Here is a 288,358-nt window from a genome sequence, read left to right as displayed (position 1 = left end):
TCTGGAACCTCAAGAATCTGCTTTTGTGCTCAGCTTAAGTACCATATGTCAGTAAGGGAAGATGTGAACCATGTCTTCACACCCAGGTTTGCCCCTGTCTTTAGAAACTACAGCAAGGTATCTGATATTTCTTGTCTCAGCATGCCAGTGCATGAAAACCCTTGTTTGCTCAGAGTAATCACAGAGATATAAAAAAACAGTACAAGCCAGGAGGTTAGAAACCATTATTTGCAAACATCCCTTCAATCAAACTGGAAAAGGAAATGCACTGAGCTGTGCCTGACAGTTGAAAGCCACGTTTCCCTCAGCAGGTCACTGTCCTGTTTAGTGACCATCTTGTAAAGAAAACTCTAATGCATACAGTGAATGAGCCCTGATTTTGAGAATTACACACCTTCAAACCATTAGGCTTGAGATTCAGCTCCAACCTCCCTCTTTACAAAACTGAGGCTCAGCTTTTTTGTGTTGCTCTGTGCACTGTCCTGTGGTTCTCTCTGGGCTACGTGGCCCTCGTGTTCCCGGTGCCCCTGGGAAAAAAAAACCAAACAAATTCAAACCAAAGCAAAACAAGCCAAAATTCAAATGTTTCATCCAGAGGATAAAAAGGAATATGCTGGTGACATATTCCACGCACAGTGCCCATTAATTTTGTTGACTTCAAGCCTGTAGTCACTCACTTACAGAGAACAGGGGGATAGTATTTACATGGGGATTTCAAGGAAGACTGCTCTTATAAATTAGTAAAAGGCATGAGTCATCCCAGCGCTGTGTTTGCTCCAAGAGACACAGTTATCAGCCCAGCATAACACTAGCATCTGTCCAAAGTGCTGCACACCCTCATTTGCATGCTATTCCTGGGAGCTAAGCAGGCTGAAGGTTGCAAAGAGGTGCTATTGTTACACCAGGAGTAATTCTTATGTTTTATTGATACCTGATAAACTGTCTGTTAGCCCAAGAGAAGAGGGGGCAGGCTGCTGGAGATCTCTCTTATATACCACTTGAGCATAGGGAGTGGAACTGGTCAAATCCTTTTCAATTACTTTTTTTTCAATAAATGTCAGGCTTGGGGAGGAGGACCATCTGAGCCATTTAATAATTAATAAGCATGAATTCATCCCGCTGTACAGCTGGACACAACACCTATGAATAAATCCCCCAGGTAATACATTTGTGGATCTTCACAATATTTTTCATTCTACTTTTTTTCATGTTTGTTTTTTTTTAATTATTAACTCGATCTAGTCCCAGTTGCCCTAGGATTTTTCCAGAAATCAACCAGGTAACAACTTGAGGGAAAGGGATCAAGTGCATGGACCTTGAGCACTTGCCCGTTCAGGAGCAGAAGTGGTGTTTGCAAATATTAAGGCTTCTGGCAACACAGGGAACCTGACTGGTGAGCTGTGGAGATTAGGTGATGCTACAGGACACCAGGAAAGACAGACAAGGATGGACACTGCAGAGAGGCTGGGAATTACTGTGGGTGTCAATTAACCTCACAGATCACAGGGTTTATTAGGCTGAATTATTTATCCCAAAGATAAAACACTGAAAGAGAGAAAGAAAGGCATCATTAAACAGCACAGCCTTGCACAGAGCTTAGGCAGTGAACCAAGTTTCTGAACAATTTAATTTATTAGGGACCTAAATTGTAGTAGATTATCAAATCAAGTGGAATAGAGGAAGGCAATGCATTTTATGTTCTGTGCCCAGAATGTAATAAATGCTTTATTTCATTCATACCAAGTCTCAGCCTGAGATATGAAGAGAAGTGGATGTTTGCGTTGCAGAGTAATTTTCCATTTTTTACCCATTTTTAAAAGCTGTCAAACAGCTGTCAGGAAGGAAAAACATTGCAAGTTTTACATTGAAGCTTGAAACCTGCTAAATGTGAATGTACAGCGGAGCACTACATATAGTCCCAATACAATGGGAAGAAGCTTAACTGTTTGAAGTCTGTCTTTGTGGAGATTATCATGCAGCAGAAAAGGACAATAGGAGAGTTTTGCCTTGGGAAAAGAGAGACTGACAGGTCTGCATGTTCTTCTGTAATCAATATTGTAGACAGAGCTCTTCTTACACGGTGTGGTTCAATTAAAGGAAAAAAAAACCACAACCCACACCAAAAAAAAAACAGGAGAATTTGGGGGAATTCCCTGAAGATTTCAAATCCTTCCCGGGAGGAAGAAATGTGGGTTTTTTTCAAGATGAACTTGCATGAAAAATTCATGCAGCCAATGGATACATTCATACAAAAAGAAATTTGATAAATAAGTAATTGTCTTAATTCTTACTGCCTCGCATAGCAATTGCACATCCATATTGACCACTTCAGTTTGCAAAACTGGCCCTTAATGTAAATGTGTGTAAAATTAAATCATCCAGAAAAACAAAATAAGGCAAAAGGTCACACATGCTAACCCAAGCTAGTTCATGCTAAAGTCTCTCACAACATCCAGGAAATAAGAAACTGCCACATGCAGCCAAGAAGCTGGTGCAGGGATGAACACAAAGAGACAGACAAAACACAGCATGAAAATGGGTGATAAGCAGAGATTTGCAGCCATCAGGAAGAGGAGAAGAGGAGGCAGCTGCAACGACAGGAGGCCGGAAAAGACAGAGGAATTGGGCTGGAAATATATACAGTTATGATAACAGCTATGAAAGAGATTACATGAAGCTGCAATTAACTAGCTGCACTCGACTGCTATTCAGCCATACTTGCATCTCTCTCCTCTTTTTCCCAGGATTGCCTGTGAGGGGGAGACAGTTATCTTTGCTGGAGAAGAGTTATGTGCACAACAGTGGGGTTGGACAAATAAAGTGCCACCCTGCTCTGCAGTCTCTCTAACTCCAAGCCATGAGGAAACGCTAGAGGACCCTACAGAGGAACTCAGGAAAGCTCATTGCCCAGCACAGCCTGCCTCTCCACCACACTCCTCCTCCACTGGGAAAACAAAACCAAAGAGCTTCCCAATATTTCAGACTCAATGACATTTTCCCAGCCAGTTCTGTGTCTTTGGTCCCTGTCAGTTCCACACCTTTTTTCAATTTCTGCATGTTTGTTTTCTGTGTTGTCTCACATCATTTTCTTTCCTCATCCAATTCTTTCCTTAGATACCTGCAGCTGCATGCATGGTCCTGGAAAACTCTCTACTTTTCCCCACCTGCCAGATCTCTGTCCTAAACTCCTACTCATGCCCTCTGCCACTGCCTCTGCTTCTGCTTCCACCAAGAGAAACTCTTCAGTGTGTTTTACTCTCTGTTCCTCTCTTCACAGTCACCTCTTTTGGTTGTGTGATTTTGTCTGTCCTAGTATGCAAAGTTGAAATGGTGTTTTCTGCATATTCTTCCCTCTTTCTCCTAAGGGGGCTCCCAAAGGCTTGCTCTGGGAGATCCTCTTGAAATGCTCCCTAGGGACAATGAGCTTGGCTTCCTAAGCCAACCAAATAGGCAGAAAAGACACACCTCCATCCCCCACCCTCCCTTGAGAACTGGAATAATCCCAAGAAAACTTTTATTTTCTACTTTAAAAAAAAACAAAAACAGAATCAACTCCCCTTCAGCCTATGGTGCTACATGAGCCCATGCTCTGGTTTGACTCATGACTGGGTTAGTCACCCTCATTATTAGAAAATACTAATTTTTAAAAAGTAATCTAAAACCCGGAGACTGATGGTTGTATTTAGTAATAGGCTACATTCAAACTGCATTGCTTTATCCCAAAACTTGTCCCTCACGACGTTACTTATCTCACCACTGAAGAGCCCCTCTGGGAAGGAGGCTGCAGGTGGGAGGGCTGCATGGTCACTGCAGTGGTGAAGAGAGGTTTTGGTGAGTACTGCTTGGGCAATCAGCTAGGCTTGTGTGAAATGCCCCGAGTCTCTGGTTTATAAATTGGTAAAATTCAGCCTTGCAGTAAAAAGAAGAAATTCATGTGCCTGTGTATTTTTTAAGGTCTTTTCCAAGAGACCCTACTACAGAGAACCCATTTAATCTACCTTAGAGAGATGAAGGGCTGAATCAACCCCGCTAGGATTTGAACCTATCACTCCAGGAAGCCTAATTATTGCAAATGTGGCAGTTAGGCCACTAAACCCTTTCCTCCTGCTCTAATCATCTCTCAGAGAGTCCCTTTTGGTCCTAGAAGGTTTACACAGCACCTGTGATAAAGGTATTTAATAAAGTCTCCCTCAGTGGAGTGTATCATTATTCATATTACAGGAGGTTTAAAAGAGCCAGGCAAGGATGAGAACATTGTGCTGCAGCAAAGATTACAGCAGCAGTGCTGTGAATTGCTTCTCAGCTCCAGCCTCTGTTTTCTTTCTGCTACACAATGGGATGAGGTTTTTTGCAACCTGATCTAGTGGCAGGGTTCCCTGCTCATGGCAGGGGGGTTGGAACTTGGTGATCTTTAAAGTCCTTTCCAACCTAAATGATTCTATGATTCCATGAATCATAGAAGAGCTGAATGGCGTGCCCTTCACTGTGTGTTTACCTGGAGGTTTCATCTCTTGTGGTGTGACCACAGGCTATTGGGCTGCACAGCTGGAGGTTGACGGCTGAGAGAGGCCTGTTCTCCTCTGTTCCTGTGCCAAGTATCTTTAGGAGCTACAAGGTTGGGACTATTCCTTCTATGAGCTTATTCACATACACCTGTGCTGCAGGAGAGCAGGAGGCTCATTGTGCAGACACTGGGGAAGACAGCGGGGAAGGACATAGGTGCTTGCCCAGCTGCAGAGTAATAGCTGAAAAAATACCTGTATCAGGGACTGTTAATGACAGTTCCTTGAGCTTCTTCACTTACCTCAGGATGTTGGTAATATCTCTGCACAGTGTAGAAGGCATAAGTGAAAGCTGCTGAGAATCTGTTGTCTTACTACAAGGCTCCTGGTTGGAGGTAGAAGGAGTATCAGGGCTGGAGAGTAAAAGGAGGCAATTTTTTTCATGCTCTGATCTTTAAAGAAAACACATCCCATGCTCCTCCTCAGAGATAACATTACAGCTAATAATGCTGCATTTTTTTCCCTGGGAGAAAAGGGAATTTTTGTCCCTCCCTCGTTCCATTACCTGAAGGGGATGCCTGCCTTCTACAGCCATGCAGATAGTCTAAATCTGAAATGCTAATGGACTGGCAGTGTTTGCAGTGGGGTGAACAGTTTTCTGCTGGAAGGCTGGTTGGCAGGATACCGTCCTGCAGTCATTGAATCATTGCACTGAATCACAGCCACGTTGGCAGGATCTCATTCTGAGGAAGTTCACAGTACTGTCAAACACCTGCTGTTGCCATTGAATGATATTATGCAAGATCTGAAATTCTATTTATCGACATCCCTATTTGATTTCTTTTTTTATTATTTCCATCCTCTTCAGTCACCAGTCTCAAATGACTGCAGTAAAACCTTTTACCAAGAGCATTATACAATACTCAGCCTGATGCCAGGACAGCAGTTCTTATAGGGTGAAAATCCACTCTTCTGACTTTGTGCTGATGCAGAGATGCAAAGACAGCACAGGATACAAAGATACACGAGCATTCCTACAGTTTGCATTCCACAGGGTTACTCAGGTAAGGAAACTAAACAGGCCTTGACTCGCAGAAGCCCAGCCACCCTTTTTCCCTTGAAGGCCCTCGTTCTAAAGCCTGGTGGGAGAGGACAATATTATAAATAGGTTTTATCTCCCAGACTTCTTAGACAGTGACTGTTTTAAGATTGTTTATCTACCTTTAAGGTCCCTTCCAACCCAAACCATTCTATGATTCTAAGATAAGAGATTTCTTGAGCCACCATGATGGGAAGTCTGGCTTTATGCATAGCTAGGAAGTGAAGAATTATGTTAGGTCATGAGAGTTAAAGAGCAAATATATTCTTCTCTCTAATAGCTTCTAAGATACAGTAATTTAAAGTGGTTGTTCCCTGGCTTACTCCATGCCTTCTGTCCTGCCACCCAGTCCACTTCATGTTGATTTTCTGGGGTCCTTTCTCAAAAGTAGATATTCATGTCTTAAGAAACCACCATGAGCTCTAGCCTGTCTCTTTGGTTTACCCCCAGTCCTGCTGGCATCAGGCCCTGCTGGCACACCTCTGCCCAGGGCAGCTCCAGCCCTCCCAGCTCTCCAGCCACCTGAGTCATGACCAAATCTGCTCCTCCTCTTCACTTCCATGGATTTGGCCTCCTCTTCCCTGCAGTCCTCTAATTCTGGATATTTTACTCTGCAAACACCACACACCAGCTTGCTCTTTCTTCCACGGATGGATCTGCTCTCTGCACAGGAATGGTCCTTCCTGTCCAAACCAAAGTACCTGTTTGGATAGCAATCTGTTAGGAGATGTCAGCAAGTTGTGCCAGGCTGCAACAACAGCTCTTCCTGTCAAAGCCCAGCCTTTCCTGCTCATTCTTTCTTGAGCAATTGGATTTTGCTGTGACCCTGGATTTTTTTTTCTTTTAATAAAAGTAAAATCCAGACTTGTGTATCCAGTTACCCAAATAAAACTTGCAACCAGGAGCTACTCTCAACCAGGAGCTTATTTTCTTGGGTCTGTTATTACAGCATCCATTATTGAACAGAACTCCACAGTTAGTTTTTATTCGTATGAGGAAAAGGAGGGACGTGACTGAACCTGCAACTGGGTAGCAGATACCAGTTGCTGGGATATCAGCAACTAGGATATCAGCAATGCAGAACTGTGTCCAAAGCCACTTGCTCCCAGTCACATGTGAAGCCTGTGGCAGGGCAAGGGCTTGGACCTGTCTCACAGATCCTCAGGTAGTGCCAAGGACTCAGGCATCAATCATCTGCAAACTCACTGTGCTGTCTTCAAGCTGACACAAGCCATTCACTTCTGAGCTAAGAGCTTGGAAACAATGGCTTTTAAAACCAGGAAGCAAGATGGTAATTAACATGACCTGCCTGTCACCCAGATTATTAAACTGCATTCTAAATATTTTGTTGCTGAAGATTAATTATGTAAATCTTCACAGCAGTCCCACACAACTGAGAGAAATATTAATGTTTGCTCCTCAGTTCCAATTTATTCTCTCAGCTACCTCCTAGAGGTTGTTGGAGTTCTGGGCTGCTATCAACATCACACAATTGCCATGGACAGTAGTGACACTGCTTTTTGCTGCAAGTAGCTAACAACTCTGTGAGCATGTGGTTGGCTAGAGCTTGTAATGGTGTTTCAGGCACACACTGTCTGCATCTGCAGACATGGCAGGTCAGGAACTGCAGCTCTGGCTGAGGTCACATTGAATATAACCTGCTCTTCATTCCATCACCACGAGTTGCCAGGTGATTAATGGAAAATCTTGCTTTGTGAAGAACAGAAGACCCTGAATCTTTAAGGTCACTGAAAAATGGGGATTTTTTTACTTTTTCACTGTGTAGCACAGATGTCATTTAGAGAAACAACTTTTACATCTAGCAGGGACTTCTTAGAGCTGCTTCTCTGCTGCTGGCAAGCGGAATCACCTGAGAAGTATTAATTTTGTGAAAGGTCTCATGGAGTGTAATGCAATTACTTTCAGCATGTCTGAAAGAAGGCTCAATAGAAAAATGTCTTGGGGAGAAGGTACTTTGTAGGCTCTAGCCCAAAGTGAATAAGCCAAGCAAGAATGCCTCAGTTTTAAAGTTCTATACCAATAAACTATTAGTCTAAATATCATTCACTAGAGGTGTTGAAAATGTTAAGGCAAGATTCTGGCCTCAGGGTTAGTGGGTCATGCATGTGACAAGTGGAACTCATTTAACATTCAGTGCTCACCATGTAAGCTCTGGTTACAAGCAAGTCACTCAAGTCACACAGTCCCTTGTGTTCAGGAGGAATACAGAGACTTTAAGGGTCTGATTTATCTCTGAAGCCTGTAGGGTGAGATGAAATGTCTGCTCCATGCCATTAGTCCTAAAGGAAATAGAGGTGTGTCATTCAGATCTAGATATACACACATTTGGTTAGAAAAGTGGAGCTGTTCCAGTCAGTGTTTCCAATGACAATAAAGCGCACATTTATACCTGCCTTCCAGCTGAGGCCTCTCTGTCAATAGCAAAGTGAAAACACGAGCCTGTGTTTTGGGCACTTGGTGGAAATATGCTGGTCTGTTCGAGCTCCAGCTTCAGTTTTTTTGCCATCAGCATCTCCACTGCTGCAAGTCATAGGGGTTTGCAACCAGATAGTCCTCCTGGACAGAAAGGCAGCTGCAGGGGGAACACTCCATTACAAATGCACAACAAATGCTATAGAATGAAACCAGCTTTTCCACTCAGCTGGAGGGTAACTCAGCTCCTCCCTGATGTTAGGAGATCAGGAAACAAGAACTTTAAAGAGGGAACCACTCTGTAGTTTAACTAACAAAGGAAGGTGAGCATACCTGACTACACAGTTTCAGATTCAGGACTTCTCTTTTGTGCTGTAGGTCTCACAGCCATGACAGTCCATTTTTTTCCTGCATAATTGAGATTGTTTTAAAAAATCTCTTATTTTCTAGGGCTAAACCATGGGAAACTAATATGAGAAATCTGTGTCTTGTTGATCCTGCATGTCTCAGTACAGTGCTGACCCTGAAATATAAAGACAGAAATACACGATATCATTGATTTTCAGTACTTCCCCAATGATCATGTTAACAGATAAATCCTGCTTCCTTCTTTGCTTCATATAACCCCTGAGCACCTCCATGGTTTCTCAGGTGCCAAACCCAGGACTTATTAACACCCTGTTCCCCTGGGCTCCTGGTGGAACACTTCTTCACTGCCACTACTGGCTTTCAAGCATAAGGGTACAAAATTAAAAAACAAGTGTGTTAAAAAAAAGCATGCAAAATGCAAAATTAACATGCGAAAAAACAACAGGGGCCACTCTACTGATTATATTTTCACTGTCATGTTGTCTTAATTAAAGCTTCCCACCCCTTAATTAAAGCGAAGCAGCCAGAGATGCTCCACGATGTTACGTGGAGTGACTGAATCAAAGGGTCTCTCTGAGGGTTTTACAACTGCACTGCCTGGCAGTACCCAGGGCTTAGAGGGAAGAGATCATCCTGATCAATGGCATTCAAAGCTTGGATCCAAATTTCCACAAGGTATAGACTTGTGACCCAAGGTTTTGGTCTGGCCCCCTCTCTAATTGGAACCTGGTTTATCTTTCTCTAACTCAGCTGCAATACTTGGCACGGACCTCCTGCATATTTAGATGACAACTAATGAGGATTTTTATTAAACTTGAGCCTTGGCCGACTGGGAGGAGGGAACAGCTTTTTAGCATCACATGGAGGAGACTTTTGCCTCTGGAATATTTCTCAGCACGGAGCAAAGAGCTGGGGGAGGAGAAGGTGATGGGAACACTGTCAGCTCTGCCACTAATGGGGCCTGCCTGGGGCACGCTGCTCAGCATCCCTTGGAAGGTGACCTTGACTGCTAACATTTACATATTAGTAGCCATTTGACAAATTTTATGGTGTCTACTGAAAAAAAAATGCACAGTTCTGGGAGAGATGTGTAGCTCAGATCAATGTCTTCAAAGCCACTGTCTCCTTGTGTCCTGCCATACCCTGATGTTTGCCATTTGGTCTGAAAGCACAAGAACACCAGAGCACTGCCCCTTCCTACTGCAGGTAATCGATCTCATCCATACAGCCTAACTCAAGGTATACTCCGCAAATTAAAGACCTTCTCAACACAATTAAGTCATTCAAATTTGTAAAAATAATGCTCATTGTCCAAGGAACCCACCAGCTGGCCATTATAATTTGCCTTTGGCGTCATTTATCAGCCTTGGACATGTGGGAAAGATAGTGAGTGTCTGCCAGAGGTATCGCTGGGTCAGATCTTGGAAAGCTTTGTCTCTGCAGCTCCTGTCATTTCCTTACCCCAAAGGCTCTGTCTTGCAGAAGGTAGAGATTTGACAATAGGTCCCAGTCCTTATTGCCACATGTTTCAGGAGCTCAGCAGATGGCTCTGTGCTCCTACCACCTGGCCAGAGGGAGCAGTCTCCCTTCCAAACAAATGGCATTAGCACCTCTGAGAGACAGGCCAACCCACCGATGCTGATGTGCTTTAACTCACAATATCAGGATGGCTAAGAGCACACATGGGGCTAGATATGAGGGTTTACCAGATGGGTGGTAATTTGTTAAGCTGCTATAATGCAAAAAGCTTTCAATCGAGTATTCATATCCTAAGATCTTCAGGCAACATAAGAGTCATTTGGTTTGCCTTCAATATAATTGGGAGAGATACTAAATTAAATTTTTAGGCCATAGTGTGTGCCAATCCCTTCATTTACTTTGAAAATCAAAATCTGTCTCTCCCTCTCTGCTGCTGGAAGTTCAATCACTTATCAAAATCGTGATGTCCTTTGTCCTAGAAAATTACTCTAATGCTGAAACATATGTTATATTAAATATTAACCAGCCACTAACTGGTGCATCATTTGGCCAAGAAAAGAGGTGGCTTCATTTTGTCAGTGGTCTCTTCCAGTCTTCAGATGTCTCAGTACTTTGCTCTTCAGGTAGTTTATCCTGTTACCCTGCCTCTGTCAGCCTTGATCTGGAGGAGCATTTTGGCATCTCCTGAAATCAGTTTTGTACTCCCTTTTGCATCCCAGTTTATGTACGTCGGGACTTTCCACTGTGGCAATATGGCTTAGGGGCTGAGCTGGTGGATTTCACCTTGGATTTTAATTCAGGTGGGCAACTGTCCTCCCAGGTGAACACAGGAGAATCACTTAATCTACTTTGTTTCTGTTTCCCAGGTGTAGACTACAGGAGGAGAAACAATGATGTTCAAATTACTAAATTTGTCCCCTCACTTCAGGACGTGGGAAAACATTTTCATTGTAAAATCCCATGCTGGAAAATCTTTGTCAAAATATTTGCAGCCAGTTATACTGTTGGCAAATTCTTAAACAGAAGATTAGTTCATTCAGTGTACCTGGAGATGATGAGTGGCCTACAGGCTACAATTAGAGTGTGAGATTAATAACTGGCTGATTAGCTGAGTGGTGGTAATTTTTCATAACAAGACATGTAACACTACCTTTATTTTCATGGCAGGAACCTTAGGCCTTAAAATAGCTTCCAAGTTCCTGAGCAAAGCAGGCTTCTCACTGAGGGCTGCAGCTGGGGCAGCTGCATGGAGGGAACAGTGGGAGGATCTGGGTAGTGTCAGGGATGACAGAATTCCAATCTGCTGGGGAAAAGGATGGTGCAAGCTAGAAACTATGGCCAAATTGCAGTCCAGTCACTCTTTATCCTCCCCAATGCCAGCAGAGCCAAGCTATATATGTTTGCAGTTGGATTAATAATTAGCATTCCCCATGCTTCTTGGCTCTGATCCTGTCCTTGCAGATCCAGATGTACCAAGCTGGACACCCTTTAGTCTCACAGAGCTGGCCTCTTGGCCCTTGTTTCCCCAAAATCTAGTCGTGTTGGTAAAACCTCTGAGGCTTCAGAGCAGAAGCCAAACACTGGCAACTCAGGGTTGGAAAGAAACTCTCTTAATAAAGACTTTGTCCCCAGACTGGCAGCTCTCCTTGAAGCACTAGATACTGACCTTACTGAGATAACTGGGTAGGGCTGGTGAGGGTTCTGTGTCCCATTGTATGCAAAGTTCTCTACCCCTGAATTAAAAAGAGCAAAACAATCTGACCTCTTTGTCTTCACTTCCATCCTTACTGTTCTAAAGCATGGAACCACCAAGGCACCTCTGCTGGGGGCAGGAGCCTGAGCTGACCACCCTGGCCATACAGCCAGGCATAGCTATCAGGTTCAGAGCTAAGCTCAGGAAAAACACGGATGGCTGTGGTCAGGAGCCAGCGAGGTGGTGTGGTCTGAAGAGTCATCCAAGCTGCAGCCCCTGAGGAGCAACCCACCCTGCTGAGCCTGGGTGGCCAGGTCCACTATTGCCACAGCTCTGGATCTGCTTACTCAACACAAGTGGTCATAGGAGGGAGAACTTAAGCATTGTACCTGAAGGGAGGGACTTTCTACAAGGGCTTGTGGTGAGAGGACAAGGGGTTATGGATTAAAGCTGGAAGAGGGGAGATTTAGGTTAGACATTAGGAAGAAATTCCTTAGTGTGTGGGTGGTAAGACACTGGAACAGGTTGCCCATGGAAGTTGTGGATGCCCCATCCCTGGAAGTGTTCAAGGCCAAAGTTGGATGGGGCTGTCAGCAACCCTGAGTTATTGGGAGAGGTGTCCCTGCCCATGGCATGGGGAAATACATCTAGATGATATTTAAGGTCCTTTGCAACCCAAACCATTCCATGTCAGTATGATTAAACTGGTCATTTCAATATCTAGAGGACCTGGTGTTTTTCTCCTGTTTTAAAGAAGTCAAAGCTCCTGTTCTTTTTCTGCAAAGAGTAAATTTTCTGTTAAGAAAAATAATGCAGTAAAACAATCTTTCCATTGTGCAGGCCTCAAGTTTTCAAGATGCTCCAGTGGGCTACTGGGAAATCTCTTTAGGACAGAGTCTGTTTGGCTGAGCTGTCAGATTGACTGCTAGAGGCTCAGCAGAGTTTCAAGTGGATGAGGAGCGCGTGCAAGATGCATCCCAAAACAGGAAGATGTTTGACAAGTGAAGTGTTTTTATTTTATGATGGAGAACGAGCAGTAACATCAGACAAGTAAATCACCCTGCCAGGCATGAGAGTTCCTGACTGACAGGCTCATCACCTGCCCTGCCTGTTCAAGAGGATCCAGCATTTATTTTTAGTGAAAAGCAACTGTTTAAATTGTCATTTGCTGACTTTTCATTACTGGTTATAATTGCAATGTGATTCTGTGCTCAGAAGAGCAAAGGGAAGCCTTTGCTTTGCAGGTGGAGGAAAATGGCAAAAGACCCTTGTTGAACCAAACAGAAATGAAGGAAGCTGGAGGGAATAAAAGAAAGGTTGTAAATAATCAGGAATCAGAACCTGACGGACAGAGGCAGGGCCAACACTGACTTTTATCAAAGCTTAGCAATGAAAATCACAATATACCAGTTAGAATATATGCCAAGGATTGACTTCTACTAACATGCTTCAGCAAATCTAGGGTCTTTATATGGTAAATTTTGCAAACATAGCACTATAATTTGAGGTCATTTACTACTGTGCTACAATACAAACATATCCCATTAAGTGTTTTATCTGAATGTTATGATAAAGAGGCCCAAATAAACAAGCAGGAAGAGAGCATGAGGACATTGTATAGTGTGACATGAAGTTGTTTACCTGCTGAATGTGAGATGCTTTCTGTAGTCCCAAGTGCCAAAGCTACCAGTGAATGTGTCCTTTCAGCCCTGAACGGGCGAAGAAGAAACCTTGTAGCACATCATGTATTTTGTACGCATCCTGTTCAGCATCATGTTTAAACATGCTTTAAGCTGTTACTGTTCAGCAGTTAAGTACTTATACTAAAATTCAGAAGATGCACTGAATCAGAGACCATACACTGCATGTTTTACAGCAAAATTATTTTGACAATGCTTGAAAACACTTAAAGCACTTTCTTGAAACCATTTTGAGATAACATCTCAAGCCCTAGTTATTGTAAGGTGAACTGTACACAGCTCAGAAGGAAAGAAAGATTAAACTTAATCAGTCCAAACTGATTCAAAAGATGTTCAGAATAACTTTGCTGTACATAGGGAAAGGTCTCAGTCCAATATATGGAGAATATTCAGGACTAAAAGCAAAAGCTAAATATCTCAGCAGAAGGCTTTGAACCAACAATAGAGAGTTCACATTTCTAGTTAGAAAAATTATAAGGTACTTGATCCTCAAGTAAGGCTTGGCACAAAACTGAGCCTTGCATGAATAACGCCAGGGGTGAGAGCAGGGAGGATCTTTGAAAATAAATAAATAGGCAGGATACCCAAAATGGCAGCAGCTGGAAGCTCCAAGGTGGGATGTCAGGATGAACCCCCTGGGAGATGTGATACTGCACACAGGGCAGGGGAGGAGGTCAAATGTGCAAGGCCCCGCAATTTGTCAGACGGCTAACACCATCATTACCTGTGTGTGCCTGCACATGGGCATGCCTGCCTATAAATTACACTCACAAATTTCCAGGCTAAATGTCTCCTTATTGGCAGCACAGAGCACTGCACCCCCCTATTAGGAGATATTGTTTTATAACGAGCAATAGAAGTTGGCTCTCACGGTGTGAGGCTGCAGATGAGTCACTGCTGAAATCAGCAGCGATGTCGATAGTTTTGATTTTTTATATCTTACAGATTTTTCCTGGTTCCTGATATCAGTGGGAGGGAGAGCATAGGAAGAAGTGTGGACTTCAAAAAGGAGCTAGAAGCAGGGAAGGCAGCTGAAGGTGGGACAAGGAAAATGGACAGGAGAGAATAATAGGTCTCTCATTACTATTGTTACCCAATGTCAGGTTCAGAAGGAAAATGTTCAGGAGCCAGATGCTTCTTGAGACACCCTGGCAGGCAAACTTCTGTGCTGCCTGCACTCATGCTGGATCTCTCCAGCATGTTGTCATTTTTGGCAAGAGCCCTGCTATTAGAGAGGAATCAGCTCTCCATGCATCAGGGGCACGGGCACACCAGCAGGCAGCACTGGCAGAGGCTTGTCTTGCCACACCACGCAACACTTCTGCAACATCAGTGGAAGAAAGGAGGTGAGAGGAGACAAAAAGGGAGGATTAGAATCTTCCCCTTCCCAGTGAAGACAAGGCCATAAAAAAGGAAAACCAGCAGACACTTATGCAAGGCAGCTGCAGAGAGGAGATCTGTCCCATTGTCCTGCTGCCTCCAAGCGCAGCTTGGGACTTGTGGCTGCACTGCCCTGACATTCCTGCAGCCATCCCTGGCTTGGGATGAAGGCACTTCTGGAAGCTGGCAGCTGCCACTCAGTGTCTAAGAGACTTTCCAGCACTGGGAACCAAGGAATTGCAGTAGATGCCTCTTGTCCAAAGAATTTAAAGCCAGAAGCCTTGGCAGTGGCATTGCCCCTCCTTATGCTCACTGTTGTGCTTCTGTCACAGTGATCCTGCTAGCAGAGGAGGACAGCAAAAATGTCAGCATTGTGAATTGTAAACATGTTTACATTTTCCTGCAGAACCTGCACCTAGAGCAGAGTCCAATACACCCATTTCTCTGGGCCTTCTCCTTGTTACCCCCCAAATGACCATTTCTTTATACTCTGTTGAAAAACATTGACTGCTGCTCTGGTACCTCCTCTGAAAAACATTGAGGAGAGGTGGCACTGAGGTGGCAGATAGCAAGTGCAAGGCAATGCACGCTGAAAGAAACTGTTTGAACTGCTTATATGCATTGCTGGGTTCTGAATTAACTGTAACCATTCAGAAAAAAAGACCCAGGAAACTCACCGGAAGCCTCTGCTATTTTATACTGGCCATTGTCTCAGACTTTACAAGGGAGATTTTTTAATATTATTTTTGTGCCGTGATAGGAATGGAAGGCCTTTGTTCCATCCTGGTCATTTCAGATCCAAGAAGAGATACAGTAAAAATAGCAGGGGCCTGGGGATGGGTGACAAAGAGGATTAGAAGGATGGGAAAGCCAGTGTGTAAAAGATATTGAGACACAGGATTTGTCACAGTTCCAGGGTTAGTTGCTCCCCTGACCTCTTTCTAGCATAGAGGCTGGCTTTGCTTTTTCAGGCCCCTGGTGGGAGTCTGTCCATCTCTCTGTTCCTTCCCTGCAAACAGCTCCCTGACAGTGTAGTGAACCTCTCTTTCAAGGAACTTGCTTTTTAATGCCCAGCATCCTTAGGATCTTTTAATTCTTGGCCTTGACAAAAGAAATCTGCAGCTGGACTCTGGAAATAGCATCCTCCAGCTCTGGCTTCTTGTCATGACCCCTGCCATGCTAATTGCTGATCTGGAGGCAGGGTGCAGCCTTGCCTTCCAGCTAGTTCCCCAATAGCCCTGCTATTAAACTGAACCAACATTTACATAGAGGGGTCTCCACCATCACCCCATCACATACCTTATTCTTAGAGATCTACAAAGCAGCCCTGCATCCTCCACAAGGTGGTTCAGTGGTGGTGACCCCCCACTTGAAGACCACAAGATTTGGTTCCTATTTTCAGCTCCATCACTGTCTCCCTGTGTGATCCTGCATTCTTGAGGTGGGATTCACCTCATCTAATATTGGCCATCTAAACCTGAGCTCCCCTCAATGAATTATGCCTCCTATAGTCATGGGGGAGAGAGAACTGCAATGGATGACTTACCTTAAGCCCATATCTCAGATGGAGACAGATGACCATCAGGAGGCTTTTGTCTTATCACAGGTGTGGAGGGTGGCCAGATGAGCAACCAAGGCCAGGCATATTTATTTATTTTTTAATAGGGTTTATGTACAGCTGAATTTGTGTGTGGGTATCTCCAGGTGACACCAGTTCACTCCTATCTCCTACAGCCCTTGGAGGGGAGAGGGCAAAGTTTCATACAGCTCACAGCTGGCTGGTTGTCTTTTTTAGCAGACTGGGAGGTTCAGGACCAGCCACCACCATAATCTAAAACATGGACCATCAAGGCTTGAGGGTTAGACCTGAAGACTTAGGGAGTGGCAGACACAGCCATGAAAAGCCTGGGTGGGGGAACTACATATCCTCTGCTCCTCCTGTGTAACCAGACAGGTGCTAGCAGGCAGACAAGAGAAATTGCTTCAGTCTTCCTCACACAAAGCTTCAGGGCTGAATGAGGATGCCTGTATTATCCATGACTGAGATAAGCCTGCCTGAGGCTGTACTGGTCCACAGGGAACGTGGACTAAGTACTCCTGAGCCACTGAGAGAAAGCCACTAGGCTTGTTTCAAGCAAACCTAGAAGGCTGAATCCAAAACCACCTTGTGTCTCTTACTTCTTGGGCTGTTCCAGGTTAGCTTGGTGCTGTCAAAGGAAAAGTAGGCACTGAAGACTGAAGAAGTGATCAGCAATTTTTCCAATATATAAACCTTCTGGTTCTAAATGTCTGGAAATGATTTGGTATCCTGGCTTGATGTCAGTTGGTCTTTCAACCAGGCCAAGAGAAAAAGCAAAGTGTCATAGGGCTAGTTTTGGCTCCCAATTGCTCATGTGTCAAACGAACCTGGTGCTGCTGACTTGTGAGTGACTCGTTCCCTATGGAAGCAACCAAGAAAAACTCAGAAGAGATCTTCTTGTAGGGGCAACCAAATCCTTGTGAAGAGTAAATGGAGAAAGATATTACTGTAAAAAATAAAGAATGGGTAGTGCCTTCAAATCTCCTCAACTATGGAAATGTAAAAATCACCTCATTTTTCATTTTTCTTATTAATAAGCCAGTTTTGCAGAGCTGTCCCTCTTTTATACAAACACCATGGTACGTACCCTTCATTCCTTTGCTGTCATAAATTATCTTATGGATCCTCCCTGTGAAGTTGCTAGCTGTACTTTTGTCATTCATCTTGGCTCTACCTTTTTCTAGAGTACATCTCCATGCTGATCCAACCTAGGAAAGCAAGACAGTGTTGGTCAGGGCTGTGCTTTCCCCAGGGAGCATCACTCTTGTTAGCTGTAAAGTGTCCACAACAATGCACCTTTTAATGATGCTCCACTTTGGCTTTTACCAGGCTCATAGCAAGACTTGTACTCCATTTTCCTGTAATAACTCAACTGCCACCAGGTTGGTGCTCCTGACAGTTACATCCTTACCAAGACTTTCCTGACTTGCCCCAGCTGGAGCAGGGAGATGCAAAGTGACTGCCATGCTCTGGGGAAGTGATAAGGGCTCACCTCTTCAGTGACCTGGAGTATTTCCCCTGGGAATACGACAGGCAGCAGTCAGCAGAACAGCACATGAATTAATGCTCCCTGCAGCTCCCTGGGTTGGTGTTATTCACTTGGTTTCCTACACATCTTTCTGCAGACCTGAGCCCAGACGTGGTCTGTGCCATGTTTACCACCTTAATCTCTTCCTTTAGTGGACTGTATCAAACTGAAGTGAAAGAAAATTTGTTTCCTATACTAGACAAATAGGAGAACTCTTCAGCTGAGTGATTTTAGATGATAGAATAATTGGGAAAACTATACACAGCATAACTATATGCATGCAGAATGCAGTCGAAGCATTTACACCGTTTACCTCCAAAGGACACACCTCTACCCAGCAATCTACAAGAGCATTTTTTGCAGGCTCAGCCAGTGGAAAGAATTGATAAACACTTGAGCAGCCCTCATGCATATTTCATCTAGTGGGCAAGAGTGGTGGGTGTGAGTGTGCGAACACATGGAGATGTGCACCAGCCAGTACCTAAAATTTGTCTGTCGCTCTATAATGCCCTTGACATCTTTTTAAATATAACAGGCTATACAAGCACCTCCTTACCTGGCAAACCAGCATGGGGGGGGCAAGGAGGTACAGTATGACAAGATAAAGGCCATGCATAAAAAGGTAATATAGAATCACAGACTGGTTTGAGCTGAAGGGACCTTAAAGAACACCTGGTTCAAGCCCCCCTGCATGGGCAGGGGCACCTCCCACTAAACCAAGTTGCTCAGAGCCCCATCCAACCTGGCCTTGAACACTTCCAGGGAGGGGCATCCACAGCTGCTCTGGGCAACTTGTTTCTGTGCCACACCACCCTCACAGTAAAGAATTTCTTCCTAATACCTGATCTAAATCTACCCTCTTTCAGCTTAAAACCATTACCCCTCATCCTATCACTATATGCAGGATCCTGTTTTATTACTACAGGCTAGTACCTGTTTTTGGTAAAATATATTAGGAGGCTGGTGTTCTCCCAGACCCACATGGGCTCGTGTTTGTTTCAGAGATTAAGGTAGTGCCTGCAGGGTAGGATGGAGTTCAGCAGCAGCTACATCAAGAACAGAAACAAGGATTTTGTTAAGAACAAAACAAAACAGCACAACAAAACATCCTTCCCTGAACAGCAGGACATAGAAAGGTGAGAACAGTCCTTCCTGGAAACATTCAGTTTTCAGAAATCTAGTCTTCACCCTGAACATTTCTGAATCCACCAGTCCAGCAAAAGTAAACTTTCTCCCCCTCTTTTCCTTTCTCTCCATCCTTCTATATAACAATTAATCCCTTATAATGCAGGGCATGTTGTATTTGTCATGACGATATTTTATATATTGACGAAGGACACTAGATCACGTAGATACTCCACACCTTCCTGTTTCCTTAAATGTGAGTGCTCCAAATTTTTTTTCCTTTAAATGAAAGTGGTGTGCTGAGACTGTAGAAGCAGGATGGCTGGCATGGAATACTTGTGGCTGACAGCCAACCTTCCACAAAAATGACCCCTCAAAGTCTCTCTTGCAAGACCCAAACACTGCCCCGCACTGCACCCTGCAAAGCAAGGAAGGTGGTCAGCCAGAAGTAAAATCTAGAGACTTGTTTATACTGGGCATACTACACTGTGATCTTGAGCTTTTGTTGAAAGAGGAAGGACCACACTGAAGGCCTTCCTTTGGTCATGGTCAATGGAGGAATAGTTCTGGTGAGACCACCTTCACTGGCCTATTCCCTGGTGACCTCATCACCCCATGGTACCTGGAGAAGGGCAATAGTATTTACTGACTTGTGAGTGATTACAAGTCTTCTCAAGTTTTATAAATCTCAGGGCAAAATTTTCCACTAATAACAGATAAGTTCATGCAAGCTGATAGCCTTAAAAACTGGGTATGTGTATCCCTCCTACCAAGACTCATTTGGCAGCTGCAGACACAAGGTCCAAATTTTAGGGAGCTTCTCTCCAGAAAACCTAGGAAAAACTGTAGTGCACTTTCATGTGTTTGAAGAGCTGAATCCATTGCAAACAGGGATCCAATTGCTGATAAGCAATTTGCTTACTAAAGGGAGAAAAACAAACTCTACTCTGACATAGTGGCAATACCTAATTGTTAAAATATATCTACAGCTTGAACAATTTCAGTCTTCTGGAGGAAGTTAGTGGCTTGCTTTTCCCATCATGCTGTAACCTTCCTTCTCTGAGATTATTAATTTTTGACAAGTTGCAAGGCCTGATTTAGATTGGTCTGATCTGATGGAATGACCTGTTTCTGTTACCTGCCCTCTCTTTCCTCCTGCTGCTTGCCTTTCTGATGGCCACTCTGGCTAACTCCCACAGCTCTGCTAAGAGCTTTTTAATTTCAGCTCTTAGGAGAGTACCCATAATGGTGAGGACTGAACAGAGTTTCTCAGCTCACAGGAATTTTTAAAGCCATTTTCCTGTCTCACACACCTCACCTTCTCCTCTTTTTTTCCTGGGCTCTAACTTTCACACAGCCAATGCTGGGAATTATTGCTGCATTTTTAGGTAGAGTTAGCTGGACTAGATTTCTGCATGCCTTTCCTGCCCCTCAAGCATATGCCAAACAACCAGACTGCAGGCTAGCCCACTGGTTCTTGACATTTTTCCTCCCTTCCCTCCACCTGGCATCAGCTGAGGGTCACTCCTCCTGAGAGATCCTACCTCCTGCCCTGGGAACATGGAAGGGCTGCAGGAAGCAGAGTGGGATGGGGCACTCTCAGCTCAGACTAGGGCAGGTTGTTCACATCTGAGTAGAGCTTTTTTTCTGGAACAAATGTGCAGCATCCTGCCAGGCTGTGAAGTTGTCAGGTTCTGTCCATTCTTTGACTTCTTTTATGACTCACTGTGAGAAACAAGCCAAAAGCTCCAGAATTTCAGGGATTGTGCAAATCTCCTGGTTTTTTTTTTGCCCTAGGACTAATCTTCTTTTATTGCTTGTTGGTGTTTGGGTTTTTTTTCCTCCAGTCTGCAAGCTATTGCCCTTTTCAAACTGCTTGACAGAATACTGTTCCATGGCATGATGCCAAGAAGCAAAATACTGAATGGTTAAATGCTGTTTTCTAAAACAATATGGGACAGGTCACTGCCAGACAAGAGACCCTGGCCAGAGACACTGGGAGACACACCATCACCATCTCAAGTCAGTGCTGGCACTCAATGTAACATTGGGACCTAGGGATCTAAGTGTCTGAAAACAAGATTCTGAGTCCCAAGAGACATAATGAAAAGGTTTAGATTTTTTACATCTAGTATTTATCCTAGGACAAGATGAAAGAGCTTTGAGTTTTGTTATTGATTCCAACCTATTGTGATATTGATACCAATTTTAAATGCTGTGTGTAGGTAGAAAGGGTGCAATGATTAAATCAAATATAGTCTATTAATGCTTGCCTAGGCAATTTTGTATTGTATAACATGATAAAAATTGGACAAGACTTTATGTGGTTTCTGTCTGTGAAGCTCTAGCAGGCATGTACTTTTTATGTTCTCACACCTAATCAATATGTCTTGGTTTTTTGGATTGGTCACAGTGTCACTGCCTAAGTACTGATGAGGCTTAAATGCTGGGACTTCATTTCTTGCTGCTGTTTTCCCTTCCATTTCTGTACAAATGCTGTCGTTCTGGAGAGATTAGGTATTGTATATTGAGGAACTTATTCACAGGCCTTTTGTGTTTGTCTTTGTAATAACAATAACAAAAGTACTGGAAGTAGCAATAGTACAAGCAGTAATAAAACCTTGAATACTTGTCCTAAATAGAATCCTATTGTGTCTGTGCTCTTATCTTTGTAAGTGCTGATCATCTTTTGTCTTCCTAGAGCTAGAAGATGCTTTACTCTTTCAAGTTTTTCATCACAGAAACTCATTGCAAGGTTGAAGCATTGTTGGAAGCTAACAACAGTGTCTTTGAAATACGTAATTTAAGCTGGAGAGTGACAACCAACCTACCCTGGTCCAGGGAGAGAAGCTGTGCATTCACTTAATGAGGTAGCTGAAGACAATCTTTGGTCCTTTTCCCACTTTGAGCCCATATGCCAGAGGCAAAATGGTTGAGTTCTCCTTCATGTGTGTGAAGATTTTAAACTCTGTCTCCATGCGCTTACAGCTGTTGTCACCTTTCTGGAAGGGTCATTTTGACTTGCATAGTTATTAAATCCTGTCTCCTTTTTTCTACCCAGATCAATTCTAGGCCAGTGCATTGAAGGAGCAAAGTCTGCTGAGAAACACTTCTTCGTAAAATGGAGCACGATGGTGAATATTGTTCACAGGCAAAGGCAACATAAGCTTGACTATATTCTGCTCCCTTTTGAGTGCATGACATCTCTTGGTGAGAGGATAGGAGGGTCCCTGTGACCATTATGCCTGTTACTATTCACACAGAGTGGCAGTAAGAGCACAACTGTACCAATTATAATCGCCTGGTTCAGTGGCACTGAACAGAGGCAGACAGAGAAGTGTCACTTAGTGATCTGTGCATGCAGGCTACTGCAGACAAGTATATGGGAATAAGGAACTCCCTGTCTACCCCAAAAGATGTCTCGACCTAAAAAGCTCGTTGATCATAACCATGGCTGTGTCTTGTGCACTACTTTCATCACAATACACACTTCAAATATTTACTCCAAAAAGGCTCCTGGAAAAGAGAGCCTTTGTAGCATCTCTGGATGTTATATTTGGAGCATATGCTCAAAGAGAATTCTTATAAACTCTTCTTCGTGTAGCACTTGAATAACGAGTCTGCCTGAAATTCTAAATATAGGGTAAATGTCGCATGCACAGGGAAGAATTAATCCATGAGATACGTTACAGATTCATGATGCACAGCTCATTAGGCTTTGTTATCTGATTCACCAAGGTTTCAATGAAGACAGATTGTCAAACAGGAAAAGAGGCAAAGAAAATCCAGTCAATTTATTTGGCAGGATCTGTTCTTTCCATATGACATTATGTTGGGGCAAACCTGCTCTAAATCAAGGTGTATGTGATTGGTTTATGCCACAGTTTGATTTGATGGTACTTAGCAGTCCTCATCAAATGGTATTTAATTCATCAAAACAAAGAAAACAGAAACTTGTCCAAAAATTTGAAATCTCACTCGTTAATCTAATGAGAGCTGTTCTTCCCATTTCACTTTCATGCCTGTTGGGGACAAGAAGGCTCTTTGTTTTATCATCATGGTCCATACAGCTACCTCACACTGCAGAATCCACGATGACTGCGTTTTCAAAAGAGTATCTCCCCAAGGACTGCAATTATTCATCTTTCAGGAGACACAAGATCTATAATACACAAGTGCTGCAGACAAGAACTAGTTTACAGGTTTATCTCATGACTGAAAGTACAATCCATCTTCCCTGGCATGATTTAGGAGGTGCCACATAAGAAAAGAAAGAAAGTGGGTCAAGCCCATTTCAACTCGGATTGCCTTGTTCATGTAGGTCCTATTCTTTTAACTTCTCATAAAATACAAATAATGCCTGAGTGAGTGGAAGAGCCAGCAGAAGAAATGGGCCCTATTTCCTGTATCCTGGTAACACAACTTGTAGCCATTAGGACAGTGCCCACAGCAGGTCTGGACTCCTTGCAAGCTTGTTTTCCTCAGTGGTGACTTGAGTCTGACATCACCTCTGCTGTAAGCAAGAAGAACAAGGAAGCCTTGCTTCTGATGGAGATAATTGCTAGAGATCTGAAAACCTTGACGTATCTATGAGTTCAGAATCAAGCTATCAGTAGACAACTTGACTGTATTAATGGGATTTTCCTAAAGATTACATGGTAAGTTTAACCTCTGAACAGAGATTCCCAAGCTTGCCATGTTTTCTCTAGTGAATGATAAGACACTTTTTGCTGTCTCAGATTTCCTCTTTTCTCAAGTCACTCATCCCTCACTATCACCACTGAACAGTTCTGTAGCTATGACTGCAACTCCTTTTCCCAAAAAAAATTATTCTGAACATGGAACTTAAAGTATTTTAAGCTTATTGGAATGTAATTCAGCATCTGAAGACATAACATTAGAAGTGCCCCCCCCAGAAGTGTTCAAGGCCAGGTTGGACGGGGCTTTGAGCAACCTGGTCTAGTGGGAGGTGTCCCTGCCCATGCAGGGGGATTGGAACTAGATGATCTTTAAGGTCCCTTGCAACCCAAACCATTCTGTGATTCTATGATTATGATTCTGTGATTGCCATCACCCCATGCATCTCAGTTTGGAAATCCAAGTTGGATGTTTAAAAGAAAATCTGAATGAACATGGCTCCAGACTGAGAATTTGTCTGGAAAATAACATGACGTGTGACCACTTTGTCTCCTAAGCATTCTTTTTTTCACCTGCATCCCCACATAGTTCCAATATCCACATATGATAAAATCCCCATTGTAAACAACCCCGTCCTCTGTGTTTGTTCTCCCCACACTCTACAATAACCATCTGTTTTTCCGAACGGGTAAATATAGCTTGCCTTTTTCATCCTGAGACATAAAATGGTACTCAACAACCCAAAAAGATGTGCATTTTTTATACCAAGCTTGCTCAAATCTACTTTCCATGGTCTTATATACAGCCTTGCTTGCTTAAAGGGCATCAAGTGCCATTCAAAAAAATCTAATAAAGGCTTGTTAACAGTGCTTGACATAGAGAGCAGAGGGACTCTAACATCAAGCACATTAGGAAGCAGGCATCAGTCCTGTGTGCTCACATTGCAAAGTATTTCAAATAACCAGAGTCAGACAGGCAGGAACAGCTAAACTGTACTCTAGACATCTAAATTTAAGGATCTGCGTTTCTCCTGATGGGGTGGCTGACATTATTGATTCTGAAAGCAACAGAAGGAGCACACCCCTCTGTCTTGCTTTTGTGAGTAGGGATTAAATCAGCTCTGCTGGGCCTTTGCAGGTAAGAGACCAACAAGCTCTTAGCATAGCAGTTCAAAATTACAAACAGCAGATTTAAAGGGCCTAAATTCAACCACTGGAACTTTAGTTATCTGAAGCTGTAGTTTGTAAATACTCCTAAAATACAACGAGATGGATGGAAACCCTAAATCTAGACTTTTTTGATCATGTAACTCCAAATACCATTGTTGCTCCCTAAGGCTGTCTCTGATTTGGAGCCTGCTCCCTGATTGAAGGCATTCCAGCTGGACAGTGCTGGTACATCAAGCCACCAGTCATTTGTTAGGCAGAATTACTGACTTTAGTACAGAGTTACCCTTTGAAATCAATCTCATGATCTGGCCAATATTTAGGAAAAATATCCTCATCTCTAAGATTTATAAGTCATTCAATTTATACTATCTAAAGTGAACCGAGTTCAAAATAAACATTTTTTATTTTTTACCATTTCACATCAGTGAGTGATCTGGCTGATTTATATGATCATTTGTATCACCATAGTGTCTAGAACTTGCTTACAAGAACTACCTTCACTTTCCTGGCTCATATGGACTACCATGCCATTGGAGCTTGCAAACACCACAAGGAAACAATCACAGGCAAAAAATAAATGCAAATCAATTTTATCATCTTCATGAGTCCCAAGTCTTGCAACACACAAACCCATAACTAAACAAAATTTTAGGCCTCACCTACTCAAACAGCATCCCTTAAATAACACAGTTTTTCAGCAATCTAACTAATTTATTTATTCTAAAAGCCTTTCAGGTTTACAGCTGACCTTTGTTTTCATGCAATTGTAGCATGGTAAATTGTGGCAGGAATTGATTTGTCGGGACTCACAAATTGCTAGTTCTCTGTATGTGCCTCCCATGTCACTATAGTTTCTCCCTGACACCTACCCTGCTTCAATATTTTTCTGGGAAGCTGACCACTGTGCTTCAATTTATTAAGCCCTCCCCACGAAGATATCAATTGCTTACTGGCAACAGGAACATTATATATCTTCGGGGCACGGGGATTTTCAAGAAGGTTTTCTGAGTGAGATACTCCACTTGCTCTTAGCTCTGTAGAAAGGAGGGCACCATTTAATCTTTCTTTTATCAAAAGTATACAAAGGCAGAAATACTGTCTTTTCTGTCTAAATGTTCACTTGCTGAGAGGTGAAGAGCCAGTCTGGGAACAGACATGTACAATAGTTGTGTCCTGGTTTTTCAGAGCAAAAAAGTCTATTGAAAGGGAAAAGTATACATGACACTGTGCTTTTGATACTGGGCAGTTTCGGTCAGGAGATTTGCTTGAAGCCCTAATGCAGCCAGAAGTCTCAGACACCAGGGGCAAGCTCACTGCTTTTTATGTTTTTTTTTTCCTTGTTTACATGGAGGAAAACAACAAACCTAGTCTTGGCAGTGATTTTAAAGAACTTAACTGGGGTGTCTGGGACATTATTAAAAGACTAGACACTAATTCATTGACAAAACAGTTTGTGATTCCAATCTGTTAGTGACAAGAGGTTGCAATCAGGGCAGTGCAGAACACAGGCATTCACACCACTGTATGAACTACAGAAATGTATATTTTTTAAGAATATAGATAGCAAAATTGTCACAAGGTGCTGTCACCAGGACATAAAATGAGGAATCAACGGGCAGAAAAGGAACAGGGGAGATCAGTAACAAGACAAAATGATGGGACACTGCATGGGGGAACTTGCAAGCAGGTTCTGGAGTCATAGAAATGCTTAAATGTAGAGTGTGAAAGCTGAGACAGAAAATCCTCTGGAAGACATTAACTTGGGAAGCCACAAGCCTGCTTGGGACAACACCACAGGTCCCACTCCTCTGGGACTGTTTGCATGCAAAACCTACCTGACAGCTGTCATCCCCTTATTGCCCTGATATCTTGTGAGGACATGCCCAAAATGCTTGGCAAAGAGCAGCTCCTTGTCTGTGCAGGGTGTTGTCCATCTGCAGGTTTCTCCAGTCCTGTGCAGCTTGCAATCTAATTCAAAAAGAAATCAAGGCTGTTACAATGAATGATAGTGGGGAAAGAGCAAAAGTAAATTGTAATAAAACCAATGCTTCTTGTGCTAAATAAAGCTCTTCATACCATAAATTTCTTCCCATTTATGATGTTTCTACAGCATTGAGCATGATGAAGCCTGGGTTGAGGACAGGTTATTCTGCTAAGGAGTCTGTAACAGTGGGCAGCAGCACAGAGGCAGCTTGCCTTGGCTATCAGGTGAGGTGCAACTCCTGGAGGAGCAACACAAGGGAAATACTGCTCATTCCCAGCAGCAATGTGGTATGGCAGAGACCCTGGGGACAGAGTCGGCAGCACCACAGTGCAGATAAAGAAATGTCTGGGATAATGAGGTCTGCCTGTGGCAGGAAGCAAAGTCTAAATCAGGATTTTGAGGTTATAGAAGAAAAAAGACTTCCTAAGAATCTACAGAGGACCATAGGGAATTCACAGATCTTGAGAAGCAACTGAAAGCTGCTGGACGGGCGTAAAGAGTGAGCACCCTTCTAGCAACCATCTTTGCTTTTGAGCCTTTTATTTAATCTGTCTCACCCATTCAATATTCTGCATTGTTCTGCTGCACTTTTGTTCTTGCTGTGGTCTAATTTGTTGCAGGTTTTTTAATTCAGCTGTGCACATTTGTGTAGCAAAGCACAGCTCTGGACGTCTGATACCTTTCCTCTCTTTAAACATGCCGGCTTGAAAGAAAATTACAGGTGGATTCTTCTGAAAGTGCCAGCTAATTTGTTGGACCAATCTAATGATACAACTGATGGAAGCAAAAATAAAGCCAAATCAAACAGACTTTGCAAGGCTGTACATCAAAGAGCACGTAGCAACTGATGTGTGAGGCTTTTCAGTAGATTGCCACTGTGAGTCAACCAGGTAATCTACTCAATCTAGAAATACTCTCAATTTCACAGGCTGTTGAATCTGCTTTAAATGGCAGACAATTGGAAAAAAAAAATAAAAATAAGGTGGGATGAGCTGTCCATTCATGCATTCTTGCAAGATACAGTCCCTGGATATTAAGTCAAAGGCCCTAAGTGGGGTGGTATGGTGGAAGTGATTTCTTAAGACAAAATGTGGACTTAGATACCTTGCTGACCACCCATTTGTGGTTAAGTGAAAGGACATACATCACTGGAAAATATTAATAGTCAGTCTTCGGGGAAAAACAGTGGAATACAGTCAGCATTAATCACATCCCTGACTCTATCTCAGGAGCCAAGAAGAGGTCATTTTTTTTTCCATCAGGAACATCTTGGTACTTAAGGGAAAAAAATGCATTCACACTTAAAGGTTTCTGTGGTGTAACCATAGAGATGTGTTAATGTAATAATCACATACAGCCATGTAGGGGCCTGTGCTATTTTGTGCAAAGGGAGTTAGCAAAGTCCAACTCTGCTTTACATAAATACACCCTTTTAAAAGTAAAGATAAGCAAATACATAAGATTTACAAACCCAGAACTTTTATTTAAAAATTAATAAGCGTAGTTCCCCTGTAAAGTGTTTTACTTGTGGTCTAAATTTGTGCCAGAATCTTCACATAGTGCAAAACACTGCACCTGGGGGAGCTCTGGGGATTTGCACCTGCTAAGAAACCAGTCCATCACTTCCTTGAGACTGACATTTTGAGGACCACACTACGACACACACAGCAATTCTGAAATGCCGGAGTGATCCCACTTCATCACTCCGTGATCCTGCTGAGCACAGTAACAAAGCTTGGCTTCTCCACGCACATGCAACGTACATTTCAGCATGCAAGTTATTTTCCTGCAGTGAAAGTTTGCCTCCTTCTCTAATTCTGCCAGGAATTACAATGGGCCTCGATGCATACTCATCAGGTGACACTGCATCAGCAAGATGATTTGTTACAGCTTCTGGACAAGATCAAAATTCCTTACCCTAATCAGCTCCTTTGACAACTCCATGAAGTACTGCTCTCAGATGCAGGGTGGACCCACAAATGCAAACATTCTTAGTGTTCCATAGCTTTATGCTACCATGAGATATCTTAATTGACAGGGTTTTTTGCTGATGTGTACACATGTACTGTTACCATTCTTCTAAGCCATACTGAGAAGGCATAGAGAAACCCAGAAGAATGAGCTATTTTCCATATTTGTGAGAAGCAAGCCCACCTCTGTGGGAACCCATCCCCAGCACAGCACAGAGACATCTGGTAGTTAGCAGAAAAGCCACAAATCATCCCTAAACTCACCTAAACAAAGCCCCAGCTGATCTAATCTATTGCTGGTGACAGCCCTGCTTTGAGTTGCTCTAGGTGGCCCCTAGCAGTCCTCCAGCAGCCAGCAGGAAAAATAAACCCTTCTGGACCTGTAATGAACTGGGGGTATTTGGGGAGAGAGGTGGGGAAGGAGTTTAAAATTTAAAAAACTACACAAATATTTCTAACTCATCCAGGAATCTGTCCCCTTTGATCTTGAAAGCATATTTCATTTCCAGCTGTCTGACATGTTCAAAAGCATTATTTCTTTAAAAACTGAGAGAATAATTACCTGTCTGGGCATGAAAAAAAGGACACCTGTGGCTGTTTTCCATTCTGCACACGCATGGAACTCCATTGAGTCCGTGACTGTCAATGTGCACGGTGTACAGCAACAATATGTGAACTTCCATTTCTGCTCCTAAAAGGGTTGTTGGTTGCTTCTTTCCTGACCTGTGGCACCACAAAACATATATTGTACTCTCTGGCAGGCAGTTGTCTGGTTTTCCACTGCTTCCATCTTCCAGTAGCACTATAGGCTTATGTCTGTGTTTCAGCACTGAACATGTATCTCTGGTGAGCACTGAGTCCTACATAAGCAAAACTGCACTTCTACCTGGCTCCAGCTTCCTTGTCATGGCAGCTGATGGTACCTGGCTCTGCAGTTTGCTTGGGCTGTGCTCAGCCCATCAGGGTTGCAGAATGAGGAAAACATGGACCATTTGTCGGAGACCTAGAACATGCCCTATGCAGGGGTCTGCCCAGATAATTCTCTCTATCCCGGGTTGTTACATCCCCTCAAGGAACTTCATTTACCCAAAAGAGCTGGCATAAAAGGTAGGGAACAGTCAGAGCTCTGGGTTTCAATTCCTGTACATGCCACCAGCATTTAAGAGCAATAAGGAAAATCTTATTATGTACCTGTGCTCTAGGAGGGAAGTAACTTTTCCCAAGCTTTATTTTCACCAAGGTGTTTGGGCTTTTACTCGTGCCACCTGAAAGTCTGAAAAGCAGAGAACTTGTTTCAAACACAGACATATTTGGGAACTCTGTACAGCCACAATATTTTGAGAGAACTCTTTGACAAATGAGACCACAGTGAATGCTAAACAAAGGTGATCTGTTCAAATAATGTCACAGCCTGAAAGCAAATGCCACTATCAGAACTAGTCAAGTGTGTGTCCGTCACAACTAATAGCTCGTGTCAAGCCTCCCTGAGTGACAAGCCTTGTGCTCTGGGGCAGGCAGAGCAGCAGCCCAGCCCAGTAGTGGCTGTGAGGCTCTGGGGGACTGCAGCAAGGCAGCACACCAGCTGGGACCCTCCAGCTGGCCAGGGGGCTGCTGCAGCCCCAGGGGCTGTGCACAGGGAGGTACAGGAGCAGGATCAGGGGATTCAGAGCTCTGTTAAGCAGGCTGATAAAGCATCCTTGAAAATATAGGTCACAAGCCAATGCTAAGCTAACATGAGGAACCAGTTAATTTATTACTTGACAGCTGTAATGGGTGGGATTGGAGAAGAATGCATCTATGGGTCCCTGAAGAACTTGCACTGCTGCTGTCCAAATCAGCATGGATGATATCAACAAACATAGAAGTATTAATGGCACTGCAACTCTGGCAATTTTCATTTTAAAAAAACAAAAAAACAACAGCAATAACCAAAATCCCTTAGCTGAAAATGGCGCAGTGGGAGACCTGTGAATTTCCTTCATTTTCTTGGTTTAAGTCATGTGGAGTTCAAGTGACATGAACACATGTATCTTGGATCTGTAAGGGCTTTGTTGTGGTTACCAGGAAAATAGAAAGGAGTGACTGTGCTGGTGATTTTTTTTATTGTTATGAAATAAAGGGTAAAGTACTATAAAAGATGAGTGACTTGTACAGAAAAAGTGGTATTTTTCCTCCTTTTCCTGACTACTGCCCCTGTAATCATATAAGTAATTGAGCAGAGACTGCACCAGCCCTTGCAATCCCTCTTCAAGGCACTTAGAAAGGATAAGAACTCATTTTGTCTCATTTGCAGACAAACTTTGCAATTCTGAAGGCTTCTATCTCAGAAAATCAGATTTATGAGATAAAACAACCATAGGGGGAATGCAAGTCTGATGGAGGAAGAAGGGAGTGAAGGCTGATTAAGTTAATGGTGTGTCCACAATGTTAACCATGTTTAAACTGAGGCCAGTGAACAGGGCAATGGCCTTACCAGGCTTCACTGATCACTCCCTGTGGTAAGTGGAAGGAAGGGAAAAAGACAAATCCTAGGAAGGAACATGGTGGAAATAGTGCAGAGCAAGGTAGAAGGAGAAAGAAATACACAAAAATAATGGAGAAAGAGAAAATGCTGTACCAAAAAGCAGGTAATGAGCTGCACAGTTTCCCATGAAAAAGGGATCGATCAGTCCAGCTTGTGGTTTGTTCTTCTGCCCTTCTTAACTGCACAGAGTGCCTGTTCAATGCATTAAAAAACAGGATGTGTTTCTTTACTTTAGGTGGGCTTTTTAGGTTGAAGCTACCTTTAAAGTGCATTTGCAATCCTTCAATACCTGACAAGGAGGAAAGGCCAGCTACAATTTTTCCTCCCCAACCTTCTGCACCTCTCTCCAGTCTTTTGCATCATAGTCTCTGCCTCAAAAAATACCTGGAAAGAAAGAGGCATTCTAATCTCTATGGACTATTGACTTCAATGGGCTTCGGATTTCCTGAGCCATTCCCTTTTGCATTCTAAAGAAACCAAGAGAACGCAGGTGAAGATCAAAGGCAGCTAAATGTCTTTATGTGTAAAATAACTTGAAAGGCAGGGTTTGACCCAGAATAAGAGAGAGAAAATTCATCATCCACCTACTCTATCTGACCACAGACTTGTAATTGTGCCACTTCTGATAAAACTAAAAGAAAAAAGTTAAAATTACATGGGAAAGAGAGGAGGGTCATCAGTCTGAACTAAGAGCCTGAAAAAAATAATTTCAGGATTTCAGCTGTCCCTACTGATTTTCTTTTAAGACCGACAGCATGTGGCATTCTCTTACTCTTATTTTCTCCAAAGGAAAATATGGCACTGTATTAACATTAACTTAATCAGAGGAACCAAATATATCTGTACGAACAAAACATCTGCATCTCTCTATCTCAGAAAGCTTTCTAGCCCAACTGAGCACCAGCTGGAAGAGAAATTCTTGCAATGGAGCCCTTTCTGTTTAATCCCTTAATCTTCTCAACATCCTCAAACAGTGGGGATTCTCTCTTAAACCCGACTGGAAAGTGACATCTGCACTGTTGAAAGAGAGGAAGCACCAGAAGGCAAACCATTGAGGTCTCGGCTCCCGCTCAATACTTTTCTCTTGAAGATGCCTTTTAAGGACAGTTTCTATTTAATGGCAATGACACAGACCAGGAAAAACCTAGGGCTAAAATATATTCTATTTCTGAGCAGTTATGCCTCCCCATACTTTTGCTACGGCAAAGGCAGGGGAACTTCAAATGCCAACAATACCACGGAGATGCATTAACCCACAGAGATGGATTAACCCGTAAGTGTTGCCCCAAGAGCTCTTGGCTTTTTTCCCTCCAACCACCCCTTCTTATTATTCATGTTTAGCATTTTGACAGGTTAAAGCACAGTGATGTTCCTCTCTGTGACTTGTCCTGACTATTAATCCCAGGGCTTGATTATGAGAAGATGCCTCTTTTATATTTGAGGTTAAGCAACATGATAGCCCAGATTAGTTGAGAGGCTGCCTCCCAAATGCTAGGGCCCCAATTTCATGGGTCTCCTGGTTAACCCAGCCTTACAAAATCCTGTGAGAAGTCAGACACAGCACTCACTGTTTGGATATGACTGATTGCAGTCTAACAGAAAGGGGAAAACAACCCTCTCTAATTACAATTAAATGTAGAATGTGTATTAATGTGTAGAATTCCTATGTATTAATGTCTTCTAAACCTAGATCACCCTAATCTGCAATGACCAGATTCATCACCAGCATCACCTCATTCAGGTGCCTCCTTGAATAACTGACTTGTTTCCTCCCTGTCCTTTTTTCCCCTCTTTTTCAGCTCTCATAATACTGCACAGTACAAGTACCTGTTGCAGAAAGGAGGGGTAACTGTAGCTAGTCTTACACCCTTAGAACTGACCTGTTTCTGAAACAGCACTCGCAGCCCTTTAAGGCAAACTTTTTATCAATGGCCAAGAAAGTTCTCCACACTTTCTTTTTTAGTAACCCTCCAACATTATAATACCCATCACTTTCTCTGGAGAACAGAGCCTGACCCATGCCATACCTTGGGATAAAAGCTGCTTTTTGGAAGAAATACGAGATTGGGACTCAAAATCAGGAACATGCTGAAAACAGTAGGTACACAGTGTTACGAACGCACCTTGACAGTGTCTGACACTTCCATTCTTCCATCTGAAGTCTCTAATTTATCATAGGATGTACTGGATGTACTGTGACTGCTGGTGAGGATTAAACATAAAGAATGCTCTAGTTTAGCTTTCTGGCCTCCGAATCTGTGACCGGTTGCAGTAAAATTGGCACATGGGCCCAGAGCTTCCTTCAGTCTTGGCTGGAAAGCTTCTGGCTCCTCACCAAGGTGAGATCTGGCCTGGAACCAGTGAGTCACTGAGCTGCAACACCACATAAAAGGTGAGACATTTAGACAGCATTGCAGTGGAAGGAGTTTCAGGAGACTGGCAGCCTTCTTGCAGCCCTGTGAGCATGAGTAGGGCAGAGTGTTTGTGGGTGTTCTCTTCATTCAAGTGATGCTGACAATAGCACCCATCTCCTTTAGAGAACACATCTCACGTTCCAGGTTGTGTGTGCCCTAAACAGAACAGAGCCTCAAGCCAGATCTTCTGATCTCCTTTCTCTTCCAGCTGAATCCATCATACCGAAAACACTAGAGTATCCCAGACTCTCAGTAAGGTCTTAATAAAACATACAAATAATAACTCAAAGATAAGTAAATTATTTCAATGGGGAAAATTCAGGTTGAGTGGCTGAAACAGATTAACTATGAAGACTGGTAAATAAGCTTTCCTTTATGCACTGGGTCTAGAAAGGTAGGCCCATTCCTCCTGTTCTTGTTCAACTTTCAGTGGCTTCCTAAGCCAAAGAAATCCCATCAAGGTTTGGTATTAAGTCTGCTCCCATGTCACAGACAGGCCTTCTTAAACATGCTTCTCAGTCTGCTCTTTGCTTGCTGCCCTTTTAGCCCACTGCCTACCCCACTCTTTATTTGGGAACACTGTACCATGCCCACCTCTTAGGAAAAAAAGCCACTGTCCTCCCTTTGTCTCCTCCCCAGAGTTTTTGGCTTGATCTGAGGGCAGCAGCAAGGACCTTCTCATTCTTATAACCTCTGTAAAGCAATGTACAATACACAATAGTGGGCATCAAATAAATTAGACAAGGAATACTTGTGTTCTGAGGTTGTGGCATATTGTGCTGGTTTTATATCTGCAGTGTTTCGTGTGGGGGTCTTTAGAAAGCCAGAGTTAAAGCAATGGTTCATGAGAAATAGAGTGCAATTAGCAAAGGCTCCTGGAAGCATGCAGGGCAGGAAAACCAAGCTTTGCAAATCCTGGCCTTAGCCTGGAAAGAAGCGGTTTATGATCATGATGCTTTTTGCCCTGTCAACATCATGGTAGTGTATAACAAAGGCTGCTGAAGATCCTCCCCAGAGCTGCATTAGAAACAAGAGTGGGTTAAAGAGCAGAGGGCACTGAACTGCCTCCTCAGCTATTTGAATGCCAAGAGAGATACACTGCATGGCCAAGAACTGTTTGTAAAGTAGCAGTTAAGCTCTGCTGTTGACACACCAGCCAAGTAAGAGGCCCCATGGTGTTGCATTCAGAAGTTCTGATATCTTCCCTCACTGTATCTTAAACAAGAGGCTCTGTGGTGAACTCCTGTCAGCATCTTTTCATTTCTGTCCTGACCCAGATTCTGAGTCTTTGCTTCAAACTACATGAGATTGGAGGGATCAGAGGCCACTTCGCTCTATTGTTGGCAGCTAGGTGCAAGACTGTCCAGGGAGAGGTAGGGTGGAAGTGTTGCAAAAAAGGCAAGTCTCAAAAATGGATACTTCTACTCGGGAAATCCTAAAATGCCACTGTATAATCTGATGGTGCCAGGCACAGACAATACACTGCCCGTGGCAGCCAGCAGCCCTGCTGTCCTGAGGGCTTCAGTGGAATAGTGGTCGAGGAGCGATGTAAGCATATGTGTCTCTCTCTTCCAGGTCTCTTGATCCCATCACTTTGATTTCCAGGTTCAGTACCTTTAGGTTGAGGATAGGGAATAACAAGTTGTGAGAATATTTTTTTTCTTTCTTTTTTTTACTGTCCTTTGTTTTGTTTTGTTGTTTGTTTTTTAATCAAAATCTCTGCAAGTGCGCAGAGAACTGGGGGGGTTGCTGCTGCACCATTGTTGTCAAGGCCACTTGTGGTACTTTCTCATTAGCCCGTGTATTGGGAAGTCAATCTGCTGCTCAGGAAGCAGCACTGCAAATGGTTTTCAGCCACAGATGATGCAGCCTGGCTTTGAACTGCTTAGGCCTCCTTGTAACAGGAGCACCAGCAATATTCATTTAATGTGCATTGACCTTTCCCTGACCTGGGAGACAGAAACAGCTCCTGCTCTGGCTTATCACCATGCCTTTTTCTGTAGAGGTTTCTGCTTGGCAGACTGCAAGGAAGAAAATATTAAATTCTGTCTGCAAAAGGTGCAAGGGGTGCTGTTTTTTTTTTTGCTTCAGCATTGCTGGGGGACAGAAGAAATTTGTTTATTTTTCCTCTCCTGGAGCTGTGCTGAGTACATACACCAACTTTTGAACCTTAAAGGGCGGTAATATGGGGTGAGAATAAGGGAGTAATCTGGACAATGGGCGTCCCTAAGGCTTCAAAAATAACTGTTCCCCTCACCTTCTGTTGCTGCAGCAGGCTCACACCACTTACCACTCACCAGGAGACCTCGATCACACAGGATGAACCAGGGGATGACAGGAACTTCCTGAATATAGACAAATCTATCAAGTCTCACGCTTCGGACATGAAACTCTGAACCACCTCCTGCTCTTAAGCTGATACTGCTTGTATGTTCAGCTGCAGAGCCACAAGCTTTTTATTTCCATGTCCAATCACAGCAGAAGAAAGACTGGGTATGTGCCATGACGTGGATCCTCTGACCCCAAAGAAACCTGATATACTACACAGTAGCAGGCCAGCACTGCCTAGGACCCAGGGTACCAAAATTTGAGCACCCATAACACAGTCATAAATGAGGAGGAGGGGAAACATGAGGCAGATGTGAAAGGGTATGAAGAAAACATGTCTTCCTTGCAAACCAGCCAGAACTCAAGGGAAAAGATCATGAAGGAGAACACAAAATAAAAAATTACTGCTTGGCCAAAAGCATAAGACTTCGTACTTGAGCTGGATAAGCTTTTGCTGTCAGTGCTTCACAACCATCACAGTACCCAGCTGGGCCAACCATGCCTCAAGACCTGATGGTATACTTTAATCTCATTTGACAATAGAAGGCCACTTTTGCTCTATTTATTCCCACTCTGTCTTGTTTTATGCCTCCTTGCTCTACAGATTACTCTGAGAATAAAAGAAAAACACACTGCAGTTTCAATTGCCTCATTGGAAGAAGGTCATTATATTTCCATTTCCTTCTTGGCCTTTCTTGCTTCTCCGGTTTATGGGTTGCTGACCTACTGATGTGGTCTTTGATTTGAACTCTGCACTATATGCCAGGGCTTGAAAGAACTCATCCAAGGAGCAAATGGGCATTTGTCAGAAATATCTCTCCAAAGACAGAACAGGATGGAGCCTCAGATGTCTCAGAGAGCCTGACCTGGATACGAAAGGGTTGTGCCATGTTGAACTGTTCTGATATTGGTTGTCACCTTGGCTGATAATGCAGGCAAACGTCGGACACTCTTTGCCCATTGCAAAGAAGCTGTGAAGAAAAGTCTCACTTTTCCAACGTGCTGGCTGTAGGGCTGTGAACCCTCCCTCTAATATATTTGCACAAACTGTGAGATTCAGGAGAGGTAAGAGTTTCATTTCAGCTATTTATCCCATGTAGAATCAGAAAACCCAGAAAGAAGGAGCTAAATGTGTCTGGGCAATAAATTAGTTTAAACAAATTGCAGTCACAGGACAAAGCCTTCCTACAGAGAAAGCCCAAGAGGGGGCAATACTAGAGACAATTGCACTTAGCTAACCCTGGCACTTCTAAGGCTCACCTCTCAGTGCTACTGATGGCTATTTTTCTTTTTACATCAAGTTTACATAAAATTAATAAAAAACAAATATTTATACCATCAATTTATGGGCTTGGTTCTGTCATTTCTGCTATTACCTGTATTTCTCTTCCAGTGTGCAGAAAGCTCCCCACCCCCAGTTCTGTAAGGCATCCAAGTTTGATCAGCTTGGCATAATCTCTGCCCTCTGTTCTGAGATCCCCTCCTGGGTCCCTGCCCCAATTTGAGATCAATGGGAACATATCGTCTGACAAAATGACTATACCCCAACTCAGCGCACTCCTGCTCCACATTCTGCTAAGTTGATTATAGAGCTAATTGGATACAGGGAGCAAAGCAATTTAACTTCCCTAGAAGATGACAGCACTGAAATGCCCAGAGCCATTGAGAGTAGCTCTGTGCAGGAGCTAATTTTTCCATACTGCTTACCACAGGCAGCCTTCATGCACTGGAAGTTTCAGGGCAATACTTTTCATCAGAAAAGATGTGAAATGTTTGGAAGCACAGTGCACCAGCCCAGGACATACATTTGCTCATTCTTTAATCTATGTCAAGGTGTGCCCCAAAAGGCCCTTTTCACCACTGGGAAACATAAGAGACAGTAGCATTACAGCACCTAAGAAAAAATATGCAGAGAACTGAGTGAGTCCACGGCCGTTCTCTAAAGCTAGCTGAGGAAAATGGAATAAAAGGGAAGACTGAACATCTGGAGCAAACTAAGCAAAGGAAAAGAGGAAGAAAGGCAGCCAAGAGGAGAGGCTTCCCTTTCACTGGGGTTCCTATTTCATGGACACTTAGAGCAATGGCACTGAACAGCTTTGGGAAGGGATTTGTGATCACTTGGCAAGAGGCTGCTGATCAAGCAGGAACTTGAAGGCTGCTCCTAAAGTATATCCCTATGGATTCTGAAGCCTTGCAAAGGACTTTTCCCTCCTGGTACTCAACAATGCTGGTTACTCATGGGTGTGACAGGGAGGGGACCCCATTTTAAAAAGTTGCAACTTCTTGAAGGTTATCTCAAACACCACTCTAAGGACAATGACACAAGGAAATGTCGTTTCACCCATGGGCTCCAGCAGAGAGAACAGCAAACCCTGCTGTTTTCTGTGGTACTAAGGAAGTGCTCCCTTGTGAAAACAGGAGAGCCTGTATACCCAAAACATCCCAAGTCCACTGTGTGATCTGGGCCCTGCCAGATGCCTCAGTCCTATTTCCTGCAATGGGTGCAGGGCTTTGTGCTGGGGGCAGGGGAAAGGCCTCCTTTCCCGAGCACTGCCCTAGAAAATGCAACCTGTTGTGCATCAGTACATCACCCCCTTTGCCAAACAAAGAGCAGATGGGAGAAAAGCTCTACCCCTAAATGTAGATTTATTAACACTCAGCACCAGGAAAGTCAAGGTCAAGGGTTAAAGCTTGCCTTTATCCATCACCTCTTGATCTGACCTTGGTGGGGATTTTTTGCAAAGGGCAGGGACAGTTGACGCCTTAATGAGCTGCTCTTCCCAGGAGACTCAGCATGATGAAAAAGTACTGAACATTCACCTTCATGTACCAGTGCAACAATACAGGTTTGATTGGTAATAAGTTTCCCATTAAAAATACATGGGAATTTACCTCAGAGAGGCAGGGAGTAGACCCCACAGGATAAAGTCAGTCCAGCTAGATGTAAATGAAGGCAATTACATCCATGTATTTGAGGCTTTCCTTCCTCGTTCTTCTTCAAAGAAAACAGGCTCGTTTCAGGAAGGAAAACTAGACTGAAAACCAAATTCACAACTGTGGTTTTTTAAGTGGGTCAATTACATTTTGATATTTGAATGACAGTGTTTCAAATTCAATTAAGATGGTGTATATTTAATATTAACTTACATGCAGGTATAATAGCTGCTTTTCAGAATGAAATGTTTCTTAAATTATGTGGAAATTAAGTTTCTAAAGGAAAAAGGAAAATACAACTTGGGTGGTCACTGAAACCATTAATTTTAATGAGTTAGTCAATATATTGAATAATACTAGGAAGGATCTAATGATGTTTTATCCTGAGGAACTACTTGAGGTATTTGTTCATCTCTCAGTCAAGACTGAATGTCACAAGTTTTGTCATTCGTTTGAACTTAAATTCAAAATACAGTAAACAATTGGTTCTTCAGTGCTTGCCTCTTTTTCCTGTCCCCTCCCTCCCCTCCAAACATACTTGGAGAACCTGTAGCAGTTTGCTCAGTGGATCTATGGGTTTAACTCAGTGGATCTATGGAGGTTGTTCAGTGGATCTATATTTCTGAACTCGAACTTCGACCTCATATTCATAACTGATGCAATCTGAAGCATGGAACTTCACAGCAGACAAAATATCCCCTTCTGCTGCACTGGTCCTCTGTTACTACTGCCACTGACACAGAGCATTTATATTTATGCAGGTAAGCACAGGGGAGAAGGCCAAGTCAGTCACCAGCCCTGGAATAATGCTAAAAAAATACTACCATTTCATGCAGGATAAAGGCAGAAAGGCTATACACATAATAGTTTACACCCCTGTTTGCTAACAGACCTAATCCAGCAGGATTAAATTATTCTCATCTGTCAACATTTCACATTTTACTTTCTGTGCAGTACAGCATCTTAGGTAAAGCTAGGGATGCAGGTGGAGTTCATGCATCAGTCTGAGGAAAATGAGGTGCCTTGGAGTACTCAGCTTATGATACCTTTAAAGGTGCCCAGCAAGTTCAGAGCAAACACTGTAAAACCCAGCTCTTTTTTTAAATTGTCTCCAGCTGGGGACCAAAAGATGAAGGAACCATAGTCACTACCATTTTTTAAAACTTCGGCCTTGGTTTAAAGAGCTGAGCTGAGAACACGGTACCGTGTGAACTGTAACAGCCTCATAAAGCAAACCTGGACCTGTAAAATGCCTAACAAATGACCAGATGAAGGGCCAGGCACTCCTCCGTCCACTTGCAGCAGCAGCATTGGTGAAAGTGAAGGCACAAAGCATCTGCCACAGCACATGCTCCCATCCCAGGAATGAGCACATCAGGTATAAAAAACCAGACAACCCAGGCAAGAGCCCTGGGCCAACTAAAGGGATGCTGAACAGGTAGATTTGAACAAATGGCTCTTTGGCTTTTTTGCCTTTCTGCTCACTCTGCCTTTTGTCCTGCCCTTCTGGGAGGCAGCCACAGCAGGGCACATCGTGTGGCACCGGGCTGCGTTCACCTCCTCCCCAGAAGCTGCAGGGAACTGACAGAGATCCCTTGGTAGCACTCACCAGTGCTCAGTGCTGCCAGGACAGGCTTTGGGTTCAAATGACATTTCTCCCTGGGCACTTCCCATGTGTTTTAGGCGAAGTGCCTCACTCAGAGCACTTTATTCTTTCTCAATATTGCATTTATAAGAGGAGCTTCCTCACCCAAGAGCAGCAGACACTCCTCCTACTCCGCCTTTCCCTGTCATCCTCCCTGGCCCCATAAAACTACTATTTAAAACCAGGAAAAAATACTTTGGCAAACAATCTTCCCTCCACCCTCCCTGCTATCTGCTTATATATCCTTGACTGCAAGACATCCAGTACAGAACAGTCATCAATTTTTAATTCATTTAATCTCTTGGTAACAGTGTTCTCATGAACTGAAGGGCCCCTGAGGAAGCTTCAGAGAAACCTCAGACTAGCATCTTTCACTGGATCCAGGGATAGGAATTTGTGAATCTAGTGGACTCTGAGCAAATGGATTTATGGGTTAACGAGGAAAAAAATATTTAAACCTGATAACCTTTAAGACCCAGACAAATCAAAACATATTGTAAACCAGAGCACTGTGCTCTAACACAGCACAGAGCAAAATAAGCACCAGGGAGAGAATTCCCTGCATCAGAGTGTTTAATGATTCAGCAAACTCAGGCAGGAGCCCTCTGAGTAAACATGAGGGTTTTCTGCCCTCCTGGTCCCACTACTGCTTTGTTCTTGTTCCAATAAGCTCAGAGAAAATCTTAATACACTGTCAGTCATTAAATTGTGCCTGCTTAAAGGCCCTGCAAGTCTCAAGAGGAGTTAGTTTTTCTCCTCAAGCCTGTAAGTGTGAGAGAAGCTAATACCATGTCTATCTACATCATTCTCCAAAAAACTGTCTTTCAGGAATGGGAAAAACGGTACCTGTGTACAGCATGAATGTTAACTGGCTCTGCAGGTGCTTTAGGGCAGGGAGAAAGTGGATTCTTGGTTATATTCCATCATGTCATATAATGGTAGCCCCCAAAAGCCCCAGTAAGAAGTGGCTTTCATTGTACTGGAGTGTTGCATGAAAACAGGGAAAGAGCACATCCCTGTCCCTGGCATTTTATAATCTAATGAGACAGGTTAAAAAAATAAACTATATCTCCAGTTCTGTGACAGCTAGAAATGGTGCATTTTATCTGAACCTGAGCTTTTTAGTCACTGAATGTTTAAGAACTACAGTTCCCTGGGGAGGCTTTTGGAAGGAGGAAACGAGTTTGATCACACTAGGTATGATAATGAACTCAGTGCATATCACCTCTATAGCATCCAAGTATAGCTCTGGATATCCAAAGCTACTGCCAGTGGATATCACAGACAAACACAGCACTAACAAGGGCAACTGGATAAAGAGGCCTAAAACATCCAGCTTCTCTTCCCACCTCCCCCAGGCATCCTCCCTGTCCAGTATTTCATTACCTATAACACCTGGCAAGCTGCTCTGTAGGGATGGGCATGGCCAAGTCCTGCGTGGTTTCCAGAGGCAGATGCTGAATAGCTAATTCAAGCAGACTCAGTTGTAAAGAGACTGTGACTTGTTCACAGTTACACTAAATCACACAGCACAATTTCCTGTTTTGCACCTTAACGTAACAGGCGGCTCCTGTAACGACAGGCAGCACAGGAAGATGAGGCACTCAGAAAATTCATCTTTTTTCTCAGGCTCCTTAAGATTAAGCAATGCATAGGACATCTTGGGGCTATTTTTTTTTTTTTTTTTTCTGAAAATGGTGACTAGAAAATCATGATGAAAAATGTGGCCTCAATGTTTAGCACTAAAGCCCTTGTCACGACACCCGCTGGTAGAGCTGCAGCTCAGCCAGACACGTGGATGCTGGGACAATTTGCATAGTTACTACTTCTTGCAGAGACTCCCTCTAATCTTTGATGCCTTTTTCTATCCAGGTTATTTGTCATTTGCCAGCAGCAACCCCTGATCCTTTGCCTGTGAGCCTCCTGCTCTGTTGCACACTATTAAGAACATTATTTTCCATTCTCCTGTCAGTGGAGAGTGCTGGTGATTAGCACTGCAATATCTGGTCCCCTTTATTGAAAATGTTAATCCTTCCTTTTCGCAGGGTTTCTTTAGCCAGGGGTGTTAATACTTGGTTAATAGAATCAGGCTGCCTTTTTCTTCATCTTTTGTGTGTGTGTGTGTTAGGGAGGGATTTTATGTGGGTTTTTTTTATCTTTTGGTCAGAATTTATTGTGTCTGTCTTTTGATATTATGTTTTTTTTCTCCAGTGGGACTGCTTTAGGTTTCCTTGCTTTTCTGCCATGACTATTCTAATGCTTTTCTGACATTAGCACCTAGAACACTCATTGTTCTGTGTCTTTTCTGGTTTCTGCAGTCTTTAAAGGTTGCTTAAGAGTGTGTCTCTGAAGGTGGAGTTACCTGAGTTCATCATCATCCCTCCACACCTCAACAGAGGAATGAAAGCTGGGAGCATTCCCTCACCTGCTTTCTTTAACAACGGCTTTATTTGGCATTCCACAAACCACTCTTTCAACCTGAAGGTGCTTTCAGCATTTGCATGGTAAATGGCATCAAAGATCACCACCCACTGCTCATGAGACATTCTTCCAAGAAGAAAGCACAGCTCACCTGTTGTAATTACATGGATCCCAGATTCTGTTCCAGGGGGAAAGGTGAGGCTGCTGAGATCCAAATGCAGACCAGGGAAGCCTGCAGGATGCAGGGCAGGTAGGTTTGCATTGCATTCCAGTGGTATAGTCTTTTAATGCTTATCAGGTAGTACTTCCACAAAGAGCACAGATCCTGTCTGCCACAAGTTGCTGTTGTGATGACTCTCTTTAAAAGAAAAAGCATCACCCGGAGCAATGTAATCACCAAAGGAAGGAAAGTGCCAAGTCACCTGAAGCTTTGTGTCTCCTGATTGCAATCATATTATACTCTTAAGCATAGAGAAGCTGCTGTGGCAATGGAGCTAGAAAGCAGCATCTGTTCAGCATCTGTCCATTGTGGATACGGGACTTGGAGACTATTTTCAAGGTAGCCACAGCACACAGATGCTCCTCCACTGGAGATAGCTTCAGCAGGCACACATAGAGCTGGATGGAGCTGTGGGAACTTGGCTTCCCCTCTCCATCTATCCCTCTCCATCCATCCAGCCAGCCAGCTGAGGCAGCCAGGAGCAGTGGAAGAACACCAGGGGCCTGCCTTATACCTTCTGCAAACAAGAGCATGAGGTTGTCAGAGTTGTCGTTTTACTCCTTCCGTCTAAATTCCCATTAAGGCATCTGGCTCACACATAAGACACCCCCGCAGATGAGCACCTGGGAGGGTGTTGCTCACCGAGGTGCGCAGCCCCTGGTGTCTGACCCACGCAGCAACGCAACAGGCTGCTGAAGACCCCGACCATCAGGATGGCACTTCAGGCGCCTGCAGAAGTTGCCACCCGGTGGCAGGAAGGAAACATTACAAGAGCAAGCGAGGAATCCGGTCTTGGACACCAACCATCGCGGAAAAAGTTGGATCTGCTCGTGACTTGACTCCATAATCAAAACACCCAGGATGTCTGTGGGCTGTGGTGAAGATTTGAGCGACATCCATCTCTAATTATATTAATTGGATAGCGCTTTTTGCCCCTCCAGAAACCCTTAGGCTTTTGTTTGCAGGGAATAAATAAAGAGGGATTAGTTACGTTTATCTGTGTTTTCCTAAGTCTTTAGAGAATAACTGTTACGTGTAATTAAGTAATTTCACTGTCCTTGACCAAGCTGATAGCAAATTACCAATGTAGGGTAGGACATTACTTACAAGGTCCCGTTACATTTTAAGACTAGACTACATGGATCTGGGGTTTATTGATTTTCAATTATTTTTTGACAGGAACAACTGGAAGCAGTGGTCTTATGAAGGTGAAAATCCAATGTGCTTTGACAAGCTGTCTTTGTCTAGCAACATTGCTTGGCTGTATGTCTGTCTTCTCCACAAAGGCTCTGCATTGAGCCAGCTGCACAGCAACTCTTTTCGTTCACAGCTTTCCCTTGGCCAGTGTCAAACATGTTGTGCTGGTGGGATATCTTCAGGTAGCCTTTGCTAAGCTATATCATCCCAGATTGACTCTCTGTGATCCAGTTAATTGATGTGTAAATAATTCACACTCTTCAAGGATCCAGCTTAGCTGCTTCCCCTATGCTTTTCTGCCTCTCAAATCACTAATCCATATTAGCCTTTTCTTAAAATCTGCTTCCAGTGAGGTTTCCCACATAATTGTCACCACAGATTGATGAGTTTCTCTTCAGGAACCATGAAGCACTGACGTGCAGAGAGAATGTAATACCGTCCTGTCTCAAAATAGATTATCTTGTCCAAGATAAAGATAACATTACCTTTACCTACTTTGAAGGTACTTCATTGAGCACGATAGACCCTTACAGATTCCCAGGGACTATGTTCTCCTTCAACAGTGACCAGATACTCCACCTTAAAAATTACTAATCTTATTCCACTTTTGGTTTTTAGGTATAAATTAATTTAGTATAATCACACAAACATCGTTCATTCTAAACATAGGCACTACTCAGCCAATAGAAGGCTTGGAAGCATGTCCACAGCTCCTGACAAAGAAAGAAATGGCAAAGAGAAAGAAATCTTCCAAAGAAACACTGCACTGATGTGCTTGCCAAGACACCTGGCTAGAAATGGTTACAGCCAACTACTGTGCTCTAGAAAGTGTGGTATCAAGGCTAAGTCATCAAAACTGAAGGCAGGAACTAATAATAATTAAAGGGTGGGGTTTTTTTTGTCTTCCCCTGGGAACTAGCACTCAGGATGGAAAATGAAACTCTTTCACTAAACCCCATTGTGTGGCTTTGTGTTCTAAACACACTGGGGAAAATAAGAGGAGGAGATTCAATAAAAGCATCTAGGAGAAACTTGAGCTACAGCCAAGAGTCGTGATCTGGACAGTGCCAAGACAACAGGCAGCACAGAGAAGAGGGGCTGCTTCCAAAAGAAGTTTTGGAGAGATTTTACCCTGCCAAACCCTCCCCCCAGCCCTTTAAGCAAGCCATGATGGCTATGTCTTTTTTAGTATATGCAAAACCTCTCCTCCAAGAAATTAGAATGTGTTTGGGAAGCTTACTTCTCTGAGGAAATCCACGTGGGTTTCCTCAGAGAAGTAAGCTGCATGCAAGGATTGATGTTAGTGCATGGACAGCATTTTGAGTCTTCTTGGTCCCAGATGTGCCTGGGAAAGCTAGTGCCTGGAGACACATGGACTAAACTGGTCTATTTTCCCAGGACATGACATTTCAGGGTTTGTTGCCTGGCCTGGCCTGGCACACAAGCAGCAGAGTGTACACCAGGGAAGGCAGCTACTTTCGACAAAAGGAGTGGGAGAAGGTGTGAGTCCCCCAGCCCAGGCTGGGGCAGCCACAGCAGCAAGCTGGGCTGAATCACTGGTTACCCACTGCTTCGGGTGCTTTTCACCAAGGCAGTCTGAGCTGACTCTCCCTGCTTGCCAGTGTGGGTAAAGGGTGGTCCTTCTCCCTCCCTCTTCCTCTTTCCCCTTATGCATTTGGCTGCTTCCCTCAAGCCAGCTCTGACCGTTGGTCTGCCCTTGGTGAACTGATTCAGCTCATTAAACTGGGTGAAAGATAAATAACCATGCCTGTGAGGGGAAAAGGGCAGGACACTCCTCAGGGAGAGGGGGCCCCAGAGACATTTCTTGAGGCTAAGAGAGTAGCCAGCCTTGACCAATTCTTCCCTTCAGGTGGGCCAAGCAGAGACAAGCAACCAGGACCCTTGCATGGTCTACCCTTCTCAAGGTTACATGCCTTCTCCCACTACCTGCATCCAGGCTGGCAGGTAGAAGCCACCAGGGAACTTCACTTGCCGCTTACACACTAGACAGACCACCTTCAGTATGAAGGTGCCTCCTTTCCTTGCTTTCATCTCCCACATGCAGCATCACCAGTCCTTACAGCTTTCCAGAAGTCCACCAACAGCAGCTGTAGTTGGTTGTAAGGTTGCCACCTTAGCCTGAATAAAAATGTTCGGGTTTTATTCCCATTGAGATGGATGTGAGGGTTTCATATGTGGCCCTGAAGGACAGTGCTAATTATTTTACTTATTTTTAGAGTTTCTGTAATGCTGTTCTAGCCCTTGTCAAAACCATGAATCCCACAGATGAGAATATTAGATACACTGTCCTTTCTCATCAAAGGGAACTCAAACTTAGTTCAGTTTCTACTTTCTCTGCCATGGGGAGATGCAAAACTTGTTTCCTCCATAGCTCAATCATTGCCACTTTGTTCTATTTGTACAAAGCAAAACACAAAGAACCATGAAGAAACAAACAATCACGTTAAACTATTTTCATATTCTTATGAAAAAGAACAAACATGTCAGAAACCTTTTGCATTTTCCCTTGGAACCTCTCTTTCTATGGAGACACTTCTTAAAACAGCATAAAAATATCAAAAGCCCTCACTTCATTTCCCTTCTAAATTGGAAAAGGGGAGAATCACACAACAGAAAAGTTCATTTTCCTAAATGGTCTTTTACAACCAGCAGCGTGGCTGACCCTCTCCCTTCCTTGGGTCCTTGGGTTTTGGCCAGTTCACTGGAGAGGAAAAAAAACCCCAACATGTTTGGATTCCTTGCAACAGTTTTCTGAGTGGCTGCTCCTGCCCTTTTGTGTCTGCTGCCCCACACTTCAGTGGGTGCCTTGATATCCCATGAGCTGCTCAGCCCTGGGTGCTCAGCTGGGCAGCCTGGCACTCTGGCATGAGCAGGGGGTGATGCTCTGGTCTCCTGGGCACACGCTTGCCCTGGCACTGTACATTGACCATCTCCCCAGCACACAAGCTGACATGGCAACAGCTCTGTACACAGATACAGATCCCCTATGCATCCCTCCTTTCCTCTCTGAACCCAGCCAGCTGTTCCCCTCAGCCAGCAGTCTCTCCCACAGCCATACACATGCGGATGTCACTGCTAGCTCAGGTTCTGGCCATTGCTGGGCCTGGCCTTTGCTCCCCAGGCAGGATTTTGCAAGGTTGCCAACCCTTACCTGACCCTACCCCATGGGGTTCACTCTCTGCTGCCCTCACGTCCCCTGGCGGGAGGAATCACTGCAGTACAGCTCTGCCATGAGCTCGAGCGAAAATATCGCTTATGCTGGTCAAAAACATTCAAAAGCACCTCACTGTGTGTCTCATTCTCATCACAGACTTTCTGTCCTCGGCTGCCTGAGAGCCTTGTGGAGCTCAGGAGTTAGGCTTTAGTTAGTCCCTGTGTCTCCATGTTTTCACTGTAAAGCTCCTAAGCTGGGAAGATGCCATGGAGCAGCTCCTTCTCTCCAGACACCTTACCTGGGTCTCTTGTTCTCATTAGCAGTGGAAAAGAGGCCACTTATAACAGAATTTTCTCACATCTGAGTGCTGACTCTGTGGAAACTCTTTCTGTAATACCTTCTCCCCATTAAATTTTTCACAGATTTGGAAAAATTTCCACATTATTCAGAGATGTATGAACATTTATTCTGAAATCCTGGAGTGTTTGAGGATACCTTTCGATTTGGAGGGCTGCAGAGAGCATTGGGTCACTCCTGGTTCTGACTGATGCAGGATTCAGGGGCAGAAGAAATGCTTAAACACAGAGAGTTACGTACTTGCTGACAGAGCCTCCCTCCCATTTAGAGACTGTTCCATCTTTGCAAATGTTTTGCTCTTGACAGAGATGCTTTACTCTAATGTTTTTAACGAGTATTGATTACAATAGTTGCATTTGTCATTTCCAGGTAGGTACTGGGCACTGTGGAGGGTTAATGTAGAGAAAGAAGATGACTGAATTCCTGGTGAAAGATTAAATACTTGCATTCTCCTAAAACCAGAAAACCTCATTTAGTTTTTCAGCTTTTCTTACATGGCAGCACCCATTTTGTTTTAGATGGTGCCAACAAGACACTTAAAAATTTCCTGGACATAATAACCCCTTCTACCTTGGCAGCTCAGCGAGAACAGCTTTCACTGAAATCTCCCTAAACAATTGACTTCGCCAAGTCCCTCGCTTAACAAATCCTGCAATTGCTTCCAGCATTTTCCCACAAGTGATAACAGATTAATGGGCTTGTAGTCTCTTGGTGGGTCTCTTGGCCTTTTATTGTCTTATTAGGCACACTGTGTCCTGCTGGGAGAAATGCACTGCATTGATAAAGATGCTGGATGAGGCTCATTTAATGTCCTAGTTCCCTTTTGCATTCTTGGACCCACATATGGCAAAATGTTGTAACAAACATGAATAAGATTAAAAATAACAAAGTTCTTCAGTATGGGCACATTTAAGTTCATGGTTAATCGAGTGTCCTATGTATTCTATGAAGTCAATGCATGCTATTCCAAAACTGCCTTGCATTTAAGATCTTGGCCCAAAGTCAAAAGAATGTATTCTTAAAGTGTATTTGGGTGCTTAATTGTACATGAAAATAAAATGTTGGTAAGAGCAATTTAAGGATCCAGCAAATTTAACTTTGTGTCTCTGTCAACTGATCCAAAACAAAATAGTATATGAAATCATTACATTTTTAAGCAGAGATATTTTGAGCACACAACTGCTTTCTGAATTCTATTTTCTGTCTTATGTTTAGACTCCTTAAACAAGAGACTTTTCTTAGAAAGAACAGCTACAAAAAGGGTTTTGTTCTTTTTCTAAACAGTTTCAGCTCCATTCCTGCCTTATATTAGAAATTGTTTCTTTTTCAGGTATTTCAGTAAATCCCAAAAATAACTAACAGTTGCACCCCCACTGCACATGAAAAGGCTCACACTTCACTTTCCATACTCTTCTTTTGACCACCAGTCATACTGCAAGTTTAACAAAGTTCGTGTATTCTACCTTCAGAGAGATGCCTCAATGAATCAAAACACCAAGAAACCCTCCTACCTTAAGGCTTAGACAAAAGTTTCTTTCACAGAACCTGTGTTCAGACTGCCAATAATTTCTGTGTCACTTAATTTAGGGGTCCAACTTGACTGCTCCCTTAGAACTGGTAGGTACCTCTGGCCCTAGACTTCCCTCAGTACAGACATTGATTGCTGGGCTGAAGAGGCACTCTGGGACTTGAGGGCTCTGAAACCACCCTCTTTGGCATCCATGCACTGACATTCCAGCATCAAGCCATTGCACACTCTGGACAGGAGAGCTCCCCACAACATCTCATGGCACTGAGCCACTGCACAGCCAGGAGTACAGCCACAGCTGAGTGAGAAAGAAGGGCAGGCTGAAGATACTTTGCCCAGCTTATTTGTTGAGATACTGACTAGAGAGGGGAATGCTACCATAAGTACTGGGTTGTTTCTGTTTAATTTCTTCCTGACACTAGTCCAGTATACACACAGGACTGCAGCAACCAGGACTGTATTTCCAGTGCTTGGCATGGATGTCACCTGCTCAAGACAGTCTTGGATAAGATGGGAGCTATAAATCATGATGTATGTTTAGCTTGGCATGCCAATCATACATTCAGAGATTATAAACCCTGATTTTAACAGTGTTCTCCAGTGTTCTTCAGTCAGCAGTTCATCACTTTGTTTCCCCTAAACCACTGTACTGGAGAAAACAGGGACTTGAAGCACTCTCAGGTTACAGTTGCAGGCAGCATATTTGAGATAAATGTCTTTATTCAGTCAACAGCTTCTACAAACCTGATCACCCTTCTTTGTTTCTGTAGGTTGGTAACACAGGTAGATCTCAGCATCTCTTGATCTTGCTATCAAGAAGTTTCCTTTTTTTTCCCTTCCTTCTTCTGAAAGGCTTATTTCTCCTGGTCTTACTCCATCAGTGATTCCTAGACAAATGTCCCTTCCCTCCACCTCCTTTTTTCATCGAAAAGTGAATGTAACTTCTTTTTTGAGGGGAATTCCAGGGGATTCTCACCACTTTGAGCAGTTGGATAAATGTCGCTCTGTGTCCTGGACGAGATGTCCTTAAACTCCTGCTAGTGTCAATCCCCAGCTCCTCCAGTAATGCTGTCTCTTGAAAGGGACTCACTACTTGATACATTTCACTTGAAATGCATTAGTGTGCATCACTTACAGTTTAGCACTTATTCTTACACTTATCTCAAATAGACCCTCAATGTGGGTAAAATTTATCCTCACCCTGACAGGGCTTTAGAAAATTTCACTCTGTGCAACTAGCACCATCTCTGGCAGCTGGTGTTCCTGTTCTCTGCAGGCTGGCTAGGACATTCCTGGAACAGTGCTTTGTTTCAGGTCAGCCCATTCAGCATCTCCTCCATCACTCTTAAGACAAACACTTCTGAACACCACTGCAGAGCAGCATTAAGCCAGGCCCACTGGGACCTGAACCCATGGCCACTTGGACTTGAACAGGGTGCAACCAGTGCAAGAAATGTCCAGCAGTCCCTCTAGAAATGTATATGTCTCCATCCTGTTGCATTTCACCATGCAGGATACTCAGTTTTGTTTCTGGCACCAGGGCAAAAGAAAACAGGTTCACCAGAAACTTCTCCTCCTTCCTCATGTATGTGGAGTAGAAAATAAAGGGTGGAGCAAGAAAGGACCTCATTTAAGGCATCAAAATGCTCTTTCTGTTGTCATGACTGCTGATGCCTACATGTTCTGACAAGACAAGAAGATCATTGCAGATCCTGTGGATAACAGACTCCTGTACTTTTTCCATACTTCAGGCAGCTCCATGTTATAGTTTTGTGGTCTCTGGGTTTGTGACTTGCTTTTTTTTTTTTTTTTTTTTTTTTTCTTTCTCTGCTTCCAGACTTTCTCTCTAAGATATTTCAGACTCTTTGTAAGTCAACATTATAAGAGTATTAACGTTTGACCTAAGCTTCAATATGAGCTGGGCAACTGCCCTTTGTGCAAGATATTTTTATTTTGTTGTCAAGGGTTAATTGGCTTTACAGTAGTCCTTCTTTGTCTCCCACTCTCACTCTCTTGGAAATGTAAGGGTTTGGGTTGCTGTTGTTTTTTTGTTACAGATCACAGCCTGCTGTTTTGCCAGCTCTGAAACTGCAAGATTGATTCAGAAACCTTAGATCAATCACAAACTACATTCAGTCTTCACTTTCTCTTTACACTACCAGTTTAAAAACATACTGCTCCTTTCAATAACAGTGCAACCCTTTTCAAATATCTGTAACAGTTTCATAGATAACCCCCTCTGTCTGAGTGGATAGAAAATGATTAAAAACATCTTCAGGACCACCTATTGACAAAAATAAAGCTGCCTACTGTCTTCTTTTTCATTTGCAGAGATGACCTAAAGCTGACTTTGTAATTTCCTCGGTTGTCTACCATTTTCCTGGAAAAGTCAGCACTGGCAGTGCTTCTCTCTGCCTCTAGTTCCAGAAATGCTGGGCTTGTACAGCTCACCCACGGTGTTGTGTGCTGTCTAACCAGCATGCAGAGCCACTGAGTGTCCCAGAGGCATCTCAAACTCTAACTGGTCAGCATGAGATTAGTCTGAGAGTCATCACAGCTTGTTCTAGCTGGTTCATGGCAGATTCCCTCAAAGCTATCCTTTCTTTTTGTGATCATTTACTGATCAGATTGATGATGTGTTGCCACCTCCAGACATTCTTTTCTGGTGTTGGCCTCCAGGCCAGATCTCAGGTACTAGCATTCACAATTGTGTCAGAGTAAGGAAAATCAGCTCTCTCTGGTGGAGCAAGCTGACTGATTCATGGCACTGAAGGAGACTGATAGTGGAGATCTGGTCTCATGGAAGGTGTCCTTGCCCATGGCAAGGGGGCTGGAACTGGATGATCTTTCAGGTCCTTTTTAACCTGAAGCATTCTATGTTTCTATGATCTTTCTGGAGAAAATTCTCAGTCCCTGTGGGACTGTTGTCTATGTCATTCCAAAGCTGCTTGCCTGTCCTCCTGTATCTCAGTTTTGCTGTTAAAGATTTCCTAGTATTTTTTCCCTGTCCATACTCTTTGATCCATTTGATAGAGTATCTGTGGTTTTGTCCATTGACAACAGCTTCTGTCACATTTTCAGCCTGGCTACAAGAGCTTATGAAATGGAAAACCTGATCAGACATCGGTGGATATACCAAATGTAAACCCCAAATGGATTTTCCCCAGCATGTTTCCTTTAGTATGAAGTGACACTCTCTCTTGTACTGGGGCTGAGGCACTGCTCAACCAAATGGAGAAAGCTGTAAGTAGGTGGTAATGTAAGTGGAGAAATTTGAGGCCATTTAACTAATTACCAGTTAGTCATACATTCATTTCACAGTGCTGCATACTCTGTCACCAGAAGAGATGAGACTGGGATAACATTAGTAGGCTGGGAAGAACCAAACAGAAGATTTGGAGCGTTACAGCAGCCTTCCAAAGTAAGAATCAGACTTTCAAGTATCAGCTTTTCCCCCAGCTCAAAATATCAAACTGTTGGGTCTTTAAATGGGCAGCAGCTACACTGAGTCATATGGTGAAGGTTACGTGCTGGAAGTGTGCCTCTGAACAGAGCTCCCCACCAGCAAGGTCCTGCCATAGGCTCTTTCCTATTCTGGATCCCAAATGCCAGCTGAGGCTGGGGAATGAGTGACCAAGGAGACTGATCTGGTGCACATTGTCACAGAGCAGTGAAAAGCCTCAATCTTCAGCTGCAAATGAATGAGAAGCAGGCTTGCCCACCATCCAGCACAGAGCTGAGAGACAGCTGTGTGATGTTCACGTTCAGCTCAAGAGATTTGCTACATTACTGAGATAGAGAAGTTGTACATGAGCTCAATACATTTCTATAGAGAAGACCCAAAGGCATTTTTGGGTTAGATCAACTCAGTCGATTGTAACAGTACTTCTACACCAAACACCCCTTGAAGCCATTAGTGAGAATGGTTGTATAGCTGGCTTATCACCTACCCTCCTGAACATTCACCTGCATAGCTTCATTGCTGTTCCAGGGAGATGGCAGCAGTTTCTGCAAGTGTGTCAGGTTTACAATTTTTCTCCAAGTCTCAGCTGTTGAAGAGGTCAGAGAACTTCAAAATACATATCCAGTTCAGCTCGCAACTGCCAGCAAGGTGAATGAAAAATCCCAAACCCCCACATATTCTTTACTAAGCACTGTAACATATCACCTTCTCCTGTAAATTTCTGGTGTTACCAAGTCTCATCTATAGGAAAAGTATAGTTGGAAAAATACCACAGCTTCTTCTAATAAGTTACTATTGTGTTTTTAGTGAACCCCAGTATCAGGAAGCAATTTCAAGTTAATTGGGTTGCATTTTAATCGACCATTTAACCAGTAATGCAAGACTTCTATATTTTGGGATTTTTCTGTCTCTGAAACAACTCCTCCTCACAGATCTCACTTTTTCATAGCCATGAATCATGACATCACAGCCATTTCCATGGAAAGACACTTACTTCACAATCTTTGTTGCGTTATCAAACAGGAGCAGCTGGGTAATGTGGGTGAATAATCCTGTTCTGTATATTCAGCAATAGCAAAATGAATACTGAAAATTACTAGCAAACTAAATAGCTACTTCTATAAATACTCCCTTTTCAAAAGTTCACCCTATTTTAAAGCCACTTGTTAAACGCTGTTTAGTATATATATAAAGACTGATGGATGAAGACCAAAGTCCTTGAAGCAGACAGAGGAAAAATACCTCATAGCTAAGTGCAAACTAAACTTCCCTATCAGTTTGCCTTATCCCTATGATTTTTTTTCCATCAGCCATGAAAAGGCATTTTGCTGTCTATTGCTAAAATCTGCTTGGGCATTTTGGTTAAAAAAAAACACAACACAACAAAACAAAAACCCCAAACAATCAACCTGTATAACACTTTCCACCACTGCCTTTCATTCCTCTCAATGTTGAGAGTCGACATTAAGTCCCTACTTAGATTTAGCACCACAACAAATGGAGATAAATGATAAGCAGGGAGTGATGAGCACAAAAATCTTCTTTCTGGAGGATCAAAGGGCTCTTTAATCTGAATCAATGGAAAAGGATGTGAGCTACAGTGGGAAAATACCTCAGTGATTTCAAATCAACCTAATTGAGGCCAAATGCACAGCTGATACCAAGTGAGCACAACACCTTGAAGGGAAAAAGGTGCATTTTGGTACATAGTCTGAGTTGCTTGGGTACTCAACATGATGACCTGTTATGAGTGATGATAGCACTGCTAACAAAAGAAGAGAGCCAAACAGCACCAGGGCACCATGATACCATTCACCCTTAGAAAAGTTATCTTGTCCTTCAAGAGGAAAAACTTTGTGCTGCTGAGACATGTCCTGTCTTTCTGCTTAGATTATGAGGTAATTCTTCCAGGAATTAAGGCATACCATGCATATTGGATGCAAAATCCAAGCCAATGATTTGTCACTGAAGGCAAATCTGTCTGCATGTGGAGAGAAAATGTGCACCAAGTAGCACTGAAAGCTCTGGAGGAGATTTTGTATAATAGAGCTATTCCCCTTCCTTCACACTGAATCAACAGAATGGGATCTTTTCCCCCTGTTCTCTCTTGAAAACATTAGAAGTCATTATCAAAACTTGGCTATTACACCCTGCATGCTTAAAAGCCCCTGCTTTCTTCTTCATGTGAAAGGAATGTTGAATGCATCACATTTCTTGCTGAACAAATGCACTTGCCAGTTCTCCTAAATGCCAGCACAATTGCTTTAGCAGAGTTAATAAGAGGGGTGGTAATCTGAACAGCCTTATTTTTGTCCTTAGTGTCCACCCCAAAAGGAAATGTGTTTCTTACTAATAATAGTGTATGTGACAGAAAATACCAAGTACGTGCAACTGTTCCCATTCACTTGCCAAAATGGATAATTCACATCAGGGCTTAAAAAAATAAAACAAAACAAACAAGAAAACATCCCAAGTAAACACATTAACCCTTCCTCTCCTACCAGCAACTCCTCTAAATCTGAAGCTTGAATCTGAATTATTTTGCCAGTGACCAGAGGGTGAGTTAAAGGGAAGAACAGAGCTCGTATTTATATTCCCTGAGGACCATGTAAAAAACCATTCTGTCTGTCACATTTTTTAATCCAGCCAAGTGTTAAGTGCCTCCTGCCAGTGTAAACTGGACCTGTAGAGGAAACAGCTTATTCACACTCAAATTTATTTCTAGCCATGCATTTTTTTCTAGTGCCCACTACAATGTTGACATGCTCAAACATTCAACGGTCATAAATCCACTTTCCTCCTGCTTCCCCCCGTGAGAATTGTGTAACTGGGCTTGAAACCCAAGGGAGACTTAATTGAAACTTATTAATAAATGTTGCAGGATTTTGTTTGTTTTGGTTCCTGATTTATAAAGTTAGATGTACTCACAGTTGCACTTCCAGGATTTTCTGTAAGCAGAATGACAAGGAATGATGTTCTTTACACCCCCTTATTTCCAGTGGCTGAAGCTGTAGGAGGGAAAACCAAAAGTGACTCACTGTCATACAACTCCAGATGAATCTGAGATGTGCCTATGCTGCTGCCCTGAAGTTCAAGCTCAGCATGCTTAAACCACAAAAACCCAGCATACAGCCTTCCAGGGTGCTGGATGTCCCAACTAATTCAAGGGAACAAAATGATCCGAGACAGGGGGATGAGGGTATATGCCTGCATCTCATTGACAACTTGTCTCATATTAGCAACCAAATCTTGGAGAAAATTCTTCTGCTGAAAGTTTGATAGTATTCCCTCTGATATGTAACCAGTCTTTCTTTCCATAACTGGGTAGACTTCACCCCACAGAGAGAACTCTGCTGACAGAAAGTAGCAGGGGCACCCTGTGCCTGGGCTGCCTGATACAGCACCAGGGGCAGCCTTTTACCAAGAGCTGGTTCTTGTTTTACCAAGAGCTGCCGAGGCAGAGGCTGGCAGCCCTGGACACTGACATGGGGACCCAGGCTGTGGGTGGTGGGGGGAGCCCTGGGGCTGGGAGAGGCCAGGCCAGGCAGGGCTGGGGGTGCCCTTGGGGCTGTGACACAGCCTGGGCAGTCCAGCAGTGGGTCCAGCTTTTCTCCCTTCAGTAGGAAGCATATAGTCACATTTTGGTGTTTTACCATGCACACACAGATAGCTGAAGATATAGAAAGCCTTCTCCCTGAGCAACTGATCAGCTCTCCCTGGGCAACTACAGATACCCCTGTGCTAAAGATAAATCACTTCCTGAATAAACCCTGTATTTAATGGAGGACCAGGGGCTTGTAACAAGTACACCAAATCCACACTGTTTGCTACAGGGAACTCAGTCTGTGTCTTTTTTTCACCCTTCTGGCTGCAGTGTCACAAGAGGAAGTTGTCGTTCCATACTGTATTTTCCCCCATGAAACAAAGGCTTCCTAAATCCTCATGAGAGTCAGATTGAATCCACTTAATATGAATTAGCAGCTTAGCAGTCAGGTCCTGAAAATCCATTTTTGACAGTCTAGGACCTGAAAACAGATTTTTACCATTCCTTGTTCATGCCCTTTGGAGGTCAGCATCAGGCATCCCCTGCTAACAGGAGCTGATCTGCACTGAGCATCAGTGAGGTGTCTACCTGCTCACCCAGGACTTTGGTATGACAGCTTCACAGCCAGGCCCAGGCCCACTTCTCAGCTCTGATCTGTCTGGCAGTGTGACAGCAAATCCACACTATTCTGTCAAAGTATCATTTTATTTGTGCAGCAGGACCCTCAAGGCTGACTGTGGCACAGGTCTGAAAAATTCCTAGTGTCTGGTTCCTATGACACATTTATAGGAACACTGCTTTCTAGATTAATCTTCCAGGAAAAGCATATCAGAATCAGTAAGGAGTAAAGGCTTACTAAATAAAAATCTTAGCCATGTCACATTAATCTTCAGTAGTAGAAAGCATTATCAACCAGTGGTGGGAAAATAATTGATCCTAATCCTTCCTCTTCTCTCCTCTGGGACAGTTAGTCCAGGCAGCACTCAAGCCTTCTTTTCTCTCCAGGTCCCTTCAAAAACACTTTGCTGTGATTTACTAAAGACAGTTTTAAAAGAAACTTGTTCTACAGTTTGTTCTACATCTGCCCTGCAAAACAAGTTGCTCCAGGCTCTCTTAGCTTGGCACACTAGGATCTACTCTCCTATAGTGCTGGAAAGGCCACTAGCAAACATTCCAAGGCCATGAACTTTGATAGCATGCTCAGACTGAAATCTCTTTGGGGAAGTTACACCTTAGTTCAAGTATAAAATGGACAGAATATACTGACACCATCTAGACTGTCTTAACACCTAGACAGAGGCAGCCTTGCAAACTGAGCTTTGCTATGAAAATGGCATTCAGTGTTAAGAAGAGAAATATATCCCATCTGCCACAAATGGACTAATTATTTACCCTTCAGTGAGCCCCTCACATTAGCAAAACCAGGCTGATCTCCACAGTTGGCTAGATTTTGGGACAGGTGGTGAGACTCTGGGCTAGAGATACACCTATGGGCTCTGTGCAGTTTTAACAGCCCTTTGATCAAAGAGCACAGGGCATCAAAATCCTACAGTGAAAAATGTCCTTTTCCTAAATATTGGGGCCATTCCTAGCCTTGTTAAGTTTACAGTCATTCCCAGTTCATATATATTGCTAAATAGCCTAATAGTTTTCATAGTCAAGTGTAAAAAAAACAGTATTCAAAGGCAACTTCTTACCTAAGACTCTGCCCTGGTGAGGCCACATCTGGAGTATTGTGTCCAGTTCTGGGCCCCTCAGTTCTGGAAGGACAGGGAACTGCTTGAAAGAGTCCAGTGCAGAGCTACAAAGATGATTAAGGGAGTGGAACATCTTCCTTATGAGGAAAGCCTGAGGGAGCTGGATCTCTTTAGCTTGGAGAAGAGGAGACTGAGGGGTGACCTCATCAGTGTTTACAAATATGTAAAGGGTGAGTGTCAGGAGGACAGAGCCAGGATCTTCTCAGTGGTGCCCAATGATAGGACAAGGGACAATGGGTGCAAGCTGGAGGAAAGGAGGTTCCACTCAGCTCTAGGGGATCCTGCTCTGGCAGGGGGGTTTGACTAGATGATCTTTCACAGTTCCTTCCAACCCCTAAGATTCTGTGATTCTGTGATTCTGAAAGACTGAGCATTTGAAATGGGCAAAGTTCGAAGAAAAACAAAACAATCAAATCTCCCCTCCCGAAAACAGAAACAAAATGAAAGTTCTCTATGGTTTGTTGGTTTTTTGCAGTTGCTGAGGGTATTTTAGACTCTCTTTCATCTTCTTTCCCTTTCAAAGACCAGTCTATTTTTTGTTGTGTTTTGAAGACATTTATTCAATGTGAGGTAGTGGCACAGCTCCCTGCACTGAGAGCTGTCTGCAAACACTAAGACTTGCCACAAAAACCAGGCCCCACATGAAAACTTACTACATGTCTTGGGGAGCCATCTCAGGAAGCAACCATTTTCTGCAAGGAATGTTTCCACGTTTCCCTAGTTCTTTCACCATCCATATTTTAATGGGAGCCCTTTTAGCACAGTACTTATTTCTGACTCATACAAATTGGCTCCAAAGCTTGGGTAATGCCAAAAATGGGCTATTCATATTCATCTACTCTCTTGTACGCATCTCTGCTCTCATAAAATGGAACATGTGTCTGATGAGCTTATTTACTTTCTAAATGTGTGGCTAGGAAGGATAAAGAGTGTGCAAGATATAATGGTAGTAGCACTGGAATAACATCAATAAAGCAGCTGCTGATAGAAACTTCCCAGTTTGCTTGAACTCTGCCAAGCTCTGTGCAGTCTAGTTATAATGGTGTTTAAGAAACTGTTTGATGTAGATTTTATTGTTATGCCCTTTAAAATACACAAACACAGGATCCATTGGTTAATTCCCAAAATAGTGATGCTATTTGGTACAGAGATGACTCATTCCTAAGATGCCACTTGACTTCCAAAGGAAGAAAACAGTTAAGGTCATCCATCACCTGTCAGGTAGAGCCCTGGACCCTAAGTGACTCTTTTGAGTACCCCCATCTGCAGCAGGCTGAGTCTGCTGGGACTCATCCTGCACACAAAGCTCAGAGTCAGCTCCCATACCACAGTGCTGCTGGTTAATGCCATGCAGAAAATACCTGAGGAGCAAATGTCTCCCACTCCTTGGTGTACACACAACTTACAACACCTTCCTGCACTGACTGTCCCAGTGCAGAGGGGGGATGCTCACTGTGCTGAGCTGCACCCAGAAAAGAGTCACCTTAATAAAACACCATACTCAAAGAGAAGATGCTCCTCACCTAGTTGCCATATCTCAGGACCCCACACCTCAGCAGTGGCCCTTCTCTTTTCTGCCCTGCCTGCCCAGATGACAGGCTACAGTGCTTTTAACTGCTACGGATGTCCAAGAAGGCAGTAGCTTCCAACCAAAACCATTCTATGATTCCATTATTCTACCCTGGTGTGTCAGTGGGGTACCACTTCCTCTGCAGGGCACTGAATAGCTACATGCCTTAGATTGCACCACAGAATGGCAGACTGTCTTCCTCTGCTCCTTTTAGCTGATCACTTTTCCTTTTTTTTCACAAAATTCTTGTTCGTTTCTCTTTGTGGGGAAAAACAAAGTCAAGCTAGACAAATTCTGCCTCCTCTCTTCCTTTCTCCTCCAGTTTTCCTTTCCTTCCCCTTCCTTTTACTCCTATTTTCCCTTCCCATCCTTCCTCATTCCTTCCTGCCTGCTTTCTCCATTGCCACGGCCTGGCAGGAAGCTGATTCCCCAGTACATCTCCCAGACAGCACAGCCTTGTGTAGAAAATTAGCCCCGTGGTAACCTGATCCTCATGCCTGCAGAACATGAGGGTAGCCCAGCAGGTTAGTTGTGTCACAGAGTCTGCAAAATGGCATCAGAACCCGCCAGTGTCTCTACTCTGATTTCTTTCCTGTTTCCCCAAAAAAGGTCTAAAAGTCCCAACATCCTGCTAACATGCTGCAACATGGCTGTTAGTCAGGCACTCTAAAATATGCAGCACTTTTTGCCAGGATGTTATCTATACCTTCTGTCTCTTTTATGTCTCACAGACCTTTCGGTATTACATCGGTATGTACTAAAGCTGTGATTTCTGGTATTTCTTTTATATAAAGAATCTTCTTCCTGCTTAAGCCAGTAATGATTCCAAAAAAACATCAAGTGACACCACAGACCTCTCTTCATGTGGTATAATATCAAAATGAGCACGATCACTCTTCAGACCTTTCTCTCGGGTCTCTTCAGCAATAAGCAAGCATCCTAGATAAGCCAATGTCTACCAAGATACCACAGCAGAAAATGACACATCTCTCCATTTTCCAAAAATACAAAGCACGATTCCAGGTTTTGCAAGTATGTTCTTTGCCCATATTCCTGACTTGGTGTCTCCTGTGTCACAGGGATATTACATTTGTGCTAAAAGTCTGATGTAATTAAAAAGCAGGATTCTGGAATACCCACTGGGAATTATTCTGTAAATATTATTCAGTGCTATGAGTCCACTTCAAAGGTGAAAAAGAAAAAAAAGGAAGGAAAAGGGAAAAAATATTCAGCTCTTCAGAAGTATTTTTATGAACCTCAGCAATGAGTCATCTCTGGCAGAGGAGACTTAACAGGATGCAAAGAGGGGCTGACTCCACACCGAAGCAGGGGAATCACTCATCCTTCAGTTTGGTGGCTGATTTTTTTTTAGCTAGGGCTCAACTTACCATCACAAAGGACCCCCTCTGTATGTGACTGACAGACAATGCTCTTCAGTTCCACGTGGTACATGGCCATCCTTACTCATAACAAGGGCTGGAGATGTGAAATAACAGTGACAGGAATCCTCTGCTACCTTGAGAAGGATCAAGAAAGGTCGTTTTCCCTTTTTTAACCTGGAAAAAAAAAAAAAAAAAAAAGCAAAAAAAAAAAAGCAGCAGCTTCACTGATAAACACCCTCACCTTTCTTCATCAGGCATGGCAATTCAGTATCAAGAAAGAGCCATCTCTAATCTCTCGAGTACCTTTTAATCTGCTTGTAACTAGGGCACCAAGATTCACCTCTGTGTCTGTGGCAGATAAAACGAGCTCAAAGTTACACTTTCCAGGGTGTAGGTCAGTTCCCTGATACATCTACAGATGCCTCTAATCACTGGAGGTTTTGACCAAGTGAGAGCTGAGAACACACTGCATTTCTTAAATCTACTTATTAACATGATAACTAATCTAATGGATGCTTTCAGATGCTTGAAAGCTGAAGGCAGGAGCCAGCATGCATACACATTAGGACAGCTTCCGTGTTTTTAAGCCAATTTGCTACTTGCCTAGAATCAAAAAGAGGATGACAAGTCCAGATCTGCAAAGAATTTAATGGGAGACAGCAAACTCTAAGGATGGCTGACAGGGCAGGGGGGAGTGATGTCATCCCTACCACACATAAGACTTTCTGTCATGCTCTTAAATCTTTTGAGTCTAAATTTTTAATAATATATTAATGTGTGCCATTTTAGTGTTTGCACAGAGATTTCTGTGACAGAGTTGCAAGAATCTATTCTGGTTTATTTTTCAATCAATAGGTAGAAGGAAAGACAAAGTGTTCCCAGCTATTCTTTGAACTCATCTAGCATTTGTAACAGCAGAAAGCATGTTGTAGGAGAAGCCCTGGTTTTGATGAAGACCCAAAAAAATCTTCCAACATCTCACTCAAGACAAATTGGTAAGAGGAGTTTACTGTATGAAGAGCAGAACAGTCTCACCTCCCTTGGTGGAAGGACCCTTTCCAAGTGTGAGTCGGGACCAGCTTTTCCGGTGTTCTCCACACTGAATGGCAGTCTTCCACTTGGCTTCCCAAAAGTCCTGGCCCAGAGTCGACACTGGAGTGTCACCTGCATGACACACTCAATTCAGCAGGGAGGGAAGGGCAAAGCTCCTTCCTAACGACAATGCAACACACACTTTTAAACAAACACGTAGGTTTGGTTGCTAACTCCACCCTGGGAGTGTGAAGAAGGGTCCTCAGAGGCCCTTAAGCCTTCTCAGTTTTAGATCAACATGCTACTTCTGGGGGTCAAAGCAGTGTCTTTCCTGTCCCAGGCAAAGCTATATAGTGCTGTATGAATAAACAATAAAGCAAGGCAACAGATCAGAGAAATATGAGTATTCTGACACCTCAGGTTTTGGATTACTTACAAACTGCATCAGTTCCTGGTAAGGCTGACCTAACTCATGATCCTGAGAGCTTAATATATTGAGTTCCACAGAGTTCACCAGGTATTGGTTTTCTGATGAAAACTTGAAACATCAGGGGGCTTTTTACACTCCACAGCAGCATAGTTCCAGTGGTTTTGTATAAACATAATGATTTCTCTTACTGCCTTGAGCCAAGTTTCTTTCCATGCCCCCACCATGCTATGCAGTGTGCTTTCCTTGGTTTTGCTCTCCACTGCAGACGAAGCTGTGTTTCCATATATTATTAAAGTGCATTTGTTGTTTGTGAGCAACCCTGGTACCCTTCAGTAGCGAGACACAATCTAAATGTAAAATAGCATTACTGTGATAAATTCAAAGATAATTCAAAACTCTGGCACCTATACTGTATGTATGAGATGTGCTTGGATGCAAAAAGTGATCCTCTTTTGCATGTAAAACACTAGTACCTTGTAGTTTCTTCACTGATATCTGCAAGTAGAGGAACACAGTCTGACTTCTGAATGACTAATGCGCTGCAGGCCTGAGAAGTTCGTTCTGCACCCATCTGAAAATGACTGACCAGCTCACAGTAAAAAGTATTTCATAACGAAAAGAAACGCCCAAGCCGGAAAACGATCCTACCCCATCAGTTCACAGGAAGCTTATGAAGTGTTTTGTTGATTCAAAGCACACAAAATATGACAAGTGGGGGAGACAGAGGCATGAAACCTAAAATGCTTCACTGGCATTAGCCAGGCATCTCATGGAGTGATGGGTATAATTCCCTCCCTGGAGAGCTCTGCAGGGACCATGCACGAAAGCCACCAAAAGTGAGGTGGCAATGACCCTGCTCTGCCACACTCTTCTGACTTAATAGGAACAGCTGGTCAGTGAAGTGTTCACTAGAAATTTAACAAGGCTCAAGCAGTGAGATGCATCTGCAGATAAATCAGAAGGGAGCACCCAGCTAAATGAGGTTTAATTTAAATTCATACCTAGGGCTGACAGTTGAGAGCCTCATTGCTGTTCTGCATTGCATTAGTGCACACAGGTCTGTGCCCACGTCAGCAGCACCTTGGGGAAGATGTTTCTGAGGGTCAGCCCAGGGTTTCAGGTCAAGCACGCAGCAACTGTACAAACCTGCACATCAAATGCAATGGAGGGCTAGTGGGGAGAGGCAACAGGAAAGTAATTTCTCCCTAAAACCATATCTTCCAAGCCATTTTAATGCTATGAAAGCCACCTTTGCCACTGATGTTTTTGGCTCTGCTTGTGCCCTGTTGCTGCTTCCAGCTTGGTTCCACTGGCCTCCAGCAGGGCAAGCTGCCACGTCAGAAAAGGCCGTGGCCATAGTGAGACTGTCCCCACAATGGCACAGCATTGCCATTGGGAACAGCAAGGGGAGGGAAACCATCTAACATTTCTATTTCCTTGCCCGAGGAAGCCCACACAAACCTCCTGCAGAAGGCCAGCCTCCTCAGAGCTGCGAGGATATGGTGGGTGCAGGCAGAAGGCTCCCGAAGGTCACCTCGCTGTGGGCTGAGGGCAGCCACCGCTGGCACCAACAGGCTCGTGAGTCCCTCCTGCTTCACTCGGTGCCTTTTGGCTGGATCTCACCCTGAGACCCTCTCATGCAAGATGGATGCCTTTAATATCCTGGTGGATCAGGGGAGTCGTGCTGAGGGAAACACGGAGGTCACGCCTGTGTGTCGCTCTGCTTTGCCATCATCAACCCTGACTTATTCTCAAGGGAACGCTCAGCCGTGCCTCTTTGGCTTTGGAGAAAACCTTTGCACTTGCAGCTGCAGCAGTCTTGCCTCAGACTTCGTGCTGTAGCCAGCTCCACTTCGTGCCCGTGCCGGAAGGAGCCTGGCATCCCATTACTGACTGTGCTGCACGGGCTCCCTCACACGCTCCTGGGGGGCACTGAGTTTGCTGAGCACGCGAGCAGCAGTAGCATCCCCTTTGCCAGAAGGTCTCAGGGTGGCAATAAGCACTTTTCAGGCCACCGGGGTAATGCAAGAAGCCCAAACCTGCACAACCAAGAACAGTAAGCAGGAGGCTGGGGGGGTGAGGTAAGCAGGGGAGGATGGGGGGGGTGAGGTAGAAGAGCAACAGAGCAGCGCCAAAATGCTGCTATGACACAAGGGCTGGGCGCCAGCGCAGGGCCAGGCAGCCCCAGGCTCCCCTTCCTGCCTTCCCCTGTGCCTGCCCAGGGCTGGAAGGCACTGCAGAGGTAAGTGGGCAGCCACTGTGCCTCAGAAGACCATTTGTGCTGCCTGGTTTTGCTTGCTTTTAATCCCCGATGACCCCAGGGCTGCTGGGGTGTTTGCTCCCAGTTCGTAGGCTGAGATGTAGGGATGTTCCTTCATCTGGGAAACTGAGTGACTGGAGAGGTGAAGGAGAGCACAAAGGCTGGGAATGGCAGAAGGATGAGCTGCAAGGTGAATTTCTTTGGGCTCGGCTGTCACCGAGTTCTGCATGGCTGCTCTTTGCATGGTTTGGGGAATCAGTCTGGACTGTTTTTTCAAGTTAAATTATAGCTATCCAAAGCTTAACAGGTGCTAGAAAGCATAATGGGGTATTTCTGCTGCATGCACAAGTCCAAATAAATGCATCTGTAAAGAAAGCTGCCTTGTAAGAATTGTGACCGTTGCCTCAGTTTTACTCATGGACTTCCTGAATGGAAGGAACTTTAAGAAACTCCTTGTTTGTAATGCTTTCCAGAAGTTCCAGATAAGAAGTGGCTGAAAACAGTCCATAAAGTGCAAATGGAAAGAGGAAATTGTGAATAACTGACTTACTACAGATCTACAGGCATAATGACATTCCATTTTGCTTTTATATATGAATACACACTTGCACACACATATTTTGCATACATAAAATGGATTAGGTTATTTCTGAAGTATTTGACAACAGCAACTAGGGGCAGCCATGTTCCCTTCAGAAATCATCTGGTAGGAAAATATCAAAAGCAGAATGTGCAGGCTTTTAAAGTAATGTGTAGGAGCAAAACAAGCTTATTTCTGTTTTAATCCAAACTGAATCATATGTCTTATGTCAAAGCTATAAAAAACAAGGAAGGTATAAGAGGTAGTTCTTACACTCCAAACTTTTTTTGAAATCTTGTGTTAAATTATTTCCTTCCTTTCACACAAAAAAAACCCAAAAAAACATTAGTTCTTAGCAAGGAAATTTCACCCCTTTCCGACCACTAAGAAGAAAACTCTTGTGTAGTCTGTTAGAGCTCCTCAGGATTCAAAGGAACTAGGACAGTTTCCAACAATGGAGGACATGATCCTCAGATCTTTAGTAAGTGAAAAAGCATCCGGTCTGAAACTATTTGGGAGAGGAAGCTTCTCCCGAGTCTGCTAATCAAATATTTTCAGTGCTCTCTAAAGGAGATCAGTTGATCCTGAGTGCAAGGCCCCTGCCATTTACTGCCTGGTGGGACAAGCGTGTCAGCCCCTGGCCCTTTCCCCAAGCCCCAGTGCAGCAGCATGCAGGTCAGGTGAGTGGTTCTGCTGGCCACAGCCATCTGTTCCCTTGGCCACCCCTGCTATTACATCATGGCCCATATCTGGTCAACTGAGCAGGAGGCCCTGGAGAAGGAGGGCTCCCAGATGGCAGTGCTGCCACCACCAGTACTCATTACATTGCTTCCCCCTCAGGCCTGAGGAGCTTGGGGGAAGGACAGTGTCCAGAACTGGGCTGGCTGCACTCCTTAGGTGCCAGGAGCCTGCTTCCTCCCTCTGTTTTTCACAGCTATTTCAGATCCTGCCAGAGGATGTGCTGTACACAAGACCTTGCTCTGCAAAAGTACAATGAGCCAGGTGGTTCTGGGAAGCACAACACACTCCATGTGCACCTACTCTCTGCATGGGCCCAACAGATATTATGCAATGGGGCAGGAGATGTTCCCTGCTCTTCCCTGACACTGAAAAGGTGCTTGGGGTTTGTCTAGTCAGGACACTCAGACACCACATGAGCGAGCAAGAGATTGGGCTAGGAGACAAAGAGGACAAAAGACCTAAAGATCCTGAAGTAAGCTGAAAAGCATTCAGTAGCTTTGGATCCATGTTCAGATAAATGACCTTAGACACTGATGCACCAAAAGGATGATATCTGGTCCAAAGAGGACTTAGAGTGCATACATTAGAATCCTGTAGGACATCCACCCCCACTGATATTACAGACAGCTTCAGAGCATCCACAGGAGGCTGGAGGCTCCAGCAGGGAGCCACATCCATCAAAATAACAGTAGACTCCTGGTACTCTCTGGTGCCTGCTCAGTAATTGCATTGGTACATGAGACAGGACCTGCCATCTCTCCCTCCATTGCTGCAAATAAGGGTGAATCCACTAATTTATTCTGACATGATATGATGGCAGGTAAGAACAACTGCCAAAGAGGCAGGTATTGTCATTTCAATGGCACCAGTGGTTTTCACTGAGCCCCTTCCCTTCTCAGAGCAGACTGAGACCTCTTCACAGCATGGCTTCTGTCCATGGGTCCTGGGCTGTGATGCAAGCTCCTAGATACAAGACCAGAAATTAATAAAACAATTAAAAAAACCCCAGCAACAGTTCTTGCAATAAGCCCCTCCAACTTCCTGATCTCTTATCCCCCTCCATCTTGGGTTCTGCAGCAAAAACAACAGCAGCAGAACTGACGAGTGAACAAAATACTATTGAGAAATTCAGGTTCTCTCTGAAAAACATTTCCCAAACAGTCTGAAGTGGCCATGTGATTTTAGAGAAAGTGGGAGGATGTCACCTTCACTTCAAGGCCAAGACTAATTGCTGGGCTTGATGCATTAACCCATCTGAGCTGCATAGGTCTACAAGTCTCCTGCCTCTTTTGAGAACATTAAAATAATATGAAACTAATAAAAAAACTATCATCACCCCAAGCCATGTTCATCCAGTGCTGGGAAACTATTCCGTGCCTTTGCACTAATTATGCTGGCTTCTTACACTACCAAAGTAGCCTTCATTAAAAAGTTTCAACCAGGTTCAGAAGAAATGAAAGATCATTTGACACACCAGAAAACCGTATAAAATCACTATCATAAGGAGGAAGACATTTCTGAGCTGCTGTCTACATATTTATTTTTTGCATATGGATTCAGTAATTTTGTATGCTTGATAAAATCAAGGACAATTAAACTAAAATGAGCTTTAATTTCAGACTGAGGCATATGTCTATGGCTGAGCATGTCTTCCTGCAATGTCTGGAATTACTAACCAGCAGCACAAGCTAAGCTCAAATATCAGGCAAGGTGGGATGAAGTTCATTGCTCATCAAAAAGCAGGCAATGATAAAGGTTCTCTCAGAAAAGAACACTTCAAACAAGGTCTGTATTGCAGTCTGGGACATATTTAGGATGAGAAGCACAACAATGAGTGTTTCAGGAGGTGAGGAGGGGTAGGACAAGGTCAAGCAGAAATGACCCAGCTAATGAGGAATCCCACCATTCTATGCAAGAGGATAAATGAGCCCCATTGAGGGCTGCGTCCTCACTATGCCTGAATATCAACACTGGCTGTGCTCCCAGCTTCCTGCAGGCCCAGCATCACCTGTCAGAACCACAGCACTGAAGATCTGTGGGGAAACGATGCCTTCTCTGCAAATGCACAACTGCAAGTATTATTCTTAATTCCAGTCTCAAACCCAACCTTGATATCTTAAAAAATTGAAAATGTTTTTCTCTGCTTCTTAAAATGTCTAATGTATCTGCCTGTGGCAGGGTCTGGCCTTTCTTCTCTGAGCGGCTCGTGCTTCCCTGTGAACTCACTGGACAATCCATCCTCCCTGCAAAGCTTACCTGTACAGCAGACATTATTTCTGTCCCCCATTATCTCTCAGTTTGACTCCAATTCTGAAAGGTCCCTGTTCCTGCACCTTTGATGGCAGGTCCGGGCTGGTTATTAGCTTTGCACAAAGTGCTGTGCCTGGGTGATTTTTGATCTTGTTCTTTCCTCCCAAATCCTCAGATGACCTATGAGAAGAACAAAGCTTTTCCAAGCTGAGCAGATGGCTTGCAAGGGGATACTTGTTCAGGAAGGGCAGGCTGTGCTAATGACTTTTCCAAAGTCCCACTGTCCAGTTGCCAACAATGTCATTTCCAGAAAGTGAATTCTGTGGACAAGACAGCAAGGAAAGGTGGTTTTAACAATGCAGCACTATCCTTGGTCAGTGTGAAAATGTTGTAAAATCTTTATGGCCATACAAACATGGATCAACTTGAGTTTTCTAGAGGTTCTGGGCAGCTGAAGTCCTACAGACAGGGGCTGAAGGGAGATAACTTATATTTTCTGGAAAACTTATATTTTTCCAGATCAGCTGAGGCCAAAGAGTGTGAATCATTTAATTAGAGATTGCACAGAGACTGAAAGGATTCTGATTCCATCCAAAGCTCCTCTTATCACAGGAATCTCCAGCGTAGGATATTACACAGCTTAGGGGGAAAAAAATAAATTAATTAATATATCCAACTCTTTATTAAGTCCTTCTATTCCTCATTTGTGAAAAATCCATCCAGCCCACTCTCTAAGGCACAATGGCTGGGGCCTCTCAGCAAGTCGCTATTCAAACGCTCCCCATCCAGTGACAGCTGTATTACAGCAGAGGAGGTGTTAGATGTCTTACTAGAGTTTTGCAGAGCAGCTTACGCAGGGAACTGTGGGTCCTACCATTTCCCTCTCATCTCTAATGAACACTCATGCCTAGAACAATAAAGTCTACTCTTGTTAGTGATCACTTTGAAAGAAAAATCAGCTATTAAGATGATTAAGATACAGCTCGGTTACAGTAAAAACCTTCTAATGTCTATTTTCATCTACCTTTCAAACACAGACTGCTACACAGAGGCAACCAAATGTCCTAGTTTAACCTCTTACAGCATTTTCCAATGAAAAAGAAGAAAAGTGAGAAATTCAGCAATTCAAAGGCTTTGCAAGAGGGTTCAGGGACATCAAAACACCCTCTTCTCACATGCAATAGTTGTGCGGGAGAACAGGAGGGAGGAAACAGTCTGTTCAGATCTTCAGTCAGTTTAGGACTTACTCCTATCACTTTCTGACAGCTTCTTCTAATATAACAAAATCTGATCCACTTCATAGGTGTGACTTATTACCCATTCCATTTACAGCACAGAGTGCCAAGCAAAAAACTTCCTTACCCAGAGAGCAGCTTCCTGTCTCCATCTGCAATTACCAAAGTTACCAACTCAAACTAAATCTCTCAACAGCAGGATTAATTTTTTTTCCCCTATCATTAATTTTTTGAAGGAGATAGGTGTGCTATTTGAATGAATAGCTGCCCAAGTAGATCAGAGAACAGAATTTAATAGGATTCACTTGCAAAATGGAGGTAGAACCAGACATGGAATATGTCGAAAGGGATTTAATTGTGCCCTGTTTTTAAAGAGTGACAAAACCATGCCAGTGGAATTTATAACTCAAGTGTCACAGAAATTGGCAACTCAGTAAAGCTGTGTAAAATATTAAATTATACATTATGCACAGATGTGGTGGAGAAATTACCCAAAGATTTGTTTAAGAAACATCAAAGCAGTTAACTTCAATCTCATTTTCCCTGTACTGGTATTCTCTTTCATTTTCAGCAACTTTACGGAATTAACAATGGAAATGGAAAACATTTATTCAGATAAGTCAGCCTGCAGTCCTCCTAGTAATAGCATAAAGACTTATTCCCTGGATCCCAGTTTCACATCATCCACATGTGTTTTGGGACAAAGATCTATGTGCTGAGAAAGTTACAGCAATAGAAAATGCTACCCGCATAATCAATCACATGGATATCATGCAACTGAATTCCTGTTGATACAGAAAAGTAGAGGAGGAACCAAGCAAAGCTAGACCAGTTCTTCTGGATGTCCATGAGGTCCCAGTAGTCCTGTTTGGAATATATCATACCTAGAAGTTAGTTGAATGATCTTCCTTTCAACAGGACCTTTCACAGCCACCTTGCTTGTGACAACCTCCTTACTGCACGTCATCAAAGTCCTAGTCCAAAATATGGCAATAGAAGATCTTGCCTTCATTGTGTTTCAGTTTTGCATAATTTTTTATAGCTGGAGCAACTGAATTTTTCTCAAAACAGAAACAGGAAGTCTTTGTGAACCATCATAAGATTTGAGTTCCTCTGTAGGGAAAGTCAGACATAGCAATGATCCAGCTATCACAGATACAAAGGAATGAGTCTGGGTTCCTATTTAGGAAATCACAGTGTTTTAAATATAAGGCTGAGAATGGAGATTTTTTTTAGTAAAATAATCTTCTAATTATGCCAGACTCTGCATTTGTGTGTCCTTCAGTCCTTGTGTCCTTTGGAAAAAGCAGGAGACAGACATCCATTGTCATGGACAGCAATCTTGAACTAGGTCACAGGAGGACGGTTCAGCAGAGAGGAGCTATGAGTTTTGCCATGGGAATGGCACTGCATGATGTGACACCTCCTCTTTGGCAGAACAGGACAAGAGGTTTTACCATCTCATGGAAGCACAATCCAATGGAGTGGCTGTGAGTACCTTTCTGACCCCAGGCTGGGGGATACCTCAGAAGTACAAAATTTTGTTTTAGGTATAATTGCCAGTGAATGCATTTGTGACACCAATTAAAAATGTCTAAAAGATTGTCAGTTCAGACTACTTTGAGCTGTGATGGACATTCACAATGAGCTTGTAAAGATGCTGCCTTTCAGATTTAATCTGTATGTGCTGTATGTGCAACATGCAGCATGTGCTGCTCTATGTGCTGCTGTCCCTGACACTGCACAACAGCTGTTCATTTATGTTAGAAAGTAATTGTGGCATTCTGGGTGATGATTTGTTGACTGGTTAATGGCTGTCACTGAACATACTGTACATACATTAGCTGTCCTGCTTTAACGAGGAACAGAACTCTTTAACGTTCTTCTTCTGCCATCCTTTCATTTTTAATATGCAATTAAAAAATGATAAATGCAACCCTCAAAAGGAGTTGGACTAGAAAATCTCTAGAGGTCTCTTCTAGGCTCAGCAGCTATTCTGTGACTTTGTGAAAATATCCTGGAGTCTTTAAACAGCATTAGGAGGGTTATTATCACCTGTGGATGAACAGCTAGTCACCAGCATGCCTGGTAACACAGAAAAGATTGTAGTGAGTTGGTTTTATGTCACACTGCAGCAGAAATCCATTTAAATTCATTATGAAATGTGAATGTCAGAGCTCACTGAGTGCTGTTTCAGACAGATGTTTGTTCCAAGTCATCTGTTAAAATTTCTCCTGAAAAGTAGGTATCAAAAGCCATTATCTGGCTAAATTTCAGCTGGTCCCCAGTCTCTCTGAGCCTTACTCAATACCAGCACACTGAATATGCTTCTCTGCAAAGGACAGGAAGAAAATTCCACATTGTCATCGAAAAGAGCACAAGTCTTGGGCTTAGACATGTACTTCTTTCTGTGCTGCTGGAACAGCACTGGGCAAGTGTCCCTTTTCCCTGTTGCTTCATAAGGAACACTTCTGCTAGGTAAGAGAAGACCAGTCTGTGACTTGCTCAATTCAGGTTTTTAAACTTATCTTGGTTGTTGCTTACTAAACTTTTGCTGTGCTGTAACTTTATGTCAGCATGATCATCTGTTTCACAGAGTTAATTTTCTCCTGAATAATGACTCTGAACAAAACCTTCCATTATATCTATTAAACAAAATTGCTAGTGTCTGATTCAAAACAGTTTGGCTGTCATCCCATAGCGTAATAGACTATGTGCAATCTTGTGTTTCAAGCCACCTTTAGCTGGGATCACAGCACTGGTTGCTTGCCTGCCTGTCAGAATGAATCTTTCCACTAAACTACTTGCAGCTGGGTAGTAGGGAGGCAATGTGACATATCTGATACCATTTATTTTAAGGAACAACAGGCACTCTTTGGATGTGAGCTGAGTTCCATTGTCACTTTGAATCTGTCCAGGAACTTGAAAACGAGAGTCTTAACACTTCTAGTATCTGTGCTGAATTAATTTTCAGGGAGTATTGCAAGCCATTTTCAAGGCACATCTACCAAAGCTGAAAAAATGCAATTTATGAAAAATGCAGGACAATTTTTCTGGGTTCTAACTGCTTTGAGGTAGCTGACTGTTGCCACTGAAGACTAGATGGTGTTTGTGGATAATCTAATGCAATCTGCCTTGCCATTACCAACCATCATTTACTCCGCAGACTACCTGGCCAAAATTTAGTTAGCAGTCCTCACATGCTTTTTGCAGCACAAAGGACTTGGGTTTTGCAAGAAAAAACATTCCACATGTTAGGCAATTTTGAAAGGTAAGTTACTAGGTCTTTTTAAATAAGGGAAGCTGGAAAGAGTTGTTTAGATGCATGGCTCTACTCACCCATAGCCACAGCATTCACTTAATTGTGAACTTTGCCCTGTGCCACAGTGTGTCCCTGGCAGGAGGTCCATGGGATGCACCAGCCATGTTTCCCTTGCAACATCCTTCTGCAGCTAAATGGCAGGCATGACAAACATCCTGCATTTGCACATTGACGAGTACTTGCAGGTTTGGTAGACTGGCCATGAACATGTCCATTGCTATAAATGGGCTGAAAACATTCAGCTTCTTGGGGTTACAGAATGACCTGAGATCAGTTATTCTCTGTAAAGGCAGGCACAGCCTGTGTGACTTCTAACCTCTCCAGAAAGCAGTTGTGCTCAAAACGATGGTGAGAATCTAAGCTTAGCAAAAAGCAGGCAAGCCTGTCACTCTGATGGTCCATTAAGCTGAATCTGCCCATTGCTATCCTGCAGACTGGGAGATGCACAACTAAGGTATCAGAAACAGTGTGTCCAGCAGGACTAGGGAGGAGATTGTCCCCCTGTGCTGGGTACTGGTGAGGCCGCACTGCAAATACTGTGCTCAGTTTTGGGCCCCTCGCTACAAGAAGGACACTGAGGTGCTGGAATGTGTCCAAAGGACAACAAAGTTGGTGAAGGGGAGTACAAGTTTTACCAGGAGAAGCTGAGGGAATTTGGGTTGTTTAGCCTGGAGAAAAGGAAGCCGAGGAGAAACTCTATCGCTCTCTGCAGCTATATGAAAGGAGGTTGTAGCCAGGTGGGTGTCAGTCTCTTCTCCCAAGTTACAAGTGATAGGACAATAGGAAATGGCCTCAAGTTCTGGCAGGGGAGGTTTAGATTAGGTATTAGGAAAAACTTATTCACTAAAAGAGTTGTCAGGCACTGGAACAGGCTGCCTAGGGAAATGGTTGGGTCAACATCCCTAAGTATTTAAAAGACGTGTAAATGTGGTGCAGACATGGTTTAGTGGTGAACTTGGCAGAGCAAGGCTAATAGCTGGACTCTGTGATCTTAAAGGTCCTTCCCAACCTAAATGACTCTGTGATTCTAAGGCATATTGCAAGAAATTACTCTCTCTTCAGCTTTCGGTCCATTTGCTTTAGCCCACTGGAGAAGGGGGAAAGGACTAGCACCAGTTCACTCAGAGAATGAAGCCCTGCTGCTTTGAGGGGGAAGAATCCACTGTAAGAAATTACTTTTAGAGAAACAAGCGTAATTCTGAGCCATTTTGTAGTGCAATGCCTCACGGAGAGATTTGCATTTGCGTATCACACGCTAACCAGTCCCTCATGCACCATTTAAACCCCCTCCACACAGGCAATGCTCTGTCAGTTTTCATAACAGCTGCCTGCTCAGGAATTGTTCTGTTTTCTCTCCTGAAACTGTGTGAAAATACAAATGTTACGCACTCACAACTGGTTTTAGGGAATGTTTTGTCAAATCTCCATGAATTCAGACAACATTTTGCCTAACAATTTAACAGGAACTGCTACGTAACACAGTAAATCTGGCATCTTGTGCTTGGCAGGAGCTGTTTGCTTCTCCTCTTTGAAGTTATCATTAGCAAATGCTCCAGACTTTTGACATCTGTAGCACAGCCCTCAGCAGAGACACGGGCATACACGCTAAACTCTCTTCTCTGTCAATACCATGAGTCCCAGTGCTTCAGGTTGCTGTTTTCATTCAATTTCTGCAAGCCTCATCAACACTCCCTGTTGCTCTGCAGTTCTGGGCCAGTACAGCCAAGCCTCAGTGTGTCTTTTAATTTTCTGTAACGTGTCAGGAAGCCTCAGTGGCACAGCCAGACTCCAAAAAGACAACAGTTATTATAGACAAATACACAAGGCTTTAGTACTTGTGCATCTACTCTGTGTGAAGAGCTTTATGGCTCCCATAAACTGGACACATACAAGAGTTAGAGCGGTTAATAACTACAAAGCTATAGCTAATAGTGACCTCCTTTTGCTTCACACCCATGCCTGCATGTTTGTTACTGGTTACTGGACTGTTGGCACATTTCCACTGCTCAGGGTGGCTCAGCCATACACTTTGCCTCTCCCTCACTCAGCCTCCCTTGCTGCCCTGGGATCAACCTGCCTTCCCTTGGGGTTGGCAGACGTGGTGCCCTCAAGGGAAAGAAAAAGGGTTGTCTTATCATCCCATCAGACCAAAGCATCCCCTTCAGACACCTGTGTCCTTCTTCTGTAAAACCTTGGTCTGGGAAAGAGAGTCCAGTGCCACTTCTAACAGGTGCACCAGGTTCAACAGCTGGAAGTCACCACCTTCATTTACCAGGTTCAAGAGCTGGAAGTCACCGTCTTCATTTAACTACATGCACTTTTGAGAAAAGGCTTAGCTATGACACCAGAACCAAAGGAGGGGTGTTCTTCCGTTTGATGTTTGCAAGAGAAAGTAAATGGCCGGTTGCTAGTCAAACTGGTTGGCGCAGGCTCCTCTGAATTTCAGGGATAAAACTCACAGTTTTGATGCAAGCAACAAATGGGGAAAAGTGCAAAGCCAGACACACCTGCTTCAAGCTTCAGCATTTGCCTGCCACAGATTATTTTTGCAGAATACCAGCAGGTCACTCACTCACATGGGCAAGTATTACCTGGCAGCAGAATTATCATTGATTTCATACGATTGATTTCTCAGCCCAACAGTAAAACCCTAAATCTTTTCTTTTAAAAGAAGAAACTGTCATGGCAGGAGAAAGTAAATTATTCTGGGGGCCCACTGCTTTAAAGAACAGAAAACCTTTCAGAGATGTGAGTTTTTCACTGCTTGATGGAAAAAAAGGAACTTTTTTGCTCCTTAGTGCATTCCGAGCTGTTATTTTATGGGTCTCAAACCTCCATCTTGTCAAACCAGAATTCTTCATTAAAAAGATCTTGTATCAGATTGTCTCTAAACTGAACCAAAGAAGAAGATTATAAGTACTAAAATACACAATGAAATAGCACTGACTGCCAAGCAACCTTGACAGGGGGAATTCAAACTAAGATTGTTTTTCTATTCTTATCTTACCTCATTACAAGTCAGGTTTTGTTTACCCTGGAGAGAGACGTGTTTCTGGCTTTGCACACCTGCTGGGCCACTCTGAATCTGCCCCCTCGTTGCCGTAGAACCGGTGCTTTCAGCAGATTTGCTTATCTCACAGTCCACTTGAGCAGGAATATGGCCTGGCCATGTTCAGAGCCTGCTTCTGGAGCTTCTCTGGAGTTCATCAAAACAGTGTTTGGCAGAGGCAGCTGCCTGGGATTTATTCTTTTACCTCTCCAGTCCTTGAGTCTGCTCAGTCCCTCAGCTTAAAATAACACGTATTCTGGTAAAATGTGTGGATTTCTATTGGCAGGATAAGAGGCAAGAGGAAGGTGGAACCTGTAGTGCCCCGGCCCCACATGGCACCCTATTTGGAGCCTGATTTACCCAGACCGTGCAGCTTGCTGACAGAGTAGGAGGCTGGAAGGCCAAGGCCATACCCAGCTGCTGCAATAGTCAAGTGGGTAACCAGGAGCTCTCTTGACACTCCAGCACTGCACATGGGTTTGTGCAGCACTGAGTTACCTGAAAGGGGTTCAAACGTGTCCCCACACCCGTGCTCTGATGCAGGGATGTGGTTCCCATCCATGTGATTTGGGAGCATACACAGTCCTCAGGATATAATTGTACCCTAGAGCATTCATAGCTCAGGAATAGCATAACTGCTAGGAAAACTGAAATGGCTTACCTGCTACTCTACTCTTTAGCTCATCCCACACATTTTGGCTGTTGGCCCTACCTCATTGCTACTGCTGGCCTTGAGAAGCAGCCTGTGTGAGTCTTCTGGCTGAGGGGTAGGTCTTCACCCCTCATGCCAGTCCTCACTGACCACTTGTTCTGCCTCCTTGGAACAGGCTGCCCAGGGAAGTTGTGGAAGCCCCATCCCTGGAAGAGTTCCAGGCTCAGTTTGATGGGGCTCTGAGCAACCTGACCTAGTGGGAGGTGTCCCTGCCCATGCAGAGGGGTTGAAAATAGATGATCTTTAAGGTCCCTTCCAACTCAAACCATAGGATTCTAGGATCTTTTTCTAAGTCAAAAGCCATCTCTTTTCTCAGGATCACTGATGTCTGCACTCCTGTGATGTTTCCACTGGAGTTCCCTGTTCCAAGAGCCACCTCCCCATCATTTTATCTCTTCCATTCCTCTGTGGCACATGAGATTATAGCAGTTCTGGCTGCCTTTCACACCCTTTCTTCCACAAGACCAAACATGTAGTGTCTGTGTGGTGTTCCCTGTACTCTTGCCTGGTCTCCAGTTGCTCTCATTGTAACTCAGAGCTAATTTGTGGGGCACAGAAACACTCCCCATTGCCTCCCACACCCCCAGCCCTGTCTGCCCACGGAAGCCTGCAGACAGGTTTTTTCAGTTCGACCATCCCACCTTTTTTAATGCAATTTTTTACCCTTTGGATGAAAGTTTCACACCCCTCGATGATCAAATTATTTCAGAAACTCTTTGAAGTTTGCTTTGATAACAACAAAATTCTGTTCCCCCAACATACTTGGCCTTTATAAAGACCTATTTAATATGATAACCTTATCGCCTCCTCACATTAGCGCAAGTTCTGGGTAGAAGAATTAATCAAAATTTAATTTTCTCAAAATATCATAGATGAATGCTCCTGAACCCAATTTGTGTGCTTTCTGCTAGTCAAATAGACACAAAGATACTGGGGGAGGAAGTGGAGGGCAAAAGGGGACATGAACAGTATTTCTGATTAAACAAATCCCTATCATGGGAGTTGACCTAACTATAATTTGATTTTATTTTTTAAAAAATTATTATTTTTACATCCCGTGTTTTCTAAGAAAAAAATAAATGGGTTGCACTTGGATTTTACTTCATGATTTTTTTAAACACTGGAAAAAAAGATTATTGTTCCCTCATCAAGTTCATTGAATGTTTTCCACATTTTCACACTTCTGGGTGCACCAACATCACTGGAAGATTCTCATACTTGTGCTGGTCACAGCATGTTCATGTACCCCTCTACTGCTGACTATGCATTGAAATAAACCAGACTAAAATGAGCCCTGACTAAGGGAAGCCTGTTTTGTAAACCTCTCAATCAAACAGCAGCCTCAGCCCCACAGATCTCTGCACCTGAACAAGTATTTGGCTTGCTAGGAAGCAGAAGCAGCACTAATCTATGTTCCCACTGCAAACATTAACTCACTGATCCAGATGTCAGCACAACGAATATGACTTACCTTTGTTTGTACACGAAATCAGGAGACAGGGTCATGAGGGAGGGAAGGGGGGAAGGCTCCTTGCTCCTATGATGAATACTGTCACAGCTGGCAGATGCTGCTCCCATTTCCCTGTGCAAGCCTGACTTCCAGGGACAGTTCTGCCTTACCCATCAATTGGCAATTCTGGTGTCATCCCGGGATGAGCATACATGGAGTGGAGCCCTGCCCTCAGGGAACACGAGCAGAGGGCCAGCCATGGAGCACAGGTTTCTCTGTCTCCCATTTGATGGTGGGACATCTTGAAAAGCAGGTAGGTAGGTCTAACAGAGGAATACAAGCTTGAGGAGCTATGCAGTAAGTGCAGATCATATACATTTGACATTGGGAACAAAGAGATACAGGTAAAATCTAAACCCTGAAGGGTTGGTGAACCTTGGAAACATGGAGCAGTCTCCAGACAAGGTGAGTGCAACCCCTGTGTGTAGGAGGGTGGGACTGACCCAGCCAAATGTTACTCTCATGCAAGTTAACAGAACTGCTTGGATTTAGGATTTGATTAGACATCCAAAAGAAAGCAGTAAAATCTACAGAAAATAAATAGACTAAATCTTGACCAACTAACTGGATACTTTTCATGAGATTACAAATTTAATTGATCACTGCAAGAATTTTGATGCTATGAAATTTACCCTCAATAAAAAATACTTAACACTGTGCTCACAAAACTAATATGATGGGGTGTTAGTGTCCTAATAACATGGGGGAATGCCATAAAACAATACACATCATAGCAACTGAAAAAGAATAGAGAGGAAACACTGAAGAGACAGACAGACATCTGCAGGAGAGATGCAGGAGGAACAATGTGGATTTCAGTTCTCATTCTCTCTTTGTTTTCTACAGATGTATCCTAAGGAATTAGCTTGATGTGCCAACACCTTTGTGAATTCTCCGAGGTTGTAAGACACAATTATGCATTACACATTATGCATATATAAAGTCACACATCTTGGGCACAAAACTGAGGATCTGTTGTGCTAAGGAGTGGGAATCCTGAAGGACTGTTCCTGTGAACAAGCAGGCAAACACAAATCACACAGCGCCATGTGCTGGCTGGACACACCAACCTGCTTCCTTAACGCGTACAGAGGGGAGCAGTGAGTAGGGGTAAGGGAAGTTACCGTACCTCTCCAGGAGTGCTGACTGCCAGATCTGGTTCAGCATGCATACTCAAAACACTAGAAAAATCAGAAATGGTTGAGAGAAGCACCACAAGAATTGTACACATAGTAAGGACATACCAGCCGTGGCGGCAGGATCTTAATTAGAAGGAAATTTTTAAAGTCAAGATGAGATTTTTAGCTCCTGAAAGATGCAGTCTAGACAGCTGCAGCCTAAAACAGGAAGCTGCCCTATTACAATACGTGTCCAGGAGCTGGTTCAAGTAGGTGGGCTACTAGCTTTAGTAGGGTCATGCTGGATGATAAACGGGTAGGGAAGACTAATGTAGCTGCCTCCTGCCCAACTTTCCCTGCAACTACAATTAACGCCGAATGGGTAAGGTACACAGTGCTAGTGGTTGTCAAATGTGTACTTCATGGGCCTTTCCATTTCCTTCTGGTTCTGGTCACAGAAAGAGTAAATTGTATTTCAAAATGGTGTAACCGATCATGGCCACCACTGGCCTGGGGGCTTTTACCTGAGAGAAAAGCCACTGACCTCTGAAAAACATGGAAAAATTTCTTGAAAGACTGAACAGCAACACCACCACAGCATCCTAGTGCTCAGACTGGAACCAGGAAAGCACAGGAAGGCACCACAGAATCAGGGAATCATCCTGGTTGGAAAAGACTTTGAAGATCATCAAGTCCAACCATAATCTAAATCCACCAACCATAACCTAAATCTACCAGTTTAGTGCTTAAATCATGTTCCTAAGCACCGTATCTATATTTCTTAAACACATGCTTAGCAGAAGTATTTTAAACCATTGACTTTATTAAAATACTTAATACACAGTTTGTAGAGGAATGTACTTACATTTTCTGGAAACTCCACTGAAACGAAATTTTAATTATATATTTAACAAATGACAAAACAGTGGAGGTGTTCATGCTGTACACCAAAGATTGGACAGGTTAGGGGGCTTTTTTATCATCGTTATTTTCCTGGCACAAACTCTTCTTTGCCTCTTAGCTTCAACCTCTGGAATATCAGAGTAGCAGAGAAAGGAGGTTTGCATTTCTCACAGCATTAAACCCATCTGGTCCAAGTGAAATTCCATTTCTTTTTGTCAGGTTCTTCATTCAACCCTTCCCCAGTAGCTTCCATTTCCAGAAAAGCAAAGATGATTGACCTCTCTAAAAAGCTACAGGTCATAGTGCAAGAAGAGTTTGATAATCAAACGTGAATGTGGAAGTCTAAAACTTCTCAGTCATTATTCTTTCAAAATACCCATCCCAAGCTGAGTGTGGAAAAAAAGAAAGACACTGCCCAAAGACAAGGGCCACAACACATCCGTGGACTCGGTGGAATGCACGTGGAAGACAGCCTGCTGTGCTGCAGCTCTGAAGACCAGAAGCTGGGCCTTGCTGAAATACAAGATGCAAGGGGCTGGGAAGGAGTAAGATAGAAATAACCTGGACACATCCTCACAAGAATGAAATGTCCTAACCTCATGGAGAAGATCGTGGTCATCACAGACATTGCAATTGCCACAGAACCATGGCAAAGTGTCTGTTACAACAGCCTCAATGACAGGTATAATCTAGGGGAAATCGTTTATGTGGAGTGAAAAATAATTAATGGTGTGTTTCAATGCAAGATGCACAGAGGCTGCATAGGTTTTCACATCAAATTAATAAGGCTCTTTTAGGAGAATTTTGCAACCTTGCATAGGTGATGTTGTATCTTTTCATTAGATAATATGCAGAAACTATGTACAGTTGAAAAAAAGAACTTTGATGAATGCTTTTTTCCCCCCAAGTTTTACCATAGTATAACAAGTAACTTATATAACTCTTTCAGTTCTCTAAAACAAATACAGAGTATCCCAAAAAAGAGATGCTAGTAACACCATCTAAATGATGCCATGTGCATTTCTACAATAGGTTTAAACAATTAGAGAAGCCACCACAAAGCACAGTAGTCCTCAAGTTTCCATAGGAGTTAATTTTGCCTACAGACATTAAAAACTCATTTAAACAAAAATGCATTTTAGTTATAACAAAGTAATGAGCTTTACTGATTAGATTGCTGAATGACTTGATGACCCACACACTAAGTAAACTACAGAAAGAGCCAATTTGATCCCTGCTTGATAAATGCACAGTAAACTTCAGAATTTGCATTTGGTTTCCAATTAATCCCAGCTCAGAACAACTCCTCCAATACACAACCAGAATGCAGCTTCTCAGGACTACTGTTCTGACCATCTGCCATTCTGCTGCAACAAGAGCCATCAGGGCATTTGTGGGGTTCTTCCTTTGGTAAGAAAGAAAGGCAGGCAGGGGATGAGGACAATGCCAAAGGACAGCCAACCCCAACTCTTGTTCCCTGGGACACTTCCCACCTAACGTGGTGCTCTCCCACTGAAACTCCCTCCTCTGTTACACAGGAGTTGTCTGGCATTTCTTTTGCCATTTTGTGCCTGGATCTAAAACGTCATGATTAGCATTGCTAATTACTCTTGCATATCCCAGTGATGCCTATGTACTTTTTAGTAATATTTACAGTGGTATCACTGTGGAGAAAGAAGCCTTGTACGAGGAACAGCCTCTTAACAGAGACGGTAATACTAAGAATTTGGTGTTCTCATCTACAGATAAATTTAAAAAGGCAAAGCTAAAATCAGCCCTCTATACACTTGGTGTCTTAGGTTCAAATGGGGGAAAAAACCAAAAACCCAGCACATTTCCTTTCAAAGGGATGCTATTACAAGAAGGATTAACTTCCTTAATATTTCAACAACAAAATCCCAGCTAATTTTGAATGTAATGAAATCTAAGGCAGCTTAGCTTTCCACCAACACAGAGCACAAACAACATTGCTGTTTGCTGTTCAACACAAGACTCAGAAATGCAGGGAAACTGTGACCAATTATACTATGGGTGACAAATCGCAACCAGTTGAATAACAATCATAAAAAAACACTTGTGTTTTGTTTTTTGTTTTTTTTAAACACAGCCTCTAAAAGGTACAGCATCCCAATGTTTTCTCAGTTCCAGACTGCTGACATTATAAATTAAAGGTGAAAAGAGATCCGCATATAAACAAGGTGGCTTTCCATGGACTTCATGGTACTGTTCTTGTCTAAACCTTTGGAAATTTAATCTTCAAATACCATAAGGTAAGATTGAATTTATCAGTTACGAAACAATGTCCATTCATATGTAGGTTTGTTGTTTTGGTGTTTTTTTTTAAAAAAAAAAACACAACAGAAAACAAAACCAAACAAACAACTCAAAAAAACCCCACACCCGAGTCTTTACAGCCATTCAGAATTCTGTTTTTCCAGCCTTCACACTCGCGCGTCGCCTCCTGCAGAACTGTAAACACACTCTCTGCTGAGAACAAGGCCTTACGTTATGGTACGTGGCCTTTTGGGTGGTGGGGGTGGCATGAGTTCAGTGTCAGGATCGAGGTGGTGTTTCCGTGTCTGTCCTTGAGAAGCTGCTGTACATCTGTCAATGAACTCAAACAGCATCTCCTTCGTGACCGGGTTCTGGATGCTATTGCAAACAGCTGGGAACAAAGAACATATTCTTAAGTTACCAAACCAATTTGTTGATGTTTGTACTTCAATAATTTCATTCTCTCTTTGCAAAATAAATAACATAATTCAGCTCAAGTGTTCAGCCTTAAAGGGGGACTTCCACAAGATGGCTGTGTCAGGAGTCAAGTGTCTGTGCTTTGCCCCCCAGCAAGCAAAGCAGTGTAGTGGGGCTCTGCCTCACGGGAATTGCTCTTGTTTAAACAAACAGCTGGATCCCCAGTTCCAGAGAGACAGGGAACTACTAGAGAGAGTCCAGTGGAGGGCAACAAAGATGACTGGGGGATTGGAGCATCTCACTTATGAGGAGAGACTGAGAGAGCTGGGACTCTTTAGCCTGAAGAAGAAAAGGCTGAGGGGAGAGCTTATTAATGCCTGTAAGTATCTAAAGTGTGGGTGTGAGGATGGAGCCAGACTCTTCCAGTAGTTCCCAGTGACAGGATGAGAGGCAACGGGCACAAGCTGGAACATGGGAAGTTCCACCTAAATATGAGGAAGAACTTTACTGTGAAAGTGACAAAGCACTGGAACAGGCTGCCTGGATGCAGTCCTGACTAATGTGCTCTAGGGGATCCTCCGTTAGCAGGAGAGTTGGACAGGATGATCTCTAGAGGTCCCTTCCAACTCTGATGATTCTGTGATAAAGTGTGTGGGTGTAGGCTTCATGGGGTGACTATAAAAATGCCAAGAACTGATATCCTATTGAGCAAGCAAGGATGTGGTGAAACATGGCTTTAAACACTCATCAAACTGGAATTGCCAGAAGCAAGACTGGATTAATTCTGAAAGCCTCTGAATTTTCACTACTGAGTACTATAGATACCAAAAACCCACAATGCACAGAACGTACAAGAAAATACAAAATTATTAGAGGATAATTTATAGCACGGAATAATTTAGAATTCATCACAGTATGGCTGCAATTTCCATGTAAAACAACCTATTGACTCCCTAGAGCACTAAACAACATTGAGGCTCCTTAAAATGCACTTGCAATATAGCATTGTTATGCATAACAAGCAATATATAATTTCCTGACTCTTAAAAACACTCCTTTCTTTCCTGCTGAATTCCAGAACCACTCAAAGCATTACTTTACAATTAATAAAACACTTTCCTAACATTTGCTTTAAAAGTTGTGCTGTATATAACTTCAACAGTTGGAAAGCTCTGATTATCAATAGCTTAGTTACAGAATTTGTGCTACCAGGCAGCTGGTATGACTCTATATCATCTTTTAAGGGCTGTCCCAGCTTAATTACTCAAAAAGCACTTATCTTTTCAATTTGAAAGGTATCAAAGTCCAAAAGCAAGATGGAGACAGGCACTTATTTTGTTTGTATTTCAACCATGGAGAGAAAAAAAAATATTTCCATACTAGAGAAAGCAAGTAAAGAAAAAAGGGTCTAGGGAAGGGGACAACAGAAGCCTCAACTGAGAAAATACAACTTTTGGAGATTTTGAAAAATGGTCAAAAGTGAAAATTTAAAGCCAAAACAAACCTTTCTGTTCTGCAAATACCCATGGAAAAATTGAAATGTTTCTTACAAAACACTTTTTCCTGTAGCATTTGATTTTCTTTTAGTTTTTAGGAAATTCATTATGTTTTGGCAGAAAAAAAAAAAAGTCAGGAATAATGTAACTGCTCTACAAATGGAAAAAGTGAGAAGAGAAAAAGGGAAGCTACATATGCTCTTAAGAACAAAGGAAAGAAGAATATGCAACTCCTCAAAGAAGGGACAACTCCGTGGAAAACTAACTATTGAAACAATGTGAAGTGAAACAGATAAGAGAAATTGAGGTCATGGTGAAAGGAGATGTGATCGTAATTCTGTGGCCTTTGTGGCCCATTCCTCTTTCCCCACAGGACTGCTCAGCAAGTATTCCAGCTACTCTGTGCTGGTTCCCTAAGGTGCCAACAGAAATATTATCTCCTGGCAAAATGATTACATTTTATTTATTCAGGAAAATCTACTCACTGCTTAGGCAGAAATACAAGTAAAATGGTTCAGAGAAAATCCTACATGATCTGTGCATGCTCTAGTAAATGGCCTTAAATATGATCAAACTTCATTTTGGCACTTAACAGAAGTCAGTAACAACACAACTATTGCTATTCAGCCTTGCACAACTCTATTCAAACATATGGTTCACCTGAAAGCAAACATAATTTCATTTACAGTGCTTGGCAAAATGTTTTTTGGTAGAAGAACATAAAAGGATCACACTTCTGCAGGGATATACCCCCACCTTCCATTTGTTTCCCTCTTCATTGTTTGTACGACTATCGTAGAAAACTGAAGCTAACATTTTCTTCTATTACTTTTCTAGCCCATCTGCCAAATAATGGTTTTGGTGTTTTGAATAGAGTTGAAACATCATGGATTTTTTGTTAACAAATTCAGCTCACAGTGTGTCAGTTTGCATTACACCCCAACAACACGACAGGAGGAACTGCTGTTAGCTGACTGCTGTTGCAATGCAACTAAAAACTTTCTTGTGTCTCAGTAAAGAGGCATGTTCTGCCTTGTAAAGTTTCTGAGCAAGCGTTTTCAGTTCTACAAAGACTTAAGAACTTACTTCTGCATTATCCATTAAATACTGCACCAGAGTATTCGTTTAACTGACTTCATCAAATAACCCTCAAGCCCAAGGATTCATTCTATGTAAAAGCCAAACATGACATCAGCATTTGTAAGATTGAGGTATTACTATCATAAGTTAGAGAGGCCAGAACTCAACCTAGAAATGAGAACACAAAGTGCTTTTCCTCCTTAAATTGGAACAGAGTTAAAAAAATTAAATTTTTAAGAGTAAATTGTTCTACTCACCCATGGCAGTGCTGTAGGCATTTGGAAAGCTTTTGTCTATTCTCTGTCTCATGAAGACCCAGCTGTTGTTCTCAAACTTGCACTCTATAATTTTATTGTCATACTGTTTCAGTTCCTTTGTCACCTGTTTTAAAAAATGTTTGGGACAAACATTTTAATTCACTTTTTTTTTTTCCCCCTTTCTGTTAGGGATAAACAATAGGAGATCAAAAGCTGCCCTGCATTTTTCAGCAACATGCCTTCATCCTACACACAAAAAGTGCACAGATTACATCTCCATTATACATATGCTCAGCTACTCAACATTTAAGAAATACTTTTCAAATCTGCTGTCAATATACAGCAATTATATTATGCTAAAACATCAGCAGCTCTAACAGAGGGGAGAAAAAAGTCACTTCTGGCCCAAATGCAAATAGGTTTCCATGGGAATAAAATGCTTCCAGTGTAAGTGCTACTGCCAGCCTAAGTGCACGAAATGTATTATCTGTGTTTCATCAACCTTCTTTGTTGAAGGTCTCAAAGCCAAATGTCAGATTTCAATACCAGAAAGAGCTTATGGAAAATAATTTCACTCTTTACATTACTGAGCATTTTCCTTTTTTTAGTTAATTTGCCTTTAAAAATGAAGATAGCTACCCCAAATAACATGGGGTTTCAAATCACACACATTCTAAATCTCCTTCAGGCCTCTCTTCATTGATTCATAGATTTGTCAGCAGCCAATAACCTGAGCTATTTATCTTTCTATCTGGCAATGCTGTTTGGTTTGGAAATGTAGTTTATATGCATTGGACTTCCTAGTTGTTTTGCTACTTCATCCTATGCATCCTAATCTACAATACAATGCAAAAAAAAAAAAAACTGTCAAGTAACCATGGTAACCTAAGAACCTTATCTAACGCTTTAACAGTTTTACCCATATACTTGGTTCCAAAGGGCCTCTTCAGAAGCATAAAGCTGTACTGAACTGCTAGCTGGCTTTTCTACTATGGTTTACCAACAAAAAGCTGAACAAGGCAAAACAACACTTTGGATTCAGGTTCTTATGCATATGTGCTCTCATAAAAGGGGACTGGTTATTGCAGTTCATTAGCATAATTTTTCACCTCTGTTGTCTGTTTGCTCCTGAGCAGTGACATGGGAATTTACTACTGTCAGAGGGATGTCTATTTGAAAAAGGCCATAACTGTCTCCAGACAGCTTAATAGCACGTGCAGTGGAAAAGCCCATGAAAGGCTTTTCCATTGATTTCCAGATAAAGGCAATTAACTCATGAAAAGATCCTGAGCATGGACTGAGTCCTCCTCGATGTACATCCTTAATTTGATAAGCAGAAACCTAACATTTTTTCTTGGTATTTACCCTGATTACTTGTATTCATTCCTGGATAAGGAGCCCTGGGATTTTACCTGTCAAGTGAACGTGTCACTAGAGGACAATTTTGTTAAACTCACAACTGAAGCCTGTCCTGCTACAGGGCTGACAAAACAGGCTTCCATGCAACACTTTATTTCTCCATTCATTCTATCACCTGTAAAGAGTTTTTCTCCTAAAATCATTTAATCCTTAAGTGAACTCTCTGTCTGCTGATGGTCACTTGAAGGAAATAAACTGAAGGCACAGAACAGCAATCTTTTCCTTTTCTCTGCACAGCATCACTTCTTTCTATCCACATTGAAAAGCTACATATACAGTCCAGATGTTTCACTGACACATATCTGTGGGCATATTTATGTGCCATTAGGGTACACAGGAAAACACAACATCCTTTTCTAGCGCACTGTGGATACATAAACCCAGGAAGAAGCTCACGGCTGTGCAGTGCCTTGGGAAGGTATTTAACTTTCAAAACAGCTGCCCTAGTGGGAGGGGGGCAGCAGGGGGTATGACCATGTGCCTGATTTTCTGCCAAAGCAAGGAAATGTTAGAAGGATCACTTGCTAGAGAGAGAAATGTATAAAACTGCAGGCAATGACTTCAACTAACCAGCCACCTCATAAGGCTTTCTCATGGTTTATCATTCTTCTAGTGGTCAGGTGCTCAGAACAGAATTAAATTAGACAGCAGCTTTATCTGACTCTGGCAATTAAGCAGTATTATTAACTATCGAGATACTTGCTTGGCCATTCATTAGGAATCTGGAAGACAGATCTTTCCACAAAATATGAACACCAGCCAAAGCATTGACTTAAATTAATTTTCCTGTTAGAAAACTGATGATCATGTCTTTAACAATTGCAAGCTGTAGTAATTGTTTTACAAAGGAAGAAATAAATACAGCACCTACTCTTCCCTGTACTTTGTTAAGTGGCCTCAGTCTTGTAAACGTACTTATTGTAATAATATTCATGGACATTTTAGGAACTGCTGGGCATTTGATCAAGACTACAAGTAATCTGAGCAAAACATCATTTTCCACATCAAAAATACTCATCTACAATTGCATCTTAGTAGACTTCTAAACGGATGTTGTTTATGCACAGTACTGAACAAGCCAAAAGTGATCCTTGTACCCATAATTCACACCTTATGTCTATCACCTGCATGTTACTTTCTGGTATTTCAGCTTCAAAGCAGGACAGGAAAACTGTCAAATGTACCTGTCTTGATTTTCCTTCCCTTTGGGAATTCATTCTGAGCTTCTAAGAGCAGCATCTTCTCAATTCTCCCTTTGCAATATGGTGTTCATCCCTTCTACTCCCCCTTACATATCTGAATAAAGCACCATAATTTTGCTTCCTGAGATGAACTACTTCTAGCTAGTGTTTCACAGACACAGAAGTGTCTCAGGAATGATGGCAGTTCTCAGCCAAAATGCTTTTGCTCATCAGCAGCAATGTTTTTAGTACAGTGCCAATGGTTCTGCCATACTGCTGACAAAATGCATTGATCCAGCATTCAGCAATTTGAAGATGGAAACTGCCACCACACTAAGGACTCCATGGAACCTCCCTTAATTAAATATTTAGGCCCTAGCCTATTTTTGTACAGTCAGTTGGAAACAGAAGCTGTTGGGGCTGTCAGAGGTGGTGCATCTGAACAGTAACTCTGGTCTGCGCCACAACTGTGTCCTGAGGAAGAACACCAACTTGCACACCACTATCAAATCAGAATGAATGTAATACAAGACCACTGCATTGAATGTCATGAAGGTAACACAGGAAGGTAACACAGGAAGGCAACAGCTATCTTCTTCTCCCTGCTGAGAAAGGCTTCCCACTGCCATCATCTTCTGGGCTATTTGCTAAGAAAAACTTCGGTGGGGTAAGCTTATTGCATTTTGTAAGAATGATGACACTTAAGGTTTAGGAAATCTCCTATTTTCCAATCTCCATTCATTCCCCATGTTCTGAAAAAATTTGGAATATATTAAAAAAGTGAAATATCTAACCCATCTCAAATTATCTCGTCTGGCAGAATAATGGAGCCATTTTGAGATGAATCACAGTCTGTTTATATGCAGCCACATTTTATGTTAATCTAGAGCAAAATGTGAAAAAATAATATATCCAGCTGAAAAAGAGAAGAAACCATTTACATGAAATGTAGTTAGCTCTAGTCTAGTGAACATGCCTGCATTATCTCTGCTGACTACCAGTGGCCAAGGCTTTTCTGTGTATCTCCACAGTGCACTTGATCATCAGACTGGTCCATCATTCATAGAACCATGGAATCATAGAATCATTAAGGTTGGAAGGGACCCTAAAGATCACCAAGTTTCCTCCTGTTGAGTTATTTTTTCATTAACTTGAGGCACAGATATTTTTTGTGAAGATTTCAAAGACTAGTCTCATCACTCTTATTCCCAACAGAGAATTAAATTCCTGGGCAAGCTGTACTTGACGTAAGAGGTATTATCAGTGAGAATTTAGATGTCAAAGTAATTAAGTTCTCTCTAAGTCGAAGAAATACAGGTTTGATGGGTGGACTGTTCAGCGGATAAGGAATTGGCTGGATGGTCGCACCCAGAGGGTAGTGGTCAATGGCTCAATGTCCAGATGGAAAACAGTGACAAGTGGTGTCCCTCAGGGGTCCATACCGGGACCAGTTGTTACTATCTTCATTCATTATATTGACAGTGGCATTGAGAGCACCATCAGCAAGTTTGCTGATGACAGCAAGTGGGGTGGTGCCAGAGGGACAGGATGGCATCCAGAGGGTATCCTGGACAAGCTGGAGAAGTAGGCCCAGGAGAACCTAATGAGGTTCAACAAGGCCAACTGTGCACCTGGGCTGGCACAACCAGAGATATGAAACAGGCCAGGGGACAACATGCTAGAGAACTGCCCTGTGGAAAAAGACCTGGGGTTACTAGTGGATCAAAAGCTGGACATGAGCCACCAATGTACAATTGCAGCCCAGAAGGCCAACTCCATCCTGGGCTGCATCAAGAGAAGAGTGGGCAGCAGGTCAAGAAGTGATTCTGCCCCTCTACTCTGCCCTGGTGAGACCTCACCTGGAGTACTGTGTCCAGCTCTGGAGCCCCCAACACAAGAAGGACATGGACCTGTTGGAGCATGTCCAGAGGAGGGCAACAGCAACAATCGGAAGCCTGGAGCACCTTTCTTATGAAGACAGGCTGAGGGAGTTGGGGCTGTTCAGCCCGGAGAAGAGAAGGCTCCAGGGAGACCTTACAGCACCTTCCAGTACTTGAAGGAGCCTGTAAGAAGGCTGAGGAAGACCTGTTCACTGGGGCATGTAATAACAGGACAAGGGGTAATGGCTTCAAGCTGGAAAAGGGTAGATTTAGGTTGGACATTAGAAAAAAGTTCTTTAATATGAGGGTGGTGGATCACTGGAACAGGCTGCCTAGAGAGGTGGTGGAGGCCCCCTCCCTGGAGACATTCAAGGTCAGGCTTGATGGAGCTCTAAGCAATCTGTTCTAGTGTGAGATGTCCCCGCTTATTGTAGGGGGATTGGACTAGATGATCTTTAGAGGTCCCTTCCAACCCAAGACATTCTATAATTCTATGATTCTAAGTTAGTATTTTGGAAAGAAAGTCCACTAACTTAAACATCACAAGCGCATCTACCATCCATATATTCCAGCTGTTTAGAAAAAAGGAGGTAAGATTCTAGATAAATGTAGACTTGCCTGAAAGAAGCCTTGCATTTCTTATGCTTTTTTTTTTTCAAAGCAATTGAAATTATTTTAGCTGAAGTAAATAATCCTCTCTTTAAAGAAAGTGATGCTTGTAAGCAGAATCCTAACATATTCTATATCAAATCCATTATCTCTTTAAATGCCTTTTTGTTGCACTTTCCCCTCTATTACCAAACATTTATAGAAAGAAAATCATTCTTTAATTCAACAATCCCTACTGCTTATTCCACATCCCTACTCACTGGCCTATTTCAAAGATCCCAGAAGAAACAATTGTGATATTAGAAGCAGAAAATGTGAACTTCCATGAGAAATCAAACGAGCAAAAGCAGCAGTTGAAGTCTTACAAAATTAAAAAGATCTTTATTTCTAAATACAGAATTAAAAAGGAGCCATAACACACAGGCAAGATAGATTCTAGATGTAATGGCTTTCTATTTTCTAAGAAGAATCTGCCTTTTCTTTTTATAGCTGCTACGTGCAATGAAGGCATTCCTTTTTGATACCATCAAGTACACCATTTGTTTTCTATTTTAAACACAAGTTCCTATGCCTGAAGGGTAGAAAAGTTTACACCTGCCACATAAGGTCTGGAAAGTAATTCTTCTTCTCTCTGATACTATAAGCAACTTTTCTCCATTAGGATTCATTCTGACAGCTGAAGTAAATAAACAAGTGAAAGCAGCACATCCCAAAATAAATGAGAAGTTGTGTCTTCATGAGGGAGAAACCTGGTCATTTCCCAGTCTCCCATTGCAGGAAAACTGGAGCCCACATCTCCTCTAGAGAGCCACCCTGCAAAAATTAAACATTTTTCTAGGAACAGTCAGAAAAAATATGACATTTGCAAGCTCCTTGTCCTGTAGATACTGGGATACATTCAGCCACACATGACAGTTTAGGTGATGAAATCTCTTTAGCAAAATAGCCTGTTTCAAATCCTCATTTCTGCATTCCTCCCAAATGCTGTGGCTGCCCACAACTTATTTCTGAGCTTCTCAAGCAACATGCAATGACCTAGACAACAGAGAATAATTAACTCGCCCACGGGTACTATGACTCCACAGTGGGAAGGGCAACATCTGAAGACCACGGAAAAGCAGTGACAACAGTCAGGGAACATAAAGAACAACTACGTGGGAATTTCAGGAAATGGAGTCAAGACTTCCTGAAAAAATGGGATGGAGACAGAGAAAATTTTAAAAAGCAGCAGTAGTAACAAAACAACCAGCTTCTAAAGATATAAAGATTAGTGAAACTCAAAATGAGATTGTTCTGAAGACTGAAGACTTAGAGGTGAAAAGCAAACTGCAAAGACCTGCACATGAAACCCAGGGAACTGAGAGGTGTGGAAAACAGGGCTCCTGTTCATTTTGAGAATACACCTAAAGCCAAGCTTTGAAGTGCATGATTTTAGTGCATGCCCAACTTTCCAGAGCTTGTGTATGGCTAAGCACTATCCTGGGAAAGCACTCTTACACATGATTACAGATGAGGACATGAAGATAAGAAATTCTAATGATTTTACTAAGAACATCCTAGAGCATCAGTCACTATGTAGTTATTAGAGCATCCAGCACTTACAGGGCACAGCACAGCACCTCATACACATCCCAAGCTGATCCTTCAGTGCTTCTTCCACATTCTTGGGCAGCTTGTTCAGATGCTTTTAAAGAACCTTCTTCCCCATTCACATAAAGTATCTCATATGTTCCACAACAAAACTTCTCAAAGAACTATAAAAATTTAGGAGATGGTTATTAAATGCCCGTTCATAACATTAGTGTACACAGGACCACAGATATTAGTACTGTCAACTGGCTAATGTTAATCAGCTAAATAATCTTCACCTTTTTGTTCAAGCCAAGACAGATTTTGTAATGTAACTTAATATCCACTTCTTAATATTATTCAAGATATTATTTTATTAAAACCATAGATTTGTTGGGTGTAAAATAGGAGCACTGGTAACCAATTCTGTTGCTAAAGAAAAACATACTGATTGTGTTTCCTTTTAAGTAATGTATTACCCAACAAATAGTTATCAGCTTGGGTAAACACAATGCAGTCGATATGTTTATTTAATATTAAGGAAGCCTTCTACGTGTCACGATGCTGCTTCTTGTGTACATAGGAAATGGAAATGCTCCAATTTTGAGATCTCGTTCTTGAAAAGGAACATTAAGAAACATAAAAATTTTAACATTTTTGTTCGTGCCAAATTAAACCACAATGCTAACACCAAGCACTGGAAAATCATGGAAAAAGAAAAATTATGTTTCAAAACCACTAGAGTGAGGCTTTAAAAATTGTAGGTTTTTTTTCTTCTCTTTATTTTGTTTGGTTTTGGTTTTTGTTGTTTGGGTTTTTTTGTTTGATTGATTTTTTACTTCCAGTCTAGCACTCACAGCTCATTATTCTTTCTCTTTCACAGAATTTTCTAAAAGAATCTCTCATATTTACATGTAGACATTTCAAATATGGATCCTATTTTCTAATACATAGAATGGGTTGGAGTCCTGGCGTTTTTTTGACAACTAACTGATGGAAACCAGAAATAAAGAGATTTCCTCTTATCAGCAATACTACAAGTTTAATGACTTTTAGTGACAGGTGGAAGTAGTTTTCTTAAAGTATCCTGGAAGGTCTCCTGTACACCTGACCTTGCAACACCATCTGAACTATCAGTAAGAACCCAATGTTTTCCTGAGGTTTGTGTAGGGCTCTCAGAGGAACACTGGTATTTACAACAAAGCACATAACCCCTAAGACCAAGATGTGGAAATATATCTGTGCTTGCACAAATGCTTTGCTCAAAGATACACACTCTTCAAGATACTCTTTTTCTATACTTTCAGTTGCAGTCAGTGGGAAAGCCTGGTCAGCCACAGCAAACCAACCAATTCTTTCAACGCTTTTTGGGCATTATAACTCAGGAATCTACGGTACTCAAAGAGCAGTTGACCTTCCTACTAGACTTTGACATCTCCACCTAACTCCTGTGGGAACTTTAAAGCTCTTCAAAAACCTATTTTCTTTTAATCATCATCAAGAACAGGAAGCAGAGATTCAAGGATCCATACACATCTTGAACAGCTAAATGAAACAAAGTAATAAATGGTTGTCCTCCTTGATCGATATCCTTTGTCCTGGCACTCTAATCATCACAGGTATATGGATTAAAGAAAAAAGATCTCTCTGTACATCTTCTGTAAAAACTGAGAAATGGAAGATTTCTGTGTTGAGGACTCATGAACCTGGCACGCCTCCACTGTGATGAGTTCTTAAATAAAGTCATATTAAAAAAGCAGCTCATAAAATTCTCATCCTCAGCATGTGCTGATGAAAGAGGAGGAATCTCTAGGGGAGGGGGAACTGCAGTAAATACCCAGGCAGTACAAGAGCTCTCAAAGCAAGAATCACTGTGAACTTGCTGTAGAGAGGATGTGCATTTGGTGCCAACAGAGCTTCACCAGCTCTACAGCTCATAAATCTGTGGGAAGAGGCAAGAACAATGCTCCACCACAAGCACCTGCAGTAACTTTGCTGAGGCCAGAGACTGTCGCCTTGGCCTTAGCACACCAAGAATAATTGTACCACTAAAGATCCTTGGGGTCAGGGCTGAAACTTGAAGGTGTTTGCCAAGATACCAAAGAAAAACAGGCAGATGCAAGTAAAGCAGTGAAATACCACAGCGAACCACAGAACTGGGTTATGGAAAAACAAGCAAGGAAAAAAATCCTTGCACTGAAGAACAAGGAATCCCCCATGAGGAAGGTAACTGTACAGGAGGGAAAGACAGAGCAAGTCCAAGTTGTACATGCAAGTGTACATATAGCGCACGCTGACAGAAAAAGCTGTAATCATAATGTAGCATGATTCTGGGATGAAACATTTCATGCACAGACTGATATACTTTGAGGACTGCATTTCTACTTGACATGAGCTAGATGGTGAAAGTCAGTCTTAACCCTTGTGTTTTATTCACTCAGGCTGCTTTTGTGACAGAGAGCCAGCCCCAAACTGAGAGCACTGCATGCCAAGACACACAGATCTAGGAGATGAGTTATGTAGCAGTAATAAAGAATATACTTTGAAAACACCACTTAGCTCACTCATCAATTATGAATTTCATAAGGTTTGTTGTTCTCAGTTTGCAAATGGGGAAACGGACAGAGATGGTTTGTGGTCAAACAAGAGAGAAAGCATTTACCCCCCATTAGGTTCTCTAAACCCCATCTTAATTACCTCTCAGGTACTTACACTGATGCTACCGAGAAATCCTGTGACACGGGGCAGCTAAGACCTATTTAATAATTTATCAGTAGAAACCCGAACAAATCTTCCAGAGACAAAGCAATGCTATTACTATTTTACAACCTCTGGCAACACTATTTCTATACCTCAAAACAAACGAAAGGTAACCTAGATGCCTATGTCAGAGCAGGATGGAGAGCTTTTCTGACATTTCCTGCCTTTCAGATGTTGGACTTCACCTCTGTAATGATGGCTCTCTTGACAAATGTTTGTGTTTGTCACACATAGATTTTACAGTATACTTTCTCATAAGACTGTTCTCCATCTTTTCTTTCTACCCAACCTATTGCTACTGTAGGAGTCCAAATTAATCTCGTTTTATCTGTACTTCTTACCCCTACAAGGGATTCGGTCACTCGCTATCACGCTGCCGGGGACAGGTAACAGAGACTCCCCAGGGCTGGGCTATCAGGAGCTTCCCAGCAGCTTTCTGTGTCATCTGAGGAAAAACTACTTTTACAGGTTTGATAGTATCTGATCACTATTCATGGAGGCCTGGGCTCTGCAAACTCTTATCCTTTCAAGTTATATTTCTCTGAGCTGCCTCAGAAGATCAATTAGCCTACACTAGTGCTATCAGGATCAGGCCCTAAATCTAATTCTAGTCATTGCTTATCTGGCTTCTGAAATGTCCTTAGAAGCCATGGTTTTATACTTTTCCAGAAAAACACCAAGTGATACCAACATAAGCCAAAAGAAATTTAAACTTGAATCCAAAGGAGCAAGTAATTGCCAGTGAGTTTTTTAAACCCACTTTTACTTGTAACAGCACACAGCTTTCAAATTACAGCCATTACAAATCATATTATTTTCTTCCATTTAGATCCCAAAGAGCCAGTTTTATATGCTTGAAGTTTTTTCCCCATATATCAAAAATCACCACTGTGTTAACACTACAAGGAAATTTGTTTGCTTTGTTAAATTGAGCTTCAAAAGTGTGAATTGAACGTTCATTTGCAATTGCAAGTAATGCCTCTTCTTATATCCATTCAAAATGTTTACTTTATTACAGCTTATTATAAATGTACTGTCTAAAATGCAGCAGCATGACTGCTCAATTTCCAGGCCATAATTTTATGATAATCATATGTAATATATTCATGTGTCTACTCCACAGACTAACAAAGCCCAAACTGGTTTCTTAGCAGCTCAGCTTTCCCCATAGTTCAAATTTCTTTGCCTCAGAACATTACGGAATAACAACATGAAGAAAGATATAATCAGTTTTACTTCATATTCTTCACTATAGTAGGCAAACAAAGGAACATACAACATTAGAAGCTGAATTTGGCATACTGACTTTATCGAAGACTGGTATCTAAGTGATATGTAAATTATTAAACAAGCTATGCAAGCATTATTAGAAAGGTGGGGGTAGGGAGCAAGATTATAAATTTATAAATGTTTTCCTCATCTAGAAATCCTATTAATTCTTCAAAGCACTGAGACTGCACAGAGAGAATGTGCACATAAACTAAGGCCAGAAACAAGCAAACTTGCTTTTTGTCTCCTCTATTTAACATGTGTTTGAGTTTTTGCCTAGGACATATTTACAAAAAGTAGTAATTATTTTTTGTTTCTTGCTACATTTCAGAAGCAATTCCAAGTTACTTCTAAATCTGATAGTAGAACATACTAAGGCTTAGAGGACTTGTAGAAAATAAAAATACAGACAATCCATATCCACTTCACTAGCCTGAAAGGAGAGCTCAGTCTTGCTCATCATAGCTTTTATACACTCTGTGTAATACTTAGTATTTTTTGAAGAGTGCCAGATCTTGAAATCACACAAGTGTCTTACAGTAGAACAACATATTATTTGAACAAAATTTTCAGGTTTTTTATTTGTATTAGATAAGGAAGCTAGGACTTTGAATTTTCAAACACAGGATGACAAAAAAAGTCAATATACAATTATTTTTAAAACTTTGACATTTTGAGGGGACATTCTTACACCTAGTGGCTGAGATTGGAGTTCACCACCCTGCTGACTCAACCTTAATTTTTGTAGGTAATGACACAGGATGAGTTCCAGGTGACTGCCAGAACAGAACCACTTAAGTGTGGGAGCTGATAATAGCCTTGATGAAACACCGCAATAATACAAAACACAAAGCCATGAAGAGCCAAACAACTACAACAACAAAATATCTAATCAGCAGTGCTATAAAATCGAAATAATAAAGCAAAGATGCATTGGGAAAAAAAGCTGTAAAAGCCATTTAAGGGATTTTTCACTGTATTTTTCAGCCTTCTAAGATTTCAGTTAAAGGGAAATAATCTTTTTTTCCCCATTACTGATAATACATCACAACAAAAAGATTAACGGCTGCTGCCTTAAACGCAAGCTTTCAAAAATTAGCTTTGATCAAAGCAACCACTGTAGTGAAAGTCAACTGCCCTAACTCACTTCTCAAGTGCCTTTACAGCATTGAGCAGGCTTGAACTCCTTCCCTTATAATAGTTTGCCTTAAACTTCAAAGCCTAACTGGCTTTGAGGCTTAAATCATGGAAAGCTTTCTTCCTTCTTGTTCAAAAAAAAATTAAAGACTTTCACTTTAATCTGACCTATAATCTAAAATCTAAGCATGCAAGTCTTCTTGATCATTGTGGGGTTACAGAATGGAAGGGGCTAGATAGGGAAGTTAATCGTGGCTCAGACACTGCCAAGGGTTTTTAAATGCCTGCCAGCTGGTGAGGTCATTCCTCTTTAAGAAAGGTAAGCAAGGACTAATCTATCAATGGCACAAATTTCTCAGTAAATGAGGCTATAGAGGGGTTCTTACTGCTTTACCTTTCATTGCCAGCCCCTCCTTCCTTTCCATTTCTTGTCATTAATGAATCTGCAGAGTTAGGAAGCCAGATTTCCCAGGACACCACAGTAATGGATGGGGGGTGGGGCAACAGACTGCAGAAGCACAAGGCAGGGGAATGGACAATTTTCAAGGACTTGGAAGAGTCACCACTGACTTCAGAGGGTTTTACAGACTTTGCCGGATATGAACTTCTCAGTCTGTTTGGGCAGCTGTGATTCTAGACAAATCAATAAGGATTTTATCTGAGTTTCTGTTTTACTATCAACTAAACAAGATTATGACTTTGAATGGTGAGTGCTGACAACAGGAGACAATTAACAGTTTGACAGCTGGTCATGCCAAAGCCCCCTGTATTTCAAAAAGTCCCTTGGACATGGGCACGCTTTTCATGGCTTTGCTCATACACTCTCTTCTTGTATGGCAGATCAAGAACAACATAAGTGAGCAATAATATTGAATCTTCATTCTTATTTATCAAGACGACTTCACCCAGTCAGCCTGCAAAAGCTAAGGCAACCAAAGCTAAGAAAAGTCCCTTTAGTTTTCTAACCAGATGACCTCTCCAAAAAAACCCTTAGTCATAAAGCTGTGGCTCACAAAGACCTCTGCATGGGCAGGTTCTTACATTCTCCAGAATTCAAAGCCTCATCTGAGCACTCTGCTCAAGTGCTACAGCTGTGTTTGAGCAGCTGTCCTCCCCCACCCAAGGCCTAGGACTGAAAGAGCATTAGTTCTCTTAACAGATACAGCTGAAAACATTTGTCTTGCTTTTCACATCATGTAACAGCATTACATGTAACATCATAAACCCACTCTAGAGCCAGCCAACTAAGAATTCCAGCCAGGAAAAAATAAATTCTTCAAGGCTCTTCTTTAGAAGAACAGGCAGCACTGGGAAGGGGTAAGAAATGGGAAATAAAAAACAGGTAACAGCAACTCTGTAGCCTGTTACCCACTAATGTCAAAATCTTTTTATACATTAAACCAACTTCATTAGATTGCTTTAGATAAAGGAGTTTTATGTATGTAATTCTGCAGTTGAAAAGCCCAAAGTAAATGGGAGTTGATTTGTCAGGCAAGAGTGTACACAGCAGGGAAATCCATGAACTGAAACAGAAAGCCTTGCTTTGCAGTTTCCTGCTGTAGCTACTAGCACTAATTACAGATCTTTCATAAAGTTCTGAATGAAATATTAACAAGCTAGTAATTAAGTAATTCAAGGTCTGCTTGCTTTAATGTTAGCTTTAGTATTGTTAAGTCCAAAACCTCTGACTCACTGATCTATAAACGTCCTCCTAAATTATTCAGAGATGTCCTTTGTTTTCCTTCTACTGAAGTTAAGTTACCCCAAAACCTTCTTCTATCTATTACTGGCATACAAAGTTTAACAGGTGAAAAGAGAATGCAGTGAGGCAGGAAAACACAGTAATTGTACTTTTGAGTTTTTGTGCAAAAGGAAAAAAACATCGTTTCCAATTCTGCTTTTGCCTATTTCTTTAGGTTGCTTCTACTACAGACCAACCTCTTCCCTACATAGAATCATAGAGTGGTTTGGGTTGGCAGGGACCTTTAAAGGTCAACTAGTCTAAACCCCCAGCAGTGAGCAGGTTTCTTCAGAGGTTATGTCTGTATAAAAGAACTGCTACATCAGTTCATCTGCTCCTGCAATGGTCAGCAATCAAGCGTGGCTAACCATGACCCACTAATGAAACGAAGCAGAAGCTGGGCTGCACTTGCCTGTATTACTAGTAACCTACAACTGGGTAGGGTAACAGATGATGCTAATCAGAGATGTTATTTCTTGTGTGGCACAGCATTAATGTGCAGACAATGGGCAGCTCCCCAAGGCAGCGAGGACCGTGGCTGGTACTAACCACCTCTGGAAGACTGCCTGAGACCCAGCAGATGGAACAGTCAGGCTAAGAGGCTTTACAGCACTGCTCTGCTAGACCCTCATTCCCTCTCACTTAGAGCACTGTCAGGGTCTTGGCCATCCAGTAAAAGAAAGCCCATGGATGACTTCTGCAGAGCTGAAGTGAGAGAACTGTTCTCCAGCAGAACCCAGGTCTTTACTTCCCTTCTGGACCAATGCTGATTTCCTTGCTTCATGCATAAAAAACAGATAAAAATCTCGCATCAATGGCTGCACAGATTCCAGTACAGCTTCTCATGAATCCACCATCTGAGAGCATATTCAAATATTTTTTATTATAACACATTAAGCTAAAATCAGTAGATTCATTTCCTGAAACGGATTTAATACTTGAGGGAGAGAAACATTTTTCTGAAAAGAAGTGACATTTCATTATAGCATTCGGTTATAAAGTCACTAGCAGAAATTTTTCTGTATATCAATTAAACAGTAACTCACTGAAGTTAGTAACATAAAAGGCAATATTGCATATTTACAGTTTCTCCCCCAGTAAATGAAAACATCTACAGTTCTCAGAAACACAAATAAAATGTCTGCACAATGGTTCTAGCAATGCTGCCACAGTTCTTATCATTCCTTTTCAATTTTTTCTACACTAGTTTTCCCAGAGATATAACATACTATTTTCTCTACAATCAACCTTTTTTTTCCTTTGGAGAGAAGTAGAAATGGCATTTCGAAAACTTCAATTTGCTGAAACATAATAGCACCACTGAGCTCTTTTGTACTTTCACTTTTATTCTCACTTTATGCTAGAAAAATGAAACTGCAGTGGTTTTACTATTGTCAAACAAAAAGTAAATAAATAATGATTTTGTTGACTATCAGGTAACAAGATACTGCATCACTATTATTCAGCTGAGTTTTACTATATATTCCTCTCTCTAACATGAAATTACAAATACTATAATAATTCTGGAACACTGCCAAGCAGAGGTAGATGTAACCCTTGCAATGAAAACTGTGAAAGCCAATTTGATGAAAAAAATAATTGAATTAAGTATTTCACTGTTCATCATCAAGTAAAGTAATTAATTAAGAATGAAACAAGAAATAATCTTACCTGATTTACTGTCTGTGTGCAGCTTCCTTTTCCCCTAGGATTACCTCTTTCTAGGTATTAAAGGCATTCTTCTAACTGTACCTGTGCTATTTATCATTTCCCTGTGTAGGAGATAAGCATCCTACTTTTACTAGTATGAAGTCTCATCTTTTTGCCTAAAGACCAGCCTTTCATGGGCATAATCTGGCTTAATACCACCTTCCTCATTATTTGCTAACCTTCTCGAAGAGCTACCAACTTTCCCATCAGAGGTCTAACAGAGCCCAAGCTTGCAGGACTTATCTGCTTTTACAGATTATATTTGAGGATAGAAATTGTGGCAAAAAATGGATCTCTGAAAATCTATTAGCAGCAGCTGAAGTGACATTTAAGCCACAATGCTTGCCTGTGGGGAATACTGTGCTGGAAATGCTCACTTGTATTTAAAACAGCTGTACAGTAAGAATTTGGTTTTATGCCATCCTTTAATCTCATAATTGGAAAAGTCCACAGAGATAGGCAAGATGAGTATTTCCACAATTATATTAGGTACTTAAAATTTAGGAGCTAGTTTTGGCTTGTAATTCCCTGGGAGAGATGGGCACCTCTAGAAAGAATTTTGTAAGAGCTAATGAGGCAACTGTCAGAGACTTTTCTTCAGGATTCCCAGATTCATCCTGTTTTGCACTATACAGTAGCTGAAATTGGTTTGTGTTGGAGATTGTCCTTCATAGGTATTATAATTAGACAGGATATTATCCACAACCCCTTTTCCTTTGTAAGCTGATATCCTGCATAATTATCTCATTTGATATTTCTCCTGCCTTCTGTGTTATTGTTTGCAGGCCTATTCTTTTTCATTTATTTAAATTTAATCTGCATTTGCCTTTTACTAGCCCTAAACCAGCACAGTACCTCTCAAAATGGTCATTTTTGCCATCAACTGTTTTTCTCCAATCTTACCAGTATCTGACATTTAAAATATTTCTCATTCACAATGTTCACTATGCATTTTATAGGTACTATAAAGAAAGGTCTCAGAAACAATTTCATAATAAAAAAATGTCCATGTTATACCATCTCTCACCCTTTGCAACTTCAACATCTTGATTTATTCATGAGTATTAAAGACATTATAATCTGCATTTTGCAAAGGTACTAGAAGTTCAACTTCATTTATCAAGTTCAAACTCTTTTGTTCAGTTTAGACTCAAAAGAACTCGCCTCTAAAAAGCTTAACAAATTTAGATATACTCTGGCTATGAACTGTTTACAAAAACTATTTGCTTTCTCTCCCCCTCCCCCCAAGACTGATATTCTTATGATATTTTAAAGCAATAAACAATTAAGAAATGGTTAAAAAAGACCTAAAAGACTTTGCCTCGATACCTTTCCATTGTCTCATTCAATTACAGTAAATTTCTAGCAGGGTCCAATTTTTATAATTTTATTGAGAAACTTTTTTATCTGTTCTTTCTCTTTGACTATCATCCATTCCACTGCCTTTATTTCACTTGCCTACAGTACCAGCAAAAGCCTCTATTGAAGAAAGGTCTAATACAGAAAGAAAAGTCAATAAACTGATTTCAAAAATCAGACCAGATTAATAAATAACAATTACAATAACAAATATGATACAAAAAGAATAATTTCTGAAGGAAACTATAAAGACACAGAAATTTAGCTCACTTCTTTGTCTGAGAAGACAATTATCTACAAAAAGTTTCTAAATTGCCTATAAACTCTGAGAAGTTTACTCTGAGTACTGTATCCTAGTCAAAAGAAAATGCAAATGCAATTGCATTTATGGAAGCTCAGCATGGGGATGTCTACATCAAAGGGAAACCAGGCCCTGCTGCAACCCAGCCAAGCACAGGAGCTGGTCCCATAAACAGCTGTTGTTATTAAGGTATTCTGCATTGCCCAGAAGAAATGCTGCAGAGCACACCCAAACCCAAAGCAGGTTTGACAAAGCAGTTATAAGGCAGGAACAGCTGCAGCAACAAATTACCATGCTCAAGAGCATAAAATCATCATGGAAAAATCATCCTCTTCTGTAAGGTGATTTTTGTAAAACATAAAAAAGGAAAACAAAAGATGGTGCCAGCCTCAAATCACCCACGTGCAGGTGCCAGAACCCTCTCAAAAACTGAAGCCTGGAAAAGAACAATGTGACAAAGAAGACGAGGACAACACCAAACACAACTTGCACTGCAGCACGAGGAATCTGGCAGCTTTACAGTGACCTGATCAGTTATTCCACTGTGACAAGTGTGAGGGCTCAATGCAATGCAGATGAGGAACAGCTGCAATGTCTATGCTCATTTATTGCTAAAACAAACCTCTCATTCCCAGTATCTGTCTCAACCATCTTTAGTTGGTAGTGAGCAACTATTTTATGGTTCAGACCCAGCTTAACCCTTTTCTTTCGCTGTCTCTTCAATACGGAAAATGAACTATTTGTCTATTAATGTATTATTTTAATGAGACATAATCTGCAGTCCTAATGCTCACATGTATCATAGTATATTTTCATACCACTGGGCATAGGCTACTGTAAGCACAATCTGCTTATCACTTTGGAAGTCCAGTTTTCTGTACGACAATAATTCTCACAACAGTATCTGTATGGGGTCAACAGTAAATATTTGGAAAATTACCAGGAAGGTAAGAAAGAAAATTAATTCTGAAAGAAGGAATGCTGAGACTAAAAAAAAAATAAAAATAAACCAAATAAAACTAAACTCTGACTGCACATATATCAGCTGGTGGTGGTTTCAAATCTCATTATCAAATCAAACGAAATGGGAAACTCCAAATCAACCATCCCTAATGCGATAAGAAATTGCTGGTTGGCTTAATCTCGTAGATATTATGACAGAGTATTCCAACCAAAGCAAAGATCAGAATATGAATGGTCTCAGTAATTAATTTTGGAGGCTCTTCCTAAGAGTCTCTGTAGATCAGTGTTGCTGTTGGAGGCGAGACAGGAGGACAAGGAAGGTGTATCAGTGTTATCTCGACCATGTCTTCCCAGCACATCTGCAAGTTTTATTCCTGCAGTGCTCAGGTGTCCCACCTTGCACTCTTACATTATTTGTCTGTCCATTATACACAACAATTACACCCCATTTCATGCATTTACAAAGTCTCCTCAGTGTGTTCACATCCAACAACTTACCCACTGGTTGCTCATCTTCCAGCCTGTTACTCCTGAGCTCTGCTACTAATCCAGCCAGTGCTGCCACTCCCAATTTCCTCTCCTCTTTACCATCATTCTTTTAACATTAGTTATATAGCTCTGAATAATCTATAAACCTCTTAAATTTTATAGACATTCCTGAGAACACCAGCTTCTCCAAGTCCCAGTTATGCTCACAGATTTTGAAGTTTAAACCAAAGATGCTTTATTCTCAACACACACCACAGTTCCATTAAAAAAAATCCATACTGCCTCATTACATAAAAATAGCTGCAAAATTACCTTGAAGGAAAAAACACAAACCCTTTCTTCTTCTAAATAAACATTTCAGTAAAGGAAACACAGTATGTTCTTTGAAAGAGGATTAGAGTATCTCTGGAAGGTAATGTAATTTCTGCCTCTTAATGGAAGAAAAAAAGCAGCATCTTTTCCTATTTTTGATATCTTATGTGGGGGGAGAAGACGGGCCGTTCTGCACAATGAGAAAACCAGTCACTTACAAGGTAAATATTTAGCAAGAAAAAAACCTGAGATCCTGAGAATGAAAGTACTGAATGCCTTGTATAATGCAAGTTATGGTTGCAGCCAGAGGAAAAGATATGAAGGAAGAACTGACTGGCATACTATAAATTAATATTATGGATTGAAATTAAGCTCTATTCCGTCAGTAACAGTGGAATCTTAGAAACATCCAACTGTACAATTTCGCCATAAACATAATAAATTCTGCAGTTTTATGTACTCTTAAGAACTAGTTATATTTCACAATGGTGACAGCTTATACTCTAGAATGTCACAGAACCAGAAAAATTCAGGTTAGAAAGGGCCTTCCAGCCATCACTGAGCTCAACCTCCTGCTCTAGGATGGGTTAACTTCAAGGATCAGTCAGGTTACTCAGGGTCTTTTTCTGCATTACATTTTGAAAATCTCCATGGACAGGGATTTTACAGCCTCTCCAGGCAACCTGCTGCCATGCTGAGCCAACCTCACCATGAAAATTACGTCCTTGCATCTGACTGGAATCTTCCCTCATTCTTCCCCTGTATCTCTGAGAAGTGTCTGGCTCTTTTTTCTGCAATCTCCCTTTAGGTGACTGGAGACTGCAATCACTCTCCCCCACTCCTTACTTTTCTTCTTAAGACTAAAGACACTCAGTTTCTTTAACCTCTCCCCATAGGCCAGATGCTCTACCCTTGGTGGTGACCCCAGCAGGAATCGCTCCAGTGAGGTGACTTCTCTTGCACAAAGGGCCCTCACTTCAAGAAGGATATTGAGGTGCTGGAGCAGGTCCAGAGGAGAGCAATAAGGCTGGTGAAAGGACTGGAGGAAAAATCTTATAGGGATAGGCTGAGGGAGCTGGGGTTGTTTAGCCTGGAGAAGAGGAGACTCAAAGGGGACCTTATCAGTCTCTTCAACTACCTGAAGGGAGGTTGTAGTCCGGTGGGGGCTGGGCTCTTTTTCCAGGCAACTAGCAACAAGATGAGAGGGCAAGGCCTGAAGCTGCAACAGGGGAGGTTCAGGTTGGATATGAGGAAGTACTTCCTCATGGAGAGGGTAATTAGACATTGGAAAGGACTTCCCAGGGAAGTGGTGGAGGCACCACCCCTGGATGTGCTCAGGGAAAGGCTGGATGTGGCACTTAATGCCATGGTCTGGCTGATGGGGAGGTGTTGCTCATAGGCTGGATCTGTTGATCTTAAAGGTCTTTTCCAGCCTTGGTGATCCTGTGAGAAGCCCAGAACAGCACACAGTGTCTCCCAGGTGCTTGAGCAGAGCACGGTGACCTTCCTTGACCTGCAGGCTATGCCCTCTAGCTAACACACCTCAGGGCATGGTTGGCCTTTACCAGTGCGAGGGCACACATCAGGCTCACCTTCAACTTGTTGCCACCAGGACCCTCAGGTGCTTTTCTGCAGAACTGCTGCACAGCCAGGTAAGGCTCCAGCTTGCTCTGTCCCTGATGCACAACCCTGCATTTGCTTCTCTTCTTCTTTTGTCAGCACTTGTTTTTCTAAGCTTTTTGAGAAATTATCATACAGATTTTCTATTGCTAGGATGCATTTGGATTCCAAAGCCCAGGAAATGGAAGCCTTAAAAACAGCAATCTGTTCATTTTTACAATACTCATTAAAAGCATTTGAAGATTTTTTTAAATCTTAAACAGTTAATACAGGAGTAAATAAATAAATAAATAAAACCAATTAAAATTTCCAATACACTAAGATCTACAATCTACTAGCTATTATTTTAACCTCTTCAGAAGGCTTAGTTTACCCCATACTTCGCAAGAACAAACTTGGATTGATTTAAAAAAAAAAAAAACAAACACCAAAATACTAGGAGCTGAAATAACAAAAGATGTCCAATAAAAAGAGGCGGGGGGGGGGGGAGAAAGACAAAAAGCAAAACAGAAATGAAAAGAAAGAAATCATGTAGTCCAAAACTAAGCACCAACTATTCAGCTTTATTGGCAGCAACACCAGAAAACTGCAGAGGTAATCTTCCTAATTCTCTGGACTTCTACGGAACATCACAAGCTTTACAAAGAACAATTTTTTAAACTGAATTCACAGGCATACTCATGACAAAGAGCAAAATGGGGACTCTCTGATCCATCAGAACAGAGTGAATTTATAAATTATAGCTCATTAACATTTTGTTCTTAGGGGCTGCAATTGTAACAGCATACAAAATCATTGCTTCAGTTTTTGCACTGCTTGTGCAGATTTCCTAGTTGTTATTCTTTTTCTGTTTCCATCACCACTTCCAAGGCTGAATTACTTTTATTATTACTATTATCATCATTATTATTATTATTCCCCTCAATATGTCAATAGAGGGTAAAATGCCCACTTGTATGCTGTCATTCACTGTAATATAAATGCACACATAAAATATATTACTATTCATTTATACTATTAGTGTCTGAACATTCCCAGGCAGGACGAAGGGCTCTAATACTCCAGGGGCTTCACAAACACAGGCAGTCAGGCCCCCCTGCCCTTACAAGTTAGCAATTGCTTTTGAGAAAAGCTGCAACAAAGAATGCCACGATGGAGAGAAATGAAAGGAAGTCAAGGGATAAGGAATTAAGCCACATTATTTTTTTCTTTCCTAATTCTCAAATTAAGTTCAAAACTATCCTATTTTCAAAATGAGCTAAACTTGCTATGTTAAATAAACATGTAACTTAAGAATGAGCAGTGGGTGATTTCTTGCTAGCACATTACAACCTCCCTAAGTTCTCTCTAGTATCTTCTTTACAAGATAGAAACTATGTGGATTGGGCAGTTTTCTACGTCCCAGAGTTTGTTACTATTGTCACAAATTCAGAATTGTGTTTTAACATGTTCAGATTACTGTTTAGGAGAAAGTCAAAGAAAAATCATCTTGAACTTGGGACAGAATATTGCAAAATGCGAAACCACTCCAGATTGCAACAGGTTCACTTCAGGTTCCAGGCTGCCCTCCTGAAAACCCTCTTGCTGCTGAGAATGAACTTTATTTTTAATGTGAAACCTTCCTTCATTCCTGAGGAAGGCAATCACAGCCCTATGCCAGGTAACATTTCATACATCCCAGACCACATGAGCACCTTGAAGATAAAAACTAGGATGTTGAATTTTACCCAGTCCTTTATGTGGAATCAGTGCAGGAGAAAGGAATGAGTGGAAAAGGAGGACAACTCAGTCAGCAGAAGACATTATCTCTGCATTGTATGACCTTCCATGAGAAGACTGTACACTGTCATCTTGTAACAATAAACATGAGGAATACAGCTTAAACTCCCACTCCACGGAGAATTTTATTTGGAAAGGTTACCTGGCAATCGGACAGACTTTTCAAGTGTTGGTGCTGAAACTGTTTCCATGTGTTGAGTTCTGCATGACACAGAGATAGAGGTGCTTTCCACAAAAGAGAAACACAGCAAGAAAAAGGAAGACCTTCCTTATGCAGCATCTCAGCAGCCCAATACTAACAATTCCAGCGATGCCCAGTGCAGCTCCCATGTCTAGCAAGAGGATGTGAAAATCCTGCTGTAACATCCCACAAAACTCTATTAAACACTAGAACCATTCTCCAGTTCTGATTGGAGACTGTTAACAAGAATACATACACATTGTTAACATCAACTACTTTATCCTAAAGATACAGTTTGAACTTCAGAAGAGGTAGAATTTTATACAGCTTTATCCTCAGTTTGTGTTTTTTTAATTCAGAGTGACCATGTTTAATGACATGTAGGGACTCAGATTTTCTGAGCTTATCTTCTTTCACAGTCATCAAATCATACAATTACCACATTCCTTCTCAACACTGTAAAGGTGTTTGTTCCTAGTGGAAGCTGGATCCGGATCTGTAGTCCTCAAAAGTATCCTTCAGCTTTCAGAATAAAATTATTTCTGTCTGCCATAATCCATTTATTCTCCTATCATTATTTTCCTAGTTTAAAATAATCTTCTCCCTTTCTCCTTCCCCTCACTGCCCGTTAGCTCTGCTAATATAAAGACAAAATAATCCTTCTCTGACACTATCTTGCTAAGCTAACCGAGCAAGTTACCACTATTTTTCTTTCATTTGACAGGCCTCTGTCCAACCGAGGGCTTCTCTTTCAGTCTGAAATAATTTGTCTTCAATGTGAGCAACCAGAATCAAACACCTACAGATAAAGATGTACTTCCTTTCTCTCAGCAATGTCTCACTCCAGAGATTCTAGGGCTGTATTTGTCTTTTTATTGAAGCTGAATATATGATACCCTTATGTTTTATTCTATGGCATTTCATATCACATACAATACACTAACAGCACAAAATAATAAAAAAGGGGAGACAGGCAACAGAAACAAAATTCAGATTATGACTTCACCATGACAAATGAGACATCCTTTCCTGCTGTGGTAGGACACATCCTTTCCTGCTGCAAAAACCTCTTTCAATTTGTATGAAAGCCCAGTAAGCAAAGTATCAAATAATGAGGGCATCAACATATTCGTACTGGCTGCCAAGAGGCACAGAGGGAAAACTTTTACATGTATTTTGCTGAAGGTCTGTACAGACCATGTTGCTGTGGAGCTCTGTCAGGACAGCAAATGAGTGTATGGGGAAAGCTGGACTAATTCTCCTCCTAAATTTGGAGTAATCTGAATAGCTGTACCCTAACAAGGTGCTCCATATGTGTCCTCTGTGGCTAGACAGTGGCAGTCTACCCAGCTTTGGGATCACTAATTGGTAGTAGAAGTCACTGTCACTCAGGGAAGAAAAACATGCCAGCTGCAGTCAAAAAATCAGCAGTTTGTCTTAGCTTAAGAAATAAGCTGTGACAGCAGCAAGTTCATCAAGTCATGCCTTTGTCCTCTTCTTTCAGAAAAGGTTTGTTTGGTAAATTGTGGCCAATCACTTCAGTAATAATCTGCAGATGTTTGATAATGCTGAAGGAGTCATGAATGAGGTCTAGCCTAGTTCTCAGACATCAGCTCAGCCTCTATGTCTAGACAAAGTTAAGCAGCTGTGTTGAAGATGTTTCAGCTCCTGGGAACATAACAGTAAATTCTCCAAGGTGCTGATAAGTTGCCTGCGGATCTTAAAGTAAAGGCGGATGGATTCGTATCTGGAGGGTGTGCTGATTTTGATGTGAGATGATCAGAGAAATCATTCTGGAGCAATTACCCTTTGCAAGGCCTCTCTCTCTCTGGCAGAACTCCACTATGCTTTATCATGTTTTAAGTTAAAAGTGTATTGGCTGAGGGAAAATGAAACAGTTGGGCAAATAATGGCTTAGAACTGAACTGCAGTCCTGGAGTGCAGGTGGCAGGTTTAGCTGTCTCAGCAATCAGCAACACTGTTCTCAAGTTCAGTTAAATCACAGATAAAGGCTACTGAGCTGCATCTCAGAGCAGAGAGCTTGAGTCCTTGCTACTCCTTGAGAGCAAGACTACTGTAACTACAGCAGCAAATTCCCCAGAAGCAAACTTGAAACTTTCCACTGGACTCCTACCACAAAAACTCAATACTAAGAACACATCACTATTTCCAAAATACTCTTTTCACCATAACTGTCCTCATAGTCTATTAAATCGAACAATTCTGTTTTGAACAAAGCAGTATTTATTATGAAACTTTTTAATAACTACTCTTAAAATACTAAAAATAAAATAGCAGTAATTAATCTTTATTTAAATGGTAATTTAATGTGTTAAGAGCCCAAAATGAAACTAGTCATTAGCTCGATAGTAAAGAGTGCCAGAAGCTTCATTACTGATTAATAATGGAGAACACAGTGTACTGAACAGTTTCCCCTGATCCCAGAAGCATCTAGGAACTGCAAAAACTTTCAATCTGAATAAATTGATTAAGCAACATCATTTTCTTTATGGTTATAAATACTGGAAATAGTGTATCTGATTTTCCATTCTGAACTACATTGATTAAATCTCTCTTTTAAAAACAGCAAAATCTATATGATAAATTTTTTGCTTTAGTAGCTCATTGTTAGTAAAAGAATACAAGCAATATTTACTGTAGATTTAAAAAATTTTGCCAGTTAATTCCAGCTGATGTCAATACTTTATCTTGCTGATTGCGATTGTCACTTAAGAGAAACCTCCTTCATTTCATCCAGTTTCCATGGGATATTTAATAAATACAAACACTTCCAACCAAAGAAAGCTGCAAATCACTGAATTTCTCTGAAGTTCTTGAGTGAATGCAGAAGTATATGATGGTAACTACTACTAACATAGCCACGTAAAAGGGAAAAGATACAAAAAGGAAACACTTGTGGTGAAACTCTTCTACACCACTTTAATACAGATGCTAATAATAAACAATAAATCAGAATAATTTTATTTAAAAATGAAATTATAAGAGGAACTGCCCTACATGAAATAAATTCCTTCAATATAAAGAACAGTCCCCTGAAAAGAAGAATTCATTGCTGCAGATAATGTGACCTTCAAATCATTAATTCATTTAGTACTCTCTCCAGCTAACCAAAATAGCCATCGGTTTTATGAGCCACTGAACTTACTGAAACTCACTGGATATTATTTTAGGATAAGAGCACTCCCAAGCATTATGCAATAACTTTGAAGTTCTGTATCATGAACTCTGTTCAAAGTAGCAACATACAAAATTTTGCCATATCTATGAACTTGCATATTATTGGAAAAGTCCCAGGCAGATCCCTCTAGCCAGGAAAACACACTTGTATCCATTTCTTCTGATCTACCAGCTACCAGACACAGGATTCAAAAGCATGAGGAGTTAATGCTCTGCGTTCCTTTTGTATAATGAAGTACAGAGATCAAACATCTATCAAGCACTATCACTGATACCACTGAAAGCAAGTCAGGAGGAAGAAGATCAGGTAACTTCAGTTAATCTTACCAGTTCATCTATCTCTCAGAAACATTATAAATATTAATATATATAAATATTAATGAATTATTGCATGTGAGAAAGACACAGAAAAATCATCCTAGAAGAGATGTTAGTATTTCAAAATCTCTTCCCAGACTTGCCATCTACAGTCTTCATCATCAAAGACATGGGTGCAATTATCTTCCTGCACAGTTCTGGAAAATCAGACTTGTTTGCTTTTAGGGAGGGATACCTTGATAAGGAGTTTCTCTCTTTGCAGTTTTGTAAATGCACATAAATTGAAACATGAATTTATGAGTACTAGCATGGCAGTTTATGTTTATATATATTTCAAAGGCCTGGTAATATTCCTTGGTGTCCAACTGGAAGTGCACAAAAACGCATTGGAAGTACTGCTGTATACTAATGGTTCACTTTGAGTAATTAATCTAAACCTACAGAGGAGAGCAGTGGTTTGGGACATTCCTTAATGCACACATTTGGCAAGAAATGCCATATCTTAATATAACAGATATACTTGGGATTTTTGCAAATGAACGAGTGCATCGTTTACATAAAAAAGACAGTTCAATCCATCACACGGTGAGCAAAAGCAGATCAGAACTAAAAGGTTACAAAGACTCTGGCATATTCCAGGACCAAGTGTGGTCTTTTAACTGGTGGCATCATTAGCAACCACCTATGAAAGACCTGAAGAACTGCTGGGGGAAAAAATGAAAGAAACTTGTGTCAACAGTTACAAAAAAGACCACTGTATGTCTCCAGAGTACATGCACTTATTTTCACAGCACCAAGTCTTAACATTAATCTTCCCCACTTTTGGTGCTGAAGCTCTCTCTAAAGAGGGTATAACCTCTTCACTCTATGCCAATTTCTCCTGCTGTCATGCAGCCAATATCCTTCTAGAATCTCCAAGCAATCAGATAGGAGCCTCCATTTAAAAAGCTTATTGTTTTTGTTAATTGCATGCCATTTCCCAGTTGAAGCTAACAATACAAACCACAGAAGAGATGACCCTGAGCTACTTACCACCTCACCATTTCAGGATTACCTTTAGCACCAGAAACATATATGGCCATATAAATGCCTACAGCCCAAAAATAAAAGGTATGTTTTAAGGAGTACATCTTGTGGAATTACCTTATTCAAACAGGTATATGTGATCTAAAGTAGTTTAGTGGACGAAAAGCTTTGTTTTTCCTAGGTAGTAACTGAAAGTTATTTTGAACATCCACATTACCTATTTCGTGGTAAACACAACATTTAGAATGAGACTACATATTACCAGAAAGTCTAATAGTAACCTACTCAAATTAAATATATGTCAGACATTTATCAAGCACTGTACCATATATAAGGTAAGAACAGCAAATGGAACAGAATATAGTACTGTGCCCACATCTTGAATTTTGTGCCATTCCTTACCTTAAGTAAGGCAAGAGTAGAAATAAAGACAAGTACAAAAATTAAAAATGGTGTTGGCTGGAGATACTGAATTGCTGGATACTGGGAGCAAATAAATAGATTAAGTTTTTGTGGCTTGGAAGATGCAACACTGGGGTAATGTGGAAGAGAAGATAAAGCCAGGAATAGAGAATGACTAGTCACCATTTCTCCTGACATAAGGCCTAGGATGAACCAAAATTAGTTACCAGGCAACAGATTTAAAAGAAATAAAATCACACTTTAACTTGCAGTGCCAATGTGGCTTTGTATGTTGAAAGTGTAGTGGACAATCCCTTAGGCACATTCAGGGTGGAAGGTCCAGCTGAGTCTCCAAAGTACCAGAACACAGGTACAACTTCCAGCAAAGAAGGTTCTGCAGGCAAATTGCAGGAAACTGGCCACATACTGTGAATGTATCCTGGTTTTGCACTCTTCCCTAGTGATGATACTTGGTCCCAGTTTGATCCTGCACAGCACCTGCTTTGCTGCTGTCCTGTGAGCAGAACGGCCTCTCCCTGCCTGATGGGAGGAGTATCACTGCTGACTGCAAATGCCTGAAAACAAGTGCAGTACAAGCCTCTTCTCTTCCAAATCCACCCAGTCAACTCACAAACTCTTCCCAGCCGTGGGGAAAACCTTCCCATTTTGCTGCCTAATATTAGAAATAGATGGGGCAGGAAAGGGCAGAAATGAGGCCTGATTTGCAGGTACAGTGTGAGAGAACTTTTATGAAGCATTTAAACAACCATTATTCTGAAGGGTTAGCACCAAAAATATAGGAGATTGTGATGGAACGTCTTTCAACACAAGTTTCCATGCAAGAAACATCTAAATTATTTGATTATGAGCCAAACTGAGCAACATACATATAGGAACTGCAGAGACAGGAGAAAAGGAACAGGGAAGATGAAAAGCATGCATCTGTTCTTTTAAAGTAATATTAAAACTATTAAAATTTAAGTTAGAAAAAGCAAGTATTAGCTAGATATGGTTGGGAATAATGTTCTCTGGTAATGTAATTGGAGATGGCAAAGGAACACATCTGAGTTTTAGAAATTAAGTTTCATTTTGATGTGAAACAAAACCAAGGCTTTTAAAATTCTGAGAAGCACAAGCATGTGCTCATGATGGAGGAGACAAGGCTGCCAAGAGTGCAGAATATGTAGTAATTACAAGTATCACCTGGGAAATGGGAACATTTTAGCATTCTAAAACAAATACCACATTTCCACATCCTAGTGTAATGACTAACATGCTAATGCTTCCCTCTCTTTATTGTATGAAAAATCCCAATGCAACTCATCAAAATCAGTCCATATATTTCTGTAAAACATTTCTGTTTGCAAGTGACATGACAATAACTAATTAGCAACCAGCAATTAAAATGTGAAACTATCATAGTTCATCTGAAGGAAGACAAAAAGTAAGTCATAAAAGACAAATTATTTTCCAGCAATTGTACGAGTCTTTCACAGTAAACCTAATAATACTGGGAAAACAATCTGTGCTTTTTACTGCAGTGTCTTCCTTGTCAAGGATCACTTGAAGAATTACACAGTTCCAAAAGCAGCTTTGTTTTAAAATGTTACTGACAAGGTAGCCTAAACAAAACAATCAAACAAAACCAACAATAAAATAACATATTCCTTCTGATAATTAAACTGAAGTCAAAATGAATCAAAATATTATAGGAAAAACTAAACTTTTTTCACAAGCACACAGATGTAACTAGAAGCAATTCCAGAATATGGCAAACATCACTAAGGCAGCAGTATTTCCCATTATTTTTTGTGAAGTTGTATTAGTAACTTGCAGTTCTCTAAATCAAGACTGAAGTCATATAGCAGTTAAAGAAGTTAAATAGCCACCTCCCCCCAGCTTCTGAATCGTACCTTAATTTGTGCAAAAGGTCTGTCAAAGTTTCCAACATAAAGAAGACCAACATTCTGGGTGAGTAGCCTAAAAAAATGAAAAAAATCTTTTAAGATATCATTTTATATCCAGAAGGTTGTTGTTTTGTTTGGTTTTTTTTACATCTCCAGTAGTTGTAAGGGAATCCTAGCAGGGTAACAAGCTTCATTATGATAGCAAGAGATACTTCTGCAAAGCTGATTAGACAATTCTGTTTGAACTAGGACCAAAAAGGAAAGAGGTGCATTAAAGATGGATCCACACCAGTAATTTGTGTTTACAGTGCAAGCAGCTCTTCAACAAAACCATTCCACAGGCTTCTTTGTGATGGATGTCACTCAATAATATGGAGGAATGGCAGGTATGTGCCTTTTCTATTTATTGGAGACCATTAGAAAAAAAGAGACAGCAAGAGAGAAGACTAAACACACATTCAGAGCAGCAGCCCTGAGAGTTAAAGCACATTAAGGCAACTAAATGTACACACAGTCATACAAAAATTACACCACTGCAAGTAGAGAAAGAATAGAGAATCGCTGCCATAAAAGAGCCTCAGATGCAGTTTCTGCCTGCTGTTTTCTTCAACTCTTTATAAAAGTTCATTGCATACCCCACCAGCACCACAGGGAGAGTGGGACAAGTTGGCTGAAACGACTGATGGCACTTGTGGAAAAGAGTTATTTTGATTTCTGTGGATACTGTGCAAGTCAATGTTATTACTACATAAACTCCAAATCCTGGAGGAGCATTAGGGTGCTGCTGCTATGAAGAGGCAGAGGAGAAACATCGCTGGTCAGCAAAAAAGGGTAGAAGAGCACTCTGCTGTCCAAACTGGACAATCCTGCTGAGCAAGGGCACAGCAGTCATTCCCTCCAGTTTAGAGGCTTCAAAAGTGTCACACTGAAGTACAGGCACCCCATAATAAAGGTAACTTTTTAATAACAAACCCTTGAAGGAGTTTCTGTTTTGAATAAAAGGGACATTCAAAACCCATCTTACTCTTCACTAGCTCCAAGTTTTCATTAACTATTTGCTATTTTATATTTTCCTTCAATTTTACAATTCATTCCCTTTTGCTATAAGGCCTCACATATGAATTAAAGTAAATAACAAGAAATAAGTATGAATGTAGGCATCATTCTGCTTAAGCCTGACACTGAGGTGTCTCATGTTTTTAAGCCTATGTGTATTTTTTTTAATTCATACTGATTTACATTTTGTTTTCTATACACAAACCAGCTGTCATTTTCAACTGATTCCTCACCATTGCCAGGTCTGTTTTAATAAACAGAAGAATACAGAAACTTAGATGGCACTAACTCATTTTGGCCTCACAGAATGTACACATCTTAGTAGGATTTTGATTATTCCCAGTTCTGACACCATTATGATATTAAACTGGTTCACCACTAGCAGGAATCAGTGGAACTCAGCAATATAAATAAAGCCAAAACATTCACACATATAGAACAGGTAAGTAAGAAGTCATGTCGAACTGTGTATCATCTTCAAAAAACCCTTCTCTAATTTTATATGGTATACAAAATTTCATGGGCCCTGACAGAAATATCCAAAGGAAGGAAAGACCTGTAAGGATCAGAGCATATCAGCCAGTCCAGACAGGCAAGTGGCCTTCTCCCTTTCCCATCCCTTCCTCTCTCAGGAAGACTTGCACTGTTTCCCAATGGTTCTGCAGGATATGGAAGTCAGGATAAACATATCAAACTCATTTTCAGTCCCAGTTAGTCAAATTTACTCAGAACTCAGGTGACTGGAGCTGGTAAAGCCAGCATATTGATCAAATATTCTCCTAGGGCTATAGAGCAAACTCTGAAAATATTTTAAGCTTTGCTAAATGAAAAGAAACATATGGGAAGTAATTAGTGAAAAAGGTTAAAAGAGAATCTGTAAAAAAGATTCAGTGTATGTCATCATATTTGAGAGAAGGGTACCATAAAGCAAAAAAGTATTCTTAAAAAGAACTGCACATAATTTTTGCAAGGCAGAAAAGAAAAAAAAAAAGTTCACTGGCTGTATTTCTAGCAAGAGACTTAAAAAACCAGAAGACATATAGCATGGTTACTCTTCTTGTTTTCTTTAGTGGACAGAAATGTACAACCATGAAAAATCTGAGTTGTCAGGATGGCTTTAGTTAGAAGTAATGAACATAATTTAAGATTAATCTTTCCAGAAGCCTGCAGAACAGTTTACACTGCTTAAGTAGCACCCAAAGTCTGCAAATGTACTGTAAAAACTGCCTTCCTTAACAAGACTGATACTGACACAGAAGTACAAGCTTATTACTGTTGATTCACTTTTCACTGCTTTGGCTGAAATATATTTCACTCATTTCTTATTTGTATTCACAACTTAAACTTAAAAAGGCAATGTTAATTCAATTTTAGGGAATGGAAAATAATCTCCCTTGCTTAAATAAAAGGTCCCATTCTTTATTTCTTTAGGTTTCAAGATTCATCTCAAGTTCTAAAGTTCAAAATTATATCACCAAACCTCAAAGCCAGTCAGTTTGCCATGTAAGCACTCACCAAGATTGAAATGAGAATCCCAATATAATCATCATTTAATGTTCTGAAACACTTACTTTTTCTCCCTCTAAATGGTCTAAGCAACTGAAAAAAAGCCAAATCTCATTACTACTATCAAGTCTTTTGCTTCAGGGTTTTTATTGAGCTCTCTTTGCAAGAAGCCCTGTGGGAAGGACTTAGGGGTGCTGGTGGATGAAAAGTTGGACACGAGCCACCCCATATGAGCACAGGCTGAGAGTTGAGGTTGTTCTCCCAGGAGAAGAGAAGGCTTCAGGGAGACCTTACAGCAGCCTTCCACTACTTGGAGGGGGCCTACAGGAAAGCTGGGGAGGGGCTTTTTACAAGGGCAGGTAGTGATAGCACAAGGGGTAACTGTTTCAAACCGAAAGAGGGGATATTTAAATTTGATATTAAGAAGAAATTATTTAGTGTGAGGGTGGTGAGACACTGGAGCAGGCTGCCCAGAGCAGCTGTGGCTGCCCCCTCCCTGGAGGCGTTCAAGGCCAGGCTGGATGGGGCTTTGAGCAACCTGGTCTAGTGGGAGGTGTCCCTGCCCATGCAGGGGGGTTGGAACCTGGTGATCTTTAAGGTCTCTTTCAAACCAAAACATTCTATGATAGCAGCATAATCTCCACATTTCAGAGACTTAGCTCACACAGAAGAGTCTGAAGAGGTAAGCACATTGTGACAAGAGTCACTGTTGAGGTTCTGGATAGGCCAAGCCATGGCAAGAGTGTTATCACTCCCTTAGTAGTCACTAGTGGCAGTATCAAAAAAACTGATGTGCCATCAAGGAGACAGGTACAATAGAGGTGTACATGCCAATCTTGATCTCACCCACAGGAACTCAGCATGACTGATCACTAAATTACCATTAAAATGTACTCCTCATCTATCAGAAAGCTCAGATTATACAGTCATTGTTATAATTCCTTACTGTACCACCAGACTGCATTTTTCAAGTACCTAAAATTAACTTTATACCATTTACTTCAACACATCTAAATTGATACAAATACTCTATCCTAGTGCTCTCAGCTAATTACCCTTCGCCTTTGAAGACCTTCCAATGGTAGACAGACTGGCTATAAGCACTTCTGTATTTCCTTATGCTAATGCTCTCTTTTAAAATGTCAGTCTTCTATTTCTTACCTAATTTCACATTTGCACAGTTCTATTCTCAAAGCCCCATCAGCAGTACTCAACACCTAACCCTGCTAACAGCTGGACATCACCTGTACTTGGCCAAAATCAAGACCAGCCTATGAAACTGTGGTGACAGTTTCACAGTGCACTTATCATCTTTAAATTCCACATCCAAATAATTACCTTAAAATTATGAGATACAATTGTCAAAAATGCAAATGCCTACTGTTACTTCTGTACATACACTTTACTGGAAAATAGGTACCAATAAACAAAATTGCCTCAATTGATCATACAGCTTACGGGCCGACATGTATTTTATTTGTAGTCTCTTCATTCAATACACTACCAAAAATCCCCCCCCCCCTTTTTTTTTTTTGTAAACAGAAGGACAGAAACATCACTCCAAAAACAGTGGTCTTTAAGACATTCTGTCCATGTGTAACAGCACACTCCTCTTCTCCTGTCCTATACGCCCAAGCAAGCAGAATTCTAGTCCAACCTATTTGGGCTGTATCGTCCCGTTCCATGAAAACAGCATAAAAAGCTAAAAAGTATCAGGATAAACCATTTCTGACTTTTGTCAATACAATGTAAAGGTCTTAAAAGGCCTTCTCACTACCAAGAAAATTCTGCCATATAGTTACCTCCAAATTCCCTATTTTCTGCCTTCAGATTCCTAGATTTGGTCTTTTCTAGGATGTAGAACATACCCAATATTTTCAAAATGCAAGTTGCAGCAGCCAGGCACTGCTGCTTCTATGACTGGGCATGGACAAGCACAATGATCAAAAAATGTGGTAGCAACAGTGATATGAAGGGGCTAAATGCAAATAAATACTGGACAGGATTAAAGGCTTGGGTGAAAGAAAACTTGGAATAAGACAAAGTAATACAGCAAGGGACATGGAGCACAAGTGGGATGACAGGTATAAAAGAGTGGCAAAGCAGCCCTCTAGACTGGAGAAGACTGATGGATTAGGGCTATGGGAGCAGCAAGGACTGATTTAACACAGAGATCACCCTCCTCAGGCACAGCTGACCTTGCTGTCAGGGCTGGGACAGTCCCAGCACCATTGCTCCCTTCCTAGTGCCTTTGACCATGGGAAGTGGAGCAAACCTTGGCTACAGACTTGATAAGGGCAGCACATTTTGAAGAAACCTTATCACTTTCTCTTCTCCACACATGGTCTGTTCCCAGTAACTCACCAAGATCTGTTTGTTAAGATGAAGGTGTATATTTCACAATATCCATGACTGACACACCAGTGCTCCAACTGCTAAGTAATACTTTGTGAAGGCAGAAATTAAGTGTCAAATAGTTCCACCGTGTCTTGTTGGGAGGTACAACTTCAGTACACAACTTCAGCTTGATCTGAACCCCAAACACTGACCCCTTCAAACTCCAAGGGCTGCCTTGAAAGTCTGCTCAGGCTACCAAACAGGGTCTCTGTCATGGTTTAGGCCTAAGCAAAAACAAAGACCCAGCCATGTGGCTGCTCCCTCTCCCCCCACCATGGGATGGGGCGGACAAAGGCCAATTAGAAGCTTGTGGGTCGAGACAAAGACAAGGAAGGTTCACTCACCACAACATCACAGGATCACCAAGGCTGGAAAGGACATTTAAGATCAACGGGTCCAGCCTATGACCAACACCACCACATCAGCTAGACCATGGCACTAAGTGCCACATCCAGCCTTTCCCTGAACACATCCAGGGGCAGTGCCTCCACCACTTCCCTGGGAAGTCCATTCCAATGTCTAATCACCCTCTCAGTGAGGAAGTACTTCCTAATATCTGACCAATGATAGTCACAGGCAAAACAGACTCAACTTGGGGAAAAAAATATCAATTTATCACTAATTACACCCACACAGGACAAAGACAAATCAAAAAACAGTGCTTAAATACTTTGCCCCATCCCTTCTACCTGGGCCCAAATCACTTTGTTCTTGATTTCTCTGTCTCCTTCCCTCCAGCTGAACAGGGGGACAGAGGATGGGGTTTAGAGTCAGTTCATGGTCTGTTGTTTCCTCCCAGTCCTTCCTTCTCAGAGCGAAGAATTCCTCACAGTCTTCCCCTCTTTCCCCACAGGGTCCCTTCCACGGAAGAGAGTCCTTCACAAACCTCTCTGACATGAGTGCTTCCCATGAGCTGCAGTCCCTCAGGAGCAGACTGCTCCAGCCCAGGCTTACCACAGTCATGGGCTGCTTCAGGAACAGTCACCTCCCCTGGTGCGGGGTCCTCTACAGCTGCAGGTCCAAGTCCATGGACTGCAGGTCCACATCTGCCCCTCCTGGCACCTTCAGGGGATGCTCCACCATGCTCCATGGGTCCACAGGGACAGCCTGCCATCTCACCATGGGCTGCAGGGGAACTTCTGCTTGGGCATCTCCTCCCTCTCCCTCCTCATCGACCTTGGTATCTCTCTGCTCCAGCACTGCTTCTCCTCTCTGCTCTCCACCTTGGCTCTTCTCCTCCCCCTCTGATCTCAGATCTTTTACTGATTCTTTCATATGGTAATTACAGAGGTGCACCCATCGTCTCTCTACTGGCTCAGTTGGCCAGACGTTTGGAACTGGGTGAGCTTTTCAGCTTCTTACAGGAGCCACCCCTGGAGCCCCTGCCCCATGACCAAAACCCACGCCAGACCAAAACAGCACAGTCACGTAAACTGTGGAGCTGAAAACTTAACTTCTGACCAGGCATACACAAACCAGCTGGACTTTTCCCTCTGGGCTATCTGGATCCTAGTGCTGCTGTGCCGACTACAGAAGGAGGTTTCCAGAAAGGAGCATGCAAAGAAATAAAGAAGGAGGGTGGAGCAAGGAGCCGCTGCCTCTCACAGGAGCAAGTTACTGCAGATTAGCTGAACGCATGGACTTGACTCCTGTGCGAGGCAGAAGCTCCTGCGCTTGCTCAGCTGCAAGCCTGGTGATGTTTCGTGCAGGAACACAGGCTGAGACTTGCAGCTCCAGCCAACAGCACAGAGGTCAGAGCTGGAAAGCAGCAAGTATGGAGTGACAAACACCACGTGTGCAACAGAAGGGCTGAAGAGAGGTAAGATAATTGGAAAGGTGGCACGTGCCGAAGGAAGACAATGACCAACGAGCAGGCATACAGGCTTGAGCTGTCTGGTTTTTCAGGATGAAAGGTGCTGTGAAACAGGCCGAGTGGCAGGCACACAGAGCTGTCTACAGCAATGCTTCAGTTGTCCCCTACCCCTTGGAAACAGAACCTGTCACTTCTTCCTTCAGTTTCCACAAGAACTCTCACCAAAATCCCAGAACTTATGACAATTTATCAAACAGTATCTTGCAGTATTTGTATTTGGCAATCTTATAATTTAACTTGACATACATAATGGTTGAAGGATTGTTCATGACTCCACATAAGTCACGTTGCCAGATTCTTTATTTCAGGTCTTATTCTTGACTGTTGCCAGTTTCTTTCACTAGTTCTTGCAATCACCAAACCACCTGACTCTAGATGAATCTGTATTTGTTTCTAAGAGCTGGGTAAGTGCTACAGCCTCCCACCAAATCTTTGCTAAATGTAATAAAACCAGTTATGTCATATAACCAGAAAAGTACTTGAGTGCATTCAAGGCTGCAGAAACTTCCCAAACTGAGCTTGCCAGCTGTGTGTACCTGTCTGCCCTTCTACTGTGTAGGTGGAACTGACGGCCTGCTACGAGGGGTAGCTCCTGCTGCGGTCTGTCTTCCAACCTGGAAAACCTTCTCCAGATTAGACAGGGTTTTTTCTGGTTGATCTGAACAGTGGACGGATACCTGAAACACTCTTGGTGTCTGCCTGGAAAGGACTTCACCCTAGCAGATATGATGAAATAGGAATACCAATTCACTGATGGGACAATGGGATCAAGATGCATGTCGGCAGCAGCAACCAGCACCTACCATGGGGATGGGATCTGATATAACAACTTCATCCCTCATATGCTGCAGAAAGACATTTGCAGTCTTCACAGAGGTTGCTGGTGAAAAGATCTATCTCTATCTTTATTGCTAAGATCACCTCAGCATGTACATTAGGGCCAATTAAGGCCAAAAACTGAATATAACCTGTTTAAAGTATAAATTGGAGAGTCAGAGAGAATTTTAGGAAAATCTCTATGACCACACTCACATTCTAAATGCCCATATTTAAATTAACTACATATATTCGTTATGGTCTCAATGTTTTCACGTTTTCAAATTTTTCAAAAAATATATTTTGTGTGATAAGCACATACAAAGAATTCCACTGTTACACTCTATACGTGCTTCTGTCTCTAAAAATTACACTGGATGCATTTGCAAATTTTAGGCAGAAATGACTGTTCTAAGTTACAAACACAGATGAACAACAGCCCTGAGAAGAGAAGCAACACCCACGTAAGTTCAATAACTGTGTTTTCCAACACTATTTGAATGTTTTTCACATAAAGCTTTGAAGATAAAGGTAACTTTTATACGTAATTTTTTTTTTCCATTCTGTAAAGAAATTATCCCATTATGTAATTATTGCACACAATGGCATAAGCACAAATAAAGCATCATGACAAAGCAAGAAAGGACACTGTATTCACATGATGCAGCTGATGTCCTTTGAGAATATAGTAAATATTCTGCATTTATCCTGTGAAGGAAAACTCTGCACTGTGCTGCAGTATCTTAACCATGGAAAGAGAAGCAGTTTCTTAAGTTGTCTCTTGAACCAGAACTTGGATTCTACTACACTGACATTACAATTATAATTTGCTTCTTGCTTATGATAATTATTCCCCATTGCTTTTCAACTCTACTTTTTTCTAGGAATATGGCATTGAAAGAAAAAAGAGGAAGAAAATCAGAAAAAGCCGAACTAGAGAATTATAAAAATTGATGTTAGGGTCAAAAGAATTAGCTTCCTATGTATCTTTTTTTTCCCCCCAATCTCGTTAATTATTTCATTAATTTTTTTGGCAGACTAATGTAGAAGTAACATAGTGAAAATATTATACTGGATATTATGATATTTACGAGTATATAAAAGTATCCAATACAAATTCAGGAAAAGGCTAATACCAGTGCAGAAATAAGCTTGTGAATTTAAACTGACATGCATATATGGTCTGCAAACAACATGCATTTCATTTTGTTCTGAAATAATAAAGAGTAAAAGAACCTGAGAGCTCACAGAAGCAGCAGTGAACTCTGAATGCAGAATACTGACAGTGACAATGGCTTCACAGGGAAGACAGAAGAGCCCTTCTCCTGCTTTTCTACAGTGCATTTATCAAACACCTTTTTCAGGCTATAAAAGTATTCTAACCAAATTTTTTACTCATCAGTCATGCAGAAAAACTTTTTTCATGACAAATACAAACTATTCCAGTATAATCATCATGGTAAAGAGGAGGTAAATAGATCGTATACCAGATTTAGGACATTCTTCCTCAAATTAGAGCACAAATTGAAAAAGCTATGAGGGAACTGGAAAGGATAGTATGCACAGCTGCTTACATGGTAAAGATGAAAAAAGACCCTGGGTTTGAACTCAAGAGGATAAAAAGGTTGGGAAGGGATACAATCCAGTGTTGAAAAAGAGACTCTAAACAGTATTACAAAGCTAAATTAGTCTCTGCAGTAAAACCCCCCACAGAAATTTAAGCAAAACCTTTTCATTCACTGAATTCTGAATTTGCAGAATATCCCAAGCCAAGTTAACGATGACAGCTATTAACATCAAACTGTATCCTAAGTAATATTCATGGGGGAAAATGCAGTGTACAGCATAAACTAGACTTGAATTTAGCATCCTCAGCCTTCCCACAATAGTACTCCAACAGTGTGAGTTATTACTTGTATTAATAAGCATGCTGCTTTATAAAACACATGCAACTCAGGCAAAAATATCAATGTTGTGTGCTAATTGCCTTTCACAGAAAAAGCTCTTATGTGTAACACTTGAAAGGCTTCACTGAACCTACCTCACTCCTTACAGTAAATCACAGTCTGTCATTGACTACTGATAATAGGAATCTAGGAAGTAACTGATCCCTGAAAGACATCCTTCCACTGAGTAACGTCACCACTGTTATATATCAAAGCCAATAAAAATTACATTTACACAGCTCAGAACTGCAAAATGAAGTAACCTCATACTGAGGTAATGGTCTGCAAGTGATTCTAGATGATGGCCAAAAAGAATAAACTGCTCAGTATCAAGGCTGACTTTGCATTAGGAGGGCTTTATTTGCATTATTTTTCAACAAGAGTTTGGCTGCTTGGTTTTTTTTTGGGAGTGTGTTTGTATACAAATGTTTTTCTAAAGACAGGGAGATTTCTCAATAAACATGGTTGCACTTTATAAATAAAACCACAACATCAGATGTTACCAAAAGCAGTTCCTTTTGTTTGCTGTGTTTATGTCTAGCACTGATTTTAATGTTTGTCCATGCTTTGCTTTACAGTCAAATAACACGAAGAAGTATTTTGGCTACAATTACACATAACTTATCCGTAAAAAGTAAGTAGATAAAAAAGGTATCCATTAAATAATCATGCCCATTCCTCCAACAATGGAATATTATTCCCTGTAGTATAATGAGCAGTTTGGCCAGGCTGGCCATAAATTATCTGCAAAATGAGGCTGCTTGCCTTTTCCTTTGGGAGATTATTACCTAGTCTAAGAGATTTCACTATCAGAATCTATTTCTTGTATAGTAAATGTCATTTTTTTTCTTGCTGAATCTCATCCCTTTCATGTCACTGCAACAGAGGACAGGAGTTAGGAGCTATATACCAAATTTGCTCAGAGACCTGCCTGCCACAGGCTGTGCTGCAACTCTGCCCAGGTTTATCCACATACCACAAAGCAAGAGCAACCACTCAGCCCTGCACTGGCCTCACTGGAACACTGGACATTCATGTTCTAGTCTAGGACATCACAGGGTCCTTTCACCTTGGCCATCTTTTAAAATCTAAGAGAGACCACAACACTAGCAAATTCAACACCCAGAATTAAGTGCAGACTTGACAACACAAAGTAAAGCTTTCTGTCTGGAGACTTCTACAAAATAAGGAGTCTAATGAAGGTATTTTAAAGTCAAAACAAAGACATTTCAAGTGTCTCAGGAGCTACTTCAGAAAAATTGGTTTCCAACAGCAAATAAGATATAGAAAAAAAATAAATGAGATAATGGCAAAAAAATCTCAAGTGCAAAACTAGTAAAAAATTTCAGTAGTTTCACTTCATCATGTGGAAATACAAGGAACAACTAGGGAAGGCAGCGAAACTGCTGAAAATCTAGTGATTTGTTTGCTCCCACTGAAGAAATAAAGGTACCTAGTCAGAAACATTTTTTTTTTACCAAAATGAAATGCCTGCAGAAATAGGAGTACTAAAAGAAAAGCTCTGGGGAGATACTGATAATTACAGTGAAATAAATCACCAAACACTGATGCAATATATCCAGAATTTCTGATGTTTCTTAATACAAAGGGTCTGAATGGCTATTAAAAAAAAACCAACCAACCAAATGACATGTCAGACTTTAACACCCAAACAGGGTAATTTCTGCAAACTTCTTAAGAGCCTACCCTTTAGCACAGCATTGTTCAGCAAGCCTACCTTGGCCTTGCATGACAGTACCACTTAGGAGGTTGCACATCCCCTGCATTCCCACTGTGGCTGCACCTGCCTCTCTTTTGAACATTTTAATGAAAGAGTGCTTAAAAAGGAGTGAGGGACAGGAGAGGCACCACACCAACATAATTGATTCAGACTGCCAAAAGGCTTCTGCTACAATCTTCCACAGTAATTTATTGTTTAAAAAATAAAACCAGGCAGTAAGTACATTTATATGGCAGAGGCTACTTACTGTTACCGATCAAACCCTGATTAAGAAACTGGAGAGGCAGAACAAATAGTCAGTTTTTATCTTGGCAAAGGCCAAGTGACTATTCAATTTATGTAACAGGCTGTTAATACATTTATTGGTTATCTGAAAAAGTAATGAACAGAGAAAGTCTGCTGATGAAGCAAGTTATGAAGCAAAGGCTGGCAACTTTAGCTAGATTACAAAGTTAATCACTTTGAAAGGAAGCTGAGGCCACACTTGCAATCACCCTTCCAGTCTGAGCATCACCTTCCCCTGAGGTGAAAATATGTGCTCCTGTGTGTATAAATTAGGGAAAGGTACTTACCCTTTTAATTATGGAATGTATCATAATGTATGTGAACCTGGCAACCAGAACTCTGTTATTTCCTAACATTTAAAGGCTTGACTCTGAAGCTCATTGAAGTTTCTTTCCACATGAGGTTTTGTCAGTCCTTTGCTCTTTTTCTTTCCATTTTTAGGACAAAAAAACCTCTAAAACCACACTTCTGTCCTGTATGACTATGCTAAATCACCAGAGCAGAGTTAGAAACTGAAACATTCGGCAAATTTAACACAGGTTGTTACTGTTGAAAAAACATGGCAAAGAATTGGCAGGAAAGCTGTGGTGGGGTGGTCTCATCTGGCTACAATCTCCCCCATTCTGTCCTTCATTTGCCAGCACAGCTGCTCCAACAGTTTTCTGGTTTTCCCAGTGCCCTGCATGCCCCACCAGTGCTGGCAGGATCTCATGGCAGTCCCAGACTTTGGCAGCTGACACTTCCAAGTAAAAGAAGACAGGCCGCTCTGCAAGTTGGCCAAACTTTGAGAGAATTCCTCTGGAATAAGGAAAAAGCACTTGTGTCCCAAGCTCTTCATATGCTATCAGAACTCCTAGCCTCTTCTGCAATGGCAGCTCTTCAGACTTCACTTGAAATTACTAACTTCTTTTGTGACATACCCTTTAAAAAGTCAGAAAAGCTGAGGCTGGGTGATGAGCAACCTGCAAAAATATCGTTTTCCTCTAAAGAATGGGAAAAAATAATTGAATTCTTGATAAAATTGCAGTATTATTATTATTATTACAGAAAGAGAGCATCTTTTCATTTACTGTCCTGAATGATGAATTTTTATTATGTAGGGCACAAGTGAAAGAGCAATTATGATTAAATGCTAACTACATAGGACAAAAAATTGGTTACTTCCAGTCCCTGGCTCATAACTACTGATTTAACTGGTATCAGGATGACCTGCTCTGTCTCTTCTTTAATCTCTTTCTGAGAAGATTTATGAAATGTAAATTATTAAGTTATTAATTAACATATGTACAGTAAAGCAGGGTGGGGTTTTTTTTTTTCCTTTTGGCAATATGCCTCCAAGACATAATTTTTTACTGCAGGCAATTTTGCATGTCCTTTTGGACTATAATTTACCCTTGACAAAAAAAGAGCCTGCCAAAAAAAAAAATAAATCAGTGTAATGTGGTTCAGTATATTTTGATTTGCCAACAGGGAAGATCCTCATGGCTGTATTATAAGCTACCTGCACAGATAATAAGCTATTTTAGGTAATAAAATTAACTGCAATTAATCACAGGTATTGCAGAATTAATAACTAAATCACACTGTTCATTATTAACACTGTGAACCTAATTCAGATCTGATTTAAGGTAAGACAAAGTTTCTAGAAAAAGCAGTATGTTTTCTTAGACTAAGTGATATAGCTGGGAAGAATAAGGACTGGAGCATGCAAGTTAATCTCAACTATGATGTCTCAAAATTTGGCTATTTGCAAAATATATAAAATAAGCATAACAAAATAATGTAAGAGATTGCCTTTTCCTGTTTACCTATAAGATACAGTCTTAACTACACCTTCAGACCATAAGTGAGAGAAAATTATCAGTCAGCATACAGGAATGCAATTTCAGTTATTTCATGGAAATTCTATGCATTTTAACCAGGACTTTCATCACTTTGGCAAAGCAACTGACAGTAAACAAAAAAAACAATCACCTTTATGGGGAAACCAACCCTGAAGACTCACATGCAAATACGGGTGAGAGGAGGAAAGGAGGATGAATAACACTTCAGCAGGAACACAAAACTGATCATAGCTGGGAACAGCATCACAGAAGATGAGACAGAAAAAAGGGTGAATGCGCTGAGTACATATTCCCACAACTGATGACGGGAAAACTTCATTTTAACACATCCCTGCTGTCAAGTTTTACACCAGCTAGGAATCCCAACAATGAAGCGTTTCATTTCACAGAATCACAGAATGGACGGGGTTGGAAGAGACCTTGAAGATCATCTAGTTCCAACCCCCCTGCAAGGACAGGGACATCTCCCACCAGACCAGGTTGCTCAGAGCCCCATCCAACCTGGCTTTGAACACTTCCAGGGATGGGGCATCCAGAGCTTCCCTGAGCAACATCTGCCAGTGCCTCACCACCCACATAGTGAAGAATTTCTTCCCAGTGTCTACCCTAAATCTCCCCTCTTCCAGTCTTAATCCGTTACCCTTGTCCTCTCACTACAAGCCCTTGTTTCTTAAGAGAAGTGCCATTTAGGAGTGGTCAAAGTTGTTACATTTACTTGGCTACTACAGATCTATCTGTTCCAACACAAGTAAAACACAGCCCCTTGGGTCAACTCTTTTTGGAGGAATTAAATTTCATCTGGATGCTAGGCTGTAGCCTTAACATGGATCTGCTACACTTCACATACACAAACTAGTGACAAAGGGATACTATGACAATTGCTACAATTCTACATTTTTCATCTAATACATGTAATTCCAAATTCAAAATATTGCTTTAGTTTTTCACATTTGGCAGTCAGACTGGAAGAAGACTTATCAATGATTGATTGAAAACGCACAGAAAAAGAATGAACTCCTGGTTTACTTTATATGTACACAATTTACTTTCCTGAACCAGTAAAAGAGCATCTATCAGACAATAATTAGTACAAATGATGTAAAATCAATGTAATTATTCTTTCAGAGATATCCTTTATTTGTCTAAAAATTAAATAGTCCATTCCTTTCTCTGAAGTTACTTTCAAAAACTTATTATTATGGCTGAGAAAATTTATTCCCAGACAGCAAACAGACACTTCACTCAGGAATAAATCACTGAAACCTTAGATAGAACATAATTACTGTATTAGACATTTGAAAACTAGAGAAAAAGAAAAGAGTATTGTTTTCCTTAGAACCAGAACACAAGAAGAAGGGTTTTCGGACAAGCTAGAAAATTCTTGTTCATTAAATTGTTATGAAGACACCCAGGCTAAAGAAGTCTGACCGAAGAAAGAGGCTGCAACCTCTTACTTGAGAGCTTGTGAGAGTTGCAAAATTATTTCTTACCCAACTTTCTCAAGCTTGCACACATGGCACAAGCAGATTTTCTCCGACTCTCCCAATATCCCAGCCAGTTCTGTAGATCCAAGCTAGTCTGTTTTCACTTCAGTTGAAATAATGGCTATTCTCCTCACTACACATTCTATTTTATTTATTAATCAGTTTTTAATAAAACACCTTTGTCTATGCTTATCAGTGGTCTTTCCTTATACAGAAGTCTGATATTTTCAGAACCTGAGAGTTGGGGGTGGTTGTTGGCTTTAAGTACAGCAAACTTGAGTAGAAAGCTGTCATAGCTACCAGGGAATAAATAAACAACAGGTTACCTAAAACAAGAGTAGAGAAAGCAACTCTACAGAAAGAATTTAGCTTTCTGTGACCCCACTTCTTCCACAACTCATCCCTTCTCACTGCTAATATCATTCCATAACTTCTGTATTTCTTTGTAGGTCCCTTTGGTAATTAAACTTCAGGATGAGGGTTTGTCAAGAAGCCAAGCCTACCAATTTCTCTGTTGACAGAATTGCTTTCTTTTTTACATCAGAATAATTAACTCTAAAATACCAACTCATTCTTGCCCTTTCATCATATACATCTCTGGTTTTCTGTCAGAAAGATATCCTATGAATGTGATGGCTTGCAAGAAATTAAGACAAATTCAAATTTAGTGAGTGAAAGGAATAATTTAGGTTGAGCAATAACAGAGATGTATCTTTTGCATTAAACGAGTTTAGAATTAGATTGCACTTTAAATGTTCATTTGGGGAAAAAAGGCTACAGAGAAGTGACTCTGCAAAGTCTACATCTACAGCATCTTTATGTTCTGGATTTCTGGATTGTTTAAATATCTTTCTGTATGCAGCTATCATTTAAAGAGAATAATCAGTTTAATAACATAGCTTTCAGCAACAAACACATTGGACCAAATGCTATATAAAATCCTTTGGGAAATTAATGATCCTCAGTCTATAGGATGAAAAGCAACAGAACAGACAATGCCACACAATTTCATTATTGCTTCTTTTCTGCAGTAGTCAGGGTTTGTTCCTATTCCTCAGGCTTCTCTAGTAAGCTGGTCAACAATGTAAATTTTCAGGTAATTGGTACAGACTATGCCATGCTTTAAATGCATGGGACCAATTTATTTTTACTCAAAGTACTTTTACAGGTTTAAAACACTGGACACTCCTCTTGCCACAGGTAGGACATAGGTGTGTCTTTTGCTGAAACATGCTCTATCAAACTATGAAAATTTTCCAGCCAACATCAAAGACTTATCTCCAAAAAGACAGGATATAATCTTTGGAAGACACTTGGAAAATTCCTCTGAATATTGCAAAAAAACTACCAGCATACAATACATGTAAACAATGTTAAGCTTCCTCTTATTTTTAATGTGAAAGAGAAGCTAAGGTAAACAACTGAGAAATTATCACTTTGAGTCAAAAAACATTCATCAAAACCTACTATAAGGCTAAGTGGAAGAGGAAAATTATCTGGTTTTAGTGAATTCAAATAACTGAAGCTTAATACTTCAGCTATTAAAATAAGCTGTATTTATGACTTATCTCGACTGGAAGAAAGTATTTTCATGCAACACCATTGTCTCTTCTAAGTATTACTCTAGTTTACCATGATACACAATTCATCTTTCAAACTGCAATTTTCTTAACATGTAAGTAATGTGTGAAGATTTTTATCAAAGAGAGTATTGTACAGAAAATAAGCACAAACACCTTGCTTAGTGAGGCCTGACAGTCAATTCTTCTTCTATTCTTAAATAGCAGCAGGATGAGTAACAGTGAGTCCTGAATCAGAACTGTGTATGGAGCATTATCAACACAAATTAAGAAGTTTGAAATCTTCTTAATACATTAGTTGAGAAGAGAACCATGCCCATAGCTAATTTTGCCTTCTGGAGGGGAGAGAACAGTTCAGAGCCTTCATTAGGAGAAACCAAATTCACTTTTGAGTCCATCTATCCTGCTCTACTCCCCAAATCCAGTGATCTAGGAGATCGAATACCCACTTTCAAACAGAATTTTGTACTTCTGAGTAAAAAGATCAAAAACTTGAGCGTTTGAGATTTGATGCTTTAACATTCACCAAAAGAGTGAAGTGCTTTTATAAACATCTGTGAGAAATGATGGTTTTCATATGCAGACTTGAGGGGGGAAAAATAATCAAGTTCACTATCCTGTTTCACTCTCCTAATTCCAATCTTCTCTATCCTGTAATTAGAGATATGCACATTAGATTTCATTTATAATCCACTGATAAATATTTGCTCACAGTGCAATCTTTTAATACTTGGTGAAAAAATGGCTTTATTTTTAAGTATGAAAATAGCCAAAGATTATAGCTTTGAAAATACTTTGTTACAAGGGGGAAAAATGCCACCTGCTGGGTACAGCTGAGGACTGTCCTTTTCTAACTAACACCACGCTGCCTTGAGAGAGTCTTTTCTTCACTTCAGAATTCCTTTCTCTCATCTTGAAAAGGGATACAGATACACCCATTGCTTTTGGGGAGTATGTGATAGCACCCTCATTGAAACTAACATAAAACTTCTCATTGCCATTCCCCTAAGAGATCAGGAGGTCTGGCAACAGATAGGAAGACCAGCATAGGGGTAGTGATGCTTTTTATCTGTCAAGAACACGAGAATTCTTTGTAAACCCCACAACACTTCACAACCTTTTGTATCTCGTAAGTTTAGCAGTTAGGTTATAAAAACATGATTCACTTTATACATAGAAAGCAGAGCAATGTGCTGTTTTCTCTATTAGTCATATACAACTTTTCTACCATTCCTAAGCCAGCAATAGGACATTGGCTGGTCAAGTACAGATGCAGAACCAGTTACCTAGCTTAAAACCACAAAACCAAGACATTAACAACCATATTGTTCAAGCCAGGAAAATAACAAAAAGGAGAAGTCAAGAATGTCCACTTAAGAAATATATTAAAGGAGCTAAAAATTGGAAATGGCAAATATTGATTTAGTAAAATGGATAATCTTTAAAACTAAGAAGCATGAAAAAACGAGGATAGGGTTCCCACACGTAAACATGAGGAAGAAAAGAGGAAAGTTGTTTTGATTCATAACAGCCAAGGGAATTCTGTTACATGTTTGGTTTTGTTTTTGTTTTTTTAATTTTACAACATAAAACAGCAGATGTCACCTCTGCATGTATACATCCACATGCATATAGGTATATATATTTATAAATAAAAAATCTGATTTACTTCATATGAAGCTGAAGCAGCATATAACTTTGGAAATCTGGGTTTCAAAGCTTAAATAAAGGATTATTTCTCACATTTACAATAACACTAAAAAGTAGGTAGGTCTTGTGTATGAATTAAAGCCTTGAAGTTGATTTCAGAAGAGAATTCAGTACAAAACCACTTTTGTACTTCACACTCACTGGCATAAGACTGCTTTGTAAAAAGCATGCAAGCATAAAAAGTGTATGAAAATAAGGAATTTTAAGATCCTTTTTAAGATCCTCTAGCAGGACGACATGCTCACATCTGCTGTCAGAGGGAACCAAACCTCTACTGCAAATCATTAAAGGCTTTTTACAAAGTGCTAGATACTCCCTGTCCAAGTGTAGCATGTGCACAAGCTGTATATCCAGTAGTTTCTGTTCTTTTAACTATCACTTAGGTAAGTAATAGCATGGATTCTTCATTACCATTGACCCATCACACTTTGATTATGCAAACTGGTCTCCCACAGACAGATACACGCACCTGTAGCCTCACTGATTTAAATGTGTTTCTAGAAGAGGATAAGCATCTTTTCCCAGAAAAAAGCTATAAGCTGGGTGTTAGCCCAAAAGATGGCAAGACAAAGCCTAAGGCAGATCCTAAGTCGCTAAAGTAACAGATAGATATTAAAAATCCCATTTATTTCCTCAGAATGCAAGTATTCCTTAAAATGCTAATTTCTAAAAACTGATAAATATTTTTAAATCAATCATCATAACTTGAATCCCTACAAAACCAGAGATACTGGAAAATTATTCTAAAAAAAATATTATGTGGTTTCTTTTCTAATGCCCCTGAGGTGGTAAGATAAGTGCAAGTACAAAGAGTTTTTCTCCTGGTTATCAAAAAGGGAAGGTGAAAATGCTGATAATGTCTCAGTGTTTTAGAATTGCATGCATGCAATATTGATAACACTGTCATGGCAGAAATGCAAACACCCTGCATAAGGGTCATTAATTTTGTTGACATGTTTTCCTGATTCCAAAGTACTTGTGCATTCAAGAAGACACAGAAAGCTGGGTACTAATTCCCAAACCAATTTCAAAACATTTTGATGGTATCAAAGCCAACTGAAAGGCATTCTTAGAGTTATGAATGTCACGATTAACTTTTAACATACTCATTATTTAATACTTATATCTGTTCTTTTATGAATTCTGAGTTTGGTATTATCAGAAAATTAAATAATAAAACGTTCAGAGTAAGAGTGATTAAGAGTGGAAAACGTGTGCTATCTTTGGCTGCCCAGCCTGTTTGTTCTACTCTACACCATGGTGATAGTTTCTTTTCCCTTCTTAGTTTACTTTATTCATCTTCAAAATACACCACAGCATGCAAAAGCTGACGATTTTTTTCCCTGAAATACGTGTTTTTTTAGTTCTAAACACCATAGAAAAATATTTAGTTTTCAGATCTGCCTAAGTTTGTACTAACGCTCTTTTCCAAAACCTGTTTTAAATGTCCCCATGTGTAAGCTCAAGAAAACAGACAATAAAATCTCATTAAATAACATTAAAAAACAAACAAACAAACTACTGAATATTAATTCATACTGGACACAATTAATGGAGGAAAAAGTATTCTGAGTTAGAGTATCATCTATGACGTACTCACAAAATCCAGAAAATATTTATTGTCTGAAGGAGACCAAAGAGTTATTACATGAGAAACGCATTTCAAAGAAGCTCATACCAATTTCTAAAATCCATTAAAAGCACTTTGAACAGGATATTCAATAATACCCTCCAATTTTACCTAGAATTAAAAAAAATTATATATTTTGGCATAAAAAAAACCCCAAACGTTCACAACTGAGTTTCAGTAAGTCTGAAAACAGCATATCTATTATTCAAGCTATAGCAAATGGAAGATGAAGATGTTCTCTATTTAAATTAGACAGTTTTAAAATTATATATCTGGCAAACCTTTATAGCCTATAACAAAGAACCAAGTCAAATTCCTATTTATAAAAAATTGCATGTTATTTTATTTTGCAACTTAAAAATCCTCTCTAAAAGAACAACCCTACAATTTGTAAACTAAATACAAGTACAGTAAATACTCTGAAAAATCTTTACTTAAAGAAAATAAGAAGAAAGGAAAACAACGTTAAAATATTTAGTAGTTAAATGTCTAACAGTTCCATATGATTTGCAAACTATTAAACATCTGATCTGCAGATAATCTCAGAATAACTTTGGAAAAGACCTTTGCACCTCATCTGCCTCATGTTCAAGACAGTGTCAGCTTCTAAGATTCTTCAGGTGGCTCACAGCCATATCCAACTACCTCCTGAATGCCTCAAAAGATGGAGAGTCCACAACTTGCCCACCTAGTACAGTGTTTGACTTTTCTCATGCTGTTTCTTCTCCTGTCCTACAATTTGTGTCCTTCGCTTTTCATTCTTTCAACATGTATCTCTGAGCAGCCTGGCTTCATATTCTCTCTCACCTGCTGTCAGAGAGTTATAAACAGCAGGAAAGTATTATGTAGCCTTCTCTGCTTTGGACAGAGGAAAAACAGTTCTCCCAGCCTCTCTTTGTATGTCACCTCCTCCAATCCCTTCACTGTGTTGGTGGACCTCCACGGGACTTGCACCAGTGTGTCAGTATCTTTCTTATACTGGGGAGACCAAAACTAGACACAGTACTCCAGATGCAGTCTCACCAATGCTGAATAGTGGCAAAGAATCATCTGTTCCAACTGCAGCCCAGTTACCAGCTGGGCATCAGTGCCACAAGTGCCAACTGTTGCCCCAGTTTCAAAGTTTCCCCCTCCATTACCCTAAGGTCCAGTTTGTTTAAGTAGTCCTTAACCTGAATGTCCTCACAGGCTGGTAGTAACTCATTTCCCTGCACCCTGCCGTAAGGTTCTGGGACCTCTGCAGCCTGAGAGCAGACCCTGACACCCAAGACCAAAGCAAACTGGCAGATTGTGCCCTCAGCCCTTCCTGTATCTTGTGCCACCACGTGTAGTGGTGCATCAGCACCCCATTTCCCTTAGCCTTCCTTTCATTACCAAGGTACCTATAGAAGTCCTTGACTTACCTTCAGCTCCAGCTGAGTTTTGGCTTTCCTAACTCCTCCTCTCTACAAACACTGGTTTTAGGCTCTCCATAGAGGCCTGTTGCTGTTTACATCTTCCATACACTTCACTGGATGGGTGAGTTAACTCAGGAATTGCCCATTCAAGGAAGCCAGCAGCCTGCTGTATCTGCTTTTCTTCCTGCACATAGGAGGAGTATGTTCTTGTGCATTTTGAGGAGGCTGTTCTTGAAGATCAACCAGCTCTCCTGGGCCTCTCTGCACTTTAGGAGACCTGCCATGGGACACCACCTAACTGTTCCTTGAAAAAAACAAAGTCAGCCATCCTGAAGCCCAAGATCATTTTTCCAGAGCCTGCTTCTCTCAGTCCTCTCTCAGATCCTATCCCCTCACAGTTGTTTAGCTGGGGATGGCATAAGCCCTCGATTTATATATCCACAAGTAGCAAGAAATCTAAGCTACGTGGCCAAATAGCAATAAAATACCTATACAAATGTAAAATAAGACAGAGAAGTGCATGGGAGAGAAAAAAAAAACCTGAAGCATTGAAGTATTTGGGAGCTTTTCTTGATCTCACAGTTAGAAATGGATCTTTAACAAAGGGGATAACAAATATGATAGCTGACATGAGCAACTGCAAAGACTATTTTAAGAAGACAGCAAGTTCAGGAAAAAGGAACAGGGTCTATAAAACATACAAGGCTACTTTTACATTCCATCTGCAAGCATACAGATAATTTTAGGATTATATGAGACAAAGCATTTAAAAATCTGGAAAAAATTAGTAACTGCAGTAGAATAATTATCTAACAGATGGAGATTGCCCAAGGCTACCACTTGAACATATAAAAAGATGAGGTTGAGTTCGTTTTTGAAATTCAGCATTAGAAATTCCAAGAGCATCCTGGGTATTAGTTGTGGAAGGTACAACATTATGTTGAGTGTACCAGAGAATAAATAGAGGCTAGATTCAAAGTCTTACTTTGAAAAGAGTTTTCAAAAACCGAAGTATTACAAAAATATTTTAAATATTCTCCTATAAGCAATATAGCATAAATACTTCCAGCATAGTACCCAGGTAAAATGTCTATCTACAAGTTTCCATTGCACTGCTGATGGTGGCAGTTGTGCATGCAGACTTCTACCACGGTAATACCTGTGCTTTCCCTTCCCATGCCACCACACTGTTCTTTCTACACTCAACATCCTCTTTTGATCAGTTTGCACAACCTTTCCCCTTCATTTCTTCAGAACTAGCAACACCTACTCTGGGAGCAGCTGAATGTCTGAAAGCAACAGCTAAACAAATTAATCCTTTGCTTTCATAATTTGCAACTCTCAGAATTCCATTAAAAGTAAGCAACTTTGAAGCACACGCTTCCTTTAATAACAGTACAACCATAAATGTAGTTAATATATTCAAACCTGCACTCCTGCTGTCATCCCAACACTATGCATCTTTGCATCTATTTGCAACATCTTGCCCTTATTTGTTCCATAATTGCTGTGCGACATCATCTGCGTTCTGCCTCTAACTCCTCTCTACTCACCAGAAATGCAGCCCCTGTCTTGACTGTGATCTGTGGAGGCTGGAGCAATATGGGATTATTATTTTTATTGCCAGGGTATTATTTGTAAAGCTCCCTTTCTGTGACAGACAGCATGAGTAAGAACAAGCTTGTGCTCTCTGACAATGGGCACTGGGCAAACAGGTGAGATGGCAAAGAGCTCACAGCATAAACTGGTATTTAGGAATCACACAAGAGGGGGAATGGAAAGAGAGGAAGGAGCAACAAAACACGGGCCAAACAAACTCATGTCAGTTCTGTGTTTCTTAGATGATTCAATTAACTTCCATGACTTCCCAGCCAGTTACCCTTTTTTTTTTTTTCAATGCAGAAGAGTGAGGAAGATTACTTTACGAAAAGAGTAGCTTATAAAAAGGATAAGCAACCCTGTGCCAGACAACACAGCTATATATGAAAGCAAATGAAGAACACCCTGGTTATTTTGAACCAGTTGCAGCTTTTCCTATTCTCCCAGAAGCTCTTTCTAATTTACAGAACAAAAAGGACATCACATCCATCCAACAACAGGAAAACATTCACTTTGCTGTAGTTCTGAATATCTGTAGCTGTTGATTGATTTGTAATTACTGAGGTACCCAAGATCTGACTCCCTCACTGTCCTTCAATGTATTGTAAATTATCTCCCATTTTTATTACTTGACAATGGCCAAGCTAAACAGAACTCTGCCTAAACACTGCTTGTTTGTTTTTTTTCTCCATGTGGTCTACTTAATCATGGACATAATAAAAAAACAACACAGACTTGCTCCTAACAAAGAGTTCATGTCTACTTTGGATTGCTAACTTTTTTTAAAGAAACAAGCCTTTATTACTATTTCTCTCTTAGAACATAAGTAAAATTCTTGATTCTTTCCAATATCTTATGGTTTTATATTACATTTATATTATTCTGTGATTTGAAATAATATTAAATTGACTCAGTAAGATATTCATTCAAAGCCAATAAAACCAAAGCCTTGCTTGTAATTTGATTTCAGCATGTCTGATTCAGATAAAATCAAGGGACTTTTACAGAGTAATTAAAAAATTGTAAAAGGAAATACAGACATTTCATAAATTCTAGTTTTGGAAGCTACCACAAATCTGGCACTATGGAGACATTTTCAGTTGATATTTGCAACATTTAAATAAAGCTCAGAGTTGGGTTTGGGGTTTTTATTTTTACAGAAATATTCTTAAGAGTCAGACATTTTGGGAAAACACATCTCTACTCTTTAAAAACAGTCTTCTCTGTAATATAACTGAGATATTGCACACAACAACTAAATATCCTCTGTATTATCTTCTGATATGGACTTTTAATTTGTAGATAATTTGGAAATGCAGCTGATGTGTTTCAGTCTGTTTTTTTTTTTATTTTATTTTCTATTAGTATCAACCATCGTTTAGGAAAAATACAAGGTACTGTTATATGATTAAAGGGCTCCATTTCATGTTGTTGATGTGAAACCATTCTCTTAGCAAATGTGAAATGATAAGAGAAGTGCTGGGAAGTGGGTCTACCTTTTTAAAGCATAAATAACCTGAAGACCTTTCAATTCAACTGCTGTGTTTCACCAGAGCTAAACAATTAAGTACTCTCTTCTTTAGGTGATTTAATAAGCTGTTGGTTGTTGTTTTGGATTGTGTGTTGGGTTTGGGTTTTTTGTTTGGTTTCCCTTTTCTAAATAGAAGTAACTACACTGATCTGATGAGAAGAGAATGAGAGAGGACATATGCTGGAATTCTTGCAAACACAACATAGAGTTAATCTAAGTATCATCTGGATGCTTGGACAGACTGGACTATGACAATACACAGGGGACAATTACCATGGCTCAGCTGATATGCTGTAATTCCCTAAGGTGCAATAATGCAATTTCTTTCAAATGTTGTGCACTGAATAGGAGGGTCAGGATTAGGTCACTGAGGTTACAAAACCCCTACGATTCTTTGGGATGCAAAGGCATCTTTTTCTTTATTCTTTTTAAAGCAGTTTTTATAGGGAAGCCTATTCTAAAAGTATCTCATAAATCATAAGCCAAATCCTTCTTTTTAATTCAATGGCAAAACTCCCTCTGATATCAATAGTGAAATAAATCAACCCAAGATAAAAACAATTGGTCTCCCATCCGTAACTGATCTACACCTGGGATTAAATGCTGCAACCATTTTGCAATTAACATTACTATTGCAGACTGATCTAGGGCTGGAAATGCACAATGGAGAACACAGGGGAATTTTAGGTAGATGGAAAACAATCATACTGAGTAAAATCTGGCAGACTCCCTAGAGGTAACTCCTTTATTCATTTGAAAAATGCACAGGACTGTTTACAATTGTTCAAGATCTCAATTACATATGCCATCCAAAAGACATGTCCAAAAGCTGACAGTGCTCTAATCTCATACTACTGAATAAATAATGTTCCTGTATGGGGTGGGTTTTTTTTCCATGTTTAAGTGAACAGGGAACTATAAATACAAGCATTGCATGGCTAGAGTTTTGTGATACGGATTCAGCCTGTATCTGTCCCAGCTATGCTGTGAGCTGTGGTAAGACCACACGCACTTGTAGCGCAGGTTTAAGTATGTCTGCATTTTGAGATTTAAAGATGAGCCTGTAAAACATATCAGAGGACTTGGAAATAACAGAAAATCCCCATTCTCATTGTTTCAAGTTGTCAAGTACTTGAGATCAATACTTCAGCTTTGGCTCCTCATTTGTCAGTAAGAAATCAATACAAAGACATACCTTCTGTTTCCATAAATATTATTGCTTAACTGTAAGAAAACAACACACATTTTGTAACACTACTTTATCCATATCCTGTTTACTTTGCTGTTAAATGCATGCCAGATTTCTTTTTGGATTACTGAAGAAGAAGGAAACTTTTTTAACCTAAAAGGCTGAAACCAGTACCAATGCTTGCTTTTAATCTCAGTGGGGTGGGGGGAGGCAGGAAGCCCAACCTCATCATGTTAGAATTGCCATTAGCAAGACATTCAGTTCATCGAAACAGAATTCTTAGTCATATCAGAAATCAACCACTTCATCATGGTAGTGCTCAGAACTCAGGAACTACCTTTCCACAGTCTAAAATTCCTGTTGTTTCTTTTAAAACTTGTCAAAAACTTCAAAATCAGTGTCATTCTGATGTTTCCTCAAATGAGTTCAGATCTTGCGAAGCGATAAATTGGATACTCAAATTAACTACTGGAGCAGTTAAATCTAGAGTACTTCATTCATTGTTTGTGTTTAACTGTGCAGAAGCTACTGTTTCATCGGTCATTACTTAACATAAATACTTCTCTACCAACAATGGAAAATAATTTTTTTCCACTCACTATTTCATTAACTTTTCTTTTTTGTTGGATGAATGCACTTAAGTTGCTAATATCAGTCAACAGACACATGAGAAAAAGTAAAACCTATCTGGAAGAATTGTATCTTATTTATCAAATGACAGGTTTCTAGAATTATTTTTTTCTAAGGCATGTGAGATGAACGTAAACTTTAATATATTTAAATATTACAGTATTTACAGACTAATCAGGATAATTGTTTCCACCATGTGAGCAATGCACTTATTTTCACATAGATAAAATATGGTAGAACTTTTTAAAATACTAGAAAGTGTTTCAAATTCCACAATGGAACAGCTATTCTTTAATAACTTTCTACTAACTGCTCAATGTTTTAGAAATATTTTGTGCTAATATTTTATAAGGTTTTCCCATTCCAATCACTCTATGGTGCTATATACACTAAACATAACACAATAGCACTGGTAATTTGTAGTTCAAATCAGTGTTAACTAATCAAGTGAATATTCCTTTTTTAATGTGAAATGAAAAATCTATTGTGTTTTTTTTTTTCCAAATCACAGGCTATCACTGTCTATAAGCTCCAGCAAAAGAACACCATAATAAAAATAATCTTCCCACGAAATAATGGTTAATTTTTCATTTATTTTTTAACAGAAATCTTTCCCATTGCACTGTTCTGTGACTTAAATTAAAGCCAAGCAAACATGAAATTGTTGTAACGAGCTGATTCTCTGAAGTTTACTTTAAAATATGCCTATATATGTTCTAAAATAGCTATGTTGTTACTGAGGACTTCATATTGCATTTTCAAACATAAGAATATTAATAGATAATTCTGACCTCATGAATTACTCTGAAGTTAGCAGTTTACATTTTGCAGAATAAACCGCATATCTTTAAGATACTCTCTACTCATCAAATATATTCACAAACTTTACATGCAAATTTCTAGAAGTTAGATGGGCCATTATTAGCCCTCTGGAATACATAAGCAATCTAGGAATTAATTGTTTAATCTTATTAAGTTGCCTGTGGCACCAAGAAAACCAAAAGCTAAATGTCAGTATTTCAAACTGTCAGCTGAAATGAGTCCCAGATGTTAAAACATTAAGCAAGCTAAAAATCAATTAACTTAATTTTAAACAAAATCTTTTCCAAGGCAAGCTTTAATCTAGTGACTCAGTCTTCCCCTCCCTGTCACAACTGAACATGGAAATTGCCCCTATTAAATATGTGCAGTGACTGAACTAGACATAGTATGTACAACTGATGTAACGTAAAGATTTACGTGTCTTCTGACGCTAGAATTCATGTTTTTGATTAAGATTTTAATGGTTTTCAAGACAATACCAAAGAATAACTATTGAGTAAAAAAATTCAGGGTTTGTTTTTCTTTTAGAAAACAAGTGCCTGTCACATTTGTGTGTAATTCTAAAATGGAAGAAAGCTTATTATGTTGCATAAAACCAATTGAAAATAGTTATTATAAGAACTTACTCTAATAAGCCTGTCTACTATCCAAAAATATAAGAGGTATTGCCAAATCCAAAAAGGACTTTTTAAAAAAAATTATAAAATTTAAAATTAGTAATTTTACATTATAAACATCTGCCATTGTTTTTAGTACAGCACTGATGACAACAGTTGTCTATATTTTCAAGGAACAAATGCTCCAGGATATAAAAAAGTTTAGCACCAGGAAGTGTCAGGAAATACCAGAGGAGAGATTAACGGCTCAGGGACGTTCACATGAGTGTTATATATGTAAAAAGGGAAGAGATTACATACCCCTCTCCACCAATTCTTGTTATCTTTAGGCGAAAATCAACTGAGTTCAAGCTGGGTGGCTTCCACTTCAAAATATCATCACATCGACCAGGCTTGTACTTCTGAAGAAAATTAAAAAAGCAGTTTAATTATGCTTATTGGTTTTCATGGGTTTTAAAAGTAACAATTCAGACTATATCAGCTGTCTCTAAAAAATGAGAGTACTTATGAAGCTATGAATTCCATTACCATGGAAGTAGTTGTATTTCACTGCTTTATTTGCTGCTGTTTTAAAACTGCTTAGCACCAAAGCCAAGCCATTGCATATAATAAAAAAAGCTGAGAATGGGAATAAAAATTAGCATACTTCATTATCTCTCTCTGGCTAATGGCAAATTTCAAAAAAGAAAACAAGACAGCACAGTAACAGATGAAAACACTGATAGGACATACATCAAAGATACATTTAAGGTAATCTCAACATTTTTGAACACTTATATGAATTATTTGTTATCCATGCTTCTTGCTGACACAAAATGTGAAAGCCAGCAGTCACCATACTGCCAACTATCAGAAAGGCTCACCAGAAACATGTTATTTCCTACTAAAGGAATTCAAGTTACCTAAAGGTTAAAGAACATCATGAGATACAGGAACATAAATAATGGAACATCTGTTGCTTAAGAGAAAGGGTACATGCTTGAACCAAAAGCTGCAAGGAGCAATTTTCTCTTAAATTAGAGCTTAAGTCTCTCATGGTCTTTTCTATCACCTGCTTCAATTTCCTAAGCTGCAATTTTGTTCACCCCCAGCTACTACTGAGAGCCAACCTGCTAAACTTTTCCTCACTAGAGTATCTTTCATGGCAATGGAGAAAATAAAATTACCATGAATAGAGGAAAAGTAAAAGAATAATCTGGAGATGCACAGAATGTGAATTTTTAGTTGTTAGATACTTATTAATCCATAATGAGAAAATTTATGCAATTTTACCTAAAAAAAATAATCCTAATAATGTCCAATGTCTTTTGGTAACAGTGATTATTATAATCACATTGCACACATGCAAAACTTACTGATGATAAACCTAACAGTTCTAGATCTGGAGTGATAAAAGCAGATGAAGAATTGTCTGTGATCTAATGTAAGAAACACATCATCTTCACACCCTATTTCCCCTACATATGATTTCTGTGCTGTAACACCTGCAAATATCTGAAAAGCTGGTTGCTTGTACACCTCTCCAAAATCAGATTTAGAAAGGTATTGTTTAAGCAACTTACAAACCCAAGAAAATCTTTCAGCCGTCGATACAAATACTCATTTAGTTGCCACCATCTTGCTGTTCCCCCCTTCATTTGTCTGGCTCTTTCCCATTCACCAGAAATATCTTAACATCCCAATTACCTCATCTTTAAATTCTTAAAATAATAAGATTTATCTTGCTCCTTTCCCATGCTACATTCCCAAACTAAAAATGTGCCATCGTGCAATATGGTGTTAAAAACACTCAAGATCTCATGCCACACACACTAACAGATATTAAGTAAGTAAGACAACAGAATATACAAATATGATGCTCAGTAAAGCATTCAAGCTTTTCAGATGAACATTTATAGATATATTTACATACAGATTATGTATTAAATACATTTTGAAAAATTTACATTCCATTATAGATATAATCTTTTCTATTTTAGTATATAGTCAATTGCCTGTGTGCACTGAATGTGAGAATTACAATAAAGGTGGATAGCACTGAAATTTCTTTTTCAGTTAAGTTTTCCTGCAGTTCTCTTGTACTTAAACTTGAGAGAGAACAGAAAATTAAATTCTGTAACTTCTATGACTAAAATACATTTCAGGAATAATTAGGCAAAATATAGTTTTTAAAAAGGCAGTACTTGTGCTCTCTCTCTTTCAAATTTGGCCAAAGACAATTACTACTGCTAAGTATTTACTACCTAATTCAAAGAATTACGGGGAACGCTTCTGTTTGTGACAAATTTCTGCACAGTGAAAATCTAGTTTATGAAACAGCTGCTACAGCAGGTAGAAAGGAACAGAGGGTACAGCTAAATAGCTATGGGAAACAGTGTTGATTGAGATTTATGGAACAGAAGATTCATCTTAATGGTTGTTCTCCGGTCTTTTAGCATGACTAGTCTTCAACCATTTCCTGAGTGTCCCCTGTCAATAACATAAAATCCTCAAATTTTGTATTCAGCCTCTGTGTGGCTTCCAATATATTGACTTGCAATAATATTCCCAGCATTACTGGAGTGTTTACGGTGATTGATTTAGTAATATATTCTCAAATAATCAATTTATTTTGAAGTAGCAGGTCATACTTTTGAGACCTCATGAGCTATTAGGGCTAGACACAGTCTAACTGACTTCAGAAAACAACCTCAACTTGTTTAAATATATGGCTCCAAACCATCCTTTTACATAGCACTCCTTTAAAGAAAAAATAAAAAAGAGGCAAATCATCTGCAAGATAGAGGACTTATTCTCTTCTGTACAGGAGTAGCAGTCTCAATCAAAAAGCACTCTATTTTGTGTCCAAAAGGTACATTTGGACTGCTTTGGTCTTCATGAGTACTAAGTATTTCCTCCCAATCATAAACAGGACCCTTACTTTTGGGTGGAACTGATAACAGGAGTGAAACATACCCCATTTTGAAAACTAAAGACCAAGATTTCTTCTGAGCACTGTGAAAAAATTTGAAGGCCTTTAGGGGAGAACCAAAGGCTTCTTTCAGGATTGCAGACTCTGTCCAATTTCTATTTACTTCTACCTGGAACATAAACCCTGAAAACGCTAGACACTCCTTTAGGAAATGAATTCTTACTGATACAAGAAGAATGAACCAACCTCCTGAGTCAGAGCACTGAAATCCTGAGGAAGAAATGCATCCGTTTTATATAACAACCTAAGAATGGTCTCACTAGAGCTGTAGTGTCCTGACTGACAACAGCCAACAGCATGTCCTCAGGGAAGGTGAGAAACAGGGCAATCCCATATTATACTTTCCACCACTGTTGTCTCAGATACTACCCATTTTCAAGCTCAGAGTCTCCCTGACATGAATGCGATTCAAGTGTGATTCCTGCGTATTTAGCGATTTTCAATTTCTCCACCACGAACTTGTCTATCTCCCCAGTAAGACCATGTAAACCTCTACAAGCTGTGCCACCCCCCAGCACAGTGCTTCACACACAACCCAACTACACTGCAAGAAAAACCACCACTTTGTTTGTTTTGAACCAGCTTACATTGATTTAGAAGATTTGCACTCCCTAGGGCTTATATTAAGAGAGATGCTGAACAGCCAAACCACTTTGCTTCTGTGCTACTCATAGTTTCCCATGCATCTATGTGCATGGAAATACACTCAGATCAGAGGCTACAATTTTAAATATGCAGTCACAAATGTTTGCTCCATGTACATTACTCTGCATTCATCTACACAGAAGTGTATGTGCTGTTTTATCACTCAGTCACCCAATCTTGTAAGAGCTTACGATAATACTATAATTCTTCACACTTAGCACATCTGTTTTTCAAGTGTTTTTGTTAGAAACTTTGACAGAGGCTTTTCTGAAGTCTTAGCAGGAAATACAATACAGTTCTTACTCAAATTATTATTGATCCCTTTCTTGGAGAGGCATAACCTCCCTTTTCAAAAGGCATGCGATTTTTCCCAATTATATCATGTTTACCCAGATATCAACTACTGTATGCCTCATTATAGTTTCTACTTCTTTGTCCAGTATAGACATCAAGCTTACAGGCCTTATTTCTTCCCTGATCTTCCATGACACCTGCCCACACCTCAGTTTTTTAATTGGCATTGTATTTTTGACCCACACATGCTTAGGCATCAATGTGTATTCTCCATGCAGGATCTACTATATGATTTTTTCACTCTTTTTCCAAGACTGACAAGTTACATACTCCTAAAAGTCATTAAGAAACCAACTTCACAACAGACAGGAACAACTATTCCAAGATTGGTAATGAGAAGCAATGTTTTGACAGGATTTATCTGCATACCTATAATTGCTCTGCTGAATTCACAATTTTTTGCTCAAATTGAATTATAAAGTTAATTGGCTGGCTTGCTTGAAGAGAAGTGGGGGAGGATTTGTTCTGTAAAATTGAGTTATCTTTCTAGCCTTTACCTCTAGAACCAGCACAGTGTGAAAGAAGCCCCAGCTAAACATTTTATCCTATTAATTAAAGAACCGAGGAAAATTATCTCACCGCACTTCCAGTCAGCCACAAAGATCTTGCCTACAAAGCAGTGGGAATAAACATACACTTTTCACTATAACACTTAGTTTTGAACATTGTCAAATAACACCCTTCTCACTTCACAGCAGCTTCTTAACACTGAACAATTGGTCAAGCTAACAGGTAATTTACAGATATCTTTATGAAACAGTTACAAGGCTGAGATCAGCAATCAGACTTCAAAGCTCATACTAAGAAGTTACACAGCTCGCCCACCCCGACTTCTTCAGTCACCACAAAAGACATAAAGTCACAGAAGTCTAGCTTAAAATGACAATTCAACCAAAGGCCACATTAAACCCTGCAAAGACTAATTATTTTTTGTAACAGGTAAGTCTACACACACGAAACAGTACTAGTTAAGTTCTTGAGTTTGAATGCTAAGTGCTAAATACATTTCTTTAAACACGGGCTGGAGCCAAACAGGAATTCTGCTTGTTAAGCATGTGAAAACTGCACCTTAGATGAATCACTGCATACTGCAGACCTGTTCTGCATGAAGTTATTCTATATTCTAATTAAAAAAAAAAAAATCTGAAGCAATCTGTCTGAGATCAAACTACTCCCTAGCATTTCAAATATAGCATTCATAGCAATGATATGCTCATCACCACTCATCATCACTGACAAACATGCATCTACATGACTACTTCTAACACATACCAAGGCCTGCACCATCTCAAATACAGAGTTCATGGCTCAGTATGAAACCTTTCAACAGTCTAACCACAGAAATCAGAACTCCACACCAAAAAAAGTACATTGACTAATCAGAAATTATCTGAAATAGTTTTAAAGGATTGGACTAGATGACCTCTTGAAGTCCCTTCCAACCTGAGTTGTTCTACAAAGCTTTATTCTCTGTTTGGATGCTTGCTCTTTCAGCAGGCACAGTGGGTACACTGGTGTTTTAAGTTGCAAAAGTGATGTATTTGCAAAGCAAACCCCTCAGTTGTTCCCACTTAGTACACGTTACTTTACGTAACTGGGCTGCTCTGGTGCACACAAATTGGGTTCCATTTACATAAAACCAAACCAGTAGTTTCACCTGAGGGACACATCCGATGCACTTCATCGCACAGTACAGACACTGGAGTTCAAGGCCTTTCCCTTGTATCACAAGCTGGCAGCCATCAGCACACACCAATTCAGAAATAAGCTCGAAACAAGGGCACAGAGGGCCCAGGGCAGATTTGTTTGAATAACCATGCTTGCCCAAAAGGTATGGCAAGTTGAGTACCACTGGGGAGTGAGGGCAGATGGGGTAGGAGGGGATGTGGTTGACCAAGACACCTACTGGCAATCTACTGAAGTTGTTCTAAATCAAATGTAATTTGCCACTTTGCAAATGAAACTAGCATTTAACTACATCGAACATGCAATTATGTATCCTTTAACATTAAATATAAATATTAAATATTAATCTTTACATCTCTAATGTAATCTCTTGTTTCAAAGAACTTATCCTACTATTTCACCAAGAAGAAATTTCTATCATTACTTAAATGATATTCTGATAGTTAGACTGACTTACCTAGATGAAGACACTAAAAGCATTTTCAACCTAGAATGCTTCTGTAAGAAATACTTGTTTTGTTGTAAAACCCACTAATTTACATTACCAATATGCTTCTGTTTCAATTAAACTGTGTGCTAGCAACTTTGTATTCAATATGATGCTAACTCTTGCACTTGAAAGGAAAAAGTTAACAATCTGCTCTTCTTTCCCACTCAAAACAAGTTAAATGTTTTCTCTCAAGAGCTTTAATTAATTCTTAGGCCTCTTAATATCCATAGGGCAGCTGCTGCCATAGTCAGTCTAATATTTTGCATTCAGCTGTGTAAATATAAAGATAGAATGATAACCCAAAATGTATTTTTATTTTCTTGTACTACAGACCCTGGATCATTTAAAAGAAGCAAAAGAATCAATTATAATAAATCATTTTAGGCTAGACTTTATAGAGAGATGAGATGAAGAAATAAAATTTGCTGACATCGTTGACAGATTATGTGAATAAGTCACATCAATGGGTCAAGAAACCACAAGATGAAAGAGAGTAATTGACTCAATTGAATATTCATAGATTTTAAGACTGGAAACCACTACTGGGCTCATTGAGACTGCTCTGTTGCATACAGGGCAGAGAAACTTGAACAATAATGTTTATATCAAGCTTCTAATTCCTATCTGAATCACAGTACATCTTTATGAAAGATACCAAGTAATGTAGAAACCATGACATATATCAGAGGAGGTTACTGTGGCCATTAAGTACACTTGTGCTTAAAAATGTATGCTTATTTCTACAATGAATCTTGTTAATGCCTTAGTTTAGACTGAAGCTCAGCTCTCCATATAATTCCCTTTTTTAAGATAAAATTACTGAGTCTGAGTCTCACTGCATGGTTAATTTTCCAGTTGGCTAATGCACACATCTTCATAGTGTAATTTCACAAAAGAGTAGGCAGAGTAGGCAACAGAACTGAACTATTCCAACATTCTCTTCACTGCTTATGCATACAGCCTTACACAAGAGAAAGTGTATTTGTACTTTGTATTCTTTTGCACTGCACTGAAAGGTGTCAATAACTAGCTGAAATAATTATTTTCAGATGAATGCTTTTAGCTGGGACTTGGCTTCTAGATATATATATATTACATTTGGCAGTATTCAAGCACCACTATAAGACTGCATGATCCAGGTTAGCCTACGTGACTGATCTTCTGGGAAAACAGACAGGTTTGCTGAGTAAGTTAGAAACAGTAGCAACATGACCATGAACACACACACAAAAAATTCCAAATCCTATTATTAAAACCCCTCATTGTAACATTCTTCTTTATCTGTCACCAAAAAAGAATAAAACCCCAAACAAAAGAGGGATATCTACTTGATTAAGTTATCCCACCAGCAGTTAAACTTTAAGAAGACTTCTCTGGAGAGAGAGCATTCTTCCCACCAGTAGTTTGGAGAAATTCAGTCATATTACCAAAAATGGTTGATACGTGTGAACCCAGTTGAAACAATTTGTTTAGATTTTTAGAATGCCTTTTGTAAAAAAAAAAAATAAATCATGTTTTTTACTGCAAAGGAAAAAAATACTTTTATGCAGGGCTTTCAAGTGTATGAAGCTGTATTAAGCAGTTCCCGTTGAACACAGTGTTTAAATGCTAATTATTTCTGAAGGTTGAGAAACATTGTTGAGTGCTGAAAGTATGCACTTAGGAGCAGCACAAAAGGATTATAAGGCAGCAGTAAAGTGCGATGCTAAAGCTGAGGTATAAACAACATTGGTTGATCAAGTCTGGTGAGTCTGAATAATTCAGAGGCATGTAAGAAATTTCTATCAATGCAATATATGACACCTTGATAAATGCAGGTCAGCAAGGACAAAATGTTGCATTTAACTTGACTGCATAGATTCTGTTAGGAAAAAGTGCTTTAATAGCACTTTTATAGCACTTAATATCTTCACTAGCATTCAGTGTCTAAAGATTATTAGGATTCCTTTATTCCTTAGAAAAACAAATCCAATGTAACCAGTACCAATTTCTTCCCTGTAGACATTTGACAATTTCTGTACAAACTCTTGAAATTTTAAAGCAGGCACTTTTTTTTTTCTTTCTTTTTTCTTTTTAAATAAGTATGAGTCAGTTGTCCCTATATCTATAGAGTACTCCTAAGAGTGATCAGCCTATCAGAAACTTCTGGGTAAACACCAGTACTATTCAAACACCCACCATTTGTGTAAAGCATCTTCATAGTTGGGAGAAAAAATAATCTAAATACTGAACGGAAAATACATATGAAAACAAAATGCCTGCAAAGTTTGTACCACTCCAAAACACAACCCATCAGAAAACACTCTTCAGAATACAGACACATCCTGATGTTCAATGAATCAGCTTGATCTGCTTGAAAATGAATTCCAAACATGATACAATGTACTGCTGTCACATCAGAGAAAAAATAATCATCTGTAGACAGTCACTTTTAAAGGTGGGGAAAACACAGGCTCCTTGGCTGGGCTCAAATAATTTAGTGACCACAACTAAGCCAAAAGGATGACTGAGTGAACTCCTGATAACCGAGTTTTGAGTAACTCATTACTTGACAGCGAAGTCATCACACTGCTTTAATTCCAGGAAGTCCCCACATCCTGTGTACAGTTCTGGGCTCCACAATTTAGGAAAGATAGGAAGGTCCTTGAATGCATCCAGAGGAGGGCAATGAAGCTGGAGAAAGGGCTGGAAGGAATATCCTGTGAGGAGTGGCAGAGGACTTTGGGCTTGTCGAGTTTGGAGAAAAGGAGGCCGAGTAGTGACCTCATTGCTCTCTGCAGCTTTCTGAGGAGGAGAAGGTGTGAGGGAGGTGCTGATCTCCCTGGTATCCAGTGATAGGATGCATGGGAAGGGTTCAAAGCTGAAAAAGGGGAGGTTTAGACTGGACATAGGGAAGTATTTCTACACTGAAAGGGTGATCAAACACTGAAACAGGCTTCCTAGAAAGATGGTGGATACCTCAAGCCTGTCAGTGTTTAAGATGCAACTGGACAATGCCCGTAACAACAAGCTTTAACTTTGGTCAGCCCTGAATTGATCAGGCAGTTGGACAACGTGATTGTAGGTCCCTTCCAACTGAAATAGTCTATTATATTCTATTGTAGTAGATTTGTGTAAATTCTTCCATTCCTCCACTTTAAAAAGCAAAATAAAGACAAATTAAAACGTGTTCTAAGACATAGTAACTTTGGTGTATTCTGAAAATGTTTCCTTTAAGAGAGTTAAAAGACTAAGTAGGAATTATACATTTTAATACATTAGTACTGGTTAGCCAGAAGTAGCAGTTTTTATTGTGAAAATGTTACTCTACCACAATTTCACAGAATCATAGAATCAAACTGTGGTAGAATAACTTAATAATAATTTGTGTCTTATGGAAATACGACTTGAAGCTACATGAAGTAAAAATAAAATGGCTATAATCAAAATAACTTCTGAAATATTAAACTTAACTACCATAGCAGACTGAAATGCAAAACATGCTACTAATACGCACTCATTTAAATATTGTTGGATTATGTTTCATACTAAAGATTTTAACATTCTAATGTAAATCAGGTTCAGAAGGTTAACCTGTATGCAGAAATTAATCTGCTAATATTTTAATAGATATTTTTCAATTGCATTTTCCAAAGGTGCCTCTGAACTTCAAGTTAATGCAATATTTATATTGGACTACTTTGGTAATTATTAGGCTAAATGTCTTCTATTCTTGCACTTTAATTTAGCTTTATACCTCTGGCTTCATTAAACATCTTGTTTCACAACTATACTAATAGCTTTTCTCAATATTTCATTAGGCAAGGAGAAAAATATGAAGAAATTTGCTTCATAACTAATGTCATTTACATATTATTCCTATTAATATTTGATAAATGAAGTACAGTTCACAGCCAAAAATCCATGTTTTTAGCAATCGTAATGTAGCAACCACAAAATTACTCACTGCTCTTTCCCCATCCACCCCCTCCCCCAGCATATTGCTGTAAGCCACAAAACCCTGCTCTTCCTCTTGGTCACTTTTCTTTGTATTCATCCTTTCACTTAACATGATCTGGAACTAGAAACTCCAACACTTGGTCTGAAGCAAAAAGGAAAAAGTAAATGGCTTCAAATGGATGGCTAAATATATACAGTTCATAATTGACTAACTCGTGTTTGCCTTCAATTCTATATTCTGCTTTTGGCAAACTAAGGTAACTGTTGAAAACCTACATACCTTTATGACAAAAGAAATGCCCTAACAACAGAGCTGCAGTCCCCTTGGTCAAAAGAACTGGTGCTGGGCGCCATGGCTGCTTCTTAACATAGTTTTACATTGCTATTGATTATTTTGTAATTTTCTTCTTTTTCACTATGTAGTACTTATAACCTCATTAAATATATGCTGTGTAAGTCTTCAGGAAAAAATAATGCAATAATAAAACCAATCAAGATACTTCAACTTTCCTTTAATCGCTTCATTTCATTTTCTTTGCTTCACTTCGTATCACTAACTTGAACTGAGATGGCCTCAGTGTGTAACCTCAGTGTAATTTGTTACCAGGGTGCCAACCCGGCTACAGAATAGTATCTACTATCCTATTTACATCCTCAGATGAAATTTTCTTCCAAACTGAGCTTCACAACTAACCTTAAATAGAAATTAATATAATGAAAAATAAAACCCATGTCTTTTTTTCATCAATAACCTTATAAAAACTACCTTAGAGTTAATAACACTTTGAGTTTTATATGCTAGTATTCTCTTCCATTGTACGTTTAACATGTTTCTATCCAAACTTGCTTCCTGACAGCTGTTTAAGACCTTACCTCTTAATTCACTGATGCAGAAGTTGCTGAAAAACGAGGAAGAAATTAGTCTGAAGTAAGCTACTGGGACAACCAAGATCATACACAAGCATTCCTGGCCCTGCACCTTTGCTCAGCCCTTAACTTGCCCATCTTTTTTTTTTTAGTTTCCTAAAGTAATGCTTATTATTATTCTCCTCTTCCCTAGTGACATGATAAACCTTTGAAAGACTCTTAAGAAGATCATCTTCCTTCTTAATCTTCCTTACATACTTTTACTGTGAAAAAAAAATTAGTTGCATGAAGCCAGTGATGTTGGAGAGAACATTCATTTTCAGTGCATAAAGTGCTAAGTGTTGTTGCTTCATTGCATCACTTGTTTCACGGACCTGTTTATGTCCCTTTATATGTTCAAAGCTTCATACGTATCAGACTAACCCTTCTCTCATTTCTCAAAGCCCAACAGCCGCAACCACTCTTCACCTTTGTCCCTTCATGTTCACAGCCTCTGTCCCAACTCAAGCTTCAGTGTAGTCAGTTGAATTAACACCAGAGAGAGAAGTCAGTCTCTCAGAGGACTTATTTCTGTGTGTGGATGGTTAGTTTGTGATCAAAGGCTCCCAGAAATCTCACAGAAGTTGGGTTGGATCAGCAGGAAGTATTCAGTGCTTGAAGTCTGACAGCAGAAGCATCCCTGGTGTAACAAAAGAATCTCCATGAACTGAGCAGCAGTGCTCTTGGCTGACTCACTACCATAATCTGATTTGGAAGTTGGGTAATTTATCAGCATTAGAGACCACATTTGCAGGTGCTGTGGCCTGTAAAGTTAAAGCTTCATCATAACATTTGTTTTGGTGACATTTTTCTTAAGCTACTATGATAATCAGTACACCAGGAATGGTATTTCAGCAAATCACCTTAGAGCTCAGGAAGGTTAATGAAAACTACCAACCCTAGATGGAATGATGCAAAAAATACATTCAAAAATATTTATTGAGGGAGGCCAATCCTGAAAAAAAAGAACAAAGCCTTACATGAAAAGGCTAATAGTGGGCTACAGCTTTAAGCTAGTCTGAACATCAAGAGAAACATACAAGTGCAAATGAAGAAACTGCAGCATGCTGGTCTAAGACAAAGTCTAATTTGTCTTTTTAATTCCAGAGCTAAAAACCCCTAGAGCTGAACAGATATGCATGAAAGATGATGCACAGAATTGCCAGCAGGACTTTTTCTATATGTTGCCAAATGTATGTTACACAAAATTGTCATTAAGGGCTCACTTATTACATTTTACAGGGCTACAAATCTCTTTGAATTAAATATTTATGAGTCTTGCTTGGAATACTGAATCCTGCAGTATTTTATAAGAAACAACAGAAACTAGCCTTTCCAATTGCACAGTGCAATTTCTAAATTATAAAGTGATGGGTTTTAATCATATTAAATTAATCATTACATATGCAGATTAAAATAGCAAACCCCATCTTTTACATCCTTAGTTTCACAAGAAAACATTCATACAACACAAGAGTAAATCCAGCCAGCAGAACTCAGCATGTGTTTCATGGTGCTTTTGCTTTGCAAGTAGCAAGCTGATGTGCTTGGGGATGAAAACCAAAGCGGAAAAAAACCAAACATATACTGAGAAAATCTGTATATATTTTGTCTTTCAAGTCCGCAACATGACTAATACAATTTAAAACTGCATTTTTGGGAGAGTAATTTGGATAATGAGAAGGGAAAACTCCTCCCCTAAGGATTAAAAACAGCTTGCCAAAGGAGAAAATGGAAGGGTCCTGCCCAGTCTTTGTGAGAAACTAATCCCTGTACTTCTGACTTAGGAACAAGCAAGTTAGTGGCCCTGGTTAAGAATGCGTTAGGTTGAATAAAGTAGCTATTTCCTGAGCACTGCATGTAAAGGGAAAAGAAGTGTAGGCTGTGTTTTTAGAAACTCAAAGAACTCCAGTTACTGTAAAGATTACTTGCTGTCCTTCTTGGGGAGCTACATTCTCCCATTAAAGCAGTGGTTCTGATACTGATGGTTAATCTTGTTTTGTAACCAACTTGAAAACAGAACTGAACAGTGGTTTCAGCCATGCTAGATTTATTATTTTTTTTTACCCCTTCTACAGAGCATGACCACACAAAAGTTGACCAGACATGAAACACAGGATCTCTGGTTTGAATATTGGCATTGAGCAACTGCTGTGAAGAGCCTCTTCCTATTTCTCTACTGCTGGCAGGGACCTTTCGTTCTGTTACTGGCAGACAGTTCCCAATCTCTGTCACTTTTTCTCCTTTCCCTTCTCCTATCACAACTGGTTCAAGTAAGAACCTGTGACAACATTCGGAAGGTATTTTACAAACCTCCTACAAGCGCCAAGATGAAGTGAGTTATCATTCCAACAAAAACGTTACTAAAATGCAGAAATACTAAAGAGCATGCTAGCATGAACTCTGAGCCAATAAGCTAGATTTTTAAGAAGGACCACCCTATTTGTGAAACAACTTTAACATAATTCATCAAAAATTGTCTTATAGCAGAGTGAGAGAAGAGGCACAAAGATGGTAAAAAAGTGAACAAATCCACCTGTTGCCATTCTAGCAGGTGCTCCAAAAGGGATTAAACTAATCTTGAGCTACACCTCTCAAAGCACCAAGAACTGTAAGTACCACGATCATTTTATGAGCTGTCTTATAAAAACCTTTTCTGCTGTATACTACATCCTAAATAGAAGGAGAACATGACTTTTATAAACCAAAAGCATTCAATGAGCTATTTCTTGAAATTGAATTATTCTAAAGCCTGGACAAAAATCATGAACCTTGTAGTTAGTACTGGTTTTGGTAGAAAGACTGAGAAATTCAGTTCAAGTGGAAATCAAAGACATCTTGGCTAAAACAAAGTTACATTAATGATTGTGATAAAAGTTGAAGGAGGGTATTAGGTGAAGTACCATTCCTATTTACTGAATACTAAAATAGGCAGGCCAAAATTTGTCAGGGTTTTAGCTTTAATGAGTTTCCTCCTTGTTTTCTCCTGGCCAGTTCAGTTACCACTAATATGCCTAGGAAATTAATTAATACATGCTTGCAGTTAGACACTGCAGAGTTTCAAAAGTAATGGACTAACACCCACCAAATTTGAAGGAGGACAAAACCTTACCTCTTTTAAAGGCCTAGCAAAATATACAAGCAAATGTCATGGAAACAGAAGCTCTCTCCATGGCAACATTACCAGTATGGTAGATAACCACTCTAATTTCTAACATGCTCCAAGATGAGGTATTAGCTTCATTCCAGTTTTCATTTGGTATTTGTTCCATAACATTCTATATATCTACCAGCTGTAAAGATTTATTAAAAACATTAATAGTTCACAAGCATGCAGTATCAAAGCTGAAGTTGAATACACATATATAACGGCAAACTGATTAACTGTGATAAAGCAAGTCTGAGTAACACTGTATTTTGGAAAAAGAATAAGCAACTGATGGCAGTAAAAAGAGTAATTAAATCACAGCTGGTTCCCATTGCATGACCTGACGTGGTGCAACAGTTGTCAGATGTGTGACAGCGTCTCGCACCAAACACACAGAAGGAGCTATAGAACAAAAAGCACAATTCATAATTGCAGTGAAGCAATCCTTGTTACCTATCTTCATACAGAATTTTGTATTTTTTATCAACCAACCCAGCAACCAAAACTCTCAAAACCAGCTGAAGACTCTTGCTAGCACTGTCGCTGCTCTCCACAGAGATGGACCCACTTAGTGCACAGTAACAAACCATTTATTTGACAAATTAGCTCCAGTTTGTGAACTGCCTGTATGCATCTTATGACTCTGGCAAAAAACAACTATCCAAATGTATTATCAATGATGCTTGTGAGCCTATTTTCTGATCAGATCACCAATGCTAAGTTTCACTTATCTGACCATCACTAGATACAAGACACATGGTGCTATTGCTCCTTCGATCCAGAAATTGAGTCAGCAGTGCCAATGTGTGAAAACATATGTTTCCCATAATATTTCTGCAAGTAAAATATTAGGTCTTGCATAAGCAGGTACAGTAAGTACAGAAAATACAGCTTAACCTGCAGAAGTCTTTTAAAATGTAAACAAATACTCACAAAGATAGTCTACCTGACTGTTCTGGTTCATATGCAAATCAAGAAAAGTGGACTCATGCTCTTTTCTGGCTCAAATACTTTAATGAAATGTAAAGTTTAAACCGAATCCTCTACAAATGATGAAAGCATCATGACTGTATTACTTAGGCAGTCTTAAAATGCAGGAAAACCCTTTACCAACATACCTCACCTGAAAATCAACATTGAAAAACTTCTGGGGTTTTGTACAGCTAAACAACAGTGTGGTGTATTTTCTAAAATCTTAGTACATGGAAATAGTACTGTACATTATATTCTAGAAAGTTTTGTAGATCGCCCTAAAAAAAATAATCAAATAAATTCTCCCCAAATAAATTCTCTCCAAAGCATGTCAATGCTCTGAAAAAGTCTTGAAGGTTTTCCAAAATACAATATACGTGATACACTCCACTACATACATGTTTATTTGTTTAACCATAAAATATGTATTACTTAAAACTCAAACATTTTTAATAGTGTGTAAATAACAGACAAAGCAATAATGCTTTTATCTACTGTTATTTCACATTTGGCCTTTGAACCATCTGTGTAAGGGGAGGGGAATAAAACAACCACCAAAAGCCAAACAAAACTGAATTTGCTTTGCTTGACTTGAGCTGATGCTAAGATTGTTGCAAAGGATTACTCACAGTAAAAACTGGCAAAAAATACCTCTGCCATTCTTTTCTGCAACTAAACTTTCCTTTTTTCCTCACTTCTGCTCACCACAGTATGCATCAGGAATCTTGTAGAACAGATTTAAATAGACAGTTGGAACTTTATATATGAAGAAAAAAAGTAACAACCTTGAGACTCTTGTTAACCACATAGCAAACTTTTTCTCTCCTGTTTTGAGCTCACCCTGAACACTGGTTACTGTGATCAACTGACATGTGCTGAACAGTGGGCTCGCTGCCAAAACTACTTAGAATGATCTTTTACTCTTCTGTTCCTTTTCCTCATTACCAGCAGAACCAAGCCAGATTTTTCCCTTAACAATGGCAACATCAATTCACACTCTGACAGGTCCCTAAGACACACATTTTAATTGCTCTCATAAGTTAATAGTTGTCTCTAGAGAACCCCGTGTTACATAAAACACATGGTTTTTTCAGTGGTTGGATGAATAGGAGATCTTCTTGGGATTTCCAGTGATCACTGTTTGGAAATAAGCAACCGACTGTCAGTTCAACCTTGTCAAAACTTTCAGATAGCATTTAACTAGTATACTGATAGTTTCTTTAATGAACAGTTCAAAGTGCAAAGAATATCTGCATTGTGCAAGTCTAGGGAATCTCCAGCAAAGACTTCTACTCATTTTCTCCTTTGAGAACAAACCATCAGGTATGCTGCAGTTGTACATTCTACCTCAGAGGAAAGATTTTAGAGTAACATGGAGAAGAGGAGAATTTAGAAACACAACTAGCAGCATTAAGAGAAAATAACCCTTTGCTTTAGGAATAATTATGGAAGCAGTTTTCATATGTTTCTCATCTCTGACTTCTATAGTTACACGATGAAGTTGGGCACTGCACTTCAACTGTACCTAAGAGTATCATCTGTATGATACAATCACATCTGAATTATTCAGCATGCATGTCAGTGGAAGACAAAGGAATTTTCTTAAAAACAATCTATAGCTTTCATATCAAGTTCGAGACTTCCATTCTAATTCGTTCACCATTTTGGGAATGTCAAAAACTAGGAGAGCTGATGAATGGAACAAGGAGTACAATTACAACTGAAACTTAAGTTACTGGCAGCCAAAATGAGATCAAATTATTACAGCTGTATTCTGTTGTACCTCCTCAATACAGAATACCATTCTGCAGGCACGTCTGAGCCTCACAGAGCAGGTTCTCTGTTCTGCAGAGGACAATGCATATTTTTACTTTAAATGTGTCATCACCAAATATATAGTTACCTTCAAATATTTATCTGAGAATGCTTACTGGCAACTAAAGCACGTATTTTGGTAATGACAAAAATTCAGTGATCCAATTGTGATATTGATCCTCCATTTCCAAATTTACTATTTGTAAGAAAAGTGACCCAGTAAACATTTCAAAGTATGAATAACAGACTAACGTAAACCATCTACTTTTTAAAGAAAGTAAGTACTTTTACATTAACTGTTTTGGCTACCCAAATACCACAATGCAAGTGCTGATACCACAGTGAACACAACCCTGTTTTCACAAATCCTAGGTACATATGTTATCTTCCTGAAATGTTGGGTTACTACTTACACTAAAGCAGTAGAATCAAGATCTAGCCAAATATTCTGCCTTATCCTGATTCAAACCACTATTTCTGCTTTACTGCTATGCTCGTAAGAAAAAATAAGAACATTTAACAAAGGATCTTCATGGAAACTTAAGAGATCTGTTGGTTGTTTTGTTCTGGCATGCACAAGAGAAGGTACTGGGATAAAACAAATACTACAAATTAGTTCTTCCAGATAATTTCCTAAATTTTTTAAGTTTGATAGAAAGAGTAGAGATTAATCATTTATGAGGCACTGTTTGTTGATAAGTATTCTGGGATTTGAAGAAAAGAGTGTTGATAAAATACTTTCCCTTTTCTCTTCCAGCTTCCAAGTCATTCCTGATCTAGCAACTTCCCAATCCTGGAAAGACTGCTATAAAATTCAGGATGAGTAGAGACACTACCATGGAGACCACTGAGCACTTAATTAACAGCAGCCTATGCTAAAGATTCAGAGTTTAATCACCTCCTCAGATGATTCAGTAGAGCGTTCTCACTGACTGGAAACAGAACCTCTCCTAGACTTCCCAATCCAGCCATCAAAAAGATTTGCTTTTCAAAGCTGATTCATCACACACATACATTAATCTAATTTGTGGAATATAGACTTAGTCTCTAAAAAGCAGGAATGTTTTGCAAAAGCTGAACAATTGCTTTGGTATTCTCACTGGAACATCACGCTCACAGTATACTTTCCTAACATTTATTTCTTTTAGCTATCAAGTATGTACAATCTGACATAGCTGGAAGCACAATAGCAAATTCACTCAACAAGCTCCCAGGCATCTAGCTTTGAAATAAAAAATATATTTTAAAGTCTTTATGAACAATGATTTTGCCCATCCTAGTACAAAATACATGCTTATTTTCCCAACATTTAGAACAGCAATATCCAGATAAAAGCATTATTTTCTTCTCCTAAACAACATATACACAGCTACTACCCTATCAATGTCAACTGATAATCCTGAGGATGACTAGTACACATACTGCAAAATGGAACAAATATCTTTCCTGCCCAATGCCAGTGGCAGGCAGGACGGTTACACTGCACAGCAGAAGTTCAAGCACACAACTTCTACAAATGCAACTCATTGCCTGAGAAATGAGAAAAAGAATCAGATAGAATAGGTCATAAGCAAACATATGAGATAACACACCAATTAGAACTAACACTTCCCTTACCTAACCAGACTCGAGGCACTGACATCTATCCAGGCAGACATAAAAAGGAACTCAGGTTAAACAATTTTGGCATACACATTTGCATCTTTAGTGTATTTAGAGAACCAGGAGCAGGAAGTTAAACAAGGAAAACTTTTGCTACATCATTATCTTACTATATTCAGAGCTAAAAATTACTCCTAACTTCCACCCCTTTTTTTGGCCATTCTTTAGTCAAGTGTGGACACTAGCAGCCTGTACCTGTAAGAACTGTTCAAATTTCTTGAGGTGTGGATTTTCTGAGGTTCTTGGAAAGTGGAAATCGTTAAAATCTACTATGTTAAAAACGCATGGCAATTTTGTGTAAAAGTCTCAATGAGCTCTGATTAATTTAATTAGACCTTAATTATTAGTGCTTAAGTTAGCAGTCTGTTGTTATTCTTTCTTATTTTTCTAGTTTTCTGATTTTCAAAAAAGGTAGAAAACAAATCACCTCAAGACAGCACACACAAAATTCTGTGTTATGGACACAGAAAAACTCTCAAAGAAATACTGTGCATTGTTAATAAATTTGAGTGTGTTCATAAAGCATATGATAGAATGGTATATTTGAAATATGACTAGCTATTTAGAAGATGAACTGCAAGGAACATTGCCATGGAAATTGAATATAACAACTATTCATAGGGAGAAAAGAGTTGTAAAGCTCAGTGGCATTTCAAGAGATTGACAGCAAGTCAAGGAAAACCTACAACAGCAGAAAAAGTGCTGACATGACAAATGCAGCCCTTGACCAGTAAGAGAACCAGTCATGAACATTCCCCTCGAAGAGGAAATCACATTTAGCAATGAGATATTCGAAAGATACAAGAAAGGTTTAGTAGAGTGGGTCAACACAAAGACTGATGAAAATCACACTCTCCAGGTTTTCTTCCCTTCTGCTGCAAACCACAGAGAAAAAAAAATAAGGTGATTTTAGCATCTACATTAAGGAACTGAGGTGCTGATTTCTCTCTGGTATCCAGTGATAGGATGCATGGGCACAGTTCAAAGCTGCAACAGGGGAGGTTTAGACTGGACATTAGGAACCATTTATTTCCTGAGAGGGTGGACAAACACTGGAACAAGCTTCCTAGAAAGGTGATGAATGCCCCAAGTCTGTCAGTGTTCAAGAGGCATTTGGATAATGCCCCTAAAAACAGGCTTTAACTTTTGCTCAGCCCTGAATTGGTCTGGCAGTGGGACTAGATGATCATTGTAGGTCCCTTCCCACTGAAATAGTCTGTTCTGTTCCATTGCCTACAGATCTTCTATGAATCACTACAAACTGAGAAAGCTACATCCAGAAACTTGTGTGTTTGTTAGAAGCAAAAATTGATGTTATTGTATGATTTTTCTCAAGCCTTTCTATATAAGCTTTGGTACTGAGACTGTATTGGAGCCTATCTGAAGCCATTACTTGCTACTGCAACAGAAATATTTAACAATAACTGATGCCTCATCACGGGTAAATATGATGTCTGAGTCTTAGAAGAAAATGACACTGCTTAATGAAACGAAACATGGCCTTCTGGAGATACTCTATTTGCTGGTATCTTTTGGAGATATTTCATTCAGTGTTAACTTCAGTGATTTTGGATGAACTTTTACAATGACAGAAAATAACACAGCATATTATACAACGGGAACAGCACAAATAATTAACAGACAACCAAGCATTTCACATCACCACTAAATCTGCCAAGGGGGGGAAGGAAGATACATTAAAAACTCATGCAATGTTAGTCAGTAATAAAAAAGCTGTTCATTATTCTCTGCTCATTTAAAAGGCTTTTTGTTAGTATTCAGTATAGAGAGTTGTGTGTTAAATAATTCAGCCATTCTTTAAAATAACATTTATCTTCAAAGAACAGAGCTCAGCAGCTGCCCTCTTCCTTCCCCAGAAAAAAACCTCAAACCCACACAAACGGACTTCACTCCTCATCCAAAATAAGAGAACAGAGAAGTACCTAACAGAAATCAGCCTGAGCTGATGTAAAAACAACACAGACCCCAGGAGGCAAAAAGATGGAACAGAAGAGTTAATTCTGATACAAGCTTTCCACAGATGATAAAAAGTCATCCATAGGCACTCCTAACTGATGGCCAGCAAGCCTTCTTTTAGGTGGCTAAAGTAAGAAAGTAACTCCTACATCCTCTACCCAAGTAAAGGAAAAAAATATAGTTCTAGCCAGAAAGAAAGTTGGTTATTAAGAGATTTCTAGCATAAAAATTAAACAGTCTGAGATATCTAGCAAAGGTATGATTTACAAGGAAGATAACAGAAGTAATTTCACTGATGAGTGGACACAGGTTGGAACATCGATTCTGCCATCAGAAGATAAGAGGCCGTGTTTGAGATTTCCATTAAAAACACACAGGTTGGCAAACTACAAGTGTTCTAAAACAAACATAAGAAGTTGTCTTCTGTTTTGAAGTAACCTTTTAGAAAGAAAAAAAAGGAGTGAAAACTTCCAGTCTTTAGGCAAGCACTCAGAATCTGTGGATCAGGTGTTCGGTGTTTATTTGCAAACTAACTCATGCATTTCCTGGGACATGATCACAGGGTGACATACCTGTCCTTGAACTTTCCTGCTGGCCTGTTTCACTCAACCTAATTAGCATTTAACTTTCATGCCTGCTCTGCCAACCTGTTACGTGTAGGGGGATCAGAAAGCTGATCAGATGGAATGGAGCTGACTTAGTCATACAGGAGTTTTATCGGTAGCATCTTAAATGGATAGAAAATGATGCAGGGAAAAGAAGCATCAGGGAGAAGCGATGTAAAAGGGTAATCAGAAGGTATGTGGGAAACTGCTTTTGGATAGACAGGATGCATGAAAAGGAAAGGAAAACAGTACAAAGGGAAGAAGAGAAAGAATAGTAAGAAAACATCTTCTATTTGTCTCTCACCATGGAGTTGTTAAAGAATGGTAGGTAAATGCAGGGGGACAACTACGAAGCACACATCACATCAAATCACCTACAAAGCATTCTTAAATTATAAATGAGGCAAAAACCTCCACCAATTCCACTAAACATTCTCTTACCATCTGTGAAAGCTTTCAGACTCTGGGAAGGAAGAAAGTGGGAAGAAGAAGGGAGGCCTCAGTCACTGCCTTTCAGTTGTCCTTGTGAAATTAAAGCAGTTGGTATACCCTGGGCAATAACCAACCTAAGTAACTCAGGGAACTAGTGAATTACTTAGGCATAATCATGCTTAGTTAGCATGACCTTGCAAAATAAAGTAACCTGCACAGACATAAACCAATCTGCTTAATGTTCTTTCTACCATAACCAGTCACAGTGTAAAACAATAAGCTTGCAATTCATAAGTTTAGATAGCAAGAATAACAGAAGACCCTATTATACCTAACTAAAACTCTAAATTCAGTAGTAAAACAAATCACCTTTCACTAAAGCATGCAGATTTTTCAAAACTGTGAACTAATTCACAGTCACTTGATGACAAATCCCTTAAAACCCAAGAGGAAAGTGGGAAAACCCAGAACACTTAAGAGGTTAAAAGCATAACTTGTAGTCACAAATAATTTCAGGTATTCTGATTTTTATAGTAAGGCACAATGAAACCAAAACAACACAATATCCTTTCTCCACCAGTGTTGATTCCTGGTACCAGTGCTGCCTATAGCTGGTGGGGAATATATCCATACACTCAGGTCTAGATGTCTGTATCTAAAGACCAGAGATAAAGAAGAACACCTCTGAGTAAATGGGATGGGGAGGAAACACAGAGAGACTTTCAGATAGACAGAGCTACTAAGATCAATGTCCTTTATATGAAATAATAAGCTAAATTCTGCATTCTGCTTTAACTATTAAAAATATGGAAAGTGGGGGTATTTTTCCCCCAAAATTTTCTTGTCTGTAAATGGTCACATTCCATGCATCTGCCTCTGCTGCCACTTTATCCTTGTCATTTTGCTCCAATTCCTGTCTACTTTTGTTTACTTCTTCTCAAAACACACACGAGACACTAGGAGCTCCCAAAAGATGTTCTTAAATTTCCCTGTTCTTCTAAAACTCAGCATCATTTCTGTCTGCTTCTTTTTCTGCAAGATCAAATACGTCAATAAAAGTGGCTGTTAAGAATTGTTTTCTTCTAGATATGCCATGAGACAAACCGGTTTTATAACAGTCTATAAGTCTCAAGATAACCAAAATTCATGCCTCTGCCCCTATCAACAATAGGTGTCTTTCTCCATGAAAAGATGTAATACATGACACATATAACTGTAACTATAATATGAAAGGAAAAATTATTTCACTTAGCATTCTCAGGGGATCATTTATGCATTGTCATACTCCGTTGCCCTTGTATTGTTGCCTATTATGCCTCTTGTACCACATAAAATAAAAAGCAGTATCAGCTTCACTTTTTCTCAGTTAATCAGTTTTAATACTGATTTACAAATTAATAGGCCTACAATTATTCCTTTTGCTATAAACCTATTATTTACATTTTCTCAACTCCAAAAAACATTGAAAAAACTACACCCTGCTTAATCTAGGAATAACAGTTTAATAACAGATGCAAGACACATTCCATAAATTCTAAACTAACACTGAAATTTTAACACTAACTTAGACTACACAAATCTATCCCATATTTTACAGATGAAAGCAAGCAAATTACTTTTTTCTTGGTAATACATTTCTCAGCATGCTAAATCAGAAAACACAAGTTCTAGAAACACAAAACGTATCAGATACTAATTTCCTGTAACAACAGCCCAGACACATATTGTTCAGTAATTTCATTTCAAGTAGAAAAGGTAATCTCAAATTTAGCTGCAGTAACTCTGCATAGATTAACCTTTAATATTCATGGAAGTGGTTCTGAGAAGCCTTTACAATTGCTTTGAATTTTAACAACGTTCTAACACCTCATCAAGATTTCTTATGAAAGTATGAATTTTCTTTATCTTAATAGTTTTGTTTTGAATTCGATATAGCTATATATTTTAGAAGGGAAAAAAAAAAAGAAAAAAAGGTATGTGTTCTAATTGATCACTCACTTTGTGGCTAGCTGATGTAGAATTTGCAACAGAGAACAGGGGTTAATCTTATTTTCATATGGGAGCATCATCAACCTTGCTAAAATCTACAACACAGGAAGTAGACCAGAAAAAACTGTTTCATCTACAAAACTAAATAAAAATATTTTTGTGAGTAACTGCAAGGGTAGAAATGTCTGTCCAATTTTAACCAATAAGAAACAACTCCTTGTTTTACAAGCTATGAAAAAAGTCAACATGAATGATGTTACAGTCGCCATCTATGCCAAGATACAATAAACATTGCTGTCTACCCACTGTATCAGAGTAGTAGGATGGACAAAGCCATACTACTGACATATTTTAAAGCCATCCTTCCTGCTTGAAGACTATTATTTTTTTTCTCTTTGCCTACAATTCTTCTGGTGACTTCTCCCCACCCCAGTCATATACCTTTATACTGGCAGACAGAGCACAAGAATATATCATGCACTAAACTGCACTAAAACTACATGATTCACACATTTTAGTAAAATTTTAAGGTGTGAGTATCCTCAAGAAAAATAATCTGAGAGCTCAAATCAGTGGTTCAAAGAGTCAAAGAACTCTTGCAGTCAGAAAAATCACTTCCTTACCTAGCAGCATGTAGTTGGAAAAAACATAAGAAAAACATGAGCTTATTCCTGAACACGACATGACTACCATGGTTAAGTCCCACACACTACAAATTAGATTTCAACTATTTAAATTTAAGTAGTCTGATGAAGTAGAAAAACCAGAATTAAAGCTGCAAAGTAATCTTGACTGAAACAAACAGTAGGAAGTAGATGGAAGAGTGGGGAGGGAGGGTGAGAACTTCTTTAGAGAGTGAAGGGAGAAAAATCCATTTCTACACGACTTACTCCTGTAGGCTGAAATATCAGTCCATCCACTTCATGACTAACTTCTCTGGCAAAGTTTCCTTCCAGGAGCTGTAAAACAGAAGGAAAATAATTATTTTTTCCATAGAGAAATATTTGCCTTGGAAGACTGCACATCAAAGCAAATAATACACTACTACTGCAATAATTTGCTACTAAACTGCTTATTTATGGTTTAATGTTAGAGCTTGGGAAATGTCAGCATGGAAAGCTTCAACGAATTAGTAGCTTTTACAAAGAGCACTCAAGGCTGAAGCAAGTTACAGTTCTATTCAAGGAAAATGGCTTTGTCTGAAAAGTAAAAGGAAATCAAGATGATTAAATGATGACTTGCCTAAGGAAAAGCAAATAACCAGTGAGAAACTACAACTGACAAAAAACAGCAAGAATTGGAAGAATTGCCAAAATGCCTTGTTATTAATTTCAATTTATGTTTTACTTAAGAGTTGAAGAATCTATCCTAAAGTTGTAGATGCTTTCAATACCTTGTGAAAAACTTCTATGTATAACAAACCATGTGGTCCTAAAACATAGCTAGTACAGAGCTCAGTAAATCAGTCAGTTTTAAAGGCAGTATTTTGGCCTAGATTGTTAATTTGTACCATTTCCTTTGTATACTCCAACTCAACTCAGTGACCCAGAGACAAAATTATTCAAATCCAAGTATCAAACTCTGCCCTCAGTAAACAGGAGAAGTACGGAAGGAGCTGGGAATTAACACTTGATCTTCCTATGGGTTGTACAACTGAAAGCAATGCACTTAAAATGGATTATAAGCCTGATGGCCAAATACTTTAAACAATAATAAACCATGGTATTTCATTTAAACCTGCAGCTGCTTACACAGAACGACTGATAATTTATGCTATTAAAAACCAAAGCTTCTTTCTTATCTACAGTCATTAATTAGCATATTTGTTCTTATAACTGCAACTACAAATACAGCTTTCACTATTCAACTTAGATCCAATTTAATAATAAAATTACATTTTATGAGAATAGTCTCAAGTGTTAAAATACTTAAAGAATGTTTGATACTAGAAAAATTATCCAACAAAACATCATTTTTAGTACAGAAAGTCCACAATTAGAATGCGAAGTTATAGGTTGCATTTATCTATTTGTATTTTGAAATTTACAACTGAGACTCACAGTCCTTTACCACATATCTAAAATAAGAAAAAGAATAATATCCATCATTCTTTCATTAATTCATTGTTACTCTGTTTCAGCAGAAAAATTAGTACTTTGGAAAAGATTTAAACAAATGTTAAGATTTTTAAACTTTTATTTTAATTTTTCTATACAAACTAAACCTGTGGATCACTTGCAAGGTTACTGTGATGGTCCAAAACTGACAGTGAGTTATCTGTAATAAGAATACACTCGATATTTACAAAAACACATGCAAAAATTTCATTAAACTTAAGTACCAGGAAGACTTTATACAAATACAAAACTCTACTCCTTTAAAAATAAAAGACAAACTTCAAATTAGCTGAGCCTATACTTTTTATACATTTCTAACTAGCTTATGAACAGACACCAAACAGAAACTTATCATCTCTGTTTCAGCTGATCTAAAGTTCTTTAAGGAACTTTGAGGACATGGCAACTTCAGTGGTGGAGCTTACATAAACTGCAGTATTTAATATTTCCTAAAATAAAACTTGAGAAAATAGTCTTTTAATTTGGAGTGTGTGACTCACACAGCTAAAGCATAAGATTATTTTCATGCCCTGTTTACCTGTAGCTCTCTCCACTCGGGTCCATGCACATTTAAAACTACATTATAGCACTATTATAACTTCATAAATGCGGGGAACATGTACATTCAAAATTTACCATTAAAAAAATATATTCTGGCTCTTCTTTTCATTCACTACTGCACTAGTATTACAAAAGGCAAAAGAATCTCTCTTATCAACCTCACTCCCAGATTCGGACTTGAACAACTTCTCATTTTGAAGGTCCACAGTACTTTTACAAAGACATCTCATTTCCACCCAAATGTCAACTAGATATCAAAGACAAAAGGATTTTAGAACTAGGAACAAGCCTCAACAGATAATTAAACCTCTTGGTGTTCCCAGTTATTCTGCTTTCATTCTCAGTAGGTCAATTAGGAGTATTTCAATGATAACATTCTAGAAAGGAATTTCTACTACAAAGGATTAGCAATCTGGGAAGAGGGAGGGAAGTAGGAAGGAGGGAATGGAAATTTTCTGTGAGCTTCTTCCCATAAACACACTCTTCAGAATTACACTATTTAGAGGCTGTCTCCAAACAGCAGAATATATATTGAATACTGCAGAAAGTTTGGAATGACAGGAGAATGAGCAAAAAAGGAATGCAAATATTTTTTACACTAAAAATGTAGTTGATGTAAGGCTTTTAGGTTTATGAACTTAACATGCAGATATTACAGCTCATCTTTTTAAAAATGATGTTCAACTTTTCCACACATTAAAATTTCTAATTAACTTGAACAGTATGGTCTTTTTTAACCAGCACCATGATAAATGGCACACCTGCTTAACTGGGATGACTGCCAGGAGTCAGATAAAATGCAATGCATCTCAATGACATTTTATAAAAGATGGGTAAATGATGCATGCAAGCCAATTCTTCTGGCATGCTACTCCTTGTAGCCTCATGGCATCTATTTCCACCTGTGAAAGCCTTTGTTCACTTCTTGCAGCTTTCCTGCTTCCCTGGGAACACTGCAATAAACCATATACTCATAGTGCAGTTTATTATTTAAAACTTTTTCTTTCTTACTTTAGAAGTAAAGCAAAATAAAAATTACTGCTACATCTGATAATATTCCTCTAACAAAAAGAATGCAATGAGTGGAGCTGTTGAATGATTAACAGGATTTCCCCTTGCTCTTCAACCACTGAGCTGAGGAGCAGCAATGTGTCACCAAAAGCAGCACTAATAACCTGCTGAAGCTGATTATGCTAAAACACTGAATCAATCAGCAATTCTTGAGTGGATAACAGAAAATTCATGCTTTGGAGATCCCTCTACACTTACCAATAAAAAAATCACTTGGCTCCTCCAGCAGGATGAGAGGGAAAAAAAATCAGTGCATACAGATTCCACACAATGCAACGTTTCTGTAATTCTGAGGCAAGGCCCAGGATTCTGACAAGTTTTCAGATGTTACTTCATTAATGAAATAAACAAGTCCAGTAGGTACTACTGTGCCTTTTACTTTCCCATACCAAAAAAAAAAACAAAACCCAAACATCTCATGGAAACACAACATGCTTTGAGAGTTATGCAGACTCCAAAACATTATAATAAAGTCTCTGCAAAGTCATACTGACTTTGTACAAAATAATTTGGCTAAACTCCTTGCACATAACTGACATCAATCTGCTTTGTTGCAATATACAAATATTCCTAAGCATTTTGTCCATATTTCTGATTTAAAACTGACAGCCCTTTTTAGCCTAGTGAAATACTTGGAGATACAAAAAAAACCAAACAAACAAACAAAAAAAAAACCCACACCTTTTTATTTTATAATACAAGACAAACATTCATTTTCCTTGATTTTCAATTTCAGAACTGCTCTATGCTTCATTCAGTTTCAAGCCAAGCTACAGTAACTCTGCCTGCACCAATCCCCTCAGTAGTTTTTCAGAGCCATCTTGAAATTACTGATCATCTACCTCGTCACTCCACAGCAAAAGGGAACATACTTCACTCAAAAGTATTAGTTACAAATAAGCTACCAATCAAACTGTCAGTTAACTAGAATGTAAAACACCTTCAGACATGAGCTACTGTCCTCCCAAACTTCACAGAGCCAGCCTCTTCACTGGGTCAGGTTTCAGCCCAACTCATAGGACAATCCCTCTGATGATGACAGCCCTTCATCATCAGACTGCAAAGTAATTCTCACATCCAATCATGGGCTCATAAGCCTCTATACAGATACTGCAGATTCCTGAAACTTATTACAGTTTTCAGAAAAAGATTCAGAAGTTACCGGCATCAATAGCAACATTTTTTAAAAGGAAACAATTATTCTGGCTCTTTCCTTGCACTTATCTGAAAGTGTCAGACTACTCTGCTTTTAAAACACAATATCACCCCTGATTTATTTTTACATTGATTTGTTTCATCTTGCTTGCCAGTTTCTGTATTATTCTATTTTTTTTCATGACCAGCTCCGCAGTAGCCCTGTCTCTCCTTAATGATCACAGTTCAATATAATTATTTACTTTAATAGTGGTTGCTGATGTATTTAAGACACCCCAGAAAAAGTTTAACATGCAAAGTGGGAGATACAAATGTTTTCAAATGCAAAGTGGTCTAACAACATTCAATGCCTGAATTGAATGTATCTGCTACTAGAAAAATTAATCTATATTATTAAGTACAGAAGTCTCTGACAAAAGGATCTATGAATCACAAACCCAGCTGAAGAGCTGTGTAATAAAACCTGTATTTCTACTGGGTAGCCTTCCTGGACATGTTTTTTTAAAAAAACAAAAACAAAAAAAAAAACAACAACAAAAAAAACCCCACACCAAAGCAATGAAACCAAAACAAAATAAACAAAAAACCAACCACAAATAAAACACAAAAACATTGGTAGATTGGTACTGGTAGAAGGAAAATACACTAAGAATAATCTGCCAAGTAAGATCTTCAGAAATCCTGGTTTTGAATTACATCAGAAATCATACAGAACGTCTTCTATGTTAGGCTCAGATAAGTTAAAATAGTCTGGCTCAGATTCATCCCAACTAGCACATTTCCCAAAATAAATCAATTAATTAGTAACAGCAAATAATGGAACCATGGTCCAAACTATTACCATTTTAAACTCAATCTTTCAAACATTACATTTTGAAAAGGACACCTCATGGAAAACAATAAAAAATGCTCTTGGTGGGGTAGAAGCACAAAGGCTACTGTGCAATGCCTGAAAATAGGAAATGCAGCTTCGTGTCAGGTGAGGGAAGCTGGTCCCTCTAAGCTACATTTTTAGTCTCTGCTCCTTCCTTCTCCCCAGAAATCTTTCCAGTTTCCCCTGTCTTGCAGCATCTTTTCTTTTTAGTTTTGTTTCTAAAAGCAGGGAAGGTATCAAGAATTAAACAGCTGCTTTCAGTCTCAGAGCAAAAAAAAATATAACAAACCTCAAACAGCATGTGAGTAACGATATACAGGAGTGGAAGTTTCATGTATTATTTAAAAACAGAACTCAACGTCTCAAAACTTCCACATACAGAAGTTGGGTAATTTACATTTTAAGAGTAATAGACCCCAAAAGAAAGTGTTAAGAGAAGTCTTGATTTTTGGTTCATTGACTGAACTTACTATAAATATATGGTGAAACTTTTTAAACAGTCTTTAGTGACTCTGAGGAATAAACAGGTTTGGGAATTAAAGGGAGCCCATACCTTTTGAAATGGGAAAAAAACCCAAAAAAACTCCTCAAACTGAATACACTTACACTTTCATCTTTTTTTATGTTTGGGATACCACTCCCCTCACCTAGTGTTAGCATTTGAAGTGAAACAGCTGACCTAAACAAATCTAGTGTAAATTAACAGTTTGGGAGGAGGCAGGAGAGGATCAAAGACAAACCTCTGGCAGTTCCACTGCTTCCTTCCCTCCCTGCTCAAAACCAGATACAGCTCCATCAATAGTCAGACAAACTTTCAGACAGCTGTGAGGATGAAACCCTCCCTTATCATACATAGTTAAGTTCCTCTTCAGGTTATATGCTCAAATGCCCAGTAATTTTTTTGAAAACTGTGCAGTCTCAAGTTACAGCATGCCATGATGGAGACCCACCATCTTTTAAGTTGTTTCAAAGAAGTATTGCATGAGAAATAAAAAAATATCTGTTTCTCAGCAATTTTTTCCTTCCTTCAACTTTTCTTCCTTGTTCCTCTACTTAGACACTGTCAAGGACATCTTTACAGGTTTTTGGCCAAAGAAACAAGCTTCACATGTCAAACATTTCACAATAAAGTGTATATAACTTCAAATATTTCAATAATGCCTCCTCTAAACTCACAATTCTAATCTTTTTTTCATCAACTGAAATCACCCCATACTCCAGAAGGGCCATAGTAGCAAGAAGAAAAATGCACTCCCTGTTCTCATCCAAGGGGTCTCTGGTTCAAGGAGATCTCTTGACACATGAGCACTTGCTGAAGTATTTCACCAGCCAATGGCTCATTATAACTGTCTGCCTGACTCAAAGCTGCTCCTTCCTAGTCACTGTGAAGGACCTGAAATCACAGCCCATGATCTCAAGAGTGTGGTTTAAAACATAATCATACAAGTAAATATTTCTGCTTGCATTTTGTAATTCCAAGAGCTGTAGCTGTAACTAGCATTTCAACATTTACTTCCTTCATGAAAACACAAGTAACCCATACCTCACTTATTTTATTTCAAGTTTTCTTCCAAATCACCTCCAAAATGTTAAAGAGCAGATTTTTAATAATTTAACATGACCTGGTTTCCTTTGCATTATTCTCATAAGCTTAAAACAGTATCACTATCTTCTCAGAAGGATAAAGACCAATTCTATAATGCATCCTCAGTCATTAATTGTATTTGGCTTTATTTATCTTGAAGATCTTGAATTTTTGTTTGCTGGGAAACCAGCACCAAAAAGGCAGGAAAGGAAATGCAGCATGTTAACTGAGAGTACACTTGGAAAACAACAGCTCGAATGAAACATTCTGAAGGTAACATACTAAAAAAATCATGAAGTTACAGAATATTTCCTGTCTTCTGCTTATGGTCTAAAATACGTACAAAGAAAGAGTAGGATCAAAAACTGCGGAAAATAGATTTTAAAACTCCCTAAGAAGAAATTATTTAAAGAGGTTTTATATGCTCATTAAGAACTGACACATACTGAAGAATAACTGCCACATTTTCAGTAACCCAGTGAAATCATCTACTTTGCCCTAGTTGCATATGGTACACAAAGTATAAACTTCTGAACTGCTTATTACTTAACAAGAAGTGTCATGCTCTGGGCTGTAAAATCAGTGCATAGTTCAAATTGGATGAAAATCCTTGTTAAAAAAAAAATCAGGCTTAAAGCTCAAATCTTAGCTTTCACAGCCCCATCCACTCAAGATGCTAATTCAAGATGTAAGATACATACGTCTTGAAAGCACCGGATGTTAACCAGTAACAATACTAAACAAGAAGAGTAAAAGTAAACTGCAAAGGTTCACCCATTTAACAAAATCATCACTATTTTGCACAGAATAATCTGTAGCAACAGCTGAATCATACTATGATGCAAATGATACCAAGTGACTCCATAAAGACATGAATTTTCTCAGTTGATTAAATTAAAAAATACATACTCTTTCCAAAAAATACTGTTTTAAAGAAAGCCTTTAATTTACTAGAAGTTCTGAAACCAATCATACTGAAAGACTAAAAATAACCTCTTTGCCAAGTTAATCATACAGAATGTTTTGGCTCAAAAGACATTAAAAACACCTAATTACTGCAATGGATTTGTTCTCTGAAAGAATGAAAGCAGATAATGGCAGCAATGTGAGACTGATGTTCACTAATATGATCACGAGACTAATTATTATCCATGAATCATTTGTAGCATTCAAAACTTGATTAATGTCAGGTCAAGTTTAACATGTGATAGGTTTTATTAGCAATGCTCAGCTATCCCACAGCTTGTCAGTTTAAGCAAGTGCCATCTGTTAGGTGCAGGAATAGCCAACAGCCACAACAAAAGCACAGTGGATACAAATGGTCACTTGAGTACATTTTACAAATTCCATAAGAATCCATCACAAGAAGACCTGCTAAACAAAACGTAAGCAGACAAGGCAAGCTCTTCCCATTTTAAAGCTTAATCAAGGGAGTGTTTAGTACGACTCAGATTAGCTTCACAGGTTGACCAGTCTCTAGTAACAAAAATTCTCTTGCAAAAGAAATATGCACTGCTTCTTCTCTAAACTCCTTCATCATCTTTAGGGTATTCCTGTACAGAATACCCTGCTTTACCCTTTAATGCATCACAGGTATGTATGATCTGAACTAATGACTCATGTAGCAAAACACCATTAGAATGCAATGAACCTGAAACTCCTATTTCCCAAGAAGATGTTTACTGACAGTCTCACACATGTTCTAATTACAGATAATGACTGGAATTCTTTTTGCATTAGGCTCACTTTCCAGTATTTCACAGCACTTTGTGGATCACCAACTACATCAGGGGCATCTCTCCCGTGTACAGCCCATTCACAGCTCTTGCAGCAGAATGGGAACTCACCTGCTATCCTAAGACCTCACCTGGGCACCTCCACTGAACCTCCACAAGCTCTGCACTAATAATAGTGGGAGCAGAAAGGTTGGAATAACATGAAGAGGCAACAGACAGGTGCATGCACAGAGAGGAAAAAGGTGACCTAATTCTACCTGGGTTTGCTCCAGCACATACGCACTCTCCTCTGGTCTAAAACTAGTCAGAAATCTTAGCAGGAGCATTGAAAGAAACATTTATTTACCTCACAGCTACAACAGCCCTCTCAGATGTATTATAAACACATTCTCATTTGATGGCTCTCTTGCATTCTAAGTGGATGAAGCTGAAAAGCTGGGGATTCATGCTGCCTCTAGCATAACTTGTGGTCTGTACTTAAGCTCCAAGTGTTCTGTTTTCTGACTAAGAGCATGATGTGCAGGGCTCTCAGATTCCTTGATGTCTTGATGTAAAAGCCAAGTATTCTGAATACTTGGCTCTAACAGGCCACAGACCACAAATAACATAAGTCAAAGAACCATAACTACTGTACAGTTTCTTCCTCAAGCATCTTCCCATATAATTTCATAGGCAATGACTGACAAGGACCCAAATGACTAGTGCCTGGGCATTACTATTCTAACTAATTACATCACTCTTCATTTATTGTCTTTTAGAAGAGCAATTCTACAGAAAAGTCTTGACTGGAGTCCATTTATTCTTTCCAGAACAGGAAGGCAATAGAAATTCTTGTTTATACTCATGTGATGGGGAAAAAAAGCAACAACTCCAAGCAAGAAAGCCAGAGAATCATCCCTTCTATCTGCTCTGCATCCTGATTAGGCACCTCTGAAAAAAGCAAGTTATTCCACACACTCGACTCTAGAGCTTTCCCAGCTCCTATAAAAACTGCTGTCAGTTTCCCCGCAGAGTATTATAATATGCTTTTTTCATAAAGAACAGAAAGCAAGAGAAATCATATATATATATATATATATATATTCTTCTGAAACCTGCTTCTTTAATCTTTTTTATTACTCCTCTAAAAGATTTAAAGAAAAGCCATTTCCAGATATATGATTAGCTGGGTTGTTCCTGTAGTCTGAGATGGGATGCAAGCTCCAATATTGAGAAAGTGGAAGAACTGCTCTAGCTTGATTTCATTATCCAGGCACAACTGAAAAAAATGCTATAGCAACACATAATATATATATTGTAGAGGTGCCAGGAAACAAAGTTTGATGGTTCTATTTATTTTTTTTTAATCTCTTTTTGGTTTTGCAGCTAATTCATTAACCATACATTTCAAAGATGCTACTAACACTAGCTATATATGTTTCTTAATTATTTGAATAGAGCCATTTCAGGAAAATGTAGAGCAGGCTGCAGTAAGTCCCACTGAGCTATCAGCAGTTTGCAGGTTCTGAGTGAACAACTCCAAAGGTCATGTACCTAATACATTCAAAACACCACCCAAGAATACCATGAGCACTATGTGTGTTAATGTTTAATTTGACAGCACATCTGCATTCCTGAATTCAAAATAAGCATTAGACATTTTTCCCTGTCAATCTCTCCTCAAAAACACAGTTGAGAAACTGACATCAACTAACCATGATGTTTTCAAATGTTTCTTTCCAGTCAGAGAAATAGGCTGCTTTGAGAAAGTATGACTTTAGTTATAGCTTCAAGATGGGAGAAATGTGGTTTCCTCAAGGGTGTGAGGGAAAGCCACTGCCAAACAGGCATGAGATTTCATATTTAATTTACCTGACAAAGAAACAGATCAATATATTTCATAGCATGGCTATTTCATTTACTGTGCTCTTGTGGGTTCCCTATTTCAACCTGCAAGTCACCTTCCATTTTTTCTTTATATATGGACTTTGTCCATATAACATTCCGTGCTCTCCTAAATGGCAGAGCACACCTTCCTGAGACTAGAGTTCTGCTGGAGCTGGAGGAGGTTTAAGAGGTGTCACTAGCGAACTCTTTGACCTATTTACAAATTATCTACAATCTGTAACATTCCTGAGGATCTGCCATCCATTCAGTTACTGTGTAACCTACTCTAGGTGATCCTGCTCAGGCAGGAGGTTGGACTAGATGATCTTTCGAGGTCCCTTCCAACTCCTATCATTCTGTGATTCTGTGAAAGTCTGTTGCTGTCTTCAACTGAGTAATGTTCTCCTAGTGATGTTTAGAAGGTCCCTAGTACTCTGGGTTTGGTCAAATACAACATTCAAAAGTTCTTCTGATGTATGTTAAAGAAAAACATGACATTGACTTGAGTGCAGCAGGGCCAAGTACATTTTAATTTGTTCTCTAAGTGCTCCTCCAATGTTACAAACTTGGTTTATCTGTTATGGAGCCCCTGTGTAAACTGCTACAACATAATTCAGTCTCTGGTTGTCAAGAATGTGGACAGTCCTGTTTTAATTACATAAGATAATTAGGGAACACATTTTATTAAGCATTTCCACTAAGACTCATCAACAAAGACAAATTTGTATACACCATAATTCAATTAGACATTAAATGGATATTCAAGACGTCTTCACGTCTTCATACATTTACTGTTAAAATGTCTGATTCAAACTGGGCTGGTGCATTCCACTGGGCACTGACGTAGTGATTTTAATACAAAAAATTAAGACTTAATACTGAATTCAGGATGTTTAAAAATGTCCGATTCTTCTGCTATTAAACAACACTTGAGGCCTTTATTTGCTACAAAATTGAAATTCAAACTTTGCACTGTAAGGCCATGCCATTAATATGCCACAATCTTATTATTTTTTTTTTCCAAGAAAAAGATTGACTTTGTCCAGCAGTTTTTTGCAAAACTGGACATATCACTAGAAAAGAAAGAGCCAACGGACATCCTATAATCTTGTATAACAAGCTGTTTCAAATTTCACCCCACCTTTACCATTTTCTTTGTGCTTTTATTCATTTTATCCAAATTAAGCCTATGTCACTTGAACATCATTCCAACATAAGAAGGCTGATGGCTTCCCTGCAGAGCTGTATTGCCAGGAGGCAGTTTGGAAAGTGACAGGCTGTGAAATGGCACAATGGACAATATTAAACAGTTGCCCCTCAATTAATGAATGGAGTGACCCACTTAGTCACCACAGCTGAGTCCTCTTACTAATTCAGAACATAACAAATACACCAGTTCAACTGCCCATACTGGGATACCAAATGGTCATTAAGTCCCAGCAGATTGGCATTTTCTCCACTAAACTGAAAGTAGAAATCACTATTTAAGACACTTTTCCTGCTTCAAAAGGTGCATTAATTCTATAGCAAAGAATACATTAGTTCGAAGGTCACAATGTTGGAACGTTCAATGCAAATCTTAAAATGTTCACAGGGTATGTATTGTTCTCATGTTTAAACTTACAAGGTGCACCAAGTTACATGCTTCATCCATATGTCTTTATTTTTCTACGAGGTTTCATTGTTTTATTTCCCACACTATAGTTTGCCAAGTCAGAATTTAATTATATATTCCACATCTGAATTATTCTACGCTAATTTAATTTGTACAATGATCTAACATGATCCACTAGTTATGAAAATAATCCTTCATGGAAGCATTCAAGACTGCTTGTTTTAAGTTCAGTACATTATTTTATGTAAAACGTGAAGTGTAACTAATATGTTAATAACTTCTTAAACTAAAAGCAGAAAACCTAATTTCCCTTTTGCCTAGCCAAAATTACTTTACCTTTGACATCACAAGTAATAATAATCAAATTCAAGTAGCTTAATCCTCTTTTCTTAACTCTAGGAAATTAACACAGATTCTTGTTCATGAACAGGTCTCCTTAAGTGACTCCCCCAGAACAAGGAGTCTGAAAAGTTAGACAAAGGAGTAATTTTTTAACCCAGCATGAGGGAAAATATTTTTGTGTAAACCTGGAAGACCTTGCTCTTAACTGCATTACACTTTGAGGAGATGTCGCTTCATCAAGTAGAGTGTGAAGGTGATTTCACCTGTGAGCTATGCCAGGCTTCTGGTGATATTTGAGACCTCCACAGTGAAACCTTTCCTTCGTTCGGACCTTCACACAGACTTGCCAAGGCCAGAGATTTTCAAGGGGAGATGTAGTCCATGAATTGCTTTATCAACACTTCTGAAACTACAAAAAAGCAGCACAGAAAGACACTGCTGGCCAAATGGTTATTATTGCACACTGTGCAAAACAGTTAATTGTGTAAAACAAGGTCTGCCTGACCAGCTTCCTTCAAATTTTAAAGGTGATCGACCTTTAAATGTGATATTTAAAGGTCTCTTCCAAGCCTAATCATTCTATGATTCTGTAATTCTATGATTTAAATAAAGATTGGTATTTAATATGTTTCTATTTTATATTAGCAGAGATAATCTAAAGCATGTAAGCAGAGTTTATTAATTTTTTTTAGTACTGGGAACAGTAATTTCTATCTTGATCATGGATGATATGTGATGATTTTGATCACACAAGCTATGCCTCTCAATGGAACAAATACCTCCACTGAAATTTTCAAACAGTGACAGAGAGCTGGGAAGGTTTAATCACAAGAACATGACTCCCACTAAAGCAGAAACCAAAAAAAAACAACAACAAACACACAAAAAAAAACGGCACTGGAAGCACAAAAAGGGCCACAGTCCCAGTAACAACATACATACCCACAAGCTCAGCAGAAGAGGGAATCCTGTAACTCTTGGTCTCAACCCAAACAATTGAGAAAGATACTGAAAATACGGCCAAGTAAATGTTTTAATGAATATGTAATTTTTTTAAGATAAAGCATAACTATTTAATAATTCTGCCAGATTCAGTGTGCTGTCCAGTATTTCTGAAAATTGGAGCAGGTTAATAAAGAAGGCTCAGCACTGGTGACAAAAACCACAAGCTGCTGGGCTGTGTGATCTGCACTGGACAAAACTGCAGGCTCCCTGCCCCACAGAAAGGAATGACCAGAGGCTGCTGGACATCTCACCAGCCCTGTCCTAAAAGGCCCCTGCTACCCTCATCCTCCTACTGCCAGAAATCACGTTTTCTGAACAGTATCCATGTCATTTCAGTGCTGCAGCCGGTTGCATGAAACAGTTCCAGTTCAAGAACCGAATTTCAAGTGGTAATAACCTACACTGAGCTCAAGAACGACAGTTAGGTCATCTGCTTCATATTACAATTTACAAAGCTTCCCTTTTGTCTGCTGGCTGTTCTTACCTTTAAAGTCCACATGGAAAAAGCATTTTATAAAATCAGGCTGAAGTACCACATGGTGGGATACAGGACAGCGGCCAAGTGAAGATTTCAAATTCTAACAGAAGCATAAGGTAACATCTTTCCACTTTCTTATTCACTACTTGTTCACTAGGTTCCTCAGGTCAACCATTATTTGCATTTATAGGAAGAAAAGCAGTCCATAAAGAACCACCAGCACACAAGCATCATAAGGCAAAACTGCTTTTACAATATTTCCTTTTCCTTTTTTTGGGAGATGTAATCGGTAGAAATGGATGAAAAGCAAACAGAAACAAAATAGTAGAGGGGAGATGGGTTAGGAGATAATTTAAAGGAGATGAGATGAGAAGCAGGCCAAAAACCTGAACAAAATCAGAACAGATGGAGTAAGGACTATGGTGTAGGCCAGACACTGAAGAGTGACTGCCAACTCCGGGTCAGGAAATGCAGGACTGAAAGGTGAGCAGATTAAGCTACTCCTTAAGGCATAGAAAATAAAAATAAAAACAGAGGAAGCAAGTCTTTCTGGCATTAAAAACCCTCCAGATGGTAACATTCCCTCTCTACCTAAATGCAGAATTCAAAATCTCCAATATACAGAGATTATTTGACACTGCTGCTGCTGCCCATTGAACTCTCTTGTCTTCTATCCCACAACTGCAAACCTTCTCCATATTTTTGTCTGTAGGCTACTTGGCAACGTAAGACAGGGCTTTGTGGTCACTTACAGTCAGTTTTGGATTAACAGCTCTCTTGGCAGACATGGGTGAGCCATGTCCACGTATTCTGACTTTTATCAGCATTCAGTTCTTCAGGCCATGCCCATACTAGCATGCAGCTGCCTGAGTTGCCTGCAAAATTCCTCGCACCAACCTCAACAAGTCATGTACTTACACCATCTCTATCATCACAGAACTACAGCCACTTAATTTTCCAAAGCAAACCACCTCAACAGTAGCACCAGTACATTTATTGATTAAAACTTCTAAACATTACACCTTTCCTAAGTACAACAAAAGCAGTTTAAAAAAAACCTTTTAAAATCCAAATGTCAAATAAACCAGGAGAACAAAGTCAGTCAGTTCTCAGATTTGACTGAAAACTTTCTAGAAGATCCTAGACCATTTAATCTTCTAGCAGAGATTACTCACCTTCATTCTAATTCCTCTAGGACAAGCTGTCAGTTTAAAATCAGATAATAGCCTAAGAACTGACAAGACATTGACATAAGCATGCTAGCATTTGAAAAAGGTTGTTCATTTGACCTGTCTCATTGCCTAACCTTTAGCCCTATTGTTCCACTGAGAGTGATGGGCACAGTTCTCCATGGGCCCACAGACTACACAGAACGACACTTTTTTCCTACTCCTGCTAGGCAGCATTTTGACTAGACAATAGGCTTTAGTGGTGACATCAGGACTGGGACTGTCCACACAAAAAAGCCTTGCAAAAGAACTGTGGGTTGGTTTAGGCAATGAAAGCCAAGACTTTCATAATTTCCAAGAGTTTACTTATTTCTATGCGCCTGCACTTCCTGTTTAATATAATAAAGACAATGTCCTTGCTGAAAATCCTGAAACATTTGTATAAATAAAAGGCTAAGGCTCCAAGGCTAGGAATATGCTGTATATAAGACATTAACCTCACTGGTCTTTAATACTTTAGTGTCAAGGAAGCCTGAAATTCAGCTTCTCCCATAGACTGCTGCTGTCCTTACATGAGAGGTGGGAGAGCTGGCAGATTTGAATGTCATCTCCTTGAATTCTAGTACACACTAATAAATGAAAACAAGCTATGCAAAAAAGTGACCAATCAAGCCAGTGTAATGACAACTAGCAAAGATTCAACATTGCTCAAAAATATCCTTCTCAAAGAATTTGGAAGTTACATTAAAAAGCAAAATAGTTCACAGAGTACATGTGTTCCCAGATAGTACTAAGAGTTAACTGTGCTTAATGATTCTTTGATTATAGAAGCAAATGTAATAATACTGACATCAAAATTCAACAAGGTAACATTTTTAGAAATTCCAAGAATATATAACCTGTCCCCAGATGACTGTACCTTTCTTTTCTTGTTCTTACCACACAAACTCAGTCTTACAAAAAACAAAATCCATCAAAAACATCTTAAAATAATGTTCAAGATGTTATAAAGATAGAACATTGTAAAGATATAGCCCTTATTTCCAGAATCTAGTACCAACAACAAATGTAAAAGCACAGCTATGAATGCTGCCATACTTTATAATTGCACTTCAAAATTGCTTTTCATTTAATGATAAACTGATTTTCAGATTAGGAAAAAAACAAACAAACAAATAAACCAAACAGCCAGTACTTTAACTCTGGTTAAATCTTTAAGAGAACAATTTCATTTCTGGACATATTACATAACACAGTTCAAAGTTTACAGCTGTTTCAAGTAATTACTTCCATATTTTCACTGAAAATAACTAAATCTATATGGTCAACATTAATTTTTCCTGGTATAATTAAAAGGTTTAGCTACTTATTCTGCTATTAAATAGAGTGCTGAGACTCCTGGCCTTTTTGAGTAATCTTCCTACAATCCACCCAAGCTTAAACACATTTACTGACCCATGCTGTTGTTAATAAGAACAATTGTTAAGAAGAATGGCCAATGACAGATTTCAATTTGGAACAGTGTCTTAACTAAGGTCATAGAAAGCAATGACAGAGGGAGGCTGTGAAGGGAGAGGTCGACAACATTTATTTTTGTGTGGTTCAAACTGCGTCCTGGGAACATATGTCAAAAATTGAAGTTTCTCAAAACAAAAATAAGATGCAATGTGTAATTCCAGCCGTTACAATTCCGAAGTACACTTGTTTCTTTTCTTGATCCTAAGAAAAAACCCAGCTATGCTTAAAAAAAAACAAACACAAGACCTACTGCTGCTGACACCTTTAACTCCAGGTACTCAATCTAAGATGCCTACTTCCCTCCAGCAGCAGCCATCCAGTATATATATATTCCCTGCTTCTCTTTGTGCTCTGTAAGGAGCACAAAGGCTAATGCACATCTCTCTCCAAAACTTCTCAAATGGAGTGGCCAATAATGTGGGATTTTTGCAAGATTGAATACCACATAACACATATATATACTGTGCATCAAGGAAGTCCAACCTGTCTCTCTCTGAAATGCACATTGGCTTGTCACTCAAAGCACACAATCACAGTCACCTAGCTTAGAAGCTAAATTTCAGAGTCCCAGATATGCTACAACTGCAAGACTGCTTTCCCAGCACAGTGCCTGACACACAAACTTCAGAAACGGTGAAGTACCTGCTGAAAATGCACAAAAACACCTCCAGCCCATTATCTTGCAGATGTCTGTGATGAAAATGCTACCAAAAGACTATGCCTGTTTCCTGAATTTTGATGAAACACATTCTGACTGCTGGTATGAGTTTTCCACTTTTTCAGCCTTGAATTTGCTGGTGTAATCAGCAGTCTTTGGCCAGAGGTGAGGTGCATCTCTTAAGTCCACTAATCTTTCTTTGAAAGTAATCCTTGGAGGTGACCCGAGAAGCTACATGTTCTAGCAGTGAAGTACAAGAGTTGCAAGCAGGGAAGAAATCCACACTTAGGAAAACATACACTTTTCCTGAGATCACTCACATTCATCTTTAAGGGCCTCTAGTCAAGAAAAGGAAGGATTCTTGGAGAAGAACAAGAAAAACAGCTAATTAAACATGAGGACAAGTTCTAAGCATTTGTCCCATTTGTCAGTCTTCAAGCATTCATTCAGCTGCCACCATCTCTGGAGACGGATTGATGGATATGCCAAGTCTATCTGAATATGAGCAGACTGAGAAGTTAGAAGGAATTCCTTGTCTCCCTGCAGACCTTGCTGTGCAGCACAGAGTTGGTAAATCCTGTCAAGACATTTGTCATTGATGCAAAGAAACCAGCTTGCTTTTTCAGCTATACTAATGAGGCATTCATTGCTAGGAGTACATTTGTTGCTATAGCTGCAGAGATGACTAAATAAACATAGCAAAAAATGTTTTGGGCAAAACAATACCATTTTTAAATAGACCTCTTTCAGCAAAGGGTAACACTTCAAAACAATAGTCTATTCTGAGCAAACGTAATGAAAACTTCTGTTCAAAAAGTTGTGATTAATAGGAAGATGTAATACCTGCTTCATTATCCTAAGGAAGTGTCACAGGAATCACACTCATCAAGTTCACAAAAATAATGGAACAAAAAATGCGTTTTTGAGCTAAGTAAGAGCAACAGTAATTCTTAGTCCAGATCTTATTCTTTGGAGAATACATTTTTATGAATACTACTCTTTTGAGCAGCTACAGATTAGAAATTCATAATTATTTCCCTTATATGTTTACCAGTATTCCCTTAGATAAAAATTGCCCTCAATACCAGCAGTATTACCTAAAACTCCCTACCATTATCACAGGGCATACAAACAATTCTTAAACATTGAGATAAAACTTCTTACTGAAAACAATTACCAGATTTAAAGGCTCTCTAGAAGTCTTCTATTGCAACAGTAGGATAATAAGCAAGTTTCACTAGGTAACAGGTACTTTAAATCACAACAAGCATTGCTTCAAACTTGTAACCTATGGTGTACAAAAAGAGTTTAAAAACCTACAGTTAATTCAAACTCTATTTTGAACTCAGAGCATAGAAAGCCTTGGAGTCAATTACCATTTTTTAAAAAACACTGTAAAACCAAACAAAAGAAAAACAACAATGGGGGGTGGAGGGGGGGAGGGGGCGGTGGAACAAACCACACACCAAACCCAAACATCACTATAAATTAAAACCATATAGACACTCTTATCTCAAGCAGGTTCTTAAGGTGGTGGTAACACATTAGGACGAGGATTCGTTGACTGAACTGCATTTGCCACATAATAGCCTCAAATGCAGGTTGCAATGTTCTCTTAAGTTTTACCTGGTACTGCAGACTTACTGATATCTTCCAATACTGCTTTTAAAAAGCTTGAGATAAGTGATAAAACCCAAAGAGAGCACCATGCTTCATGCTTTCAGATGCACTCCTTTATCAAACTGTGCGTCATCACTCTATCTGTTCCAAAAGGATATTCATTGCTCATACAAAAGCAGCAAAACTCTAAGGAAAAGGAACTCTCAAGAGAAAAAATGTGCTATATAACTGTAACACAAACCAGCCATTAACTTTTACTCACTCTGTCTAGGGAAAGAAGTTAGCTGACAAAAAGAGGCCTATTTAAAAAAAAAAAATCATCTTTCAAAACATGTAGCTTAACAAAACCCAGGATATTACTCTTACATGCTTTCTTTTTTTCCCTAGCAGTTTGATCTAATACATGCACAGAGCAGGTAGCTCATAAATGTTTGAAATTATTCAAATAAGAGCAATTTGCTCTGCACTGCCAGTAACTCCACCTCTCCTGCTCTGTGTGCATCTCCAACTGCTGCACAAAAATGGCAGAAAATTGGCCAGAAAACTGCTTCATTCCATAATTCACAAGTTAATCGAACCTGGTGACAAAGACAAGAACAAAATGAAGACATACTGTCCAAGCATTAGTGTCAAAAGCAATTCATATCTATTATGAAATGAATTTTAGCCATGTAATTTTTTTTTTCCTTCACCAACATATGTGATGCTTTACTGCTGGGTAATACGACAGTCAGTGTCTTATGAAGAGTTCATGCTCAGAGCTCTGAGAAAGGCAAAGAAAGACCAGTAAACAGCATCTTTTCATTGCTGACTTTAAAAAGTGCTGCACTCAGAATTGTTGAAATCCAACACATTGGGAAGCACATGGACGATTCAGAAATCTCCTTTAGACAAGAAAAATAAAGCCATTGAGTATAATTTCCTAGGTTTTGGGAAGCAGAGGATCATTTCAATAGTCAATAAATTTAACTAGCATAGAATCTGTTTACAGGTGTCTTTTACCTAGAAATTTTTCTAGGAATGCTTCCAAACATGCTCTTCCTGCCATTTTTAAATGAGGTTAAACAACCTGGAATTTCAGAACACTTCAAACAAACTATACAATTTTGTAAGAAACCGATATTAAATTCTGTTCCTTTGGTTCTAGTTTCTTTTATGTGTTCTAGACAGCCTTTTTTCCCCTCCCTTTAAAAATGTACTTCAAATTTACAAAGTTGATCTTTAACAGACAATAAATGTAACAATAATTACAAAGAAGTGATTGAAACATTTATAGTGCTTTACCCACACAAACTTCTCAAAGAACTGTTCATGATTTTAACTTTCTGAAAACTGCTACTCTCTGCCAGGATTTTTTGCCCTTTTTTTTTTTTTTTTTTGAAAGTCCATCTTATGCCTTATTTCTTTATTTACTTTTTGGCCACTCTTGGTTAGCCAGAACACATTACATTCACTACCTGCTATAGGCTCAAATAAATTACAAAAGGAAGCTAACAATTTGATGTTCATTGCTCTGTGTTGGTGAGACACAGGACTATTTCTAACAGCAGTGCTAAGAAAAATGGGTTGCTCTAGAAGAACTTACTATCCAGGAGACATTTAATTCACAGAAGAGAATAAAAGTACTTTACAGAATGTTAGGATATGTCTATACTGAAGAATAGGGTGCACAGTGAATGACAGGAACTCATATATACTTGCAAGTCTTCTGCATTACATCAGAAGACCCAGAGGAGTATTTTAATAAGTAAAATGTAGAGAAAATGGGCTCTTGGTAATCACTGCTGAAGAAGTGTGAGTTCAAGTACAACTCACTATTCTTATACTATAGCCAAATGGGGACTGGAAGTAAAAGGAACATTATATTCTTACCTACAAAGAAGGACAGTGTATACAACATTGCTTTTACATTTTCCCTTAAGCTCAGAGACATTTCAGACCTGAAGTCATTAACTTCTATGTGATCATTCAACATTAATGAAACTAAAGAACTAGGTTTTGCCAAAGTACAGGTTTTATATATGCAAAAACAGTAACTCAGACGGAACAGGCAGCCTACAACCACTTTTCAGAGCACTCCAAACTGCCAGTCACTCCCCAGACATTGCTAAACAGTCGCTTAGCAGAGTAACTTGTGGGAAGCTCAGAAAGGTGAGAGACCCAACACTGTTTTGCTGCCTTCAAGGCTCCAACAGAAACAACTGAAATAAAGTTTACCTTTCTTGATGTGTAGATGTCGAAAAATGGTTTGTTTCGAACACTAAATGGTTCTTGTGTTTTGTCAATAAGACCAGTCTTCATCTTTTCATGCCGTGGAAATATAATCTCTTTCTCTATACATGCGAGTCGAACATTAAAATCACACTCTCCAACAGGCTGTCCCTGCCAAATTGCAAAAATCAGTATTAAAACCAAACACCAGATTATTAGAACAGTCTAAGTTTTCCTTATGCAATATTTACAACCATACAGATACATAAAATCGTTATTAAATCACTACATACTTTTTGCTCAGTGCTTGGTTTTGAACCATTTGTCTCAGGCTGTAAGAAGTTTAATCAAAGTTCATAGAAAGATAAAAACCCATAAGATGTATTCCAGTATATATTAATTAAATACCTAAATACCTTTAAAGTTATGGAAAATAAATTAAATACTCCCTAGTTCTCGCTTTGAACATAGCAGCTACATACTTTTTATTCATAATACTTTTAATGACAAGACAACAATGTGATTTACACACTTAAGCAAACTGCTTTAAATATTGATGCCTAGAAAGGAGCATTAATTATGTACGTTTTTGCTTTTCTGACAGACAAAAGGAAAAAATAAAGCTGCAATTGCAAAACGTGCCAATAAGCAGTGGCTGCAAAAACCTGCAAGATACATAATGGCTCAGCCACCAAAAAGTAGTAAAAGCCTTTCTCTAAGTCTCAGTAATGTACTGTCATCTTTCAAGACCTGAAATAAACCAGCAGCTTTACATTGTCCTTTATACATTTGGTGCACTGCACCAGAGCAGTACGAGTGTTCAAAATGCACATTTGTCAGATTAATAATTGCTCTTATGGAGTTTATGCATTTTGAGTGTTAGGTAGTGAGAACATGTGGATATTGCTGAGACAAAACAAACGACTGACAACTTAAAACTTCTAAAGTTAGTTTCAATCAGACATGCCACTGTCACCACAGTAAGGCACAGAACTCACAGAATTGCATTGTTACAAGCACAATACAGCACTGGAAGTTATTTTCATGAGGTCATCCCTCATTTTGTCACCCCATTCACACAAAAAAATAATTGTGAAAAACTGTCCCTTTCATGGTCCACAGCAAATACGCTCACAGAGCCTTGACTTCAAAACCAGAACCTTTCAAAAGTTGAAAGCAACAAGCACAGGAAACTGGGAAGACGTGGGACTCTGATCAGCAATGACAGCAGTACAGATGAGCAGAAGAAACAACAACCAGGTATTTCCTGTACCAAACACAGGTAGAAGATAAATAGAAAGAGAACCTAAAAGGAAAAAAGCCCCACTCTAACATGCATCAAAGGGAATCATAATCGCTCAACCTTAAAGAATGCAAAGGAAATTATGGTAAAATGACAGCCTGGTAAGACACACAGAGGTAAGAGATAGAATGAGTAGTATCTGAACATGTATCTTAATTAGGAGAAAATCGGAATGTCAATTTCAGACCAACGTAAGTTTAATGAAGTCCTTTCCAAACTCGTTCTGGCTTTTATCAGAATCTTCTGCATTTTGTGTTCCCAAAGGGGCACTAAGTTTCTCTTACATTTTTTTCCTAAGATTATATCCTTACTAGACCTCTATCAAAAGTCCTCAATTGTTCACTACAACAGCTAGAAGAACTATGCATTGCTCCCATACAATGGGTAATTCACAACCAGTTTCTTACAGGGCTTGGTTTCAATCTATAGGAGGAAAGGCAGCACATGCAGCCAACCATCTCTTGTGGGGGAAGCACATTCTGCACAAAGCCAGATTACATGGGTGAAATGTCTCCTAATCTCTGGTAACTGATCACACTAGTGAAGAAGAAAGCCTATTTGGCTGTGAACTTGGCCTTCATTGTTGCTGCTTTCCCTTCATATAAGGTGTTATAAGTAAAGAGTCATTCAAATGAATGGAAAACAAGGAGCAGGAGAGTGGCTCACTCTTCAGTCCTTCATTGCAGAACACATGATCTACAGATTTTTAAGTGTCCTAGACAAAATTCTGAATAACTGTTCTTTTTTTCTTACCCCATGTACAGCTCACTTGAGAACTTATCTATACAGTGATTGAGCTTGCCTTGGTTTGTATATCTCACTAAAACATAGAAAACACATCTTGACCTCTGTAACAACACTGATTGAAAACTTCTTTCCTGGGAAATGTGCATACATAATTTTTTTATTATTACAAAGAAGATCATAAACTGTTTCCTAAGAAAGTTTCAGCAAGATCTAGTACACATGCTCTTCCCTAGAGTATCCACTCAGCCACATTTTCTAAGTAGATCTGAAAAAGCAAACGAGCTAATTAATGTTCCAAATAGTTGAGCTTCCAATAAGCAGTAAAGCTATTTAGACAGCTTCTTTACAATGATGCATTCAAAACTGCTTTAGCATAGTGACTTAAATTTATTTCAGTCCCTTCCTAGTTAAACTAAAAGCTGAGACAACTTCATATGCACCATAAACCAGCTGAATCACTTTTCCTTTCAATAATCCTTTCACTTCTACCATTTACTTGGAAGTAATTATTTCTGCAGGTCTGCCAATCATGTATTTTTATCCAAAGCTTGTTAAGCAGAAGGGTGTATTACCACTAGGTTCCATCATACAAAGGTCAGAGCTAGGCTGATCATATGAGATGGGAAAACACAGATAATGGTTCTGAGCGACTTCTTCATCAGCCAAATTAACGAAGAATGTAAGGCCTGTTTCGTTCTCTCAAAAGCACAGGACATCAGCAACAAGAAAATTAACACAACACTGAATTTAAATCAAAGACATACCAAGTAAAAGCAGTACTGGAGAAGGGCTTTTTCTTTGCTATTAGGCACTTGCCATAATTACAAAAAATGTTACTAAAATAGAATCTATTTATCCCAGACAGATCCAAAACCTTCAAGTGGTAAAATCCCAGCTTTTAGCAAACAAGTAGGAGGGTAATGTAGGCTGCACTAAATAATTTGCAGACCTTGACAAAAATAGGGAGAGAGTATTTAGTATATAAAGCCCACATCTAAAAGTTGTCCAAAACCAAGACATTGATGAATGTATAATCTAAACCCGGGCATCAAATCCTAGCATGCTTCTAGGCAATACAGATGTTTTATGAATTTAAGCATTCAGATGTTTGAGATTTTATTTCAGTATCTAAGGTTCTACTTGTCTGAGAAGGATGAGGGTCACCACTGCCTAACACCATATTTACTGGAGTGCATTACACCATAAATCCTGTTCTAGACATTTTTACCCGAAAATAAGCTTGTTAGCAAAGGGTAAAACAAAATTAACAAGTAGCATGTGCCTCATGTCTAGGCTAGAAATTTACATGTCTCCCTCACTGTAATTAAAATGTATCCTGAAGCAAAATATCATTTAGGCAAGCCTCAGGAAGAGGAATCATCTGTTGAATCAAAACCTCTTCCTCTGAGCATCTGAATTCTCTTCACCTGTTGACACTTAGTGCACCGCACTAAGAGATGACACCATTAAATGGGTTCGCAATAGATGTGATGCTCTAAAATACTGTTTTGATTTTAAACACAACCCTCCACACATCCTCAAAATGTGAAATGAGATTTCTACTGAGCTTTGAAATCTACCCAGGATACAACATGTTTAATACATGTTTAAAAACACTAACAAACAGGGTCTGCAGCTCATTTGATATCCACTGTATTGAGGAGGTGGGGGAAGACAATTTATTTGCTGAAAGTACCTAAAAGAAAACAACAACCAAGGAAGCAAAAATCACTGTCCCAGTAACATTCCTCCATATAGGTGCTGAGAGTGAATTTGGTCAAGTGGCAGGCTGTTCTGCTGCAGCTCCTCCCTCCACCTGGTTCACAGAGACCTCTGTGTTAACACACAACCTCAAGCTGATATGGTTACAAGGGCTGGTGAGAAACTCAAATCCCAGGTCTTTAAACACAGGAAGATGGCAGGAATCACTGAGATGGGTGTAAAAGGATAACAGAATCTCTGCTACGTACCCTTCCTCAGTCCCCTCTCTCTCCACAAGGCAAAAGGGACACCTGAGGAGAAATCACCACCCTTGAGGTTCAAGCCTCGCCTCCTCTGCTTGTGAGGTTAACCTTGTGGCTACAGCTCAGTAAATTGGGTGAGACTTACATGCAAAGTCCTTTACCTAGATGGATGCAGTACAGGTAACAAAATGGGGTATGTAGGTGATAAATCATCTTCCTCTTAGAATCTGATACTTGTTTTTTTCCCAGTCAGCTATAGCAAAAAGAAATAAGCCTGGGCCTGTGTACACAGCTGATAAATAGCTTGGGCCAGGATAAACTGAGAATATTTATTCTCTTCCTCCGTGAGATGCAGTTCAAGGCCTACCTGCCAGCAAAGCATGGGCCATTTGCTTCCCCAGAGCAGTAACTTAGATATGAATAATTCAGCACATACATGCATATATGTTCCATGCACGTCTTCACTTATTGAGCTGTAGCAGAATATATGTCACAACTGCCTCAGCTTAAATTATTTTGAGAGAAGAATAAGAATAAGCTCAGGCTGATATTCTACCCTGCATTTAACATTATTATTGACAATTCAAGGCACCCACAGCTGACATCTGCATTTCCAATGAAAGCCTGTTATTAATTCTCCCATCTTCTGAAGACCATACAGTCTAATATTTTGCATTTTATAGTCATGGTTTGACATATATTTTGTCTGACCATGGTTTTGGAGATACTATTTTTTTTCAATACATATAGCTTTTATATAAAAACAAATCTGAAGGTGCTGTTTCATTCTCCAACTAAGATTACTATATTCAATCACCTAAAAGGTTTGGCGTTTTTTTTCATTTCTACTTAAGGTTTTTTTTTAAAAAACAGGATTGAAAGTAAAGCCTTAGAGGAAGGGAAAAAACTAGAATTATGGGTCTTCAGTTTTTCATTTCTAAAAGGCAAGCAACCATTAAAATCTGAAAATACATTTTAAACTTGTTTTTTTCTAACTCCTATCAGTCAAAACAGATATGGCAATGGCAAGGAATTTAAGTTTCAAAATAGTTTCTAATCCATATCTTGGCATCAATGAGGTACAGAGTATGAAACACTATTGCAACAATTCAACCACTGTGCTGCAGATCATAATTACTATTTATATGTTGTCATCTTATTCAATGGAATTTCACTTTGATTTACCACAGAATGAAAAAAATTTGAGGAATCAGACCTATTAAAAAATTGCTTACGACATGCATTAAATTACTTGTATTTCTTAAAAGAACCCAAACACACCACTGAAAATAAATTCAAACACATATAAATCAGCAATGGAGCTTGTAGCCCATGAATTAATGTCAAGGCCTAACAGAAAATATAAATACAGCTCCACACTATTTTTTTACTACCAAACGTAACTTGAACTAAATAGCAGGACTGTCAAAACTGACTAAACAGACAAGATCAAAACAGAAAAAGTAGACTGTACTACAAGCATTGCTCCCTTCCTCACTCTTATCCACCTTGAACTGCTCAAGACAGAATACAAATTCAAGATAAAAACAGTAAAACCTTTCAACTACAAGGGGCTGAGATGTTTGCTTCACCAGCACAAAGGTAACACATGTAGGGCAGAATATTTACAATCAGTTTGAGTGACTGAATGATGATTCTCACCATTGACATTGTGCAATACAGCAGCAGACTTATGGAAATGGGATACTACTATGGATGAACACCTAAGCCCCCTCTTTTGAAAACAAAGCTCCAGTTAGGCACGGAAAGCTTAGTAGCTGCTATTTTGGGAGCACAGACAAGCCAGTCCAATTCATTGTTTGACTGCATGTACAGTGGCTTCACTTAGGATCGTTATAAATCTTTCTGAGCCTTCAAAAACAAAACCCAATCAGGGGATTTTACTAGCATGTAAATGATTAAAACCAAAAGGAATTATGTTCTGTCTAGACTGGCTGTCTCCCCTCAAGTAATCTGAGGAGCAGATGAACTTCCCATTTTTAATTACAGAAGCAAGAGTCATAATTCTAATTAACCAGAACTATAAAACAGATTTGCCATCATCATCATCAAGTATTTACAAACAAAAAGACTGAATGTGGTTCTCCCAGAGGAATACAAAATTAAATAATTTATTTTGCAGTGAATTTAGGCTACCTGCAAAGTCAAGTGTTGAACACAAGGCTTTACTACTTCTGCTTGTTCCAACTGATTTCCCTCGTGCTGATGCTGCACGTTGTATGGAGGCATCCTCACCTTTACTGCAACAGGTAGTAGATGGTCCAGTCAGTATTTTCTGCTTCTACTCTCCTCAAACTCTCTTCCTTTCTACCAGCCATTCACAGTGACTCTTCATAATAATAGTTAGCTATTTCCTGGATTTTACCAGGACTGTCTTTATAAAAAAGAATTATCACTCCAGTGAATTAAGAACCATAGGAAAATTCCTATATGCTAAAGACACTATTTAGGGCATTTCATTCTTGAAAAGATTGTGGCACTGATTGTTTTTAGAATATAAACCAATTTGTTGTATTTAAAATAAGACTATTACAGTGTGTACTGCAGAAAGAGAAATGAAGGGGGGGGAAAAAGAGTTACCATCGGTCCTGATTCACAAACACTACCCACCTTTCATAAGCCATGAGAGATCTAAAGTGAAGTGTCTGCTTGTAATAGATGTCATACTTCTGAAGACTTGTAAAAGATATGTAACTTCAGTACATAATCTATCTTTAAGATACACAGTTCATTGTGTGCACTGTTACCTTATAAGTAAGAAATACTGATTAACTACTATTATACTAATTTCAAAAGAAAAGTGTTATTTTTCCCTCATATTACTTTTAAATAAGAGAAATATTCAAAAAAGCATGAAAATACAGCCTTCCTACTCTCTCCTAGACCATAACAGTTATGCAAACATACTAGCCATGGAAAAGAAAATATTAGAGAGGTTCTACTTTTACCTTCATAAGACCTATCTTGAATTATAGTTATTTTAAATTTGGCATATCTCTTTGATTAACTCTAATTTTTTTTTTTTTCTTCTTTCCCTTATAAACAAGAAAAGATGTGAAACAGGAGAAGTGAAATATTACAGCTAGATTAATTGTAGAAAAGGAGAAATTAAAACTAAGTTAGGGAAATAAGATGTGACAACATTTGAACGCACGCCTACTGTTTCCATATGGTTTTCACCCAACCATCCTATTTTGCCTATAGTTTTTCCTGTTTAGAAATACACTGGAAAAAAACACCTCTGTGTTAAGACTTCATTCCCAGCACTCATGAAATAAGATGTGATAATGCAACTGGAAAACCTGCCTCCCTGTAAAGCTTTTTGCATTACTGCCAGATTCTTCAGAGCTCTGAATAACTCTCTGAGACAGAAGTTGGGTTTAAGTCCACTTGGCAGCTCCTATAGGAGTGATTATGCTAGTGCATAGTCCCTAGTGCAAGCTGAGGGAGACAGTTTTTCTATTTAATCATATGCTACAATTCCTAGCACGAGATGAGAGAAAAAATATTGCAAATAAAAAATGAGTAATTTTAACGCTAAAAATGCAAGATGCTGAAAACTGTTTAGTAAAAATATTGATAAAATCTCTTCAAAGAGATCTTCTAAGAACAAAAATTTGTCTGTGGACTTTATTCTCTGAATTGTACGTGGTTTGAGTTATTTCAGAGTTATTTTCATTTACAATGCAACTTAAACTTTCAGGTCTCACTTTGTGTCTTTTAAAGTGGGTTTTATGGTTTGCTGAAGAAGTGTCACATCAGAATAAGCCAGTCAAACTTACAGAACCTGAAAACCAGAAAATGTATAAAGAATTTAACATCATGGCAACCTCTAGAGATGTTCTTGGCAAACTACTTGTCCATATATTTCTCTTCCAGGATCAATACTTTTAGCCTCTTCCCCTGACAATTATACTAGTGATAATCTGCCATTCAAAAAGGTTCTCATGGGACATGCTTCATCTTAAGGTTTGGAAACACCTTTGGGCAATAAAACAAGACATGCCAAAATTAAATACACTCCCTTTGCTTTTAGGTAATATCCCATTAAGCATTCTCTATTTTGGCAAATGTGAAAAACAAAACACCTTCACTGTGATCCATAGTGCCCCCTGGGCTGGTAAAAGGAGGCTCTAACTCAGAGATGCAAGGGAAACAAAGAAAGCAGATGTATTTTTTCACACAATCCAACCAGCAAGTAAAAACTCAGCCTTCAAATTAATTACAATGCTAAAGAATGCTCCCCAACATCAAGCAACTTACTAGATGAAAAAATGTATAATTAAAAACACAAAAACACCAAAGATATGCTGATCAGCAGGTACTAGTTATCATGCTTCAGCAATAATTTACTTTTTGTAGGCATCATAGCAAGAGAGATGTAAAAATGCATGAAAGTGCTACCTTTGCATACGAACTCTTCTCAAGCACAAGGAGCAACAGAAAACACACATTTTGCATTTAGAAGTTTACTGAATAGGTAAGGAGATTTGCAAACTTTGCTGCTCAAACATACAAGTTAGGTGTTCAGTTATGAATAAAAGACAGGGAAGGGGAATAAGGCAAGAAAGACTGTTTTAAAGTCACTACCTAAGATGCATTTCTGTCCATCCATCTCCACAGACCCAAAAGCTTCTCCCTCATCACTGTGTTGATCTGTTCATCACTGTGTTGATCTCCTAGTCCACCTTTTGTTACCTTCCCTATTCTGTAATGCCACTCTATTCATATACCAAGATGTATTACCTGGTCAAGTCGTCTCTGCTCTCAGTAAACTGCATTATAAAGACGGGAGGAGGAGGAGGAAGCATTGGTGCCAGCAGCTGTGTAACCTCACAAATTCAAGCAAGGGATTTGGAGACAGCAGAGAGGCTGTGGAATTACAGTGTCAGAGCAGCGAAGCTACAATCTTAATATATTCGTCCAAGTGTACCACCAGAAAGCAAAGTGAGATCCAAGTGATTGGATTTTTCATTTACCTGATGCCTGTGAGTCATGATAGAATGAAGTGATATATACAGATACTGAGAACATGACACACAGTAAGAGCACTACTGCAAACATTTGGGCACTTGTCAGGTACATCTCCACAAGAAGTAACAGAAAGGGTGCAAAAGTAAACACATGCATGGCATCCTCATTTTCCAGGGTCCTACTAGTAACATAAGCACTTAAAATCTGTATTTTGAGATTATACCATTTGAGAAACAACCCCAGAATTAAAACTAAGAGCAGAAGGGTCACTGACAGCCAGCTGCATTTGTAAACATAAAAGGTGCAATTCAACACCTGCATCTCTGAATTGTGCCTTCAAAATCTGCATGGTCTATTTTGAAGATAATGTTCATGGGCTAATGAGAGACAGCATGTACTGTGGGCTTTACATCACTTTATAATTAGGCTTGTAAGGGAAAAGTAAAACATGGTAATAATTTACAGGGTTTGAAAAAAAAAACCACATGTATTAATTCAATGATCACACTGGCTGTGGGCAGGATTTTATGATCAGCATATGTTTACAATGACAAATTTTATCTAATAGCTACAGCATTGTTGTGCATAGTGACAACCAAAGAAATCTTGCTCTTGACTTAATGCACAGAGTATTAGGAAATTTAATAAAAATTCTATCTCCTTTCTCAACATTAAAATAATTATTCTTTTTCAAGCATTCACTCTACTCTTACCATTGCAATCTTCTCATGAAAACTTGGCTAGTTTAAAAATTTAAAGGTCAGGGTTAAAAAGGAAAATGAAAGTACTATTCATTTTCAGCATCTTTGCTAAGAATGCATTAATTAGATCCTACGTTATGCCAGTGTTTCTTTTTATTACTTAACTAAGGAAAACAAAGTTGCTTAAGTTTTGTGTCTATACATCTATACATGGTTAATGGATAGAATTTAAGAAAAAGCTTCTCAAAGCAGGGCTTCTCAGAAAGAGTTGACTCAAAGATAACTGGAAAATTAAGACATTCTTTTATGGATTGTTTCTGATTAACATGGATTTGGATCTACTTGTATTTGCTTCTGGGACTGTTAATTATTCTGTTGTGAGCTTCTTCTGTTACACTAAGTACCCCTGCAGATCTATTTGTTAAAATACTTGTATGGAGCCTCTCAGGATAGGCTTTGAGAGGTGATTTTATGTATTCTGAGTTTTTCTCTATAGAAAGAACCAAGTGAAGCAGAAAAGAAAAAGCAGGGATTGCTCTGGGTTTCCTCAAAGATCTGAGGTAGAAAAGTGAGTTTATTTCACTTGCACATAACTTTCTTTCTATGAATGTCATTTTAGCACGTGAGATTAAAGCAGTGACACAGCAACGTCATCTTTTGAGGTGCTATTAGTAGTAATAATCAACATCATGATTAAACTGAAGAAGATGATAACAAAAAAGACCTTTTTTTAATCTCCTCAAGAATAACTTGTTTTTCCTGACATAGGCATCTTCTGTAACACAATGAGACACACTACCACAAACTTCTGGAAGTTAGATGTCACAGAAACAGTGACTAAAAAGAAACTAAATCAGAAGGTTCCATCAGCATCCCTGAAGACTGACTTTTGTAGAAGCTATAGGTGATAAACACCAGAACGCAATACAAAATTTATGATGGGAAGAGACAGCAAAGATAGATTACTTAAATGTTTTCCCTCAGAACTCCAGTATAGGCCTCTCTCAATCACCAAAACTCAATTTGTATTTTTCCTTCTTCCTAAGACTTTTCCTGTGTTGACATCTAGAGCCAAATACACACTACATATTTCAATCCATCTATTCTTAGTTTCCTTGGTTCTTTCTAGAAGTCTCCTGAAGCTTGTTCCCAATACACCACTGCAAAACCAAAAAGCTAAATAACAGTACGCATCACTGGTAACAATGTGGATTAAAATTTATTAAAGGCAGGTCTTTACCCACTTCAGTTTCTCTCATTTTTGTCCCTTACTATTCTCTTTCATCTGTTTCTATAGCCTCTTCTAACTGTTGAGTTTCTGTTACCACTCTCTCCTGATGAACACATAACCCTTGTTTAAGGTGACTTCCTTATCTCCTCTGAGTCATGCTCAGGTAAAAACCTAAGTCTGAAGGAAGATCCCATTATGTACTGAGACACTCAGCTCTGCAATTCCATGTTGTCCCAGAATCACAGTATTGTACATAAAATGAACTAGGAGACCAATGCTTCACTTAAATCTCAGATTGACGTTGCTCTCTTAACTTTCAAATGCCAGAACTGGAAGGACAAACTGAACAGAACTATTTATAGTTCAGGATCTGTTTTTTGGGCTAAAACTTTAAGCACACAGCTTTAAGAATAAATGTAACCTCTTCAGTGTTTGGTTACCTTAGACACAGAGATGCCAGGCTAAGCATTTTGGGCTTCATGTAGGTATTAGTCTTCAGTCTTGCATGTCCCCTTGTTAAAAGCCAGAGAAATATGGCATAGAACAAAGGTTGCCCTGTCCAAACCAAGATAATTAAGAACTAAAGTAAACACAAGAATGGAGCACCCTGTAATTTTGAAGCATGACAATAATGTTGGCCAAATATACTGAGGATAGTTCAAAATGACATTACAGTAAATCACACTTGAAAATTTGTAATTATATGACATTATTTTACTGTTATCTAAAACATAATTCCATTATTTCTCTGTATATATATTAACAGCTTTCACTGCACAATTTACAGTCATCCTGAGGGGCACAAGTTGACATAGTTTTTCAGAATGCACTATGTATTTACAGTGAGATATACTTCCTTATTTTAGTATTAAGTCCTGTATATTTGTTTTAATGATGGATTTGTTGTAACTCACAAATCCTCAGGAGTATTAATAGTGCACTTAAGCCTTTGGGACTTCATATGGCAATTGCGAATGCAATATTTTAGAATATTCTGACAAAGCCAGAAAACTTTGTAATGCTTAGCTAGTATGGGATGGTGTGCAAGCAAAATAGGTTGAACATTTGAGAATCAGTTGAAAATACCTCTAGCTCACTAGACTTGACTAAAACATGAGGTTTGCCTGAGCAAAGGTGTTCACCAACAGGGTTTGTGTTCAGATTTCCCAAGCTGCAATGTCACATCTCGAACAGCAGAGTCTGCTGAGTCACTGGAGGATGAGACGGGGATGTGAGGGACATCTTGTAACTTACAAGAGGGACACTGAGTACAGCAACTCCATCCTTCACCTTCAGAAGACAAGACTTTCAAAAAGAGCAATGCTGAATTCCAGAGCACCCCATATAGCTGCCCATCAGGTTGGTTTGGGTTGTTTGTTGTTTGGTTGGGATTTTTTGCCAAGCCAGACATCCTCAGGTGCCCATTTTTGTAATTAAGCTTCTAAACTTAGCCTATAAACCACTGTGATTTTTAACCTCTGTAGTAGGACCACTGCTAATGACCTGTCGCAGTTGAAGCCCTGATTGTACTCATACTGATAACAGTTATCTTAATTTACCCTTGACATTAAAATACATTATGTAGTAACTAACTCTCTCTCATTCCCAGTGCATTTAAAACACAAACCAACAAAAAAAACAAACCCTCAAACAAGGTTTAAAGCACTTACAGCCCTGCTAAAAAGCAGTCTTCTCCCAAACCTTAACAATCCTCTGGAAACCCTCTCATCATTTTTCCTGTTTGTCAAGGGGGATTCTTCATGTTAACTCTGTACACTTTGCTACAAATTATTTTCCTTCCTTCCCACCCCAAAAAATGTTTCACCAAAATAATTATGACTTTTGGAAAGTGTCATTTTACTAGGACAACACATGCAGATCCCAAACTGAGGGAAGGAGGAGACTGTGCACTTATTACCTTACAGTTATTTTTCAAAGTGAGTAGCAGCAGCGAATAGCAGGTTAGACATCAAGTGAGAAAAGAGACAAGGGAAGACATTAAGATAAATAAACACAGAATCACAGGTGAAGGAACAAGTAAAAAATGTAAAGGAAAAATTAGAACCATGGGTGGTTTTAGAAGACTGTGCTTTTCAGCAGTCTACACGGAGTTTTCCTGAAAAGTGCTAATCATAGGAGGGGTCCAGGAATCTGACATCTACTTTTCAGAAAAGGTTAAAGAAAAGTTCATCCAGATGTAGAATTGAAATGAATTTAATCTAACATGCATCACCCACAAACTATTACTTTTAAAAGCAGCTGTCTTAAGTCACAGCATGACTGAAGTTCAAAAATACCAAAGGAATCTTTTGTGACTGAGTACCATGCCTGCATTTGCAATTCCCACTTACAGTGAGTGGCTTACTCAAGCTGAGTAGTATCTTACTCAGGTCTGGAAGAATCAGAGGTAGTTTAGGAAGACTGAAATGCACTGTGCTTTAGTAATATTGTTTGTCCTGTTGGGAACACTGAAACCATAATTTTGTTTTTCCAGAAGCATTAACAGATACTAGAGTGTTTTTTCATGGGCTATTTAGTCACAGGTCTAGTGACTAAATTTAACACATTGCTGTGATTTAAGTACAGTAGGTAGCTAAGCCTCACGCTGCCCCTAGAGTGGAATGGGGGAACAGAATGGAAAAGGTAGAAGGGAGAAGATATATAGGCTGTGATAAAGACAGTTTCACAGGTAAAGCAAAAACCGTGAATAGAAACAAAGTAAAGTAAGGACTTCATTCTCTACTTCCCAGCAGCAGGCAGGTGTTCAGCCTGTCTCAGGAAAGTGAGGCTCCATCGTGTATTTTCATTGGTTACTTGGAAACACAAACACGATCACTCCGAACATCCTCCCTTCTCCTGCTTCCCTCAGCTTCCATTGCTGACCATATCTTACGGCCTAGAATGTCCCTTTCATCAGCTGGGGTCAGCTGTCCCAGCTGTGTCCCCTCCCAACTTCTGTGCATCTCACTGGGTGCTGTGAGAAGCAGAAAAGGCACAGCACAGCAATAACTAAAACATCCCTGTATCATCAACACTTTCCAGCACAAATGCAAAACACAGCCTCATGCTAGCTACTATGAAGAACATTAACTGTGTTCCAACCAAAACCAGTAACATTTCTGTGTTCACAAAACTATTTTAAATATTGTTTTGAAAAGATATATATATGGTTAAGCTGATCCTTCGTGGAGGATATTTTCTGTTCATTAGACATAATGGAGACATCACAAGAAAATTTCTTTCATACTAAGGTCTAACAAGTCGAACACGTGGTCAAGTTTAGTTCTTCAAATAAGCTTCAGCAGAAGATCCTGCAAAAAGACTCCTGACTAACTTCAAATTTTACGTAAATCGTGACTGTTTGGGGAAAATACAGTAATTAATAATTTTACAATATCTATGAAAAGGTAACATAGAAGATCCCTTTGGTAACATTCAAATCTTTACCATATTTGAACGCTGCTTTAAAGAAAGTTTCTCATTTTCTTTACTTTTCAATTGTTCTTTCTTGTGACCACAAAGACTTTATTCCCAGCTGTCAACAAAGGCTTCTTCTTTCCACAACTGCCACAATACATTTCTTTTTTATATATTTGTCTTACAGCCAGTGTAAATAGAAGCACCAACTCTCGAGGACTTAACAGAGGACCAGCTGCCTGGTTTAAAGACAAATTTGAGGGAGAGGTGATGGAGCAGCCTAAACAAGGAGCACTATGATGCTCTGGTAACAAACACACCACTTACAGGCTAACTTTTCTATGACTTCTCAGCTTCACTGCCTAGATTGTTCAAACATGCTTTAGAAATGGGAAACTTTGCAGTACTCTTTAGAAAACTGTTTCCAACCACCATCTTTTATTGAGCAGGTCAAATAAATCAACTTCTATTATAAGGCTGCTTTCAGTTTTAATTCTGATGCGTTGCTTGTTATCAAGCTACAAAATACCCAAACGCTTTTGGTGTGTATATTTTCTCTGAAGCTCTTACTCATACAAATAAGATTAAAACAGAAATGAGAATTAATAGCTAATGATAAAAGTAATAAAACCAAAAGTACTTACATTAAACTTAATAATGTCATATATCAAGTACCGAGGGACTACCTGCCCATTAACCTTGTCGATGATCATTTCCTTAAAAGAAAAGAGAAGAAATTTACATTTATTTCATGACCATAGAAAAATGTCAACACATTTATACTTAGTGCATATACCTATAGATGTGACAAAACTAAACACCAGCCACATCTTTATTATCAAAAAGATTTTACAATAAATCAGGATGAAAAAAATGTCATTATGGTCTTAAATGTCTCTGATGGAGCATTATATAGGAAAGCAGGAAGCTGTACTATGGCTCCACATTCTGATGTGCAGCATTTATACATTAGTTTCCCCCCCAACGTTCAAAATCACTACCTTTCTTGATCCAATAAGTTGTGTTTAGAAATCTCAGTAAGAACTGTGACCCTAAGTTAACAAGCACTTTTGGAAACCTTGCCAACAGCAGGAAGTACAAAAGCAAGGACGTAAAGAACAAGCATTAACATTGCTCTGGACTGAGTCCAGAGAAGGGCCACAAAGATGATCCAAGGGCTGGAGCACCTCTCCTCTGAAGACAGGCTGAGAGAGTTGAAGCTGTTCAGTCTGGAGAAGAGAAGGCTCCAGGGAGACCTTATACCAGCCTTCCAGAACCTGAAGGAGCTACAAGAAAGCTGGGGAGGGGCATTTTCTAAGGGCATGGAGTGATAGGATGAGGGGGAATGGCTGTAAACTAGAAGAAGGGAGATTTAGGATACATTAGGAAGAAATTCTTCAGTGTGCGGGTGATGAAACACTGGAACAGGTGGCCACAGTTTTGGATGCTCCATCCCTGGAAGTGCTCAAGGCCAGGTTGAATGGGGCTTCAAACAACATGGTCTAGTAGGAGGTGTCCCTGTCCATGGCAGGGGGGTTGGAACTAGATGATCTTTAAGGTCCCTTCTAACCCAAATTATTCTATAGCTCTATGATCAATTTTCTATGCTCAGGTTGGATCTTTTCAAATTAACAGTGTCCCAGGCAGCAGTGACAACTGCAATTTGCTTGAACGCTGCGTTGTGACTAAACAGTACGGTTCCCTCAAACGGGATCTCAGTAGTATCTCAGATACTATCTGCATCACATGAAATTAGTTAACATTTAGTATATACTGGTAAATCAACTTGAAAATCTGTCAGCTAGAAGAAAGACTATCATCAACACCCAAATAAAAATGTGTTTCCTAAACTTAACGGTATATACAAAAATATATACATCTTACATGCAGGTGCTTACACCTTTAACTCCCATGAGTTGGAAGCTTTTGGCCTCCTATGATATGAATTAGGCATAGTTTATTAGTTTGGTTTTTTAAACTAATAAAAATATTTAGCTTCATATAAATAAGTCATGACTAAAAATGGTGATAATCAACCAACTGGTAGATCTTTCTCAGAGACAACTTTGAAATATTCACTTCTCTAAATGCAATCAGTCTTATCCCTGCCCCCCCACCCTCACCCAATTCTTGGCTAGGAAGTTAAGTTCTATCAACCAATGCTTTTTTGCTGCCAATATCAAGATTAAATGCCTAATTCACACATGCAAGACAAAACAACTGGAAAAGGTGAAAATAGTTCAACAAGTTAAAACAAAATCGTGAGCTCAAGAATTATTCCAAAAGAGAATCTTACATCGACACAATTTTGTTGAGTTTGCTTCTTGCCAAGCCAGTAGCATTTTTATGCTTTACAACAAAAAAAACCCAAACAACCCAAACAAGAGTCTCAATCTAAGACTGATTTTCAGTCTGTACACATACCAAGCTTCTCAAATTGCATCTAGTATTTAATCACATTTGGCTTTCAAAAATAAGTAAGCAGCTGTAAAAACACTAATTTGTTTCAAAGCAAACACAAAGCTTGAAGCCTTTAAAACTAAATTAAAAGACATGAACCTGTTCTCAAAAAAAACAATGGGAATTACAAGTTGTCTACTTAATATTTTGGAATCTCATCTTCTGTGAACAAAAGACTGAGAAGGAGATGGTGCTTTCACAGCAAAATAGAGCAGTCATAGGTGTTGTGATTAACTACCTGTAGTGATCTTACACATCTTTAAACATCATTAAAAAAAATAACAATTCAATGAGTAAAAAATATTCCTTTGTAACATTATAGTATCTTATTCTTAACTCTGAAAATCCTTTAGTCACAGATACAGCCACATAACATTTGCAACAGGTCTGCATACAAGTGATGTAACGATGCCATTCTGCTTCTTCCCAATATATAGGTAAGACACCAGTGAGCTGTCAAAGGAATAGCAGATGAAATGCTGCAATGCATTCCTTGACAATAAATTTTATAACTAACAGCAAGAACACATGGAGTAGGCACACACATCCTAAGACAGAACGAAGGCATGTTGTTCAAACTTGGAAGAGTGTGTAAAGACACAAATGAAATAACCCTACCCAGAATTCCTGATACTTAGCAGGTGCAATGAATAACAAAGTAAAACTGAAACAAAAGAATGCTACCATCTTTCTTTGAAGTTCTAACTGTATTAGTAAGTGAAACAATTTTTTTTAAATACATTTAACTGAACATACATTCAAGGTATGAGAACTCATTTCCTCAGCATGCATATTCAGAGACTCAGCTTTGATGCAAAGCTAGGATTTATATGCAAAACCCTGAAAATATTTCAATGCCTAGCATTACAAGATTTGATGCCTAATTTTCAAAATTGGAATTTCTGGATATTAAGTTTAAGAAGAACTATTAAATACAGCCAAAAAGACCGAGGATTATTTTTAAAACCTCTCTGGAATGTTCGGTTTTAACACAGAATTTTATAAAGAAAGTTTTTCCCTCCTTCAGACACATATAAACCTTTTTGACCCTATTACTGACCCAACTACCCTCTTTCCTCACATCTTCACTTCTTTCCTTCCTCCCCTGCATATTGTTCACTTTTCACATCCTGACTGAAATCCCAGTTACCAGAGCAAATAAACAACAGCACAATATGTCTTTGCAGTAAAGATGACAAATTCCTGTGCTGCTCATCTCCATCATGACAACATTCACTGCGCCATTAGTTACACCAGTGCAACTGTCATAAGGCAAAAGCTGTAACGTGATCATAAGAATGATTCAGATCAGAAACACTCTAACACATTGTTATTTAACAGTCTGATTTCAGAATCTTCCTTGAAATTATGAGAATTGAAAAATACTTCAGGGAATAGCCCTCAAAGGCAAGTTCATAAATGGCTGGGAAAATGTAGTATTTGAGAAACCGATCACATTCAAACTCACTCATTCTGATCTGGTAAGGCAAATTTAGATAACTAAAAACTTAAACCCAAAACCACTCATATGGCATGATAATACAACACAAAAGTATCCCTAAGACACACCTGCATCCATGCATTTCCTTTCCTAGACCCCACATAGATTTACAGCCACTATGGTGTCTTTTAAAATTACCACTGCTAGTAAGTATGACCTTTTCCTTTGCCCATTGCTAGTTTAGGTATTAGTTTAACCCGTGGTCTTGCAGAACAAGGTTCAATGGCCAGTTTCTGTGATGTAATCTGGCAAAACTGCCCTGGTGTTAATCTCCTTTTCTTAATCTTCTGGTGCTGCAGAGCGTAGCTTCACCACTTATTAGAAACAGCAACTGTGCTAAGAGCTTTTAGCTGGACAAATACCAAAAGAACAGTGCTGGACTCACAACTCCTGGACTTTTTCTTTTTTCCTTGAATCACACATCTAGCAAGCAACTTTGACTTAAAATAATCTAAAATTTAATCACAGAGCAAAGGGTCTCATTTTTCTAGCCAGTTGCAGAATGTATGTTTTTGTTGACAAAGAGTATGAAATCAGATCTAATCACATATCTCTTTTTTGACTTTCCCTCCTGTGCCTTCCCTTTCCTTTGTCCATTTACCTTCAACACTCTTCTAGGCCCTGTTGTATTTCAGGAATGAAAAGGGCTTTTTTTTTTCATTTTTTAATGTATCTATTTTGCACAAAGTGGCAGCCTTTGCAAACTCAAAAACCTGTAAATCATGCTATTCCTGGGAGAGCTTACAAAAAAGTGAGGTCTGTACTGATACAAAAACATAAATCAATCTCAATCTCACTCTCTACTTTTGGAGTCCTTGCCCCTGCTAAGTCTTTGAGTGTGAACAATGTATTATATATAAAAAAAAATATGCACAAAAATGTTATCAGTATTATGAAAAGTATTTCAAGCCTAAGAATGCCTCTGCATTTTGTACTCAACTGTTCCAAAGCTAAGCAGAATGCCAAGAAAGTTCCTGAAAATAATTAATTAGCTTTCTTGCATCACAGCCAAAACACTCAAGCAAAACCTATGCATTCCCCCAGAGAGCAGAAAGGATGTAAAACACTTCACTTCTAACAGAATACTACATATTATACTAGTAACCTGTAGGTAATATTCAAATTAGCTATAATGAGCTTTGCAGAAAAATTTATTCCGTTCCATGCCAGAAGAACAATCATAACTGTAAAGCTGGAGATAAGCATGGAGTTTTGCAGAAGATCTCTTATCACCCAAGAGGTAACTGATCACAGTGAGAACTGTTTGCAAGTCATTTCAGCCTGAAGTGCATTGTACATGCATTTAAAATTCTCAAAGACAATCACATGAAAGGCTTACACCAGAAGCCTTAAAGCCAGTTAATAGATCACCGAATTCATGGAAACTGCAGTTATGAAAGTTTTATATACACTGTCATTCTAAACCAAGTTAGGGGAAATTATCTCATCTTCTGTATTCTTAACAGCAGTAGTTGGTTTGCTGCATGGCACCAATATTGCTGTTTTGTCTGCTTTCTCTCTGAAGCTTTTTAGGATTACTGTAAAGCAATTCTATACATTCATTCTCTGAGACAAAGCTACTTCATGGGCAGCAACTATCATCATGGAATGGTTTGGGTTGGAAGGGACCTTAAAGATCGTTTAGTTCTAACCCCCCTGCACGGGCAGGGACACCTCCCACTAATTCAGGTTGCTCAAAGCCCCGTCCAGCTCGGCTTTGAACACCTTCAGGGATGCATCCCTAACTCCTCTGGGAAGACTGTCTCAGTGGCTCACCACCCTCACACTCAAGAATTTCCTCCTAATATCCAATCTAAAGCTCCTCTCTTCCAGTTTAAAGCCATTAACCCTTGTCCTATCACTATGTGGCCTTCTAAAAAGACCCTCCCCAGCTTTCCTGTAGACCCTTCAGGTACAGGAAGGCCAGTAGAAGGTCTCTCTGAAGCCTTTTCTTCTTCAGGCTGAACAACCCCAACTCTCTCAGCCTGTCTTCATAGCAGAGCTGCTCCAGCCCTCTGATCATCTTTGTGGCCCTCCTCTGGATTTGCTCCAAGATCTCCATATCCTTCCCATGTTGGAGGCTCCAGAACTGGACACAGTGCTCCAGGTGGGTTCTCATGGAAGCAGAACAGAGGGGGAGAATCACGTCCTTTGACTATGAACGACTGAACTACTTGAACCTGTAATTAAAGAATTAACTTCAACAGCTCTTCAGCACCGATCAGAAAATGTGTTAACAAAAAGAAAAGCCAAATTTTTCTTCTCATGGATTAAAAAAAAAAAAAAAAGGAAAGAAATAATGTATATATGCAGAGTGAAGGAACAGTCATGGAAATTATCATTTGGCACAAACATTAAACAAATATTATATTATGAAGTTAAGCTGTTCTGATGCTTCAAAGAACAGGCAAATTTTCCTCTCAAACCTGCTGAAAGGAATATGAATTGAAAATAAATATAGTCCACCAACTGCTTTTTTTTTTTTAACTGACTATACTAGAAAAAAAATAAAATTTGTACTAAAAGTATTTATCCATTGAAAAGTCTTAGTTTTATCTCAAGGTACTTCATTCAACCAGTACTTGTCATTTTGCTTTCCACGTCACAAACAAAACTGGGGGGGTTATGGTGGAGGGGAAATCACAGTCTAATTTCATGGCAATAAAGGGATGTAGAGAAACGCACTATAACAGTCAAATATTTACAAAACAAGAAATCAAGTGAAGTTATAAATTCATGCCCTGGGTAACTGAGACAACTTCCTTTATTCTTAAGAGAATTAAACTATAAATCTGGGAAACACGACACAACAGATCAGAGCCCCTCTCCCAAGTCCCACATCCATATCCCAGTATATGTGCATCCCTGTCTTCCACTGTGTACATATTAGCCACTTACTAAATCATCTTTAGAAATGCAATAAAAAGAACAGCAGTTTCGCTAAAGAACATAGAGGACTGCACCACATGGACACTGGTAAGTCATTACTTTCTCAAGAGCCTTATGAAGAGCAAGAAGAAAAAAAAAATAGCACCAGGCTTTTCACCTCAACAGTATGGAACCTAATGTAGCTCATTAAGAATATTATTTTGTATGTCATTAGGAAGCTGCCTGGCTGAAGAGGCTCCTACCAGACATGACAGCTTGTGCAACCACTTTTAAGCTGACAGCATGGCACTTCTTGAATTATGCTCTCAATTTTTCAGTGAAGCAGAGGTAGTGGAAAATATTCCATTATCTGCTCTTCTGTCCCTGAGACAGGACATCGTTCTTTGCAGTAATTATCCTCATAGATTCAATTTATACATGCTTCACACGTAAATGTGTGTTCAATAAGACAGATCATTCCCAGAAGTAACATTTCAAACATACTGACAACACAGGCCTGAGACAGGAAGGAAAGTTAACAATGACAATATAGTTTCCTGTATCTGAAAAGTGTATTAGGCTTCAGAAGAACAGTATGGAAGATCATCTCGAACATTCAGTACTTCAGCAAGCAAGAGTGACAGCAATGCAGAGAGTCTTCAGTGCACATCATGATAGGAAACTGCTTTCACCTACATTGATGGGTATTTAGTGTAAGAGATAATGAAGTTCTTTTGCTCATCTAAAATAGAAAGGTCAAGAAAGGAGTAATCTCTGCTTTCAGCTACTTTTCTGAGAAGTTTACCAAGAACATTCCAGGCAAGCCTTCAAACAACAAATACAGATGTTTTACAGCTTGTTTTACAAGTAGCTTAAAAAATCCATTAGCTAGTTTATATAATTTAAATTGGCATGACAACTTGGAAATATTCTAAACAAATGTAACTAAACCTTTCCTAAATCAGTCAATAATTCAGATGAGCCGACAATAAAGGTGACAGAAGCAAAGACATCAATTGACAGAAGTCTATAAAAAATTTTAGAAATATTTACATTAACTGGATTAAATTGACCATGTTTACTGTACCAAAATACAAAGCTGTAACAAGAGTAAGGTTCTACATTTATTTGTTTAGACTCTCTTCAAACATTTTCTCATATTCAGAGAATGCCATCTCAATACCTTGATTTATTTCAAAGACAAACAGCTCCCCCCAGAGCAGTTATCACTGCTATTCTGTAGACAAGAAATTACTTAATGAAGTGATTACCACATTCAGCCAGTGACTGAATCCACACTGCTCCTGAAATTCCATGATTCACTGATCCAGGCCTGAAAACTTAGCCCTGTTTCAGAACAAAAGTAAATAGTACTGAAATTGTTACCCTAATTATACAGGTACGCTCCTTACCCCATCCAGAAGAGTGTTTGTTAGATGTGTGCGAAGATCTTTACGAAAAGGAAATTCCAGATTAGATACATGAAAAATTGAATTGTCTCTATCAATCATATAAACTTCATTCTTTCCATCAATCAGCATCATGTACCTGCAAAAGCAATATTAACATATAATACTTCAAGGTATATCCTCTAAACCTCTACTATTTTTATTTATATTAAGTGCTCAAAAAAACAGTCACGACAGACATTCTAAAAAAAGCATTTTAGGAATTGGTTACAGTTAAAAAGTTAAAACTGCTGTTTCAGGTTAGAAGATAACGTAGTTCAATGCAACTACCACAAAGAAAATATTTCAAATATAAAAGTTCAGAAAATATATATAAAAGTAAGTTTCTGTGTCCAGATATAATGATGCCTGCAAGTCTATTAAAATAACAGAGGACTTAATGGTGCAGGAACTACACGAGGCTAATTCAGTTAGATTCCACTCAAAGATATTTTACTGCAGTTTTTCCTTTATTAAGTGAACCAGAACTTCATTTGTTATAAATCTGCAGAGTTTTGTTCAAAAGAAACACCTTTCCTGCCTATCACTAGTTACCTAACACTGTAGTATTACCAAGTCTCAGCTTCTTTTAATTAACACACTAACCAAAGTACAGCCCTCTCACATTACATACAAAGAACACCTCAAAGCTCACTACACCATCACCAGCAACTTGTGAGCTTGGTTCAGTTGCTGACATCTGAATTACCTAAAAATTTATTTACATTATGACAGTACTTGGGAGCCCAAGTCATCCATTTAGAGCTCTCTGTGCTAATCCCACAGAAGACTGCTCTACAGAGGAGAAAAAAAGTGAACATGTGGAAAGAAAAAACAAAAACCACTTGAGACACTAAACAGCATGATAGCTTTAACACACCTGAGTCACCTTCATACAGTTTTCTTTGATCTTTGCAATAAGAATACTAAAGTAGAGTTTCAGGAAGAGTAACAAGGCAGTTGCACAAAGGTCTTCCCAAACTTGTGCAGCAGCCCAGGAGAGCACACCTTCAGACTGGAGAAAATAAGCTGAAGAAATTTCAGCAGAAAGTAACATCAAAGGCCAGGTGCAACAAGTCAACATCTTGGCAGTGAATGAGAAGTAATAAAGGTGCTGAGCATATCCCACAAGCAGCTGAAAGCAAAAACCAGTAGCTTGAATTGGATATGGTAAAGGAAGACAGAAACCGTTACAGAGCTCAGAAGGTTGGCAAAGCAAGTAAGACCAGAAAAGTGTCTTTTTGGAACCAGTAAGATGTGATTGTACTTAGTAAGATCAGTGAAAAGAACAACATAGTCATCAAATTATCAGACAGAAAACACCATGGCTGAACAGCAGTGCAAAAAAATAAGCACAGAAGAGAGAAAGCTGACATGATGACATGAAACTAAGTCGGTGTCTTGGTTAAAACTGACTTATGTCTGTTCTACTAATTATCATCCAAGCTGCTGTAATTGAACTTATCGCTGATCATGTAATAACTACCAGTGTTGGTGGTCTAGACCAGAACTCAGAGCATGACCCTACTCTGGGCTTTCTTTCACTGATTCTTTCATTTTACCTTGCACACAGACCTGTTAAAAACACCAATGTTATTACAAAGTTCTACTGAGAAAAAGTCAAAATCACAGAAACCCAAAAAGAGAAGAAAATAAAAGCACTACCAATTGTAAAGATAGTTCAGTGATTCTAAAAGTTTACAACACTTAATGTTCTTGAATAACTTCCAATATAAATAGGGAAGGGACACAAACTTTCCCAAAGCAACTAACCTGTTTGGACTGCAGCACAGTTTCTTTGACAGCACAGAATAGGGAAACACTTGATTAAAAGTAAAAGATGTTAAGAGTTTCACCATCCACACCAGATTATCTTGAAATAAAGCAAGCATATTTTGAAGACTCAAAGAACTTTCCATACTTGTAAGCCTCTTCAAATGTACTGTGTATATATATGGGGGAAAAAAAACCCATCACTTTTCATAATTCATCCATTTCTCCTTGGAAAGTCCTAGTTGTGAAGAAATAATGAGCTATTAGTTCTCTTCTCTAAAATTCACCATTGTTCTTACAAGTAATGCCCACATGCTGTCAAAACACAGCAGCAAGCATCCTCCAGAAGCCCTGCAGGCAAATGGTCTATGTGGGCAGCTGTCCTGTTACCTGCACAGACCCTGCCTCTAGAAATCAGTAGATCTAACTACAGGAGCAGCATAAATACACACAGCTTACAGAAGTACTTTCTTTCAGTATTATGACTGTAATCATAACTCACAATAGATCAGCTCAACTTAGCATTTCTCCACACACAAAATGAGTACTTAAAGATGTTACATTATCAGTTGCAAAAAAAAAAAAAAAAAAAAAACAAAAAAAAACAAAACAAACCACAAACAAACAAAACAAAACACCACCAAAACAAAAAGAGACCCATATGAGCAGAAAATCTAAAGTCAGGGGGAGGGAAGGTAGTAGTTTAAACCAATGCAACATTAGGAGAGCTGAAAGATGCACATAGTCTACTTTATGAAAAACATAATTCAATATACATTCAACTAGATAACTTGGCACCAGTTCTTCAGAAGCAAGAATAATCAACAGACAACAATTCCATTTTTAAGCCATGTAAATTTATTCAAAACAAAAACTAACTATAAAGAGCATGTTGTGTTTTTCTCAATAAATTAAAGAAACCATGGGGAAGGAAGAAGAGGTGTGTAAGTAACAGGAAAAAAATTATGCACATTACTTTACTTCTAATTTTATAAATAAGCTTAACTGGCCACCTCTGCACTCTCGCATCGACTGATGCTTTAAGTACACACTTTCACTGTAACTTGCTTCAAAGACAAAATAGCATCTAATGATTCAAGAGATCTAGCACTTAAAAAAAACATACTTCTATCATCATTATAAATGCTGTACAATAAGAGATCCTACAACTGCTTTGGAAAGAAAAAACAACAATCACAAACAGTTAAGAGCTTTGTTTCCAGCCACCTAAAACATCTACAGGTTCAGAAAACATGCAGAAGATTTCATAAAAAACTATTACTCAAACATAAAAAGCAGGACTAACACACCACCACTTTCTCTAAATCTTTTGCTTAAGACTAAACTCTATGGAAATGTACTGAAAAATTGGTAGCTGGAGAGCCCCCCATCCACTAACAGTGAGATTCCTTCTCTTTCAAACCACAGCACAAACATTACATCTTCTCTCATTATTTCTCTTTTCTTAAAATTTGTCACTTTGAGCTGTTTATAGCACAAATTCCAAATGAGAGGGACAATATAAGTCTTATGACTGCGTGAAATAGATTTCCAATCAAAGATTGCCACAAATCACCATAATATCTTCCTTCAGAGAGGCACTGAGAAACAAACAGCACGTGCTTACTTTGAAGACCAAAAATAAATAAATAAATAAATAAGGTCTCATAAATCACCTTAATGTAGCCCCATTTGTCATGGGTCTCATGATAATACGTTTACCTAAGTTACAAACTGAAAAAGTTCTCTGAGTGAGAGATCTTAGACTGACCCAGATATGTCTGTTTTGGAATGGTTTTAGGGGTTTGTTTGTTCTTTTTTCTTTTTTAAGCTGAAAGCCTGAAAACACCTGCACCTCCCACACCCTCCATTTTAATAAACTATTGGAAAAAAACTCTGAATGTGGTCCAAAAAACAGAATTTGTCAAAATTATAGTTATTACCAGCTGGAGAAATTTGGTCAAAGATGGACCAAAAACCGTAACTGTTCTACGAGCAGCTGATAATTGAAAATGTGTAAGGAGGGAAAGAGATTTTCAACCATGCCAAAGGTTTGGTGAAATTGAATTTATTAATTAATGAGAGTTTTGCTTGGTTGGGGGTTTTTTTGCTTGTTTTCTTGTCTAACACCAAAAAAAAGCATAATTTAATGTGCTTAACAAGTCAGGCTTTAAGTTTTCTGCAGATGACACTTCAAGCTTTATTGGAGAAATCTTGCAGACTGCTGATCAGTACATTTCTGAATATTATTTGGCTGTGCCCTGACTTATTATATTTTCAGAAGTTAATTAAGGTATTAGCAGCATAAGCACTTGCAACCAGAAGCTTAACTGACATGCATTATATTGTATGCTGTGAATGCTACTTGCTATTACTGATGTACAGTTATTACTAATTAACTCTATTGTGTGAGAACCAAAAAGCTCCAATTAATAACCAGGGCCCGTTAAATTTTGTGCAAGTACACAAGATGACACAGTCCTGTATCAGATGGCTCAATCCGAATTTAAAACAAGACTAGTGAAAAAAAAGAGCAAGAGGAGGGCAGCAACAAGAACAGTAACAGAACCGCTCATTCACCTTTGGTAACTGCACATAAAAGCAGAGAACAGTTTCAGCAACAAACATCATCTCTCCAAACTGCCAGTCCAACCACTTCAAACCAGCCAGTTTTCCACTGCAACAAAAGTTCTGACAAGTGAGTTAAAGAAAAAAGGGTCACGATGTCCATACAGATTAATCTCACAAGCAGATAAAATATCTAGTCTATCTAGATATGTTGAAATCTAGTTTCATTAGATGCTATTTATTCACTTCTGCTGCCACGGTAAGGTCCGTTACCAATTCTAACGTTGGACATTAGTATTATAGCATGATAATTCAAGAAACAGGATGAAAATTTTATTTTAGTTACAGTTCTTGGCATTAGACAATCAGATCTTCAAAACATCTACCAGAGCATTAGTAACTTTAGAATTAAAAATATGTCAACCACCAAATATGTTGAAAAGTTTTCTCTTCATAAGTAATTTATTTTTACCATACTCAAGTAAAGGCAACTGCTTCAAAGGCTCATTTGCCCCCACATACATGCTGTTCATGCCATCCACATCAGTTGGGCCCAAAATATGTACTTGAAGACTGATTTTATTAAAATTCCATTTTTATTTTGTTTTGTTGTTGATTTCTCCTTGATGTGAATGTTTAGCACTTTTCACCATTAAATTTGAAAGTACACTTGAAAATACTATTTAAGGCAAAATAAGGCATATTTACTTGGTCTACCTCCAACATACAGTCATTCAGAATCAGGAACAAGAACAAAACTGTATCTTCCAAGCTCCAAATTCAACACTGCACCCATCAGAACACGCAGCCTCTATCCTCTGTCCCAGATTATTAGGATTCACAAAACCAGCTTCGAAAATACTCTCCAGCATCGTATCTCACCTATAGCACAGTCCTTGCCAAAACTCATTTTTGGTGAAACTGATCTCCTAGAAGTTCACAGAAGTTTTGCCACTGACTTCCATTTTATTATGTGCCTTACCTATGTTTGATTACTTTCCTCAGCTAAAATCCCAGCAACTATTGTAGCAATAACCCTATATATGTTAATTTTTAATTCACGGGAATTTAAAAACCTTAATAATAATAAAAAATACAGCATAACTTCCTCAGACTTTGAGGAGTCATCCCTTGATTTCACAGAAAATTAATTTTCTCAAAAAAAAACAACCTACAAGTAGCAAAAGGACTAGAAATATTTTTTCAAGAAAGCTTAAAAACTCAGCTTCCTCTGCCCCACAGTGTTTCTTTAGGCAAACTATATCAAAGATTGCTCATTTCAACACGGTATCATAATCATCACTTTTTTTTTTTTCCCCTTTTTAAATATGCCTATGTCTGTATTATCCCATTAAAGAATGCAAAATGTAAGAAATGCCATCATCAAATGGAAGCACAAGATACCCAGCAACTCTCCATTTCCAGGGGAGTTCATTACACAGCCTAGAATCCAGCCCTGTGAAAGCCCTGCCCTCCCACACACAGCAGCATTGCCCAACTCAAATAGCAATTAGCATCACTGATATGTTCACTGACACAGAGGCAACAACAAAATCCTGTTGCAGACACCATTTCTTTTTTTCCTTTTATAATTGGCAACACTTGAAAACCATGAGCGTGTTGCCACTCCCAAGATCGATCACCCAGGACAAGGACAAGACACTTCAGCACTTTACTTTGGACTCTGCCAACCCCTCCTGGCAAAACAGCAGCAACTTCTGGCCAGATGCATCAAGCAGTACAGAAAGAGCCAGGAGAATGAAAATTAATGACTGCCCTCTATCCACTGACAGTAGGAGATCATCTATCTGTGTCACTAAGCTGCTGCAGTTCCATGTCCTGGCCTGAATCCAAACTGTGCTGGATCTAAAGTAACAGTTTAAATTAGAGGAGTTTGAAGTTGGCCTGTGGCAGATGGAGCAATACACCCTAAAGTCCTGATAAATGGGGAAGGCTCTGCTTGCTTTCTTCTCTTATATTAATTGCTGCTGGCAATAGTCAGTGCTTCAGAGTATGTCTCCTGAGGGATGACAAAGCCTGGATACAGGGACACTAACACAGGAAGTTATGTGAAGACTCAAAACATTATTTGCAATGTGTAAACAAAAGGAAAACAAAGTCTTTTTAACCAGCACACTGACAGCTCTGTCACAAATACTATTTCCAGACTTGTACACATTCGCACAAGTACATAGCTTATCAGCTAGCAAAAAACACTGCTACACATAAGCAGCTATAGAATGATGTATTTGACTTGATAATCCAAATTTTTAATAAACTTTTTAAAAACCACACACACAAGGCCCTTGGAAGTCAGCCTGCTCTGAATATGCCAGCGCTTTGCACTTCTCCCGCATACTCCTAGGTTAAATTCTGCCATCAACACTCTCCTCAGTATGTTAAACCAAAAAGAACCCTTAGATTCTGATTGACAGTCATTTCCAATTAATAGCCCCCAGCTCAAATATGTCTTATTCATGACCTTGCATTTTCTATAACTAAACATCTTTCCAGGTTTATTATTCTGTTCCTCAGTGAATTCAGTGGCGCATCTCCCTCATTTGCCTGTCAGAACATCCTTGGTTTCTGTTTAGAAATTCTTAATGACAATACAAAATTAATATTCAGGATCTCTTCTATGTATTTTCTTCCAAAATCATCCACTGATATTTTCTTTCAACCCATTCTTTACATGTCTTACAACTCCAGCAATCTTTAGCAGACTCGATGTCTATAATAACTCAAAATTTCCTCCAAGTCCAAAAACATGAGATCTATTGCTATTTCTGTGCCAAAAAACCACCCTATTTTCCCTTTATATGGTATACAAAATCCTCCCCAAATGGTTGACCTCTGCAGAAATGCCACTCCTCATCTACACTGAAGACTCTGTTCCTCAGTGTGATTCCATCAACTACTTCCCTTAATTTATCTAAATCTGTAATTTTAGTAAAAGAACCTTAATTATTGATCTATTTTAACCTCTTGTTACGATCACCATATTATAAATACGAAGCAAAGCCTTTTCATCAATGATCCAAAATCATCTTCTACAATCAACACTGGGTTTTTTTCTCACTATTAAAATACTGTGTTACTGGGCTGTTTAGTAAGAAAACCTCTCTCATCTCTCTTACTACATTCACAAGCACCTGGATTTGCCACTGGTCAAAATTCTCCACCAATTCTCTCCACTCTCAATAGAGGGTAGAAGGCAGCTTCTGATTAAGTTCTGTAATTGTAAGGTATCTACTTAGGGTGAAATTAACAGTTCCCTAGGCTTCAATAACTGTTGGCTAAAATCCTACTACATCAATGGAGATGTCAACACTCAGTCTGCATTAGATTTTCAAGTGTGCTCCTAGTGACAACACTGATCAGGTTGCCTATCTGCAGCAGACTCAGCAGTAACCCAGTTTACCTTAACAATCCCACAGTGACTTTTTTAAAACCTGAACTCTGTAACTTTTATCCTTCAGCTATTAGGAAAAAAAATGTTATCCCTCAAACTTTATTTTGCATGTTTCTTAAATAATGAGTGGTTTCCAGTACTCATGTTACAGTCAAGAAAGTTATCCTAGCTTATCTACTACACCGAAGACCAACTTAATGTGAAATTGGAAGGTCCCCAATATCAAGCTTCATACGCTGAATCACTTGTTGAAGCTGCTGCTGACCCAACTTGATGCTATATGGAAAAAAAAGAAAATTTTTTCTTGTCTTACTGATCACCTCATGTAACACAACGAAAGGGTTATGCTTAATTTCATTACTCATGCAATCATTTTTAATGGAAAAGACCTTAAAAGACCATTGAGCCGAACCGTAAACCTAACACTGCCAATTCCACTACTAAACCATGTCCCTAAGCACCAAATCTACATGTCTTTTAAATAGCTCCAAGTATTAATGAACTGATAATCATCAATTCATCCTGCTTATTTGGGACTACAGAACTTCCATTTCCACAAAATGTGTTAAGGTGCTGGTGCTCCCCTCGACAATTCAAGGCACCAGAGATGTTTTTTGTGACAGTTACGACTCTGAAAATTATCAAATGTGAGGCAGTGAATCTGCAACATTTACTACAGACATCTTCAGAATGCCCCAAACTACAGTAATAAACAATCCAAATTCTGATATCCAAAAGGTACCAAGACACAGGCAAGAAGAGAGAGCTATGACCAGACTTCCCCATCTTACAAGGTTCTAAATTAACTGCCACCTCAGAAAGCTCATATACCAGCTACTTTTTAAAGGTCAGCGAGAATACAGAAACGCAGCTGCAGTAAAAAAAAAAACCCAAACAAACAAAAAACAGAAAGCTAAAACAAAGAAGGAAAAAAAAAGGAAGAAAAAAAAAAACACCAAAAAAAAAAAACCAAACAAAAAAACCCCACCAAACCAAATAATTAGGTCACATAGCTAACAGGATGGTGCATAATACAGACATCATGTTGCACCATTTTACGACTTCCTGGTATGCCCTCACCTGGGATACTCCATGCACTGGCAGCATTAACAGGGAAGTCAGCTTTTGAACAAAGGAAATAACAGTAATACCACAGAGCATAGAAAAATGCCTAAGAAGTGTGGAAACTGGCAGCATTTCTCCTACTAAAGTATCACAGCTTCAACTGAGATCAAACTTTAGTTTTTTTCTGGTTTATAAATCAAGGATAAAGACATCTAATTAAGTCAACAGATGGCAAACTCAAAACCAATATAAAACTACATTTTCTATCTAAATTATTATTAGACTGTGAAACTCTGCAACAGAGCTGGTAAAACCAAGAATTCAGCAAGATTAAAAAAGACTATTCAGTTACAGTGCTTTTGACTGTCTTCCAGGGTTTTAATTAAGTTAGGGTGCTGTGGGTTTTTTTTTTTCTTTATTTCTAAAAGGATATTAAACCTTATAAGTTAAATTTGAAGTCATCTTGTTAATCATTATTTGACCTGCAACAAAAGGTATATTAATCTACAACTACTGTGTATTGTTCTTATAGTGCATTATGATGTATCTGGTGTAAAACAGAACTGTCAACTAGCTAGAAAAAATCTAATCCAGCAACAGAATCTCTATACTAAAAGATTTATTTTATTTTCAAGACCAGATTCTCTTTGTTTCAGCCAAGTTTTAATTATGCTAATGTTCAAGTACATATTAAAGTACATTTTTACACTAAAGGGAGGCACACTATTGGAAAACAACTGCACAGTGTCATGTCCTGATTACTGTTTTTAAAAAGCTATAAGATAAATGGAACAAATTGTATCTCAAGCTTGACTGAACTACTGAATTTATTAGTATTATTAATTGCACACATTAAGCTTCGAGTGTGCTTGAACTTGTTTGACTCCATCTCTCCTCCACAAATTTTAATCTGGAAATATCTTAAGAGATTTAGAGGGAAATTCATGCCTGAAGCAACAGGTCCAAAAAAAAAATCTGCAAACCAGCAGTTACACAATGGTATAAGAAAGAAAAACAAATTACTTTGGCATCAGATGAAAAGTAGCTACATTCCTTCTTGCCCCAAGCAAGAGAACCGTAACATCTCTCATGGAGGCCCATATGAAGCAGTCAAGAAAAGAGCATCACAGCTTGGAAAAAAGAGGCTTCCTTTACTTTCAAATTATTTATGCCAGAACATAGGCTGGGTCATTTCTGTCCTCATCACGGGCACAAGCCACAGAAAAGCTCAAGTGCCATTTGTGCTCACAGATTAGCTCCAAGGGAAAGGGCTGCCCTAGATAACTGTATTTTTAAACCTTACAAACCGAATGTCATTCTTCCCTAAGCTTAAGCCATTACACTTCACGGATGTGCCCATAATCCCCCCAAGAGAACCAGCAGCACAGGATGTGCTGTTCCACTATTTAAAGTGGTCTGGGGGAAAGGAAAATAAATAAATAAACCGGTACTCATTGATACTTGTTGCTTGAATATCAGGTATACACACAGGCATACCATTTATCTCCATCTAATGAGAACGTTTTAGGACTACAGTTGAATACTCTAAGATTAGTATTCGTGGCATAATCTACATAATAAGCATTTTAATGCATAATATTTATAAATAGACAAAAGAGCTTGCCTAGAAGACAATCTGTCCAAATATTCAAATAGCTATATATGAATAATCTGTTGCAAAGCACTCAGACTTGTGACCATAAAACTTTGTGAGCTGTCAAAAGGCTTTGGAACTGTGAAGTTTCAAGCCTGCTACTTAACTCTGTGTAGTGTCACATCAGCAGTGCTCCTTAACCACTTCAGAAAGGGACACAAGTACAACAGCTTCCTTCTATCACTTTTTTTTTTTTTTTATGGAGACTTGATGCTGTTGCAGGCACATGTAAATGAGAAACCACAACCTATAGTAAGAATGCCTTCTTTGGCCATTCAAGTCAGTTTGGATCCAGACTGCAGATGACACGTCCTGTCACATGCATTCATTCCACTACAGAGATTCAGTGATTTAAAACACAGACAGAAGGTGGAGAAGCAGCAAAGTTATATGGATATACCTTAGTAATAAATAAATGAATACATAAATACACCATCCCTGTCCTCAAAAAAAACAGCCACCGAACCACCCACTCCAAATGCAGCATTAAGATAGAAAACAATTTCAACCTAGCCTAACAGCTGTCAATCTAACAGACATGGTCTATAATATACTTCTCTAAATAATACTGCCTTGTGGGGAACTTCTTAGGAGTAACAGTGTTCATGCCCAGTAGTTCTAGATGTTAGTCTAACACCTTTTGACACTCTGTGCTGCCTCATTTGATCTACAGTCTCCCAATCAAGATTCATATTAGATAAACAGAATCAATGAGTTATCTGGTGACATGAGACTGGCAAACAAAATCTGACAACTCCTTTTCTGCTGCCAGAGTCAGCCTGCTAGCCAAAGTCTGGGCATGCTCTCATTCCCTTTACACTATGTAAAAAAGGAGAAAAAGACAACATGTCAACAGGTGAAGATGATGAGGCCATCTAGTTCTAGAGCTCCTTCACCCTGAGCAAGAATGTCTTTATTTTGAGACAGGGGACACACTAAATCTACTGCAAGTGCCCACTGAACTCATCTTACTTCAACTTATGAAAGTTTTATTTTTGCCTCTCTAATGAAAACTCAAGTAAGCATACAATATTCATGGGTTCTAATGCTGTTCCAATGCTTCCCCACTCCTTCCGTGAAGAAATTTTCCTGATATCCAGTCCTAACCTCCCCTGGCCCAGCTTGACCCCATTTCCTCTTGTCCTATCGCTGGTCACTAGGGAGAAGAAGCCAACACCTGCCTCACCATAACCTCCTTTCAGGTAGTTGTGGAGAGCAATGAGGTCTCCCCTCAGCCTCCTCTTCTGCAGGCTGAACAGCCTCAGCTCCCTCAGCCTCTCCTCATAAGACCTGTTCTCCAGACCCCTAATCAGCTTAGTTGCCCTTCTCTGCACCCTCTCCAGCACCTCAATGTCCTTCCTATACTGCAGTGCCCAAAACTGCACACAGGGCTCAAAGTGTGGCCTTACCAAGGCTGAGTAGAGGGGCAGGATCACCTCTCTGGTCCTGCTGGTCATACTGTTCCTGATACAAGCCAGGATGCTGTTGGCCTTCTTGGCCACCTGGGCACACTGCTGGCTCATGTTCAGTTGGCTGTCAATCAACACCCCCAGGTCCATCTCTGCTGGGCAGTTATCCAGCCACTCCTACCCAAGCCTGTAGTGCTGCTCAGGGTTGTTGTGGCTGATGTGCAGGACCCAACATTTGGCTACATTGAAACTCATACAATTGGCCTAGGCCCATTGATCAAACCCATCCAGATCCCTCTGCAGAACCTCCCTGCCCTCAAGCAGACCGACACTCCCACCCAACTTAGTGTTATCTGCAAACTTACTGAGGGTGCACTCTATCCTCTCATCCAAGTCATCAATAAAGATGTTAAACAGGAGCAGCCCCAGCACTGAGCCCTGGGGAGCACCACTCAAGACCACCTGCCAACTGGATTTAACTCCATTCAACACAACTCTTTGGGCCTGGCCATCCAACTAATTTTTGATCCAGCAAAGTGTGTGCACGTCCAAGCCATGAGCAGCTAACTTCTCTGGGAGAATGCTGTGGGAAACCTTGTCAAAGGTCTTGCTAAAGTCAAGGCAGACAAAATCCACAGGCCTTCCCTTGTCCAATAAGCAGGTCACATGCCCCAAGCACAGACAAGGGATACAGAGCATTACGAGCCAATGACACAAAGCTAGTAAATATTTAAGCCTGTTTCTTAAGATAAGTGGGGAGAGGAAGAAGGGAAAGAAAGCAATGTATTTATTTTAAAAGAACCCAGATGATTCTCACCCCATCCTATTATTAGGAGGTAAATGCTCCTTTCTGGTCTTCATACCATAAACATGTATAACCCTAAACATGACAGGGTGCTCAAAACACAATATATAATAATTCACTAATTCACTAGCCATCCAGGGTCTGAAAGTAAGGTGCCCAGAAAGGGGGAATTTATACCTTGGGAAAAACTCTTCACTCAGAAATGCTTTCAAGGGACCAATGGCCCCTAACTTTCCTGTTGGCACCATTTCTGAAGCCATGTGTCAAATCTCAACATCCTACATTTTTTACTACCTCCTCTAAATTAAAAAAGAATCCACTGACAATTCTGTAAACCTCCACTTCAGGCATTTTTCCCTTCTGGGCATAAAAATCCACAACTATAAGAATCCGGTCATGTCATTTGCACCAATCTGAAAATTAATCTATGGCTTCTTTCTCATTCCCACAAGTCTCCTTCAAGTTCAACTCCACATTAATATTTTTGCTCCCAGAAGACAATCTTTCCAGTTCTCTAGATCTGCTTTCATGACAAGCCAGTCTCTTGTTCTTAATAATGAGTTCTCAAGTGCATAGATTTGTTTTTTAATTGGATTACTACTACTCTTCAATTTTCTCTGTTCTTCTTCCTCTGTTATCCCAACTTTCTCTCTAACCTCCTCCTCCTGCCTCTCAGGGATAATAGTAACCCATTCAGCTATCTCTTCTTTAATAATCTGCAGACAGGGTACCATTTTTTTTCATTGCCACCTTTTGGCTAGTTTCTTTTACCTCTTAATTTTTAAAATGAAAAATCTGTTTCTCACTTTTGTCCATTTTTTCAGAGCAGCTCTTTATCAGTGATCACCTTTTCATCAGTTACTCTTGTACAAATTATTTTTTGATAACTTTTCATAACAGGAATCTGCAATTTCTCAGTTATGCGTGTGAGCTTCATCTCATCATGTAAAGGATCACAAAATAGGAAAATAAAAAAGCGTTTAGCTATGCAAACCTAAGGAGAAACTTTTACCTTGTCTTCACTACATTTTAATAACATGCATAAGAAGCTACCCTAAAACACACCCAGTAGACTTCCTTCAGGTAATGGTCACAACTATGTTTGTGAGGAGGCTGCAATTGCCAATAATTTTTAAGTTCTTAACAAAAATAGACATTTTCTTGATTTACACAAAAAGTTAAACCAAAGAAACCTAGGAAGCAATCACAAAATTGATAATATTGTAACTTACATGCTTTGGATATATCAAAATTATTGGATTAATAAACACAATCCCAAAATTTGGCCACCATTTTTATCACACAGTTAAGTGTAGCTTTACTATTTTTATTTTGTATTATGATACCAACAAAATAAGAATTATTTACATAACAAGCTTTTTTCTAAACTGTTCTCTGCTGATCCTGAAAAAAACACTTCAGCCATGTTCCAAACTATTTTGTTACAAACACCTTTTAGACAATTAGCAGCAGTTCTGAGAGCTGCTTTACAATCTTTATCTACTTGTTCACTTTAAGATATCCGCAAGCCATCAAACTTGCATGAATATTTTCAAATATAACAGCCTTTGGCAAGAACTACCTGTTCTGCCTTTTTTAAAATAGCTGCATTAACATAATTGAACAGCCATATTATTATGATCGTATTTATTGTTTTTTACTAAAACTGCATGTGTACAGATGTCAAAAAAAAAAGGTACTCATGAAAATGTAGGGAAATAACTTACACCTCTTAATACCTTGCATTTAGTATCAGTCACATTTTACCATTATAAGACCTAGTCCCATTTGATTGTATTAATCTGAAATATTCCACAGACATTTAAAAGCTTTTTATTATTCTTAGTGGTAACAGCCTTTTTTTCAGAACTGGTGTCTCATTACTTTACCAGCCCTACTCCTGTCTGAACATTCAGCTCCACTCATTAGAACAAACATCTGCTACAAACACCATTAATGAGATACATATCAAGGGATCCAGCAAGCAGCCAACCACCTGGGTTAATCACTTTACAGTACAAAGTTGATCGTTCAGAGTCACAGAGCAGGCCTGGAACACACTGCCACAATTCCCTTCTTCAGATAGCAGCTACTAGTTCAGAAATACAGCACTATAACATTGGCCACATTTGTAAAGCCCCACATACCTTTTAGCTACTGTTAGCATACAACGTATATTTCATCTCTACAAAGCCCAAAGGCATCATTTTAGTAGTGGGGAATTTGCCCTTTGGATTTCTGTGCCTTATGAATACATTAGCTTTAAAATTATTTTTAAGACACCAGAGGTTTGACAAATGTACCAATAAATATATAGGATATAATTCACACCAAACCCAGCAGAACAGCTGCAGACTTACACAATTTATTTTTTGTATAATCATAATTTAAAGCATTTTGATTTTAGAGGTGTTTTTCCCTGAAAATGGATTTGTGTATAATACTTACACACACAAATAACTGGCACAAAGGAAATATTTTTCCAAAGAGAGTCAATGCTAAGTGAGCTTCAAGGCTTAATTTAAAGTTATTTTGTCTAAACCTGGGATCCAAATGTACCCATAGGCATTTATAAATGAGAGAGGAGTATTTTTTTCACGTGGCTTTTCCCTTTGGAACAAACGTGCTGCAAAAGAAAAAGCTGAAGCAAGAACAAGGAGGTGTGCTTTGCTGATGTTCATGGAACAAGGGCTCAGGAAACCATGCACAGAACAAGCAAGATCACACACAGTGCAGGCACAAACTCTGCAATTAGGGCAGACAAAGCAAGGGCAAGTCAAAGATTTTGAACTCAGGGCTCCAAGAGAATGGAGGAGGAGAAGTTTTGACCCAAACCAGACTCAGAACCCACACATTTACATTGTGTAAAATATTAAGCCAGTAAATGTCCAGTAAATTTCTCCAAAATATTTTATAGAATCACTGTGAAATAATTTAATTTTATTTCACCTTATTTAGACAATGCAAGATGATAAATGATCTTTCAATGAGGGAAATACTTTTTTCTTTTTTCAAAAAATTATGGGTAGAAAAACAGAACAATATAAAGAAAGCAAGAAAACATGCACTGTTCTACCACTGAAAAACAAACAAGCATAACAACAACAGAGGTCTTAAACCAGAAGGGTGAAAGTTCAGCTCCACTTGACATCTAGGAATAGAAAATGTCTTTGGAGAAAAGTAAAAGTCCTCAATGAACTCACTGACACTACATGTCAGTTCAGACAATCTACAAATAAAGGCTTCAGCAATGACACCTCTAGAGAAAACTATTGGTGCAGGAATAAAATGCAGATACGCAGAAATTGTGAAATTACAGAAGTTTGGCAAAGTTGAGCAAATATTGCTATGAACTGGGATGCGACTGTTTTATTTAAGTGAGAAAATACAGTATGAAGCATCTGCTTTTCTCCAGATCTAATCAGGTCGATAAAACAGCAGTGCTTTTTATGCAAAGAGAGAGAAAACAAAACAAAAGAGCATGCAAGCCAAATAATACTGTAATAGAAAAACCCTGCATCTAAACCACACTTAACAGAATAGCTTCAGAGGTATTTGATGACAGAGGTTTCATCTCCAGATAAAGTAAGCAGAGGATCCATAAATGGATATCCACTAATTGATATCTTAATATTAAATTCAGGAAGGTCATGCTTGTCTAAACAAGCATTCAGAATAATTAATGAAAATCTGTTTAATTGCATATGGAGTCTGGAGATCATTGGAGAACAACGAAATAATTAGAAGCATGTCCAATGTAAAAAATGGTACAGTCATTTTCATTTGTTGATTAGGGTAACTATCATGCACAGCGTCTCAATGTCCAAATAAGAGCTCAGGTTTTCATCTTTAATCTCTCTTTCACAACATTCTTTCAGCTGAATTTCATTAATCTCTGTAGTGCCATTTTTTTATCTGAATATATCTATCAGTCTGTGTATCTCCATAAGCAACTACAAGTTATGATGCTTTAAGAAAATGTAAAAGAACTATTTAGTTCCCCCTATTTTAGTCTTCAACCATTCTGTGTTGTCAGCACTCTAGAACTCTAAAAACACAGGACAGTATGTCCAAAATACTGAAAATTCCTGTAAAGAATTGTATTTCTTTCACAAAATTCAACTTTCAGGTACACTACTGTTTTCTATATAATGATTCTAGTAATCAGAATTCAGAATCCAGTATATTCAAGCTAGAAAATGAGAATATTCCACAAGACTTCAATTTTCTAAATTAATAATTTCAGACATGACAAAAAGACTCATCATATTAAATATAAACAAAAAAATGTGGAAAAATAGTGTGAAACCCTATGGAACAGCAATAATTGTGATTTTACAGCATCTTAGTATTTGCTCTAAGACATATGAAACTGTATTAGCTAATGACCCACCATTTTGAACAGCTTATTCTTCAATAACAATACACACTGGAGACACTGCAGATGAAGCCATTTTTTCTTTTAATACTAAATGGCCTTCTATAATGAAATTATTTTTAAAACATAATTATTTTCTGCTATTGCTAGTTCTTGAAGCAATAGGCTTAAATTACATTAAAACATTTCCATAAACCATCTTTAATGCATACTAAAACACTAGTGTAAACCAATACCTTAAACAAAGGCTTCCCAAAGGACTAAGCTGTGAAAAAAGGCAAGGATTGCCAACATCTGAGCTGCACAGGACATTAATACTTTGTAAACATATTTTCATAGTTATACAAGTCAAGTTCACTGGCAATATGTCTGGAATGTGGATTAAAAGCATAATAAATGCAAAGACTCCCATCTGGCTCTTTGCATGACCAGTTCAAATTGGCCAAGTTCATTTGTTTACGCTCAGCAGCTTCTGAGAGCACTGTACCGCTCTGAGAATGAGCTTGCGGCTCCCAGCACCGTATCTCTTGTCACCTCACACCCCACCCAGGTCAGCCAGCCAGTCAGTGTCAGCAAGCCAGCTGTTCCCACCCCTAAAGCCTGGATGCCATGCTGAGTGAAAGCTTACCTTGTGTTTTCACAACATGCTCTGCTCAAGCTAATAAATCTCTGAAGTACTAACTCCACAGATGAGAAACACCTGAGGGTTTTTTTTTTTTTGTACAGAAGACCTCTTAGTTCTGGCTGAATTGTGCTGAATCCTGACTGACTGCATGCAGAGCCACTTGGTAATTCTCCTGAGACACCCAATTCCCCATCCTTTCCAGGCTTTTAATTATCTCAGATACTCCATTTTTTTACTAAAGATAACAAACCTAACAAAAAGCCTAGCAGGTTGCCCAGGGAAGTGGTGGAGTCACCATTCCTGGAGGTGTTCAAATAACATGTTATTGTAGAACTTCAGGACTTAGTTTAGTGAGCATGGTGGTGTCGGGCTGACAGTTGGACTTGATAATCTAAGAGGTCTTTTCCAACCTTAGTGATTCTATGATTCTAAAATAAAGAATGCAGGAACAACTTTAGAGGACAGCCTACACTGTTTCTTTACTTAGTATTAAAACTTTACGTTGTTGTCTCAGCACATGGAAAGGAGAATGCTTTCCACTGCACTGCCAAAAGAAAGCTTCTTTTGCCCATACCTAGATACAAACCAGTATTTTAACTTTACCAGTCTGAAAACAAAAATTCTTACCTCCTATTTTTGAAAACATAAATTTCTCCACATAACTGAGGCCTTCTACATCTGTGAACACTGAACTCTTTTGCTATTCTAAAGCACCACGCACAAATGAAACAGTACTCTTACCATGTTTGTATTCATTGTTACTGCACCTTTTCTCATCAAGTCAAAGCAAGTTAAAAATCTACTCATTTTTCTAAGTTAATAACAACTAAAGTTATTCCACTTAGCACAGACTGCAATTGCTTAAATGCTACTGTATGCAAAGAATTAAGCTATTGAAATTAATTAGATGTGTCACACAATTTCAATTCCTCCTGTTACTAAGACACTACTGACTATTATTAATTACCCTAAGATAGCAGCCACAACGAAAAGAAAGATTGTGCTCTGAATGCTATGAGTAGCATAGGTTAAAACCATTTCCATTCAAATCTGGGATTCTTCATTTTAGTTTTTAATCCAGAAATACTGAAGAAAAACAGAAGCTGAGAGTATCAGTCCTCATCAGTTATTTCAAAACCTCAAGAAAACAGCCATAATTTCACAGCTGTTCCAACCTATTAAAATATTCTGTCCTATGAAAATAAGTACCATTTTGGAGGTTTTGAATTTTATTCAAGAAAGACTGGTTTGTATGAAGAGCCACAGTACCTCTTAGCAAGAGTCCAAGGAAAAGGGGGTACCTCAGTGGAGTTTTATTTCAATGTGAATAGCAAATGCTTTCTGCCCGTCAACCAAGCTGCTGGCTGTAGAGGCAAGAGACTCAGTGCCACGTGGCTTTTTCATATGAGACAAAGAAAACCCCGTGATACCAGATGCAGTTGTTTAGATAACTGAGTTTCATGAAGTTGTGACTTATCTAAACCAGTTATAATCAGACAAAAAAGTGCTTTGCCATTCTGTATTTGATGCTGTATGGCATTTCTCTTACTTTGAAATGCTAGCTTGAGAATATTGGAGATATTAAATACAAGCATGAATTTCACAACAGAACACTGAAGAGGTTCAACACAACAATCCCATCGGGTTGCAGTCTGTAATTAGAAAAAAGTCACCTCTTCAATGAATGTAAGAGAACTGGTGAGGGAAGATGAAACTGCTCACTCTTTGACCAGAACCACAAACTTGAACTAAGGATACGGTATGAATAAAAAATACCTATGAAATTTCTAATAGTAGCCAGCTTCTGAAGGATCAATTAGAAGGTTTTATTTAGCTTTTACAGACAAATTATTCAGCTTAACAAACTCTTACTTTTATCTAAGATTAGTCTAAGACCTTGATGGCAAGTCTCAACTGACAGACAGGCAAAGGTTATGGAGAAGAATAAAAGTACATACATTTATAGTCAGTCTGCAGAACAGCTGCTAAAAAGAAACTTGGCCTCAAATTTCAGCAGTGGGTACCAAGACAGCAAACAATGAATTTTTTGAGTCGGTTTTGTTATGCTTTGCCCCTTGTTCAAGTGAATTCACTCCCTTGAGAAAATACAAACCATATACCCAATTTACTGGGTGTTACTTTTTCATTTAAGATTAACTTACCGAGTGCCGTCTGCTTTCCAGCTAACTTTGTATGGCTTCTGCTCCAAAAATTTAATATTTTGTTTGTCCATGGAAACAGGCTGTGCTCCAGGGAATCCAGACCTAAATAAAAGAAAAAAAAAGAACCATTTTTACTAATGTGCTGCAATGAATAGTTACACAAGGCCATTCATTTTTTACCTTAGAAGTCACACCTTGTACCAGACTTGCCACAAGGTTAACTTTGGTTTAGAACATCTTCTCCTATAAGGTCTTTTGCAAGAGGAATCAAACGCAAGTACAAGGGTATTTGCTTATGACAAAATACTCAATTATGTGGGACTTTGAAGTTTTAACTTCAGAAAAAGAGATATTTGAATTCAAAATTATAAGCACTACAGGAACTGTAATAACCAGCAAGTTAGGAAGCACCGTGAGTAACTCTCTGGATCCTTAGCTTTAGGGAGGAGGTGTTCAGAATCGGAGACATTAAAATCAACATTCTCATTAACACTGTACACAAATATCAAGTTGGCTATACAAACGAGTATTACACCTCAATACTGAAGCCTAACAGCAGTTGTATAAATAAGTCTACTGCTCGAGCAAGCACTGGATTTTACACAAACACCTGGACTAAACCATGTCTGGAATTTGCAAGGCAATAATTCACGTGAATACATTTTGTCACCTCAACGGAAAAGCAATTCACTTTTACAATAAGCAGTTTCCTTCTGCAAAACTAAAAACATTACACTTATTTCTAGACAATATAAATACAAATGTTCTAAATGTACTCATACCCTTCCCATCCACAGAACTGCTGACATTTTTGCTGTATTCCTCCTAACTTTGGTTGTGTTGTCACCTGCGTCACACATTTAACTGTTATTCCTTCCAAAAAAATTGCACCCTAAATAAAAAAAATATGTAAAATTAGTATTTCAGTCTTCATAAAAGCAGATCAGAACACGTCAATACAAGATTAAGCCTGTTTTTACAACTTGACCCTTAAAAGCAATACTAGCTTAGGAATAAATCTCTAAGGAACATTTAATTTAAGTACCAAAATACATCAGCTGAGCTTTGCCAGTAAAATCACTGGTGATCCACACTATGAACTCAGGAACTTAAAAGAATTATTTATGGGGGGGGGAAAAAAAATACTCTTTTTTAAATTTAGAAGAAGGTAAATGGTAAGTGACATGAGATAAACCTAAGCAGCTTGGTAATTAGTGCATTAAAGTCATTGGGAAACATCTTTACACAAGGTTTTTGGTGTGTATTTTTTTTAAAACAAACATCTCGGCCGACAAAGACTTTAAGTTCTACTTTTCTCCCTGCAAATCCTTGAGATTCATGTTTTAAATTAATTCTGTTAATTTTATCAGACCTAGATAGCAATTCCAGTACAAGAAGTTCAGTTATAAGGATTCCACTTCTAACTGAGTGATGTACCACCTTATATGACTCAGAACTCAGGAAAAAATTTAAAGAATGAATATACTTATGCAGCATCAAACTTTGAGGGTTCTCTGTTGATCTAGGACAGATTTATTTACAAAAGAGAAAACATAAACAGCTGGTTTGTAACAAAGTATTTGTATAAAAATAGACATTGACAATTCTCAATCTAAATCAGGTTACTAAAGTGGAGGTGTTACCCTGGATGTCATAGAAAAGCCAAAGTAAAGATCAATAAAAGAATATTGAAAATAAAACTCTAAATTAACTTGTATATTCCTGAGAAAGTTTGACACCAAGTGGAATAAAAACAAATTCTGCACAACAGAACACATTAAAGCCTTCAGATCTACCAAGATATGTAATTAAGGTTAGTATAGAGATCCCAAACTGAGCAGACTTACTTCTACAGCACCTCAGATAATTTCTCAATGCAGAATAAGAAGGAACAGAGCATAAAGCTTCACCTGTTGGGCTATGAATCCTGCAGATGAAGATACCAGTATTTTGTATCTGTTTTCTACAATGCTTGAAACTTGTCTTAACAAACCTACCTGCATAATACTGATGAAAGGAGCCTTTTTGCTCTTTCCACACACCATGGAACTCATTTGTTCTACTCTTGAGCAAGTCTACAAACTAGGTTGGCAAAAATAACATCATAAATTAGTAATTTTTTGCCAAATTAGTAACTGAAACTAGCTCATCATGGGATGAGTCAGCACTAGTGCCTGCACAGGGGAAGAAAAAGGAACACAGGGAGTGCAGGAAAAGCAGGACAGGAGTTTTCAGTTTTCATCCTCCATTTACTGAAAATTGGCTCAGTTGCACCACCAATTCATATTCTGAGAATAGAACATTCTGAAGAAATATACTAGTTCATAACCTTAAGCTCCACTGACTTTCAGTGCAGCACTTATGCCATATTATTTCTCTGGGCACCCAGGGGTGCAACAGTACAGAGGTGACTGGGGGAGGGGTCAGACAGCCACACATGCCTGGTCAGCATGTTGTCTGAATTCTGAGTAAGTGGTCGAGAGCACCATGAAATAAAGGAAGACAGTTGTGCCTTGCTTCTCAAGAGTAATGGCAGAGCACGTCAGCAATACAACTGCTAAGATGAAAGGAAAAGGCAGGCAACAGGAAAGATTTTCCAGAAACCAGAAAATCATAAACATGAAATCGGTGCCTGCCATTTGAAAGTGTCTCTGGCCAATCAACTATGAAAACAAGGTGATTCACTTGGGCATTCGTGCTTGGCTAGCTCAGCCCTGAGAACATTTCCCTGGATAAGGAGCCAAAACTGAGCCAGATGCATGCACTGTCTGCACCACTGTTGAGGTAACAACCCCCCAAGGAAATATGGTGCAGAGATACCAGTGCAGTCAGCTCAGCAGAAGCACCTCAAGTGCTGCTATTGTTAGAAATGAAATGTAGTGTTGATTTTGAATTCTAGTGTTAGAAACATAGTGTTGGGTTTGGTTCACATATATATATATATATATACTTTAGTGTTAGGAATATAATAGTTTGCTTGAGATAAGTGAGATATCTGCACATTCCAATGACATCTGGACTGGTTTATGGCCCAAGAAACTGAGGGACTTAATTGGGCTCCATCTGGGGGATCTGAACATGGAGAAGGATTTATGGCCCAAGATAAGGCCGAACAAAGCTACTTCTATGTTGCTCCTCAGGGCAGGATGACACCAGTCATCCTGTTAATTAGGAAGACAGCCAAGGGGGCAAGAAAGGTCAAAATTTTACCTTAAAAGGTAAAAAGTAAACTGCTAGAATGGAATGTGTAAACAGGGGCGGGAAACTTAGAGGATAATTTGAAGCGTGGGATAGGCTGTAAACTCTGGAGTACCCAGCCCGTGGGGAAACAGGGGAGGGAACTTTGCATCGGGAATAGGGAATATAAACCATTATTCACCTTGCTATGGGTGTGCCTACTTGTTTAGGTCACCCATTCTTGCAAGAATGTAAATAAACTGTGCTTCGCTGAAGGACCTGTGTGGGCCTGTTCATTGGCACAACAGACGTTTCTCACACTATGAAGTCAAGACTTAAAAGCCCCAATGGATCCAAGGTAACTACATGCACTTAGGCTTCACACTCAGCACAACCTTCACATCATCTGTACTAATCAAACTTTCTCCACTTGCCACTGTGTCTCTTCACTTAAGCTGAAGGAGAAGTGGTAATGTGTATCATCTTGTGTTGTTTCAGATCCTAAATGCCATCTGGAGGAGTGGGTGAGTGGGAACAGCCCTAAACACACACCTCCCTGACCCTAATGGCTATCACCAGGCCTGGGTGAGAGCCACCTTCAGCTACTCAGACTTGACTGACTGCCAGCATGCTCAGAGACTGCCTTCCAGGGGACAAGAAACATTCCAGAATATGTCAGGAAGAGAGAAGGTCTGCATCTTCTGAAGGAGAGGAAGGGAGAGCTAGGGAGCGACACTGATCAGCTGAAGATTTAATACCTAGAAATACAAGACCTCTAGGCATGTAGAAGCAAAGAAGATGGAACAAAATCACACTGTCACTCAGGAACAACAGTGTTCAACTAATCACTTGGTTTTGGTGCTGAGACAGGCTTCACAGAATTGGGAGAAGCAGGAAAAAAAAAAAATCACATCATCTGATGCTGGATTTTGTCTTTACTAGTTTTTTCTCTTTGCTTGTCTTGCTCTCATAGAGGAACTCAGAAAACATCAGGGAGACAACTTCTACAGAAGAGAAGAGCAACCTGTTTCAAAACCAGGTTCAGATTTAATGGTTCAATAATTAAATGGAAGATTATTTTTAGGAGTACCTGCAGGGTCTGGTTTAGGTTTAAGAGAATTCATTTACTTTCCCTCAATTTCCTACTAGCATATGCTTATTTTTGTGACATCCATGAATTTAGTAACAGGGATACACACTGTGATGGTAGCTTAAGAATTCAGCATTAACCTTAATTTTACAAATAGGCTGGAAAAAACACGGTGCAATTCAGTATAAAGAAAGTTCCACATTTAATAAGGAATCAGCAATTACACAAACACACACTGGTATATAATTAGGGAAAAAGATATGGAGGTAGCAAGAGACCAAAAACTGAATTAGTATTATTCTGTCATGTAAAACGCAATTATCATGACACATATGAACAGAAGTATTAGCCTTAAGACACGTGAAATTAGTTCCTCCCTATTAAGCATTAGTGTGGTCCCAACTAGAGGCCTGTGCTCAATTATTGGCACCACAGTCTCAGAAAAACACAAGTCACCATGACAGAATAAAAAGAATCACAAGAATGGTCAGCAGTATGAAAAATGGAATGCAGGGAAAAAGTGAGCAAATTGGCATTTAATATGGAAAAAGAGAAAACTAAAAGAAAATTACATCCATATGCAAGTACATTTAATGCTCCTGCAATATCAGAAAATAGTCTTTTTCCTATATTCATCAAGACACCGAAGGGCAAAATTGTGAGTATAGGGATTAAACTTTGGCAAAAAAGTAGAAAAAACTAAAGTCACTAATATATAGAATAATGTACTTTGAAAGTTAAATAATAAATATTACCCTCGCTAACCATGTCAACCATGAGTTTAATGGTTTCACTCTGTCTTGCAGATGACAAGACACCTGCACTCAAAATCATGAAGAAAATAATTAACAGCTACCATCTATTCCAGACAGTTTGAGATGTAACCATCCGTTTTAGAAGCGCTATGTAATACACCCTGTAATGCCTGAGAAACATGCAACTGACATGGGACTAGAACAGATGGCATTCCTTAATAAACAGTAAAAGATCCAGCTGACCCAGGAAAAGTTTGAAGGTTCTGCAGATTGAAACTTTTTGTCCTATTTGCAAAATCAAGTGTTTTTTCCCAGCAGATTATTTTTCCTGCAGCAAGATTCTGAGTGTCAGTTAACATTGTTGCTCCAAAGTTACAATCACTATGACACACACTGATGAACTTCAAATGCATCCAGATTTCCTGTGTAGCATCTGAGGCTACCCTTGTTACCTGTCAACGACATTTGGGTGATGACAAAGGAAAGTGTAATCATGGCATTTTGTTCTAACAGTTCCCACAGTTTCTGTCATGTAGAGAAGAAAGGCTTTCAAGACTTTGACATCAAAATTTGGAAGTTTTAGTGAAAGATGTTGCTGTAAAGCTCCTCACATCCAAGATGGAATTTCTGAAATGGACAGCCTGCTAACTTCACTAACTGCTGGGTAGTTCCTTTTGACAACTTGTTATCCTGGCAAGATGCCTGGAAGGTGTTTCCTCCTCTGCCCCTAAGCTCTTTTTCTATTCCCACAAAGTTTTGGGTCAAAATGAAAGTATTTCAGGACATCACTGTCAGCACAGCAACATCTAGTTTGACACTAATTACACCTAGATGTTTACAGAAAGAGTCAAATTAGAAGACTGAAAACATCTGCTGCGGGTAATCAACATAATGCTGAAAATTTAGCCCCTTAGACAGTGAAATAAGAAAATCTGAGCAAGAGGTATTTACCTGATAAACATTCCCCCTGTAGATCACATATTTACAAGGAATCACAAATAGATTTTACCCATCTCTACTGAGTAAAGAAGCAGTCCAATCTGCCAGCCAAGAACCACGGTAAAGAATCCTCCCCATTCCTCCTCTTCATGTCAAAGAATGTTCCTCCAGAGCTGCAAAACTGAATTATACGAATATGCATATTAACTAGATTATTCTTTCTTTCATAAATTCTCTAGTTCATTATTCACTTTTAGTTATTAATATGCTTATTCGTATAATTTAGCTTCCAGCTTTCAAAAAAATTATGGTGGCAGATAAGAAAAAGCCTGGGAAGCCAGTGACCTGATTCCCATTAAACAGACCAGTTTAGTTTTACACTTGCTGAAAACAGGTCATCACTTGACCTCCCCATCACACCTCAGTTGCTAATGCCTTACAAAAGGCAAGTCAAAAAAACAGTTCTGAGGTTGCAGCCCAAATACATCTTTTTAGATAACAATGTTTTTACCACAAGACTAATAAAGGTAGTGGCTATATCCCTGAATATATTTTAACTATTAATTTTTCACAGTGATTTGGGTTTTTTTCTACAGGGTTTTTACAGCATTGGCAATTTTTTATTTCACATGATAGACCATTTTAAAGTTTTCAAAGTTCATCTGGTTTCTTTGTATTAGATTCTGTATCCTTTTCAGGCTAATTTCTTCCCTACTCCATTTGTAAAACATGTTGAGCAGCTGCAATAACAACAATATGCATTTTTGCAGCATTATTTCACATGAGGATTTCGCAGTGTTTGCAAACAAACACACCTCAGCAGACAAGTAAAATAATTAAGTTCAATTTTTTTGCAAAAAGAACTAAAACTATCTTTGCACACACAGCAACATTCTCTCCTACTTTATCTGCAAATAAAAAAAAGAGTCAGGAACTTGGAGACAACTGAGTCTTTAGAGCCTACATGTATTTTTTTATCTTTGAGTATTAGTTCTGTAATATGGCAACTACAGTAACTTATTTCATCAGAATTATGCAGTTGTATATCAAAATAATCACAATAAGTGGTCAGCCATATTTCTTATTATACAGTTAAAACAGCTTTGAAGAAAACGTCATTTCAAAGCTGCCTTGGGGTTTTTCAGCTCATATTGGTTTTGCTAATTTGCTTCTGAATCCTCCAGAATTTCTGAAAGTAAGAGTATTTACCAAAATAAGCACTGAATTTTTTAAAAAATTGTATTTCATCCATGTAGCTTCAAAAACCAAGTAAAAAATATTTACAAACACCTTCCGTAACATTTCACCTCTACACACAAGTGAATAATTTTAAAAGTGCTTTACTATCTCAAGCCTAAAAAAAAGGCTGTATTAGAAAAATGTCACATCATTTTTACAACTGGAATAGTTGAGGTGTTGAGTGTTAAAGTTCAAGGTTCAACTAGAAAATTTAAGAAAGCCTGCAATGTATCTACCAGTTTTTACTGGCTAGAGACAATACTTACCAGTTCTCATTTGCAAGAGCACTGACCCTTGTATAGCACGTATTATGCAGTAATTGATGACTATGAGTTTATGAAATTCACTTCAACAACTAAAATATTAAGTTCTTAATAAAAAAATACCAGTTTTAGGCGTTCTTTTCTCCTCTTGCCAAAGGAAGAGCTTGATGACCCAGGTTCTGTTTCTTGGCCTCCCATTTTACCATTATCATCATCCTCCTCTTCATCTTCATCAAAGCACCACTCTGGTAGCTCAGGTGGTGATGGTGCATCATCTTCATCTCCGTAACGACGAAACAATTCCTTCAAATAGTCACCTTTGTAAATACCTGGTGGTCTAGCCTGAGCAAAAGTAGCCACAGCAGCCTCGATACTGTCAAAGGAAAACTGAAAATTACTCTGGATTCTCAACGTACATGTTTTAGTTACGTTATGCCTTACCAAACATAAGATCGTTGGGACTGAGAATCAATGCAAATTCCAAGCTAGTAATTGCAAAAACATTCATTATACTTGAAACATCAGCTTAGATCAGCCTGGCAACAGTTGAACTTGCAGAAGATTCTGCATAAACGTGTAGGTGCTATGTGCGTTCACAGAAGTAACTTGCACTGCTTCATCTCCTTCTCATAGCTAACAGTGGCTTGCTGGCCACCTAGGTAAAACTTCTGTTATTGCTACAGAAGGGGAAGGAGTGACATTTAAGTAAATACTTAAGGACTGAAGGAAGACAAAAAAGACCACAGAAAAAGATTAACAAACTAAATGAAGAAAAATGCAAGTGTTCAGATTTGAATACAGATACATTTCCTACTCTAAAAACTATCTTTCCTTCATTAGAGGTTTTATCATCACACTGAGAAAAAGCATCCTCATCTTTTGGAATGTTTAACTGAAAATACTGGACATAATTCTGTCTTCAGTTTTTCATGGCTACAAGAAGTAATGCTCCATTTAGAAACATTTAGAAATCTTGCTAAATGTAAGTGAGGAGAAATCACAAAAGGTACATTGTCCTTCCTAAGCTTCTTGACAAGCACATATTCAAAGCTGGAACAAAAAAAACGTATTACATGCTGTGAAAATAATTTTTTGCAGGTAAGAAAATACCCTGCCACTGGAATGAGGAAAACAGAGAGCTAAAATAGAAAAAAGAATTTAAATTAAAAGGCTCTTTTTTGTCTGGTAAGTAGAAAACAAAACATTTTCCAGAGTCAGACTATCACTATCATACATTTGTTTTTGACAATATCAGAGGAACTCTATACTGTTCTGGAATAGACGGCAATGAAAGGCAAAAGAGGCAGCACAGATTTCAACCACAGTAACCTAGCTGAAAGAAACATTCTGCTAATTCTAGAAACATAGCAGTCTTTGGGAAAAATGAATTGTGAAAAAGAGAATTGAGTAGGGTATCTGATCTCTAGCTGAAGAGCTTCCAGTCTGGATCATCTTCCTTTAAACTAACTATAAAGCACACCTCAGTATTCACAATACATCACCAGCATTCCTGTATCATATGATTAAGGAATGAATATGGATGGATTTTTCCATCAGGAAAATCTTATCTCCTCATCAGCAAATAACAGTGCCTTATTCTGAAGGATGATATAGCAACTTGCACTTATCTTGATGCAATGTGTAGCATTAACTACCACCTTGCTAAAATTCATTCTTTTCCTGTGGACATTTTTCCCTACCAGGCGATATCTGGGTGTTCTGTTACAAAATAAATAAATCTGAATAAGATTAATAAACTTGATACAATTACCTACCCAAATGAAGAAATAAAGAAAGAAAGGGTGGTGAAAAAAAAACAAAACAAAAAAAAAGACATGGTTGTTAAGTTTTAAGGCTTTTCCCATAGAGGTTTTAAAATAAAGAGAGGCTGCATAAAAGCAGGGGATTCAAATGGTTTCAAGTGCATCTCCTCTTCAGAACAAAGGATCAATTCTGAGTCTGATTATTGCATGCTGCTTTAAAATTGTTAGATTAAAAGCATACAAATTTGATAGTTCATAGGAATAACTTGAGATAACTACAGAGATATTTGTGTTTGTGTCTACTTCCTATACTCAGCTAAGATTCTGCCAGGATTCAGCCACCCACTACTAATGGTGTTCTGTCTCCATTACTCCAATGTCTTCATTCCTAATTTACTAACAGAGAACAATGACCTAGTTTTAGCAAACAGCTTGTACATGCATGCTGAGCATCAAATAACTGTATGTCCAGTCTTAAGAAAATGCTTCAACAGGAGTAGAATTTTCTTCATTTAAAGGACCATACAAGAAATGCCATCAGAATGCTTAAGGGGCTTGTAAAGAAACATGCCTTGCATGGGACCCCATCAGGAATGAAACAGTGTTTTGTGAATAGTACCAAGCATGCAGAAGTCATGCCCACCAGCACTGTACAGGCAATTTTTTAGGTACACTAATGTTATTAGAAAAAAGATGATTACTCTATGAAGGCACCAGCATTTTTTAATAATAAAAAAGCCAGGTGAGTCCATATAGAAGCATGTTGTAGGCTTTAGCCAAACAAGCCACTGGAAACAAGGACTTTGTCTCCCCCCAGCATTTCAGAAGCGAGTATGTCACTGCTGCTGCTCTAGCTCATCTATGGGACATTTCACAGGGAAGAGAACAATACAACATACATATTCCTAAAAGCCAACACACAGCAGGTACAGCTGACTTATATTCTACAGGACTTTATTGTAGCTGGAAAGCTTGACTGAAACAGGCTAAGATAACAAGGGATTATATAAATAATGTTAATATAGGTTATTTGCTCAAGGTCAGTAGGCAGCTTTAAAATAAGAATCAGTGAATACATTAGGATAGCTGTCAGGAAAAAGAGTAAAACATATAGAATATGCCTTTGGCCACTCTTCACAAATCTCTAGGAATTAACATTCAAAGTTACCTCCAGTCCAGCTTCTCAACCAGAAAGGCACAGATCAGAAATCCAGTTCTGTTGAAACCATGTGTGCAATGGACACCTATACAAGAAAAGAAAAGGGCATAATTATTTACAAGTAGTTTAATAAACATGCTTTAATTTCACAAGTGTGTTTTTAGATCCTTCTACCTTCATCAGTAACATTAAAGAGTCCACTCTATTCCCACCAAGGCAGCCCAGAAAATGTAAGGCACATGAACCTAAAAAAAGAATTTACTATATTCTTTCTGCAAATTATTAGCAACAAGAGTATAGAATACTTCAGTTTATCCCAACTGAAGATGACAAACTTAATGCAACTGCAATATGGCTAATACAGATCAGATTCAAAGTATTTCTTATGACTGCTCAAATGCTTATCAAAAGACAATAAAATCAAATTCAATAATTGTGCTTTTAGTGGGTCCAACAGGCATTACATTCATTTCACACCATCAGGCATGAAAGTCCTATCCAGATTACTGCACCTCAAACTTGAAAGCAGTGTCAATAGAGCACAATCCTATTTCAAATTTTCTATTACCATGCCAAGACCAGACATACTAATTTTGAAAAACTACTACAAAGAGAAAACTACACAACAGTGTAATCACCTAGAATTATTTATCAATGTAAGAAAAAAAAAAAAAAAGAACTAAGTCTTCAGCCTCAATTTTACTGAATTCATTTCCCAGTGACAGCAGTGGAAGACTGAAATGCATTTTTTCTCTCTCAAGGCAGCAGCACCATCTAGTGTTAAGTAAGTCAGACTGAAAATGTGTGCTGCTAAAAACGCTGTGAAGGACTCAGGCAAGATTTTGCCTCTTCCTCACACTGCATTTTAAATATCAGAGTATTCACTAAAACCAAACACAATCATAAAGCAAGTTATTTAAGCTTGTATTGATTTCCTTTTTTTTCTACCATAGTTATGTTAGTTTTTCTACCAAGTTATTTTAGCAACAATTGACTTGATGCTTATTCAGACAGTATGTGAGTATCTATCTTTTCTTCTACATGCTTCCCTACACTGCAAGTATTTATTTTATTTATTTTTTTACTGGAGATCCAAAAAATGCCTACAAAGAGTAGACTGGTAAAATCCAGAAACTTTCTACAGGTAAACAAAAACACATACCACCTGTGTCAGGGTTGGGTTTTGTGCTCACCCCACCAAGCTTCCCTTCTCCATAAAGCACAGCAAAAACTACTATGAATTTCTCAGATTCACTCATTCTATTTAATACTATTAAAAACTGTGTAACCTGCATCAAATAAAATTAATTTTAGCTTCCTTAGAGAATTTTTTCCCCTCAATCACTTCTCCTTTGTTTTCTGCTTAAGCAAATTCTTTTTGCACTTGGTTCCCTTAAGGTTGGCAGGCACACTCCAGTTCTTCAAGCTGCAAAAATAAAGTTTCCATCCCATATTGTTCTAGCTGAATAGAAAATTGTGTTCACTTATCATTCCCATTTCAGTCTCTCTTCATATCTAATCTTGACAGTGGAAACGAAATTGCACACAACTGCTATCAGTAAGTCCTGCAGCTGTTACTGCTACCAAGGTTAAGTCAATAATTTTATACACATGGCAAAGGTAAGATGCATTTCAGCGATGAGACAAATGGCTTGGAAGGGAAGATCACACAGGGTGCAGTACTATCACTGCTGCACACTACCTTCACCTTTGATAAAAACATGCTCCACACCAGTCCCCCTGATGCTCCGTCAGAGGAAACTTGAAACAACTTTTCAATAATTCATGGAAGGGAAACGGAAAACCCCAACATTTCTCCCACTTACAATGAAAGACTAAACCACGTTATTTAAAAGCTTAGTCAACACAAGCACTGGTCCCAGTACTGACCCCTGAGGGACACTACTTGTCACCTGCCTCCACTTGGACATTGAGCCATTGACCACAACTCTCTGGGTGTGGCCATCCAGCCAATTACTTATCCACTGAGTGGTTGAAGTCTCCCATGAGGACCACGGCTTGTGAATGTGAAGCTGCTCCTATCTGTCTATATAGTGCCTCATCTATATTATCCTCCTGCTCAGGCAACCTGTAGCAAACCCCCACCGTGATGTCACCTTGGCCTTTCTTCCCCTTAATTTTAACCCATAAGCTCTCTGTTAGCTCCTCATCCATCCCCAGGGAGAGCTCCATGCTCTCCAGCTGGTCTTTGACATAGAGGGCAACACCTCCACCTCATCTTCCCTGCCTGTCCTTCCTAAAGAGTTTATAACCCTCCATTCCAACGCTCCAGTCATAGGAGCCATCCCACCATGTCTCAGGGATGCCAAAGAGATCATAGCCCTGCAGGCTAACCCTCATCTCTCACTCCTCCTGTTTATTCCCCATGCTGGGTGCATTTGTATAAAGGCATTTAAGCTGGGTCTTCAGGAAGGTTGCCTGACTAGCTGACCTGACCACCATACCACCCCTAGGCTCATCTGTAGTAAGACTGGCTTTATCTGGCAGAGAGATGGTTAAAACCCAAATGGGAGCAGTCCTGAGCAAATTGCTTTAGCTGGCCCTGCTCTAGGGAAGGGTAGCTTCACCTGACTAGCTGATTTACACAGATTCCCTCCAACAACCCCAACTATTGTCTAATTCTGTAATTCTGCACAAATCCTGAACGGTATGAACATACCAGCTTAGTTTATCAAGCTCTTCTCAATGACAGCTACACAAACAATGATTCCATGCACTTGTAGGCAGATACTCAGATTCAGGAACGTTGCAGAGTATATAATCAGAGAGGCTTGAGGACAACACCCATTCTGACTCTGGAAACTCAGCTGCAAAGTAATTCCTTGTCTCTGACAGTTTGCAGACCGAGTTAATATGCTTAACAGAAATCAGAATAAAATGGTTTTAACTAAAACTAGAAGCCACCAACATTAAAGTCAGAACTAACTATGCTCAGAGTAAAAAAAAAAAAAAAAATTACAGTTAAGAACATTCAAATATTCACTCAAGAGAGTGTGACACAGAAGGAAAACTTAACCTAACATTTACGACCAATTTCCAACAATTAATCAGGTACTCTCTAATAATTCAGTTACCAAGCATGACTCCAACTAAGCCAGACCATCAAGTGCCAAAACAACACTTAGCAATACATCACCTGCATTTGTATCAGCAGAAGTTACAAAAACACAAAGCAAGAATCATGTATTTGTAGACTGTTCTGAAGTCTGTGTATTTTCTGTATTAAGTCAATAGCTGCAACCAAATTCAGAGATGCTCAAACATCCTAGTTTCTGTGAAAAACAGAAACATACTGCTTTCTGGAATAAAAGCAATCAAATCTATATATGCATTAACACTGTGCTGAGGAAATTCCTTTGCTTAGTCTTTGAAGAATAATAGCCTGCAGTTACAAATAAATAAGAAATAAATGAACAGTAAAAACTAATGATGAATATAAAGAACACAAGGAAACATACCTATAAGCTCTGAGGGATTCTTATCACTGAAGTGTTCACAAACACGGATAAATGTTTCTGTATTCTCAGGTGTAGGGCACTCACCATGCCTGAAAAACAGGAACACACAGATTAGGAGACTATGGGAAAGGGAAGAGGGAGGGAAAAAAATAAAAATGGAAAAAAAAGTAATTACTTCAATGCGATCTTTCAAATTAAAAGCTAAATATTAAAAAAGTGCAGACAACTTACCCTTTACACTGGAGCTTTATATATTTAATGCCCTCTTTTTCTATATCATTCCTATCATAGAATCTAGTGGTGTTGGTCAAGTCTACCAGTAAACCCATTTTAACCTAAAAAAAAAAAAAAACAACAACAAAAAATCAAAGTAAACTTAGATGTGGTTCAAATGTCAGTGCATAAATACTAAACAGCTAATAACATTCAAATTAAAAGCAACAGCAGGCTACAGTTGCAAGTTTAAAAATTGTTAAATATTGCATCTGTTCATAAAATCCATATTTTATCACCATCACAAGAATCTGTTTCTTTAGGAAAGCTCGTGTCTGAATTAGCACTAGTCATCAATTAAAAAACTTCTTTGTTCCCACCAATGTTTCTAAATAAGTAAGATCTGCTAAAAGCATAAAGTATATGGTAAAGAATGACTTTAACATGTTAAAAGACAAACAAGGTGGAATTGGGCACTCTTATAATTTAAGTAGAACAGTATTAAATACTGGCACAGTGGAAGTACAATAAGAAAAACTGACTACTGAGACTCATGTGCAACTACACTCTCAGAGAAAATAACTCATGCTAATTTACCCATCCCCCTAAATTAAGAGCGCAAGACAAGCTTACGTATTTTTTTAGTCTAAAACAAAAATTCCCTTAAATTCTCTGAAATATTTTATTCAAAGCTAAAATGTGAAACAACTTGAAATCTTCAAAGATGCTGTCAGTAATTACAGTGGAAGTGTCAACCACTCAGATGTTACAACGTACCTGAACTCAGGCTGCCTTCCCCACTCTACCCTAATGTGTCCCCTTGTGCACCAACTTACTTTTTATATTCTGTATCTGTAAAATGGGTCTTCTAAAGCAGCCTTGTGGAAGTTACAATGTTTGTTGAAAGCAAAATGGAAAGCAGTAATTCCACTGGGTGGCATCCAACACACAGAGAACATCAGTAACGTGCATCCTATTGATCCTTGGTCCATAAAAAATTTCTACCAGCCATAAGCCTCCCAATATTACTGTGCAGAAACAGCTCACTAATGCACCTGTCTACTGAAAGTATTTCTGGTTTCCTGCCTCAAAAGTAATTGCTTTTGGTCAAACTGCTGAATGTCACGCTTACAAGTAGGATCCTCACCATGAAACCAGCTGTCTTTTTAAAAGGCACTTTAAGAGTGGCATTTTTGCAAACCCCTTGTTCCATAGCTTTGTCTTTTTTTAAGATACATCAGTAGTGCTCTTAAAAATACACTAACACTGAAGAATGTTATGCATGCAAAAACACAGAACACTGCAGCTTCAATATAGTTAAAACTCCAGCAGATTCTAATAAAAGGATTTTGATCAGGTTCTATTTCTGTTAAGGTCGATGGACTGGCAATAATTCACAGTGCAGTTGGAAGAATTATAAATTGAAACACTGCTTCCAGACAAGAAAAAAAAAGAAAAATGCCAATTATGACTGGAATACAGTTCAGAAGCAGCTGTTTCACATGGATATGTTGTTTAGTAGACTCCAAAGACAAAATTCCCACTATCTACAGAGGTAGTTATCCACAGTATTCAAAGTTCCAATTATATACTTTTATAATACTTCTGCACTTTCATAATACTTTTATCTCTCAGATATTAAAAAGAACCATAACATCATGTAAGCAGCATTAACCATTTGTAGTGTAATATTCAAACCAGTTCTGGTTTTCTCCTTGTTTACTTCAATTTTGTATATTCAGAATGCCTTATTTGCTTTCATCACTATGTTTCACAGAAATACAAGCTACTTCATTAGTAGAAGACTAAGCTAATAGCCACTCACTGCAGGAAAAAAAAAAAAAAAAAAAAGAGAGAAAAAAAAAAAACAACACCAAGCTGTTTCCCCAGTCAACATTTTTTGCTTTAATCACATCTTTCAGTCCACCACACCCATTGGATGACACTGCTTTGGAAGAAAGAATAATTTTTAAATTGTTGAGCCACTTCTCACTAAAACACACATTTATTTCTTGCAAGGACTGTTGCAACACTCCAATCTTGGACACCACATTGAAACACAATTGAAGCTAGCTATTCTTCCTGCTTCCAATTGTAAAAGACGACTGGAAAAAAAAGGCTCAGCGATGACTTGAAATTCTCATCTACATACAATAATAACAAGATCTTCATACCACCTCCATTCGCCTTATACCCATTTTGTCCAGGCTCTCTATGTCCTCCTACCGTTTTAATAGACTTCTTCCTCACTCTCTCACACTCAAGCTATCTCCAGCTATCAATGCCTACACTCTGCTGCTGCTGTGCGATGAAATGGCCTTAGCCCTCCTCCCCTTGTATGACCCCAGAAGTTTCTCATTAGACACTGGACTTGAAAATATTCTCCCCAGGAGGGAGGGAGTACACTACAATACACTGAAATCTCTCCAGTCCCAGCATTTTTTTTCCTTGCATTTCTTATTTGAGGAAAATAGTTTAAATCAGTGATTTAATTTATCTGTGAAAACAATAACGTGGTGGAAAACTAGTGACTAGCTTTCCTAACAGGAAAATTGTAACTTGAGCATACTAATTGCCCAAACATTCTTTTTAGTTAGCTGATGTCCTAGTTCTTCATAACAGAAATAAAGGTTCCTTCTATAATGCAAAAAAGGTACTAACCTACTCAAGAAAGAAAGAAAAAGTTCACACTGTCACCAGGTGCTCCTGCAATTTTTTTTATGAGACCATTAAAATGCTATGTCAATATTGGCAACCAGAAGAAAAACAGGGTTGCTATCCCTTATCAAATCAGTTTCTAGCATTCAGTTTTCCTGCAACCAGCTCCATGAGAAAAGGAATCACGCAGAAAGTTTGTTAGAAAAAGTTCCTCCCAGACAGATGTCTTAAATGCTCCACTGGTACTTTCAAAAATCTGTAGTAGCAGCAATATCTCAGTATTGCCAAAATCAAGATCTAGAAGTTTCTGCTGAAGTCTCTTATTTGGGAGATAAATTATATGGACTTAAGTAATAACCAGGCTTGAGAAGTGATTCATTCTGCTAAGTATCAGCAGTAAAACACACTGCAGTAAAAAGATGAGAACCAGGCACAGTGAGCTACTTTTGCCTGGGGAAAATCCACTTTTCAGCACCTCCTCAGTTGCCTGTTCATCTTATTGCCAGACTATTGGTAAACTGCTGTTCTACAAACAGTGCTCTCCAGTAACCTATTGCATATCTTAGCAAATAAAAAATTGTACATTTTCAAATAGCAAACATTTAGCAATGATATCACAGTTCAAGACAATATTGATTTGATAAGAGAGTTTGAGAGAAATTTTATATTCTGCTTGTTAACCCAGATTACCAAACTATGAGTGGGGATCCTCATGCTTCTAATTGTACCATCAGATTCTAATCATCTGATGTCACTCAAGACATGAGGAATTTGTAGTATTGCAATACAATACAATTGCTTAATGTGTCTAGTGGAAAGTCTACAAAGGCTCACTATGATTTCTTTTTTGGTGACAAACCATTAACAAGCGAATAGTCAGAAATTTTGAGTTAAGTCTCTGAAGTTCTCTAGAACTTCAAAATATGCAGAATTTTGAATCACTTTAAACCACGAATAAGACTAGTTTTGGAAAATTTCTAGGCATGCCCATAAAAGCAGGTCAGACTCAAAAACAATATAATGCATAAAAGAGGAACTCAAGTAGAATTTAGATGCATGGATCTAAAATTTAAACATGAAAAATCATACCAGTTCAAGCACCTGAGAACAGGCACGTGTTCTTCACTGATAATACTTTGGTACACACTCACAAGTATTTGCATTGCTGCTACACGGAGTAGTAGCTCACTCATCTACTTTACACCTAAGCCTAAATAAGATTAATAAAATGAAGGTTCCCATATTCTAGTCAACTGATTATTCTGATATTGTTTAACAAGTTCAAAGTTAATTCCATCTAGATGAACGGCAAAAAAAAAAACAACACCCGCAGAAAAAATGTCACTAGTGTGATTAGTTTTATAAAACACAACCAAAAATAAAACAATGCTAATCTTCTATATAACAATTTAATAAACAGATTAAATTAATTAGGCTGTAGGCCTTCCTTTGCCTGGGAGGTTCAAAATCCCATTTTTCATATCTCCAGATGCACTGGACTGGGCACAACACTTCACAGACCTCCATGAAAGGCTGGAAAGGTCCTGTTTCCTACCTTTATTGTCAAAGTTGTGCTACGGTGCAGAGTAACATGCAAGGCAGAAATAGGTCAAACTGAAAATGAAAAAAATAAGCCAGAAGCACAAATATCTAACCACAGCAACAACCCACCTTCGTGAGTCCCAGTCCATGCACCTAATTTAATTCTTTTTTCTATTTATGTATTTATTTTCACTAGAAGTTAATGGATAAAACCCATAAATTGTTTGCTTCCATACTTGGGAATGACTGGTTAGATACCATGAAATATTCTGTGCATCAAACGAAGAAAATTATGCATTGAAACTGCAGAAGACTTCCACAAAATTCTCCTTTCACTTTCAAATGCTTTCACTCATGTAAGCAAAACTGTAACTTTACAAAGCCATATGCCAGAGTCTGTAAAACTACAAACTCAAGACTAACAGTATTTTGACAATTACACCCCTCCAAGATGCAACAGTTATAACACAGAAGAGCGAGATTCTTGCTGCTAATATAGTGCATGAGCTGGAGGATTTTGCACAATTCTTGCCTGTAATAAAGTACTTTTGGAAATTTAGGAGTTGCAAAGAAAACCTGAACATGTAAACAATACATTTCAGCACAACTGTCCCAAAGGAAGCCATTGACCACTTTTTTCTTAAATCTGAAAAGCAGCATTTGAATAAATATTAATAATGAAAGTAATGTTCAGTTACTGGAAAATGTAAACTTTACCTTCAGACTCTTCAAGTAGTTGGATAACATACTTGGGTGAAAACGATTTTCTTCAGCAACCTGCTCATCATATCTTGGTCCTAGCATTGTCTTCAATGGTAAAAACTTCCCTGTGAAAGATAATCAAATTTTGCAGCATTATATGTATCCTTATGTATGTGGACACTTACAACGTAGTGATTTCAAAGCAACACGCTGAACAGATTTACAGGTTCACCTTCAATGAAAAATAATGGCAGGAAAAGTAACAATAACAGTTGAGTTGGAATACTTTAGTTATGAGCTCTCAGAATTCACAAATAAGTTTAGAAGTTTAAAGGAACTACAGGTCAGCTCATCTAAAACAAAGTAATTGAACATTTTTAGCTAACTTTTTGTGTGATCTAAGCTGCAGAGCTACAGTACACAACAGAAAAGAGAAAATGGAAACTTAGTAGAGTTAAAACATGAAAATATCACTTTAAATCACATTTTGTTACACAACCATGTAAACATCAGGTTGATTTCCTGCAAATGCAAAATATGGTAAAGATCACTAAAAAAAAAAAAAAAAAACAAAAAAAAAACAAAACACCCCACTCTTTGGTCCAGAACATCTACACACTACAGGTCTTTCTTATGTGCTCCTTAAGGCATGTTGGAGGAGTTCTGTGGCAGTTCCACCTTCCCTCCAAAAGACACCACCTACCTGTGGTTCAGACATGGGGAAGTCACAAAACAGCAACAAGAGCTGGAAAGTACTGGAATTAGTACTTACTGGACTACATACATCACTCCCTAGAAATTCCTATTATTTTTTTTTTAATATTGATTTTATTTTTAATCCATCATGCCCACTGCAGAAGATGCGAGAACTCTAGCTCTTTCCTTCTGAACCCCAGCAAGCTACAGACATGCCTTCCCTCCCAGGGCAGCAGGAACACGCATCTGAGCAGCATGTCCTGACCCAACGGCTCTTCCTGTGCTTCCACAAAGAGACAAGGAGAACTTAAAGCCCAGGTCACTACCACCACCACCACATCTGCCTGGGAAGCAGTGTGTCTCCTCACACACCCCTGGGACCCTGGAAAAACAATGCAAATTGAGAATAAGAAAGAGACCTGGCACGTCTGCCAAGCCACACCAAGGTTAATGGTATAGTCAGGGAGTGAAACCAAGGGAACCTCAGCATTTCTAAAGAGCTATGTAAATATGTAAATGAATGATACTCAAAGACAGATGAACCTCAAAGAAAAAAAAAAAACAGAGTTGATTCTATACTTTTTTTTTTTTAACTTCAGCAACTTTTAAAAAGCTTTTCCTATTTAGAAACACAAATACCCACATGATATTTTGAAGTAAGGAAAAGAACACCTTTCTATACTACTCCTTAAACCATCTGAAGCATCTGTTCAGCTGTGTAACATGGAGTAACAGCCACCAACCACTAGTCTTGACATAGCATTTCAATGTTCAGCTTCAGATCCTCAAGGGAATCAGCACACCCAGCACTAAGCCTAAAAAATTCTTCTACATTACTCATGAAAGTACTGCTTTCTCATCAAGACAAAACATTTCTTCATAATAAAAGAATCAAAACTCTCTCGTTTTCAGCAAAACAAAACCATATGGAATGAAAAGACACTAAAATGCCCATTGTATTCAGCTTGAAATCAAGTTTTGAGAAAGAAGCTCACTAATCTTCATAGAAGTAGAAAAACACATTCCATTTTTACTAAATGAATGCAGCTGAGATCGTTCTCTATACAATAAATTAAAGCTCATACAAGTTCTTTGTAGCCTTAAATTCTATTAAAACATACAGTCTCAAATAAGCATTTCAATTCTAGGAAAGTGACACCATAAACCACAGAAGACAGACAGTTATGGAAAATGAGAATCTTCACATAACTTGTCAGCTGAGGTTTGATGTTAATCAGCAACATGAGAAACACCCTCACTGTTACACTTGTCTGAGACCATTCAAACTTCAGAGCTAAAAGGAAAGTTATTCAGTCATATAGTCAAAATACACATTACACGGTAATAAATTTCTAGTCACTTCAACTTATTTGACTGCTAGAAGAACTCCTAACTGCACTTTACTTCCCTTTGCCCTTTCATTCCAAGAGTTACACATCCTCCTTCCCTGGTCATGGCTGCAACAGTTACACATCCTGCTGGTCATGGCTGTTAAGCTGGGTACATCCCCCGTTTCCTCTTTTCTTGATCTATCTACTTTGATTTTCTTCACACTTTGTCATCACCTTCAACATTACTGTCCAGCCTCTCTCTCACTCACTATTAACCCTTCCAGATTAACTTGTAATCTTCCTCTGTACAGAATGCTTATGCAAATCCTAATTTTGGATTCCTTTTTTTTTTTTTTTTTCCCAAGTTTTGCAAAACACCAAGCATGCTTGAAAGTGTTTTAACTTTGCCACTTGCCACTCCCACCCTGATACATCTCCTTGCCCATTACCAAACAGGAAGAATGGAAATAAACTAGCTGTAGCCAAGGCATTCAATTAAGAAAAGGACTGTTAAATTAGTCAATGGATACATAAGAAAATGACCATCTTTTATGAGATGCTGAGAAAAAAGAATATAGAGTTGGAAAACACTGCCTAGAGGTTAAGACTGTTTCCTGTAGCATCCAATTAGAGACTGTACAATCACACCAAAGACTCTCCCATCCTCCATCTTGCAGAACAGAGAACACGTTCATTCTCTTCTTGGTAGCAGACCTTGATTTAGTGTCTGATTTTCACTCTGATTTCCTTCTGAGCAATGATAATACAATCCTGATCATCACCAGGAAAAGACAGTCTAGTCAGCATCCCCTGCAGCATTTGAACACCCTTACACAGCAGTGGAAGTGATGAGCATTTAATAGAGTCCATTTACTATAATCTCCAAAGATCTAAACCAGATATTGGGAAGTATTTAGGTGCCCAAGTTCTACAGATTCCAGTTTGGCAGTATCACTGAGACACAGAGCTTATATGGCAGCAAACAAGCTGCCTGCCAAGGCTAGAAGAAAACAGTGAATTCATGCAATTTAGGGAAATTTTGTAATCAGATTACAAAAACAATGGCTCTGGGTTTTGTTGTTGTTGTTGTTGTTTTTTCTTTTGGGTTGCTTCGGCTTTATAAATTACATTTCTCTGCAACATAATTTCACAATATTTCTATGCACTATCTTCTAAATTTTTACTGCTACACATGCATTAAAGATGGAATCACAGGATGTATTGGGTTGGAAGGGACCTATAAAGGTCATCTAGTCCAACCCCCAAGATCTTGAATATAGTATCATATTGTGTTCCATCTTATAACAGAAAACCAAATTTACATACCTAGCAAATTTGCTATTTGATCTTTCTACAGAAGCTTGAAAATCCTCCTTCCCTGTGCATATATAAGCCCCTGTCAGGTGACTGTCATTAAGCTACAGAAAATCTAAGCTTTTAATTCTAACAAAGTTCTATCCTTTCTGAGTAATATGGATTAGTATAAATGAGGTAGTAGCTACAATTTCTGCTGCAGTTTTGCCCTGCAGCTTACACTAAAGAAGTGATTGCAGAAATAAAAACTGACTGCAACTCAAGCCTCCATGCACAAGCTTTTGAAGATTAAATAATCCATTCTTTATGTTGAATAAGGTGATCTGACAGTAAGAAGCTGATATTTTACAGGGATATCAAAGCATCCCAGGTCATTAGTGTATCTAAACTAAATGGTTATAATGATCATAACTCCTCGATCAAATTTTCAAATTAACTTCAAAATGTTACTGGAACCCTGACACTTGATAATTACTTCCACAATTAAGTTCAAATTTGTCAAATAGTTTTGGAAATTGGATATTAAAACCCATTTTCCAAATGCTTTGCGTTGAAAAATAGGTAGAAATTCTAAAAATAAGAGCCCAGTATGTCAGAGTATAGACATCAAGTGGATAAACCTGAGAGAAATAAAAGTGAACAACATAAAACAACTCATTTCCTACACATACATGCTCTAATTTTGGCACATTTTCTGTCATACAATTTGAATTCTACAGCATACCAGTAAAAAGGCTACCCTTAATTTAGCCTAATTTTCTGTGGCATGAAGCTATCAACTCAATACATTACAGCAGCCACTAATTATGTATGACCATGGTATGTTGAGATTGAGCATTGATTAGGAAGGCTAGGCTGTGTAAAGTAACCAAGGTTAAGAAAGGGAAACTTGAATAAAATGAAATAGTAAAATCCACAACTGAAAAAAAAGAAAACAACCACCTTCCCCCCCCTAAAAAGTAAAGAGTTTTCTCCTTCTGGAACAACTATGCTGGGTCAAAGCATCCATTTCACCTAGTAACTCATCACCAGAACAAGCCAGGAACAGATGCCCAGCAAAGAGTACAAAACCAGGACAATGACAACTCCTCATCAGAATATTCTTCCCAACTACCAGAAGCTATAGCTCAGCAGCCTCCTGAACCAGAGGGGTTACTCTTTTATCTAGGGTGCTAGATCTATAACTATATGCAATATGGATATTTTTAATATCTCATCCCTCCACATGCTGCATATGTCTAGAAGAGGATTCACTAATATGAACCAATAGAAGGAGACTAGAAGACACTGTTGAGACACTTTTCCTGTCTGTTCTTCAATATCCTGCTAGTATTTTCCATGAAAAACCAAAATGGACTGAGCTTCTGGTGGCTACAAAACATGGGTACCTGCAGAGATGGTGATGCCAGGACAGCAAGTGTGATGCAACCTGATCTAAGAGTTCAGAGAAAGATCTTTTCACCAAGTACACGATTGAGGTGCTACCACAAGGCAATAAACGTGAAAACATGCCATTCTAAAGAACTGCTTTACAAAAGTAAAGAGGAAAATAATGGGAATCATGGATCAATTCACCTCATTCAGAATGAAGGGTCCTTTTAACCTGAATGAATCCTATCTCACCAACAGAAGAGCTCCAAACCTCACTAGTACTTGAGGTCACCAATACTTGAGTATTTGAGGTCACCAAGAAATTTGAGATGCCACAACCATAAGATAAGAGGGGGTCATGACCAAACAATCCATGAATATTAATCTACAAAAGCCAGACAAACCTTGTTCAGCAGTATTACTACTATTACACTACCAGATGAGAATAAAATCACACACAGATGCTTAGAAATTTGACCCAAAAACATACTAAAACATCTGGGAGACAGTGTCAACATCAATAAAGTCTAAAAATTATCTCTCAATAAAACAGTTACGTGTCTTTGAAAAGTAAAACAGAAAAAATGAGAGAAGACTAATGGTGCACTAGGACTTTTGCTAAGTTGTAAGAACTAAAAAACTAAAAAACAGGTGAACTAAAGTAAGACTACATTAAGGTAAAGCAGCCAAAGAAATTAACCAAGCACCTTCCTTTTTTGTGTGCAGTAACTTCTTGTGCACGATCACACCAAATGGAAAATAATTACCTTGCAGTTACTGAACAAACAAACACACAAGCAGTGATGGCACAGCAGATGACATGCTGATGACCTGCATTCTTGCTTACTCTATGTTACTATTTCTGAGAATCCATGGCTTCAAAGACAGACAAACAAAAGCAACAACTTCTAGAGATCAAGAACTTGCTGAGAAGGTAAACAAATAAATAATAGAGTCATTAGTCTATTTTTCACGTGGTCACAGGCTAGCAACTTAGGCTGTCAAATCTCTTATTAGATTCAAAGCAGTGCATTTGCCAGCAGTCAGGAAACAGAGATAATGAAGATAAGCAATATGACAATTCAGTCAAGTTCATATAAGAAACACAGAAGGGACCTGAGGGAAACCAGTAACACACAAAATATACAACTGAAATTAAATATTAATAAATGCCAAAAAATGCATTTTGATGGGAAGATTAAGCCTACTGTGATGTCTCACCAGATTCTAAACAAACCTGTAAACAGTCATCAGTGTTTTCAGCTTTTTCACAACCAAGTGCCACCAAAAAAATGTAAGATGACGATGTGGAAACGTGGGAAAGAAAACACAGGAGTTTTAACTATTAAGCAAACCATGGCACAGTGTCATCTAGAATAGCATATTGAGTAGCAAGTGCTGTGTTTTAAAAAAAAAAAAAACTTTAAATTATTACAGTAAGATTAAAGGAGTGCAAACTTGAAAATATTCTGGAAAAAAACCCTGTTGGTTGGAACTGCTTACTGTTAAAAGGAAATAAGAACTTGAGAAAAGTGAAAAGTGCAAAGTTTGTTCACTCTATCTCATATCAGGCAGCTGGGAAAACATTCATCTGAAGTCAGTAGGATAATTCACAAACAAAAAAATGTGAGTTTACATGGTACCTAACCACGAGATGCCAGCAAGACTGGATACCTAGCAGCAGTGGAGACAGTGTGTTACGGGCAAGAACATCCAAGATGACAGCAATCAGTGAGAGACAGAACCTGACATCGGCATGAAACTCTGGAGGACAACACTTCAACTCATCCTCCAGCTCAACAGCTCAGGAACGCACCAGCGACTGGCACTGTCAGTCGGCCCAGTAACAGGCAGAACTGATAAACATCAGAGCCTTCGGGAAAATCAAACAAACAAGCAAGGAAGAGGCTGCACCAGGGACTCGCCAGGGCTGAGGAACGCTCCGGAGGGCAGCTCTGCCGCCTGCCTCGTCGGACGTGACAGGAGAGAAAAGTTTCAGCCCTAAACGCAACAAGTGCGAAGCGAGCACCCGGCACGACGGCTGCCGAGGGCAGGGGAGAGCCCGGAGCCCTGCAGGGGCCAGTCGGTGTCAGGGCTGCACCAGCCGAGGGCAGGGCGAGACCCCGAGCTGAGAGCACAGGGAACACAGCCCACCCGGGGGAAGCCAGCTCTGGGGCAGCACCGACCCCGGCGCTCGGCACGAAAGGCTGCTCGGCGCCCCGGGACAAAGAGCCCGGCCGGGCCGGAGGGCGAGGGGCCGCGGCCGCCCCACAGAGACCCCCGCCCGCCCGGCTGAGGAGCAGGAGCGGCGGGCAGGGGAGCGGCCCGGAGGGGAAGGCCCCGTCCCCGCCACGCAGCCCCCCCCGGGGCCGGGCCGGGCGCTCACCTGCCACGGGCTGCCCCCTCCTGGGGCAGTGGAGCCAGCGCGGCGGGATCTTGTTGTAGGACATGGCGGGGCCCGGGCGGCCGCTGCCTGCCGGGGCCGGGGAGCGGGGCCCGGGGCGCTCAGCGGCCCCTCGCCCGCGGCGCCTTCATTCGGACCCGGCTCCGCCTCAGCCGCCGCCGCCCACACTGCCCCGCGCTCCCGCTCCCGCTTCCGCTTCCGGGCCGGGGCCTGCGGACCGGGGCGGGGAAGCAGCGGCTCCGCGGCAGGGCCGGGCCGGGCCGCGGGGCGGTACCGGGCTGTGCCGGCAGACGGGCCGCGCTGCCGGCCGAGCTTGGGCTCACCTCCGCGCCGAGGAAGGCAGGGAAAGGCTCCCGGGGTAAACGTGAGGGAGGTTTTCCTCTCGCGGAGGGCAACCTAAGGCAGGCCTGGCCTAGAGGCGGCTCGGGAAAGGGGGGATCCCGGCCCCGCGTCCTGCCGGGCAGGGAAGGCTCCGGGGGTCGGGAAGGAGGGAGCGGGAGCAGCGGCGGGGATCGCTCGTGAGACAGGAAGCGCGGCTGCGGGGGCTGCCGGGTGGGTGAGGGGGCTGCGGGAGGCTTCGGGGGAGAGCGGGGTCTGAGAGAAAGGAGCTGAAGGCTCCTCAGGCCGCAGAGACTGCGCCAGGCTCATGAAACGCAGCCTGAGCCTGAGCTGCAAATAGCTGGAAGCTTGGATAGCCGTTCTGAACCTTAATTTTCCCTGGTAGCTGGGACTGGAGGTGGAATTAGGTGGGTCTGTGCTCCAGCTAGTGGTGGATCTATTCCAGTCCCGTGCAGTGGCTCTGCTAGTGCAGCAGAGGTGCCTCTGCACTGGGCCTTCTCTTCAGGAAAAAGGCATGGCCAGAAAGGTTAGGCTTGCAGATAGGTTCACATAACAAAAACTGTGTTTCTAGACAGAATCCCAGTGAAAATTGCCCATGGGATGAAAGTGGTCTGCTTCCATGGGCTCTGCTGAAGAACAGTAGCCTGGCAGTGTTTGCCTGTGTGAAAGGAATGTTTAAGGGGCCAGGGTTTAGCCCCAGGAGGCCCCTAAGCCTCACACAGCCACTGAGTTGCTTTTCTCCCTGCAGCGAGAGGAGGGAGAGAATCCAAAGGATAAAAATGAGGAAACTTGTGGGTCAAGCTACAGATAAGGAAAAATAAGGAATTCATTCACTGCTTCCCGTTGTCAGGCAGGTGTTTAGCCACCTTCTGGAAAGCAAGCCTCCACCACTTGCAGTGGTTACTTGGGAAGACAAACAACTTCACTTCAAATGTTTCCCTCCTTCCAGGTGTTATTGCTGGAATATCCCCTGGGTCAGCTGGGATCAGCTGTCACGACTCACTGTGTAACCCCAGCCTGGTGGGGTGGGGTGAGAAAAGGCCTTGACACTGCAAGAACTGCACAGCAACAGCTGAAACATGCTGGCGTTACTAGCACTGTTTTGGTCACAAATCCAAAACACAGCACCACATGAGCTACTATGAAGAAAATTAACTATCCCAGCCAAAACCATCACAGGTGGTTTCACTTGGAAGTTTATTTTCCAGTTACATTTCAGTACTTCCTGTTTTTCCATATACCAGGTGTGCTGCCTTTGCAGGACAGTAGCTGCAACAGCTTAAAAAACTAGCTGCTGTCACATCTTCAGACAAAACAGGTAACCTTTAGGTGTGTGTTAACACATCAAAACAATGGAAATAATCTGATCTGTCCAGAATTACACAGTGACCATGTTTGCTGCTGCATTTCATCACTTAGATTTGATGAGACATAATTTCCTCCCTGTAACATCCTCTCAAAGTACTTGAGGTTATCAGTTAAGTAGTTTGCATATGTGAGTCATCAGGTTCTCATACTACATTAGAAGCTTCTGAATTTTGTCTTCTAAGGCTTTTGTCATCATCAGATATTCTCATTCTAGCTAAAAATTAAGAGTCTTGCTTGTGAAAGACTATATTCTTTTCCCTAACTGTTAAGTGCACTTCAGTTACGTCCCAACTGTATGATGTTTGAAATAAGGTCATTTTTTCTTTACAGAACAAACAAGCAGCAGTCAGACACCAGGTGGTGCTGAAGACCAGCCAGAAAAGAAAGGGACACTTGAGTGCAAGGAGTGTTCAGAAGGAGCAACAAGCAATCATTAGCTGCAGGATACTCGGTGTCTGATTGCAGTGAGTTAGGAGCAACGTAGAGTTACATTATCAGTATGGCAAAATTAGGAATAAAACCATTTTCAGGTGTGCAAAATAGTACAAAAATATATAATGATTGAGAAATAATGTCTGTTCTCACAGTCTAGCTTAAAGATCTGTTTTTAAAAGAACCTTAACAGCTACAGAGCAAAAACACTTCTGTGTAAAGATGTAATGTTAATCTGGGAGGATGTGTACATCAGTTCTTACTTAGCAATGAGCAATGCAAACAAAATATTTGAAACTTTTAATGGAAGTTAAGGAGCATACAGCCAAAAATTAGTTTGGCCAGGCATCGTGCATAGTTTGGGCTTTTGGTGGTTCTGGGGTTGGCTGAGCAGAGTTTGGGAAGTCCCTCTGGCAAAGAGTGAGCAGCCGTTGGGCAGAGCACCTTCCCCAGCCAGAGGGCGCTTCCTGAGGTGTGACATACAGCCTAGGTCTGCTTGCCACCCACCATCCTGCTCCTCATCAAGTACCAAAAACAATGACAGTTTGAAGCCAGCTGTTGAAGGAGAAAGGAGGGAGCAGGTTGTTCATCCCTTTTTTTTTTCCCCAAAAAAAGAAATGTCACAGCTGCTACAGAATGGTTGATCTGTTGATGGTGACATGGAAAGAGTGTTTTTCATCTAGGTCTTAAGAGTCAGTATGCTATAAATAAGACATTCACAGGTGGAATATAGGACAGGGAATAGAGAAGCAAGGAATGCCTGTTGCTGTCATTGTTGTTCAGTGTGTTCCTTGGGGAAGATTCAGTCACCCAAAAGACCAGTATTCTTCTGCAGACTAACTGTATTTGCACGTTTGAGAAAGTGCTGCTGCCTTGCCTCCCACAGATACAGCACATTTCAGGTGACTCAGTTTACCCTTAACTTGCTCTAGCCTTGGTGTTGGTGTCCTGGTCTGGAGAACAGGTTATTTCCAGGCTAGCATTGAGTGCTGTGCACATACCGTATGCACTGGACCGTGCCGTGTTAGACACTTTGAAACAATTTATGCAGGCGTAGGTTGATGTTTGGGTGTGACATCAAACAGTTCTTGTGAACTTTCTTGCTTGACGTTGTAAGATTAATAGTTAAAATTACTTATTCCTGAGGTACCAGCAGAGGGCACCGAGCTCCTCGAGTCTCCCTGTGGCTTTCAAAAGCCAGCACTTTCTGTGTTTGAACGAGGAACACGAAGGTGGCTGCAGTGGTTCTTTCGAGGACTTGTTTGATAAAGCAACTGCAATCTATTATATCACTTTCCCTCTTTTCTGCATGTCGGTTTTTTTTATCTAGAAGCATTCAGGTGCCTGGATCCTTACCCTGGTTTTTGCTTACCAATTTAAATCCTTTTCCTGTCAGAGCAGACTCTACAATCAAAAAGTCAGTTTTTCAAGATGCTGTTTATCCCTTGCACATTGGGTGTGGTGACTTCCTTGGTTCTGAACTCAAGACATGTTGTTTCTGGTGGTGGAGTGCTGCATTTATGTTCTCCCTTGACTTAAACCATAAAAAATCCCACACACCAAACCCTCCACACTCACTTGGAACTTTTAACTAATTACAAACTGAACAATTTTGCAAATTACTGCTGATGGATGTCATATATTCATATTGTAAGTAGCTAAGTCGTTTCAGTTACTAGTTCTACACAAAGTGGTTACACAACATATTTTGCCCCAAGGAAGAACATGTGTTGTCCTCCTCTGTACTGATATAGGTCAACAACCCTATTACTGTTCTGTTTTATTGTAACAATATTTTCCCATGTGTTCATAGAGTAATAATGACTGTAATAATAAAATAAAAACATCCCTCAGGGTGTTCTACGAAACAGACATTTCTGACTCCATCTAGTAAATGTGTTTTCTTAAAAAAAAGAAAAAAAAACAGAGATCAAACAGATCATTTGCTAAACTGAGACAACAGGATTTACTTAAGTGAAAGTAATTGTGAAAGAGGCTAACTATATATGCAATCATGATTCATATAGTATTTTTCCACTTCATGTTATAGTTGTTTACCTGGAAAAAGATTTTATGCCATAAACTTGTAAGTTATTATATGTAGAACAGAGCAAACTATACTTGTATTTTTCAATTTACTCATTGAATTAATTCATTCCTTGCTTGTTGCTTTAATGTTCATGGCAAATTTACTTAGGACAGAATATATGTCTAGTACAGTGTTCCTTTATGACTGGTTTACTTGCAGTATGCGTGAAGCTTTTGTGGGCAGGGCATTTTTATCTGGATAAAAATGTTAACTTCTTTAACTTTAGTCATATTTTATGCCATTAGTACTCAGATTTTAATGGCATCAGAAGGAAAAAAAAACACCCTAAAAAAAGTGCAATGAAAACATACTTTTAGATTTAAGTGAAAGTTAATACTGTGGTTGCTTATGGTTAAGTTCTCTAATACTAATGTAGGCTTCTACATTTAAAAATGCAGAGCATGCACTGAATATTTTAAAAATTAAAAGAAAATGAAAGGAGCTCAACATTTTTTAGTTCATGCCTATTTGTTTGATGTCAACAAATAATTAAGCATGTAACTTCTGAGACAATAAATTACTTTTCCAGGTCTGAAAACGAAATAAAGATTTTAAAAGAGAATTGTTTTATTCTTTATGTGTATACAACACCAAAAGGGACGCTGAAGCAAAATTTTGAGTGCTCTAGTGTCTTTGAAAAATAAAAATGTCATTTACAGTGTTCCTCCTAAAGAGACCTTTGAGAGGAACTCAGCAACAGAATTACCAGTCTTCACTCTTCAAGGCATTAGGGGGCATGAGGACTTCACAGGCTTTAAATAAGTTAAAGTACAGTTATTTTTCTTTCCAAAGTAAACAGGAAGCAGCATAAAGTAGCAAAATCAACTTCTGGAGTCATTCCCTAGTGCAAGATTATGATATGGCTCTTAATAAAATTTCCAACAGAAGACAACCCAGACTTGTATTAGAACATTGACTACACCCTTCTTTCTGTAAGAGTAATAAAACTAATGGATGTAATGTAAGCAGCTTGACTTCAAGTCTTTATTTAAATCTGAATTTTTTCTTCAGGGCTTTGTTCTGGCAACAGGACATTTTCAGCTCAAGCCTCTAAGGTATTACGGCATTAGCTCAACCTGTACAGTAAATCTCTGAACAGGCAGGGAACAAACACACAGTGAGCTTGGGATGAAGCTGTTTTAAATCCAGGTCCCTGATTTGGGTATCATGTTTGGGGTAGTCATCACCAAACATGTAGGTGCTGTAATGATCACAGAATCACAGAATTGTTGTAGTAGGAAAAGATCTCTAAGGTCACCACATCCAACCTTCAACCACCCCCTGCCTCAGAATTAAAACACAAATAAATAAATAAAGTACACACTAGAGCATGTCCTGAAGTGGCTCATTTACATGGTTTTTGAATACCTCCAGGGAGGGTGACTCCAGCACCTCCCTGGGCAGCCCATTCCATCACCTGACTACTCTTTCAATAAATAAATTATTCCTAATACCTAATCTAAACTTCCCCTGCCACAACTTCAGGCCATTTCCTCTAGTCTTATTTACTTGAGAGAAGAGGCCAACACCCACCTCCCTACAACCTCCTTTCAGGTAGTTGTAGAGAGCAATTAGGTTTCCCCTCAGCCTCCTCTTCAAGCTAAACAATCTCAGTTCTCTCACAGGTCTTGCTCTTCAGCCCCTTCACCAGCTTGGTTGCTCCTTCTCTGAACTCACTCCAGCATGTAAGTCTACATGACACTGAGTCTTACAACACTGCAGGGGACATTAACAGTCTTAGCTTTGACATGCAGACATGTCAGACTATTTACTTAGCAGGTGATTTACTTATCAGATCTACCTGGGAAGGAGTCCAGAAGATGTGTGTCTGCACACACATGCATTTGCAGAAGGAAGGAGCAGCCTGTCTGTCCAGAGGGGTGCTGTTCTTGAAGAACGACAGCTGAGGCTTCAAGCACTGACTTGCAGGCCTGAAAAACAAGATGCCTTGCTGTTGTTCCTCTGCAGCTAAAATGGTGGTGTGCTTGATTTAACAGAGAGCAGGCTTACAAGCAAGAAGCCTCTCATTCCTTGAGAAGTGATGCTGGTCTCCCTGGGCTTCCTATGGTTTGACCTAAACCCCTGAGGCCTTACTCACAAGAGGGGTGAAGGATGGCTTCAGTGGGAACCTACACTGTCAAAAACACCCAGATGTAACATTTAAGAATATATGCTCTACTGCATAAAATTAAATCTTATGGTAGTAGTGTGCTTTGAGTATGGATAAATAATGAACCAACTAATATCTCACAAAGAAAGATGAGTAGTACTAGGGAAAAGTATGGCATAATGTGTGAGAAACTCATCTAATTTACATAATAATGACTCACAGCCTTTGGAGCTGGGCTGAGGAGGGACTGGGTTCCACAAAGTAGAGCAGCATTCTGTTGCTACACTTCCTAGTCTCTCTACTGCCTGAATATGGACACTTTAGTTAAAATCTTGCCCTGAATGGAGGTTGTGTTTAAAACTAATCGAGTAACTGAAGTCCTGGTTACTGAAGGAGGCAGACTAGAGCAGTCAGTAGCTGCTGATGAAGGGTTATCACTCCTCTACAGCCTGAAACGGCCAAGAGTGTTTCAGTGTTTCAGCCTACAAACCTGCATATGTGATGATCTGGGTGGCTATACTGGCAGAAATCTTTTCTCATGTGATCAGTCACACGAAGAAAATACTATTATCCGTGGGCAGTCTCACAGACCATCTGCATCAGCAGATAGTGCCTATAGATCACACAATCATGGAATGGTAGGGGCTGGAAGGGACCTCTGGAGATCATCTAGTCTAACCCCCCTGCTAGAGCAGGATCCCCTATAGCAGATCACACAGGAACATGTCCAGGCAGGTTTGGAATGTCTCCAGGGATGGATATACTATGGATACACATGAATATAAAGCCTGTGAAGACTAATACATGTGTGAGCTCTAATATAGTAGCTGAGAAAATACCTACAGACCTGTTTTTATTTGTATGGCTTTACTATATAAAATATGCATAACATACTGTACAAATGTAAATGAAGACCAAATGCTCCCTCTTGAGGTCTTTGTAGTCCTAAAAATACTGCAAGAAACTGGCCAAAGGCAAATAAAAGGAACGTGGAGTAAAGCAAAATGTCCATTCTGGCAGCCACACAGGCTTTTTTAAAAGTAAATCTGAATATATATGTATATTGCGTACATATTGAGTTATGGTAAAATATGTGTATACATATATGTATATAATCAGATGCTCAAATGCTTCCCTTGTGAGGTTAGTTTTGCTTTCTGTCAGTATGCATTGTGGAACAAGCTTTACAAGAACACATGCTACTCTTTCCTGAAAAAGCCTCCCTCAGAAGGAAGCAGTGAGTGAGAAGAATTTCCTGGAATATACATTTGCAGCATCACTGATCTATGAAACCTTAAGAGTACTATTGCAACTGTCATTTTAGTCAATGACATTGTTTAGGTTGTAAATTCAGATCTTCCAAAGAATTCCTTAGAAAAAGGATTTTTTTAATTATTATTTTGAAATATGTTTGCTGTTCCCTAGAAATGCTCTTTTTTCACATTCTCACCACGTCAGGCTTCATAGCATGGTGACAATTTATGATGGGTATTATGGAACAGACTTTGCCTCAGAGATCATAGTGCCTCTGGCTCATTACTATTCATAGAACTACAGCTGAAGTCCACGCTACTTCTTTTCACTGCTGGTTTTACCTGCTGTAACTAGGCTGAGATCAAAGTGGGGGAAAACCAGCTATTATCCTTGTACTCACAACCTTCACTCAGTATGGGTATGAAACTGCTTGTCCAGAGGGACTTTTAGGGAGTTACTTAGAGATTATGGTCCTTGAGAAAGGGGAGGAGGCACGAAGATTATTCTTTTACTTGCCAGAAATTAAATCCTAGATCTCTGACTAGATTAACATTTCAGGGGCTTGGCTAACAATTCTTATGCACTGATTCCTGGAAAATGTTAACACTTCTTCTGAAAAGTTACTTTGTGAATTCTTGTATCTACATCTGCTTTACAGAAACTGCTTTTCAAAAATCCCTTTGGGGAGAAAAATCTCCACATATCCTTCCAGGTACTGGGAGTCAGGTCTGCTAAAATAAGTCTAGTATTGTGTCCTTTACTATAATTGGATGTTTTGTCAGAGACCTGCTACGTGACACATTCTGAGCTTTCTAAACGTCAGTGAAAGACTTAACAGTTTCAGCTGACTGTGACTCAGGGCCTACCTATACGTGTTGTCTAGCATGGAGAATTAGAAAAACATGCCAAGAAACATTGGTAAACAACAGCAGAGAGTCAGGAATAGAACTAAAGTAATTTATTACATGTAAATTTTTGAACAATGACACAGAGCTAGGGAGTCTCAAATGATTTTAAAAAGTATGGGCACAGTGCTGGTTATACACAAGGATATGTTGGTTTAAAATAGGAAGCCTGTTTTGATTGTTTGAATCTTAGATGCAATGCTTGATCAGCACAGAGGGAGCAGGCAGAATGAAAAGGCATTTTGACCTGGAACACAACCTACTTCATTATTTTATTTTCTCTACACTGCAGTTTGTGCCAGCCTCAACACTGCTAGAGCTGTTGCCGGGTCATCTTCCTGACCCCCTTGGTAGCTGAAGTTTCAGCCATGCAAAAAAGTTTTTCCATTTCTAACTGCATAACATTAAAATATAAACCATTGTTTTAATGACTGTTTCCAGTGCACCCCTGCATCCAGTTATGGCCCTCTTTTCTGGGAGCAACCCAACCACCAGCACAAGCAACACATTTTTGTAGGCTGTAGGTCAACACGATTTGGGCAGTAGCAGCTGCGAATCCCCCCCTCAGCACTTCCCTCATCTCAGCTCCGAGCATCAGGCTCACACAGCCTGTTTTCTCCATGTGGATTCCTCCCTTGTGCTGAGCAACTGTCTGCACTCCTGCAGTGAGACAATCCAGTCAATGCAGCCCAAAAGCAAGCAAGCCTCCCTCTCCCCTATTTGCTGGGCTCTGCTGGGCCGAGTTCCTCGCTCTGGTTCCTTCTGTGGCTGCATAAGTAGCACGGATAAACTCGGAGGGAAATGCAATAAGTGGTCAGGAACACACAGGCAGGGTTGGGGCAGGAGAGGGACTGCCCAGGCTGCATGAACACCTGCCCAGCATTGCCACCAAGTAGCAAAATATGGCCTCAGTTTCTCTTAGACCTGTGATGAGCCAAGGATCTGAAGGAAATTTGGATCGGTTTAACGTGTGAAGCTGAAATAATAAAACTACACAGCTGACATTATTAATCCAGACCTTGAAACAAACATTTCACTTGTATTTTAACGGAAAAACTGTGTGGGAATTTTATTGCTGTATTTTTTAAGATTTCCAATGTGGAAAAGACCAAAACAATGTTAGACTTGGGACAGGTCTCAGATAACCACAATCAGAAAACTACGGTTATATCCACCATTGTTCCTGATCCAGCTATGTTCTTTTCCATCTGTTACTGACACCCACTGTCACCATAAAATATTTTTTTTTACTGCTAAGTGGCAAAACCACACATAAAAAATTTGCAATTGCTTTCTCTTTTTTTAATGGAGTGTGGGCTACAAAAGATGGTTCAAATACATTCATCATCTGTTTAATGCTAAATATTATTTTCTTCTACATGAACTATGGCATTCAAAAGTGTGATAAATAAATGTGTATCCAGTTTCAACAGCATTAATCACCTCAGAGATAAAAGTAATTTCTGTCACTGAAGGAGATAGTGGCTGCAGTGAGTAACTGCCAACACCACAGATCCACTCAGGCAGATCTGTGGTGACACAGGCAACCTGCCACCTGACCTATTTATTCTTACAATTCTGACTTCTCCAGAAGCAACCTGGAGCCAAGCTTGCAGATTTCCCTGTGGGACCTCTGATTCCTTTCTGCCCTAGGGGCATGACACTTCTGCAGTGACTCACAGAAACGCTCTTCTTCTGCAGTGAGAATTCACTTTCAACCATGCCTGCTACTGAATAAGCTTCCCAAATACAAGTATTTCAGCCTATCAGCACACTGGCAGTGCCAACACAATGTATGCACAGTGTATTTGTTGATTTAGTTTCCTAGAGGTAGCTTAAAACTGTGGTGTAACCTACAAAAATGATTCACTAATGAGAAGGAAAGCTGGGAATGGAAAAAAAGGGCTCAGCTGTGGCATTTCCCTGGGGAACTAACAAAAACCAAAAGGGGATCAGAAGAAAACAAGTCCTAATAAAAGAGTGTAACAGAGAAACCTTTTGATATGACTCCCGTGTTTGCATCATGCAGCTGCCTTTCTACTGAAGTAATACAGAACATTAAAGATATGCTATCCAGCAGGCAGCAGTGACAAGTCATGCTGCTCAAGGTCTGTTGTGCAACCAGAGGTTGATTGCCTATGATCAACCCAGGAAACTTTTTTTCCAAAGTATTGTGCAAATGGAAAAAAAAAAATAAATCAAAGTATCACTTAGAGAATCCTAGAGAAATACATCGTTTTGTCTCAGTCTTTGTTTTGTCTTTCAGTGCAACTGAGCTATTTCTGAGACAAAGTATTCAACCCTATCTCGAAGCCTAGCTATGAAACAGTCAAGGACAAAGACTGTGTGCATTTGATTTCACAACCCTAAGTGCTGGTGAATGAATGCTGGAACTGAAATTCCTACGGTGCTACGCAAGTTCCAGTAGTCATCAACAAGTTACACAATTTTTTCTGGTTTATATTAAACACATAAGGGAAACATGTTCCATGACTCCTACTTTACTGAATGTCCAAATCAGTGACCTCACTTACTTACAGTTAAGTTAAAGTGTTAAGAAACAGACCGATCCTGGCATCTGGTTGCACTGAAGTCTTTGCAATTGCTGCTGATTGATAGATATTTTAATAAAAAAATTGTACATACTAATTAAGAACTGCCTAGTTAAGCCTTACTAAAACTTGATTTTTAACAGCTTTTAAGCTTGGCTTTTTACAGCTAATCAACTCAGTACAGCTAAATATTGGTTTTTGTTTTAAAATGATATTTAATATTTATGTAGGATTACTCCTTTGGTTGTGACTTGCGTTTGTCCATTGATTGTGCATCACTTAAAGGGAAGAAGAATCTTTTTTTAAAAGGAATTTATTTGCCATAGTATAGTATGTACCTGTGACTTTTGGTGAATGAATGGGAGGAACTGGTTTGCCATATCCTAGACTATTAATACTCAAGCTCATCCTTCTTTACCACTTTTCCTTTCCAAGGTTCATTGCAAGTAATAAGTTTCATAACTTCCAAATAAATATATACAGTTCTCAGTAAAGTAAATGAGAGAGCCCTGTGTACATGTACAAGGGGAAGGCAGGGAGACCAGAATTCCATTTCACAGTAGTCTACTCCAGTATTTACCTAATTTCTCTACGATTAAAAGGAAAAACAATATAGTTTGCTTTGGGGACTTGCATGTGTTCTGTAAATATTGCACCACCTCACCATCTCACATGGTATTTAGTATTCTATAACCCCGTTCCCAAGAGCCTATGTAAGCAGCAGAATCTCTTACCAGGTACATCATAGCACACACAGTTACACCAGTATTATTTTGCAAGTAGTTTGTTCAGTTTCATTTGCATTTGTTGGCATATTATTAAAATAGATCAGAACAAAGTAATAAGATCTAGTTCTGTTACAGATGTTTAATTTTTCTGTAATGTCTTCTGCTTAGTATAACAAGTAGAAATCTACTATCCATGTGGTTTCTGAGTTGCCTGCTCCCAAGAGTTGATTTAAAAACAAGACAATTGGTGTTGGGTATTCTGGATACAGGGAGTATTGAGGAAGACAGCAACAAGGGACTCCTAGCAAAAGAAAGTATAAGGTAGTTTACAGAGACATTTTAAAAGATAAAGGAATGGGTGACATTGAAAGGGAATAGGTCAGGTAGGAAGCAGAAGCTAGCCTTGGACAGGACTTGCAGATGACTGTTTTTAATTTGAGGCAGAATAGGAACAGAAAACAAGAGCAGATGAAAGAAGACATAACTGAGCTAAGTAAGAAGGCTGGTGCCTTGGCAGTATGATAACAACACTGATGTAGTGTTGCAGCTGATAAGTGGGATCTAATAATAACACTGAGACCTGACGAAGTCCAGAACAAGGTTTTGCCAGAGGAACTGTGGCTGTGGAAAATTGTGAGGGGGGAAGGACAAAACCTTCTAGTTCATCTCAGCAGACAAAAGAAAACTGATTACATCAGAGCAGGAGAGATAAAAGGCTTGCAGTTGCACATCTCGTTCTTTAAAGAGGGAAACAAAACCAAACCTGATCTGTATCATTGACTATAAATGGCACACAGGAAGAGTTCTGGAAAATGGAAAACCCCAGTGTTGCTCTGCAGTGAGAAACTCCCCTCTCCTTCCAGCTGAGGACACGTCACTGGAAAGTCCCAGCCTGCATAAAAAAAAATCCACCAAGTACACAACTTGCGTAGGCAGTGAAAACAGAAAGAGGAACAAAGTCAAATGATACTTTGACTTTAAAGGAGTTTATTTTCAGGTTAGCATTTCCCTGAATGGCAGCAGCTCAGGTTTAGACAAGAAAAATGTCACTAGAGTGAAAATGGCTGGTAAAAGTCACTGCTGCTATTAGGCCATAGAAAGGCCATGTATTAAAACACTAAGATCTAACTTGGGTTTTATTTTCATTTTCTGCTGCTGAGTGTGGTCAGACGATGCCAGTGACAAAGCAGATACCCAGGATTATTACATCACTGTAAAATTATAAATTATTGCCTAGCAAGTCTGTGAAATTTTTCCCCCTTCATTTACATGTATGTCCAGACAAGGAAGCCATCCTCAACAAAGCACTTCCTAACAACTCACTGGGCACAACTCTTTACCTTACAGTCAAGTTCAATGCTGGGAATTTTTCCTGCACTGTCCATAAAGAAAACAAGGAAAAAACATGGCTAGTCATACCGAGACAAGAACTACAGCACTGGACAAAATTCTAAGTTTCTTCTCTCTGTAACTAGCCTTCATGAAAAGAAAAATCCTGACAAAAATTACCACCCTTCTCTGAAATAAATCAACTTTCAAGAAAGGTACTTCACAGTAATTCATCGCAGCAACATTAACTTATATTCTGGGATCAATTACAGTGACAGGCTTTCTAGCTGCAATCCAGGAAAATAATCAAGATAGTTTTAACTCTGCTTTTCTGCTCTCCCACATAATGAATGCTGTTGCATCCTGACTGATGCACATGACATCCAACCCTGGTAACAAACAACAGATGCCAGTTTTTCAAGTGTTGTGTAGCCTGCCCTATCAATGCAACTAAGTTGTAGTATTTTATTTTCTTTAAATTCATGTTCTCTCAAGTCTCATCAGAATCAACACTACAGCAAGAGCCATCTCAAACCCATAATCCTTGACAGCCAATAACTATTATTTTTTATTAAACTGGCAACCTACTCACGTCGTCTCCGATTTGGAAAGAGGATCAGTTAGCAGCCTTTGTTGGGGAGGGAGAGGGTATTATGGTTGGGTTTTTTATTTAGTTTTAGCATTGCTTCTAATGGCTACAATTAGTAGTAGGGAACCAGAACTGCAGGAAGGTTTGAAATTTTGATTCTTTATAATTTTTCCTGTTACTAGATAAGGGCATAAAGCTACTATTGTTGTAATGAGGGGCAGGAGGATCTTGAGCTCTAAGGTGGAAGCTCAGGGCCCGAGTTCATTGATCCTGTCTCTTCTTACAGAGCTTTGAACAGCAGAGACTAATGATAACAAAAGCTTTCCCCAGGCACCAAGTTGGAGCAGCAGATGTGAAATCCAGATCAGTTTCAGTTCCCTGCATCTGATGCAATAACTGTGTTAAGCTTTCTAAAAGAGAAATGACATGAACTTCTCCTCCATGTGTGCTCCTTCATGCATGGCAGGATCCAGGATATGTTTCCTGAATGGGGTCAGGGTGGAGACAATACAAAAATTGTACAAATTGGACCCTTTATGATTTTTATAGGAATGTCCTTTCCTCAAAGCAATTTCCTAGGAAAAGGAAATTCCCTTTCTAGAAAGAGAAGGGAAAAAAAACCAACAAGGCAGCTTGTGACAGCAACATAAATACATCTCCTGATCTTTTAAAGCTGAGATTTTTTTCTGGTGTACACACCAGTGTTGATCAGGACAAGGTACTGTGGCATCTGACAGCAAGAACCTGTCTTAGGTTGGATGACACCTATTGCAAGAAGCCTCTATCTTAAAAGACTCCTCATCTTCAGCTAACACAGTTTGCTACAAGAGCTGATCTACGGACTCCTCTGGAAAGCTACTAATTCTGAAGCTTTAAAATTAAGGTTTTTGTCTGGTAGTACAGTCATGCTATTTGAAACCATTACAAAATAGTTGGATCTTTAATGGTAAGAGGTCTGCTCTTGGATTCATTCCACATGTTGTTTCTCATGCCAGTAACTCAGTAAAGACCTATGTCATGAGACTAAGAACTACCATAAATCTGGACATTCCAGCCAAAATACTTAGTTATTTTAGTCTCTGGCTGGCAGCAAGACACACAAAAAGTTGATGTATTTACTTACTGAATATCTGATGCAATTAAGTAACACTGAAAAAAAAAAGCCTTCAAGGCGAAATGTCAGTTATGTTCATTCCTGCCTCGGGTGTCTGGCTGGTTTTTTTCAGCTGTAATAAGATTTATCTGGTAAAGCTCCTTTAAATATCATGGAAATGGAATCAGTTTGTGAAGTTTTGTATTCCCTGACTCTAAAGAAAAGAAGGAAGAAAAAGCCCAAATGAAGAAGAATCAACCACACCTTCATCAGAAAGAGGATTTTCATAGACCTGGACAGAAAAAAGACACTTGTCCTGAAGAACAAGAAAATCCCAAACAACAAAAAAAACCCCACAAACCCACACCAAACCCAAAACCTAACCTAATTCCTAACCGAGTAACCTAATTCCTAACAGAGTCACTGGCAGTTGTCAGAGCAGGGCAGTCATTCCTGGCACACAGCTAACTCTCAGGCTTTGCTTAGTGCTCTGCACGTCATTGTATTTTGTTGGTTTTCTTCAACCTTGCCCATCTTGTTACACTGGAAGTTCACTTGGCAGCTGACACAGAAAGGAAAACAAGACCAGCTGTAAAGCTGAGTGACTAAGCAAGAAAATGGATGCAAACCCATTTGAAGGTCTTTGAAAATCCAAACACAGTTTTACTCTGCTCAATGACCAGTTAAGCAAATAAAGGCTACAAGAACGTGAAAGCTTCCCACTCAACATCCAGGAGTTGGAAAGTGCCAGAATTAACACAGAAGATTCACAACAAAGTCTGGACTGGGATCAAAAGGGCAGTACAAAAGTCTCTGGCTGCAGAAGGACTAGATTCACTCCTGGCTGCACATAGCTCTCAAGTGGTTCACATGGGACCTGAAGGGCAGGGCTGGTACCAGAGCTGTGCTGACACAGAGGCTGGCAAGTGTCACCTTTCCTGCAGCAACAGAGGCTGGTATGGATGGAGGGGCTTGGGGGCTGGAAACCACAGCACATATGTGGTAACGTTGATATTGACCGTGGTGGCACAGAACAGGCTCACATCGTTTGGCCATGCCTGCCCCAGGGACAGCAAATGTACAGGGCAGACACCAGGGAACAGGAGCCACTTCACCAAGCTCAGTCAAGTCTTCAAACAATCTTGAGTTTTTCAGACAGACATTAAAAAACCAACCCCAGCAGTGTAATTACTGTTCCTTCATGATTGTAATTCCCTAGTCATCCCTTTTTCATCACATGAATGACACCACTGTCAGAAATTACTGCCTGAGGACCTAGGCTGAAACCAGCTCTGCAATCACACGCATGGGTCCCTGTACAGATGCAAGAACAGAGTATAAATTAGCTCTCAAATTATTTTACCAAATAAGAAAAGCAATAATTGAGAAGTGAAATGCTTCAGCAACAAATCACTAAGAATTAAAAACATACAAGTAGTCCTTTTATTCTACAGACTTGACAGTTTTTGCAAGGAATTGGCATTGAACATAGATGACTGCAAAGGAAATGCTACCAAGAACCAACAGTGCACTGAAACTCATATGCTTCAAAGGCTTCACCTCAGCCTGTACAAATAAAGCTTCTCTGTACATTTGTGGCTACACAAATAAGCTTGCAGGTCTTTCCTGTGTATTTCAACAATACTCACAACTTGAGCAAGATCAAACGTTGGTTTTCACTCTTGACATCCACAAAACATACTCAGCAAAGCAACTGTATCTCCATGATAGGCAAGTTCAAAGTTTCTGAGGAGTAACACCCCAGAACCATTAAGACCACAGCTGTTGCTGTGGAGTTATGGAAACTTTAGTGTCTTGTAGGGCCAGGGGCAGTTAATTTATCCTTTTTCTCTCCTCTAGTCTCTATTAGACCTCTGCTCCCCATTCTGGAGCCACAACTATTCCCCAGAAGACAGCACCACAAGAGCTGCAACCACAAAGAGGCCTTGGCACAGCCCATTTCCAGCCCTCTGCCATTGCTAGGGCTAGAAGGCCACAGGTAAAACACACCCCTCTGCTGAGGGAAAAACATGGCCATATCAGGAGGCCCCAAAATAGGCCAGAGACTAGTAGTATGCAAACCAGAGTGGCATAAAACCAAATTATTTTGTTACAATTTAGTATTATCTACATGCAGCAGCACAGTACATCACACCATCCCCCCTCAGTCAGTGTCTTTAATGAGATTAAGGAGGGGCAGCAGCTGCACCTATAATAAACCTATCTGCTCTTCAACCAGAAGTCACAGGACTCATACAGTACTTCCAGCTACCTTTGCTCCAAGGTTTTTAGGAGCCATTGGTCACCAAAAGCACCATTACACATACGTAAGAAAGATCACAGTGATCATTTCTCTGCTGATGTCTTGTTACACAGGCATTTGTGACCTAAATGTATCACTAAAAGCACCATCTAAGAGGTTAACTGCATAGGAACCACAGTCAGCAGAGACTTCAGCTACTCTCAGGCCTCAGAGGAAATACTTACTGATACAGCAAAATCACTCCTGCATACAGTGATGCAGACACAAAATCTTCATGTTACACAAATAATTCCTCCCAAGGTACCCATTTCATGTCAGCCATACACCCAAGTACTGTCACCACATACTCATGTTCCTCATTTAATTATTTTCCCCATTGAAAACAAAACACCACACAGGATCATTTCACAGTGATGCCATTTAAACTTCTACACTGTGAAAACTGTAGAGACCAATAGAGGCAAAGCATATTTCATCTGAAGGCTTTTATTCAGAACTTTGCATATGGATTTGTTCTCTGAATTTCAATTATACTCCATGGATTTTATATTCTACTCCAAAAACAAACGACTTTGCTATATATATGAAATTTCCTCTTATCTTCCCTTCCAGCTGTGTCCTGTAAGAGACAGCAGTGTTCTGCACGTTTATTTGCTGTCACAGCAGAAGTAAGAATCACTTGCCAGGCACTAAGTCAACCACAAATAAGCACAGATGACTGTGAGCATCAAGCAAGTATTCGTAACAATTTCAAATTTGGTTAAAAAAATAAAATTAACAGCTGCTTTTAACGAAGACCGGTTAGTTTTTTCTTTCCTAGCCTTCAATAAATAGAAAGCATAAGGCATGTGGAATCCAAAACCTTTAATGGAGCTGCAGCTAAAAACCTGCCATTCACCCCACCGTCCCAACTTCTTCCTTCCCCGGCCGCACCAGCCTCGCCTCCTCCACGCGAACACCAGGGAACGGGGCCGCAGATCCCGGCTGGGCAGGCAGAGGGGCACGGAGGGAGGAAGGAGGTGCGGGCGGGGAGCTGACCGCCCCGCCGGGGGGGCTGCCGGGGCGGCAGCGCAGCAGCCCGGGGGGGCGGAGCGGCCCGGCCTCCCCCCGGCGCCCGGCGAGGCCCCGGCTCCGCAGCACCCCGCGTGTCAGCGGGCAGGGCAGGAAGGCGGGCGCGGCCTCCCGCTTACTTGCAGAGCCCCTCCAGGCGCTCCAGGGTGCCCTTCATGTCGCGGATGCGCTTGGCCAGCGCGGGCACGGGCTGCATGGCGCGGTCCAGCTCCTCGCAGCGCGCCACCAGCGCGTACATGGCGCGGATGCTGAGGTCGGCCGCCTCGCCCAGGCTCTCCACCCCGTCGCGGTAGGTCTGGATGCAGCCCACGCTGAGCGCCGTCAGGGCCTGCAGGCCGCAGTGCACGTGGCGCAGCAGCTCGTCCACCTGCCCCGCCACCTGCCCGGCCAGCGCCACCACGTCCTGCAGCGCCCCGGGGTCGATGGCGGGGATGGAGCCGCCGCCTCCCGCCGCCGCGGGCTCCCCCCGCGGGGCGCCGCTCAGCCGGATCCGCCGCTCCAGGTTGTTGGCCACGAACTGGGTGAGGCGGCCCTCCCGCAGCACCGTCCCCTCCAGCTCCAGCGCGCTCGCCAGCGTCGCCCGCCGCCCCTCCAGCAGCTGCTGCCGCCCCGCCGCCGCTCCGCCGCCGCCGCCTGCGGCGAGGCTCAGCGCCTCCAGGCTCCGCGCGTCCCGCCTCCGCCCCGGCGCCTCACGGCCCGGCACCTGCTCCTCCTCCTGCTCCTCCTGCCCCGCCGGGGCCGCCACGGGCCGCTGCGCCGGGACCTCCATGGCGGGCGCCCCGAGCCTGCCCCGCCGCCGCGGCCCCAGGGGGGCGTGTCCCCGCCTGCTCCCGTGCTCCGCGATTGGCTGCGGAGCGAGGGGGGCGTGACCCAGGCGGCTGGTCTGCCGTCCGATTGGCCGGCCCCTCTCGCCAGGAGAAGCGCCCGCCCCCTCCGCTCCCTTCCTCCTGCCGCCCCGTCACTCGGAGACTGGGGCGCGCCCGATGTTTGTGTCTGTCCGGATTGGCCAGCCTGCGGAAGCGGGCGTGGCCCCAAGTGTTTGTGTCGCTTCTGATTGGCCGAGGCGGAGCCAGCGAGGTAGCCTTTTGGCCGCGATTGGCGGAGCCGGGTGGAGAGGCGTGCCGCTCGCGCCATCCCCGCACGGTGATTGGCGGGAGGGCGGAAGGGGGCGTGGCCCGCCCCGGTAACAACACCGGGCGCCGCTGGCCGCTCGTTTCACTCCCCGCCATGTTCTCCTAGCAGCGGGTGCGATTGCGCCACCGCCTCAGCCCACAAAGCCCAGGCAGACCCTTCCCCAGCGACCCGACCCGCTCACCCCCTGCCTGGGCTCGACCCCCCGCTTCCCGACACAACTCTGGGTACCCACGTCCCGCCATGGTCACCACCACGGCGCCGCCGCCCTTCCTGGCTCGGATCTCGGCAGGCACCGAAGACCCCCGGCGGCTGCCCTCCGCTCTCTTCCAGCGCCTCAGGCGAGGGGACGGCACCTGTGAGAACCAGCCCAGCTGCTGCCTGGCGGGCCCGGGGGGCAGCGCGCGGCCCGCGCTGAAGAGAGTCCGGCGGAGGAAGGGGAAGATCCGGCCCAGCCCCGCGGGGCTCCTGCCCAGCCGCTACCAACAGTACCAACAGCACCGCGCCGGCCTGGGGAGAAGGACCTCGCTGGGAACGCACGGCCAGGGCGAACTCCGCGCTCACCCCGCGCCCGCAGCCTCCCCGGCCGCCGGCCCGGGAACGGGCCGCTCGGAGGAGCCCCCCGCGCCCGCCCCCTCGAGACCCGCGCCGAGCAAGCCCCTCAGGAAGGAGGTAACGACCCAGCTCCGCTACCCCGGCTCAGCTCTCCCCGCTTTCCCCCTCCCGTCCCCCTTCCCCGGGGGGGGGGGGGGTCCCAGCTGCGGGGCCCGGGCGGGAGTGGGGGGGGGGGCAGAGTTTCCGTTACGCCCGCTCGGACGGGGCGGGGGGGGGGGGGGGGGCACAACGAGAGAGCGCGACCGCGGGCGCTGATTGGTGGGTCGGGGCAGCCAATCGGCGCCCGCCGCTGCGCCCAGCAACAGCCGGATTTAGCCCGCGGGCCGCGCGCCAGCCGCCCCTGCGCGCGCAGGGCGGGACGTGCGGGGGGCGCAGCGCCCCATGGCGGCGGGTTCGAGACCCGCCCGGTGCCCGCAGCCCCCGCCCGCCGCCCCGGCCCCGGCAGCGCGGCCGGGAGCCCGCTCAGCCGCTGTCCCGGCGGCGGGGCTGCGGCCGGAGGGGCCCGCTGAGGAGGAGAAGCGTGTCGACGTGAGCTCTTTGTCTCTGCAGTTCTTAAAGAGCAAGATGGGAAAGACCGAGAAGGCCGCCGTCCCCTACAGCCCCCCTGTTCACGGTTTGCATCTGTGTGAGCAACCAAAGATCACCAGGCAGAAGAGCAAATGTAACGTGCCCCTGGCAAAGATCACCTCGGCAAAAAAGATCGAGAACTTTTGGCAAGATTCTGTGTCGCAAGACATCGTTCAGAAGCAGGAGAAAAAGCCACTTAAAAACGCGGAGAACTTCAGAAATACCAGGTCCAAGAAACCTGTTGCCCTGACTGAAGCCAGCCAGAAAGAAAATTACGCTGGGGCAAAATTTAGCGACCCACCATCTCCTAGTGTCCTTCCAAAGCCTCCCAGCCACTGGGTGGGTGGCACAGCTGAACCGTCTGACCAAAACAGGGAGTTGATGGCAGTCCACTTGAAAACTCTCCTTAAAGTTCAAGCATAGTTTCCAAGATCTCTTGAGTAATTGGCAAAGAAAACTCATCCAGGAAACTTAAAAAAACATGCCTTGTTGCAACAAAAATTGCAAAAGACTGTCAAGTCTTACCATGTTAACAAATCCTTGTATTATATTTTTTATGGTCGTGTAAATAGTGTACATCATGTATTATGTGTATATTCTTGTTCATACTTTGAGAGGTACATTTTAGTTTTGTTATGAAATGATGTATTTTGCACTGCCTGAATGGTAGATGTCTTGTATATACAATATGGACAACTTTTAAGTGTGTGCTTGACACATGAAGACTTGACTTGATTTGCACAAGGTAATGAAAATTTTGAAAGGAGAGTACAGCTTTCTGATTTTAAGGTTCCAGATCAAATGTGAATGTTTTATTCATGCACTACTGACAATAGTTTTACCTTCTGTGTCCCAATCAAGTATAAACATGGAATTTTCATACAAATGTGAAGTTTTGCTCTCTGCTCTGGAAACAGTATTTGGCATTCCTGTTCCATCTGTTCATTTTTAAAATTAACTGGAATTTGAGTGAAATTCCAACCCATCAATTTGAGCACTGCTGATTTCTTTAAAGAGGAAAAAAAAAAAAAGAAAAAGAAAAAAAAATAAAAAAAAAAAAGGAAAAAGAAAGGAGCAGAGCTTTCTGCCAAAAATCCAATTGGTCACCAAAAAATTAAATAAAACAATTTGGCCTCCCCTTAAGCATGTCTCTGTTTTTCTTTTGTGTATGTGTCTTTTAATTCAGTATGTGAACTTCAATTACTTGATTGTCTTCTAGTGCATCAGTAGGAATATCTTTTTCCTTCTCAGCCTTTAACTATCCAAATAATTAAGAGAATCAATAGCCCATTAAGAATTCTGTGTGTTTTTAAAAATGTTTCCTTTGTGATATTTTAGATTCCTTGTCCTATTGTTTCTTGAAACTTAGATCTCAAGAAAGTTGAGCAATTGCACATTCAGATTAATGTTGCAAAGCTCCTCAATTATAGTTCATAGTAAGTGGTTCTTGAAGCAGTTGATACTGAAAGGTAGCAATGACACAAAAGCATTGATGGGGCATCACGTTAAGTTAAACCTAGTATTTTTCACCAGACCTGTCTCTTGCTGACATCTGTGCTGAAAATCCCATTCCATGGGGCTGTAGATTGGTCGGACAGGCACGCTAAGGAGATTATTTAGGTCTGCAGTTATTTTACTAATCTAGTATTTAAATAAGATGAATAAGCAGGACATATGTGGAATTTGCATAAGATAGAAAAGCATTTTTAAGTTTCAAGTTTTCAGATCCATTGGGAAAAATAAAAATCCTTTGGGTGCTAGGAAGGATCCGTAGAAAGAAAATGCTGGCAGCAGGGTCCCTGCTGAGCTGGTTCCTTAGCCTGAGTGGTGTTTCCAGGGCTTCAGAGTGAGCAACCTCAGCTCCCTTAATGCACATGTACTGCTTCTGATAGTATCACTTTGTGCTGGGCATGGGAATTGGCAGCATCCATTAATATTTTGATGGGTCAAAACCAGGAGAATTTCTTTGCTTTGTTTTTATAAATTATTTATATGGGTGCAGGATTTTTCATTATAATCCTGTTAGACTATGGTCTAGACTTAGAAGATCATACGAAAGGCTTCAGGTTCACTGTCTTGCCAAATAGGTCTGTATTACTTGATTAATGATGGTCCTTGCTTGAGGCAAATGACTGGTTTAACAGCCCAGTTTGCTGCCTAACCTAAATACTCCATAATTCAGTGTTTCCTAGCTTGTAGTCTTAAAAATGAACAAAAATCCTCCTTTTAACGTTTTTGAATAAACAGTGTTAGGGCAAAGAAAAATTCTACTGGAATCTTACTAAGGATGACTCAACTAAGACTGTAAGTCCCAGTTTACTATATTTGGTGTACACTCTATTGATCTACTCTTGTGCTTTTTTTTTTTTTTTTTCCCTTCCTTGCTTTTGCCTGAATGTCATCAAGCACAGAGGAAAATACCCTTAGCAATTCCCCATAGCTTTAGGCCACGGTTCATTTCGTCAGCTGAACTTGTGATTGTCTTGAATCTTGGTAAGTAGCTTGGCAAGAGCTAGTTTCCATCAGCCAAATAAGTTGGCATTGTTTAAGAGAAGGTATGCTTTTTTTCCACCATCTCTGTTACCATTTGCCTCTTCCCAGCCCCTTGGAGCTGACATCCCATTGCATATTTTGAATGCTAGCTCTGAGCTGATGTAAAATTTACCAACATCACATGCCTCCTTATTTCTACCCTGATCTGCTGACACCTCCCTGGGGGTTACAAAATTCATTAAATGTAAGTGCTGATGGTTCTTAGCTCCTCAGCCAAATCTTTTAAAAAGGTTGGATGAGAATTCTGAAGTCTTGAAAATTTAAAACTTCCCATAGCTTGTTGGACCGTGAAGGTTTTCAGGGTATGGTGAAGTGTCTGTCATCTGGTCTTTTCAAACAGTGGAAAAAAAAGAAAAAAAAGCTCAGTTAGCTAATTCTGTGCCAGTATCACTGGTCCTCTTGTGATCTCCCAGAAGTGTTGGGGCACTTCTGGTTTCTTACCTTCTTAGGACCTTTGGGTCCTGACTGAATTACAACACTAGGCCTACATGCAATACACACTTGAGCAAGATAGCCTGAAGAACAAGGGCATTGTCATCAATTAGGGCCCTATTCTGCTCTTAGTTTATCACTCTCCCACGTTTTTTTCCTTTATCTTTCTACAGTGTTTTCTTAGAGGGATTTTGACTTTCAAGGTTTCCTTTGCTTGGACAGATTACTCATCCTAGTTCCCTGAAGGCGACACAATGTATTACATGAACATAGTGTGGTTTGAGTTTAGAGCCAGTGAACAAAAGGAAAACATTAGTGGCATGTTTGGAGGACTTACAACTTGCAATAATACAGTGTAATGTCTTTTGAAGTGAACAGCCTTTAAGGAAGGAAATAAAAAACATAGTAGATGTGTTATCATCAGCTGGTTGCATGTCTGCTGTACAGGAATAAATAAATTGCTTATTAAATCTTCCAAGTTCAGTCAGACCGAGGACACTGAACGTACTGCATTGTGGTTAAATAAAAACCTTTTCTGTTCTCAGATCTCCAGTGCAATTCTGTGTGGAGCTGCAGGGGAATCAACTCAGTGAACTGCCAGCTTACATTTAAACAGTTAAATGTCATGTGGTGCTGGTCCTGAAAAAGTAGCTTTCATGGAGTGCAGGAGTATCTGTTGTTGGGCTTTCATGCGTGGCTGAGGCCCAGCCCGTTAGGCAGCCTCGTTAGTAACGCTGGCTTGGAGCTCTGCTGAAGCTGAAATGCTTCTGTCTCCTCATGCAACAGGAGCTGGAAGTCCCACCTGCAGCTGAACTGTTACACCAGGATCTCAGAGATGCTGTTAAATTTTTAAATAGCCTTTATATTATAGAGGCTGTAACTTTTTCAATAAATTGAATTTAATTTCAGCTGATCCAAGTAGTGTAATTTTAAGCAATTCTTGTAATTAGTTTCAGAGGGTATTTTTAAGCGTTTGCATTATAAAGCATTTGATAGCTGCCGCACTTCAGGATTTTTTTCTGCTTTACCCAGTTTTGAGATAAAATATGAAGCTTATAGACTATATGAAGACCAAAGATTATAGATTGGTTTTCATGTAATTTTGGATATATGTTTACCTTTTTCTCAGCATAGAAAGTCTTGACGCTTCTGTCATTAAAGACATTCCCTATTTTCTTCTACAGCTCCTTGAACTCTGAATTTTGGTTTCACAGTCTTTCTCTAAATATTTCTTTTTCATAATGCATGCCTGCCTGCCTGAATTATGTAAGGGGAATTATTTTCTGTTGTAATTTCTAAGAAGTTTTTCTGTTAGGCTGGTCCTTGCCCTAATGATGCTAGGAGCTAAGCAAGCAAAAGCTTGTAAAATGTGAACATCTGTGAAAAATTAATGCTACCTTGTTGAACAGAAAACCCAGTGTTAAATTTTTTTAATATCAGGAAACGTTTAGTTGCTGATTCAATAGAAAAGATTTATGAAGGGAACATCCATCCATTAAGGAGAAACACATTATCCAATAAAAGGACCTAATTACAGAAGTTGAGCAATACAATGTTATCAGCAATGTAGAGGCTGTGAACTTTTTATTTTGCATTGAGAAGGTAGAAGAATGTTATCAGACCTAAGACAGGAAGGTCAAGAATTCAGCTGGATTTAAAAAAAAAAAAATCCTCAGGAATTAATTTTCACAGTGAACACATCAGAGCAGAGATACTTCTTCACCCATGTTGAAGTCAGCATTCCTCCCTAACTTTTTTTTTTCCCAATGAGGTGATAAAATGTCATTTAATCAAGTCCCAGAGAACAGGCCTTTAGATGATACAAAGCCCTAACTGTTGGAAGCACTGTATTGGTGCTTCAGGTTAACATTAGTCTAGGGATATTGCTACTATTTACATGTATTTTGATTGTGTGTGGCAGATGCAGTCATTTAACTTGAGTGGTTCATAAAACCTTGTCTTCAGTTTGAGGATTACATTGATTATGTGTATGTATGTGGGTTGCCACTGGTGAGCAAACTGGTGTGATTTCTGCAATTTATGCCTGAAAGAGGATTTTGGGCATCAAGGACTGTTCTTGTATTTATAGGACTTTGCTGAGTCTTTAGTTGTCATTCAGTATATGGCTGCCTTTATTTCTAGAACTGTTGTAATCATCATTGCAATTTTGCCATTCTTAAAGTCATGAAGCATAAAGTTTTGAGGAGATTCTGTTTCAATGAAAGATGTAATTTGCACCTTTAATGAAGCTGTGTGCTTTCATCAGGTAGGTCTATGAACTTTAACTTGCAAATGTCCTTCTAAGTGGTGATGGCAATGGCCATCAAAATTTACTTTGTTTTTTATTCCCTGAAACAAGACCTAAAGCTACGTTCAATAAAGGGCTTAGTAAATATAGAGTCAGGCCTTTCTCTTGCTTTCTCTCATCACCTCAGTCCTGTGTTCTTTACTGCCTGTTGATGTAGCTGCATGAGAAAGAATGTGTGCCGTTACCTGAAATAATGTATAGCTTGAGATCTACGATTTGCTTTTATGTATTGTATACATAAATAAAATGAAGCTTTTTTATGTTGCGTTTCTAGCATCAGAATATTCAAAAATTGTATGTTGTTGTATTTAGAATATGGATAGGTCACTGTAGGGATTAATGGGGTAGTAAATGGATAGACCTTGTTGAAATTTTAGATACTCTTTGTACACAAGCACGAAAGAAAGTGCTGATACATTTTTGTGCCCTGTACTAGGAGTGATAAGGAAAAATAATTGATGAGACAGAGAGGAAAGAAAACCTGAAAAACAAAGTCAACTAAGAGATAAGAGAGAAGCAGCATAGATGTCACCGCTGTATCATGTGAGGAGAAAAGATAACTGCACTAAAAAATTATCTCCCCAAGTATCTGATGTTACTGCAAATTCCGGGCATTTTAACAACTCGATGAAATGCAGTTTGCTACCAGTTTATGACTGGGACCATCTGGGGAAAGACAGTATGAGCTGGCATGCCTTGTAACTGACTTTTTCTGTCTGATCAGTACCTATTTTTCATAACTAGATATGGTGCCTTGGCACAGCACTCGTGATGGCTAGTCCTGCTTGAAGGATCACAGAACTCTCTACAAGTGCTTACTGCTGCCAGGCTTCCACGGGTTTTTGGAAGAGGTCAGATAAAGCATGCACGTGCCTGCAGCCTTCACATTTTACAGCTGAAAAAACAGGCACAGAGAAGTGAAAAGAAGTTGCTTAAGATCACTCAGCAGGCTGTTCACTAACCCAGGCAGAACCATGGGAGCTCCAGGCAAGTTTTTCCTTTGCTAGTAGATGCAGTTGCTGTGTGATCTGCAAATCTTCCTCATCCCACTGCATAGTACATAAAATGCAATTAATATATTATTGCTGTTATAACTGATAACTTGCACTTTCCCAAACTGTTGTGGTTTTATGTAATTTTCAACACAATCGTGCCCTACTTTTCAAATACAGTGAGGACACAATGTGAAGATACAAGGGGAAAGGTAAAAGTAATCTTGATCCAGTCTTCCCATCTTGATTCAAATGCCAGCTTAGTCAGTTTTCTTAGGAAGGGCCTTGCTTACTTTTAACATTACCAAGATGGTTATATGGGCTGACACCCAAGGATGGTGAAGGACAGTGTTTCCCTCTGGGCAGATGTAAGACACTGAGGAATTGAAGGAACAGAAAGCAAATATGTAATGACCAAAAGACAGAACTCTTTGCTCACTTAGAAATTTTTCTCCACTTGTCTTCCTCAGTTACAGCCAGCCCCCCAACCTCAACTTTGAGGTCTACTAGCAAGTCTCTACCCTTCCTTAATTTCCTACTCCCAAGTTCTTTTCTTGGCAGAAATGCAAGGAACATATTTTACACACCCACTAGTCACCAGGAGCACATTCAGTAACTTTTTGGTTCACTTCCAGAGAACACTTATACCTTGTAGACACAGAAATGATGGGGAAAGAAAAGAACTAAGGCAGAAAAATGTTAAACAACTGCATTACTACAAACATAAAAGATGAAACATATCATGTGCATGTGCAATACAGAAGAACAATGGTACATGTCCCTTAACAGGAGGAGTTACTGTGGCAGGTGTCTTTAAAGCATATGCATATAGCTTAAAGTGAAAGTCCTAGTAAGTGAGTAGGAAGGAAAGTCCAGTGCCAAGGGCTTGTAGGGAGCAGGCTGAGTTCCCTCCAGTGGCTTGCCTGGGCAGTTCCCATGGGTGGCCCCGAAAGGACCCGTTTTGGGAGCAGCAGTGCATCGCTCCTCCTGGCCTTGCCCCAGACCCCATGCTTGTATTAGGTAGCTGGAGGGTATAATCACTGAGTAATTCCTGGGGAGGGCCTAATTGCAAGTTAATTTTAAGTGAGTTATGTAAAAAGATTAAATAGTTCCTTCCCTGTATTTACTTGTCATTAGTTCCCATGCAGACGCAAGCACCCTGAAAAATGTTCTGTCTGCTTTACTCTGCTGCTTCATTGAGTTCATGTCCACTGCTAGTACCTGCTGTTGCTAATGTCTGCGTGACACAGAGGCTTTGTGAGATCCCATTCAGCTGGAACAATCCATGGGATGTCATCAGGAAGTTTTGGAAAAGGCTCTGCAGATGGAAAACACAGCCAGCAGCAGCTGAATCTGTACTTGTGGCTCAGTACAATCTGTTTATTATAAGTGAGCCTCAGGCAGTAATTTCTTGGGTCAGAATATTGTTGAATTATGGTTGCACTGTTGTGTTAGGACACTGAAAAGACAGCAAATAGCATAGAAGGAAAAAAAAAGTTTAATGTTTTTGGTTTTGTTCAGCTTCTGTTTTTCCAAAACGGCAGCTGGAAGATGAGGACAAAATCTCTGGGGAGACTGGGAGAGGTCTCAGCATTGAAAAAGAAAATCTTTATTTTGTCCCTGAACTGGAGGACTTTTGTTGGGAGCTTGACCCTGATTTTTCCACATACTTGACCTTTCCCTTAATGACTTGGACCGTGACTTAATTAACCTGTCTTCATGCTCAGAGCCTTACCAGATCCATGTTTGCATATTAACCATGAGGTTACTAATAATTTCTCCATAAACTCCATCTACACCTTCATAGTTTTCAGTCCCCCCATCTATACTTTGCATCCCACAAAGGGCACTGAGGAGACAAATGTGACAGATGGTGGTCACCCCACAGACTGGGGCAAGATCTGCCCCATGAGAAGGGTGTGTTGTTCCTCCACCATCACCTCAATTCAGTGCACACACACTCATGCAAGGACTGTTCATGCAGTCTTTCAAGGCAGGAAAGAAACATGTTGTGTGCTGCAGGCCATCTATTTGAGAATTCTTTTTATGGTTTCTACCCTCCCAGCCAATGAGGTGATGTCAGTGCTGCTACCGTGGGTGGGAGGTAAGGATTTGTGCCTGCTTGATGGGAAAGTCTGTGGCCAGCATGACCTGCTGCAGTGCCAGTGTGGCTCTCCAGGGACTCCAGCAGCCACAGCTGGTGGTTTGTCACAAGAAAAGGAGCAGAAAGAGATGTCTGCAACAGCTGTTGTAGGAAATGAGATGTATATTTTGAGGATATCTGTGAGTTACTTGAGGAAATAATTTCTTGTTCTCCTTTGAGGCAGGTGTCTGGTTCCAACGTGGGGTATCTGAGGTGTTTCTCATGTGAGCTGAATACCAATGCCACAGGGAGAGCTGCAGGTCTGTCTGCTGCTCTCCACCCACATTGTTTCTGCAACATTTGGAGGTTTGGAAAGTGCCTTTGGGACTCCAGAAAAAATCCCTTTGCTAGGACTCACCATATTAAATATAATGCAAGCAGTAGTTCCAAATACCTGACCATAAGGTAACTCAGGCTGGAAGGGACCTCAGGAGTCCTCTGGTCCATCCTCTTGCTCACAGCAGGGTCAGCTACAGGGCTAGACCAGATTGCTCAGGGCCAGTTCTGATCATCTGAAATGCAGCCTGGCAGAAGGTTGGATGACTGAGTTGCTTCAACCTCTTCTTGTCGTACAGGATTCTCCCTGTCAGAGAGTTTAAATATAGCTCCGTAATGCTAACGGTTGGGGAAAGCTTTGACATCAATCTGTTCCTGTTTTCTGCATGTCAGGTTAAAAGACTTGAAAGGTATAAAATATTTAAGAATGAGCAGGAGGGACTGAAAAAAATTACAATGGATTTTGTGTAAAGTGTTTTAATTCTGCAGTTGTTATCTAAAAAAACCCAAATATTTAGCCTAATGTCCCTTGGGAGTGTTTGTCCCAGATTGGTGGGAAAGCATATCCTTATGTAACACACAGGCAGCCAAGCACATGGGCTGTACTCAGAAGTGAAGTAAATGTTTATATAGATGTAAATTGTGAAAAATTGAACAGATAAGAAAAATGGAATTATCCATACTGGAAATAAATTTGTGATATTGTTGCACAAACAGGATGCTCAGCAGGCTTCAGAGAACTTGTTCTGCTCGCCAGGTGGCAAATAGTAGTTTTGCATTAGCTGTCCAGAAAATCAAGTAAATACCTGCTGGTACCACCAGTTTCACAACCATGTTACTCAACATGCAGAGCTCATTAAAGTACCTGACCTGTCCATACATTGTGTCTCATAGTATAAAATTTTATCGGAGTTTAATTTTCATTTATACTTTTGGAAGGATTTATATGTTCTTTGTTTCCGGAAATTTCTGGGAAAAGTGAAAATAGTGGAATTTACAAAATACACCTCCTGGTGAGGAGAGGGAGGACATTTATGTTTTAGGAATAACATCATTTTAGAGTTTTTCCCATTGAAATCTGCAGTAGTACCAAGAAATGGCATATACCTTAAAGTAACTATAAGAGGGGAGTGGAAAAATCTGATAATTGCTTTTCTGTCTGTAGTGCTGATTTAAAGCACCAGACTATATTTTTTTCTTTGGAGAATGAAGTAATTTTCCCTTAAGTATCTATTAGAAGTGAAAAGTGATACTGTAGAATCAATACCCAGCCTGAATCCAGAAGAGACGTTGCTAGGGTTGGAAATTTAATTTTGCTCTTTCAAGTCACACAAACCTTGGACTTTCTGCCAATCTGCAAAGTAATCATGCTAGAGAGTCTTATGATAGAGGCACCTGCTGCTAAGGAGCCCAGATTAATATTACCATCACATATTGAGTAGGCTACAGAACAGCCAGCACATACTAATGATGCCTGGGTGGCGAAGTCAGCTGGCAGCCTCCAGACACCCCATTGTCAGTCCCCTGTGCTCTGCCGCTTCCTAGTACCAGCACTGGCACTCCTTGCCACAGCACAGCAGCCCTAGCCTCTCTTTTTTATTTATTTATCCCAAAGTAGGTCACTCTGTGCCATCTGTTAACACTTAAAAGCCACAGAAGTTTCCAGATTCCCTATGGTATCCTGCAGTTTAACATATATTTTTAATACCCTTTCGCTCTGCCTAGCTGTTGGATGTAGTGAGACTACTAATCTCAAGAGTACATTCAATCAGGTAATGTTTTAGCAACTGAGAGCAGGTCTTGGATGAATAAGCTAGAGGTGCATATAACTGAGTCAGGAGGAAATGCAACAAGAAGGGGCTGATGTTTTTTGCTGATGGTGAATTCTGGCCAACACTGCTCTTAGCAAAGAGGTGCTCATGTTTGTTTGCTTTCTGCTTCTCCAGCAGCCTTATTGAAAGCTTAGGGAAGCAATCAGTCCCAGATGGGCATATTGTGGATCTTCTCAGGCTCCAGGTAAATTTGCTTCTCCTATTCTGTAACGGTGAGCATGTGAAATAAGGAGCGTTTCATGTCCACAGTTGTGTCTCTTAACTGCTTTGCTCAGCACCCTCAGCTCCCTCTCATGTGCTTAATTCATTATGAATTACCCATACACTGCAAAAATTTCCATTTATTTATTTATTTTTCTTAATATGAAGTTAAGACATTCAAGTTACCCACAGGCAGATTCCTGGAAAGGCACATCTCCACATGAGTGAACAGGGGATGCATCTTTGGTATGTGATAGAGTAAGCAGCACTGATATGGAGAGGGGAGGTCACATGCATGTGATACAAAGCATGCATAAAACATATGATAGAGCAGACAAACATCTAGTGGTGCATGAAGATTGTGCATGAGTATGAAGGAGATGAACTTTTTAATCACAGGAATTGGCCCTGGCCACCTTGGTACTGACTGGATGCTGTTTGAGATCTACTCATCTTCCAGCTGCTAATGTTGAGCCACCTCTGTTTCCTGTTTCATTAAAAGATTTGGGACAGTGAAAGGGGAATCAGAGCTCTACAAAATGTAAATGCACAGACTGTATGAGTTTCATAATAAACCATGAAAAGGTAGTAAGTTTCTGAAGTATCTGAACAAACTGTGACTCGAGATCATTATGACCTGCTTAAAACCAAAATAACTTTACGCGGTGACAAACAGGCCAGGATAACTAAAGATCAAGCTCTCTTGGACTAGAAACAACTAGAACACATTACCTAAGGTTGCCAGATGTGACTCCAGTTCTAAACCATTTTAACCATTAGTTCAAACCAAAATGGATTGGACTAGTTTGTACAGTAATACAGTTTGACCACAACTGTTTGCAATGTGCAGTACCTGTTCACAGGCCTCTGGATATAC

The 288,358-nt window shown here is 39.8% G+C and overlaps 3 protein-coding genes and 1 long non-coding RNA gene across 6 annotated transcripts; 2 read left to right on the top strand and 2 right to left on the bottom strand.

Annotated features, from left to right (window-relative positions):
* Positions 1–80,149: 80,149 nt before the first annotated feature.
* RNGTT (RNA guanylyltransferase and 5'-phosphatase) lies at positions 80,150–256,476 on the bottom strand. Of its 2 annotated transcripts, XM_051614993.1 has the most exons (16): positions 256,292–256,476; positions 249,209–249,318; positions 244,310–244,413; positions 244,079–244,167; positions 240,609–240,684; positions 237,801–238,050; positions 230,997–231,106; positions 230,215–230,316; positions 210,328–210,463; positions 202,731–202,802; positions 187,735–187,899; positions 167,038–167,106; positions 142,857–142,957; positions 114,910–114,976; positions 85,774–85,897; positions 80,150–82,914 (listed from the first exon to the last, which is right to left on the bottom strand). In XM_051614993.1, exons 1-16 carry the CDS (start codon positions 256,353–256,355, stop codon positions 82,751–82,753), a joined length of 1,803 nt encoding a protein of 600 aa, XP_051470953.1. In that variant the 5' UTR covers positions 256,356–256,476; the 3' UTR covers positions 80,150–82,750. The 2 variants fall into 2 exon arrangements, with proteins under 2 accessions (XP_051470953.1, XP_051470954.1); XM_051614994.1 differs by lacking the exons at positions 80,150–82,914; positions 114,910–114,976 and having other exon boundaries at positions 85,816–85,897.
* A 51-nt stretch (positions 256,477–256,527) lies between these two features.
* LOC127382210 (uncharacterized) lies at positions 256,528–261,502 on the top strand. Of its 2 annotated transcripts, XR_007888900.1 has the most exons (3): positions 256,528–256,667; positions 257,598–257,966; positions 258,347–261,502. It is a non-coding gene; the product is annotated as an uncharacterized LOC127382210 (long non-coding RNA). The 2 variants fall into 2 exon arrangements; XR_007888899.1 differs by lacking the exon at positions 256,528–256,667 and having other exon boundaries at positions 256,891–257,966.
* An 11,015-nt stretch (positions 261,503–272,517) lies between these two features.
* BORCS6 (BLOC-1 related complex subunit 6) lies at positions 272,518–275,733 on the bottom strand (the record flags this gene model as incomplete). The annotated part of the gene is given in 2 exon segments (XM_051613670.1): positions 272,518–275,655; positions 275,658–275,733. Coding segments are annotated over 2 exon segments (1,185 nt in total), but the record flags the coding sequence as incomplete, so codon positions are not given.
* PNRC1 (proline rich nuclear receptor coactivator 1) lies at positions 275,729–277,887 on the top strand. The gene is made up of 2 exons (XM_051613491.1): positions 275,729–276,234; positions 276,727–277,887. Exons 1-2 carry the CDS (start codon positions 275,806–275,808, stop codon positions 277,165–277,167), a joined length of 870 nt encoding a protein of 289 aa, XP_051469451.1. The 5' UTR covers positions 275,729–275,805; the 3' UTR covers positions 277,168–277,887.
* Positions 277,888–288,358: the final 10,471 nt, after the last annotated feature.

This window comes from Apus apus, chromosome 3, assembly GCF_020740795.1.
Source record: "Apus apus isolate bApuApu2 chromosome 3, bApuApu2.pri.cur, whole genome shotgun sequence".
Classification (NCBI taxonomy): Eukaryota; Metazoa; Chordata; class Aves; order Apodiformes; family Apodidae; genus Apus; species Apus apus.
The sequence above is the reverse complement of the archived record's forward strand: the minus strand, read 5'-3'. Positions and strand labels throughout refer to the sequence as shown.

Coding starts and splice junctions, on each gene's coding strand:
- RNGTT (XM_051614993.1), bottom strand. CDS start 256,355: ATGTCCTACAACAAGATCCCGCCGCGCTGGCTCCACTGCCCCAGGAGG. Junction 244,168..244,309: donor ATAAAGCTCCAGTGTAAAGG/GTAAGTTGTCTG, acceptor CCTGTTTTTCAG/GCATGGTGAGTGCCCTACAC. Junction 230,317..230,996: donor CAGTTCTGTGGATGGGAAGG/GTATGAGTACAT, acceptor TCTTTTATTTAG/GTCTGGATTCCCTGGAGCAC.
- PNRC1 (XM_051613491.1), top strand. CDS start 275,806: ATGGTCACCACCACGGCGCCGCCGCCCTTCCTGGCTCGGATCTCGGCA. Junction 276,235..276,726: donor GCAAGCCCCTCAGGAAGGAG/GTAACGACCCAG, acceptor TTGTCTCTGCAG/TTCTTAAAGAGCAAGATGGG.